The sequence below is a fragment of the Drosophila gunungcola genome (genome assembly GCF_025200985.1).
Source record: "Drosophila gunungcola strain Sukarami chromosome 2L unlocalized genomic scaffold, Dgunungcola_SK_2 000007F, whole genome shotgun sequence".
NCBI classification, from domain to species: Eukaryota; Metazoa; Arthropoda; class Insecta; order Diptera; family Drosophilidae; genus Drosophila; species Drosophila gunungcola.
Genome location: NW_026453162.1, coordinates 1 through 267,500, shown reverse-complemented (window position 1 = coordinate 267,500; position 267,500 = coordinate 1). Strand labels below are relative to the sequence as shown.

The 267,500-nt window shown below is 37.6% G+C and overlaps 4 protein-coding genes and 1 long non-coding RNA gene across 10 annotated transcripts in view; 1 reads left to right on the top strand and 4 right to left on the bottom strand.

Annotated features, from left to right (window-relative positions):
- The window catches only part of LOC128253226 (protein amalgam), a 508,116-nt gene extending 456,261 nt beyond the window's left edge, over nucleotides 1–51,855 (bottom strand). The window contains exon 1 of one of the 3 annotated variants that reach the window (XM_052981478.1): nucleotides 51,679–51,855. The gene's annotated coding sequence lies outside the window, so the exon portion shown is untranslated. Of the gene's footprint in view, nucleotides 1–51,590 lie in introns of all 3 variants that reach the window. The other 2 variants (XM_052981473.1, XM_052981474.1) reach the window with 2 other exon arrangements.
- An 81,904-nt stretch (nucleotides 51,856–133,759) lies between these two features.
- On the bottom strand, nucleotides 133,760–135,598 carry LOC128253203 (probable chitinase 10). The gene is made up of 2 exons (XM_052981434.1): nucleotides 135,562–135,598; nucleotides 133,760–134,510 (listed from the first exon to the last, which is right to left on the bottom strand). Exons 1-2 carry the CDS (start codon nucleotides 135,596–135,598, stop codon nucleotides 133,948–133,950), a joined length of 600 nt encoding a protein of 199 aa, XP_052837394.1. The 3' UTR covers nucleotides 133,760–133,947.
- A 924-nt stretch (nucleotides 135,599–136,522) lies between these two features.
- Nucleotides 136,523–265,363, bottom strand: LOC128253220 (probable chitinase 10). Of its 4 annotated transcripts, XM_052981454.1 has the most exons (9): nucleotides 265,293–265,310; nucleotides 254,068–254,118; nucleotides 205,269–205,318; nucleotides 201,569–205,201; nucleotides 201,325–201,510; nucleotides 157,723–158,002; nucleotides 156,222–157,652; nucleotides 155,968–156,163; nucleotides 136,523–138,064 (listed from the first exon to the last, which is right to left on the bottom strand). In XM_052981454.1, exons 3-9 carry the CDS (start codon nucleotides 205,296–205,298, stop codon nucleotides 136,711–136,713), a joined length of 7,110 nt encoding a protein of 2,369 aa, XP_052837414.1. In that variant the 5' UTR covers nucleotides 205,299–205,318; nucleotides 254,068–254,118; nucleotides 265,293–265,310; the 3' UTR covers nucleotides 136,523–136,710. The 4 variants fall into 4 exon arrangements, with proteins under 4 accessions (XP_052837414.1, XP_052837411.1, XP_052837412.1 ...); XM_052981451.1 differs by lacking the exon at nucleotides 254,068–254,118 and having other exon boundaries at nucleotides 265,293–265,363; XM_052981452.1 differs by lacking the exons at nucleotides 254,068–254,118; nucleotides 265,293–265,310 and adding an exon at nucleotides 264,702–264,720.
- Nucleotides 165,280–165,781, bottom strand: LOC128253248 (uncharacterized). The gene is made up of 3 exons (XR_008267416.1): nucleotides 165,650–165,781; nucleotides 165,454–165,595; nucleotides 165,280–165,389 (listed from the first exon to the last, which is right to left on the bottom strand). It is a non-coding gene; the product is annotated as an uncharacterized LOC128253248 (long non-coding RNA).
- LOC128253236 (uncharacterized) lies at nucleotides 166,065–166,985 on the top strand. The gene is made up of 2 exons (XM_052981501.1): nucleotides 166,065–166,673; nucleotides 166,764–166,985. Exons 1-2 carry the CDS (start codon nucleotides 166,065–166,067, stop codon nucleotides 166,947–166,949), a joined length of 795 nt encoding a protein of 264 aa, XP_052837461.1. The 3' UTR covers nucleotides 166,950–166,985.
- Nucleotides 265,364–267,500: the final 2,137 nt, after the last annotated feature.

The following is a 267,500-nucleotide window of genomic DNA, read 5'->3' as shown; positions in this document are numbered from 1 at the left end:
CGCTAGTATTTCGGATACACCATTGAAATTTTTTTACTAGACACACTGAAAACCTTACATGGTGTTTTGGGCAATGACACAATGAAAAGCCTAGGAGCAATAATAATAATAATAATAATAATATGTGAAAAATTATATTTTAATTCCCGTATATAAACGCAAACTTAAAATTCATCAATTAGCGACACAAGCAGTAAATACAATTGGACCGAGTCACAGATATCAATAATAAAAATCCACGTACAAGGTCACAAAACCCTCATTGCAGACCCCGATACAAAGTTACAACTAAAGTAGTAGGAAAACATTACCCATACCCAATTTCACTCAAACAGGAAGTAGAAAAACAAATAACAGAGATGCTAAGAGATGGTATTATAAGACCTTAAAGATATATAATATAATGCACCAGTCTGGGTAGTTCCGAAAAAGTCCGGTTGGTCCGAAGAAAAAAAGAACAGATTAGTAATTGACTATAGGAAACTTAATGAAATTACTATCTCAGATCGGTATCCCATTCCCGAAATTGGCGAAACTATTGTATTAGATCTTAAGAGTGGTTTTCACCAAATACCATTAAAAGATACTGACATAAATAAAACAGCATTCGCGGTAAATGGCGGAAAAAAATATATTTACGAGACTCCCAATAGGTTTGAGAAACTCCCCATCCATTTTTTAAAGAGCATTTGATGACATATTGAGAGAATACATAGGGAAAATTTGCTATGTATACGTAGATGACATTAAGCAAAAATTAAGTTGAGCACGGCCAAAATCTGGAGAGTATTTTCAACGCTACAAAACGCAAATATGAGGGTCCAAATAGGGAAACGCCATTTTTTTAAAAAACGAAGTAGGTTTCTTGGGGTAAACAATATCAGAAATCTTATCAGTTCCAAAAAAAATTAAAAGATCTCCGTTCCTTTTTGGGCATGACAGGTTATTATAGGTGGTTCATAAAAGATTACGCAAAAATAGCAAAACCCCTAACCATTCTTCTAAGAGTTTAAGAAGGCCGTATATCCAAGACCAGCATTCGAGAAACTTAAAAACACTCTCGTCTCCAGGGAGGTAACCCTTGCCTATCCAAATTTCTGAAAAGAATTCAAATTAATTACTGACGCTTCAAGTTACGCAATAGACGCAGTATTGAAACAAAATCGTAGGCCAATAACGTTCATTTCGCGCACCCTGTCAAAAACTGAAGAGAACTACGCAACTATCGAAATAGAGATGCCCGCTATCGTTTGGGCGCTCCAAAGTTTAAGAAATTATCTTTACGGGATTACAAAAGTGGTAATATACACGGATCACCAACCCTTGAGTTTTTCGAATAGCGTAAATAACCATAACGCTAAGCTTATAGGCTGGAGAGACCTCATTGGCGAGTATAACCACGAGATCAGGTGCAAGCCCGGAGTAGCTAATGCAGTAGCGGAGGCGTTGTCCCGAGCCCCCGCAGAAATTAATTCAATCAACTCCTCAGCATCAGGCCATAGCGACGAAAGCTAGTCACACCACCTCATATTTTCGGTAGAAGCTCCAATAAACGTATTATATTTATTTATTATTATTTTTAACTGACTTCCGACACAGATTCCTATAGTTTCGAAATTCCATCCCCAACATACCACAGACACACAATTAAAAAAAAATTGTACCGAAACCGAACGTTTTTTTTTGAATTTAGGTTTGACGCTCAGTGTCAGATATTGGATCCGGCCTTTGCTTTTTAGAGGAAATAATACCTCAAGATACCCAAAGGAGAGCGAATTCATCTTACAGAAAAGAAATTATCGTCACCAAAGGGGTCTCAAAGGCCTAAGAGTCACTCAAGTTTTATTTATTAAACCCACTTTAGTCGTTGGAAGCCAAATTAGGAAGGAGAGAGGGGAAATGAGTCAAAGAGAGCTTAAGTTTTAACACCTTCCCAAATTACTATATTACATTTTTTCGTCATCTTCATTATCTTCGTTATCTCCCACAAGCGAGCGTGAATTGCCGAAGCTCAGCTTGGGAGGCAGTTTTTTTTCGGCGCGCTGACCTAGGCAAGACGTCTCGGTCCACGATCGGTCTCATTTAAAATAATGCGGCGTAACAATAAAAAAAAAAGTTTTTTATGTTATTTTTATGTTTTTATGTGATTGTAAAAAAAAAAGGGAGATACGAAAGTGTGGTGATAGTTATAAGGCCGGAAAGGCTTTAATGGTGAGAGGCTAAAGGCCCAGGTTGCTTTAAACAATGTTTAAAGTTAATGAATAAGAATGTGTTAAAAAAAGCCTAAAAGGAAAAAAAGAGAGAAAAACGGCTGTTGGTTTTACACAGTTGGTTGATAGTGAATATATATAGCAAATTTGAATTTGCAGCTTAAGGAACACATGCGGAAGCGCTTTCGTCGGTGGATCTCCGTAATATCGGTGATTCAAATATCACACTTTTTTTATTATGTTTCTATGAAAATGTAAGCCAAAAGAATTTTTAAATGTCCCACCGTACAAAGCATAACGAAATAAATAATCCATAAATGAAAATAAAAGAAAGTGACATTATCATCTCTCACGACTCTCGAATTTATGAGCGAGATAAATTTTGAGGGAAGTAAAACCACTCCACTTGATTTCGCCAAAAGCTCACCACTGCAATTTCCCTAAATTCAAACCTAAATGTTATTTTTGATTTTAAATTCGTATTTCCATTTTACTTCGAGCATATATTTATTATTCTAATTGTATTGCATGTATTTATGTTTTTATTTAATATCTCTTTTAATCTCTAGTACTAAGAAATTGTATTAGGTTTTAAATTTATTTTCTAAATTCTATTTTGTTTGCCTTCAACTAGGATGAGTCCCCTGTAAAACGATTCATTGAAAGGGGCCTTACTCGTTGCAGTAATAATTATATATTTATATTTATCTGGCGCTTATCGTGTAGGCCAAAAATCTGGGTTTTAGATGTGAAAAAAAAAACGAGAAACAAAATTTTTCTCTAAGAATCACACTAACACAGGCAAAAAAAAACACTTTACTTTTCATCTAGTTGGTTATGCAGTATCACAGTGGGCTGAAATATGTGCTTACATCCCAGCCACGGTTGCTGCTGTACTCATGCCAAATATCTCACCTCTAGTCTTACTTTAATTTCGATATCAGGTGAATAGGACATATAGTTGAATATTTTGTATGCAAGCGTTCAACTAGCCACGGCTGATGTTGAAAGTAAGACTGGAGAAAATCTATTCTATTTACTTTGTTTTCAGGACCTAAAGTAAGGGTTAATTATAATAATTGGTTAATTATAATTTCATGCAATCGCCATCGCGTCTGTCAGGTGCATTGGTTATACAGCCGAAGTTGACAGCGCGAAAACGTAGGCCAAATTGCAAAACAAGAGAGAATCGGAAGAGAACTGATCAACTCTCATATAGTTGTTGTTCTAATGCATCTGAGTTTTATCTCCTTTTACTCACGGATTCCGAGTCAAACTGCTGATAAGGGTTCGGCAGGGAGAACACCTATGCTTGAAGGCAAACTGTTTATATTTATTATTTTTCTTACAATTTTTAAGCTTACTGAATACTTGAACTCTCTCGTTTATTTGTTCCTTTTTTCTCATTTCTGATTTAGGCCCATGTTTTTCTTCAGTAATTTTAGAAAGCGTAGAAAAAAAAAAAATCAGCTGGTCCGCTTGTTAAGGTCATTGACCGCAGGAGTAGAGAAAAAAGCAAGGGAGAAAAACGATAAGCGAACTGATTTATATCGTTATTAACCGAAATTTATGAAAAACAAATTAACTAATTCAATTTGATAAATTCTTGCCGAGTATATAATTGGTAACTTTAACCTACTCATTCATTTAGTTGTAAACTAAAACCAAATATAATTTTATGATTTTAGTCACTAACTTTTCTCATTGATTGAAGCTCAAAAAAAAAAAAAAAGGACAAACGATGGTCTGAGAAAGACTTGGCGATCTCCACAATTTACAAGACAAAATGCGGCCATGTCTTTCAAAGGGCTTGCATCACTAGTCATTCGAAGACTCAAAAAGAGTGTCCGATCTGCGGAGTCTTTTGTTTTCAACTCCCACCGAGTGGTAAAACGATCGTCAATTCGCCAGCCTAAATTTGGGTTATTGCCAACAGAAATGCAGATCTCTGAAATTGTTTCTGACACTCATAGTCTTGCGGCAAAACATTTTCAAGACCTGCAAAAAGTTGTTAGTTTATTTCCCTCGTTTTATCTATGGGTTGGGAAAGACAAGTATTCTCTCGCATTCGGTTGATTTTGAAGATGCTAGGCCAGTAAAACAGCGGCATTTTCCAGTATCGCCGGCTGTGGAAAAACTTTTATATGCCGAGGTAAATCGTATGCTAAAGCTGGGTGTGATTGAGGAGTCTGATAGTGCTTGGTCGTCAATGGTTGAGTTGGTTCAAAAACCAGGGAATGTTCGCCTTTTCGCAAAAAAGTAAATGCAGTAACTAGAAAAGATGCATACTCGCTTCCCCAGATAGATGGCATTTCAGGGCGTCTCCCAAAAGCAATGTACATTTCTAGCCTTGACCTCAAAGATGCTTACTGGCAAGTACCTCTCGATCCGCAAACTCGCGATAAGACGGCGTTTACTAACCTGGAAAACCTCTTTATCAATATAAAGTCAGGCATTTCGGACTCACAAATGCTTCGCAAATTATGACAAAGTTATTCTTGCCGAACTTCGCAACGAAGTATTTGTTTATCTGGACGACTTGTTGGTTGTCTCAGATAGTTTTGAGTTGCATTTAAAGGTATTGGAGATAGTTGCGGGGCATATAAAGGCGGCTGGGTTGACTCTTAACGTCGAAAAGAGCAAGTTTTGCATGCGATCCGTCAGATATGTGGGTCATATTGTTGGAGAGGGCGTAATAAGAACGGGTACCGAAAAGATCTCAGCCATGACAAATTTTCCGCTACCAAATTCATTAAAAAGTGTGCAAAAATCTTTGGGAATGGTAGGCTGAGTATCGAAAATTTATTAAGAATTTTGCGGATTTCCCTTTAACAGATCTTTTAAAGCCAAGGCAGAAGTTTGCCATGACGACGGAAGGAAAGCAGGCCTTTGAAGAATTAAAGAACATGTTATGTTCGGCGCCTGTTCTTCGTAGTCCAGACATCAATACGCTGGTAAAACTGGTGTCGGAGGAGTTTTAGTGCATAAAACAGCTGAGGGTGATGAGTATTCGATAGCATTTGTGTCAAAAAAATTAAATAAAACAAAAAAAATGTTACTCAGTCAGTGAACAGGAGTGCATGTCCGCACTAGTCTGCATTAAACAATTCCGGGCATATATTAATGGATTTGGGATCGGCAGAATTTAAATCTCCAGAATATGTGGAATTCGTGGACCGACTAAAGGCGAATAGCGAAAAGTTGCCAGACATGAAGGTTACCGATGGTTTGGCGTACAAGAGATTGGATTACACCACAGGAGATTCCCTTCACGACGAGTTTATTTTGAAGTTATGGATCCCGAAGATGTTGGTTCAGGAAGTTTTAAAGAATGCTCATGATCATCCCATGGCTTCGCACGGAGGGATACATAAAACTTAAGAGCGCGTAAGAAGATAATTTTATTGGCCTGGGTTGGTAAAAGATGTAAAATCCCCTGTTCTTTCTTGACTAAGGCTCCTATTACAGTTCATAGACCGCTGCTAGGTGTACCACCAGAGTCGGGAAGATTTTTTTAGCGCTTGTCCGTTGATTTCCTGGGTCCATATCCACGTTTTAAAAGTGGTGACATAGGCATTTTTATCGTATTAGACCACTATTCGAAGTTTGCGTTCCTAAAAGTAGTCAGAAACTAAATGCGGACGTAGTGAAAATATCTGCGAATTGACCTGTTCCATACGTCCATGGGTCACAATTTAAATCAGATGCATTCCAAAAGTTTCATTACATTCACTGCAGTGTATTCACTACAAGTGAACGCATCTAAGCGAAAAAATAGGTCGGTGATAGCGGCAATTCGATTATATGTTAGGCCCGATTAGAAAAATTAGGACGAAGAGATGAACAGCATTTGCTGTGCACTAAGATCTGCAGTAAACTCTTCTCTGGGAACGACACCCTATTATATGGTACTTGGCCAGCATTTTATAAATTCCGGATTGACATATAAGCTGCTAAGAGCTTTGGGGCTATCTGCGCTATTTTCTGGAGAAGATTCCTTAGAAGTAGTGCGGAATAACGCTGTCGAAGTTACGAAAAAGAAAAATGAGAAAAACGAGCGACTTTAGAAGCAGGAAGTATTTCTAAAGAATTTCAGGCAAAGCAACTTCCAAGCAGGCTCTAATGCTAAATTGGGTCCGAGGCCATGGTACGCCAGAAGGTGGAAAATGCTTACTATGATCTGGAAGACTTGCAGGGGCGATTAATTGGTAGATATCATGCCAAGGATATGAAACAGTAACATAGCTGCCTCAATCTCAGTTTAAGTCAGCCTTGTGAGTTTCACCCCCAAGTCTGCTCTTGTGAGGAGGGAATTTGTAACGCTTGTGGCAGATAAGTCACTGGGCAGGGCCATCTATGATTCAAAATCTGAAAATGGCGCCATCTAAGAGTCAGTTGGGTGGGCGATTGGGGTACGAGTTTTCGGAGATAAAGAGGGAACAGAGTCGGTTGTCATTTCCACGGAAAACTGAGAGTTATCCTATGCGCGTGCATCCTTATCATCATATAGTAACACCAAAGCCACCTATTCGTTACAGAGGTAAGGGGGAAAATTCAAAACATTTACCCTTATTAGTTCCAAAAAAAATTAAAAGATCTCTAAATAAATAAATAAATAAATATGTATATAAGTATATATATATAAATAAATAAATACATAAATAAATAAATAAATAAATAAATAAATAAATAAATAAATAAATAAATAAATAAATAAATAAATAAATAAATAAATAAATAAATAAATAAATAAATAAATAAATAAATAAATAAATAAATAAATAAATAAATAAATAAATAATAAATAAATAAATAAATAAATAAATAAATAAATAAATAAATAAATAAATAAATAAAAAATAAATAAATAAATAAATAAATAAATAAATAAATAAATAACTAATAAATAAATAAATAAATAAATAAATAAATAAATAAATAAATAAATAAATAAATAAATAAATAAATAAATAAATAAATAAATAAATAAATAAATAAATAAATAAATAAATAAATAAAAATAAATAAATAAATAAATAAATAAATAAATAAATAAATAAATAAATAAATAAATAAGTAAATAAATAAATAAATAAAAAAATAAATAAATATATAAATAAATAACACAACACGCAATACTAAGCTCGCTAATATTTCGGATACACCCATGAAATTTTTTTTACTAGACACACTGAAAACCTTACATGGTGTTTTGGAGCAATAATATATGTTAAAAATTATATTTTAATTCCCGTATATAAACGCAAAATTAAAATTCATCAATTAGCGTAACAGATAACAATAATAATAATCAAAAAACCCTCTTTGCAGACCCCGATACAAAGTTAGCATACACAACTAAAGTTGTAGGAAAACATTACCCATCACAGGAAGAAACAGGAAGTAGAAAAACAAATAACAGAGATGCTAAGAGATGGTATTATAGGACCTTAAAGATCACCATATAATGCACCAGTCTGGGTAGTTCCGAAAAAGTCCGGTTAGTCCGAAGAAAAAAAGTACAGATTAGTAATTGACTATAGGAAACTTAATGAAATTACTATCTCAGATCGGTATCCCATTCCCGAAATTGGCGAAATTATTGCTAAGCTTGGAGACAACAAGTATTTTTCGCTATTAGATTTTAAGAGTGGTTTTCACCAAATACCATTAAAAAATACGGACATAGATAAAACAGCATTCGCGGTAAATGGCGAAAAAAAATTTATTTACTAGACTCCCAATAGGTTTGAAAAACTCCCCATCCATTTTTTAAGAGCATTTGTATTTGTATTTTGTATTTATTATAAAATTTCATCCTAACGTTACAAGTTTGGAACTTTTAAATTAATGCGCTAGTCACTAAGTGTTTGCAAATATTAAATTGTTACATTAAACTTAAAACTAATTTTCATAAAAACTAACTTAAGTCGCCTTATAATTTTACTTTAATTTACGTAATAGTGTTTTTAAGGTGTGTGAATAATTTTATCTTGAATTGCGTGGCACTGCTAATATCTTTAAGATGGTTTGGGAGCTGATTCCATGATCGAATAGCATTAATTAAAAATTGTCTTTCGGATGTCAATGATCTAGGTCTTATGCAAGTAAGATTATTTGCTCTTCTAGAGGATGTAAATTGAAGTTTTTCGAAAAGATGCAAAGGTTCTTTTTGGAAAATAATTTTTTGCAGAAAAATTAAGTTTCGCATCTTTATCCATTCATTTAGCGAGATATCGAATATTTTCAGCGAAAATTCGGATACGTGATCTCTATGTGGTTGGTTGAATATATACCAGGCTATGTAATTAAATAGAACATTATTTTTTTTCTTACTGGTAGTGTCACAGTTTGAAAAAACTTCTACTCCATAAAATAGCGCTGGGATAATGCAGGTTTTTGCTATTAGTAAACGTATATGGGTGGGCAGGCAATTTTTAGTTACGGCTAATGTCCTTATTATGCCATATGTTTTCCCTACAGACTTTGTAATATGATCATTCCAGGTTCTGTTGAATGTAAAACCTAAGTTTACAGCTGTATCAACGTACTCAAGTGGCGTGCTATTCATACTCAGTGGCTGCAAATTGTTAAAAATTATCTTTCTTTTACTTATGACAAGACATTTTGATTTTGATGGGTTGCTCCCAAGTCCATTGTTGCCGGCCCACTCATTTACATGTTCAAGTTCTCTGTTACAAACATCTATACATTCATTTATTCTGTTTAAAGGACGACTCACATACATTTGGACATCATCAGCATACAAGTGTACATTACATTCAGATAACGCATTGTGAAGGTCATTAACATATAAGGTAAACAATAAGGGACCAAGCACAGACCCTTGGGGTACACCACGATTAACATTTTCATATGAAGACGAAACGCTAGACAGTACAACAGATTGACGACGATTCTGTAGGTACGAAGACACAAGTTTGACAGAAGTTTTAGAAAACATAAACATATTACGTAGTTTTGCACAAAGGACATTATGGTTTACTGTATCGAAGGCCTAACTATAGTCCAGTAAAACTAAGAGTGTAACATTGTTTTCGTCTATTTGTTCCCTTATGTCGTCTGCAATTTTTATAATAGCTGAGGTACAGCTTCTGTTTTTCCTAAAACCAGACTGATTATTAGTAAGCATTGCATTGTCGGACATAAATTTATTAATTTGATCAGCCATGAGAATCTCAAATACCTTTGATAGGTGTGGTAAAATGGAGATGGGTCTGTACTCATTATTTGTTTTAGGAATCGGAATTATTTTTGCCGCTTTCCAACAGTCCGGTTAAGTAGATTTTGTCAGTACAGTATTAAAGGTATAGGTTATGTATGGCAGGATTTTTGGCAGCAGAATTTTTAAGAATTTAGGATTTATGTTGTCAGACCCAGTGGCGTCACTCTTAATTCTTAGTATACTTTGAAAGACATCACACTGATTAACACACAAAAACCTAAATCTAATATCACAGACAGTTTCAGGTACAAATCGTGGGTTCAGATAGTTATTATCAGTGATTTCAGGTACTTTGCAGCTTAAGAACTTTTTACTAAGTTCATTTACATTCATGTCTTGTTCAAGTCTTGGTTTAACTTTGCATACTCCCAGGTTTTTAAATATTTTCCATGTCTGAGCAGTGGAAGATGCGTTGTTGAATTTATGGGAATAGAAATTTGTCTTTGCGGTGTCAGTAAGTTTGGTCACTTTTTTTCTCAATGACTTGAACACTGCGTAAGCTTGAGGTGTCCTGTACCTTCTCCAATTATTGTACGCCCCGTTACGCTGCAATATTGCGTCTTTGATGTTTCTTTGGAACCATGGTTTTTCAGAAACACGAATAACTTTGCTACGAACAGGTACAAGACAGTTATATAAATAACAAATATTGTTTTGTAAAAAGTTAACTTGTTCCTCTACTTCGGAAATGGAATATATGTCATTCCAATTGCACAAATTAAAGGTGGAGTCCAAAAGAACATAGTTGATATTTCTAAAGTCCCTAAAAACTATTGGATGGTCAAGGTATTGTAGGTCAAGTGCGTAAGTCAAGTATATGAGGTCGTGTTTTGAAAACGATGGGACAATAAGTTGGTCATATGTATCTACTTTGTCTGTATTAGACACAAAAAATAAGTCTAAAAGCGAGTTGCGGGTTTTGATAAAATGCGTAGGGGACACAAAGTTAACCAACTTCATCCCCAGCGATTTCACATCCTCTGCAAGGTGGGATTCCCTTAAAATATCGCTATTAAAATCGCCTGTTATAATGACGTCTGAATAATTAATTGACACGTCAGGAATGATGTTTAAAAATTGTTCATAGTCAATCCGGCAGTTAGGACGGTATATACACCCAATTAGTAGCTTATCAGCATATCTTTGGCATCTAATTTCTATAAATAAGTATTCAATTGCACTACTGGTTGAGTGTTTACATATAAACGTGGAACATAACTTTTTACTAACATATATTGTAACCCCACTCCCATAACTATCACGATCAGAGCGATGCAAATTATAACCATCACATTCAACTAAAACATCACATAAATTAGGAACAAACCAAGTTTTAGAAACACATATAACATCTACACTCGAATTGATAAAGAGGTATCTAAATTCTTCAATTTTTCGTGTGAGGCTTTGAGCATTTATATGACACACATTAAGACCAGCTCTCTTCTCTCCGAGAATCCTTAACATCGCATGGCTATTTGATCGATTTGGATTTATGTTTATGTTATTGTTGTTGCCGTCACCCATTTTAAATTATTTAATTGTAATATTAGCTGCGCTCGCAGTCTATAAATATTTATGACATAAAGACACACCACACCAAGAAACAAAATAAAATTAATGCGACTGATACTAATCCTAAATAAATATAATAAAACTACTGATAATTTCACAACAATGGTATATAAATATAAGCGCTCCTTAGGTGCGAAATGAATTATCATTTAATGTCCCAGAACTAGCAGCTTCCAGCGCAGCTAATTCCTCGGGGGTGCAAATCTCCATTTGAGCCAGTTCGCCCAGGCTTTGCACGCAAATGGCCTCCCCTCCCTCTCTCTCCTTTACGAAGATATCTCCACGGCGGGAGAAAACAGCTGTTAGGCGCTTCAGCCTCTTGAGATGCATCGCCCGCTTGAAAATTTCATATTTTGTTTTGGTCAGCTGTTCGTTTATATATATAAACGCTGGCGAGTCTAGGCCGATGAGCTTTAAGCTCAGTTGCGTTTTGTTTTCTTTTCGGTATGCCCCGATCGCACGCAGCAGTGTCGCCTTATCGTGCACGTGTTCCATTTTAATAATTATAATTGGATCCACTACTGTACGGGTCGATTTTCGCGGTCGCGTTCGAAAAATCGTACGTACTTTAGGCGGCGGGGTCAGTTTGAGAGAGAAGCACAGTGCGTGAAAAAGTGCTTTCACATTTTCCCCTGGACTTGTGGGACCCTATGCCAACGCAAGTCACAGGCGACTTCAGACGCCGCCTGTGCGTTGCAGGAGGCCACCCACTTTGCCTCCAACTCGTCAACGCGCTGATCCTGGCAGTTTTTAGACAGTTTCGCCTCCAGCTCCTGGACCCGCTGCCTCAGCATCCCCATCTCTCTCACCTCGCTCTCCAATTGAGTGACTCTCAGTGAAAGTTTGTTGCAGTCAGCTGCTATTAACTTAAATTTTTCTTCCAGAGTGCCGGTTATACGTGCCTCGCCATCACGGATCTCCCCTGCAAGACTTTCCTTTAGCTCGGAAAATCGGAGGTCGATCGTGGGAAGCAGTTGAACATCAGAGTCACGGGCTCCCTTCAGATCGGAGTGAGTTTCCTTCCTAAGTCGCTTTGCTGCTGAAGACATTATTGTGTTGGTGCCGAGAGGGTTGAGTGTTTTGATGTGTTGAGTGTTTTGTCCTGTGCTCTGTTTTGCTATGCACTGTTTCTTTATTGGTTTGTTGTTGCACTCCAAATTGTGGATTTATTAAGAAGCGATTTACTGTTTAAAACCGATTTATTCCGGGCAACAAGAACTTTAATGTGTTATACTCTTATTTATGCAGCTGCCGTAAGCAGTTTTTAATTTTTTAAGCCGAGTTTAAGGTGTTTTTCGGTGCTTAAAGCGGATCTACACAAAAGTGCGTCTATTTCTCCCTCACGGCTATCGATATTTTAATGTCATTTGATGACATATTGGAAAATTTGCTATGTATACGTAGATGACATTTAGCTAAAATTAAGTTGAGCACGGCCAAAATCTGGAAAGAGTATTTTCAACGCTACAAAACGCAAATATGAGGGTCCAAATAGAGAAATGCCATTTTTTTAAAAAACGAAGTAGGTTTCTTGGGGTAAACAATATCAGAAATCTTATCAGTTCCAAAAAAAATTAAAAGATCTCCGTTCTCTTTTGGGCATGACAGGTTATTATAAAAGATCACGCAAAAATAGCAAAACCCCTAACAATTCTTCTGAGAGGCTCAGAAGGCCGTATTTCCAAGACCAGCTTTCGAGAAACTTAATAATACTCTCGTCTCCAGGGAGGTAACCCTTGCCTATCCAAATTTCTGAAAAGAATTCAAATTGATTACTGACGCTTTAAGTTACGCAATAGGCGCAGTATTAAAACAAAATCGTAGGCCAATGACGATCATTTCGCGCATCCTGTCAAAAACTGAAGAGAACTACGCAACTATCGAAATAGAGATGCTCGCTATCGTTTGGGCGCTCCAAAGTTTAAGAAATTATCTTTACATGATTACAAAAGTGGTAATATACACGGATCACCAACCCTTGAGTTTTTCGAATAGCGTAAATAACCATAACGCTAAGCTTATAGGCTGGAGAGACCTCATTGGCGAGTATAACCACGAGATCAGGTGCAAGCCCGGAGTAGCTATTTCAGTAGCGGAGGCGTTGTCCCGAGCCCCCGCGGAAGATAATTCAATCAGCTCCTCAGCATCTGGCCATAGCGACGAAAGCTAGTCACACCACCTCATATTTTCGGTAGAAGCTTCAATAAACGTATTATATTTATTTATTATTATATTTACTGACTGCCGACACAGATTCCTATAGTTTCGAAATCCCATCCCCAACATACCACAAACTCATAATTAAACAAAAATCTTACACAAAAGAAAAACTTATTGCAATTTTAGCTAGTAGACTTGACCCTAAGCTTATAAACAGTATCATAAGATCCGAAGAGGTAATGGGAACAATTCAAAACATTTACCCTGCGTATTTTAAATCATACAAGGTGAGGTTTACGCAAAACGAAATAGACGACGTAACTTCAGAATCCCAATAAATCAAAATAATTACCCTCGAACATAAAAGAGCCCATACAGATGCAAAAGAGAACAAATTAAAAATTTTGAGGAATAATCTTTTTTTACAAGTTACAAAGAATATTCAAGCAATAGTTTAAGCCTGTGAAACTTGTAAAGAATTAAAATTCGGTAGACACCCCCTCAAAAAGAGAAATCTAACCGATCCCTATTCGTAGTTACCCAGGAGAAAAAGTTCACATAGATGTTTATATTACTGAAAAACATAGAGTCTGAACAGGAATTGACAAGTTTTCAAAATATGCTCAAATAAAAATTTTAGAGTCAAGAGCATCTGAAGATATAAACAATCCTTTGAGGGAAATGTTAATTGCTTTTGGTATGCCGAACTGGATAATAATGGACAATGAACGATCATTTAGCTAAGCAGCAATAAAGTTTATTTTAGAAGATGAACTTAAAATGTCAGTACACACCACTACTCCGTATGCAGCGACAACTAAAGGACAAAATTAAAGGTTTCATACAACCCTATCCGAAATCATGCGGTGTCTCAAAAAAGACAAAGGGAGCATGACATTTGAGGAGCAGTTCAAGCAGTTCAGGAATATAATAATTCGATCCATTCTATAACAAAAGAAAGCCCCATAGACATATTTTTCAGAAACAAAATCTCCAGTTCAGCAGAAGACAAACAGCCGACTTCGAATACCACAATCAAGGAAAAATAATACCAAAACTTGATAATCCAGGCGAAACAGTCCACGTAAAAATAGATCAAAGGCTAGGAACTTTACTTTACTCACCTCATCTCATCCATTACACCCATATATCTCCTATGAACTAAAACAGATACAAACAAAACGATAAAAAGGGCAAAAGAAGCAATAGGTATTGCATGGAAATGGCTGGCGGGATCACCAGTTCACCTCGACTATCAGATCTTAAAAGATAAGATAAATGAGCAGTTAGAAAACCTCAATAGACAAGTAGTAATTGACAGATTAATTAATCAAAAAATTAACCAATTTACTAATGCTTTTGATGCGGTAAGCTTGCACCTTTTTGGGCAGCGATCTTGGGAATGCAGAACACTTAATTTCCAAAGTTAATCGAACTTAATTAAGTGCATACAATAAAAACAATGATTAAAATGCACCCGCCAATTACAATTAAGATTGGCCAACGGCGACGGCGACCAATAAAACAACCAATAATATCGAAGAACGTCAGCAGAAACAGCAACAGTGGCAGAGACGGTGGCAGCGATGGAGCAATGCGTAGCTATAAAATAACTTAAGTAAATTAGTTTTTAACTCAACTCAATAAAAAGAAGTTTGATTACATTTTTTAAAAAAAATTTCTAATTAATCTTTAAACTTATATAAAAGAAAATTAAATAAAAAAAAATTAAATTAAATAATTCAAATAATTAAAAATATATATTTTGCGCAGTAGGTGCGGTATTTAAAAAGTTTTCTTCAACGCTACAACCCTGTGATTTACATATGCGGATTTTATCATTAATTTAAAGACAATCAGCAAGACCCAAAAACAGAGGGAAATTCTGGAGAAATATAGCAAGAAAATCAAAAAAGACCCGCAATAGTAACCGGTGACCGTTTTAAACCCAGATCACGAACACATGATTTTCACGGAACAAAAAACAAGTTCGAACACAAAATTTATCACAAAAATCAGCCAGCTGGAGAGAAGTGTGAGTAGCGAATTAAAATAGAAGACAGGCGCTATCTCAGTGCCTACCAAAGATCAGGCAAATACCTCCGTTTGATAATGACATCCTCTATCTGGACCTCTTCATCAAAAGATTCGAACATCAACTTGGTCCAGTCCATTATTATATACGGAACCCTTGAATCTTATCATTGGACCTGCTCAAAATTTGCTTATGAGGACATCACCACGAACCTGAATAAAACTAAAGAAACTATTAATCGGGGAGTATAATACCCAAACACCAATTTCTCAATTGCTTATTGATATTTACAAAACCAAATATAGTGGAAATTTATGAATTTTTGTCGACGGCCTAGAATTAAAAGCCTCTAATTCTTGTAATAAATTTCCTAGATGGAAATGTATTTATTTTTTTTATTGAATTTTCTCTTGATTTTGAGACTAACAATAAGTTAATGAATCTTAACATTAAAATTAAACTAACAGTATATCAGGACTGCATTCTGGTTGCGCGTCCCTCAAGTCGGTCGCTGGGTGGGTGGCTCAACCTTGTTAGACCTCTAGCCAGGTGGTTAGGGTGCAAAGATAGCTTGGTAAAGACCTTTTCTTCTTTTCTGCGATTACTTCTTTGACTGGTGTAATTTTTAATATGAATATTTTCGTTGCTAACATACCACGGTGCCCCGGTGGTTGTTCTCAAGATCTTCGACTGAGCTCGCTGGACTATGTCAATATTTCTGTTGCTGGCATTCCCCCTTAACTGGGAGCCGTACATCCATATAGATCTTATATAGCCGGACTTTAAGGCTAAGAAAAGACCGAGCGTTGATAAGCCAATGAAGGCTGCTGGCTTTTAGCTTTAGGTGTGTTCTTTTTGCTTTAATGTGACGGCGCCAGGTGAGTCTTTTGTCGAAGTGTACTTCTATATACGTCACTTTGGTTGCTTGCGGGAGTATAGTGTTTTTTAACGCGAGCGGAGGGCAGTTTTGCCTGTTAAGGGTGAACGTAACATGCTTGAATTTTTGTTCGTTCACTTTAGGTCGTTAAGCAAAAGCTCCGGTCGCGTGTGGACGTGTATTCTTAACGCTCCGGAAAAACAAGTAGTTACTCAGTCGAAAACGTCAAAAAAATGTATAAACGCGAAGTTTTGCGATTCGTGATGCTAGTTCGCATATCGTAAACTAAAGTTTTAATTAATTAATTAATTAATCTTTACGCACTAACAATAAAGAAATGAGTAAGAACGTGGATCAGCGCACTCAACGCCAAAAACAACAAGACGAAGCCCGTGAAAAAGCCCAGAGAGAGCAAGCCAAACGTCGTCTCTCCTTGGCCCGTAACAATGCTTATTTCTCTTTCACGAGTAATACTCTAGAACCGAAAGTGCAAGAAAGTGCAAGTTTACTGACCGCCGAAAACCAGAGAGCTAGTTCTTGCTCTCCCGCCTTACTTTTTACCGCTCAAACGCCATGGAGTGAGCAATGTAAAACTCCAACCGAGCTTCTACCACCTAGTGCAACAACAACAGTAACTACTACGTCAACCACAACGGTCTCTGTCGCGGGTAAAGCAACAACACAACTAAGTGCAAAAATCGGGTCAAACGGCAAAAACAAAGCTACGGTAGGTGAATTGACCATTCTGCAAGCGGGTTCGGCCATGCAGACAGGCATGGATCGCTACATTAATATTTCCAAGCGCAAGCTAACACCCCCAAAAAAATCGGACGGCAATATGCCCAAAATAAACCGTACCAACAAAGGCCCTGAAAATCTCGGTCCATTAAATGAAAAGAAACTTAAGCCACCACCTATCTTTGTTCGGGAGAAGATCTCCAACGTCCTAGTCAACAAAATAGTTGAGCTTGTCGGAAAAGATAACTTTCATGTCATTCCGCTTATGAAAGGGAATATAAGCGAAACCAAACTTCAAAACAAAACAGAAGAAGGTTTCCGAGCAGTGTCGAAGTACTTAAACAATGTCAAAAAGAATTACTACACGTACCAGCTGAGAAGTTGCAAAGGCTTACAAGTTGTGCTCGAGGGAATAGAACCCGATGTGAGCCCTTCCGAAATTATAGAGGCTTTAAAAGGAAACGGTTTTTACGCCAAACATTTTATAAATATTATGAACAAAAACAAGAAGCCGCAACCACTTTTCAAGGTCGAGCTGGAGCCAGACACCAAAACTTTGAAAAAAACGCAGTGCACCCAATCTACAAATTGCAGTACCTCCTGCATCGTAGGATCACAATAGAAGAGCCGCACAAACGGAACAGGCCAGTGCAATGCACAAATTGCCAGGAATACGGGCACACCAAGGAAACCACATAGCAAACTACAGAGGCTGTCCAGTCTACAAGGAGATGAAAAGTCGTATGCAACGAGCGACAACGGTACGCTAGAACATCTTCATGAAATCACAAACGACACCGGAAGTTTTCTTCGCAAAAGCAGCCAGGTCATCAATTGGCCCCTCAATTGCCACCAACGGCATTTCCTACGCCAGTGCTCTAAGATCAGGCACAGCTCACAGCAGACCATGGGGCAAAGTAACTTGGAAACTATGATGATAACTTTGCAACATAATATGATGGAATTTATGTCCTTCATGAAAACCACCATGCAAACTCTAATGCAAAACCAAGGTATCTTGTTAAAAATGCTTGCAGCTCGGCAGTCCAAATAAATTATGCCTAGCCTTCGAATAACTCTGTGGAACGCCAACGGTGTTTCACGGCATATACCTGAAGTAACTCAATTTCTGAACGAAAACCATATCGACGTTATGTTGCTGGCAGAAACAAATCTCACCAGCAAATATAACTTTCAAATACGGGGATACACGTTCTACGGCACCGATCATCCAGATGGTAAAGCACATGGCGGAACCGGCATCCTAATAAGAGACCGCATCAAACACCACTTTCACTAACGGTTTGAAAAAAATTATCTGCAAGCTACATCGATAAAATTCCAATTGGGCAACTGCAACCTTGCCATTGCCGCTTTCTACTGCCCACCCCGCTTTACAGTCTCCGAAGACCGATTCATGGACTTCTACAATTCACTTGGAGAGCGATTCATAGCAGCAGGTGATTCAACGCCAAGCACACACACTGGGGATTCCGCCTTGTGACCCCCAAAGGAAGGCAACTATATAATGCACTCATCAAAACATGCAACAAACTGGACTACGTTTCACCAGGCAGTCCTACATACTGGCCTACAGATCCTAGGAAACTACCTGATTTAATTGATTTTGCTGTGACAAAAAACCTCACCAGTGCTAATAGCTCTTCTTCAAAACCTGGAACTAATCGAGCACTTTTGCAGGCTGACGTCGCATCGAACCAACTGGCTGAAGTTCAAAAAGTACGTAAGTTCCCACATTGAACTAACTCCACAGCTCAACATCAAGGAGGACATCGACTGCTATGCCGATGCACTGGAGTCTGTACTCGTCGCAGCAGCCAAAGTCTCTACACCGCAAGGGAGGGATGGGCACACACACCAACACAAAACTTACCTTGAAAGCGAACAGCTTGTTTTGGAGAAAAGACCTTTGAGGCGTGCTTGGCAAACCAACAGATCGCCATCCTCAAAACATAGTCTTAAGGAAGCTGGTCGTAGACTTACCAGGGCTCTAAGGCACGAAGAAAAAAAAGCACAACGCCAGTACATTGAGAAACTTTCACCCACCAGCACCAAGCATCCCTTGTGGAGGGCCCACCCAAATCTAAGTGCGCCGGCCGAAACAGTAACTCCCATAAGAGACTCTTCAGGCAGCTGGGCCAGAAGCGACAAAGACAGAGCTTGTACATTTGCTTTACACCTTCAAAATGTTTTTCAGCCAAACACTGCAAAAAACTTATTCACACTACCGTCGCCGTCAATTCAAATTGGAACTGAGACCGCGCCAATTCTGTTTCAACCAAACGAAGTTGCAAAAGTCATCAGCGAGCAATAAAAAACAAAAAAGGCCCCAGGAGGTGATCTAATAACTCCTAAGATGCTCATTGAACTCCCAAACTGTGCAGTTGAGGTAATTTGTAAACTCTTTAACGGGATTACACGACTTGGAAAAATGGAATGGAACACAAATGGAAAAAGTCGGTAATCATAATGATCCCAAAGCCAGGAAAAGATCACACAATACCAGCTTCATACAGACCGATAAGTTTACTCTCGTGTCTGTCAAAACTGCTCGAAAAATGCCTTCTGACGCTCATAATCCCACATCTAAAAGAGCACAACGTTATTCCGGCACATCAATTTGGCTTTCGAGAAAGCCATGGAACAATAGAGCAAGTCAATAGATTAACAACAGAAATACGAACTGCATTCGAGTTTCGGGAATACTGCAGTGCGGTTTTCCTTGACGTTGCGCAGGCTTTCGACCGAGTCTGGCTCGATGGCCTAATGCATAAAATCAGAATGTTACTGCCGGAAAACACTCACATGATACTTGAGTCATACCCTTACAACAGAGCCTTCGCCGTGAGATGCAACACTACAACATCCGACGATTACACGATAGAGGCTGGAGTTCCACAAGGTAGCGCCCTTGGTCCAACTCTATTTCTCCTCTACACCGCAGATATTCCCACGAACGAGCGGCTAACTTCTTCTACATTCGCAGACGATACCGCGATCCTAAGTCGGTCCAAAGGCCCAATTCAGACAACAGCACTACTAGCTGATCATCTCGTGGTAGTGGAGAGGTGGTTATCAGACTGGCGTATAAAAATAAATGCGCAAAAGTGTAAACAAGTGTTTACTTGTGTTTAAGTGTTTACTCTTAACAGACAAACGTATCCCCCGCTAACTCTGAATAACAGGCCACTTCCACAAGCTGACGATGGCGGAGACATATCGAAGCTAAGAAAATTCATCTAAAACTAAAATCCAATAGCCTTCATTGGCTCATAAACGCTCGCTCCCCCCTCTGCCTAGACTTCAAGGTCCTGCTCTACAATTCAACGCTTAAGCCAGTCTGGACTTACGGCTCCCAATTGTGGGGAAACGCGAGCAGCAGTAACATCGATATTATCCAGCGAGCACAATCAAAAATCGTGAGAACTATCACTGGGGTCCTTGGTATGTTCGAAACGACAACATCCACAGAGATCTTGACATTCTACCCGTAAAAGATGAAATATCAAAACAAAAAGCGTCCTACCACACCAAACTAACTTCTCATCCAAACCAGCTCGCCAGGGGCCTAGCCAGGGTTTCCAACCGGACCCGACTACAACGAAATGACCTTCCAGCTCAGCAATAGTTATTAGAGCCCTTTCATCTCGCATCAGTCATCTTGACTGTCAGATATAGTTTTAATTTTAACTTTAATTTTAATTTAATTTTAATCTGATAGCCATTTTTTAACATCTAGCTAGCAGCGCAGTTGCTTGCATCGAGCTTTTTGAGCGGCTTATTAGTCGTGTGTTTGTCGGGATGTGTGCTGTTTAGAGGACATATAATGTTGGCTCAAGCAAGCTTCCTTGAGGAACTCCAGCTCCAAAAGTGAAATCTTCAGAAAAAGCACCTCACAGCAAATATTCTGTCGTAGGTAAGACTCTAAAAGGTTGTGGGTGCTGTAAGGAGCATTGTCTTGATCTTGTACATTAGACCTTTTAAACTCTATCAAATGCTTGAGAGACATTTATAACTATGGCAGCACAGTACGCGAAAGCGTTTCGAATTTCTGATGTTATTCGGCTGACCTGCTCAATTGTTCCCTCATTTTCATGAAACTCAAATTGCTGTTATGGGATTCCATCCTGGACTCTGTTTATTCAAATCAATACGCATTTTTAGTGAGCTTAAAGTTGGGTGAGCTATAGTGTGAGTGAGTATTTTATACTAGATGTTGATATTTGCTTAATGTAGCGGCGCAGGGCAAATGCTTCTTCCTGCTGATGGCGATCTGTGGGATTGACAAACTTCGCTCTTTGAGGACGAGCTGGTCGATTTGTAGAGTTGTCTTCTTTTGGTTGTATTGTGTATCTGCAGTTTGAGGTGTTGAAACTCGAGCTGCAGAGACGAGTGCCAACTGCAGTTTATTAACAAAGCTGTCTACGTTGGCTTCATCGTTGGGATGAGGACTTATCTTAATGTGTGAGCTAATAAATTTCCTGTACTTTGTTAAATAAAAAAAATTAAATAAAATAACCAGAGACAGAAGACACTGTGATGTGCAGGTGGCGAAACACCGAAATTGGCCGATAAAGTAACAAGCAAAGAATTGGTCAGAGTAAGCAATTCACAAGAACATACAGCAGGCAATGGGGTGAGCAGCAATGAATACGAAACTACGCAGAAGTGGGCCATTAAGCCAGAAAACAGGGAAATGCTGTACCTAAGTGGGATCACTTAGATAAACCGGAAGCAATACCACCGGTATAAGAGATCACCCCATCTTAAGATCGAGCAGTCTCAGTCCAAAATAATTGAGACTCGGGAGTTGAGACAGAAACGACCGCGGAACCGCGTTAAGTCCACTACCGGCGAAAGCAGTAATCGCGGAGGACCTTTCCGAGTGATCTAATTTGGAATCCGATAGAAACCCACTATTTATATATCATGGGATCTACAACCTCGAAGGCATCCGACACTACGGCAAACGTGGTAAACAACGTCGAAATTGTAGATCACAAGGAGGACATCACTAAAGTCAACAATGTTTTGTGCCTCATTACTGGACTCTTGATCCTTATGTTGCTTCTGAATTTCCTCCGGATCTACAAGCGATCTGTGCAGATTCGTCGGGACTACGGACACGAACTGGAGAAAATTGTAGTTGTCACTGCCAATTGGCCAGAAATAAGCCAGCACTAAAATATCAACCCGTGCCAAATAACATAACTAATTATTTCAATTTCGTCAATATAAGAATTAATAATAATAATAAATTAACAATTAAATGCCAGCAAAAAAAATTGGAACCATCAGGAGAAACCGCTGCTAGAAGCGCCACCGTCTAACATCGCGAGTTTACACTCTGCTCTTCCTCCCAATTCATATCGCAATAAAGCGAATACCTCTTTTTCTGTTTGTTAAAAATGACCATTTAACATTGCCCAATTCCAATTTTTTTATATAAATTAATTTAACAATTTATCAATAATGTTAAGTGAACTTAAGTTGCGTTCGACTTACTGTCAAGCGCCCTTTTATAAAATATATGTATATATATATATATTCATATTCATGTATATATATATATATATATAAGATTGTGAAGTTTTAAACATTTATATATATAAACCTCATACATTAAATTTAAAGTCATGTGGTATCCATATTATATATTTTTTTTTATAAATTAACTCCAAATATTATTCTTGAATTTATGTTCATTCTTAACAGTTTTATTGCACGTTATTACAAATATTATATACACCGCATAGAATATTTCACAATTTAATTAATTTGGCACCCTAATTTACACTTCTTATTTGTCAATTAAATGTGCACATTTTTAAATGAAAAATCTTTTCAATAAATTATAATGTGAAGCAGAACTCAAAAATGTCTTGGTAAACGTCTATAAAAGGGGGAGCTGGCGTAAATGGAAAAACTCGGGTCAAGAACAATGACGTAACTTTCAACTGACATTGACAATAGGGGATCGCATTGCAGTGGCCGGCGGCGATCTATCGGCATATCGGTCAAGCGCTCTAGCTACTTGAGAAGCTTGCGGGCAGCGACAACAAATGACAAAAGAACAGAACGAGTTCTACCATTTTCCTAAGGCACGATAAATTTATTCTCGTTATTTAGGGGAGGGAGTGGTTTCCAAAGAACTCCCCCCCGTCCGGCGAGCTAAGCCGGCACCCAGAGTGCCTACACAGGACGCAACTCCCTCGGCCCAAGTCCTTTGGACTGGGCACTAATACACCGACGTAACAACTTAACCCAATTGGTTTTTTGTGAAGTCAATTGATTGTTCCAAAGTTCATGCTTGTTTTATAATTGCATTTTAGAGCTGCTTTCCTTTCGGAGTCACCAGACGAGATCCCCAGTGTGTGTGTTTGGCATTGTAAACTCCTGCTGCTATGTAGTAGCTTCCTATTGAGTTGAAAAACTGCGTAAACTTATCTTCAGCTACAGTGAAGCGAGGGGGGCAGTATACGGTAGCTAAGGTAAGTTTGTTGCCAGTATCTAGTTGTATACTAATAGATGTGGTCTGTAGGTAGTTCATAGCAAATTCGCTATGATAGTGGTTCGTAAACTAGAATTCCAGTCCCACCATGTGATTTACCATCTGGATGATTTGTACCGTAGAGTGAAAAGCCTCGTAGTTAAAAATTGTATTTGTTAGGAAGGTGTGTTTCTGAAAGCAGCATTTCGTCGATAGGGTTGTCGAGTAGGAATTAGCCGTTAGCGTAGATATCCGTAGAAAAGTAATTATTAAGATTGTTGTGAAACCAGCATTTGAATCAATAGATTTTGGTTTCGCATTAAATCTTGCATAGCTGTGGGCGTAAACGACATAAGCTCCATAAGGCTTTGATGCAGGCTGCATATCACTGCTTCAAAATTGTTTTTTGGCAGCTCCGGCGATTGATGCGGCTGTTCGGTTCTTGATATGCTGATTGCAGAAATTAACTTTTGTGAGACAGGGCTAGCAAGTCCTGATTTTAAAACGCTTGCGAATGTCACATTTTCGTCAGAGTTTATGGGTCTAAGTGAGGAACTGCAGTCGAGAAAAAGTATTCTGGGTTTGATCTGGAAACTGTCAACTTTTTATTTTGGATGCTGGCAGTAGTTCCTCTCGTCTTTTCAGCTTCTTAGAAACTGGGAAACCTAGTTAGCAGTGTTGTAGTTATCTTTGATCGTTGGTCAGTATGCAGAGTTATGAAGCTCTCCACAAACTGCACACACCGGGCGCAGTTTAGCGTATGACCTTGTATGGCCATATTCATGGAAGTTCCCACATTGTACCAGCCCATTGCGTATGTGAGGTTCCTCAACTGCAATTCTGCGGTGCGTCAGGAACTGAAGATTGTATATAGTGTGCACTTTGTATTTCTTTAGGAGCTTATTTTCCGATACGAGATACACCATAAAGAGAAGCTGCGGCTTTCTATACCTGTTAAGGATATTAAAGACTGCTTTAGTGCCAAATCCCTTCTCTTGTAGCGTCTTTGCCTTACGTCGGACTAAAAGCCCTTAAGTACGACTTGCAGGTCTCTGCTGCTTTTTAGCTGATACGTGTAACTATTTTTTTATTCTCGGGAAGATATTTCGATAATACTCTGTAATTATTTTTAGACTTTATTTGAACTTTTGTTTCTTGAACGTATTATTATGTGGAAGTTACCTTTTCAAGTAAGCTCAATAATTTTGTTGACAAAAACATTGGAACTTTTTTTATCGAATATGGATAGGCAGAGGCTCTGGCTTCCTTTTCTCGTCTTTAATAGATTTGGCCGCCTCAAGAGGAGTCTGCCAAGTTTTTAAATCGGCTTGTATTCATGGGCGTTTCTATTGCAGCTAGGCTAGCATTACCGCGTTGAGAATTTATAGGGCTCAGCTTCCTTTTGATTTGGATGTAGCGATTTATACCAGGCTGCACAGTCGGTTTAACATACTCGTTGTTTTAGTTCTGTTTTTCAGACTGCGCAGCGTTAGACGAATTAATATTTGCGCTGTTTGCTTTTGTTGACAAAGTTGCTGATGATGTCGTTAAACGCGCAGTCGGTACAGTTGATGTTTTTTTTTGTTGTTACAATTGACGTTGCTAAAGAAATTGAGGTGCTAGTTAATGCTGGTAAGCGTAGGTCATTGAAGCACATTCAGCATCTCTCGTGATGCTCATGATGACGTTGTGTGCGAACTTCGTTTAAACTCATTGTAATCAAGGTTAAGTGAATTTGAATTAAATAATTAATTAAACATTCGCGATTTCATCGCAGAAAGCGTAACTTCGCGTTATAGTAGATTTATTAAACCAATCTCTGCACTTTTATGATTTAATTGATTACTTTTTCCCCGAGCACAATAAATACACGTCTGCATGCAACGACGGTTAGAATGTAAATAACAGATATATGTTCACAGAGGCAATGAACACAGATAAAAAAGATAATTCGAAAAGAATTACCAGACAGAATTTTTATGTCAGTTTATAGAAACGATGGTGGTTCCTCAAGTAAAATAAGACATGTTGCTCAAGAACTAGGAATTTATGAAAACTACAATCACAATTTAAGTGTATTTAATAACATATTTAAGAAAGAAATATAGGGATTTACAATTTATGAAGGTTATTTTCTACGTCACTGTAGGAGCACATTTATTTAATTACAAGCTAATTTGAATTTAACTTCTTGAACATGAAACTAATTTTCTAGGTCATATCTCGTCTAATCACATCTAATGACATTAAACCAAACCCATTCAAAATGAAAGCAATACTAGAATTTCCGATTCTAAAAACAGAAAAACAAGTTAAATTTTTTCTTGGCTTATGCGGGTTTTACATAAAATTCAATAAAAATTTTCTAAAATTGCTAAGCCTATAACACAGTGTTTAAAATAGGGACGTTCAATTGATACAAATAAGACAGAATATATAATTTTAGAAGGAATTTGTGGAAGAACCTCATCTATACTGTTCGAAAACACAAACCATTTTGTAATATTTCAAAATCAATTTATAAATATAGTTCGACCAAATACTGGAACCAAACTTTATAAAGCTCCAAAAAGTCTTATAAGCACTAGAAACTATTTATAATTTAAGGAACTAATTATTAGAGCACATGAAGATAAAATTCACCATGGAACACAAAAAGTGATTGAACAAGGAAAGAAAAGAATACGAGATAGATACAGCTTTGATAATTTGCACATGAAACTAAAAAAAAAATTAAAATTTTATTACCCGTTTAGAAAAACAAAACTAATATCTAGGCTTGATGAAACTCATTATAAGGAATATATTAACAATTGAATCATAAGAAGACATATATCTAAATTCAAACAAAACAATTAATTAGGAACTCTTAGTACTCTAATTAAAATAGCTGCAGCGAATAATCTAGCTCCTCCAATGCATGGTGAGCAAGCCTAAAGGAGGCTTAAGTATGCATAAGAAGTTTAAGCCGAACGGTCAGCTCCGCGGACCCAAACAGGCAAATATTGTCTTGAGCTAGCGAAATATCCAGGCGCTTTAAGCTACTGTACACTGATTCAGCCTAGCACTTCAAAAATCGCACTCTATTTTCAGTCGCCATAATATTAGCGGCTGCCACTGTGTTGCCCTGCTCGGAATTCATCTGCGTGTAGGTATTTGTATTAAGCTAACCAAAAAATAAAACGCAATGCATAACACGCGAGTTTACCGTTTCAATTTTGTTGTAACGGCAAGCAAGTGCATTGGCCGGTTGGCGAGGCAAAGTGAGTCAAAGAGTTGCGGTATTAAACAAAATACACAGCGCACTATTAGCACTCCGATGTATAATTAGTTGTCAAATTATGTATGTATATAAGCACTTGCAAAATTTACGATATTTATGCTATATTATATCATACGATATTTTATTAGGACCAGCTTAAAGCAAAACCAGTAAAATGTAACGGTTGCTCACACGGGATTCTATGTCTTCCTTGCGCATTGTTCTTCTTTCGGGCTTTGCTTCATTTATTTGAAACGCATATAAAAAAACTAAGGAAATTCAATTACTAAGCAATATAATGGAATTTTTAGAGCAACGTGTTAGTTCTCTTAGCTTAACTCTAAATGATGAAAAGGAAGCTTTTAAAAAAATGGTAAATACCTCTGTTAAGGAAAGTTGTCTACTTTGTAAAATGGTTGGACCCTTTGCAACAAATTGTTGTTAGTTTAGAGGAATGAGTCCGAAAAAATTGTAAATACCTCTGTTAAGGAAAGTTGTCTACTTTGTAAAATGGTTGGACCCTTTGCAACAAATTGTTATAAGTTTAGAGGAATGAGTCCGATAGAACGAGGGGAGTTTTTCCGAAAATAGCGCTTGTGCAATAGATGCTTCAAGCATTCTTTTTTCAAGAAGTTTAACTGGGAATACTTATGCTCAATTTGCAAAAAACACATTACACCATGCTCCATGTTTCGACTGAATAAAGGGAAAATGTAAACACTTGCGTTACTATACACAAGTATTCCTAGCTAAGCATTCCTAGCAAATAAAGGTGGCTATGAAAACCTAAGGGTTCCGTTCCGTTTGTGCGGCTCTTCTACTGTGATCCTACGGTGCAGAAGGTACTGCAACTTGTAGATTGGGTGCACTTCATTTTTTTTCAAAGATCTGCTGTCTGGCTCCAGCTCGACCTTGAAAAGTGATTGCGACTTCTTGTTTTTGTTTATAATATTTATAACATGCTTTGCGTAAAAACCGTTTTCTTTTAAAGCCTCTATAATTTCGGAGGGGTCACATCGGATTCTAATCCCTTGAGCACAAATTGTAAGCCCTTGCAACTTGTCAGCTGGTACGTGTAGTAATTCTTTTTGACATCGTTTAAGTACTTCGACACTGCTCGGAAATCTCCTTCTGTTTTGGTTTGAAGTTTGGTTTCGCTTATATTCCCTTTCATAAGCGGAATAACATGAAAGTTATCTTTTCCGACAAGCTCAACTATTTTGTTGAATCATAATGCACCATTATTTCAGAAGAAACTGCACAAATAATAAATTTATCTCGTAAACAGATTATCACCGAGGTTAGTGAAGTGTCCTTTTTAGACACTTCAAAGCACAAAGTTAATTTAAGTATAAAAGTGCGCGACAATACAAAAAATGCCCTTAATATTGAAGCTATCATTCTTCCAAAACTAATGAAGGCTTTACCTCAAAGTCAAAGTGGATAAAGTATACGTTGGCGGACCCTCACTTTAATAAACCAAGTAAGGTAGATATTATTATAGGAGTAGATTTATATCCCTATATTGTAAAGGATGCAGTAGTTAAAATAGACGGATTACTAGGACAGAACACTGAATTCGGATGGATTGTAAAGGAATCCCAATTTGAAACATCAATATGTTGTCTTTACTAAGGAATACTTGGAGTTAAGACACATGTCCAGAGTCAGCTCCGACGCTGTGGTCCTTGTGTTCTAATGGAGGATAGCACAACAACCAAGCTTCGTTTTCGATGGATCGGCTTAAGCCTCATCCGGATCCTCTCTTAATGACTGGTCCCGTTATACAACCAAGGCTGTTTAATATTTTGATAAAACTTCGTACCTATAAGGTAGCCTTTACTCGATAATTACTTTCAATGCATTTTATGGCGAGACAAGCCGGCCTGAGAGCTCAAAGTTTACCTACGGAACCAAGCCTGCCTCATTTCTGTTTGATCGAGCAATGCACCAGCTGGCCATTGATGAGAGGGATTCCTTTCCTGCAGGCTCAGCTGCTTTGCAACAAGATTTCTATGTCGATGATTTCATCTCCTGTGGTAGCTCTGTTGGTGAGGCTATCGAGCCTTGCTCAAGGTGACTTCAAATTACCAAAGTGGTGACCGGCTAGGCCTTCTTGGCCCAGTTATCACAAAGGCCACGGTGTTTCTTCAACAACACTGCAAGGATAAATTGGATTGGGATGAAAGTTTGCTTTTGGCCCGTAACACCTGCAGGATTGAAATGTGCATCAGTTTTCAGAGCGTCCAACGCATATCCTATCCAAGATTTTGGCTACTTTCAGAAACTGATGTTGAAATTCATGGATTCTGCGATGCTAGCGAGGAAGCTTACGGAGCCTGCATATACGTGGTGTCTGGAGGCACTAAATCCCGAGTAACGCCTCTCAAATCGTTATGCGGCGCCAGGCTTTTTTGTATTTGTATTTGTATTTATTATAAAATTTCATCCTAACGCTACAAGTTTGGAACTTATAAGTTAATGCGCTAGTCACTACGAGTTTGCAAATATTTAATTGTTACATTATACTTAAAACTAATTTTCAAAAAAACTAACCTAAGTCACCTTCTATTTTTACTTTAATTTACGTAATAGTGTTTTTAAGGTGTGTGAATAATTTTATCTTGAATTGCGTGGCACTGCTAATATCTTTAAGATGGTTTGGGAGCTGATTCCATGATCGAATAGCATTAATTAAAAATTGTCTTTCGGATGTCAATGATCTAGGTCTTATGCAAGTAAGATTATTTGCTCTTCTAGAGGATGTAAATTGAAGTTTTCCGAAAAGATGCAAAGGTTCTTTTTGGAAAATAATTTTTTGCAGAAAAATTAAGTTTCGCATCTTTATCCATTCATTTAGCGAGATATCGAATATTTTCAGCGAAAATTCGGATACGTGATCTCTATGTGGTTGGTTGAATATATACCAGGCTATGTAATTAAATAGAACATTAATTTTTTCTTACTGGTAGTGTCACAGTTTGAAAAAACTTCTACTCCATAAAATAGCGCTGGGATAATGCAGGTTTTTGCTATTAGTAAACGTATATGGGTGGGCAGGCAATTTTTAGTTACGGCTAATGTCCTTATTATGCCATATGTTTTCCCTACAGACTTTGTAATATGATCATTCCAGGTTCTGTTGAATGTAAAACCTAAGTTTACAGCTGTATCAACGTACTCAAGTGGCGTGCTATTCATACTCAGTGGCTGCAAATTGTTAAAAATTATCTTTCTTTTACTTATGACAAGACATTTTGATTTTGATGGGTTGATCCCAAGTCCATTGTTGCCGGCCCACTCATTTACACGTTCAAGTTCTCTGTTACAAACATCTATACATTCATTTATTCTGTTTAAAGGACGACTCACATACATTTGGACATCATCAGCATACAAGTGTACATTACATTCAGATAACGCATTGTGAAGGTCATTAACATATAAGGTAAACAATAAGGGACCAAACACAGACCCTTGGGGTACACCACGATAAACATTTTCATATGAGGACAAAACGCTAGACAGTACAACAGATTGACGACGATTTTCTAGGTACGAAGACACAAGTTTGACAGAAGTTTTAGAAAACATAAACATATTACGTAGTTTTGCACAAAGGACATTATGGTTTACTGTATCGAAGGCCTTACTATAGTCCAGTAAAACTAAGAGTGTAACATTGTTTTCGTCTATTTGTTCCCTTATGTCGTCTGCAATTTTTATAATAGCTGAGGTACAGCTTCTGTTTTTCCTAAAATCAGACTGATTATTAGTAAGCATTGCATTGTCGGACATAAATTTATTAATTTGATCAGCCATGAGAATCTTAAATACCTTTGATAGGTGTGGTAAAATGGAGATGGGTCTGTACTCATTATTTGTTTTAGGAATCGGAATTATTTTTGCCGCTTTCCAACAGTCCGGTTAAGTAGATTTTGTCAGTACAGTATTAAACGTATAGGTTATGTATGGCAGGATTTTTGGCAGCAGAATTTTTATGAATTTAGGGTTTATGTTGTCAGACCCAGTGGCGTCACTCTTAATTCTTAGTATACTTTGTAGGACATCACACTGATTAACACACAAAAACCTAAATCTAATATCACTGACAGTTTCAGATACAAATCGTAGGTTCAGATAGTTATTATCAGTGATTTCAGGTACTTTGCAGCTTAAGAACTTTTTACTAAGTTCATTTACATTAATGTCTTGTTCAAGTCTTGGTTTAACTTTGCATATTCCCAGGTTTTTAAATATTTTCCATGTCTGAGCAGTGGAAGATGCGTTGTTGAATTTATGGGAATAGAAATTTGTCTTTGCGGTGTCAGTAAGTTTAGTCACTTTTTTTCTCAATGACTTGAACACTGCGTAAGCTTGAGGTGTCCTGTACCTTCTCCACTTATTGTACGCCCCGTCACGCTGTAATATTGCGTCTTTGATGTTTCTTTGGAACCATGGTTTTTCAGAAAAACGAATAACTTTGCTACGAACAAGTACGACACAGTTATATAAATAACAAATATTGTTTTGTAAAAGGTTAACTTGTTCGTCTACTTCGGAAAGGGAATATATGTCATTCCAATTGCACAAATTAAAGGTGGAGTCCAAAAGGTCATAGTTGATATTTCTAAAGTCCCTAAAAACTATTGGATGGTCAAGGTATTGTAGGTCAAGTGCGTAAGTCAAGTATATGAGGTCATGTTTTGAGAACGATGGGACAATAAGTTGGTCTGTATTAGACACAAAAAATAAGTCTAAAAGCGAGTTGGGTTTTGGTAAAATGCGTAGGGGACACAAAGTTAACCAACTTCATCCCCAGCGATTTCATGTCCTCTGCAAGGTGGGAATCCCTTAAAATATCGCTATTAAAATCGCCTGTTATAATGACGTCTGAATAATTAATTGACACGTCAGGAATGATGTTTAAAAATTGTTCATAGTCAATACGGCAGTTAGGTCGGTATACACACCCATTTAGTAGCTTATCAGCATATCTTTGGCATCTAATTTCTATAAATAAGTATTCAATTGCACTACTGGTTGAGTGTTTACATATAAACGTGGAACATAACTTTTTACTAACATATATTGTAACCCCACCCCCATAACTATCACGATCAGAGCGATGCAAATTATAACCATCACATTCAACTAAAACATCACATAAATTAGGAACAAACCAAGTTTTAGAAACACATATAACATCTACACTCGAATTGATAAAGAGGTATCTAAATTCTTCAATTTTTCGTGTGAGGCTTTGAGCATTTATATGACACACATTAAGACCAGCTCTCTTCTCTCCGAGAATCCTTAACATCGCATGGCTATTTGATCGATTTGGATTTATGTTTATGTTATTGTTGTTGCCGTCACCCATTTTAAATTATTTAATTGTAATATTAGCTGCGCTCGCAGTCTATAAATATTTATGACATAAAGACACACCACACCAAGAAACAAAATAAAATTAATGCGACTGATACTAATCCTAAATAAATATAATAAAACTACTGATAATTTCACAACAATGGTATATAAATATAAGCGCTCCTTAGGTGCGAAATGAATTATCATTTAATGTCCCAGAACTAGCAGCTTCCAGCGCAGCTAATTCCTCGGGGGTGCAAATCTCCATTTGAGCCAGTTCGCCCAGGCTTTGCACGCAAATGGCCTCCCCTCCCTCTCTCTCCTTTACGAAGATATCTCCACGGCGGGAGAAAACAGCTGTTAGGCGCTTCAGCCTCTTGAGATGCATCGCCAGCTTGAAAATTTCATATTTTGTTTTGGTCAGCTGTTCGTTTATATATATAAACGCTGGCGAGTCTAGGCCGATGAGCTTTAAGCTCAGTTGCGTTTTGTTTTCTTTTCGGTATGCCCCGATCGCACGCAGCAGTGTCGCCTTATCGTGCACGTGTTCCATTTTAATAATTATAATTGGATCCACTACTGTACGGGTCGATTTTCGCGGTCGCGTTCGGCGGGGTCAGTTTGAGAGAGAAGCACAGTGCGTGAAAAAGTGCTTTCACATTTTCCCCTGGACTTGTGGGACCCTATGCCAACGCAAGTCACAGGCGACTTCAGACGCCGCCTGTGCGTTGCAGGAGGCCACCCACTTTGCCTCCAACTCGTCAACGCGCTGATCCTGGCAGTTTTTAGACAGTTTCGCCTCCAGCTCCTGGACCCGCTGCCTCAGCATCCCCATCTCTCTCACCTCGCTCTCCAATTGAGTGACTCTCAGTGAAAGTTTGTTGCAGTCAGCTGCTATTAACTTAAATTTTTCTTCCAGAGTGCCGGTTATACGTGCCTCGCCATCACGGATCTCCCCTGCAAGACTTTCCTTTAGCTCGGAAAATCGGAGGTCGATCGTGGGAAGCAGTTGAACATCAGAGTCACGGGCTCCCTTCAGATCGGAGTGAGTTTCCTTCCTAAGTCGCTTTGCTGCTGAAGACATTATTGTGTTGGTGCCGAGAGGGTTGAGTGTTTTGATGTGTTGAGTGTTTTGATGTGCTGAGTGTTTTGTCTCTGTGCTCTTGTGTTTTGCTATGCACTGTTTCTTTATTGGATTGTTGTTGCACTTAATTGTGGATTTATTAAGAAGCGATTTACTGCTTAAAACCGATTTATTCCGGGCAACAATAACTTTAACGTGTTGTACTCTTATTAATGGTGCTGCCGTAAGCAGCTTTTAGCCAAGCTGATGAATGAGGTCATTAAAATGGGTATGGTCATTTTCGTTGCTGGTGTGATTCCTCTGTGGCTCTATTCTGGATCAGTAATGAGCCCTTCAAATTCAACGTCTTCGTGGCAAACCTAGTGGCTTCTATACAGGAACTGACTGCTTATATGGAATGGCATCATGTTCCAACTGCAATGAATCCCGCAGACGTTTTGTCCAGGGGCACTACTCCTGATCAACTGGCGCTTTCTGAGATTTGATTTCATGGCCCACCATTCTGACTTGGTGGCCGCAAGGATTGGCCTACGCGTCTGCATCATGACGATCCGAGCCTTGAGTTACGTAAACGGGTGCTGATGGTCAAGTCTCCCCACGTTGATGTTACCTTTGGATCCAAATATGGCAACTCGTTCCGTTGCAGCGCGTTTTCGCGTACATTTACAAATTTTCTCACCGCTTATGGCATAGTGGTCCTTATATGCAACGTCCGATGTGCAACGTGGGACATGTATGCTCTGGCGAGGTGTCCAACTGCCTCATTTATGGGAAGATATAAAGGCATTGTTAAACGATCAAGCTCAATGGCTTCACTCTTGCCCTTCATAGATGCATTTGGCCTTCTTCGAGTTGGTGGACGCCTTGAAAATTCATCACTTGCCTATCAGAGAACGGTCTCAAATGTAGTGAAAGGCTGTGTGGAGTGCTTCCGGGCCAAGCCCAAATTTCTGGAAATCATCATGGCTAATCTTCCGAATGAACTTTTGGAGTGTGTGCGGGCCTTTGCTGTTTCTGGCGTCGACTATTGTGGCCCCTTCTTCTACAAATCAGAAGTTCACACCAGGCCTCCCATCAAGTGCTACGTATGTGTGTTCATTTGCTTTACAAGCAAAGCTGTTAACTTAGAGCTTGTCAAGGATCTAACAACTGCATCGTTTTTCAGCGATTTGAAAAGATTTATTTCTACATGTGGAAGGCCTAGTGAAATTTGGTCGGATAATGCTACCAACTTTGTAGGAGCAAAAAATGAGTTATCGGATTTTAAGCGGCTACTGTTGATTCCCCCTCGCTCACCACACTTTGGCGGATTGTGGGACGCAGCAGTCATTACAGCAAAACACCATTTCTACCGCTCTGTTGGCCGTCAAACGCTTAGTTTTGAGGAGCTTCGCACTCTGATTTGTCAGATTTCGTCAATCATTAACTCTCGCCCCCTTTTTATCAATTTCAGAGACTCCAGGTGACCTCGATGTATTGACACCTGCACACTTACTTACTACTATCATTAAGCCCGATCTAACCAAGCTGAATTATAACCGGTTGGATGGCTGGCAGCGTGTGATATACCTGCAGCAACTATTCTGGTCCCGATGGCAAAAGGAGTTTCCCCATTCTTCTGCAACAACGCACCAAATGGCGGTCTCCTGAACGAAGGCTAAACGTCAACGACGTAGCTCTGGTGAAGGATAAAAATCTTTCTTTCATGCGTTAGCCCGTAGCTAGGATGAGCGCACTGTTGCCTGGCGCGATTACGTTTGCCGTGTTACTGATCTGAAGACGTCCGCGGGCGACATCAGGAGAGCTGTCAATAAGTTGTGCCTCCTGCCCATCAATGATGAAGTTGAAAGACAGGCTTCCAACTAAAAAAGGGGAGTCAGAATCACTCATTTCTAAGCGGCTCTTCTTATCTATCTACTAATTGGAGAATTCATTCTGAGCCCGCCTCTCAACGTCTACGACCCGTAACCCCGTATATTAACGCTAATAAACTGAAGTATTGTATTTCCCTCGCCTTGTTGTAATTTGTTTTTAAAATAGATAACGAAAAAGCTTGTTAGCTCAACATTCAGACCATAAAAGATTATTTAAAACTTTATTTAGATAGTGATGATTTAATTTTGGCAGAGTCTTTGAAAATTTTAGAAAAATGTGTCAACAAATTTATAAGTTGGACCCCGTAAATTTTGTTACCGCACCATCAATATCATGGGATGCTATGCTAAAATTTACTAATGTGCAATTAGAAGTCAGCCCTTACCGCTCTCAGGCTTTAAGGCTATAAAAATATTTCTGTTGGTGGTAGTATCGGATTTATGCTAGAAGTTTATCTAGAGAATCCTTCCGATCGACATGAATCACATTTTCTGTCCAGAAAATAAAGTTCCGCCAGGGGGTAAGCATGGAAAGTTGATTGCTGACCTAACTAAAAAAGTGAATATATAATTAATTTAAAACAGCTTCAATGTTGCTTAGAACAGGGTTTAATTGTAAAAAAAATGCATAGATTTTTGTCTTTTACTCAGTCATGTTGGCTGGAGCAATATATTGATTTGAATACAGACCAGAGAATAGTGGCTGAAAATGATTTTGAGAAAAACTTTTTTAAGCTTATGAACAATACACAATGCAACGGTAAGACCATGGAAAACGTTGCCAAGCGCCAAAAAGTAGGTTTAGTAAGGCATTACCAATTGCGACAAAATTCACGAGGTTTTAGGCAGCGCATAGCTAGGTATCACTTTCATAGTGTTCGACTCAGATTTAGTAGCAATTGAATCAACAATATATAAAAGTAACTGTTTTAGAATTGTCAAAGTGGTTATTGTATGAATTTTATTATAACTTTCTATTAATTAAAAGTCCGTCTACAAAAATAATAGATATGGATACAGATTCATTTATATTATCTTCTAAAAAAGATTTTTCACAAACTAAAAGAGACAATCCCGGTCGGTTTGATATCTCTAACTATAACCTAGAAAACCAATTTTATATTGTTCTAGCTAATAGTAAAGAAGATTATGACTTATTTTGCTGGGCTTAAGGCCAAGGCATAGTCTTGCTTGGTTGGAGGAGAGGGAAATGATATAGAATGCATTATAAAAAATTAAAAATTTTAAAAAATCATTTTTTAAAAAACTAAGTCATGAAGATTATATCAAATTTGTTAGACATATAAAACTTTTAAAGGAGCAGTAGTAGGGGTCACATTCTTTATACTGAAATTTTAAATAAAATAAGTATTAACTATAAGAATGAAACGATATATATTTTAACTGATAATGTATATACAATAGCCCACGGACATTATAAAATATTTCATATTAAGCAGTGATCAAACTAATAAATAATAATAAAAACTTTAGCCCATACTTGTATAATACAAGAATAATATGTAAAAAAATAAAATGCAAATAATCATATAAATATATATTAAAATCAAATTTATTTTCTGTGTTTTGTTACTTAAGCAGATCAAGATATCCATGAGTTGTGGCTTGTGGAACTTTTTTCTTTATTCTTATAAGTATTTTCTCCGCCAGGCAAGCATTTTTGTCACTCATATAATATTCTATATCATATTATATTCTATATCGTAAGTTACTGGGTATGTTGACTTAACATTTATAAATTTTAAAATTTCGGTGGACCAATTGGGTTCATATCCCTTCATAAATACTTCCTTGTATTTACTTATTCTAACGAAATCAACAGAAAATTTATGTTTGGGATAATATTTTGGGAATATTATAAACTAGTTTTAAAATTAACTCCTCATTTCTAGGGCATTTTTACAGGTTTCATTTTTATAGTTCGATGGTAAGAATTATTGTATTGATCTACAAAAAATTTGATTTTAAGAATCCATTTGTAAAATATTTACCCTGCTTACTAACCATTTTCCACATACGATTTTTTAGGGTTCTATATGATAGTGATTTAAATGACGTTTTTTCATTAATTCCCCAAAAATGGAATTATACAATTTTTTCCTTGATCTGAATGAATGTTTTTTGGTGTACATTTACTATTACATTTAGATACTTTGAAAACGAGTCACTAGCGGTAAGTAAATATCTAATACCTCCATTTTCTTTACTAAACGGTGTCATTTCGACTAAATTAATTGACACGTGTCATTTATCACTTTCTGAACCAATTTTCGGCGTCTAAAGTTTTCCCGAGATGGCTTATGAATTTCAATAACGACTTGTAGTTTACTCGTCTTAAGGCGATAATTTGCTTGTATTATTTTTCATTAGAGCATCTCCTTTTATTTCAGCACGCATTTTTTTTTTAAATTTCAAAACATAACCGAGATAAATCTATTTGTACATCGGGATGATAGGAACCATCTTAATCAGATAGAGGAATATCTTATCGTTCCAAAGATGCACACTTAGAAATTATATGATTATGATAAAGATATTGAACTTGCTGTCGAAATATGGAATTCCAACATAAAAATGTTATAAAAAATATACCCAATCGTAACAAAGATCTTCATGACTCCGAATCGAACTTAATTTTGCTACCATACTGATTAATTACAAAAACGTACTGCATATCTGATTTTCTAAATCTAAAAGTACACTTTATTGAAGAGATGCGTGGGTGATCAATAATTGAATCCGACATCAAAAAGTCATACTGGTCAAGCTTCAATTGAACATAAAGTATTCCTTATATGTTGCATCCATTCGTCTTTATCTAATCCCACAAAATTATTTTTACTTTGCTGCATTCAAACCATGGGAGAACATTTTTTGGAAGTTTACAAGCCACATTTCAACTTTAAGTTATGAACGACATAATATGCGAATCCGAAAACTACGCCATGGTCCTGAGTCTTTCGGGAAGTTTTATTTCGTTTAGTTAGACACATGTCCATTGGGTTAGAGTACTTTATTTAAACTAAAAATTGGTTCTAGTCTTGCGGGTATATAAAGGCGAAAGCCCTTGCTAACTCACTGTCAGTTGATTAAAAAAACTCATTCAATCATGAACACTCCAAGTCGAAATTCAAGCATTATAGTAGATTTTCAATATTTACTCGGAAAGTTTTTGTTAAGAAACTAGCATTCATGCCATCTGGAACTGTGACACCTAGTTTCTTTCATTTTAAACATCAAAGAATTGGATGATGAGACTCTTAAGCAACAACACATAAACCAGCGAAATATAAATGGATTGGATTGGTCAGCTGGTGATATACCGTATACATGTCTTGAAGATATACTTTCACTTGGATGTTTATTAAATAATTTGTTTAAGCTTTTTGTATTCTTAGAAAACTCGAATTATGAAATATAGTAATGGTGACACATACGTTTAAGATTTAGTAGAAAATTATAAGTGGACCCAACCTGATCGTTAACTATGGATTCCTTAAAAAAAATTTTGGTAACGATCCCCGTAAAAGCTTATATATTGTAATTATTGCGGTCTGATACTCATTTCGAGAAGAACTGCGCCAAGAAACGCGATTAAGAAAAGCATAAAAAAGCTTAGTGTAATTTAAAAAATATAAAATCATAATATAAAAAAATATTAAGTAAAACACTGTTTAATTAATCTTGAATAAAATAAATTTTTAAAAAATATGTTATAAAAAAAAAAAACTAAAAAAAATGTTTACACAATTTATACATCCACTCACAATGTTAATTTGCAGGCCGCCTGGATCAGGAAAAACAACGTTTTTAGAAAACCTGATTTCCAAGAAGAATGATCTTTTTAATATTTCAATTGATCGAATTATTTGGTGTGAAAGAGATAAGCCAAATTTTAATAATATTGAATACTTTAAAGGAGTTCCTGAAAAAATTGAAAACGTAACTAATGAGCCTATTCTGTTGATACTAGACGAATTGATGATTGGTGCCTTTAACAAAAATGTATGTGAACTGTTTACGAAAAGATCACACCACCGGAATTTATCAGTTGTTGTGGTTACTCAAAATATATTTCATAAATCATCGCATACCCGTGATATTTCACAAAATACCAAATATTTAATAGCTTATCCCCGAGATAAGCTTCAATTTCAATGTGTGGCAAAACAAATTTATCCAGAAAACACAACAGATTTATCTTTAAAAATAGAAAACGTAATAAATCACGAAATATTCAAAATGAACAAAAATCGCCATTTATGTCAACTTAAACAACTGAATCGCAAACAACATATTGGATTGATATAAAACCTACCACTTCTGAATTAAATCCAAAGTCTAATACATCACTTTCACAACAGTCTAAGCTCAAACAAAATACCTAATTTAAGTCTGATGTATCACTTCCAAAATAGTTAGAGTTCACTAACCCACGAAATTCACTGAACGTTAAACGAAAAATATAAGACACTTCGTTTTTAGTTGTAAAAGGGTATATAAAAAAAAATAGCAGTACCGAAAATAAAGCTCGGTGATCAACAACGCCAATTGAGAGTTAAGATAAAAAAAATTAAAAAGGGTTCATTTCCATTTCAAGTTTTAAAATATATAACTATAATATATAAATATAAACTAAGCCAATGCAAATAGGGAAAATCAAAATCAATTGAATATTTCATCAATAACAGAAATTTCAATACAAAGACGTGTTTTTAAATGAGTTGTTTGTCACATTGCTCAGTAATGATTCAATTTCCTGATAATATAAAATGTGCATTTACAACTATTGTAAATATCCCACAAGACTTAAACGAATACTGGAATGTAGGCATTACGGACATATATCTGAATAATTACATTTACAAAACAACTACTAAAGAAAGAAAAAATAGCTGAAGAAACTAAATTTGTTAGCTTAGTAAATGCTGAAACATTTCGGTATTTAAAGGTTCCTCCTGAATCTAAAATACCTGAAAATGGATTGATTTTTATATATACTGACATAATCAAACCAAGGTCTGTAAGTTGTAAAAGACCTCGATGTCTTCGTGTAATGCATTATAACGGAAAAGAAAGAAATATTTAATTTTAAAATATTGAATATTATCCCTTAGTTTGGAGACTACATAAAAGGTTAAGCCAATAAATAATACATACCCCAACAATGTTTACTTAGAACAAGTATAGTCATCATGGTGAAATCTTATCACGAATATTATGTGAAATAAAATTGGCAGTCTGCAAGGACGAGGAATTAAAAATTTGTTTAGCGGTCTTTTTAATTATATATCGAATCCTTTCGAATTTGTTTGCTTGGGCAATGGTGAAACATCAGACAGACTTATCAAGTCTTTATTTACAGCTTGTGGTGCAACTCAAAAAAATGATAACAACGTCATCGAAGGAAACGCTCTCGGTGTAGAAAACAATATCTTTCATTCAATATTTAGAAGTTCCTCAGTTTATTTAAGTAACATATTAGTATCTCAGAGTGATAATAATTATCATAACAGAGCGTATTTGCAAACAATTTAAAACTATGGGAGTGGTGCATCACAAAGCCAAGGTTCTTAATAATGTAGATCTAAGAATTAATTTTAACATTGAAAAAACAGCATTTTATTTAATGGAAAATGACACTGAATAAAATTTAAAGATACTAGACGCTCAACTCTTTATGAATCATATAACAAGCATTTTATTGGCTCATCATCATGTTTTACAAACAATAAATGCTTTATACCCATTCAGTAAAGTAGAATTCAAATCTTTTACAATATATTCAGGAACGATTTAACCTAATGGTTATCGGAGCTTAAGTTCCTTCCCAGGCCCTAGAATTTGATTACTCGAACGCTGAAAATGTTCAAAGCTCTAGAAGTTATAATTTGTTCAGATCGAGTGGAATAAACCATTATGATCGTGGTCTACAAATAACCAAGGAAATTGTTGATACTAACAGCTTCATATAAGCCTTTGACTATGACTACTGATCATTCCACAGTATGCGAATCGAAGGAAGATTTTCAAAACCTCTAAGTGAATCATTTACTGTCTGGTATACTGTGAATATAATTCCATGATGAATATTAATAAACATAGAAATTTTCGGAGACTTTTTAAAATGAATACTTTACAAATTCAACAATTGCTTTCCAAACATGTAAAAAAAAATAATTTTTAAAGGACTTTTCCCTTCTAGCCAGCTACCTAAATTTTTAAATATCCTGCTCTTATTATTCGAATACCGACACTTCAGATCAGCCCGGAACTCATTGGATTGCATTTTATTTTAATAATGGCAGATCAGCAGAATTTTTCGATTCATATGGACAATATCCCCAGAAAAAAGAATTCGTAACATTTTTAAGATCATATTTTTCTAGTACCTGCGGTCATTATTGCATCACTTAAAATTTCTTAAAATATTTCAAGGATAATTACTTCTCATACAATGACAAAATAATACTTAAAATGTTAAGTCCAATTTTAAAAAATAAATTAAATTTTTCAGTACGATACAATCGTAGGCTTAAATTATATTTTTTAAGCATTTTTAAGACACTGATAAGTGGGGCATCATCATTGCTCCAGGGACAAAGTTTGTAATGGAATCCAAATTTAGAATTATTTAGCTCCTTCTCCTCCAAATCCTCCAGAGCAGCCCTTAGGTATTTAAGCCTGTCCAAGTGTTGTTCGAAAAGCATGCCTTCAAATTGCATTAAGATGACTTCAATTTGTTGAGCGTTGATTTTAAAGGAGAAGTGTTATTTTTTTACTATTGCTTTAAGAATGATGTTGGATTTAGAAACTCAGGCCTTTATATTTGCGTACAGCTATATCTACTTACATATTTTCTTTAATATATCATATGAGTAAAACTGTTCTCATTTAATTTCCTATAAGGTGTCTTAGTACAAAATTTGTATACATATAGTTATCTCTATCTTTAAGAAATAGTTACAAAAAATTTACATATGTCTCTTTAGAAGAATACATATACGAAACATAATTCGAACTATGTAATGCTTTCATTTTTACATTATTATATCTATCTCTTTTTATAAATAAATAAGTAAATAGTTACAAAAAGTTTACCAATTACCATAAGACAACATTTTTGAAGAGAACTCAGTTTATATTTGTTACATTAAAATGGAGAAGTTCCTTTGTGAGTTGTGTTCAGAAACAAAATCGTTTACTACACGCATAGGCCTCAAAAATCGTATCTTAAAATTACATAACTTTAACTGTCAAAAATCAAGATCGTTATATTGTTGCTGTTATTTCTGTCCAAAAGTACAAACATTCTCGTTTCGATATGATTATAACGCTCATCTCCTGTTGAAGCATGATGCAGTCTTAAAAAGCTTTCGCAAGGCACAACTGCATTTACAATCCTAGATCAAATAGTAGTAGGTTTTAATCTTCTTTGTCATCCATTAATTCTAAATATTTATTCGGGGGGTTGGACGATATGATCTAATCAAAGATGTGATCATCATCAGGAAACGCATCGCTTTGGGGGTTTGTGAAAGCTTCATCCAATTCAAATATCTGTCCATATTGAAATTGATCATCGTGTTCATCGTGAAGTATAAGTTGGTTCAAAATATCTTGAGTGGTCCTCCCCAATGGTAAATTGCTCCACTCAAGGGCGTCATAGTCAGCTCTAATAGGCTCCGTTTGGGTTGACATTGTAGCAGGTGCATATTGTACAATTAAATCCATTGGTATGCAGTACTGAGGCATTTGAAGAACTGACCCTGTGCAATTTGAGTGCTGTCGTTTTTATAGTCTAGAATGTTCACTTAACAGTTTGACATATACAGGGAGTGCATACAGGTATGTCTTACTCCTAGAACCCATTCCATTGGTTCTTAAATATATAGAAACCCGCCCCAGACACCTGTCTAATGGTTACCAGAGGTCAAATCAAAACGAGGATGGATATCAAGTCAACATTTGCTTAAGATGTTGCCATGCAATCATGGGCATTTCCTCAAGCCTTAAGCTGAGAGTAGCTAGAATATACGGGCTCTTAACGGTTTTATAATCAGTTTAATTTTTTCCGAATGCATTCAAATTTAATAATCAGTGTACACGATATCCGATGGAATTTTAATAGCGCTGGTTAAAAAGAGCAATTTTTAATTAAAAATGGTTCGAGCTGTGACTTCACCACTGGCTCTTAATCACATGCCGGGAGAAAAGCTGAGAATCAGTGAGTGACAAGCTTTACGCCGCGACTTTAACTGGCGTTGTCTTTGATTGGGCGCAAGCAATTTAAGCGAAGCCCTTTATTTACCCAACGTCAGTTTTGTTCTAGAAGCAGAATGGAAAATGTTTGGCAACTCGAGATGTAATAATCCGAGGCTCTGCAATACTCACATTTAATATTAATTGTGACGTATGCCCTTACTCATTGGCCAAACTTTGTCTTATGCATCGTATCTTGCAAATTTTCTAAACTCTTTCCCTTGGCAGAAAAATAGTAACAATTTATTATAATTACACTCTGAAGAGACTTTGAACAACAAGACATGACTGAGACAATTTATAGTTATCAGAAAGAACACAGGGTTATAAAGTATTTTTTTGGAAAATAATTTTTTTGCAGAAAAATTAAGATTTGCATCTTTAATTATTAATTAAGTGAGACTTCGAATATTTTCAGTGAAAATTTGGACACATAATTTCTATGTGGTAGGTTGAATATATACCTGGATATGCAATTAAATAATACTTTAATTTTTTTTTGATAGTGTCACAATTTGAAAAAATTGTTCTCCCTAAAGACTTTGTAATATGATTATTCCAGGTAAGATTTCTGTACTCAAGTGGCGTGTTATTTATAATCAGTGGCTGCAAATTATTAAAAACTATTTTTCTTTTACTTATACCAAGACATTTCGATTTTTATGGGTTAATCCCAAGTCCATTGTTGTCGGCCCATTTACACGTGCAAGTTCTCTGTTACAAACATCTATACACTCATTTATTCTGTTTAAAGGACATCACAATCAGATAACGCATTGGGAAGGTCATTAACATATAAGGTAAGCAATAAGGGACCAAGCCCAAAACCCTGGGGTACACCACGATTAACATTTTCATATGAAGACGAAACGCAAGACAGTACAACAGATTGACGACGATTTTGTGAATTTAGAAAACATTAACATATTATATAGTTTTGCACAAAGGACATGGTTCATTACACGGTCCATTAAAACTAAGAGTGTAACATTGTTTTCGTCTATTTGTTCCCTTAGATCATCTGCAATTTTTAAAATAGCTGAGATACAGCTTCTGTTTTTCCTAAAACCAGACAGATTATTATGTCGGACATAAATTTATTAGAGATTTTTAAATACCTTTACCTTTGATAGGTATGGAAAAATAGAAATGGGTCTGTACTCATTATTTGATTTGGGAATCGGAATTATTTTTACCGTTTTCTAACAGTCCGGATATTTAGATACTGATACAGTATTGAACGTATACGTTGTGTATGACAGGATCTTTGGCAGCAGTATTTTTATAAATTTTGGGCTTATGTTGTCAGACCCAGTGGAGTCACTCTTAATTCTTAGTATACTCTGAAGGACATCACACTGGTTAACACACATAAACCCAAATCTAATATCACAGACTGTTTCAGGTACAAATCGTGGGTTCAGATATTTCAGTGATTTCAGGTACTGTGCAGTTTAAGAACTTTTTATTAAGTTCATTAACATTTATGTCTTGCTCAAGTCTTGGTTTAAATTTGCATATTCCCAGGTTTTTCATTATTTTCCATGTCTGAGTAGTGGAAGAACTTTTTATCAAGTTTATTAACATTTATGTCTTGCTCAAGTCTTGGTTTAAATTTGCATATTCCCAGGTTTTTAATTATATTCCATGTCTGAGTAGTGGAAGATGCGTTGTTGAATTTATGGGAATATAAATTTGCTTTGGCGGTTTTAGTAAGTTCTTCTGCTGAACCTGAGAGGACCTCTTATGGCTGATGTTGAATCCAGAAGAATTTTTTATCTGGGTTTTTCATTATATATTTATCGTTATGTTGAAATATAGTCCAAAAATATGAAAATTACATTACTGTTAATCTTTCAGCTGTTAAGCCATTTAATTTTTTTCCTCTAAGCTTAATATTAGTGTTATAAAGTATGAGAAATGTTTTTTAAGGTTCCTCACATTTTTCAACTGCAAATTTCTGAACAAATGGATATCAGAAGTTTAAGTAAATGCAATGTAGATTAAGATTTTCAATTCTTTGAAAGAGTCGGTTTTAGTTGAGAAAAGAAGAAGCAAGTGTTACAAAATGTCTTAAAGATGGTTTAAGTGCAAAAGAAATTTTAAACTATTCAAGCGAAGAAATTTCTCATGGCTAAGCTCGCATTTTAATGTTACTATAACAAACCAGCGGTTAGACGGTCCACATTTCCTTTATATCAAAAAAGTATTGAAAGCAAAAAAAAAACAAGAAAGATAAAAAGCAACCAAATATTCTTCCACAGAACAGTCGGAGCCTAGGTGGCGCCATCTGTGGAATAGTATAGCCAACACTAGAAGCTAAGAGCGTACTGCACCCCCACCCCCAACTAACAGTTCTATTGTTCTCTCTTTGTGATCTGCTACCACAGGCAGCACAGCGGCCGATCGGTGGCTGAGCAGCGGCAGAGCGGCGATAAAAAAATTCATAACTTATAAAGGATTCTAATGGCTTGATTTTGAACTTTGGTGTCTACCGATAGATATGACCAAAACACACAGAGTACAACAGCTAAGGACTAACATGTATCAGAGGGACGTGACAGGTAACGATGACGGAAGCTAACTTTGGCAAGCCGAAGTTTTAATACCCTTGCATACAAGAAGCGAGAAGAATAAGACATAGATCGTCCGAAAAAAAGATTTGGAAAGATTCATGTCAACAGCTTATATACTGCGTGAAATATCCTGAAAAGTTTTAAATACGATTTGAAAAGATGAATGGCATTAGATCATACACTGCTCGAAATATCTTTAATTCTTGAAAGTTATACCCTATTTTTCTATAGGAGCTATAGGATATAAACGTCCGAATTGGGCGTTTTTCAAACTACACATGGGTTAGGACGACTGTGAAAGTTTCAGATCGCTAGCTTTTAAACTGAGCTCGCTAACGGTATTGAAACAGACAGACAGACGGAAAAGGCTATACGACTCCGTATCCCTATTGATCCTGATCAAGAACATATATACATTATGGGGTCGGAAACGTCTTTTTCACTGCGTTACAAAATTCTGACCAAAGTTATGTTATCCTCTGAAAGGGTATAAAAATAGTAAAAAATCATTAAAAAAAAGGTTAAACCACGCCCATTTTGTTAAAAAATATCTTCCTTCCTGTATCATAAATTTAATTAAAAAAGCAGAGTCCGTAAATGTTGCTTTGTCTTTAAGTTATTAAATAATGCCAAAAGTGGTCGTTGGAGCCATGATTTGACCTAAAATCCCAAATTGTTCTTTTAGAGATCCTGCTATTGGGATAATAACGTTTTGCAATGCATCCAAAGGCTTAGTTATAAATATCCAAATTTGTTTTATACACGATTTTTCATTCCATATTTTTCGCAAGTTTATAGTGTGATCCTAGATCAATAATTTGGTAAGCCTTTAATCTGTACATTCGATAATTAGGCAGCCTACACAATGGGCTTTAAATTGGTAGCAGTCCCAATTGGTAGGCTTCGCAGTAACAACTGAATTTACCTATTCTTGGCAATAATAGTAATCATCGGCAAGTTTAGACTTCAGCTCTTGTACTCAGTTCTCCAACATGCCCAACTCCTTCAGTTGGGCATCGGAATCTTGGGATATCCTTAGTTCTGGGTGAGTTTCTCTCTATGATTGCTTCGCTCCCAAAGTCATGATGTTGTTGCATGTTGGATGTTTATCTGTTAAGCAATTTGATGTTTCAAGTGTTTTGTTTATACAAAATGGGCCAAAAGAAGTCACCCTTTTGGAAGATGCTCTTTTGTAAATGACCGCCAATGTTATATCTGTTTTGACATTTGTGGAATAGACAGATGTAGAATACAAGTGAACAAGCCATGGAGCGATATACTCCCTAACAACGCGGACTAACCGCGTCTTTTTTTGCCGTAACAATTCCGTGGCCGTCCAACACCGACTGCGCAAACACTATGCCGTTTGACCACCAACCTTGAATAATATGAAAGGACACGAGACATTGCCAATAGGGCCGACCCCGCGTGTAAACTACGCACAAGCCATCCTAAATCTCGAGGACGAAATGGACTTTTTGGAATTAAATCATAACATTTCCACATCAGCCACCCAGGGCTCATAGGCAGATGTTAGACATAATTTCAAAAATGTATTGGTTCATTTACTTTAAAGTGTAGTAATCATATCGAGAATCGCTTAAAGAGCGTAGTTTTTTCCTCACAAGTTGGGAAATCGAAAGACTTTTTACATAGCATTCCGAAAGTAAATAAAACGTTCGAAATGATACACATTAACCATTATGCTCCCGTTGCCGCAAGCAGAAAAAAAACATATATCTTTGGTTGTCGATGGGTTCACAAAGTCACTTACACAGGATATCTGATTAAAGCAATGCATATAGCAGGCCAAAAGCAATAGTCTCTATCAGGGACCTTGAAAGATTTTAATATCAATAACGTTAAAATCGCTATCGGATCTCCTCGAGCAAACGGACAGGTAGAGTGGATAATGTAGAGTTTAGGTCCAATGATATTGAAATTGTCTGAGCCAGAAAATTGAATATAATGGCACTCAGTAATTGAAAAAGTTGAGTTTTCCATCACTTACACTATACATCGTAGTGTAAAGCAGATCCCAAGCATATTGCTTTATGGCAAAGGACAAAAAAGAAAAGTAATGAATACGCGTAGAAAGAAGTAAGAAGAAGAATATGATATAGTTGAATCAAAGAGTTTAGAAACGATAAGAAGAGAGGCTATGAATAAAAAAAAAAATAATAAATAAATAAAAAAAAAATAAAAAACCAAAAACTATAAAAAATGCGACTACTTGATGGTTAAGAACATCAATTGCACGGCAGGAGCCATTAGAAATTGAATTCCAAAAAATAAATGCCCTTACATGATAACAAAAATAATAAGAAATGACAGAATTTATTGCAAGATGTAAAAGGATTCAAGAATCAAGAAGTCCAGAACATACGGCATTGGATATGATAAAACAAAATTTAGTAATGTTAGTAAAAACAAAAAGGTTTAAACCTTTTTAAATAACTATAGTAAACTTGTAAGATCATAACCCTTTGTTTATTAGACAATAAAAAAATACAAACTATAATTAACCATGATCAGGAAATCCAGTTCGCAGAATGAACGATTTGTAGTAAGATAGCTTCTACAGTTAGTCGTGCTGCTAACTGAGACAACGATTGACATTGATATTATCAGCAAGCTGTAGAAACACATACATCTTTTGTAATTTGGTATGTAACAGGAAAGCTTAAATTACCTTAAAAGACTTATTTCTTTACAAGAAGCAAGCGATTTACAGGATCGAAAAAAAATATTTTTTCTTAAGCCTTCAAGTCTGAGTAAAATCGCTTACAAAAAGCGTGTGGGCAGCAGAAACATTGAGACAACACTGTAATAGCTTCTTCTCATTTTATTTTTCTTTTTTTTTGTTACATTGCATTGGAGATTTAAAAGAAGGGAGCTTTTCCTTAAACTCCTACAAAAAACTAAGGTTCACTTGAACTTGGCATAAGAATAAATCTGCGCTAAGATATCGGGAATTGCTTAATTTGTATTTATTTGACTTTGTCTTTCAGAGCTACAATATAAAAAAAATACTTAAAACTTAACTTAAACAAAATTACTGTTAAACTGTGCAGATTTTGTGATCATTTTTAAGAAGTATGTTCAAACATTCCATAGTCTGACCACGCGCACAAATAAGTTGCTTTTGTAACAGAGCACTTCTTCTAATGTATTCTAACGACGATAGTTAACCTTACAAAGGCATTGAATTCGTTTAACAACCATTTCACATTTTTCCAATAGAACTTCGGAGCTGAGAGTCTCCAGCTTAAACCAAGTTTTTGGTAGGACAATAAAGTTGGACGGAAGGGAAACACTAGAGTTCAATTTAGTAAGCTCACTAAGTATGACTCTTGTGTTCTGATAGGAAAATAGAAAGAATAAGACTACTTTTTTGGGACAGAAAAGGGCAAACAGGGCGCATAATAAGACAAGGTTATACTACTGCTAGTCTCTCTGTTTTATACACAGGAAGTAAATAGGTTGAAACGAACCGGATCGGTTATTTGATAACTTATATACTTACTTCCACTTTTTTAGTTTTTAAGCATGATGAAAAAACATACGAACTTCTGTTTTTTCTTTGCGTTGATTGCCGTTGTTTTATACAACACGGAGATATTTTTATAGCTACAAAACTCAAATTGGCGGCTTAAAAAATGCGGGCCTTTGCACTCACAACATGGTCCCCAAACATCAAGTGCCAACCCGCTTGCACGGATCCGAAATGAAAAGATCCGTCCGTACTTTGTCGTTTCTACTGAAACTAGTCTTCCAGTTTTAAAACTATCAGCTTGAAATTGGCCCAAAAGTTGTCTTCTCTTTGCAGGTAGTATATAAGTCGGAACGAGCCACATCGGACGACTATATCATCAAGCACTCATATGAATAATCGGGAAAATTAATGAAACAAAAATTATAACTTCCCGTTGTTTTTTTAAAAATTTTTTTTTTAAAACGTTGTAATAGTTTAGTTGTTCAGAATTACGGTTTTAGTTTAATGAAAACCAGAAGATTATATAATATAGTTTCCATTTGGAAATTTTTTCTTAAAAATTATAACTTCTAACGCAAGAAATATAAGTCTGTACTTGTAACTGAAAAAAATGATTTCTTTGCTTTATTTTGTTTTGTTTTTTTTTTTAGTTTCTCAAGGTTTAATGAATTATTTAAAAAAAAAATTTTAAAAATGTAATTTCTCTAATTTAAAAAGTTTTATTTTTATTCTTTTGGACTTTTGATTGGTTTAAAAAGATAAAAATCATTGAGATTCAATGGTTTCAGTGGGTACTCACAAATTTTAAAATTTAGATTTTTAAAGATGTTTAACTTTGCTACAGCTGCAAAGATATACACTTGTTCCATAAGACATACGAAAAATTTTTACCTTTAAATTTTACAGACGAGTTATTGTTTTTAAAAAGCCTTACAGCGTACTTTAGGTGCGTTTAAAACGATCTAACTAAATATATGTTGATAGCATAGAAAAATTCTTTTGTAGATTCTATAGCTTTTATAATTGTGAAAAAATTAATTTCTTGGGGCAGAAAGAGGATAAGAAGATTGATAAGAATCGCATAAATTAAATATGTAGTGCTCATAGGAATGATCCAAAAATAATTACAATTTTTTAAATAATCTAAAGTATACATTTTTTAAAATGTATGAATATTACAAAAATATAGATATTTTTTGCGATTTATAGCGTATTATTAGCTGACAATGCTATATTGTTTTAAATCAAATACGCAAAAAAATTTGTAAGCGTTTTAATTTGGGTGTGTGACATAACGCCCACTTTCAAAGTTTCAAAGCGCCTGAGGGCGCATATCTGAACCTGTAGAGATTTCGAGGAGTCAAATATTTCTTTAAAGTAATTTTTTGATTGCCTTGTTATCAAATCGTTTTATAGAATATTTATTTTTTTTAAATAGCTGCAAAAAGGATTCCATGACCCAAAGTACTCGACCTAATGCAAACATTCAATAATTGGTTTTCATTTTTAAAAATACAAAAAAATCCATATTTTCTTAATATTTTTTGAACGGATCAACAAATCATCAGTTCTGTCATTTTCTCCAACGGCAGATACAGTGGGGTGTCGCTTTTACCCCAACTGTCGGCTTGTCCCCACACTCCCATCTGTCAAGCTATAAGCGTTTGTTTTAAAATGTTTATATTTTTTTTTCCTATTCGCTCTCGGATCTATTCAAAGGCAGCTATATTATATAGTCGTAAAATTTTAGTTAAATTTAGACCGTTTAAATTAATTTACCTTGCATATGTTTTATTTATACATTTTTTGATTATTTCTTTGGAAGGTTTACTCTTGCTATCAGTACCGTTCCTACTAATATTTTAACGGTAAAGGAAAAAAAAGGTCTTGCGAAAGATTCAATCAGATAGCTTGAAAACTGACTAACAAGTTTGCGTTGCGCGCAGAAGTACATTTGAACATAGCTTGATCGACTCGTCTGGTGTTGCTGATTAAGATTTTTTACTTTATAGGTCTTCTACGCCTTTTAAGAAGTCCAATTAAGCCAAGCTTAAAAAAGATATTCCGAGTACAAATTTGTTAGCCATCGGTATATAAATAAACAAACAAACTATGATGTTATGTTAATAAGTATTGAAAAGTGAAATTTCCAAAGCCGATTTATTAAGTAAAACGAATGATTGAACTCAAAAACATGACATGCTATTGCCGTGATACAGTTGATGTTATTCAAAGTTAAGCTTTAAAAAAAAATAAAAATTCGTTTTGCAGAGTTTGTACATTTACTTACTTTATACTCGTAGAAAGCTTTTTTTAATAGGCATGGCCCTAGTCGTTGATCATTATAAATAAATTTAATGAAATAATGATAAACTAACCGATATTAAACAGTTCTGTACACACGTACGCAATGTCTAAGTCAATTTTCTTTTAATTATGGTTGTTTTTTTCAAAAAACTTATGATAATAAGTATAAAACGGCGTCAGCTCACGGTACATTCTAGTGTTAATAAGACCCCGTGCATATATTTCTTAATTTAAATTCGACCGCCGCGCTAAAAGGTCTGATTGTGACTGCAAAGAAGTTAGAAGGCTTAAAAAGGCTGAGTCTCGTGCTCACCCATTCGTAACACGACGCTCTGTTGCGCCACTCCGTCAGCTGGGGAAAGTAATTGAAATTCCCCCATTGGTTTATTTTAATGCTAGGGGTTGGAGAGAGTATACAGTAGGAATTTTGCTTCAAAAAAACAAGAATAGTTACCACCACGTGTTTGTGGAATCTATGTATTATTAGTTGCATTTTAAAGGGTGCTTCTCTGAGCTTATTTTTTTTTTCGATCCTATTGGTAATGGCTTGATAGATTTTTTTGTTATAGTAAAGCCCTCATTTTAAGACAACTCCGTTTTAAATTGTTTTTATGGTAAATTTTTTTTTTATATATATTAATTTATAATAAAATGGAGTTATTTTTTACTCGTCATCCATGGTCACGCTATCTTTTACGTAGGTCCTCTACTCTCTCTTTTAGCAAAAGATATGCAACAATAAGTGAAAAATTAAACTTTTTAAGTAATTTTGACCTATCTAAAAACATAAAAATTGAACAAAAAAAATTTCGAAAAACGTACTCGGAAAAACATTGCGGTTTATTTTGAGAAAAATTAAAAATAATATTATAATCGGACAAAAGCTTCTATAAAAAGTCTTACTCGGCAGCTAAAAAAAACACTATTTTCGGGAAAACGCGTTTACAGGTAAATGATGGTGTAATACTTGATTGCCATACCTTACGGCTAGCAGGAAAATGCGAGAAAATATTAATCGGCAAAATACTTTTTGCAGCGTATTCTCTGACATATATAGATTAAAATAATGAAGAACAAGAAAGGAAGCAAACTTCGGCAAGCCGAAGTTCATATTCCGATTGTTCCTATGGGAGCTATATGCTATAGTCGTCCGATTTTGATGAAATTTAAACCGTAATTCTGAAATATTTAACTATTACTATATGCCGAAGAACTAAAAAAACAATTAAAAAACAGCTATAATTTTTTTTCATTAATTTTTCCGATTCTTCCTATGGGAGCTATATGCTATAGTCGTCCGATCCGGCTCGGTTCGACTTATATACTACCTGCAATAGAAAGACAACTTTTGGAAAAGTTTCATGCAGATAGCTTTAAAACTGAGAGACTAGTTTGCGTAGAAACGTTTTCGTTTTCCGATTTTAATAAAATTAAAAGGGTAATTCTGAACTGTCAAATTATTAATTAATCAAAAAGAAATTATAAAAAAAAACAAAATAAACAAGTTAAATTTAAAAATTTTGTTAAAAATATTTTTATTGTTTTATTGGCAGCTTTATGTTATAGTCGTCTGATTTTGATGAAATTTAAACCGTAATTCTGAAATGTTTAACCATTACTATATCTCGAAGAAATAAAAAAAAATTGAACAAGAAAGGAAGCTATATGACATAGTCGTCCGATTCTGACGAAATTTAAACCGTCATTCAGAAATATTTAGCCATTACTATACGTCTAAAAACTAAAAAAAAATTAAACAGGAAAGGAAGCAAACTTCGGCAAGCCGAAGTTCAAAATCCCTTGCAGGTATTGCAAGAATTAAATATTTTTGAAAACATTAAAATTATGATTTACTTGCGTATATGTATGTTTAAAAACATTGAAGCTATGATGATTTGCAGCTCAATTATTAGATAGTTATTTTATATATTTTTATTATTTCTATGGGAGCTGTATGATATAGTCGTCCGATTTTGTTGTAATTTAAACCGTAATTCTAAAATATTTAACCATTACTATATGTCGAAGAACTAAAACAAAAATTAAAAAGCAGCAAAGCTATTATTTTTTTTTGTATTTTTTATTCCGATTGTTCTTATGGGAGCTATATGATACAGTCGTCCGATTTTGATGAAATTTAAACCGTAATTCTGAAATAATTAACCATTACTATACGTCGAAAAACTAAAAAAAAATTAAACAAGAAAGGAAGCAAACTTCGGCAAGCCGAAGTTCAAAAACCCTTGCAGATATTGCAAGAATTAAATATTTTTAAAAGCATTAAAATTATGATTTACTTGCGTATATGTATGTTTAAAAACATTGAAGCTATGATGATTTGCAGCTCAATTATTAGATAGTTATTTTGTATATTTTAATTATTTCTATGGGAGCTGTATGATACAGTTGTCCGATTTTAATTAAATTTAAACCGTAATTCTGAAATATTTAACCATTACTATATGTTGAAGAACTAAAAAATTAAATCAGCAAAAGGTATAAAAAATTATAACTGTGCTTTTAAAAATTTTTTTTTTTAGTTTTTCGACATATAGTAATGGTAAAATAAATTTTTTTTTTTGACAGTTCTGAATTACGCTTTTAATTCTATTTATTTTTATTCTATTAAAATCGGAAAACGTTATTGTATAGCTGTCATAGGAACTATCGAATAATTGAGCTGCAAATCATCATAGCTTTTTGAAATAGTTGTTATATAAACTTCCCCTTGCCGAAGCTTGCTTCCTTTCTTGTTTAAATTTGTTTGTTGTCGATTTTATCGATTTTATTAGGCTTTTTGCGAATATAGCCCCTGGGACTGCTTAATCTGCTTTCAAGAGCTATAATCTACAGAAACGATAATTTTTATCAGGTAAGATGAGCTATCGCTGACGAGTGGTCACCAGAAATACATATAATATATAAACATAAATATAAAAATATATCAGTTTAAGCAGCTTACGCTAACATATGAAAAAAAGGACTGTTTAACCAATTTGGTAAGGAAAAGGTTCTAACGATGTTTTTGTATATAATATAAAAAATGTTTACAAAAAATATAAAAAAAATTATTCACAAAAAAAAAACAGGAGAGAACGCTATAGTCTTGTTCCCCGGCGACCGTTACTGAGCTAACTATTCCCCCCACAAAACAAACAAAGTTTAGGTGGCGCCATCTGTCGAACTGTATAGCCAACACAAGAAGAAGCCTGCAGCGCCCCCACCCCAAAGGGCAGTTCTCTTGTAGTGCCTCCCTGAGCGATGACCGCAAGCAGTTCTTTTGTTCTGTTTCCCTGAGCGATTACCAGCAGAGCAGCGGCCGAGCAGCGGCAGAGTGGCGGCAGATGACTTAATAACCCTATAACTTCTAAAATAATAGCTCGATTTTTAAAAATTTGGTACTTACGGATAGATATGACCGAAACACACACACAGAGTCCAACAGCTAATGTCAAACATCTCGCGGTTTGTGGGCGTTAGAGTGGGAGTCGCTCCATTTTGAAATAAACTTAATCTGCGTAAGATTCTTGTGTACAAGGGTAACAAGGAGTAGCAGATGAAGCCTATAAAAGTCTCTAAATATCACAGTTGCATATAGATGTTTATTTTAAAAGCTAGGGTTGACGGTGCGCATTCTTGCTGGTTCTTTCTTCCCCAGCTTTCTTTTCTTTCTAACACAAATCAATTAATTCGCGAACAAAACAAAGAAAATAAACTAATAAGAGTCTCCAAAGTAATATGGATACAAAATGATAATTAATTCTCGGCGACACGCTTGCCCAAACCTGACAACAGGGAGGAATTTCGGTAGATTTGGGGACACAGATGGTAAGTCCCAGTTCTTACTCACCCAACCTTGTGACAACGCAAGCAAAGTTGTTGTTGTCCCAATGCAAAAGTATGCTACATTCTTAATGCATTTTGTAAGAATTAGGCATAAGTACTAAGTATAATAATAGTCATACAAATAAGTTTCATTTTAATTCAATATTCGAAAACAGAAACAAAAGAAAACTAACAAATAGATTAACATTTAATATTAATTAATTTTGGTATCCCTTTTTTCATTTACTACTATATTTTAAGAATTATAATTATGAAAATATTTACTTGGGGAATATGACGGAATATATGGTTTCAAATCATTATATAAAAATATTATATTAAAATGTTGGAGCATAAATATTCTCTTAGCAATATCCACAGTAAAACACTTATCGATGTATCATTGGGCACAAGATGACTCCGACGTATTCGCTGTTTAATTTAAGAATTATATAAGTTAAATATATATATATATATATATATATATATATATATACATATATGTATATATATATATATATATATATATATATATATATATATAAAAAGAAATATTCCAAGCTTCCCAAATTCATATTGCTCAGTGACATACATAATTCTTTTCCTTAACTAATTTATGCGATTATTAAAAATTTATCAAAAAAAAATATTTATATTTTAATTATATGTATAATTATATATAGATTTTTTATATTAATATTTTAAGTTACAATAGCAATAAGATTATAGACTCTTTCATCTCATTAGAATTGTAGTTCTTTGGTAGAATTACCTATTAGTTTAAACAGAACAAAGATTTTACATATTCGGCTGTCTGCAAGGTGCGCCGGCCGCAATTACTTTTTTTCTATTTATAACCAGAAGCTGATTTACACGAATCCAGGAATCAAAACAATCTATGTGCAAATTACTATGCAATAATTAGCTACCGCAATTTGACAACCGCACATTCCTATAATTGGGGTTATGGTGATGATGGTTCGGCCTTCGATGGAAGATCTTGTTGAACCTAAGGGGTTCCTTTTCGTCGACGTATCCCTTCCAGGCATAGATCAGTATTTGGCTGCCAGAAATATGCAAACCGTCTGGCCACAAGCTTATCTAATTGCGGGCCAGAAATTTCACTTGTCCGGCGCAATGGAATATTTACGTGTTTAATGATCGACGTCTTTAAATGGAATGATTTGCACGAGAAAATGTCGCATAGCCTGTACTCCCAAAAAAAAAAACCTTATCTAAACCTTATCGGATGATCTTCCTGCATTTTTTCATTCTACTATGTACACGGTTACAGCAAATTTGTATGGCCGAGGGTAGTCATATAAGTTAATAAAGCAAATTATACATAAATATGAAATTTACGTTACCCCAAATAATTGGACACTACAAGATGTACTAGTTAATGCATATTAAATGCCAAATCTCTAGTTTTTAAAGTTTCCGAGATCTCGACGTTCTACTTGTTACAGCAAACAGCATATCCATAAATACGGTAAAAGAACGGCTGATAAAACGTGTCTCCGAAATAAGTAGAATGTCCATGTTGCGTTCCTGGAGAAGATGCTCAACCTCCAGAGATTAGCCAACTAAGCCGTTGGCGTTTAAAATTACGATATTAAGCCCGTAATTAGTCATTGCAATGCGTCAACCTCAGCGAGGTAACGTGCTTAGACATCACGCTCTGTAGCATTTGCAATGTCAACAGCAGGTTTAAGGTCACGCTTTTAAATCGCGCTACGATCCACAGAAGAATTGGGCTTACGTTTCTCAATCGACTCTAAATAGGCAGGACAACGGCGGAAGAAAGCACTATGGTTCGAGCCACAGTTAAAGCATTTAAACTGCTCCTCCTTCGTGGCCAGACACTTCTCCGTGTCCATTGTCTCATGGTCACCAGCACATCTGGCACACTTTACTGGCACACACTGAAAATAGCCGAAATCTAATTCGAGAAAAGACCATGATAATTTCAAATTTTTCAATACGAAAATAGTTCAACTAAAGAGAAAAAAAGAGACGACGTGTAAGAGCGCAAGTTATAAAAACAAAGTTAAAAAAGTGAGCAACGCTCGGCAACAGCATTAAGACCAACGTCGGCTCTCTTAAATCAGAAATAAAGCTTTCTTTTCTATAAGAGCGGATAAGCACCAAAAAAATCTGGAACACTGCAAGCGGACACGGAGCGAGCTAAATTTCTCTCTCCAGCATTATTATGCCCAAGCGGAAAAATACAAAATGAGCCATGAAGTGCCCGTCCTCCGATCGGCACAACCTTTTGCTAATTCCAACAACTACCAGCACAATGACTTTATTGAGAACTGTGACACCGTCCCTAACAGCGACAGAAAATTTAACAACAACTCCGCGTCTGGTAACGTCAGTTCTTTCAGAAAAGCTCCAATTTACTTCAACAAAAGGTGGCAAAAATGCAAAAGGAGCGTTTCCAACGTCACCGTCATCATCGACATCATTTGATGAATGCGTACCAACAGTTTGTCAATTGCAGCCGCTTCAGACATCGCAGCATTCTCTTGCTGCTTCTTTAACATATCAATAAATTCCAGAAGCCTGTCCTGGGCAGGTTGTCGAGAAGTTTCAAGGTTTGGCTGGCTTAGCGGAGGCAATAGATTTTGGCGCGATTCACGCACTGGCAAGGGCTGACTTGAAGATACAGAAGGTCGCGAGGTAAACCAAACATTATGAGCCGGGGGCAAAGCAGGTTTAAGGACAAGCTTTTGAACCGGGCTGCGATCTACAGAGGTATTAAGCCTACGTTTCTCAATAGTCTCTAAATAGGCAGGACATTGGACATTGGACATTTGTCCTTCGCCTCATGGTCACCAGCACATCTGGCACACTTTAGCAAAAGTGAACAAATGTTTTTAGAATGCCCAAACTCTTGACATCGGAAACACCTTAAAGGTCCTTTTCTTTGGAACTGCGGTTCTACTTTCACCAGCTGGTAATCTACTGTGCGAATATCATAAACTTCTTTGTTGTTTCTCGCTGGTCCCAATTCAACAAAGAATAAATCCCGGTTCGCCTTGCCATTCTCACCAGGGGGGTTGTATACACTACGAGGATTGTGCCCCAAGGCTTTAAGCCTCGCAGTAATTTCAGCTATCTCAGTGGCCGCATGGGGAGACCCTTCATGACGACTCGAAAGGCCCTTTCCTTCTTAAATTGAAAGGTGCTGACAGGGATTCTATTATCCTTAAAGAGTAACTGGACCACAGGAATGGGAATGGGAAGGGGGACGGGGATCGCACTTGTTAGTTTTAGTATGGGAAGTCATTGCTTGGTGATACCACAGGAAAGTTAAGTTGGACAGGCTCGGATAAACCATGGCCAAGCTTAGGCTCGGTGATAGAATCAATAGTCATTGTATCATCTTCATCATGAGACAGAATAGCAAAGCTATTTTTCTTCCTTGAGTAAGTAGACTCTCCTTCATTTCAAGGAGACTATTGAGAATTCGTAGCAGAGGCGGCTACTTGGGAGGTTTTTGATTGCTAACAGGCTTTTTTAGCGAAGTCTTATTTTTAACCGCTTACGTCCAGATTTCTTCTTTTCCTGAGGTTATTTACCTAAGTCAGAGGCGTTTTATCAGCAGAATTCTTACTCCAATTGGGAGTAAAAGGGTTCATAGCCGGAAAAGATTCATTGTTTGTCACATTCAAAGATGATGATGAGCAACTGGCAGGTTCTAAAGGATCATCACAGTCTTAATCTTCATAGGTTAAATTGTCCAAAATGTCAGCGAGGCACCTATTGGCATCAAAGGAAATCGCCTTGGCATTCCTAGAGGCTAGGTTGACGTCTTTTTTGACAGCTTCGTCTTTATTGACCGGTGGTCTGATGATTTGGTCCTTGGCAAACTCCAAGTGCTTATTCACACGGGGGTCAATATTGCTTTTACAACAGGTATTTCCAGAGATAGCTTTTTTTTTTTTTTTTTTACATATGCATTTTACTTATTGAATCTTCTCTAAATTGAGACTAACAATAAGTATATAAAATCTTAAATTAAAAAGCTATATATGACAGTCAAGTTGACTGACGCTGGATGTAAGGGCTCTAATAACTATTGCTGAGCTGGAAGGTCATTTCGTTGCAATCGGGTCCGGTTGGAAACCCTGCCTAGGCCCCTGGCGAGCTGGTTTGGATGAGATGTTAGCTTGGTGTGGTAGGACGCCTTTTGTTTTGAAATTTCATCTTTTACGGGTAGAATGCCAAGATCTCTGTGGATGTTGTCGTTCCCAACATACCAAGGTGCCCCAGTGATAGTTCTCAGGATTTTTGATTGGGCTCGCTGGATAATGTCGATGTTACTGCTGCTCGCGTTTCCCCACAATTGGGAGCCGTAAGTCCAGACTGGCTTAAGCGTTGAATTGTAAGGCAGAACCTTGAAGTCCAGACAGAGGGGGGAGCGAGCGTTTATGAGCCAATGGAGGTTATTGGATTTTAGTTTTAGATGAATTTTCTAAGCTTCGATATGTCTCCGCCATGTAAGTCTTCTGTCAAGGTGGACGCCAAGGTACGTTACATCGTCAGCTTGTGGAAGTGGCGTGTTATTCAGAGTTAGCGGGGGACACGTTTGTCTGTTAAGAGTGTTTACACTTTTGCGCATTTATTTTTATACGCCAGTCTGATAACCACCTCTCCACTACCACGAGATGATCAGCTAGTTGTGCTGTTGCCTGAATTGGGCATTTGGACCGACTTAAGATCGCGGTGTCGTCTGCGAATGTAGAAGTAGTTAGCCGCTCGTTCGTGGGAATATCTGCGGTGTAAAGGAGAAATAGAGTTGGACCAAGGGCGCTACCTTGAGGAACTCCAGCCTCTATCGTGTAATCGTCGGATATTGTAGTGTTGCATCTCACGGCGAAGGCTCTGTTGTAAAGGTACGATTCAAGTATCCTGTGAGTATTTTCCGGTAGTAATGCTCTGATTTAATGCATAAGGCCATCGAGCCAGACTCGGTCGAAAGCCTGCGCAACGACAAGGAATACCGCACTGCAGTATTCCCGAGACTCGAATGCAGTTCGTATTTCTGTTGTTAATCTGTTAACTTGCTCTATTGTTCCATGGCTTTCTCGAAAGCCAAATTGATGCGCCGGAATAATGTTGTGCTCTTTCAGATATGGGATTATGCGTGTCAAAAGGCATTTTTCGAGCAGTTTTGACAGACACGAGAGTAATCTTATCGGTATATATGAGGCTGGTATTGTGTGATCTTTTCCTGGCTTTGGGATCATTATGATTACCGACTTTTTCCATTTTTTTGGGAAGTAGCCAAGTCGTGTAATACCGTTAAATAGTTTACAAATTACCTCAACTGCACATGTTGGGAGTTCAATTAGCATCTTAGGAGTTATTAGATCACCGCCTGGGGCCTTTTTTGTTTTTAATTGCTCGCTGATGACTTTTGCAACTTCGTTTGTTTGGAACAGAATTGGCGCCGTCTCAGTTCCACCTCGAATTGACGGCGACGGTAGTGTGAATGAATTATTTGCAGGGTTTGGCTGAAAAACATTTCGAAGGTGTAAAGCAAATGTACAGGCTCTGTCTTTGTCGCTGCTGGCCCAGCTGCCTGAAGAGTCTCTTACGGGAATTACTGTTTCGGCCGGCGCACTTAGATTTTGGTGGGCCCTCCACAGGGGATGCTTGGTGCTGGTGGGTGAAAGTTTCTCAATGTACTGGCGTTGTGCTTTTTCTTCTTCGTGCCTTAGAGCCCTGGTAAGTCTGCGACCAGCTTCCTTAAGACTATGTTTTGAGGATGGCGATCTGCTGGTTTGCCAAGCACGCCTCAATCGTCTTTTCTCCAAAACAAGCTGTTCGATTTCAAGGTTAGTTTTGTGTTGGTGTGTGTGCCCAACCCACCCTTGCGGTGTAGAGACTTTGGCTGCTGCGATGAGTACAGACTCCAGTGCATTGGCATAGCAGTCGATGTCCTCCTTGAAGTTGAGCTGTGGAGTTAGTTCGATGTGGGAACTAACGTACTTTTTGAACTTCAGCCAGTTGGTTCGATGCGACGTCAGCCTGCAAGGGTGCTCGATTAATTCCGGGCTTTGAAGAAGAGTTATTAGCACTGGTGAGTGGTCCGATGATAAATCCAAAAGCGATTTTGCAGATATTAGATTGCGAGAAATATTTTTTGTCACAGCAAAATCAATTAAATCAGGTAGTTTTCTAGGATCTGTTGGCCAGTATGTAGGACTGCCTGGTGAAACGTAGTCTAGTTTGTTGCATGTTTTGATGAGTGCATTATATAGTTGCCTTCCTTTGGGGGTAACAAGGCGGGATCCCCAGTGTGTGTGCTTGGCGTTGTAATCACCTGCTGCTATGAATCGCTCTACAAGTGAATTGTAGAAGTCCATGAATTGGTCTTCTGAGACTGTAAAGCGGGGTGGGCAGTAGACAGGGGCAATGGCAATGTTGGTGGTGCCCAACTGTAATTTTATTGATGTAGCTTGCAGATAATTTTTTGCAAACCGTTGGTGAAAGTGGTGTTTGATACGGTCTCTTATTAAGATGCCGGCTCCGCCATGTGCTTTACCATCTGGATGATCGGTGCCGTAGAACGTGTATCCTCGTATTTGAAAGTTATATTTGCTAGTGAGATGCGTTTCTGCCAGCAACATAACGTCGTTGTGATTTTCGTTCAGAAATTGAGTTATTTCAGGTATATGCCGTGAAACACCGTTGGCGTTCCACAGAGTTATTCGAAGGCAGGCATAATTTATTTGGACTGCTTAGCTGCAAGCATTTGTAACAAGATATTTTGGTTTTGCATTAGAGTTTGCATGGTGGTTTTCATGAAGGACATAAATTCCATCATATTTTGTTGCAAAGTTATCATCATAGTTTCCATGTTACTTTGTGGCTGTCCCATGGCCTGCTGTATGTTATCAGTTTTCGGCTCTATGTGAGCTGTGCCTGATCTTAGAGCACTGGCGTAGGAAATGCTGTTGGTGGTAATTGAAGGGCCAAATGATGACCTGGCTGCTTTTGCGAAGAAAACTTCGGGTGTCGTTTGTGATTTCATGCAAATGTTCTGGCGTGCCGTTGTCGCTCTTTGCATCCGACTTTTCATCTCCTTGTAGACTGGACAGCCTCTGTAGTTTGCTGTGTGGTTTCCTTGGCAGTTTACACACTTTCTAGTGAGAGAGTCTCCCTTGTTGGCAGGGCAGGGTTCGGAGCCGTGGCAGTTACCACAAGCTACACAAACTGACCTGAGGGTGCAGTAAGCCCTGGTGTGTCCGTATTCCTGGCAGTTTGTACATTGCACTGGCCCGTTCCGTTTGTGCGGCTCTTCAACTGTGATCCTACGGTGCAGAAGGTACTGCAACTTGTAGATCGGGTGCACTGCGTTTTTTTTCAAAGTTCTGCTGTCTGGCTCCAGCTCGACCTTGAAAAGTGGTTGCGGCTTCTTGTTTTTGTTCATAATGTTTATAACATTTTTGGCGCAAAAACCGTTTTCTTTTAAAGCCTCTATAATTTCAGAGGGGGTCACATCGGGTTCTATTCCCTTGAGGACAACTTGTAAGCCCTTGCAACTTTTCAGCTGGTACGTGTAGTAATTCTTTTTGGCATTGTTTAGGTACTTCGACACTGCTCGGAAATCATCTTCGGTTTTGGTTTGAAGTTTGGTTTCGCTTATTTTCCTTTCGTAAGCGGAATAACATGAAAGTTATCCTTCCCGACAAGCTCAACTATTTTATTGACTAGGACGTTGGAGATCTTCTCCCGAATAAAGATAGGTGGGAACTTAAATTTCTTTGGGGTTAATTCTTCGTACTGGAATGGAAAATCTATTTTCATTTAATGGCCCGAGATTTTCAGGGCCTTTGTTGGTACGGTTTATTTTGGGCATATTGCCGTTAGATTTTTTTGGGGGAGTTAGCTTGCGCTTGGAAATATTAATATAGCGATCCATGCCTGTCTGCATGTCCGAACCCGCTTGCGGAATTGTAATTTTTTCTACCGTAGCTTTGTTTTTGCCGTTTGACCCGATTTTTGCACTTGGTTGTGTTGTTGCTTTACCCGCTGCAGAAGAAGAGAGTGGAGTCGTTATTGCATTGTTGGCGACAGAGACCGTTGTAGTTGACGTAGTAGTTGCTGTTGTTGTTGCACTAGGTGGCAGAAGCTCGGTTGGAGTTTTGCATTGCTCACTCCATGGTGTTTGTGCGGTGAAAAGCAGGGCGGGAGAGCAAGAACTAGCTCTCTGGTTTTCGGCGGTCAGTAAACTTGCACTTTCTTGCACTTTCGGTTCTAGAGTATTACTCGTGAACGAGAAATAAGCATTGTTTCGGGCCAAAGAGAGACGACGTTTGTCTTGCTCTCTCTGAATTTTTTCACGGGCTTCGTCTTGTTGTTTTTGGCGTTGAGTGCGCTGATCCACGTTCTTACTCATTTATTGATAGAGCGTAATATTTATTAATTAATTAACTAAAACTTTAGTTTACGATATGCGAATTAGCATCGCGAATCGCAAAACCTCGCGTTTATAATTTTTTCCGAACGTTTTCGACTTAGTGGCTTATTGTTTTTCCGGAGCGTTAAGAAAACACGTCTACACGCGACCGAAGTTGACTATTACTGAGATAGCTTGAAATAGAAAGAATCTTTGCCGGACAGATATCAGCATGTGACATTGCACGGGTAATAAAACAAGAATAAAAATAAAGGTTAACCGCAGCAGCCGGCCTCTCAAAAGAAAAGGCTAGGCCGGCGAAAATTGTGTTTCAAAGTTCAGAAAACCGAGAAAAGACAAAAAGAAAAAAAAAAGCTCAGAAATAAACACAACCGGTTAGCCTGACACAAAAGTCGAGAGTGCTTAATCCTAGCAAATATTTTTTTGAAATTGTATAGTAAATAAAAAGTACCTTATTCGCACACATTTGGGGGTGCTGTTAACAAGTCAAACACTCAGGATTCGGCAAACTGATACGTTAAAAACTACCTGATTAACTAAAAAAAATGTCCGTAGTTTCTCAATCTTTTCCCCAATACTGAATTCTGAGCGCCTGTATTTAATTAAAAATAATAAAAAAACAGAAGGAAAATACGTTTTGGATCCTTTGCTGTTCAAAATATTTAAGAAAGCTTTTAAAATCTTTATCAAAAGCCGCTTCTGATTTTACCATTTCAAAGCATGGAATAATCTACAAAACTGGTAATAACGGAAGGCATAGCAATATGCTATTTTAATGTTTTGGCTAGATCTTATAAGGTTCGGGTGGTTGAAAATTTGACACGCTTTTCGTTTTGCCGCTTGACGAAACGCACTTCGCCATTTCAAAATCAGTCATCATCGAGTTCCCATTCAATGTGAAAATATCTTTCAATGTTTGGATCAAAGATTGCATTTTTCAACACATAAATAAAGAGTATGGCCTATTACAAATGTTTTAAGAATTAATTAAAAATAAATCGTGACTTACAAGTTTAACCAAAACTTTATTCCAAACATAAGGTTGGTGCTCTGGGATTGAATGCATCATTTTCTTGTCTCGCCTATTTCCCAGAATCATTTAGAATTCACAAAATCTTCGATCGCAGACTGGGGCCTCATTAGAGAACTCAGAGGCGGTTTCAGTATTCTGCTTTATGTCGTGTACTTTCACAGCAAGCCCTTACTGCCTAATTGTTAAGATTAGATAGTCTGTTTTCAGCCCAAATGAAATTTGTCTGTATTTTCCAAAAGCCTTGCTATATAAATGGTGGCAGTGTTGAATATTTTTAAGTGTTGAAAAGTTTGCATAAAAAGTAAATTGGCATATCGAATATTTAGATCCTAAAAAACTATTTTAAATACTTTTTTCTTACAATATTATGATGCATTCTTATTATGTTATAGCCTGATATGGTCTGCTGTCCAAATTCATTTTTGAGTCTCGGCTCTATTTCACTTTTTAAAATGAATTAGGGCCGCGTGGCTTAATTTAATTTTTGGTCGCGGCTAAATTGTGCTTTTCAATTTGAATTAAGGGCGCGCGGCCCAATTTAATTTTGCAACCTCGGTCTTATTTCACGCGGCCATAATTCGCGGATTCCAATAACTCCGTTACGTCTGGTCCTTAAGAAGCAAGCAAGAAGCACAGCCAGGACATCGGACCAGTGAGCAGAGCGAGGACATCGATATTGAGGAGCGTCAAGCAAAGGGCGAGATGCACAAAAAGAAACAACATTTTTATACAATTTTGAATAAATACGGGAGCTCAGAAATAAACACAACCAGTTGGCTTGACACAAAAGTCGAGAGTCAGAACAGAAGACAAAAAATAATTTGTTATTTGTTGCAACTTCACGACTGTATGCTGCAAATGTGATTTTATTCCCTCTTTCCACACAGTCCATTCGTTGGAAACGGTTCGAATTTTCAACAAATGTGAAACTCCGATTTCCACAGAGCACATCAACCTTCCGATTTCAGCTGATCTGAACAGCTGTGGCTCGTCAAAACGTAAACAAAGTCAACAGGTCTACCATCTTTGTTTATGTTTTGATGAGCAACAGCTGTTAAGATCAGCTGAAATCGGAAGGTTGATGTGCTCTGTGGAAACCGGAGTTTCACTTTTTTCAAAAATCCCAACGGGTTTTCAGGGTTGGACTGCGTGTGAAGAGGGTTTGCACCGCAGAAACATCGGCTAACTACCGCATAAATTAGTCCGTCAAAGTCCGTCAATTTTTAACGGCGGACTAACTAGGAAGTTTTTGGAACGGCAAAACCTTATGGACCATCCTATCAACGGATGGTGAAAGGTGGATGATCTCAGTGGAAATACGCTATTAAAAATATCAAAAAAAGCCAAAAAGAAAGTGGTCTTCGGCTTAGCTGCTGCGCCTCGACAAAGAAGATATGTTTTTGTTTACAAAATAAAGCAGCCCTTAAAGCAGCTTTTCGCATAAATTATTGCCGGAGATACTGGAAGAAGACTCGCGGATGCACATAAAATTTCTGCGAATAACACCTCACCAGTTGGGTGAAACTCGATCATCGTTGCAGTTCCCGTTCCGCATTCATCAGACGACCATTTCCAAAATACTGAAGGAGACGATCCCAGCTATTAACACTGCTCTTCATGAAAAATATATCCTTTCCTTCGACAAATGCGGAATGGATTTTCAAACTGTATTGGTGCATTGACGGTAAAATAGTCAAGTTTGAAAAAATGTATAAAAATTTCCATAATTTTTAGGTAAACATTGCAAGATAACTTATAACTTTTTATTGGAGGAGTACGTGGATGACCAGATGCCATAAAATTCTTCAAACCAAATGACCTTTCTGGAATACTTTCCGAAGATTTTCTGGTTGACGGTAGAAGTGTTTGGCCTACAAAAAAAGTCGAGCATATTCGAGTCCTATTTGAAAAATTTTTTACCGATCGTTCAGAATAAAAAAAACAAGTATATATACGACTTTTTAAACATTGAAAATGTTTCCATGATTTCTTTCCAGCTGGATGGTCTCCAACTCCAAGCTATAGGTCAGGATCCAAGCGCGACAAGCCTTCACGAATATACTGCGTAAAATGGAAGAGACCGTTATCGCCCGATTACTGGTTCTGCACAGCATTTACAATGCTTTTGGCTGATTCCACCAGATTCATTTTCGTTGCAAACCATAATAAGTCTAACTTCGTTACAAGAGTGATTTACGAAATCAAATGCCTTGCTGAAATCTGTGTACACTACGTCAGTCTGAAGGTTTTTTCTAAAGCCATTTATAACGAACGATGTTAGCTTCAAGTTCTTTGTCGTAGTAGACCTGCCTGCAATAAATCCATGATGACATGAAGACATAATCGATCTACAAATATGTTGCAAATGGGGGGTAATAACGTTTTTGAAAAGCTTGGGGTTAGCAGTCAACTTGAAGAATCTCTATAATGGCTAGTTTTTGATTTATTTCCCTTTTTATGAAGGGGAATAAAAAATAATTTCTTCCAAATAGGTGAAAAGTCAGTAGTTTCTAAGGATAGGTTAATCAATTTGTAAAGTGGTCTGCACAGGGTCTCTGCGCAGTATCGAAGCACCCTTTGCAGATCTAGAAGAAGGGAGCTTTCACTTAGACTCAAGCTAAAGATTAAGTTAGACTCTGCCTTTCCTCTGAATAGGACTGCTTAGGACGGGACGTTGGGTGATAAGGATCATCAGTTGCGTAAGTGGTGTTATTCTTTATAAACAAACGTGTTCTGTATTTGACACAAAACAAAAATCCAGTAAGTGGCCCAAAGAATTCTGGAAATGGTTCACTTGAGAAAGCGCAATGTCAAGCTTGCCGTCAATAAAGTCATGCTGCGCTTAAGGAAGTAAGATATTAGTTTTTTTCACCTGTTAACCATGTCGCTTTCGGTATATTAAAATCACCCAAAACTTTAAAGTGATCTCTATCTGACTGTTCTGTAAAAATGGAATGGAATAGTAGTTGGCAAACATCGAAAACTCGATGCTGGCGGAATGTGAAAAGATGGTAATTCAGACGTTAGGTTTGAGTCCAACAGCAATCAAAACTCCTCCTCCATCTCGTCTGAAATGAAACCTTCGAAGCTACATATCTTAAGTTTTAACCAGGTTTCTGTAAGCACAACAACATGGGATGATAAGGGAAAACTATCAGAGTCAATTTAGTCAGCTTGCCAAGAAGGAGGCGGTATGTTAGTTTTTTGAAGAGGGACCAGAAGAGGGAGCAGAAGAGGGACCAGAAGAGGGAACAGAAGAGGGAGCAGAAGAGGGAGCAGAAGGGCGAGCTGAAGAAGAAGATGGCACACAAGTCAGGCCTCGACTGGGGAAACTGACTCCCGCGGGCCTTTTCTAGCTTCGAACTCAGCACAGCACATGGCTTCAAAAAGCTCGTTTAAGACAGTGAACTTGAAAGATAAAATGTCCCTAGCCTAAGAAAAATTTAAGTTTTTCACTTTTACATTAACATGATCGGATTAAGTTCTGTCTTGTATATAAGACAGCACATCAAAAGATGTCTGAGCAAAGGAAAGAAACAAATAATTGTTTCTTGAGCAGAACCACTGAAAGCAGACTGAGTTTCTGCAGAACCAAGGTAGAGTTAAGCTACTTGGGTTTGGTGGGTTCACTGATTGGGAAGCCACAGCGGACAATTCAGAAATTTTGAAGTCCCTGGCTGCACGCCCTTCGTTACGGACTGTTCGGATTCCGAATCTTTTTTAGCTGCCGATTTTAAGAACCTTGGAGGGCTTCTGCGACCGGCTAGTGATCCGCGGGAGCGTTCTGCTACTCACTTGCTGATGGCTACCACCAGCGGTCTTCTTGCACTAAGGGCAGAAATCAGCTCATATATCTCTAGCCTTACCGAAACAGATGATAAGCTCTTAAAGGCCGCCTTCAGTTTTATTTCATCTCGTTCGGAACCTCGACACAAGCGTCACTTGACTTCTGAAACCCATAGCTTCCAGCAAATTTAAGAATGGAATCTTTGGGAAACTGTATTGAAGAGATTGTATCACCGCTTTCGTAAAAATAAAAAAATTATAAAAATGTTACATCACGTATTCAGCGGAAATAAATCGTTCCATACTATATCCTAGTTTTTCTGGTTTGATACATAATTTTTTTGTTTTCAAAATGAAGACTTTCAATTTGTTTTCATAAACTTTCAATTACCGATTTAAAGGTATATTTTTTTTTCTTTTGCTATTTGGTCCATAGCTCCTGCCATGTATTCCAGGGCCGCCGCTTGTTGTCTAATTAATTTTTGTATTTGCTCCACCTCTTCTCACGATTTTCTATTACCAGCAAATGAACAATAGCCTTATAAACAATTCGCATTTCACGCGAATATGTGTTTCTATTCAGTTTTTCAGAATAGTATTGTTTCCTTTTATCGAAAATTTTTCATTGCTCTTCAATTGGGCGTTTTCTGTCGTTCAAATATGAAACCTTTTCCTTTTGTTTATGCGGAAAACAACGAAAATGCCACCCTTTAGTTTAGAACTATAAATTAAACGCACGATAGGTTCAATTGAAATTATTTCTTGATTTTATTAGCTGTGATCGGAGTTGCAGCGATTTTGTATAACTGACTTGCCGAAAGCTTGACTTCAAATTTTTGTACATGTTTTCGCTGTAGCTCAGCTGAATAGATAACGCAACAAATGTAGCGAGATCAGAAAGACAAAGAACAATAAACATGCAAAGCTGACTAACAGCCCTGCGTGTGCAGCGCACACCTATGAGCATCTGCTCTAAACATACTCCCCCGTTGGAAAAGGCACGGTTCCAACCAAATGGGATTCGATGGGCAGAGCGGCTAGTTTGGTGACGGCCCTTTTGGTAAGACCTGTAGCTGTCCGGATCACAGCTACTCTGACGACACCGTCCTTTCCGGGTATGCCTTCATGGATGCACCCAAGCTGCCATTTCATCGGTGGAATATTGTCCTCCTGAAGCAACACAACACGACCGATATGGATGTTGGATGTTTTGATCCGCCATTTGCTTCGTTCTTGCAACAGGGACAAATACTATCTGCTCCATCTTTTCCAGAAGTGCTGCTGCATTTGTGTTATTCTTTGCCTACTGCTTAACCGGCCTTCGCGAAGATGAGTAATGTCAGGCTCAGGAAACCTTGTGTAGCTGGAACCTTTGAGGAAATGCGCTGGCGCCTCAAAATTTTAGCATTTTCTAAAATTAGACAAAGCGGACGGGAGTTAAGAATAGCAGAAATACCATATGCAAGAGTTCTTAATTCATCAAGAGGTAAGATGGCTGCACCGACAACTCGGTAGAAGTGAAATTTTGCCGATTTTACATGGGAGGCCCATAGACCACCGAAATGTGGGGCACGCGGGGGTTTGAACTTCCAATCAATCCCATTCGCTAAGCAGGAAGAAGTTATCGAAGAATAACTCCTTCAGTTCCGCTAGCTCTTGTTTAGCGCCAACAAAGTTTGTCGCATTATCACTCCAAATAGTACGTGGACTGCCCCTGAGGCTAATGAATCTTCTCAAAGCTGCAATGAAAGAATCTGTTGTGAGATCCTGGACGACTTCCAAGTGCGCAGCCTTCGTCAAAAAGCAGACAAAGACGGCGATGTAGCACTTGTGGGGTGCTTTGTTCCGGGCCTCTGACTTGTGATAGAACGGTCCACAATAGTCCACTCCTGTGGTGTGAAAAGCTGGGTTAGGTGAACTCAATCTGCTGGCAGGCTCCCCATCACGTGTTCCCAAGACACAGGCCTCATCCGAAAGCATCTGACGCATTTGTTGATGACGCTAGCCACGAACTTTCGGCCTCCAAGTGGCCAATACCTTTGCCGTAAAGCAGCGAGCAACGCCTGTGGCCCAGCGTGGATGTATTTCTCATGATAATAGACGATAATCGCTCTGGTAACCGGATGATCCTTGGGTAACAATATAGGATGCTTAGCCTAGTAGTCCAAGAACCTCATACTCCACCGCTATATGAACGTGTTGAATGCTCCTTAGAAGCAGAACGGTTCCGAAGCTGATCTCGTCAACGGTAAGATAGATGGTTGAAGGTAATGATTTGGATCTGCAATTTGAAATGAAACGATAAATGTACGCGAAAACACGCTGCAACTTGTCGAATGAGTTGAGAAACTTGCAGTTGATAGATATTTCAGTGCCAACGGTTCCAATTAGCGCCGTGGAACGCCGTTCCGGAAGGTTCTTTACTGCATCTAATAGGGAGGGCCAGTTCGACGCTCCTTTCAGTAGAAATGGAGGTTCATTTGCCCAAAGGGAGTGCTCCAGCAATTCTTTGGGGGTTCATCCGCGCGATACCACAACCGCCGGATTCAAGTCTGTTTGAACATGATGCCAAGCCATACCTTTCGTCATTTCCTGGATTTTCGCGATTCTATTAGACAAAAATACTTTGAAGTCCCTCGGAGGTTGCCGAATCCAAGCCAACACAATAGGCGAGTCCAACCAGCAGTGAAGGGTGCAATCAAAACCTATGGTTTCCTTAACGTTTACGATAAGCTCAGCCGATAAACACGCTGCTGAAAGTTCTAATCTTGGTATTGTTAAAGCTTTTAAGGGAGCTACTCTAGAATTGGCGCAGAGTAGATGTGCTTCAGCGTTGCCATTGGCCTCCGACCGCAAATATAAGCAAGCGCCGTAAGCTGCTGTGCTAGCATCACAGAATCCGTGCATCTCGACGGAAGCCTGCGATTGCATTACGAATCGTGGAAATTTTAGGTTCTGGACGATCGACAACTGAGAGGTCAACTCTCCCCATGACGAAAGAAGGGTCTCTGGCAATGTGTCGTCTCAATCCATGTTAATGCTCCATATCTTTTGCAAAAAAAATCAATTACCTGATGACGAATTTCTTTCACCTCTTCAACTGAATCGCCACCAGAGATTAGATCGTCTACATAGAAATCTCTACGAATGATTTTTGCTCCAACTGGAAATGATTCCTCTTCATCATAAGAGATCTGATGCATGGCTCTTATAGCCAAGAAGGCAGCCGACTTGGTTCCATAAGTTACCGTGTTTAGTTTATAAGCAATCAATTTATCTGTGGAGTTCCCTCGCCAAATGATACGAAACACGAACGCAGCGGTACATCTTGCAGATGTCTCCACAAAGAGCTACTTTAAAAAATCTAAACCAAAGCAAAATATTAAAAATTTGTTGCTGAATTTTTGGTCCTGCTAGAAGCAAGTCGTTTAGAGCTATCCCAGAAGTAGTTTTAGCAGAACCATCAAAGACGACACGAAGTTTAGTGGTAGTGCATTCAAGCTTCTGAGGCAAGAAAAATTGTGGCACCGCTGGATCCCTTAATGCGAGAGTTGAGTTGAGGTATTCCTGGAAAAATGCCGAATACAGCGCTTTCAGATTGAGGCTTTTGTTTAGTTTTGATTCCAAACTTTTAAAACGACGACGGGCCAGACAGTAGGAGTCACCTAAAGATTCGAATCCTGAAACGGATAAAAGGCGAACCGAATATTGACCATTCTCCAGCCTAATGCAGTTTTCTTTGAAATGCTTCTCGCATCGTAAGTCCTCGGCCAGCACCGTTGGTTTTTCTGAAGTAATGTCTTCAATCTCCCAAGTGTGTCATCATCTGAATGATCAGCAGGATCCTTGGGCAAGGTGCTATCCAAATTAATTTTCCCTTTAGCGATTATTTCGAAGAACAGACCAGCGCCAATTAAAAGATCAATTCGTTGTGACTGGTTGAAATGAGGGTCAGCTAGCGAAATGTTTTGTGGCATCCTCCATCCTGTAGTATTTATATTGAAATTTGGCTGGTAATCAGTCATACTATGGGTTACAACAGCTGCGAATGACGCACGATAGCTAGCATCCCGTGATTGCGCCAAATTATCGACTGCCTTATCCGAGTTCATGGGAGATTCCCCTATCCCAGAAATAAGTGTGTGCGATTGTCTAAGTTTCAAATTAAGTTGGCTAGCTAGGCGCGTATTAATAAAGCTTAACTGAGAAGCTGAATATAATATTGCTCGGCAAGGCATATTTGCACCAACTCTATTTTTTACGTAGATTATAGCAGTTGGAAGCAGCACGTAATTCATTGGCGTTGTATTTAAAGTTTGTGGTGGAGAGTGCGTTAAATAATGATTAGGTTGTGATAATGGAGATGAGCATGACACTAGTGATGATGAAGTCGATGGTCGATGGTATGGATGCCTCTGGGAAAATGTGGAGTAATGTGTGGTGCTTCATGCGACAATGTTTACAGTGAGTTGACTTACATTGCTGCAAGCTATGCCCCTTGCGTAAACAGTTAAGGCAAAGGTGCATTTTCTTTGTTTCCCTATATCGAAGATTGGGAATCAAGCCTTAAAATCGGGAGCATTTTGGAAAATAATGATCTCTAGCATCGCAAACTAGGCAAATTGGATGGTTTGAGTTAGTAACAGACGTAATCAGTACACTTGGGTTATATCTATGCATGCTTTTTCCCACCTGATGGTGTGGTGTTTGAATTACCACAGCTTGGTCCAAGTTTTCCATCATCCGACACCTCTTCTCCAAAAACGATTTGATCCAGCTTGTGGGTCACGATATGAATGAGAAATCCATCCAGAATTTCTTGTGTAGTGGCCAAGGTACGGATTGCTGGAAGATGCGAATTCATCCAATCGCTGAGCTCCCGAAGACCCTTAGCTGATCCCTTCTCGACACCTTTTAAACCAAACATTGCCTGAACGTGTGCCTGAAAGTGTAAAACTTTATTATCAAATCGATTAATAAGTAAATTTAAAGCCTTTTTATAATTTTCATTTGAGGGCCGAGCGATCGTATGGTTTCCAAAGCCACGCCGCCTAAAGAGGACCTCAAATATTGTTATTTTTCAATATCACTTAGCTCGTCATCATTTCCAAGGACCGTGGTAAAAGTTGCAATAAAGTCCGGCCATTCTGAGTACGATCCTTGAAAACGAGCAATCTCTAGATTTGGCAATCGAGGCTTCCTAAATCTGAAAAAAAGATCCGCTTTGTTTATAATATCAAATGATGTAGAATTGGCAGCTGTGGAACCCGGCAAATGCAGTTTGCGCAGAGCTGCTAAGGCCCGATTTAGTTTCGTTTTTAAATCCATTAAGATTGCGGAAAATTCAAACCGCATATCTTTACTAATCTCCGAAAAGTCCAGTTTTTCCAGAGAAGTCTGTGCAGAATCGAATTCCAAGTTCATGAAGTTCACCCATTCCATCCGCGAGAGGACATCAGATTAATCAAACTGCTCAGTAGCTCCAGCAGTTAAGTAATCTTTCATTGCGTTTAACTGCCGCAAAACGGAACGCACTTTGGTTCGGTAAAACTTGAGGCTGAATCGCGTCTCCTGGGTTGACCATTTTTTAATTGTCTGACCGGATTCAGAGGGCAGGAAACACCCCATGCCTAATACCGCGTAAATGTCAATGCACCGAGCGCCGCCAACAACGTAACAGAAACTTTGACTTTGTTTTTGTTCTTTTTACCGAAAATTTTGCTAGCAACAGCGCATTGACTTGGCAAAGTATTGTATGTGACCACATACATATATAAGTGACGTATTACCAAATACTCTAGACATCAAGCCTAACACCCAGCCTGTATATCCTGAGATACCCATTACTTCATTAGTCAAAAATAACACCCAACCTGTATATCCCGAGATATCCATTAATTCATTTGTCAAACATAACATTTCAGAGCCTACTATAGCCTACTATATAGGAGTTATTCAAATTAATCAGACATAAACATTTCCCGTTAGACATAAACATTTCCCACGCCTGTTATCAACAGTCCCCTTATTATAAACATTTCACACGCCTTTCCCGACGACAGCATACATAAACAAGAGGTAAACTTTTAAACAAAGGGTCCAGCATGAGAACCCATTCATCAGCATAAAAGCTTTGACCAATCCAAATTTAATAAACAAAAGATGCAGCCTGACAACCCACCCATCAGGCCACCAATTCGACCAATCGAAATCTTCTGATCGAAGTCCACTTTCGCTGCTAGCGTCGCTGTCACCAATAAAAGCCATAGTTATAAGAATAATGCAATTGTAAAGACAGTTCAATTTTGGGAATCTAACTATTAAGACATTACCAATAAAACTCCACTGTATATTAAAATAAAAATCGCAAAGTGAAAAATCTAATTGGCGCAGCCGGTAGGATACAAGTAATATCCTCGCGAGGGACTACCTAAAAAGGACTTCAAAAAAATCACTTCGTGAAAATAAATTTATTTGTATCCGCAAAACGAAATTTCTTAAAATATTGTGAAAATAAAACAACAACATTAGTCAAATCACGAATGAGGATTTCTAATATCTAAATTCAGCCAATTTTTAAAAAAAAATTTTAAAAAATATTTTTAATAAACTTTAAAAATGGTAATGCCATCAACATCAGCCGCAGCCACAGCCGCAAAAGCAACACAAGTTCTTACAGACGTGGCCATGAACCATTTTCTTCTGCAACTTAAGCAGATAAACAAATTTAATGGAGACCCACTCTACTTGGCTCTCTTCATAAAGGAAGTTGACGAACTAGTTTACCATTATCCGACAACATCAGAAGCCCAACATCAAATTATACAAGCAGCCATCCGAAACCTTCTAATAGGACGAGCCCGAACATTGTTGATGAGAAATATACCACAGGACTGGAAGGAATTAAGGACTTTACTTATCAGCGAATACAACAGCGCAACACCTCCACATCGGATGATTATGGAATTACGTGAGACTAAATATAAAAATAATTTACGTAGATTTGTCAAAGAATTAGAAGAACAAACAAGTAGAATATGTTGTAAACTCAGCTTAGATAACAATCCATCAAACACGGTTTTAGTTTCAAGAACTTTGAATGATACATTAGCTGAATTGATTCGCGAAAAATTGCCAGTACAAACATATATTACGTTGAGCAAATTTGAAATATCAACTCCTCTTAAATTAAAACAAGCTGCCCAAGCTGTAGGATTGTTTGTAGATAAACCTTTAAATACCCGCTCGTATACATCCCAAAACTCTAATGATGACGACGAATATCCACACTTTAGATCAGCAAGAAACTTTAACCCAAATAATCAGTCAGATAATAGTCAAGGAGAAAGAATTCAAAATAATAATTACCAAAATCGATATAACAACAATCAACAGAGACAGAACAAGTTCGACTCAAATAGGAACTGGGGTAATAATAGCAGCTATAATAATAATTCTTCTGGCAGTCAATATTATCCTAGATCTTTTCAAAATAATCAAGTACAAAATGCCCAGACTACTCAAAGTACTAATATTCCCTAAAAACGTGCCCGAACCTCAGACTCAGGTCAACAACGTAGAGCTGAGCCAATGGACACAATTGAAAATTTTCAGATAACAGCCTCGGAAGAAACACCACCGCAATAAAAATTAAAATTGATAACAAACTATGCCTCTGTCTTATTGATACAGGCTCAAGCATAAATTTGATAAACGAAAACTTTTTGAAATATCCAACTAAAAATATTTTGACAAAAGTCCAAACGATAGGAGAAACCTTCTGTAACTTTAGAAAAATATATCGCAAACATTTTTTCATTATGATATTCTTATAGGAAGAAAAATTCTAAAAGAATCCTCAGCCAAAATTGATTTCATGAGAAACACTATTATTCTAAATAATTACGAATTCCCAATGATAAATATAACAGAGGAACGTAATCAAACCTTTTCCAGTATAACAAACGATGACGAATATATTTATGCCATGCAAACAGACTTAACAAATAATTATTTAAGAGACGATCACTTAAATAATGAAGAAAAAACTGAACTTCATTATTTAATGTCCAAGTATTTTGATATTCAGTATCACGAAGGTGGCAATTTGACTTTCACGAACAAAATCAAACACATAATAAAAACGAAACATGAAGAACCGTTTTATAGGAGACCATATAGTTATCCGTACATTTATGACACAGAAGTAGAAAAACAAATTGAGGAAATGATAAATCAAGGTATTATCAGAAAATCAAAATCTCCTTATTGTAGTCCTATTGTAATGGTACCAAAGAAAAAGGATGCATCGGGCATTCCCAAATTTCGTATGGCCATTGATTACAGAGGACTCAATGAAATAACCTTAAATGACAAATTTCCTATTCCAAACATGGATGAAATATTAGATAAATTAGGTAAATGTCAATACTTTACAACATTAGACCTAGCTAAAGGATTCCATCAAATTGAAATGGACCCAGGATCTATACAAAAAACTGCATTTTCCACCAAGAAAGGTGACTATGAGTATACTGGGATGCCATTTGGTCTAAAAAATGCCCCCGCGACATTTCAGCGTTGCATGAATAATATTTTATACGACATAATAGGTACCCATTGTCTTGTGTATTTGGACGATATTGTCATATTTTCAACCTCTTTGCAAGAGCATATCCAATCTCTTAGAAAAGTATTCGAACGTCTTCGCAGATCAAATCTTAAACTGCAATTAGATAAATGTGAGTTTATGAAACGAGAAACTGAATTTTTAGGACATATAATTACAACTGAAGGAATCAAAGCAAATCCAAATAAGATTCAAGCTATTCAAGATTTTAAAATTCCAAACTCTCCGAAACAAATAAAATCGTTTTTAAGGCCTTTGCGGATTTTATCGCAAATTCATAAAAGACTTCGCAAAAATCGCAAAACCAATGACTCTTTTTTTAAAAAATGTGAAAGATCCCACTTATAACGAAGCATTTGAAAAATTAAAAACTCTAATAAGTAACGACCCAATTCTCACATATCCGGATTTCGAAAAAAAAGTTTGATTTAACTACAGATGCAAGCAATTATGCATTAGGTGCTGTTTCATCACAAGAAGGTAAACCTATTTGTTTCGCCAGTAGAACTGTAAATGAACATGAGTTAAATTACGCAGCTATTGAAAAAGAATTACTAGCTATAGTATGGGCAACCAAATATTTCCGCCCTTATCTTTTTAGAAGAAGTTTTAAAATATGCTCAGACCATAAACCGCTTGTTTGGTTACATAATATAAAAGAACCTAATATGAAGTTACAACGTAGCTTAGAGAGTTTGATTATGAAATAAAATACATTAAAGGAAAAGAGAATAACGTAGCAGATAAAGCATCAAGAATTACAAAAAAGGGAACTAAAGATAAAAAATTTGAAGAAGTTTTTCAAAATGATGATGAATTAGAAACTACTGCAGCAACAGTGCATAGTGCACAAGAAGATAATGGCAATTGCATACAGATCACTGAACGACCTATTAACGTTTTTAATCACCAACATATATTTGAAAAAGGAAATAAAGACACTAACGAACTTACTTACTACTTTAACAAAACTATTAACAAAATAATTTACAGTGACATGACTGACCGTTTAGCAAAAGATATAATTATAAAATTCATATGTGGACACAATTTTGTTATGTTCATTAATAATGACGAAGACTTTGCTATCTTTCAACGAGCCTATATGGATTTAATTAAACCAAACCCTGGTACAAAATTAATGAAAACTTCAGTAATACTTCCCAACTTGTCCACATATGCAGACTTCCACGAGAAAATATTAGAAATACACGAAAAGACTATACACCAAGGCATTAAAATGACGTATGACGATTTTAAAACTAAATATTATTTCCCAGACGCACAAAAACTTATTCAAAACATTATAAATAAATGCGAGGCCTGTAATTTATGCAAAGCAGAGCACAGAAAAGTTGCACTCCCTTTTGAAAAGACTCCTGAAACTCAAAATATTCGTGATAAATATGTTATTGACTATTATCACTAACCATACAACATATAGACTGGTCATTTCATACAACGCATTTGGACACAAAAAAACGGACCGCGGAAGGTCCACCGTGCTCACAGCAGCAGGTCCATGCACTTCGTGTGCGTTCGGGTTTTTTGCTCTCTCATTCTTATTCTCATTTTTATGCTCGCGCACTCATTGCACGAGTTCAGTCGATCAGTCGCAGAGAGGCGCTTTTTGAAGAAGGCTGCCCTGCGCTTGAATTCGTCTTTGTATGTATGCGTGATCATGCATTCTCATACACGGGAGCATGTGTGCGTTTATTTCATTTCGGCGCATCAAGAATATTTTGTCTTTTGCCACTTTTTAAACTTGGTACCCTAAGAATATGGGCGTATTTACTATTGGGTTATGATATAAATATGAATATTATATGTTTTAATATATTTTTTTAATATTTCAGCATACATTTTATTTTTGTTTACAAATTCAAATAAGTGGTAGCAGTAAAATGTTTTTCATATATGTATGTATTCGAATTTATAGAAATCAGTCCACTGAGATGGGAACAGGGCATATCGCAGTCGTGTCACTTGAAACACCGACTGCTCTTCAGTGGTTGAGAAAACTTCAAACTAAATCAGCTCTTGTCGATGTTTTGCGAGCGGTTGGTGCCTGCATACCCTACCGACGATTGCTTTTAAGGGGAGTGGGCTTTTAGGACACTTGTTTTAAATTTTATGTTTAGTGATCTTTGGTTGACTTATTTTTTAATGATTCACAGTGTAATTTTAATTGTCTTTAAACAAGTAATAAATAATAAAATACTTCTTACATTTTTGTAAAGGTAAATGGAACAAATATATATATTAACTGTCTTTAAACAATTTGTTATAATCCAAGATATTTGTACAATTAAAATCTAAAATTATTATCATTTAAAAAATGCGGATTTTTATATTTGTTCCATTTACGTTTACAAAAATGTAAAAAGTATTTTGCTGCTGTGAGCACGGCTGACCTTCCGCGGTCCGTTTTTTTGTGTCCAAATGCGTTGTATGAAATGACCAGTCTATATGTTGTATGGTTAGTGCTATTATGTATTGACATTCATTCAAAATTCATTTCCATTATAGAAACAAAAACCACAGACTGGATTGAAAGTAAAAAAGCATTACTAAAAATTTTTTGTATGATAGGTAAACCGAAAACTATTAAAATGGATCAAGATCCCGGCCTAGTATCGAAATCTTTACAAAACTGGCTACAGAAAGAAAATATTAATATTGAAATCACTAGTAGTAAAAACGGTATAGCTGACATAGAAAGGGTTCATAAAACAATTAACGAAAAACTTAGAATCATAAATACACTCTCAGATGCTGAAGACAAATTAATGAATATAGAAAAAGCAACGTATGTCTACAATCACGAAATAAAACCCCTGCTCAAATCTTTCTTTATGGTATGGAACCGAGTAAAAATATGCAGAAACACAAAAATAACATAAAATAGATAAAATTAATCAAAATCGCGAGGAACATGAATGGATCTTAGATATACCAAAGTAGAAAAAGAAATGAAGCGTAAAGCGAAATTAGTAAACCCATTCAAAAAGACAGGAGCAATAGAACAGAAAGACGAAAAGCATTGGCAAGAAACTAATAGGGGTCATAAAGTAATAAAGCACATAAGTAAATTTAAAAAAGCTAAAGCGCAAAATCTTTCTAATCATTCCAGGGAATCTGACAGTACTGACTCTGATCTTGAAAATGATCTTGATAATGACGTGGACGAATGTAACATCGACAACAGCTCAACAAATTAGTATTACACCTATCACTTCAAATAACGGTTATTTACTTCTGAACACAGGGATTGTAAAAATACCTTTAAGTTACGAACATCATATGATACAGATTAATCAAACAAAAATATTAGAAACATACCAGGACTTTATGAAATACGAAAACAAGTTTAATTACGTACCAGATATTGCCTTAGTACTAAAACAACTAAAACATGAAATCAAGGGAATTATTTCTAGACAAAGACAAAAACGAGGATTAATTAATATTGTAGGAACTGCTTATAAATACTTATTTGGGACATTAACAGAAGACGATAAAAAAGAGCTAGAAGATAAATTAGAAAATTTACAAGATCAAATAATTGAAAATAAAGATTTTAATGAAATAGTTACAGTAATAAATAAACAATCCGAAGACATAAAAAGACTTGTGAAAGATGAAGAGGAAATGGATGCATTACACATTTTAGATATTCATTAAACATTTTCCTTGAGTATATTGAAGATTTACAAATGGGATTACAATTAACAAGAATAGGAATATTCAATCCTAAAATATTGAAACATGAAGAGTTGGATGATATAGACGAAGAAAAACTTTTAGCAATCAAAACTTCAGCTTGGATAAGTAGCCAGACTAAAGACATTTTTATTTTAGTTCATATACCAACTTCATTTAAGGAAACCCAAAAATATAGAATTATAAAATACCCAGATAATATAGGCCGACAAATTGACATAAATGATAACTTTGAATATTTTGTAACTGATAAAAACATTGTTTTTTATTTAGAAAATACACCAAGTTTAGACCAAAAATTTATAATCACTGATCAATGTATCTCTCAAATTCTTACTAATCAACTAGCGAATTGTCAACACACGTTTATATCAGAAAATGAATCTATAAAATATATTGAACCGAACATCATTATAACTTATAATTTAAGCAAAACACAAATTAAACAAGATTGTGAAATATTCAACAAAACGAAACAGGGAAACAACATAATACAATTAAGTCAATGCACTTTAGAAATAAGAAACATAAAATGTACTACTTCAAAAATTATAAACGAATATATAATTATATTATATAGCACGAATGTAACATTATATGAACCAATTCCATTGTTAAAATTAAGAAATCAATTAGTTATCAAGAAAAGCAAGAAACAGTTTACAAGTGGATTGTATTCACAATTTTAATAATTATAGTTTTAACCATCACTACTTACATCATATTTACCTATAGGCGCCTAGCCAACAAAAAATAAATTTTTGTTAGATTCAACAAGGATGTCGAATGTTCTAAAGGAGGGGCGAGTGACGTATTACCAAATACTACAGACATCAAGCCTAACACCCAGCCTGTATATCCCGAGATACCCATTACTTCATTTGTCAAACATAACACCCAACCTGTATATCCCGAGATATCCATTAATTCATTTGTCAAACATAACATTTCAGAGCCTACTATAGCCTACTATATAGGAGTTATTCAAATTAATCAGACATAAACATATTCCGTTAGACATAAACATTTCCCACGCCTGTTATCAACAGTCCCCTTATTATAAACATTTCACACGCCTTTACCGACGACAGCAAACATAAACAAGAGGTAAACTTTTAAACAAAGGGTCCAGCATGAGAACCCATTCATCAGCATAAAAGCTTTGACCAATCAAAATGTAATAAACAAGAGATGCAGCCTGACAACCAACCCATCAGGCCACCAATTCGACCAATCGAAATCTTCTGATCGAAGTCCACTTTCGCTGCTAGCGTCGCTGTCACCGATAAAAGCCATAGTTATAAGAATAATGCAATTGTAAAGACAGTTCAATTTTGGGAATCTAACTATTAAGACATTACCAATAAAACTCCACTGTATATTAAAATAAAAATCGCTTTTTTTTTTAAATATATCGCAAAAAGAAAAATCTAATTTATATGTATGCAATATGCGCTCTTAACAACAATTAATTGCGATTCCTTTTATGTTTAATGTTTACAACACAACACAGTTTTGCTTCTTTCACAGCGCGAAAATGTTCAAAAAAAACAAACGGCCGGCGGCAGCGCGCACAAAAAGTGTTCGTGTGTTTGTCACTGAGATGCAGCAAACGACAGCGAAAATAAGTTATTGCTTAAACGATATTAAACAATGTTAAAAACCGACATGCAGACTCCGATTAAAAGAATATCACGTCGGGGTCACCAAAATGTTTATGGGAAAAACAACCAAAATGCCACCCTTTAGTTTAGATATATAAATTAAAAGCACTATAGGTTCAATTGAAATTATTTCTTGATTTTATTAGCTGTGCTCGGAGTTGCAGCGATTTTGTATAACTGATTTGCCGAAAGCTTGACTTCAAATGTTTGTACATGTTTTCGCTGTAGCTCAGCTGAATAGATAACGCGACAAATGTAGGGAGATAAGAAAGACGAAGAACAATAAGCATGCACAGCTGTATAACAGCCCTGCGTGTGCAGCGCTCACCTATGAGCATTTGACTAGGTGCTGGCAGTCTGCTCTAAACACCTTTCTTTTGCTAGATTCCTTTTTAATTATCCTCAACAAAATTTAGACTTTGCCATTCTGTCCTTTTTATTTCTATTCAAATTCCTAACCCGTTAAAGGATAATTAATTTGTCTGCTACCGCGGGGAATTAAGCTGCGAAAATGGTGCTCTATTACACACCATCTACTTAACAATTTTTTACCTGATGAACAGCACTAGAACATACCAGTGTAAAAACCAATTCCCAATGTCTTTACACTGTTTTGGAGTTTTTTGAACGACATTTTGTGGGGCAGAGCTCAATAGGATAACTATTAAACAAAAACAACAGGGGTGGTAGCCTCTTAGTCGCGAAAAATTTTTGGTTCTCTTAGCCATTTTGCACCTGTTATAATCAAAAAATTTTTCTTCAAATTTTATCAGTGCTTCAACTTGATTGGGACAAAGAGACTTCAGTTTTCCTAAAGGAAGGTGGAACCCCTTAAGACAGGTCTTGCAATTTGAAGCAAAATGATAAATTCCTCTTTCCCTCCCGCTCTACTTCTTGCGCCTTATCTAACTGTGAACGTTTAAAGTTGTTAGTGTTTCACGAGCCATTCTCAGTTGATAGAAAATTGTTTTCTAGCGCTTTTCCGCTTTTGCACTTACACGTTTTTCTTTTACTTTTGTGCTTATCATATGGTGTTTTCATTTGACCACAGTCTTAAATTGACTGAGCAATTTATTTACTATTTTCGTTTTTTGATCAATACTTTACATTATCGCTTCAAATTATTAATTTAATTATTATGTAAATCAGTAAAAAGATTTACCCCCGAAACCACATCTGATGATCTTATGGAATTTATTCAAGAAAAGTACCACTCTCCGAACATAACAGTTGAACAATTTAAATTCTCATACGCTCGCAAGATCTTCTCCTTTAAAATATCTGTTCCTCCAGAAGTTTGTAATGCTTTATATAATACAAGTTTCTCGAATGATAATGAACGAATAACAAAGGAATTTGTTCCTAACAGACAAATAAATAATAATCGGCCTCCGATTTTACTGTCTGTTCCAAAAAAACTTAGCACTTCAATATTTCTAGCCTATCAAGACGTAAGGGGACTTACTATGAAGTAACCCAAGCTGTATACTGACTCCTCTGCCTTCAATTAACACATTTTAGTCTACACAGAAGCTTGGCTGAACAAGAAGATTTCCAATTCCGAAGTTTTTTCAAACAAATTTAACACTTATAGAACCGATCGCGTTTCCCATAGGGAAGGTGGGGCGCTTTTTGCTGTTAACTCCAGTCTCACATCGGGGATAATTCAGACTGATTACCTCAATGAAATATAATTTATTGGTGTAAAAGTTTACTTACATGCCTTATCTATTTTTGAATCTCTTCTTATTTCGCCCCTGGATCTCTCATTATAGTCCATGAACATCATTTATTATTTATTTATTATTATTAAATCTGTTCTATCTATACTATCTGACAGGGATCATTTGATTGTTTTGCGTGATTTTAATCTCCGAGATATATCTTCGTCCTCTCCTGCTGACTCACTTGTTTGGACGCCTTTATCCAATCATGACTTTGTTGATGGACTTTTAGACCTATTATTACAACAAATTAGCTAAATTCGGATCTTTAAATAGGCAATTAAATCTGGTATTTGTTTTGGATCCGTTCGTGGTCGTTGTATCTAGAATTGACCCTCTAGTTGAGCACTGATACAACCCCACAATGGAATTGATAGTTTCCTGCCCCGCCCTGATACCTATTCGATTTTCAAGTGATCCGAAACAATTTTATAACTTTGTAAATGCCAAGCGAAAAAACTCCGCCTTGCCGTCACCGGTACGATTAAACTCAATTGACGCGTTTTCTGACTCTGAAATTGGAGATTAATTTGGCAAGTTCTTCCAATTGTATTTTTTCCCTAGTAAAAAAATACTCATCTAAGGGACTTGGAGCCCACAACACCAACATATTCTCCAGGCCTGGACTGGTTTCCTGAGTGCCTGCCTATGTTTTGTGCCTCAACTATTTGTAAACCGATGATTAAACTTTTTCAATTGTCAACCTCAACATCAGTTTTTCCAACTATCTATTCCACTCCATAAAAAGGAAGGAAAGTCGGATGTTTAAAATAACATTAGTTTACAAAATGAAAAAAAAAAAAAATACCCCCAAACAAAAATACAAATTTCTAGTAGAGTACGACTTCTGGATTACGTGTAAGCTAACACGGTTTCCCAACAAAACGGAAGTTCCCATGCTGATCATGCATAACCGAATAAAAAAATGCAAGGCCAGCGCTACCTGCGGACGTTGCACAACGACGTTGACAAAATGACAAGTTTTGGTCATCGCCGGGTCAGCACTTTAAGGGCATAGGGCTAGCTTTCGTTATAAGCATTAATGTACTTAGCAGTTAGTTGATCTTTGGAATAAAGCGTGACGGTCAAACCTCGCAATTACAAAGTCTTCTCATTCATGCAGTACAGTGCGTCTTACTACAAATCCTTAAACAGGACATAGAATTAATTGGCACCCAACGCGTCGTAAGACCCTTGACCCGTTTTAAATAAAAAAAAAACAACGCGTCGTAAGACCCTCGACCGTTGTACAAAAAACGCGATTGTAAGACTCTCGATTCGACGTTTAAATAAAAACATTAAATACAAAAATATTTAAAACGCGTTCAATTCGTTAAAAAAAAACAACAAAGCAACCTTCACCCAACAAAACCAGGCAACAAAAACAAATCAACCAAATAAAAACAAACCAGGAACGACGACAAGAGCGAAACTGAATTAAAAGAAGGAAGACACCGACAGCGGTAACAACATTTATTAGTATAATTAAATAATTGATATTCCCACTATTTTAAATTGCAAAATATTTTAAAAATATTAAAAAAGTGATTTTCCAAAAGTCTCAGACAAAAAAAAAAGGAAAAAAGCTTTGAGCACAAATAATAAGATGTTCAGAAGCGATTAGGTGGAGAAAAAAATGACTCTGCTAATAAACAAGACAATTATGACCTACGACAACAGAGCAGATGCGCTCGAGTATTTATTTCGGGAACAAGAAAAATGCTTAACGACGTTCTTTTTTCGGCATGACCAACCGATCTTCCTTCCGCTTTAGCATTAGCCCAAGAGGTACCCGCTATTCATGAGCGATACATGTTCGCAAGTAGTTTTGCTCGTAGCACGGATGAAAAACACCTAAGGGCTGAATAAAGAAGTACAACGACAGACGCTAAGTTTAACCCAAATGGTAAAAATCCCCACTTTAATAAAAATACCACCAAGACAGCCACCCAGACAGGATCCGGCAAAACCAATGGACGGTGATCCCTCATTATCCCGTTTTAGACAACCAACCCAAAACCAACAAAGTGGAGCGTTTTTAAGGCTAATTCAATTGACCAAACGGTACCAATAATCAGGGACAGACGGTTTAAAGACCCAAAAGTAGTAGCGCTAGATATACAGGACCAAAACCCCAGAGGATAAACCATCTGGCTTTAGAAAACGACCCACCCCATGAAACCAATAATGAATACCCGGCAGTAGCCGAAGAGGAATGTGAGAAAATCGACGATGACCTAGTTAAACACTATGAAATAAATTTTTTAGGCATAACTCCCCGCTCCCATTCATAGAAGGGAGAAAATAAAACTTTTAATTGGCACAGTGGCTTCCAAGAATTACATCAAACCTATGAAATAATTAAAAAACGTTATTTTCGTAAATAAACCATTCTCTATAAAATCAATCCATGGTCACAATAATCAAAAAATGTATAATGCACCTTTTTAATACAAATACAACATTTTTCTTGATACCAAACTTAACAACGTTTGATGGAATAATTGGACTGGACCTAATACAAAAACAGACGTTGTACTTGACCTAAGAGAAAAAATGTTAATAGCTAATAGAAGTTCGGAGGAAATTAAATTTTTGAAGTGTGCAGATGTTAATTTTACAAAAGTTGAGGATATGGTGGTACCACAGGAAATATTGGAAAAATATCAGGAAATGTTAGGAAACCGTACGGTTGTTTTTGCAGAGCCAAATGAACATTATTTTGGTACTATCCGGACAGAAAATAAAGATGCGATGTATTCAAAATTGTACCCATACCCGATGGGCGTGTCCGACTTTGTAATTACTGAAACACAAGCGATGTTACGAGAAGGCATAATCCGACCATCTCGGTCTCCATATAACAACCCTGTTTGGGTTGTAGAAAAAAAAGGGACCAATGAACAGGGAAACACAAAAAGCTTAATTTGAAGACAATAGATGACAAATACCCTATCCCCAACGTAGTTTTTATCTTGGCAAAATTAGGAAAGGCAAAATACTTTACCACATTAAATTTAAACTCTGGTTTTCACCAGATACAACTCGCCGAAAACGACAGAGAACCAACGGCTGTAGCGGCGCCTGAAGAACGTTTGTTTGTTTTGGCTTGAAAACTGGCGATTATTTTTGTATTTAGCGACTTTTGGAGGGTAGCCAGATGTCTAGCCAAATTTAGTGCCGGAAATTAGTGTTTAGCAAAAAAAATACTAATTAGTATTTTTGGGGATGATGCCAGATAGTCCCACGATCAGCTGTTGCTGAGAAGCTTGTCCCAAGCCGAAATGGCGGATTTTTCAGCTGTCAGAAATTTCTAGAAAAGGCCGCAACCGACGCCGCCTGATTTTTGAACTTCCTTCTTAATTAAACCGGCGTGGCAGTCAGACGTGTGCAATTTTATCCGTTCCCAATCGGCAAAGTGGAAAAAAAAAATTATATACACGCGTTAATTCGGAGTTCTCAAAGTAATTTTTTTTAACGCAAAAAAGTGAGTTGTGTGGGTTTTCTCGCTAAAATTTTCAAGTGCTGAGTTTTCGACCGCCACCGCCGCCACGTGCAAGAGGCCCAGTTAACTTTCGCCAACGTTCCGGGGAGCACCCACCTCGGCCGGCAATTAGATCTGCCCTGTGGAGTACCCACGCTGCCCAGCGATTTGGATCAGCCCGGAGGAGCACCCACCTTGGCCGGCAATTAGATCTGTCCCGCGGAGCACCCACGCTGCCCCGCGATTCGGATCCGCCCGGAGGAGCACTCCATTGTCGGCGATCTGCAGCCGCCCGGAGGAGCACCCCATTGTCGGCGATCCGCAGTCGCCCTGAGGAGCACCCGCGTTTGCCAGTGATCAGCAGTTAAAGCAGGGAGCACCCCCAAATTTTATTCAGTGATTAGCAGTCGCAGCAGTTGAAACAGTGAACTCTCGTTAAATTCAACGAGGAATTTCTTCAGCCAAATAATCCTATAGGCTAGAGAAAAAAAAGAAAAAAAAAAAAGAAATGTCCAATTAGATCGGCCCTAACCCAAATTCAAATTTAGAAAAAAAAATGTAAAAACTACGCTTGGGCTTGATCTTAACCTCATTTGTAACCTAAAAAATGCAGCTTGCGAAAATGTTCACGTGCATAGCCAACCAGGCTACACTGGAAAAATTCCTAAACTTGTGTTAACGTAAATCAAGAAAATGTATTAAAAGAATGCGATTGAATATTGAAGTGACAATAATTATGTTATAAAAAAAGAAATAATTTAATTTAAATTAAATAATTATAAGATTTAAATTAAGTTATGATTCATCTGGTGCGCGGTTAATTTACAGTTCCTATCTCCTGGCAAAAGTTTTCTTAAATTCGTTTTGATTCAAAAAAAAATTAATTAGAAAATGTTTTTGAGTCCACATATAATATAATATATATTATATTATATTATTTTATTATATAAAATAATAACCATGTCAAAGCAGAAATGCCTTAATTTCTTTTCCAGCCTACCTGCGTCGGAAGATCGATCGTCCGCCGAGGAACCAGCTGTGTGAGTTGTTTTACCTTTATTTCAAACTATTAAAAATTAAAATATTAGTGCCAATTAAATTCTCATAAACAAAAAAAAAAAAAAAACGAAAAGAAAAAAATATATATATATCAATGCCGAAAATTTACTTCTAAAATTAACTATGAGAAAAAAATGAAAAAATGAATTTACACTGAGAATTTTTTTCCTTTTAAAAAAAAATATATTCAATTTTAAATAAAATTAAAAGTAATTAACTAGCGAACCACTGATGAATATTGAATTAAGAATGAATATTAGTAATCAGAAAAAAAAGAACAAATCTTTGAATTTCCTTTGAACATATAACTATTTATTTATTTCTAAAGATCATATCGTTTAATATACCCTATAATTATTTTTAACTATTTTTACTATACGTATGTACTTTACATTAATAATTATAAACACCTGTGAAGCCCAGTTTTTACCCATGAGGTTCAACGCGTATTATATTTTTATCTTTTCTCGCCGAAATTGTTTTCTCGTTTGTAAATTATCTAAGGAAGATTAAAAATGTTCTTATTGAAATCAATTGAAATAATCATTAAAATGAAATCTTAAAGAAAACTAAATAACTGAACTCAGCTGATGTCTCTGCGGTCGTAGGGTATAGAAGGGATCACCTGAGTTATGCTCTAGCGGCAGGTGGTCATAGGTAGGGTGGGCAATATGCGAGCCAAATTACATCTACGGCGTCGCAAACAACAAATTTCTCTCTCTTTCTTTAACACTGTCTCCTTTCAATAATTTCTCAAAACTTTTCTTTTCTAATTTATGCATCTTTTCTTCCGGTTAAGTATCCAGCTTTTGATTTTGTCGCATGCACGCTCAATTCTGATTTCATTAATAGTAATACGTAGACAGTGTCAAGATCTGTTCGAGGAAGACCTCCACCCCCCAAGCCGACGAGCAAGAGCCGGAATATTTAGCGTGCGCAGCCAATACAGATCCTTGAAAACATTAAAGTACTTTGCACTTTCGTCGAACGTTACACGCTACAGTTATAATTTATTATTATTAATAAGAAAAGTGGCGCCCAAACGTGTAGGCCTTAATGAATACAGTTTAATTCATTGAGACTCACAGATGCATAAATTTAAAAAATCTTTAACATTATTCTTTACTCTTTTTAAAATGTTTTCTTTAATTTTTAATTATTCCTGGAATACAGTTCGAGTGACTATTAGTATTTCTGACTGTCCGAAAATTATAAATTAACGAGAGAATTTTTTTTCTTTAAATAGCAGAAAGGACAAGGTGTCTTAATCTGAGGAAAGCAGAGACATAAACCAGAACTAGGTAGATTTTCTGTCCCGGAATCAAATGCCGAGTCATTGAGCTTATCACCTTTATGAACATAAATTAGTAAGTATACTTCTCTATACGGAAAATACTGGCATTACTCACGAGCTGTGCCATATCCAAAAAGAGGTTATGAACAAATTTTTTCTCCCTTCTTGGGACTAGAGGATTTATATTCTTTTAATCCGGAGTTGGAATACAAGCGAGTATATTCTAAAACAATCCGCTGACCAAGTCCATATAAAGTATAAAACTTCTTTCCTTCCTTCGTCTTTTATTTTCTAATTTCTGAGAAATTTTATAAAAACAGATACTCTTCGACGTAGAGCATCAAGCAAAGAGTTTAGGTAACATTTCCTTATCACGTTATTTCGATTTTTTTTTTTTTCGTTTGGTTCAAAGATTTAAAATTTTGTTTACCTATTATCGTATCTCTTATATCTTATAACTCAAACTACTATCGTACCGCTGATATTTTGTCACTAAAACTATCTCGTACCGATGATATTTTTGAAGAAAATATTATCTTACCGTTTATATACAGTTTATTTGCTAAAGCTATTTTTTTTATCGTCCGTGTACATGATGGGGATAGACCGATCTCCGGAAAGGGTTGCTGAAAGAGGCGCAAACATCGTCTGTCCGATATGCAAGGCCGAAGTATACCTAGTAGAGGTTTGCCTTACATCATGTCAACATGAATTTCACAAGTGATGCATTGAAGCGCATTGGAAGAAAAGTGCACTGTGTCCGGTGTGCAAAGCATTCCTGTAGGCCAACTCTCCCAAAGAGTGGGGATAGCCGAAAAACTCGTAGCCAATCGAAGAACCATCAGCCCGCAGATAACGCGGGCAAACAAGTATCAGATGATATAGCTTCTTCGTCAGGATACCATTCCAATACCATTAAAAGCGGTGATACTATCCAAGTGCTTTTTCTACCAATGCCATCACTTTACTAGCCATGGAGCGAAGATTATTAGCTACACTTACCGAAAGTATGGCTAGTTCTATTCAAAAGTCCGTTTCTGAAGCTATGTCAAGGATAATGTCCGATCGAGGTGCTAATAGAACCCCAAGCGAGCTGAGTCAACCGTTCAATTCACAACAGTTCGAAAGTGGTTTCAATAGGATCGATACAAGACAAGATACCGGGGTGAATTCTAGGCAAGAGATTTTAGCTCCGTGTTCTCCTGCGTCGCTACGAAGTACCGATGCAGACTTATTAAATCGACCAGATAAAGTAGTTCATATTTTGAACGGCTGGAAAATAAAATTTTCCGGTGTAGGAGTGTCAGTGGACAATTTTATTTGCCGCGTTGAAGCACTAACTAAGGAGACGTTAGGCAATAATTTCACTGTACTTTGTAGGAATGCTAGCGTTCTTTTCGAAGGGAAAGCCAATGAATTCTATTGGCGATATCACAAAGCTTATGGTGAAGTCCGATGGGATAGCTTTTGTTCAGCCTTGCGTCTACAGTTTCGACCGAGTAGGGATGATGGTGATCTTGAGGAGTTGATTAGAAACACCAAACAGAAGTCAAACGAAACTTTTGATAGTTTCTATGACAACATTTCAAGTCTAATCGATCAATTAGAACAGCCTTGGATGCCTCACAAGCTCATTCGGGTTCTCCGAAACAATCTTCGTCCCGAAATTAGACATGAAATCTTGAATATCGACATTCAATCAGTTTCAGAACTGAGGGAGATTTGTCGCAGGCGTGAAGCGTTTTTGTCTGATGTTAGACGTTGTCAGGGTTATTTCAAATCTTCCCCTTTCAAACGTGAGGTCTGGGAATTTAGTCCAGAACCGGTGATGCCTCCAGAATCGGAATCCGATAAAGAAGGCGATATCGAAGCCTTTTCCTTGTTGTGCTGAAATTGCCGCAAGGAAGGTCACAGGTATCAGGACTGTGTAGCCGAAAGAAGAGTTTTTTGTTACGGATGCGGAGTAGTCAACACATACAAAACAAGTTGTAACAAGTGTTCAAAAAACTCCAGAGCGGGCGGGTCGATGCCGCCATACAAACAGAAGGCCTCCAGTGGCGTTCGGAGCCAAGCAACGATGACCGATCAATAGAGCATGCAGCTATAGTTGCACCAACATTTTTACCTGACGTACAAATATCCCCAGACTGTCCTTTGCTTCATAGCAAAATTCCAATATTAGGAAAAATTAATATCCCGGAAGTAAATAATGAACAAGAATTAGAAAAGCGAAAAACGCGAAGTTCCGTCCGAATGAAATCATTTTGGCAAGAGGTCAAAACGTGTAAAGCCGGACTGGAATATATTAACTCTCTACCTGCAGGACCAAAAGATCCTCGACCCTTTTTATCAATTCGCATGTTCGATCGTACCGTTTACGGACTGTTAGACTCTGGCGCGTCGATAAGTTGTGTCGGTGGAAACCTTGCCAGAGACATAATTAACAGCAAAGAATTTAAGACGATAAAAGGCAGCGCTACAACTGCTGATGGAACATCTCAGCAGATAGTTGGTCATTTAAAAGTTGTTGTAGAATACAACGACATTAAAAGACCTTTAAAAATATACGTGGTACCTTCGCTGAAGCAAAATTTGTATTTAGGAATAGATTTCTGGAAAATTTACGATTTGCTTCCGAAATGCATTAATATATCTTCATTTGAATCCGATCCCGACCGTAAGGTTAATGTTGATCAGCATAACTTGTCCGAGGTTGACAAAGCCAAATTAACGAACGTCATTAATTGTTTTCCGTCTTTCACTCAAGAAGGTCTCGGCAAGACCAACTTGATAACGCACTCAATCGACGTCGGTACGGCTAAACCGATAAAACAACGACACTTTCCTGTCTCACCCGCAGTAGAAAAGGCCATGTATGCCGAGATTGACAGAATGTTACAATTGGGTGTGATAGAGGAGTCCGAAAGTTCGTGGTCTTCTCCTATTGTAATGGTGACGAAACCCGGAAAAGTTAGGATTTGTCTAGATTGCCGAAAGGTAAACAGTTTCACGGAAAAGGATGCATACCCTCTTCCCCAGATAGCGGGAATTTTAAGTCGTTTGCCTAAGGCGGAATTCATATCCAGCCTTGACCTTAAGGATGCCTATTGGCAGGTTCCCTTAGAGGTTTCATCACGAGACAAAACGGCTTTCACTGTCCCTGGTAGCCCGCTTTACCAGTTTAAGGTTATGCATTTTGGGCTGTGCAATGCCACTAGTACAATGTCCCGTTTAATGGATAAGGTTGCGCCAGCTCAGCTCAGAAACGAGGTGTTCATTTTCCTTGACGATTTATTGGTAGTTTCTTCCAGCTTTGATAGACATCTTGAAGTTCTCAGAGAGATCGCGCTGCAGATAAAGCGTGCAGGTTTGACGATCAATATTGGCAAAAGTCACTTCTGTATGCTTCGTGTGCGATATCTAGGTCATATAATCGGCGATGGTGGAATACGCACCGACCCAGAAAAGGTGGCCGCAGTTACTAATTTTCCGTTACCGAAGACTTTACGCAGTCTACGAAATTTTATGGGTTTGTGTGGGTGGTATCGTAAGTTTGTTCCTAATTTCGCTTCACTCTCAGCTCCTTTAACAGACTTAATGACCACAAAACGAAGGTTTAGCTTAACCGACGAAGCCATTAAAGCTTCCGAAGTCTTAAAACTTTCACTCAGCAAGGCTCCAGTCTTATGCAGCCCCGACTTTACAAAGCCTTTCGCGATACATTGCGACGCTAGCAAAACAGGGATAGGCGCAGTACTAGTACAGCTGTCGGAAGAAGGAGACGAACGACCTGTTGCTTTCTTTTCAAAGAAGCTGAACAAAGCTCAGCGTAATTATACTGTCACCGAGCAAGAATGTCTAGCGGCGGTAGCAGCTCTTAAGAATTTTAGGGCGTATGTGGAGGGACATAAATTTAAAATCATAACCGATCATGCCTCATTGAAGTGGCTAATGTGAAATCACCACCTAGACCGATCATGCCTCATTGAAGTGGCTAATGTGAAATCACCACCTAAATTCACGACTCGCTCGATGGGTTTTAGCTTTACAAAGATATGATTTCACAATCGAACATCGAAAGGGTTCTCTAAATATTGTTCCCGACTCACTTTCCCGTGTTAACGAAGACGTGGTAGCCGCTATAGACTTACGCGAAGGATTTTTAGTGGACATGAACTCAGAGCATATCCAATCAGCTGAGTATGTCTCTCTTGTAGAAAAGGTAAAAGCGAATCAGGAAAATTTTCCTGATCTTAAGTCTGACAGTGGTGATGTTTATCGGAAAGCCGAACATTTACCGGGAGAGCAAGTTCATGATGAGTATGCTTGGAAGCTCTGGATACCTAAAGAACTGGTTCCAGAAATCCTCTCGCGAGCTCACGATAGTCCTTTATCTTCTCACGGCGGCATACACAAGACGATTGAGAGAGTAAGGCGATACTATTTTTGGCCTGGCCTTGTTCCAGATGTAAAGGCTTATATAAATGCCTGCGAAGTGTGCAAAACCACTAAAGCTACAAATTGTGTATTGCGACCGCCATTAGGAAAAGCGCCGGAAAGTCTGCGATTTTTCCAACGGTTGTTCCTTGGACCTTATCCTAGATCCAGAAGTGGGAACATCGGTATATTTATCGTGCTCGACCATTTTTCAAAATATGTCTTTCTCAAACCCGTAAGGAAAATAGATACAAGTGCAGTTATAAAATATCTAGAAGGGGAGTTGTTTATGGCATATGGGACTCCTGAAACGGTAGTGTCCGACAACGGCTCACAATTTCGCTCTTACGCTTTTCAGAAAATAGTGCAGCAATACGGCATTACGCATACGCTGACTGCTGTCCATTCGCCTCAGGCTAATGCGTCCGAGCGCGTTAACCGCTCTGTAATTTCTGCAATTAGGGCTTATCTTCGACCTGACCAAAAGGACTGGGACGAGTATCTCAACAGAATATGTTGCGCGTTGAGATCGTCCGCTCATGCTTGTTTGGGAACCTCTCCCTAATACATGGTCTTCGGACAACATATGATTACATCCGGTGGTACATATTCTTTGTTAAGAAAGTTAAATTTACTAGATGATCGGTCTTTAAAATTCAATCGTCAGGATTCATTTGATATAGTTCGAGATAAAGCTTGAAAGTTAATGCAGGAAAAGCACGATATAAACGAGAAGCGATATAATCTTCGCTCTAGAGTTGTGTCTTTTGAAGAAGGGCAAGAGATTTACCGTCGAAATTTTAAACAAAGCTGTTTTCAAACTGGCTACAACGCCAAATTCGGTCCTTCCTTTGTGAAAGCGAGGGTTCGAAGAAAGTTAGGAAACTCTTATTACGAATTAGAAGATTTACAGGGTCGAATTATAGGTACCTATCACGCAAAAGATATTCGACAATAACGTGTCTTCAGTCGGTATCTGTCTAGTGTAACCCTAGCCAGATGTTCCGGGGGGGCTTTGTAGCGGCGCCTGAAGAACGTTTGTTTGTTTTGGCTTGAAAACTGGCGATTATTTTTGTATATTTGCGGGTGATGCCAGATAGTTCCACGATCAGCTGTTGCTGAGAAGCTTGTCCCAAGCCGAAATGGCGGATTTTTCAGCTGTCAGAAATTTCTAGAAAAGGCCGCAACCGACGCCGCCTGATTTTTGAACTTCCTTCTTAATTAAAACGGCGTGGCAGTCAGACGTGTGCAATTTTATCCGTTCCCAATCGGCAAAGTGGAAAAAAAAAAATTATATACACGCGTTAATTCGGAGTTCTCAAAGTGATTTTTTTTAACGCAACAATTCGAGCAAAAAAGTGAGTTGTGTGGGTTTTCTCGCTAAATATTTTCAAGTGCTGAGTTTTCGATTTCTTTTAAAAGGCAGAATTTTTACGGTTCTCGATACGGCCGCCACCGCCGCCACGTGCAAGAGGCCCAGTTAACTTTCGCCAACGTTCCGGGGAGCACCCACCTCGGCCGGCAATTAGATCTGCCCTGTGGAGCACCCACGCTGCCCAGCGATTTGGATCAGCCCGGAGGAGCACCCACCTCGGCCGGCAATTAGATCTGTCCCGCGGAGCACCCACGCTGCCCCGCGATTCGGATCCGCCCGGAGGAGCACTCCATTGTCGGCGATCTGCAGCCGCCCGGAGGAGCACCCCATTGTCGGCGATCCGCAGTCGCCCTGAGGAGCACCCGCATTTGCCAGTGATCAGCAGTTAAAGCAGGGAGCACCCCCAAATTTTATTCAGTGATTAGCAGTCGCAGCAGTTGAAACAGGAAACGAGGAATTTCTTCAGCCAAATAATCCTATAGGCTAGAGGAAAAAAAGAAAAAAAAAAAGATATGTCCAATTAGATCGGCCATAACCCAAATTCAAATTTAGAAAAAAAAATGTAAAAACTACGCTTGGGCTCGATCTTAACCTCATTTGTAACCTAAAAAATGCAGCTTGCGAAAATGTTCACGTGCATAGCCAACCGGCTACACTGGAAAAAATTCCTAAACTTGTGTTAACGTAAATCAAGAAAATGTATTAAAAGAATGCGATTGAATATTGAAGTGACAATAATTATGTTATAAAAAAAAATAATTTAATTTAAATTAAATAATTATAAGATTTAAATTAAGTTATGATTCATCTGGTGCGCCGTTAATTTACGGTTCCTATCTCATGGCAAAAGTTTTCTTAAATTCGTTTTGATTCAAAAAAAAAAAATTAATTAGAAAATGTTTTTGAGTGCTTATATAATATAATATATATTATATTATATTATTTTATTATATAAAATAATAACCATGTCAAAGCAGAAATGCCTTAATTTCTTTTCCAGCCTACCTGCGTCGGAAGATCGATCGTCCGCCGAGGAACCAGCTGTGTGAGCTGTGTTGTTTTACCTTTATTTCAAACTATTAAAAATTAAAATATTAGTGCCAATTAAATTCTCATAAACAAAAAAAAAAAACGAAAAAAAAAATATATATATATATCAATGCCGAAAATTTACTTCTAAAATTAACTTTGAGAAAAAAAAAAATTAAAAATGAATTTACACTGAGAATTTTTTTCCTTTGAAAAAAAAAATATATTCAATTTTAAATAAAATTAAAAGTAATTAACTAGCGAACCACTGATGATTATTGAATTAAGAATGAATATTAGTAATCAGAAAAAAAAGAACAAATCTTTGAATTTCCTTTGAACATATAACTATTTATTTATTTCTAAAGATCATATCGTTTAATATACCCTATAATTATTTTTAACTGTTTTTACTATACGTATGTACTTTACATTAATAATTATAAACACCTGTGAAGCCCATTATTGACCCACGAGGTTCAACGCGTATTATATTTTTATCTTTTCTCGCCGAAATTGTTTTCTCGTTTGTAAATTATCTAAGAAAGATTGAAAATGTTCTTATTGAAATCAATTGAAATAATCATTAAAATGAAAGCTTAAAGAAAACTAAATAACTGAACTCAGCTGATGTCTCTGCGGTCGTAGGGTATAGAAGGGATCACCAGAGTTATGCTCTAGCGGCAGGTGGTCATAGGTAGGGTGGGCAATATGCGAGCCAAATTACATCTACGGCGTCGCAAACAACAAATTTCTCTCTCTTTCTTTTACACTGTCTCCTTTCAATAATTTCTCAAAACTTTTCTTTTCTAATTTATGCATCTTTTCTTCCGGTTAAGTATCTAGCTTTTGATTTTGTCGCATGCACGCTCAATTCTGATTTCATTAATAGTAATACGTAGACAGTGTCAAGATCTGTACGAGCAAGACCTCCACCCCCCAAGCCGACGAGCTAGAGCCGGAATATTTAGCGTGCGCAGCCAATACAGATCCTTGAAAACATTAAAGTACTTTGCACTTTCGTCGAACGTTACCCGCTACACGGCCTTTTCAGTTGGAAATGAAAAATATGAATTCTGTAGACTACCCTTTGGATTGAAGAATGCACCTAGCATTTTTCAGAGAGCCATCGACGATTTGCTCAGGGAACAAATAGGGCAATCATGAGATGTCTACGTCGACGACGTAGTTATTTTTTCAAAAAAAAAATAAACACATAGCATGGGTCTTAGACAAATTATATGAGGCCAACATGAAAGTTCCGCGCCAGAAATCTATTTTTTTTAGTATTTAGAGTATTTAGGTTTCGTGGTTTCATGTCAGGACAATTAAAGAAAATACCTGTTAGCTTCGACGAAAATCAACGCCCAGCATTTGAAAAAGAGTGTTCTCGCGTCTGAAAACGTAATGTTATTATATCCAAATTACAAAAAAGCGTTCGACTTGACGACAGATGCTTCGTCTTTTGGTTTGGGAGCAGTCTTGGCGCAGGACGGAAAACCCATAACCATCATATCACGAACTTTAAAGGACAGGGAACTAAATTTTGCAACTAACGAAAGGGAGTTATTAGCAATAGTATGGGCCTTAATAAGGCTCAGGAATTACCTATACGGCGTGAAAAATTTAAACATTTTTACTGAACACTTACTTTCACCGTCTCAGATCGCAATCCAAACGCAAAAACTAAGCGATGGAAAAAAAAAGACGAGCACAACGGCCAGGAACAGGCAACTACGTCGCTAACGCACTGTCCCAACAGAACATCCACGCGCTAGAAGAGGATGCCCAGTCAGATATTGCCACAATACATAGCGAGCTATCACTCACCTACACAATTGAAAAAACAGACAAACCGGTCAACTGCTTTCGGAACCAGATAATCATAGAAGAAAGTGGAACTGCTTCAGTTAGAACGGTCATTATGTTTGGTGAAAAACTCGACATCTCTTATATTTCTCGGACAGAGAAACACTTATACAGAGAGTCAATACAATTTTATGCGAACTACCAGTACTGGCATTTATCCAACATAAGTTAATAGAAACTTTCCCGACAACCACATTGTAAGACTATTTTTTTCCCAAAATAATAAATACAAACTCATATGGCAAATGAGGTGGTCGCAAATTGTTAAATATGTCAGAAGACAAAATACGACAGACACCATCAGAAACAGATTTTTGGAGAAACACCCATTCACTTGTACACAGGCGAAATCCTACACATTGACATATTTTCAAAAGACAAAAAATACTTTATATCTTGGGTAGACAAATTTTCAAAATTTTCAATTGTCCAACCAATAGATTCGAGAACAATCGCAGAAGTGCAAACCGCGATTTTAAAACATATTAATTTCTACCGGCGACAAAAAACAATATATTGCGATAATGAGCCCTCTATAAAATCTGAAACAATTAGGTCTCTTTTAAGCAACCGGTTTAACGTGCAAATCGTTAATGCACCGCCGCTTCACAGTACATCGAACGGACAAAGATTCCACAGTATACTAACAGAAATTGCACGGTGTTTAAAAATCGAAAGAGGTATTGAGGACATGGTTGAATTAATACTCCTCGCGGCTATAGAATACAATAGAGCCCGACCAATTTAACAATGCATTCGGAGATAGTAAAGGACAAGGAAGAAATGGAAGAACATTTCCCTCGGTCACATATGAGGCAGATATTAGACTCGGATTTACGACACATTAGAACTCTCATAGATACATTTAATGTACTATAGACACGCTAGAAGCATCAACTTATTAGGCACCGCATTAAAAATCGTAGCCGGTACTCCAGATTTCGATGACTTCGAAAAAATGTAATTCACGCAGAAAGAACTCATAGAACATTAACAGAAAGACCCAGAAACAAATGAATATCCTAACAAACACAGTAAACAATTTCGTAAAAAACGCAAAAATACAACAGATTAATACAGAAAATTTGTACGAATTTAGAATAATTATTTCCGAACTCGAAGCCTTAATGTTGTCAGATACACTTGCGAAAATTGGAATAATCAACCCCGTAATTTAAGATTCAAATGATTTACAAAATTTAATCAATGGACATTCTACAAATGTTACTGTTACTGATCTAATGGAAGTTGCTCAAAATAAAGTTTTATTAAATAATAATTTTTTACACTTTATATTAAAATATCCTAAGCCGTATGTAGCTTGTAAGACGACAATCTTGCACCCGGTTGAAAACAACGGCATTATTCTTAATTTTGCTGAAGACAATACTATAGCTGACTGCGGTAACAAAATCATGCCAATTGGAAACTGCAGCACCGCCCTTCCCAAGCTGATCATGCATAACAGCGGACGTTGCATAATTAGGTTGCCAAAATCCCAAGCTTCGGTCAGCGCAATCAGCGGGCAATGTATTCCGATGAAACGGCGGCTACCCAACACCATGCATACCGTGACGGTCAAACCTCGCATTTACAAAGTCCTCTCATTCGTGCAGTACAGAGCCTCTTACTATTAATCCTTAAACAGGACATATAATTAATTTGTATACCACTAAAAATTGTTTCTTTGTTACAGTTTTTTTTTTTAGATTCAGACATTCTTATCATGCAAGAAATTCATAGGAAATTCGATCTTTTGTAGATTTTTACTTTCGGCCGTTTTCGGCCGTTAACCACAATTTTTTAACAACATCTTAGTAGGCTTATGACCTTATGAAGCTTATCCCGATAGAAATAAAACTAAGCAAATATATGTGGCCCCGGGAGTTTCGTTAGTGCGAATTACTTCCAGGACGCCTTAGTTTTATTATTGTGATGCTTTATTTATTATTATATATTTGACTTAATTAACAAACTGAGTGTTGTGTGGTGTTTTAAACTTTAATGACATTTACAAAGTAGAATGCGTCTCTGGCATCGAGTGACTTTATTAGAGTTTCTCTTCCCTGATCTGTTACCCTCACGTTAGCGATCTATGTCTGTGTTGTCAGAACCGACGTCCACTCCGTGTGTTTCTCTCTTCTTGCTCTTTTGGTTTGTTTCTGATTCCTACATTCGGCCTAGCTGCTGCACTCTACCCACGTGTTTGTACCAATTTCCTGGATTTTCTGGGTTCAGCTTTGACAACATTGGCACCACGATCTTATGCATTCTCTCAACCTGCCCGTTACCTGATCAATAAATGATGGATCTTCTCTTTGTCGCAGTATTCCATGAATAAGTGCGATGTGAGAGCTGCACCCCGATCTGACACGATCCTGAAGGGATTTCCAAATACAAGTATTATGGCCTGCCTGTCTAAACAGTTTAGCAACCTCTACAACCAACCGTATTTCGAAAATGCATCGACAACTACTAAGATATGATTATATCTTTTCTTGGTGATCTCCGTCGGCCCTACGTGATCTATGTGATAAGTGACTTAAGGTTTGTCCCCTTTTATCTATAGAATTTAGATATCCTTCCTGTTTTCCAGATTTTGCGTCAACCAAGATGCACTCTACACAGCTGTCTACAACTTTATCTACTTTATCCCTCAACTTTGGAATGAAATAGGATTTCTCCACCATCTCCTGTGTTTTCTTTGCCGAGAAATGACCTTGCTTATGAGCAATCTGTATAATCTCAGTCTCCATTTAAAATGGAACTACAATCAACTCTCTGTCTGGGTTTTTAAACAATATTTGATTGGCGATGTAATAATCCTCATGCCCCTTTGTTTCAACTAGTTCGTTTGTCCGCTCGTCTGCCACCTGAGCTTCTTTCAACAAGTGCATTACACTGTCAGTCAACACAAAACAAGCTACTCGACTCAGTGCGTCTACATGCCTCATCTTTGTACCTGATCGATGTTCTATCTCGTAATCCTTTTATTCCGTGATGGTTTTGAACTTCGTTTCCAAAACAAAAATTCGCCATTTTGTTAACGCTTCTATGACAGCTAGGACCTCCAACTCGTATGAGTTGGCTTGGTTTTCACAAGGCTTGGTTTTTCTACTCATGTACATTACAGGGTGTAACTGTCCATCCTCTGCATCCTTTTGTAGAAGAACTGCCCCAAAACCAAACTTCGACGCATCCGTGTGTATTTGCGTAGCCAATCTAGGATTGTACAATTTCAAAACTGGTTTCCTAGTCAACACTGCCTTTAATTACTCGAATGCTACCTGCTGTAACTCCTTGAACTCAAACTTTACATCCTTTCTCAGGAAATCTGACAATGGCCCTGCTATTACTGGGTATCCATCCACAAACTTCCTAAAATATGATGTCAAACCAAGAAATCGCTGTATGGCATTTTGATTAGACGGCACTGGAAAGTTTGCTACGGCCTGTGTTTTCTCATCGCTGGGTGTGATCGAACCATTTTCGATAGTATGTCCTAGAAAATCTACCCTGCTCTGCAAAATTTGATATTATTATTATTATTATTAATATCGGGGTGTCCAGTGTACCGCGACCTGTAAGATCTATTGTACCCCCATTCAGAGCCTACAGCTCAGATATCAACCCGCTTCCTCGAATAAAGTCGAGGAGTTTTAGTGGGTTGATTCTTCCTAGGAGCTCAGGTGTAAGAGTTCTGGTTCCTAAGATTTTACATCTTATACTTGCTAACGCCGGACAGTCTGCAATGATGTGTCTAGAGGTTTCGTCCTCTATGTCGCAGAATCTGCCAGTTCTACTGCTGGTTATTCCCATCTTACCTAGGTGACTTTTCAGTCTACAGTGCCCGGTTAGTAACCCGTTAACGATCCTAAGTGAATTTTTCCCCAGTTGAATAAGTTCCTTGAACCTCTTCTTGTTATAGTTATTTATTTGAGTTTTGGCTTGCCTTAGGCCTTGGGTATTTCTCCAGTGTTCTTGTCTCATGGCGCCTTCCACTTTCCTAAGGTATTCTTTTATAGTGTGCCTCCCTATGCCACAGTAGGGCTCTGGGCCTACCAGGGGCTGTTCGGCTCCTAGTTTTGCCATTTTATCGGCAAGTTCATTTCCGGATATATCCTTATGTCCCGGAATCCATCTGAGGGCCAGCCTGTTTCGGCTTCCCAGTATATTTAGCTTACTCTTCACCTCTAGGACTAGCTTCGAGGTGATTTTGTTGCTATGTAAAGCAGTAATTGCTGCTCGGCTGTCCGAAAGGATCGATATGTCCTTTTCCTTATATCCACGCTGTATGTTGAGCTCCGCACAACGTCCAATGGCACATACCTCAGCCTGGAATATGCTGGTGTATTGGCCAAGGGATTCGTGGTATTTTATGGGAGGCCCTACCACTCCAAGGCCCGTGCCTTGTTGTGTCAGGAATCCATCTGTGTACCATGCAATGGTGTGTTTAGCCATCGGGTGCACTTCAGACAGTGTGGTCCAATCTTTCTTATTGCCTAGGTGTGCTGTGAAGTTCTGCCTGAAGATTAGTTCGGCTGTCATTTCATCCCTACGGTGGAGTATTAGGGGCACCTCACCTAACAGATTAGTCGCATCCCTGTTATTTAGAATGCAACCACTACCTGTGCCCTCAGTGCTTATTCTCAGGAGTGTAGCTTTGCGTTGGATATCAATCACATAGTGGAGTGGTGTTAGCTCCATCAAAACTTCTAAGGCAGTTGTAGGACAGGTCCTCATTGCCCCTGTCATGCATACGCAGGCAGGTCTTTGTATTTTTCCTAGCAGGTTTTGCATGCTGATGAGCTTAGCTCGTTTGCCCCATGCAAGTGCTCCGTAAGTGAGGATTGGTCTCACGATCATTAAGTATAGCCATCGTATTATCTGAGGCCTGGTTCCCCAGGATTTACCAGCAATTTTCCGACAGGTATAGAGTGCTCTGTAACACTTTTCCAATGTCTTTTGGACATGGGAAGCGAAAGTCAGTTTACTATCTAAAGTGATTCCTAGATATTTAACCTCTCGGCTAGTTTCTATAGGAGTTCCTAGCAGTGAGATTTGTCTCATTCTCTGTAGTTTGTACTTCCTTGTGAAAGGAACGATGACTGTCTTAGCAGGATTTAAGTTGAGTCCAACCTCCCTGCACCAGTCCAGCGTTGTCCTTAGTCCGAGTTGGACGATGTCGCAGAGTGTCGCTTCAAATTTGCCTCTGGCGATTATCACGATGTCATCGGCGTATCCCTGACATTGAATTCCTTTTCCAGCAAGTTTGCTGAGAAGGTCATCTACTAGCAGACTCCATTGCAGAGGGGACGGTACTCCTCCTTGCGGGCAGCCTTTGCTGGTAGCAATTGTCACTCTTTCCGAACCCAGTGTACATGTTGCTTGCCTGGATTCAAGTAGGTTGCCAATCCATTTGCTCGTAGTAGTGTCTATGTTCCTTCTGGACAGGGCAGCTCGAACTGCATCATGTGATGTGTTGTCGAAGGCTCCCTCTATGTCTAGAAAGGCACAGATAGCTATTTCGTTGCTGTCAATTGCCCCTTCTAGGGTGCGACATAGTTGATAAAGTGCAGTGTCTGTTGAACGGCCTGCTCTATATGCATGCTGTGTGTTTTGCAGCGGACAGTCTCTGAGAGCTGTTCTTCTGATGTTGTAGTCTACCAGTTTTTCCAGGGTTTTAAGACAAAACGAAGTTAAGCTGATAGGTCTGAAGGACTTTGGGCTGGTGATGTCTTTCTTCCTGATCTTGGGGATGAAGACCACCCTAGCGCTGCACCATGCACTTGGGATATACCCGAGGGCTAGGCTGCTCACCATTAGTCTTCTTAGACGGGTTAGGAGTAAGAGTAAGAAAGCTGGAGAGATCATGTCTAATCCCGGTGATTTAAATGGTTGGAAGGTTCCAATAGCCCATTTGAGTTTCTCGGGCGTAACTATAGATTTGGCTACTGCCCAGTCACTGGCTACTGTCCTAGGGGTTCTATGTTGATCACGCCTTGCGTTTCCCATAGTGGGAGTATCCCCGGTCCGTGGAGGTGAAGGTGTTATTCCCTTTCCTCAGGGCTAAATTACTATCCGATGCACTTTTAGCCATTGCTTTTTGCAGTCTCGCGCCCTCGTTGACGTTACTTATTGCCTCACAGAAGTTCCTATAGTTTTTTCCGTTTGGCCTTCCTGATCTCTTTGTTGTAGAGCGTCAGGCTTTGCCTGTATAGTTCCCAGTTTCTATCAGTTTTTGGTTTGTTGAAGAGCTTCCGAGTGGTTACTCGTAGTCGTTCAAGACTAGCATTCCACCATGGTGCGTCTGTTTCCCGCCTCTGTCTGCCTAGAGGACAACTGTCTTCAAAGGCATTTACTATCCCAGGTTGTCTACCGATCTGTCTAATTCCAAGGGATGTCTAGGGTATCCTGACGGTTCGTTGGAAAGATTGAGCTCTAGAGTTGACCTGAATTTGTCCCAGTTTGTTTTTCTGGGGTTTCTTTTAGGGTTACATCTTTTTGTTTTGAAGGCTACTTCAAACAAAATTGTCCTGTGGTCGGACATTGATTCTTCAGTTCTTAATGTGGGGTTTAAAAGAATTGGTTACTAGAGTTATGTCTAGCACCTCTTCTCGTACCCTAGTAACAAATGTCGGCCTGGCGCCGACATTACAGATCTCTAGGTTATTGTTTAAAATAAATTCTAGTAATTGCTCACCTCTGTTGTTGACATCCGTGCTACCCCAGATCACGTGATGTGTGTTGGCATCACATCCTATGATGAGGGGGATCTTGTTCGTCCGGCAGTGGTCCACTAGCCCGGGTATTCCTGGCGGTGGACAGGCCTCCTCCCCGGCAAAGTAGGCGGAGGCCACTGCTAGCTTCGGTGCAGCTTCTGTGCCGTTGATGGTTACGGCGACGCAGTCTCTGCTCATGAACTCTGAAAAGATACTATAATTGATATCTTTCCTTATAACGATGCATGATCTGGGAGGTGATCCTCCTGGATCGCATATTACCTTAGTGTCCTTCGTGTACAGGCCTTTTATGCCATGGTGCCACCATGGCTCCTGTACAAGGGCTAGCCCGAGGTGTTGGGAGGTGAACATCCTCGCCAAGACAGCAGATGCTGCTTTGGCCCGATGGATGTTTACCTGGGCTAGCCGAGTGCTGCTTGTTGCAGCCATCACTCCGAGGTTTGATGCTCCGTGGGGTCTGGTGAAGAGAGAGAGCAAGTCTCTCCACCACCGTCTATCACGGTAACCTCGGCTTCTTCGCAGCTTTCGTCCAGGAGGAGCTCCTGGGCCAGCTCTTGGGATGACATAGGGTGTCCATCCCCTTGGTCGTCCCCAATGTCCATGCTGGTGATGGATTGTTCATCCTGCTCACCACTCTGTAGCTTCGGCCCCACATTCAGTGGTTCGAGGGTATCCTCGACAACCTTGCTTGTGCCGTCATTGGGCGTCTCTTCCGGAGCTCTCTTGGTCTTTTTCAGACCGCTCACGGTGACGTGGCCAAACCGGAAGTTGAGTTTGTGGTCACGCTCCACTATCTCATCCCTTCCGGTCTGGTCCATCCCTACGACCAGGAGTGCACCAGCTCCGTCGTTCTTCCTGGAGATGACCTTCCAGGCGTTCGTCTCGACCCGGTTTTGGAAACCAATGAAGGCCAATATTTCCTCATTGGTCCGGTCGGAGCTCCTCGGGCAGAACAACGTGGCGTTGTACGCTGCCGGGTGTCTGCTCCCGTGCGGGTTTCTAGTGGTATTCCCTTCCACGTCCGCAGCTGAGGTACGGCAATCTTGAGCCAATCAGCTGAGCCTTCATCCAGGCAGTCGATTATCAGGTAACCCACCCTGAAGTGGATTCCCCTGAACACGACGGGACCGCTCCACGCTGACGTGAGCATCTCGTCCATGACCGACTCCTGGAGCCCGGATAGCTCCTCTGCGGTCAGGCTGGCCGCCGGGAAACCCTCCGGGAGTATAGCCACCCTGATGAGGGTGGCTTTCTTGGCAGCCTCCGCGTAAGTCGGACGGGGTCCGATGACCGGTGGTGCCGAGCTAGAGGGTCTTCCTCCAGCGGTTGTCGGCTTCTGGTTTTTGTGGGGCTGGGAAGGTATCTTCCTGGCCTGCACTTTTGCCTTTTCTGCCGCTGCTGCTGATGTGCTAATCCCCTCTTGCTCAGGGACCCGTGAGGACGTCTCACTAGCCTCTGGGCCGTGCCTAGACCTTTTGGGGGTGTCCGTTGGTGGTGTGCGGCTGGTGTTCAGCCGTTTGCCAGCCGGTGCTGTCCCCAATGCCGGCTGCTCCCTCGGCTCCTTTGCCTTCTTCAAGGCCTCCTCCGGTGTCATGCCCTGCATGAGGTACCTCAGGTACCACTTTACCTTTGACCCTGGCAGGCCACGCATGTTGGGGTCGTCCAGTCCTCCAGGCTGTCCCAGGGCTGGAATTGCGTCCTGCTTCTTCAGCTGTCTGATAGAGGTTGGCCTATCAGATGCGAGAGGTGGGCGTGCTGGCAGGGTAGCTCCTGCTTGCACCCCACGCTCCCTGGCTGGGAATGTCTGGGCTGCTGGTGTAGTCCTAGGCGGGTGCGCTGCCGCCTGGGGTCTGTCGCCTTCGAGGGATCTTTCCTCGAAGTGTCTTGCGACACCGGTTGCAGGGATATCCTGCGAGATTTTTATTGTTTTATTTTTCTTCATGGGGTCCCACGAGTTGCGGAGAAGTATGTGGTCCGCCCGGGCAGAGATCCGCCGTACCCGGGTAAGGCGTACTTAGGACAGACGGTCGCCACTTGCCTGAACCCTCCGTTTGCGACTGGGCTATTTGTTAACTCGGGCCCCCAGCCAGGCTGACTATCGGCACGGGTCGAATGACACCTTAGTCCGGCACCGAGGTGAGATGTGGGGTATAGGATGGAGGTAGGTAGTTGTGAGGGAGGGGGTGTGTAAGGCTACGGTGTTAAGACGGCCAAACAAGCGTCTTGTTGGTATACCTCCATCGGTATAACCGCTGTTTGTCCGGGGTTGCTTATTTGCTTACGCTTATTCGCAACTAACCTTCCCAGAAGGTCGTTCGCTATCCGCAACCTGCGACCCGCCTGGTGGCCTCAGATAAGCCTCCCTTCGAACCATCCCACTAGTTCTTGAGGACCAAGTTTGATATTTGGTCCAATTGATTTTTAACCCGTTCTGTTTTGCGACCTTAAGAACTCTTTGCAGCTTTTGTATTCCCTCTACGACATCACTGCTTGGGATGATAATGTCATCCATGTAAACCACTGCGTTACCGTTTTTGATGAGCTCCCTGAGAACTGCCAATATAAAACGCGAGTTCGAAATTCCAAACGGCACATACAAGAACCGTTCTGTGAAACAAATGAGGTATACATCTACCGGAACATGAAAATAACCGTTGGTCAAATCCAGTGTCGTTAAAATTTTCGCATCCTGTAACTTCTCAATCACGTTGTCCATCTGTATCTTTGGAAAATAGTCCTTCACTATTTTCTCAATTCAATTTGAGGTAATTATAATATAGTTTATTTTTCTTCTATTCTTTTATTTTCTACACGCCAGGATTTTAACGATACTTCTTGTCGCCGTATCAATAACAGCCGAAATCACCGATTACACGGACTCAAATTATATACCAATCATAGACGGAGACGTGACCATTTGGAAAGACTTCCAGTACCTAAAACATTCGACCAATTTAACAATGCATTCGGAGATAGTAAAGGACAAGGAGAAATGGAAGAACATTTCCCTCGGTCACATATGAGGCAGATAGTAGACTGGATTTACGACACATTAGAACTTTCATAGATACATTTAAAGTTTACTATAGACACGCTAGAAGCATCAACTTATTAGGCACCGCATTAAAAATCGTAGCCGGTACTCCAGATTTCGATGACTTCGATAAAATTTAATTCACGCAGAACGAACTGATAGAACATTAACACAAATACCCAGGAACAAATAAATATCCTAAGAAACACAGTAAACATTTTAGTAAAAAACGCAAAAATACAACAGATTAATACAGAAAATTTGTACAAAATTAGAATAATAATTTCCGAACTCGAAGCCTTAATGTTGTCAGATACACTTGCGAAAATTGGAATAATCAACCCCGCAATTTAAAATTCAAATGATTTACAAAATTTAATCAATGAACATTCTACAAATGTTACTGTTACTAATGAAAGTTGCTCCAATTAAAGTTTTATTAAATAATAATTTTTTACACTTTATATTAAAATACCCTAAGCCGTATGTAGCTTGTTAGAAGATAATCTTGCACCTGGTTGAAAACAACGGCATTATTTTTAATTTTGCTGAACACAATACTATAGCTGACTGCGGTAACAAAATCATGCCGATTGGAAACTGCAGCACCGCCCTAACAACAACATTTTGCAGAGAAATGCCCTACACAACCTGCGGACATCAACTTCACTCTGGAGGCAACGCACACTGCCCGACTCGAACCAGCAACCTTGAACACCTAACAATCATCGATGATGGCGTCATCATTCTCAATGACGGAACAGCTACGATCAATGGACAACTGGTAACCAGAACGTTCCTCGGTACATTCGACGACGAGGTAAAATAAATAACACCGTATACCAAAACTTAAAGAGCTACGTTAAAAAATCACCACCAGCTGCATCAACAGTCCTAAGCATTACGGGCCATCAAGAAATACTGCGCTTACCATACTTACAAAAATTAAATATGAAAAACCTACGTTACATTGGCGAAATAGAAAAGGGACTGGAAACACGGCCTATAATATCTGGAGTGGCCGCGATCGCCTTGTTCTTCTGCTTTGCTATTTACAAGCTCTATCAGAGATGCCAGCGAGACCAACGTCAGTTATCATTGACAGCTTCAAAAAGTCCGAGGACGTCCTTCATCTAAGTACGGGAGGAGTTAACACGGTTTCACAGCAACACAACGACTAAACTAATGCAAGACAAGCGACACCTGCGAACGTTGCACAGCGATGTTGCCAAAATCCCAAGCTTCGGTCAGCGCAATCAGCGGCCAATGCACTCCGATTTTCTTTGTTACAGTTTTTTTTTTTTTAGATTTTTTAAAGTTTTTCTCAGCTGTCTTTTCAAGTTTTATTTTATATCTCGAGTTGCGGCCAACCGTTCTTGGTGCATTTAAAAATTTTTACTACCAATAGATCAATCTTTAACATTGTCATACTGAGTAACTGGATTGGATAAGTCATTTGTCTGCAAGAGCTCGACGAACACAAACTTTTTAAAAATGTTTGGTTTGACGGCTATAAAACGGCTGGTATACCCTTAAAAACTCGAATAAAATCCATTGAAAAATCCATATAAATTCGAACATATTGTTGGTATTCGGTTTTATCAGACATTCTAATCATGTAAGAAATTCATAGGAAATTCGATCTTTTGTAGATTTTTACTTTCGGCCGTTTTCGGCCGTTAACCACAATTTTTTAACAACATCTTAGTAGGCTTATGACCTTATGAAGCTTATCCCGATAGAAATAAAACTAAGCAAATATATGTGGCCCCGGGAGTTTCGTTAGTGCGAATTACTTCCAGGACGCCTTAGTTTTATTATTGTGATGCTTTATTTATTATTATATATTTGACTTAATTAACAAACTGAGTGTTGTGTGGTGTTTTAAACTTTAATGACATTTACAAAGTAGAATGCGTCTCTGGAATCGAGTGACTTTATTAGAGTTTCTCTTCCCTGATCTGTTACCCTCACGTATACATTAGCGATCTATGTCTGTGTTGTCAGAACGGACGTCCACTCCGTGTGTTTCTCTCTTCTTGCTCTTCTGGTTTGTTTCTGATTCCTACATTCGGCCCTAGCTGCTGCACTCTACCCACGTGTTTGTACCAATTTCCTGGATTTTCTAGGTTCAGCTTTGACAACATTGGCACCACATTGGCATTCTCTCAACCTGCCCGTTACCTGATCAATAAATGCTGGATCTTCTCTTTGTCGCAGTATTCCATGAATAAGTGCGATGTGAGAGCTGCACCCCGATCTGACACGATCCTGAAGGGATTTCCAAATACAAGTATTATGGCCTGCCTGTCTAAACAGTTTAGCACCTCTTCGACTCTAGTACTACGCGTCGGCTACAACCAAACGTATTTCGAAAATGCATCGACAACTACTAAGATATGATTATATCTTTTCTTGGTGATCTCCATCGGCCCTACGTGATCTATGTGATAAGTGACTTAAGGTTTGTCCCCTTTTATCTATAGAATTTAGATATCCTTCCTGTTTTCCAGATTTTGCGTCAACCAAGATGCACTCTACACAGCTGTCTACAACTTTATCTACTTTATCCTTCAACTTTGGAATGAAATAGGATTTCTCCACCATCTCCTGTGTTTTCTTTGCCGAGAAATTACCTTGCTTATGAGCAATCTGTATAATCTCAGTCTCCATTTAAAATGGAACTACAATCAACTCTCTGTCTGGGTTTTTAAACAATATTTGATTGGCGATGTAATAATCCTAATGCTCCTTTGGTTCAACTAGTTCGTTTGTCCACTCGTCTGCCACCTGAGCTTCTTTCAACAAGTGCATTACACTGTCAGTCAACACAAAACAAGCTACTCGACTCAGTGCGTCTACATGCCTCATCTTTGTACCTGATCGATGTTCTATCTCGTAATCCTTACATTCCGTGATAGTTTTGAACTTCGTTCCCAAAACAAAAATTCGCCATTTTGTTAACGCTTCTATGACAGCTAGGACCTCCAACTCGTATGAGTTGGCTTGGTTTTCACAAGGCTAGGTTTTTCTATCCTCTGCATCCTTTTGTAGAAGAACTGCCCCAAAACCAAACTTCGACGCATCCGTGTGTATTTGCGTAGCCAATCTAGGATTGTACAATTTCAAAACTGGTTTCCTAGTCAACACTGCCTTTAATTACTCGAATGCTACCTGCTGTAACTCCTTGAACTCAAACTTTACATCCTTTCTCAGGAAATCTGACAATGGCTTAGCTATTACTGGGTATCCATCCACAAACTTCCTAAAATATGATGTCACACCAAGAAATCGCTGTATGGCTTTTTGATTAGACGGCACTGGAAAGTTTGCTACGGCCTTTGTTTTCTCATCGCTGCTCTGCAAAATTTGACACTTGGTCCAATTGATTGACATCACTGCTTGGGATGATAATTTCATCCATGTAAACCACTGCGTTACCATTTTTGATGAGCTCCCTGAGAACTGCCAATATAAAACGCGTAAAAACTGCCGGCGAGTTCGAAATCCCAAACGGCGCATACAAGAACCGTTCTGTTTAACAAATGAGGTATACTTTTGGGAGTCTACTTCTACCGGAACATGAAAATAACCGTTGGTAAAATCCAGTGTCGTAAAAATTGTCGCTCCCTGTAACTTCTCAATCACGTTGTCCATCTGTATCTTTCGAAAATATTCCCTCACTATTTTCTCATTCAATTTTTTTTTTCGCTTCTGGCCATTTTTGCCACGAGTACGATCGGAGAAGCGTACTCTTAAGTTTTGGGCTTGATAATCCTTTGTTCAAGCCACTTTTGAAGCTGCTCGTCAACTAAATTTTGTTCACTAAAAGCGATACGTCGAGGATGCTGAAAAAGTGGCAAATCATGGCTTAACAAAATCTTCATCTCGACCGGACAGTGAACATTCCTAATTGATTTGTATATATATATATAGTGACATATCCATAATCCCATATAACTCTTATGCACATGTCCACACACCTACACACACATACACCCTTAGTACCCAAATCAGCCGATATATAATTGCAAATGTACCCAAGCCTTAGACTAAACATCCAAAACGAATCAGCCGATATCTAATTGCAAATGTACTTAAGCCTTAGACTAAACATCCAGAACGAATCAAATTACGTTACCAGTTCGTTCCCACACTTTCGGATCCCAATGGAAAATTACCATGCGAGCAAAACCCCAAGATTCTAGACTAAACAATTGGATTGAGTGGCTGGTGCATTATCAATCAACAATCCAAAGGGCAATTAGAAAACTCACTCAATTAACGCCAACTTCACTCTTAGAAAGCTCTAAAGCTCAAAACCGAGGTATGATCGTCAAAGAAGTTTAAGTTAAGAAGCGAGTTCAGTTTGAGACCTAAAACAATTAGGACGTGTTCTTCCAAATAATAATAATTGTACTAGTTGATAAATAAAATTAAATAAAGTTTTTTTTTATGTAAAACTTATAGTACGAATATTGAATTGGCGCAGTCGGTAGGATTTCAAGTGAAAAAGTTAAAACTTCGGTTTAAACTAGTCTTAGAGATTATACTACACAACTAGTATATCCTGACCAGTACGAATAAATCAGAAATCGTTTAAAAACACAAGTGAAATCCGCAAAAGACTCTACGTGCAAATCGTCGCGTAAACCAGTGAAAAATCCAATTCGGTCAATACCACTAAAATTTAAAGTGAAATATTGAAAAACTTCATAAAAACATAAAATCCAAATCGGTCAATCTCGCTTAAATAAATAATTTAAAGTGAAATATTGAAACTTTAACAAAACCAGAATGGCAAACCCAATCCAATTATCGGAGATCCATTTGAACCAACTAATTGGTCAAATTAAAGAGTTGCCCTACTTTGATGGCAATCCCGCCGACCTAGGTGGTTACATTGGGCGTGTCGAATACCTACTACAGCTATATCCAACTCAGGATGCCCGACAAGTTCACATAATTTATGGAGCCATTGAACGGACCATCGTGGACACCGCCAAAGCCGTCATTTCCGAAGAAAAAACTATGAATTGGTTGTCCACAAAAGCGGCCCTAATCCGAGCATTCCAGGATCACAGACCTTATGAAGACCTCGTAGCTATCATCCATCAGACGACCTACAAAGGAAGCATCAGTAAGTTCTTAGACGAACTAAAGAAAAAATCTGCAAATATAATTAATAAGTTAGAATTATAAACAGACCCCACAGACAAAACAATTTACACTGCAGCTCTACCATTAATAATTTGAAAGAAACAGCAATGGTGTTAGGACATTGGGATGCGGATCCTTTTGAAAGCTATAGACCTGTGCGTCATGATAGTCGTAGGAATTCCGGAAATTCTCACCAAAATTACTACTATCAAAAACACAACGCCAATTTCTACCCAACACACAGTAACAATTATAATCATTTCAATTCAAACTCAAATTCAAATTCAAATACAAATTCAAATTCAACCAATGCTCAGTCTTCGTCAAACCAAAATCGCATTCAACAAGAATTTAGAAATTCTCTAGCCCAAGGTAGAGCCCAAAATTCATTAAATTACCAAGCTTCAACATCAAACCATTCTCCAAATGCTCCGATAAAAAGACAAAGAGAAAGTGAGAGTACACAAAATAGAATGGATGTAAATTTTCAGCAAACAGCCTCGGAACCCGAAAATACTACCCTTATGTTAGAGTAATCATAAAGGGCAAAATTCTTAAAGCCATGGTTGACACGGGTTCATCCATTAATATAATGAGGGACAATTTTGGGAACCTCGAAGTCAATGGCGAAAATTAAAAAGTTTATACTATAAACGGATCGATGGAATTAAATAAAAGCGTTATGATAAAACCAAGTAAAGTTTGCCCAGTAGAACAAAAATTCTATTTACATAAATTTTCAGACAATTATGATGTTCTAATGGGAAGAGATTATCTTAAAGGTTGTAAAGCTAAAATTAATTTTGAAGATGGAACAGTAACTTTAGGTGAAGATAAATTAACAGTCATGTATGGTGACGATGATAAAAAGGATAAGACCGCAATAAAATGCCTTAATCCTATATCATCAGAAAAGAAAGGTGAAAAAGATAAGACCGCTATAAAACGCGTTAATCTCAAATCACCAAAGAAGGAAAAGATTGAAGAGGATGAGACCGCAAAAAAATGCCTCAATCCACCCTCATCTGAGGATCAATCTTTTACTTTCGCCATTGAAAACAAACTTCGGGAATGCAATGAATTTAATTTAAACGAAGAGGAAAAAGAATGTTTGAAAAAAGTCTTATTTGAATATAATGACATTCAGTACAAAGAAGGTGAAAATCTGACTTTCACAAGTACGATCAAACATTCTATCCAAACCAAACATGAAGACCCTATTTATAAGAAACCTTATAAGTACCCTCAATCATTCGATGATGAAGTCAATAAACAAATGAACGAAATGATAGATCAGGGAATAATTCGTAAATCGAAATCTCCTTACTGTTCACCCATCTGGATGGTCCCTAAGAAAACTGACGCTTCAGGGAAACCAAAGTTCAGAGTAGTAATAGACTACAGAAGTTTAAATGAAATAACAATTAATGACAAATTCCCAATACCCAGAATGGATGAAATATTAGATAAATTGGGAAGATGTCAATATTTCACTACAATTGATTTAGCTAAAGGATTCCATCAAATTCAAATGGACCCTGAATCAATTGCCAAAACAGCATTCTCCACAAAGAATGGTCATTACGAATATACACGTATGCCATTCGGACTTAAAAACGCACCCGCCACCTTCCAAAGATGTATGAACAATTTACTAGAAGACTTAATTTATAGGGATTGTTTAGTTTACTTAGATGATATAATAATTTTTTCCACTTCATTGGAAGAACATATTTTATCATTGAGAAAAGTATTTGGAAGACTTCGGAATGCAAATTTAAAATTACAACTAGATAAATGCGAGTTTTTGAGAAAGGAAACAGAATTTCTAGGTCACGTAGTCACCACAACAGGCATAAAACCAAATCCCAAAAAGATTAGTGTAATTATAAATTTTCCTATACCAAAAACGCCAAAAGAAATAAAATCATTTTTAGGACTATGTGGATTCTATAGGAAATTAATACCAAACTTTGCAAACGTAGTTAAACCCATGACCATGAAATTGAAAAAAGGTGCCACAATAAACATTAAAGAAAAATCATACATTGATGCGTTTGAAAAAATGAAAGTTTTAATCACCTCTGACCCCATATTAATTTATCCCGACTTTGATAAAACATTTTCTTTTACTACAGACGCTAGCAACATAGCTATAGGAGCAGTTCTATCACAAAATCATAAACCAATATGTTATGCTAGCCGAACATTAAATGAACATGAAATTAATTATTCAACAATAGAAAAGGAACTTTTAGCAATTGTATGGGCCACGAAATATTTCAGATCATATCTTTACGGCAGACCTTTTGAAATTTTAAGTGATCATAAACCTTTAGTTTGGTTAAACAATATCAAAGAACCAAATATGAAACTACAAAGATGGAAGATTAAATTAAATGAATTCGATTATCAGATAAAATATTTACCAGGAAAAGAAAATTATGTTGCCGACGCACTATCAAGGGTTAAAATAGAAGAAAATATGTTCGAAGACATCCCCGAAGAAAATTTGTTAGGAGAAGCTGCAAATAGCATAGATGCAACGGTGCATAGCGCAAATGAAGATAACCAGAATTACATTGCAATCACAGAAAGACCAATCAACTATTATTCTCGACAGATCGAATTTATTAAGGGAAATGAAGAAATTATAGATATACAACATTATTTTCATAAACTAAAAATCAAAATAACTTACATAAACATGTCAAACACTTTCGCAAAAGATATCATCAAGGAATATTTGTGTACAAAAAAGAGTGCATTATACTTTCATGATGATTCAGATTTTCTCATATTCCAACAAGCATATCTAGAAATAATCAATCCAAATCACTTAACAAAAGTAGTAAGATGCACCAAAAAGTTAGAAGATATCCTCACTTATGCAGAATTCAAAGAAAAAATGCAGAAAACAAAGACATAAAGACTTATTACATCCGGGAATTGAAAAAACAGCTAATTGGTTTAGAGACGAATATTATTTCCCTGACTATCAAAAATTAATACAAAACATAATTAATGAATGTGAAATCTGTAACATCGCAAAAACAGAACATAGAAACACGAATTTATCTTTCGAAACTACACCAGAAATACAAAATATAAGAGAAAAATTTGTCATAGATTTTTATATAGTAGGAAACCAACAATTCTTGTCCTGTATCGATATTTACTCCAAGTTCGCCACTCTCATAGAAGTCACAAGTAAGGATTGGTTAGAAGCTAAAAGAGCTATAATAAGGGTATTTAATGAAATGGGAAAACCACAAGAAATTAAGGCAGATAAAGCATTTATGTGTGTAGCCTTACACAATTGGTTAAATTAAGAAGGAGTACAAATTCAAGTAACTACGAGCAAAAACGGTATATCTGATATAGAAAGGTTCCATAAAACAGTAAACGAAAAATTAAGGATAATAGGAAACGAAACAGACATAGAAAACAAGTATACTAAGTTCGAATTAACTCTTTACATTTATAATCACAAAACTTAACATAATGCGACGACTAGAATACTAGCTGACATATTCATGTATGCTGGAAGTCCCGAATATAATACACAAGAAAGAAAAACGAAAAAGATTGACAGGCTAAATGAGAAACGACATGATTTTGAAATAGATACAAGATTTAGACAATCACCATTAGTAAAGTCAAAAACTACAAACCCATTTAAAAAAACAGGAAGTTTGAGGAAAATAGACGATAAACATTTTGAAGAAACTAATAGAGGTAGAAAGATAACTCATTATAAATCAAATTTTATAAAGAAAAAGAAAATTAATAAAAGTAAATACGATAATTCCAGGGAAGCAGAAGGAAACCAAAGTGCACAACAATCTGTTTAAGATTATCACTCTCTCGATAATTTTATTGACTATAACTAAAATGGCAATGGGACAAAACATTGAGATAAATCCGATTAAAGCCCAAAATGGATACCTTGTATTCAAAACCGGGTCAATAGATATTCCAACCAATTTTGAATATCATTATCTAAGCATAAACATAACCAAAACTGAGCAAATATTTGAAAGTCTTTTAAAAGAAGCAAATGAATTTAATGACATTTTACAAATTCGTTATTTAGCAGCAAAACTCAAAAGAGAAATAAATGGAATTAAACTAGCCAAACGTAAACAAACGAGGATTATTTAATATTATTGGCACAACTTACAAATATTTATTCGGAACATTAGATCAAGATGATAAGGAAGAGTTAGAGCAGAAAATAAGTAACTTATCAGAAAATAGCATACAAAACACGGATTTAAATATGATTAATGATGTAATAAATAATGGCATTGAAGTTATTAATAAGTTGAAAGAAGATGATGAAAGGGAGCAACAAGCTTGTGTTTTAATATTTAACTTACAACATTTTACGGAATACATAGAGGATATTGAGTTGGGAATGCAGTTGACGAGACTTGGTATATTTAATCCAAAATTATTAAAACATGATGATTTAACAAGAATAAGTTCTGAGAAATTGTTGAAAATTAAAACTTCCACTTGGCTAAAAACAGACACAAATGAAATTTTGATAATTTCCCACATTCCTACAGAAATCATAAAAGCACCAATTTTTGAAATAATTCCGTATCCAGATGATAATAATACCATTCTAACAGAAAATACATTTGATAAGTATTACCTTCACGAAGAAAAAGTATTTAATAAAGAAACAGGAAAAGTAGTATTCGATGAATGTATAAATGGAATAATCAAACAAGAATCCACAAGCTGTAAATATACCAAAACACATAAAAATTTCCAAATTAATTATGTTGAACCAAATATTTTATTGACATGGAATATCCCTAAAACATTTTTAAATCAAAATTGCATTAATAAAGAAATTTCTATATTTGGTAATAATTTTATTAAAATTCTTAATTGTTCAGTACAGCTTGATGAATTCATACTTTCAAATACCAGTTAAGAATATACACAAAGCATTTATATAAACAATAATGTTACAAAATTAGAACCGCTGTCATATATCCAAACAAAAGAAATTATAAAAGCACATACAAAATATAATAATGTATTTCAAATAATAACAGCAACTACTTTTGTAATTACAATCATAAGCATATTATTGTATCTATTCTATAAGTTTAAGAACATACCAAGAAAATTAATTGTAAAATATGTAAAACCAAAGGAAGAGACACTAAAAAGTACAGAAATTGTAAACGATCTACCAAACTCAGTTAAGATAGAAGAAAATATATTGTTATATCCACCCCTTTCCACCTGAGGACAGGCCAAATTTAAAGTATGGGGGAGTGACATATCCATAATCCCATATAACTCTTATATATATATATATATATACGTTTCACAATACCTCTCTGCGAATGTGGCAAATGTGAAAAGTCTACCTCTAGCTTGCTTCCTGCCTGCTCCATGGTCATTAAACACAAACTCTGGAATTCATTCAGAAGCTCCGAACATGAGCTTCCGTTTTTCTCTTTCTCACGAACTTCAAACTTTTGTCCTTTACCGACCCGACTGTCTGATGTTCGAACCAACTCGGTTCCGTCCTTTGTCACTTTCATATCGAAACTATCTAAAAGAGTTATACCTAAAATTGCATCAAATGCCATGTCTTCGTCCGATATAATGTGGAATTCTATGTTGAGATTGATGCCATCTTGCAATGACAATACCATCTGCACTGGTATTGTCAGGCTTCCAAAAGTCACAATTTGGCTTTCTCCAATTCCTGTCAAACATTTTTCACCTCCTGTTAGGTTTTCTACTCCGCTAACGTATCTACCAATCTTTTAAAGGTTACTTTCTCAGACGAAACATGCTTCAACTCCCATCCCGAGGACGTAAACGTGCTTGTTGGCTTCACCCCGCCTTCCACCTGCTCTAGATTAGTTGCCTTTTCCTGTTTAGCTACCCTTGCTGTCTCTCTTTGGACAATCCTTCTTAATGTGAGACTCATCACCACAGTTAAAACATTTCCTAACTTTCTCATCTGCTTTCACTGTCTCCTTTTCACCTTTATAAAAGTGAGAGTCATACTTAACGTGCTTCACCGATCCTGTCATTTTCTGATATGCCTCGATTTGAACTGTCAGCTCCTTTAGCTTCTTGGCTTGATAAAGTAAAGCCTTGTTTCCCTTCGAGTCTGGAATACCGTCGACAAAGTATTCGATCAAGCTTTCATCGTCTAAATCAATTGGCTTCTTCTATTCCATTAACGCGTACAGGTACTCTTGTAACGTTTCGGTTTTCTTTTGTTGTCGCTTGCCAAGTCGACGATGAACCTCTGCCGATGAAACTTTAACCCCAAATTCCTCTAGCAATGCAGCTTTTAGTAAACTCCAACGTTTTCATCAGATTGCAAACCATAGTGAGCAAGTAGAATGTTTTGTAATTCGCATTTTCTTCCGGTTGTACTAAGACCTAGCTCTGACAACTTAGCCCACAACTCTGCCACGAGCAGTGCCAAAATTTCTTGCTTCTTTTTCTTTTTTACTTAAATCTAATTATAGAATATAAGGATATAAAATGTAGTGTTTATAAAATACAAAAATGTTTATCAATTCCGTCTGCACGGCAAAATTAAGTTTTTTATATATTGTATACTGGACTTTCAAACTGTGAACTTATCTTTACTTTACTCTACGTTAAATGTCTTCTCGCCGTGTCACCAATAGAGCTTTGGATTCGTCTCGCTGGCTCACCGGAAATGTCTTTTCGCCGTGTCACCAAAACTGATCCAAATGTTCTCGTCGTCACCAATTCTGATTCAAAATATTGGCTGCATCACTAATTCTGATTCAGAATATTGGCGGGATCACTAGTACTGCTTCAAAAAATTTTCGGCGTCACCATTACTGCTCCAGAATGGTCTTCCCGTCACCACTTCTCCTCCAGAATGTTCCTCCCGTCACTTCCAAAAACTTTTTCAGATTTACCCGGCCTCTGACTGCCGATGCCGACAATGTCGCTTCCTTCTTTCGCTTTGACCAGCCTTCTAAAGCCCGTCTCTTCGCCTACTCCTGACGCACAACTTCTGCGATCCGCTTGCTACCGTATCTGCTCTATGCCTTCCAATTTGTCCAGATGACCAACGCCAACAATCCTGCCTACTGCTGTTGACGTTCACCACAAAGTCTTTACGCTTCCTCCAGAATGATACTCGCTGATCAATCGGTTCTTTCCTTCTATTTCGGTTTCTTTCCTCCTTCCTTCGTTGCGCCAAAAACGAATTCCACAACTGCTCGAATGTTGCGAAAACTTGCTGTCTCGTTTCCACTCAAGCTGCTCTGTTTTGCAAATTTTTTGTCTTTCTTTTTTGCGCTGCACACTTGTTTTAGTTCATAGCTGCCTGTAACGACAATCCACAGAGTTTTTCCCACTTTTTTAACACACGACTAAGTTAAGTGACTTAGGTTTTTTAACACTCAACTAAGTTTAGTTCAAAATATTCCTGCTGAGCCCCCAAATTTGTGGCCCCCGAAGGTCCGTTAGTGCGAATTACTTCCAGGAGTTTTATTATTGTGATGCTTTATTATACCCTTGCAGAGGGTATTATAAATTCAGTCAAAAGTTTGCAACGCAGTGAAGGAGACGTTTCCGACCCAATAAAGTATATATTCTTGATCAGCATCACTAGGAGAGTCGATCTAGCCATGTCCGTCTGTCCGTCCGTCTGTCCGTCCGTTTCTACGCAAACTAGTCCCTCAGTTTTAAAGCTATCTGCATGAAACTTGCCAAAAAGTTGTCTTTCTATTGCAGGTAGTATATAAGTCGAAACGAGCCGGATCGGACGACTATAGCATATAGCTCCCATAGGAACAATCGAAAAAATATACAAAAATTTATACTGCTTAGCGTGAGATTTCGGCATCGAGTGACTGTATTAGAGTTTTTCTTTCCTGATCTGTTACTCTCACGCATACATTAGCGATCTCTGTCTGTGTTTTCAGAAACGACGTCCATTCCGTGTGTTTCTCTCTTCTTGCTCTTCTGGTTTGTTTCTGATTCCTACATATATATTTTGTGTATTCGTAAAGTTCTATTGGAGACAATATCATAAAACAAAGGGAATTTTAGGACAATATATAAAAGTTGAAGGTCTTAAGGAAAATCAGTAAAAATATACATATGAGATAGGTACAAAATTTGCTAAAAGTTGCTAAAACCACAACTCAGTGTTAAATTAAACCATTTTAATTGAAGTTGCTATTGGTTTCTCGAATGACAGATGTATATAACATGTCATTTTTTTAGAAATGGCTGCTGTTATTTTTTTCTAAGCCTAATAAAAAGAAGCTTACTGCTAAAAACATAACAACGATTTTTTATATACCTCGCTTTTTGATGGATCTACAAATACTTACACAACAACCACTTACAGAAACAAGAAAGTCCGATGAAATCGGATACCAACAATTAGTTAGAATTTATATGGATTTTTTTTCGAGTTTTTAATGGTATAGCAGCCGTCTTACAGCCGTTAAACAGCCCAACATTTTTAAAAAATTTGTGTTTGTCGAGCTCTTGCAGACAAATGACTTATCCAATCTAATTACTCAGTATGATAATGCTAAAGATTGATCTATTGGTGGTAAAATTTTGAAAAATGCACCAAGATCGTTTGGCCACAACTCAAGATATTAAATAAAACTTGAAAAAACAGCTGACAACTTTAAAAAAATATGTCCAAAAGAAAAATATTTTTGTGGTATACACGTAATCCAGAAGTCGTACTCTACCAGAAATTTGTATTTTTGGCTTGGGTGTATTTTGGCTGCAAACTAGTGTTGTAGAGGTATTTCTTAATTGCCTGCAATACCTAAAGCATTTGAGCGCATTATTACTACTCATTTGCAACACTTCTGTTCCTTGCTTGTATCACATTATCAATATGGTTTTGCGTTTAAGCGAGTTGACATATATTAAAGGACCTAATAATAAGCTTAACACTTAAAAAAAACAACAGGTGGATTAGCCTATAAGTTGCGTCAAATTTTGATCCTCTTGACCATTTTGCACCTCTTATAATTAAAAAATCTTTCTTCAAAATTTATAAGTGCTTCAACTTGATTGGGACACAGAGACTTCAGTTTCCCTAAAGGAAGATGGAAGACCTTTAGACTGTTCCGCGACACGATTGTGATGTAAAAATTCCTCTTACCCTCCCGCTCTACTTATTGTGCCTTATCTAACTGTGAACGTTCAAAGTTATTAGTGTTTCACAAGCCATACTCAGTCGATAGAAAAATATTTTTCTCGCGTTCTTCCGCTTTTGCACTTACACGCGTTTTTTTTACTTTTGTGTTTATCATATTGTGTTTTCATTTGATCCCAGTGTTAAATTGACTGAGGCATTTATTTACTATTTTGCAATACTTTACATTATCGATTTAAATTATTCATTTCAAAATATCAAATTTTAATGGTTTTGTCCGTTACCTGTGCCAAGAAAGGTTGCCAGCTTCCATCTACATAAAAAAATATATTTATTTTTTGCATTCTTCGCATTCTAAATGTGCATGATTCGTTGGAACTGCAAAGTGAGAAAGGGCTGGACGGACTTCCTGAGTGCCTGCCTATGTTTTGTGCCTCAACTATTTGTAATCCGATGCTTAAGCTGTACCAATTTTCTACCTCAACATCAGTTTTTCCAAATATCTGGAAAGATTCTTTTATTATTCCAATCCATAAAAAGGAAGGAAAGTCGGATGTTCAAAATTATAGAAGTATTTTTAAGTTGCCTGCAATACATATTGACATCTAATATAGTTTAAAGGACTGAATACTTGTAATAAAACGTTTTCGAATAATTTTCAAAATCGAGCTTGAAAATTTAATACTAGTTTGTATTAACGAACGCGAAACTTGTGTGACTGCAGTAGGATTCGGCTGATTTATTTGCGATAATAACTTGTGTAAAAGTTAGCAAAAAATGCGACGACGAAAGGGAGTGGTTTCGATGGAGTTCAAATGATCACAGCATTTAATGTTCTAATAATTTCTCTTAGAACCTAACTTATGCTAAGGTGGCGAGAGACGGGTCGCATTTGCAAGAGCAACCGAGCGAAAGCTTTATTGGCTCCCGCTCTCGCCATACAACTGGTAACTTTAATTTAAATAACAGCACCAAGTGCGCAAACACCGGACCGCTGCTGGAGGCTGGAAATGTACTCCCGGGACCATCTCTGCCCAAACCTGTACCTGAGAGACAGGACACCTCGCCATCGTCGCAAGCAGGTCAGGCTGATCTGGTGCGGGAGCGCCGTTGATGGTGGGGCCAGAAGACGGCCGCCAATGAGTAGATGTCCGGGGGTCAGGGCTTTGCCGTCGCTCGGGTCGCTGCTGTAATGGATAACTTAAAGTAGGCAAGATGTCAATACTCAGGTAGGGCCGCACGTATGTATTTTAGTCCGGCTTTCTGGCTCGTCGGCAAATGGGATGGTGTTTAAAAGGTGGCATACCTAGAGGCCTACGCCATAATTATTTTATTTATAAACTTGCAAAAACGAACCAAATTATAATATATAAAGCAAAAGGAGAGACATTTACGTAGGACTAACACACACGGAAAAAAGATCATGTAATAGAAACGAAAAATTCGGACGGGTTCCACGGCTGATGTTGCGCCCCTTTTCTTTGCCCACCCAACCTTGGCCATGTTATTCCTTTAAATGAAACTTCTTGGTCCCTTTATGTGTTTTGGGGTTGGTCAGCGGGGATCAAACGTATATCAATTTAGGTAAACATTATAATATTTATTAAATCTAAGATATTAAGACTAAAATACTTCATGGTTCAGGTTATTCATTATAGGAAAGTAAATTAATGAGTTAATAATATAAAATATTTTAATTTAAAGTGCTATTGATATTATTTCATAAATTTCATTTGCTTACAATTTGAATTTTAAATGGCTTTAAATACGCCACTTTTAATTAGCAGTTTTACTTATGTTAAAATTAAAAAAATTTAAAAGTTAAGCTTTGCTATACGGGGCTGTTAAATGTGTGGTCGCTTATGGACTTCTAGTGGTATTTAAATCTCACAAAAATTTTAATATATCGCCACAAGAATGATTTAAAAGATTGAAAACATTTTTCACTCACATTTACTCTCGTCCAACGAAGCAAGCGCTTTCCAAGTTTCTGGGTTGAGGCTGTGGATGTAAAAAAAAAAACGAAAGAAAGTCGTCGATGTTTACTTATTTTTGCCGAGGTTAATACACACACGCGAATTTCATAATCACACTACACCCCGAGGCCCTTAAAACAAATTTAAAATTACAAAAAAATGCGAAAACTAAATATAATTTCTTATTATTATATTATAATGAATTATAATTTTTCTTCCTCTCAGCTCTTTGACAATTCTCTCTCATTTGACTCTCAAATCGCTCTCCTAAGCTTTGCTTTGTCTCTTTCACACGCACAGCTTGCTTCTGGTCCTCTTCATTGACCATTTCTAAGCTAAGCTTTGTCTCTTTCTCGCGCACATAGCCCTTTGTCAGCTTCTCCCACGGGTTAGAACTACACTTTTAGGTTCGCTCTCCCTCTCGGCATTCCGCTGCGTTTGCGCTAACCTTTATTTTTGCCGGCCAAAATGTTCCGAATATTGGCGCGCACGATCGAAAGGAGGAATCTGATGAAGCTTGTTTGTTTTTCTCTTTCTCTTAGGGCCGACCACTGAGACTTCATCCACTTTTCTAAGGTCTGTCCGAATTTCCTTTCGCCACTTTTCCCGTTCACTTCACTTTCTACCTACCCCGCCATAACCTAGAGTTCTAAGGGCCTTTTTTAACCACTTGCGTATCGCGAAAACCGGGCTTAAAATTATTGCTGCAAATTCCGCTGTTGCGTCAGCTGCTCGCGTTTGGTTGTTACTCTCCTTTACGGCTCTCTCCTTATGTTAGGCCAGATAAACAACGGTTGAGATCTTTTCTTTACTGGAGCAAGCGTTTTCGGATGAAATGATGGCCAGGGTGCCAAATCTATTCAATTTAATTTTTTTTTTTTGGATTTTATTTTATTTGCTGCTATCAGAACAATTTTTTCCCTAACGAGACTTACCCCATGGATTTGCCCCTGAAAATTTTAATAAAATTCCTTTTGGGCTGGGTTTTCGGTGTAGCAATATGCGCGTTGATGTAAGCACTCTCGAAATTCTTTGTGTTACCCGGGCGTCACTAATGCCTCGGGTTCCCTTTCACAGCGATTTAAATGAAACTTTACAAAACCGAACTGCTCAGCCTGAGATCACAAACACAAATAAAAGGTTAGTCGGGGACACACAGCCATTAGACCTCGAATTTTCGCTTCCTTTTAGCCTGTCGTTGACAATTTTCCCTGTATACTTCTTCTACTTTCGAAGATATTGCAAAGGCTTCCAAACTTCTGCTACTTGTGACAGGTTTGGGGTTTTGGATTTTACCGAATTTTAACACAAAAAACCCAAGACTGATAAACTAGGAGCTGTTACTGCAGCAGGTCCTTGGCGTGATAGTTACCAATCCTTTTCTCTTGCATATCCTCTAACTCGTAAATCGAATTTCCTATCTTTGATCTCACTCTTGCCTTAATAAACATCGGGCCTAATTTAGTATTATAGCCAGCCTGAAAATTGCTTTGCTTGTAATAACGCCTATACACTTCTTGGCCAATTTTATATTGAACTTCTTTGGCTCTCAAGTTATAATGTCGCTGGTTTCGATCGAATTGCTTCTGCATTACTTCGCAAGCCTTCTTGCGGACCAGTTCCAAGAAATCCTCCCGATTGAAAATGAATGCCACCGGACGTTACCATCTGCCGCCCAAATACCATATAGTAGGGTGTTGAACCCAGACCAGAATGCACAGAAGACCTCAACGCTCTGGGTTTCATCCCAGTCCTTCTGATCTGACCGTATATAAGAACGAATAGCAGCTATAACATTCTGGAAGCTATCAGCTCGGAACTGTGACCCGTTATCTGAGACAATCGTTTCCGGCATTTCAAAAGTGTAAAACAAATCATCTCGCAAATACTTAATAACGACGTCGGCTGTTAATTTCTTTACTGCTTTGAGAAAAACAAATTTCGAGTAATGATCTAGGACTATAAAGAAAGCGACATTTCCACTCCTTGACCTAGGATAGGGACCCAAAAAATCTACATAAAGGCGTTGGAAAAATCTCTGAGATTCCGCTGGTTTCCCTATGAGTGACCTTAAGGTCCCGTTCGGAGCTTTAGTCATTTTGCATTGACTACAGGATGCAATGTAATCCTTAACATCGCTAACTAGTCCTGGCCAGTACAAACATCTTCTGATCCGCTCCAACGTTTTATGCACTCCGCCATGTGAGGCTAATGGGTCATCGAAGAAGAACTTTGCGAAGAACTTCCGGTATTAATTCTTTAGGGACCCATAATTTCCATGCAAACGTGTCATGCACTAGTTCGCCTCTGGTGTGCTCTGAACGCCGATAGAGAAATTTGTCCACAATTTTAAAATCAGGAAGCAATATTGGCCGCTACACGATCTTTCAGGTCCTGATATTCCGGGAATTCTAAATGAGGTGACTCTAGGTCAACTAACAACCCATTCTGCAAATCCACTGCGGCAGCATGATGTTCTGGGGCGAAAGCGCATCAGGGACGATGTTAAGCTTGCCTTTCCCGTGCTCAATATGGAACCTAAAACCTTGCAGCTTTATCGGCCACCTGGCTAGTCTAGAGCTCAAATCACTTTGCGACGCATGATCTGGGATCACAGTGTAATCTAGTCCCTCGACATAAGCCCGAAACCTTTATATACTAACTAAAGCAGCACTATATAGGCCTGTTGTGAACGATTTAGCTTTTTAGAAACGAACGCAATTGGCATTTATTCTCCGTCCTCGGTATTCTGTAGACTGCGTCTCAGTGAATGTAAAATGGGGGCTGCGCAGTACCGGTGCAGTAGACAGCCTATTTTTCAAATCTTCGAATGCCTTTTTTCCCTTTGCTGTCATTACGAATTTTTGTTTTGGTTTTTACCAGGCCGGTCAACGGTGACGACACGGCAGCAAAGTTATTAACAAACTTCCATCCTGATAAGCCTAGAAAACTTCTTAAGGAATTTTAGGTTGTCGGCAAGGGAAAACTAGTTATAGCCGAGAATTTTTCAGGTTCGGTTCGAATTTCGCCTTTTCCTAGAATAACCCAGATACTTAACCGAACGCTTGCAGAAATGGCTTCTTGCTATGTTTATTGTCAAACCAGCTTTCACAATGTGGCCTGCAACCGTTCGTAGAACAAATGGCTTACAAAACTATACGAAATCATCGAGGTATACAATTACCTCGTTTCTGAGAGACGCTGGAATTACACTATCCATGAGCCTTGACATTGTTTGCGGCGCATTGCAAAGTCCAAAGGGCATAATCATATAATGATAAAGTGGTCGTCCTGGTACTGTAATGGCTGTCTTGCATCTCGAAGCTGGATCCAAAGGAATCTGCCACTATGCATCCTTGAGATCCAAGCTGCTTATAAATACAGCTTTGGGCAACCGGCTAAGAATGCCGTCTATCTGCGGTCAAGGACAAGCGTCCTTTTCCGTGACTGCGTTTACTTTGCGGTATCCAGACTGCGATAAGACTGGCGATGACCAGGCGCTTTCCGACTCTTCTATAACACCCAAGGCCGGGGAAACAGGAAAATGTCTCTGTTTAATCGGCTTGGCGGTGCCTGACGTGCGACAATAAATCAGAACTTCCCAATCCTAAGGCAGCGAAATATGGAAATGAATTGGTTCTGCACTTTGTAACGGGGTGAGAGTGTGGTGCTCCGATTCAGTTACCACCGCTTCGATCGCTAGTGGGCTTGGCAACAGATTGAAGTGATTCCAAAAGTCTATACCCAGGTAAAGATCCTGCTTCAGTGATTATATAATATATAATTAAATTTCATGTTTAATTCCCTTATATTTTATTTTAGAACTAGATTTACGTACTATCTTTTGGTTGCTTCCATCGGCTGTACAATCGCTAGAAAGCATATTTTTAAATGGCTTGCTACTATAAATATATTCCTTCGCTAATTCTCCATATATGCAACTCATGGCAGCACCAGTATCTAATAACACTTCTCTTATTTTCCCAAGAATATTTACTTCCGCATATCGCCTTAAGAGGGATACTTATTTCGACGAATGGCCCAAATTTACGAGATGGTTTTGAGGGGGATATTGTTTAAGTTCTTCAATTTTTCTATGCCAATAAAATATAGGCCCTTGGCTATTATGCCAATAAAATATAGGCCCTTGGCTATTAGGAAAAGGTTCATTATCGATTAACTGCTTTATATTGTTGCTTAATCCCTTTTCGCTTTAGGAATTTTTGGAAGATGCTCGGCTGACGTGAGGCTGAGCGTTTTTTATACACTTATTGCATGACGGTTTATAAGTATTAGGAGTCCCACAACCGTAGCAGAGAACTTTGCGTTTTGCCGCACAGTCTTGTGTCCCTCCATTCGACAGTTCCAACAAATTAGGGTCGAGACTTCATCCACTTTTCTAAGGCCTTTCCGAATTTCCTTTCGCCACTTTTCACGTTCACTTCGCTTTCTTCCTACCCCGCCATAACCTACCGTCCGAAGGAACAGGTGCTTTGCAGGCATCACACCTGCCTCCTATAGTCCGCCGAAGTGCGGTGCTCTGGGCGGTATGAACGGAAACTCGCATCCTTTTTTTGATGCGAATTTTTCCATACCGCACCCCTGCACCACACCTTCTCCAGAATCCCGCGACGACTCACGAACCTTTGAAATGCAAACAAGAACGCATCAGTGGTTAGGTCAGACCGCTTTGGACGCAAAACAGACGAACAAGGCCACGTACGACTTGTACGGTGGCTTACCACAAACGTACGTTCAACGCCACAAATATTGAACGGGTGGAGAGCTCGAAGTCTATCTGCTTCCAAGTTCCCCATAATTTGCGTCAAGAGTTGCAGCGCATGCACGACCGAACTGTTCGTCGGCAGACTTCTTGAGAATTATCTAGCCTTTTTTTCTCTACCGGTTTATTTTTCCGAAATTCACTGAATTCCCTAAAATCGATAAATTGGATAGCTTCAACAATTTTCTCAAAAGCGAAATCCAGTTTTCTTGGCGAAATAAATTTTTCAAAGGGCTTCGACACCTTTCTGCACCTTTGAAAAAACATAACACGCACACGAACACTCTCAGAAGCTTCAGGTGCGACGAGAAGGACTCTATTTTCTGAAGCAAATAATTTGGCTCTGAGCTAACTACGAGAGCTAGTGCCGATTTGTGTAGCTTCATCGTCACTACATCAGCCAGCAGTTCGAAATGTCTATTTACAGGCCAATTATTTTCTGAGTCGAGCAAGAACGAAGTCCCACCGAACCAAATGGACGTTGTAAGCTCCTCGGGACGCTATGTCTGTTGGGTTGACTTTCGTGGGAACGTGGGTCCAAATTGCTTTTCCGACCACTCCTGAATTTCTGCAAGCCGGTTCGAAACAAAAACCGACAACGGCGAGGGATGGGTTTTGATCCAGTGTAAGGTGATATCGGAGTCTGTCCACAGGAAAACATTCTCAATGGGACAATTTAGCAATGGCCTGACACGATTGTGAGATCTGCTAAAAGGTGAGCTGCGCACAGCTCAAGGCGAAGCAAAGTTTTCGTCTTGAGGGAAGCTACTTTCGATTTGGCGGTTAATAAAGACACTTTCAAGCCTTCGGCAGTTTGAGTACGAACGTAGATGCACGCTCCATACGCTCGCATGGAAGCGTCAGCGAAACCATGTATTTGAATCGGGACTTGTGGATCTGTGTGAACGAATCGCGATACCTTAATTTTCGGCAGCTGCAGTAGCGTCGCTTTAAACGTCTCCCACGATGCATCGGTAGACACAGTTCCTGCAAGAATATATTTGCCTTTGTGACCAAAGGACTCAAGAGGCCAAGTGGGTCGAAATGTCGACCAGTCACCGACAAAATATTTCGCTTTGTCGTGCGAAGATCCAGGAAGGAGTTATCCAACCGAAATTGAAATAATCTTTAACCGGTAACCAAACCACACCAATGGTTTTAGTTACGTCTGAGTCAGCGCATTACAGCGTTATAGCATTACAGAGCTATCAGATGCGGATAACTGTGGGCAGTTTGAAAACCACTTTGCCAATTCAAAACCTGCCTCTTGCAAGATCTGAGAAACTTCGTTTCGAAGACTTTGCAGGTCCCCAATGCATCCGGCGCCAGTCAACAAATCGTCAACATAAAAATTATTCTGCTTGCGCCATCTCTCCTAGCCGCATTAAAAACCTAATCGCCAAATAGGGTGCTGGAGAAGTTCCATATGTAACTGTGTTTAACTTAAAGATTTTCAGGGATTTGGCGATACATCTTTTTGAAGTCGGCCGCAAGAGCAAAATTATGCTTGGATAGTTGGGCCTACCATCAAGATGTCATTCAACGCTACCTACGTGAAAGTACGGCACGATCCATCGAAAACTACTTTTAACTTATTGTGGCCGTAGAACGCATTGGTGCGGAATAATATAGTTGGGAGTATTCGGAATTTTGTCATTGGAGAAGAACATATTCCTCCATGAATTCACTATACTCCTTCTTCAGCAAAGGTTTCTTTGACAATTTCCTTTCTAGCGACTAAAATCTTTGTTTCACAAATTCGTATGATGAACCAAGAGTATTTGGGTCAGATTTGAACGGCAAACGAACCGAAAATCTACCGGACGACAATCAGGAGTAAGGATTTTAGCCTTGGACGGCAATTTCTGCAGGGTTGTGTCAATTGACTCCAACGCTTCCTCCTGGCAGCTGAGATGTACCATTTTTTCAGCCTTTACTTTATTTTCAGAGAGACATCTCCCTGACATTAAGCAGCCGAGAACTGGCTTTTGTAAGATGGGCCCCTGCTTTATCTGGGCAATAGATAAAAGTTCAAAGTACGTATCAGCGCGGATAAGCATATATATTTTTTGGGGCTTGAAGAAGAAAGGATCTACCAACTGAATATTTTCAGCCACCCTCCACCCGCTGGTGTTCACCGTTTGATCCGGATGATAACCAGTAATATTTTTCAGGATCCAAAAATCGAACGGCAACTGGCTGATCCCTACTCGCGACTTCACAATCGTGTGTATTTTTTGTGGCTTGGGCATTAGTCCCAGCAATGCCTCGCAAGCCCATGCACACGTACTATTTTGTAATTTTGAGCCTCTGAGTGAGCTCATCGGTCACAAAGTTTATTTGTGAACCAGAGTCGAGCAACGCTCGAGCTTATACAAACTCGCCACTTTTGATTTGAACGCTCACAAAAGCAGTTGCAAGAATGACTAGATCCGATGCATTCGCATGCAAAACATGCCAAGTGGATGGAGTCTCCTGCATGAGCGTGGGCTGAGAAAGAGGAGGCAACGCGAGATTTGTGTTTGGGAAATATATGTGTAGCAACGTGTGATATGAGGAATTGCACACTCTACATCTGTTCGATTTGCATTATTTGACCGTGTGACCCTTTCTTAAGCAGTTAATGCCTAAGGGTGCAGGAAAGCAGGAAAGTCGTCGAAAATGTACATTTCCGAGCCGGCACAGTGATCATAGAGTTCAGCCCAGCGATCAAGTACCTTGGGATTCTGATTGACCACAGGCTGACCTACAAGTACCACTTGGAGTATGCAGCAGCCAAAGCATCCAAGGGTCAGCAGCAGTTTTAAAAATGATGGCCAACACGAGAGGGTCAAAACAGCACAGCAGGCGACTCATAACCACTGAGGTGACTTTGTCGATCTTTTACGCCGCGTATTTGCCACACATGCAGCCGACAAAGCAAGGCGAATAAGGCGACCTTATGTTTGCGGGATTCCACTTGGGCCGAGGGAGTCGCGTCCCGGGTAGGCACGCATGATTCTGGTTGAGCTCGACGGATTTGGGGAGGGTTCTTTGGAAACCACTTCTTCCTCTACATAACCAGAATAAATTGATCATGCCAAAAAAAAAATTAAAGAAATCGTCTAGTTCGTTTTGTCCTCTGTCGTCGCCGCCCACAAGCTTCCCAAGTAGTTACAATTTGGTATTTTTGACGCTAAAAGTAAAACTTTTTCAATATAAATGAACTGCACAATAAGCTGCGGCATGAAAAAAGACTGTAAATTTTGTTTTTGTTAGATTTTTTGTTACTTTTAAAAGTACTTTTTTTTTAGTTTATTTATTATGCTACTGTTTTTATCTATAGTATTGTGTTTACAATATTGTTTATTCTTTATTGGTTTAGCCGCAATACCGACTTAAAGTTTTGTAATACAACTGCACGAAATAAGCTGCGAGCCACTGTAGCTCGAGCGCTTGATAGAATTCCGATCGGCAGCGGGTAGCTTTAAGTTCGTTAAGTTCCGTTTCATACTATAATTTATTGAAAAGTATTTAATTTAAAAGAGGGGTGCATTTTAATTGAAAAATAAAATATGTATTTATGTGTTATATTGATTAAGCCAAAATAGATTTGTTACTTTATAAAAATAATTTATATCAATACAAAATTAAACAATTAGAAATGGAAGTGTTAGTGTATTGATTAAAATTTCTAGCTTTGACTGTAAAGGTAAAAATAATACCAGGCTCGAAAATTTACAGTATTATAGTAAACAATTGAAATGAAAACTAAGGCCTAAATTGCATCTATATAGAAATATATATATATATGTAATTAGTTACTGGCACCTGTCGATGGGAAGTGTGCACCTTTTTGTTTCCATTGGCGAGAGCTCTCATTATGCAATTCTGGGCTTAAGAAAAACGAATTATACACCTTTATTTATACATATAGGTTTGTTTATTAGAAATATAATTTTGTACAAAAATAGCTTGCGCTGCTTGCTTTTAAAAGAGTGCGAACAAAAAACACACCGGTGAACTAATTTTAGTTTAAATAATAAATTAATAAATTTAATTGGTTATAAAGACTTTTTTCTTATACAAAACATATCAAAAGCGTTCACAATATACTGAAAGAGAAAATTATTAGGTGCAATCGTTGGTGCGCTGTCCAGGAATTCCTCGCAGCTCCTGATTAATGGTCCGTAGCAATGGGTGCTTGCCACAGCCGCATCGGCCGCGGAAGTCGTCTAAGTCAAGAGCCCAGACCATGCCGCCACCCAGGCGCAATCTCCTAATAAATTGCGCCTTTCGCCGAATGTCTGACACATCGTCGTATGATATCCACTGGTTGCCACTGTAAGCGTAGGGTCCAACACGACCTTGTTCGTCCCTTACTACTGTCCAGCCGCCGTTTCCGACCTTTTCGCAGATCTCATAGTATGCTAAAAATCCACCAGCGCGAGTGTACGTGCCTGCCAAACCCGGGCCTACGCACTTGTCGTTTAGCGACCGGTGCTTTTGATCAGCCAGGGAAAAAGACTGGCCGTACATTGGCATTCCCATAACTAACTTGCTTGAGGGAGTGCCCCGGTCTAGCCAGTGGTGAATGCTAAAGTTTGCGTTGAAGTGTGGATTGGCGTCACCCTCTACTTGGTAAAGCGGAGCCACATGACCCGTCTGTTTGTCCCAGTGGCAGCTCCTGGCAGCTGAGATGTACCATTTTTTCAGCCTTTACTTTATTTTCAGAGAGACATCTCCCTGACATTAAGCAGCCGAGAACTGGCTTTTGTAAGATGGGCCCCTGCTTTATCTGGGCAATAGATAAAAGTTCAAAGTACGTATCAGCGCGGATAAGCATATATATTTTTTGGGGCTTGAAGAAGAAAGGATCTACCAACTGAATATTTTCAGCCACCCTCCACCCGCTGGTGTTCACCGTTTGATCCGGATGATAACCAGTAATATTTTTCAGGATCCAAAAATCGAACGGCAACTGGCTGATCCCTACTCGCGACTTCACAATCGTGTGTATTTTTTGTGGCTTGGGCATTAGTCCCAGCAATGCCTCGCAAGCCCATGCACACGTACTATTTTGTAATTTTGAGCCTCTGAGTGAGCTCATCGGTCACAAAGTTTATTTGTGAACCAGAGTCGAGCAACGCTCGAGCTTATACAAACTCGCCACTTTTGATTTGAACGCTCACAAAAGCAGTTGCAAGAATGACTAGATCCGATGCATTCGCATGCAAAACATGCCAAGTGGATGGAGTCTCCTGCATGAGCGTGGGCTGAGAAAGAGGAGGCAACGCGAGATTTGTGTTTGGGAAATATATGTGTAGCAACGTGTGATATGAGGAATTGCACACTCTACATCTGTTCGATTTGCATTATTTGACCGTGTGACCCTTTCTTAAGCAGTTAATGCCTAAGGGTGCAGGAAAGCAGGAAAGTCGTCGAAAATGTACATTTCCGAGCCGGCACAGTGATCATAGAGTTCAGCCCAGCGATCAAGTACCTTGGGATTCTGATTGACCACAGGCTGACCTACAAGTACCACTTGGAGTATGCAGCAGCCAAAGCATCCAAGGGTCAGCAGCAGTTTTAAAAATGATGGCCAACACGAGAGGGTCAAAACAGCACAGCAGGCGACTCATAACCACTGAGGTGACTTTGTCGATCTTTTACGCCGCGTATTTGCCACACATGCAGCCGACAAAGCAAGGCGAATAAGGCGACCTTATGTTTGCGGGATTCCACTTGGGCCGAGGGAGTCGCGTCCCGGGTAGGCACGCATGATTCTGGTTGAGCTCGACGGATTTGGGGAGGGTTCTTTGGAAACCACTTCTTCCTCTACATAACCAGAATAAATTGATCATGCCAAAAAAAAAATTAAAGAAATCGTCTAGTTCGTTTTGTCCTCTGTCGTCGCCGCCCACAAGCTTCCCAAGTAGTTACAATTTGGTATTTTTGACGCTAAAAGTAAAACTTTTTCAATATAAATGAACTGCACAATAAGCTGCGGCATGAAAAAAGACTGTAAATTTTGTTTTTGTTAGATTTTTTGTTACTTTTAAAAGTACTTTTTTTTAGTTTATTTATTATGCTACTGTTTTTATCTATAGTATTGTGTTTACAATATTGTTTATTCTTTATTGGTTTAGCCGCAATACCGACTTAAAGTTTTGTAATACAACTGCACGAAATAAGCTGCGAGCCACTGTAGCTCGAGCGCTTGATAGAATTCCGATCGGCAGCGGGTAGCTTTAAGTTCGTTAAGTTCCGTTTCATACTAAATTTATTGAAAAGTATTTAATTTAAAAGAGGGGTGCATTTTAATTGAAAAATAAAATATGTATTTATGTGTTATATTGATTAAGCCAAAATAGATTTGTTACTTTATAAAAATAATTTATATCAATACAAAATTAAACAATTAGAAATGGAAGTGTTAGTGTATTGATTAAAATTTCTAGCTTTGACTGTAAAGGTAAAAATAATACCAGGCTCGAAAATTTACAGTATTATAGTAAACAATTGAAATGAAAACTAAGGCCTAAATTGCATCTATATAGAAATATATATATATATGTAATTAGTTACTGGCACCTGTCGATGGGAAGTGTGCACCTTTTTGTTTCCATTGGCGAGAGCTCTCATTATGCAATTCTGGGCTTAAGAAAAACGAATTATACACCTTTATTTATACATATAGGTTTGTTTATTAGAAATATAATTTTGTACAAAAATAGCTTGCGCTGCTTGCTTTTAAAAGAGTGCGAACAAAAAACACACCGGTGAACTAATTTTAGTTTAAATAATAAATTAATAAATTTAATTGGTTATAAAGACTTTTTTCTTATACAAAACATATCAAAAGCGTTCACAATATACTGAAAGAGAAAATTATTAGGTGCAATCGTTGGTGCGCTGTCCAGGAATTCCTCGCAGCTCCTGATTAATGGTCCGTAGCAATGGGTGCTTGCCACAGCCGCATCGGCCGCGGAAGTCGTCTAAGTCAAGAGCCCAGACCATGCCGCCACCCAGGCGCAATCTCCTAATAAATTGCGCCTTTCGCCGAATGTCTGACACATCGTCGTATGATATCCACTGGTTGCCACTGTAAGCGTAGGGTCCAACACGACCTTGTTCGTCCCTTACTACTGTCCAGCCGCCGTTTCCGACCTTTTCGCAGATCTCATAGTATGCTAAAAATCCACCAGCGCGAGTGTACGTGCCTGCCAAACCCGGGCCTACGCACTTGTCGTTTAGCGACCGGTGCTTTTGATCAGCCAGGGAAAAAGACTGGCCGTACATTGGCATTCCCATAACTAACTTGCTTGAGGGAGTGCCCCGGTCTAGCCAGTGGTGAATGCTAAAGTTTGCGTTGAAGTGTGGATTGGCGTCACCCTCTACTTGGTAAAGCGGAGCCACATGACCCGTCTGTTTGTCCCAGTGACCATGGAAGTCGTACGCCATCACGGCAATCCAGTCAAGGTACCGCGATAGTTCGGGCACATCGTATCCTGCGTCGATTACCATTTTACTGGGCGACACCGCTGCTGAAAGGATCAGGCCCTTAGGATTAAAGGCTTGGAACAGTTCCTTAACCAAAGCAGCAAATCCCTGCTTTTCGGCGGAAGCCCCCTTGGAGCATTCAACCTGCCAGCATACCGGGTACTCCCAATCCAAGTCTAGACCGTCAAAGCTGTACTTCTCTACAAATTTCAGCGCGCTTTCTACAAAACGCGCCCGAGCTTGTGAATCAAGCACCAGGCGCGCGTACTTGTTGCCTAGCGAGTCGTTCCATCCACCGATAGCCACCGTGACGCGAAGACCCTTCTGCTTGTTCTCCACCACGCGATCGTAAAATCTGTTATCGATGTCCGACCAGATGTCGTGCGTTTTGATTGTTAGCGTGTGGCTATCGAGAACCGCAAAGCCGTAGACAATGTGCGTACACAGGTTGTCGTCTATGTCCTCAGGCACATACTTGCCCTGGCCCGGTCGATACCAGGCCCAGTTGGTGAAGTAGCAGACAACTTTGTATGCCCCGCTACTGCCTGACTGAGCATCTGTTGTCGGTATTGGACGTGGGATGGAATTCTTGTTAGGTACGATTAAAGGCTTGTCCGTTGCTGGTGACGTGGGCTTGGGGCGATGGATTGCTGGTGTTTGGGTGGTCTGTTGTGATCGCTCAGAGCACTTGACATTGTTCGGCCAGTCGCAGTAGTTATCATTCCACTTAAGGCCCGCAGGACAGCTGAAAAGAGTCACTCATTAAAATATACTTGTGGGAACTTGGCTCGATTCGGACACCGAAGCTACAATAAATCTTTATATTCAGGTTTCTGTAAGACACAATAGTGGATTTTTACAATTTTATCTGCATTATTGCATGACGCAAAATAATCTAGATCTTAAGATGGTTAAGGGCTGTCCAAATATAAAGTAATCGCGATTTTTCGAATGTTTGAAAAACAAAAATGTTGCTAATTTAAAGTTCCGACACTATAAATTAGTTCTTAGCAAGAAAGGAAGCAAACATCGGCAAGCCGAAGTTCATATACCCTTGCAGATAATGCAAAAACTAAATATTCTTGAAAACATTGAAATTATGATTTACTTGCGTATATGTTTAAAAATATTGAAGCTATGATGATTTGCAGCTTAATTATTCGATAGTTCCTATGGCAGCTATATGATATCGTTTTCCGATTTTAATAAAATTAAAAGCGTAATTCTAAACTGTCAAATTATTAATAAGTTTAAAAGAACAAAAAAAATTAAAAAATAGAAAAGTTACATTTAAAAAAAATGTATATATTTGTAATGTTTCTATGGGAGCTATATGATATAGTCGTCCGATTTTTATGAAATTTAAACCGTAATTCTGAAATAATTAACCGAAAAAAAACTAAGAAAAAAATTAAAAAACCGCTAACTTATAAATGTTTCATTTTTTTCCGATTGTTTCTATGGGAGCTATATGATATATATATGATGAAATTTAAGCCGTAATTCTTAAAAAATTAAACGAAGAACTAAGAATAAAATTAAAAAACAGCTAAGTTATAATTTTTTTTTATTTATTTTTCCGATTGTTCCTATGGGAGCTATATGCTATTGTCGTCCGATCCGGCTCGTTCCGACTTATATACTACCTGCAATAGAAAGACAACTTTTGGGAGTTTCATTCAGTTAACTTTAAAACTTTAAAAACAATAGAAAGACAACTTTTGGGAGTTTCATTCAGTTAACTTTAAAACTAAGAGACTAGTTTGCGTATAAACGGAAAGACAGACGGACAGACGGACGGACAGACGGACAGACGGACGGACAGACGAACGGACAGACGGACAGACGGACGGACAGACGGACGGACAGACGGACGGACAGACGGACGGACAGACGGACGGACAGACGAACGGACGGACAGACGGACGGACATACGGACATGGCTAGATCGACTCTGCTAGTGATGCTGATCAAGAATATGTAGACTTTATAGGGTCAGAAATGTCTCCTTCACTGCGTTGCAAACTTCTGACTGAAATTATAATACCCTCTGCAAGGGTATAAATTACACGCCTAAGAACCGACATAATCGACATAATTATCGATTTATCTTGAAGATGTATAGAACGGTTAAAGAATGTTCTATTTCCAGTAAAATAAGCTTTAATGATATTTAGCTCAATTATTCGGTCGTTCCTTTGACAGCTATATGATATTTTTAAGCGATTTCCATTTATTATGTTTAAAAGAAATTAAAAAAAAAATAAATAGAGAAGTTAAAATTTTTGTTTACATTTATTTTTTTTTTATTATTCCGATTTTTCCAATAGGAGCTGTATGATGAAGTTGTCCGATTTTAATAGAATTTAAATCGTGATTCTGAAATCTTACTAATAACTAGATTTTGTAGAAACGGTCGGACGGACTGACATGGCAAACCCGATTCTCCTTGTGATGCTGATCAAGAATATATATACCTTTTAGAGTCGGAAATGTTTGCTTCACTACGCTAAAAACTTCTGACTAAAATTAAAGTAGAAAACGTAATGTGCACTTTAAAAAATGTAGTTTCCACATAATAGGGTAAGTTTTCGACTTTAATTTAAGATTTTTGTTTCAAAAACATATAGAAAAATAACGGGACTATGGGCTGTCTGCCGAGGCTCCAAAAAAAGGTAGAAATATGGTAGGACCCATTAAAGATGATTGAGTGTTAATTTAAAACCGATCGCTCAACTTTTAGTCGAGTTATGATGTCAGCAGTTTTCAAAAATTCAGATTCGAGATAAAAGATGTTAAAGTTTCAGGTGCAGCGGTACATGCCTGCGAGCAATAGCTCTTTAGAACGCATTTTTGGTACGACCGTGCCGCTTTCACAGCATATTTTTGAGATTGTAAACCATCGATTAGGGCAAAAAAAAAATTTTAAACCTATGGTATAGGTAACAATTAATAATACAATAACATATATTTATGTTTAATGCTTAAAATTGATTCCATTAAATATATATATTTTTTAGAGATACTTAAGGATCGGAAAAATTTTATAAAATAAGATATTTCAACAGTGAAAGCATATTTAAACAAATTCAAGTTGAAAATTTATCTGTCTGTTTTGAATACCGTTTGTGAGCTAAATTTAAAGGTAGGTATCTGAAACTTTCACAGTCGTCCTGGATCTTGTGTACGCAGATCAAGTTTGACAAGCGATCGGACGTTTATATCCTATACTTGGTATATTTCCAAACCTTATTTTTTTATGCATACCTTGATCAGGGTAAAAGGGCGTATCGATCTGTATCCTATAACTCCCATATGAATACCAGGGTGAAATCGGTCCAAATGCGATATTTCGCGCAGTGTAATGTAATTTATTTAGCAATACCTTGATCAGAGTAATTCTTCTTGCCTTAGCTCGCATTCAAAAGTTAGAATAAATAAAACATTAAGAGCGGTTGGACGGCCTATACTGTTCTTTCTATCGAAAAAATATAGAACGTAAAGAAACGAAGCGACAGATCTAGCTTCCTTTCAGGTGGGCAATGTTAAGGTACATATTCAAATTGCAAGTGCAGCTGCTCGAAAGCGTGTTCAGCCCGTACAAAATGGGCGTAACCCCGCCCATTTTTTGTTTAAACTTTGCTTTCCGTATAATAGACTTAATTTAAAAAAAAAAACCGAGAAAATTGCTTTGTTTTTAAGTTATTAATAGTGCCACAAAGAGTAGTCGTTTGCAATAGTATTGGTGTTTGCTCAGCCATAAGCAGAATTTGCGCACACGTGCTGTACTTCGTACTGCTGGTGTCAGTGTCTTTCGTCGAGACACAAAGCAGTTCTTGACCATATCATAATACATATTAGTGCTCAGAGCTTATACAGAAAAATTTATAAATGTTTAGAGAGATATTTAAAAAACTCGTTTCTGCTTAGTAATTTAAGCAATGGAGACAATACAGTGCCAAACCTTGAGCTTCCAGTAGCCACAACCAGGTTTATATAGGCCTTTATAGCTTTTGAAAAGGAGGATGTGAACCCTCAAAGACGAGATAGTCAAACATTTAATAAAACAAATCGAGGCGTTTAAAACAGGTTTGATAGTCGGCTGTGACGCAAACGGAAGCCCTTCAAGCAACAACAGGGGTGAGACTCTTCCTAATTTCATCCTTGGCTCTAATCTATTTCTATGAAACTGGGGTACTTTACTTCCTTTTTCTGAACCCAGGCTTTTAAAAACCATCTTATCACTTGACCCTCCCATACCAGATGAATTCGATAACCTCAGGACTAGCTATCTGGCGTATATACAACTCTTCTTATGGATTCCCTAAGAACACCATAATAATTTACAAATGGTTTGAATCAATCTAATAAAATAATAAAAAATCAATATCGTTAGTTTATTTTATTATGAATTAAGGATTACTTTTCCATAGGCATGACCGCCTTGTAATGCAAGGCGTATACAATCTCCATTACTAGTATTGTGGAAAGTAGGCTTACAAAACAAAAACTCTCACATAGAGAGCGACACATAGAAGGAAAACATAAAATCAAATTGTAAGCCAACTGGGCCTTTTATTTCGAGATATAGCAATACGCCTTAGCGAATTCATTTTGGAGCTCAATTAGGGACAATTTCGAAAAAAAAAAAGTCAAACTCTATAGTTAATTTGTGCTGCTCCTCCAGCTCGAGAGATCGTTCTCTTTGTGTGGGTGTGAAGCTCGCTTACTTATCATTTCACCCCTTAGCCCTTGCCGTGTGAGAGTCCCATGTCCAGCTCGATACCGTTATTCCACGGTATCTCAGCTTCGCTCCCGTCCAAGTTCCGTTACCTAAAGTTTGACCTGAATGCCCTTGATTTCTCCGGCATGTATTAGTTTAAAGACTTCTCACAAGTTTCAAGGCCTGTTAAACGATTTCCTGAGGATACGGAATCTTGTTAAGAAGATTTTGCTGCCATTTTAAGAGCCCTAACCAGAAGTGCGGGATTCATACAAAATAAATCTTGAGAGAAAGCTCAACAAAAATTTGTAAAGAACAGACTAATTTTTTATAGCGCGCTACCGTGTGATTAAAAATATATAGAGATGAAATTAGTAATTTAATGCGCGATAATACGGGTACGTGTTCTGCCAATGAAAATGATCAAATATTGTTATAAATACTAGGATAAGCGATAGAACACAAAAACAACAAGAAAGGAAGCACAATTCGGCAAGCCCAGATGGTAATTATGTGATTTTACATGCCACACAAAGATGGTCCTTGTTTTCGTGAATGCTATGAAGGAGTGTTCCAAAGATCCCAAATATGTTTGTCAGTATTCTGGTGGACCACAGGTTCGCCCAATAATGTAGCAAGACGTCTAGCCAGACTGTTCGTGTGATCAAGCAAACGAACTCCGTAGCGATTTGAAAGCTACAAATAGTCTCCGTTACCGCCGACACTTCCGTGTCCTGAAACACCGTACCACTTCACCCCAAATATCCTCTTGAGCGCCTTTGATATGGTAGTTTGTACCCTTTTAAGAGATGAATCACAAGCTGTGCCACAAGCCGTGTCCTAATCCCTAATCCCCAATAACTTTGGTAGGACAATGGCTTTGAAGAGTCGCAACTTAGCCTGAAGGAATAGACCGCTACCTGGTCGAAGAAGCCAGTCCATTCTGTCCAGTTTTACTCTTGCTGAGCAACCCACCCGTTCAATTTGTCTCTTCCGACAAAGTCGACCAAGATAGGCAGGACCGGCGCAAGGGCGCTTCCTTGCGGGACCCCAGCACGAATAGGGAGTAGTCCAGAACGATGTCCAAGGATGTCTACAGCAAACTCCCCTTTATAAAAGAATGATATGATTAGCTTCCATAATCACTCAGGCCAAAATGGCATTCGTTTGTAGAACTTTCGTGTGATATCCTGTGACAGAGGCCTGCCTTACATCAAGAAAGACAGCGGAGCAGTATTTGTGACCTGTACCCAGGACATGATTAACTACTCTGTGAATTTGCTCAACAGCTCAATGACGACTACAAAAGCCAAACTGGTGATCTGGAAATGCTTCGTCAATCTCAGCTATAGCTAAGAGCCTAGCAAGCATGATCCGCTGACAAGGAATGGTAGAGGACAGTAGACAGCACCGAACGAAATTCCGCCAAGCCCAGTGACCAAATTTATGACAACTGCTTGCAAATAAGGCTGTGACGCTCAGGTGAAAGTCGAGGGAGGACTTAACGATAACGATAACTACGATGCCGATGATCAGGGTGGTTGGCAAAGTGTATAGCATATGCAACCAGAAAGGAAGCAAACTTCGGTAAGCCAAAGTTCATATATCCTTGCAGCTAATGCAAAAACTAATTATTCTTGAAAACATTAAAATTATGATTTACTTGCGTATAGGTTTAAAAACACTGAAGCTATGATGATTTACAGCTCAATTATTCGATAGTTCCTATGGCAGCTATATGATACCGCTTTCTGATTCTAATAAAATTAAAAACAAGAAAGGAGGCAAATTTTGGCAAGCCAAAGTTCCTATAATGATGATTTTGCAGCTCAATTATTTGATAGTTCATATGACAGCTATATGATATGGTTTTCCGAATTTAATAAAATTAAAACCTTAATTTTGAACTGTCAAATTATTAATTAATCAAAACGAATTAAAAAAAAAAATTCAAAAATAAAAAAGTTAAATTTTTAATAAAAGAAGAATTTTTTTTAATATATTTATTGTTTTCATGGGAGCTGTATGATATAGTCGTCCGATTTTGATGAAATTTAAACCGTAATTCTGAATTACTTTATGTTGAAGAACTTAAAAAAAAATTGAAAAACAGCAATGTTATACATTTTTATCATTTATTTTTTCCATTGTTCCTATGGGAGCTATATGCTTTATATATGCTATATATATATATATATACTACCTGCAATAGAAAGGCAACTTTTTGTTAAGTTTCATGCAGATAGCTTTAAAACTGAGAGACTAGTTTGCGTAGAAACGGACGGACAGACGGACATGGCTAGATCGACTCTCCTAGTGATGGTGATCAAGAATATATATACTTTATAGGGTCGGAAACGTCTCCTTCCCTGCGTTGCAAACTTCTGACTGAAATTATAATACCCTCTGCAAGGGTATAAAAATACGTAGAATGCCAATGCTGCGTTCCTGGAGAAGATGCAATGTTATACATTTTTATCATTTATTTTTTCCATTGTTCCTATGGGAGCTATATGCTTTATATATGCTATATATATATATATATACTACCTGCAATAGAAAGGCAACTTTTTGTTAAGTTTCATGCAGATAGCTTTAAAACTGAGAGACTAGTTTGCGTAGAAACGGACGGACAGACGGACATGGCTAGATCGACTCTCCTAGTGATGGTGATCAAGAATATATATACTTTATAGGGTCGGAAACGTCTCCTTCCCTGCGTTGCAAACTTCTGACTGAAATTATAATACCCTCTGCAAGGGTATAAAAATACGTAGAATGCCAATGCTGCGTTCCTGGAGAAGATGCTTAACCTCCAGGGATTTGCAAACTAAACCGTACGATACTAAGCCCGTAATTAGTCATTGCAATGCGTCAACCCCAGCGAGGTAACGTGCTTAGACATCACGCTCTGTAGCATTTGCAATGTCAACAGCAGGTTTAAGGTCACGCTTTTAAATCCCGCTACGATCCACAGAAGAATTCTCCGTGTCCTTTGTCTCATGGTCACCAGCACATCTGGCACACTTTACTGGCACACACTGAAAATAGCCGAAATTTAATTCGAGAAAAGACGATCAGGGTAGGCATGACTATATGTGCTCGTCCATGATAATTTCAAATTTTTCAAAACGAAAATAGTTCAACGATAGAGAAAAAAAGAGACGACGTGTAAGAGCGCAAGCTATAAAAACAAAGTTAAAAAAGTGAGCAACGCTCGGCAACAGCACTAAGACCAACGTCGGCTCTCTTAAATCAGAAATAAAGCTTTCTTTTCTATAAGAGCGGATAAGCACCAAAAAAATCTGGAACACTGCAAGCGGACACGGAGCGAGCTAAATTTCTCTCTCCAGCATTATTATGCCCAAGCGGAAAAATACAAAATGAGCCATGGAGTGCCCAGTGCCCGTCCTCCGATCCGTACAACCTTTTGCTAATTCCAACAACTACCAGCACAATGACCTTATTGAGAACTGTGACACCGTCCCTAACAGCGACAGCAAATTTAACAACAACTCCGCGTCTGGTAACGTCAAAAATGCAAAAGGAGCGTTATTACAAACTGGAATCGATCGCTATGTGCAGTTGAAAAGTAAACTAAACTAAACTAAATAATGCATCGAAAGTAAACAAAACTTCTGAAATAACTACTCCAAGTAATACGCTGACAAAAAATAGGTTCTCGATTTTTATTGATGATGACGACGATGATGATATCGCCCACACACCTAAGTGCAAGCCATTAAGGCTGCCACATTTATATGTCCGCCAAAAAAATCGTGCAGAATTGGTTAAAAAATAACTGATCAAATTGGCGTAAGCAAATTTTACTTTACGTCCATTAAAAGTTCATAAAAATGAACAGGACCATCGAACAATGTCTTAATTCTTGGAAAACGGGAAAATAAATTACTACACCTACCAACTGAAAAGTTGCAAGGGACTACAAGTGGTAATTAAAGGAATCGAATCAACAGCTCCGATCGATGAGATAAAATCGGAACTTAAAGATAAAGCGGGACTTTGGCGCCAAAATGGCCATGAATATAATAAAAAGAAATAAAATTACCTAGCCAATGTTCAAGGTAGACCTGAAAAAAAATTAAACTTGAATAACTACTGCACCGCAGAATCACCATTGAGAAACCTCACAAACGGAACGGACCCGTCCTGTCCGCCATTTGCGTTGCCTGTAGGGGTGCACGTCCAACTGAGGCCTGCCTTGTAAATAAGGAGGAACATTCTGCCAAAAAATGTAGCAACTGTGGGGAAAACCAACTGCCAACTACAGAGGCTGCCGTGTGTATAAAGAGCTAAAATCACGCCTAACCCAACAAATAACTGCAGCTCAAAACCCGTTCAGCCGACAAAACATACCGTATATACCATCAACCGCGACGCCGGGAGTTTCTTTTGCTCAGGCTATAAGCTATAACAACGGGTCTTATGCCTCAGGGCCTAGGCCGACACCTTTACAACAACTTATACAAAAGCAACATATCCGCCGTATACTGTCCACCGCGCTTCTCCATTTCCGAAGCAGAATTTTTAAAATTGTCTGATCTACTAGGTGACTGCTTTATAGCTGCTGGTGACTATAACGCAAAACACACACACTGGGGATCACGACTCACCAATCTTAAATGAAGACAACTATACAACGCTATAATAACACGAAACAAGCTTAACTTTATCTCTCTAGGCAAGACTACATACTGGCCAACAGATCTTAAAAGAAGCCTGACTTGATTAATTTTTATTTATTTTAGAGCACTAATCAGATCAATCATCGGATCACTCTCAAATCATATTTCACCTCTATGACCATCCACAGCTTTCAGAACGCCCACACTTTCTAACTTCTAGTAAAACAGATTGGCTGAAATACAGAAAGTTAGTAAGCACCCACATTGGTGACAATCATTTCTGGTGAAGAAGACATCGACAGCTCAGTAGAAGCATTAGTGTCTGTTCTAGATTTATTAAAAATCTGGCTTTGGCGATAGTGGGAAGCTCATAGATCACCTGCCTCCAAGGAGCGGTTAAAGCTAGCCCACAACTATTATGTCAAGCCTTAGAAGATGAGAGAAATCGAGCTCAAGTATCCTTTATGTAGCGACACTCTCCAAACAGTAAACAATACCCACTGGTGAATGCTAAATCAGGCATATGCCCACCAATCGAGAGTGAATCACCTTTACATACACAAACAGGAGATTGGGCTCGCACCAACGAAGAGAGGGCAAATACATTTGACGTTCACCTAAAAAACGTCTTCACACCACTTTAACCAACAAATAGCTTTGTGCTTTCAGTAGCAATGACAAGAGTCATAAAATGTCAGAATAAAAAAAAGCGCCAGACTACGATTTAATCTCTCCTAAAATGATCATTGAATTGCCGAGCGGTGTAGTATATTTTCTCACCGTAATAATAAACAACATGACGAAATGGGGTTTAATCTTTAGAAATGGAAGAAGTCTGTCATCACAATTATCCACAAATCCCGAAAGGACAAGACACAGACATCGTCATATAGGCCAATCAGCCTTCCGCCGTGTATATCAGAGATATTTGAAAAGCTGGTTTTGCACCGTATGTGCTTTTGGAAAAATGGCTAGCAGACTAGCGCATACACCTGCAAACACAGAAGCTTTACTTTCAACAGATAAACTTGCTCTTCACTATCTTTGAACAATATCGATATTCCACAAACTACTGAAGTAACATACCTTGAAGTCCACTTGAATAGACGGCTTACTGGGCGTAAGCACATCGAAGCTAAAAGAAATCTACTCAAATTTAAAGCTGGGAGTCTACATTGTCTAATAAACGCTATAACCGTCGGAGCTGTATTGTTCCGACATATGTACTATCAAAGGAAAACATCTTGACGAGGAGAGAATAAAGTGACGATCATACCTTCAACTCCACAAAATTCGGACGATTTTTACAAAAAAAAAATATTATTGTTTTTATTAAATGAGTTTATTCTCAGTAAGAATAAGAATATCAATAATCATTACAAAGCAGTTAGCTAAAAACCATAGTTAGATGGTTCTAATTTCTGTGCATGCAGAAATATTATGTCTTAAAGCTTAGTAGCTGCTTGAAGCTTTCCCAAAGATGTCTTCCTTGCAGGTACATAGTATCAAAGTTGAATCGGACGACAGCATCATACAGCTCCCAACTTCGTTATTATACACGTTACTCGTAGAGTAAAAGGGTATATTGTATTCGTTGAAAAGTATGTAAAAGGTAGATGGAAACGTTTTCGACCCTATCCATTGCCCAGTCGATCTAGCCTTGTTCGTCTGTCTGTGCGTCTGTATGAACATCGAGATCTCGAAAACTATAAAAACTAGACATTTGGCATGCAGATTCTAGTATTTCCTACGCAGGGCAAGTTTATTTCAAAATGGAGTCACGCCGACTCGCGAAACACTAAACACGTCTGTCACGTCACTCTCATCAATCATTAATTGCATTCGGTCGCGTGTAGACGTGTTTTCTTAACGCTCCGGAAAAACAATAAGTCACTGAGTCGTAAACGTTCGGAAAAATTTATAAACGCGTGGTTTTGCGATTCGCGATGCTAATTCGCATATCGTAAACTAAAGTTTTAGTTAATTAATTAATTAATATTACGCTCTATCAATAAATGAGTAAGAACGTGGATCAGCGCACTCAACGCCAAAAACAGCAAGACGAAGCCCGTGAAAAAATTCAGAGTGAGCAAGACAAACGTCGTCTCTCTTTGGCCCGACACAATGCTTATTTCTCGTTCACGAGTAATACTCTAGAACCGAAAGTGCAAGAAAGTGCAAGTTTACTGACCGCCGAAAACCAGAGAGCTAGTTCTTGCTCTCCCGCCCTGCTTTTCACCGCACAAACAACATGGTGTGAGCAATGCAAAACTCCTACCGAGCTTCTGCCACCTAGTGCAACAACAACAGCAACTACTACGTCAACTACAACGGTCTCTGTCGCCAACAATGCAATAACGACTCCACTCTCTTCTTCTGCAGCGGCTAAAGCAACAACACAACCAAGTGCAAAAATCGGGTCAAACGGCAAAAACAAAGCTACGGTAGGAAAAATTACAATTCCGCAAGCGGGTTCGGCCACGCAGACAGGCATGGATCGCTATATTAATATTTCCAAGCGCAAGCTAACCCCCCCAAAAAAATCTGACGGCAATATGCCCAAAATAAACCGTACCAACAAAGGCACTGAAAATCTCGGGCCATTAAATGAAAATAGATTTTCCATTCTGGCGGAGCCTGAAACAGAGTACGAAGAATTAGCCCCAAAGAAACTAAAGCCCCCACCTATCTTTATTCGGGAGAAGATCTCTAACGTCCTAGTAAATAAAATAGTTGAGCTTGTCGGGAAGGATAACTTTCATGTTATTCCGCTTATGAAAGGGAACATAAGCGAAACCAAACTTCAAACCAAAACCGAAGATGATTTCCGAGTAGTGTCGAGGTACCTAAACAATGCCAAAAAGAATTATTACACGTACCAGCTGAAAAGTTGCAAGGGCTTACAAGTTGTCCTCAAGGGAATAGAACCCGATGTGACCCCCTCTGAAATTATAGAGGCTTTAAAAGAAAACGGTTTTTGCGCCAAAAATGTTATAAACATTATGAACAAAAACAAGAAGCCGCAACCCCTTTTCAAGGTCGAGCTGGAGCCAGACAGCAGAACTTTGAAAAAAAACGCAGTGCACCCGATCTACAAGTTGCAGTACCTTCTGCACCGTAGGATCACAGTTGAAGAGCCGCACAAACGGAACGGGCCAGTGCAATGTACAAACTGCCAGGAATACGGACACACCAGGGCTTACTGCACCCTCAGGTCAGTTTGTGTAGCTTGTGGTAACTGCCACGGCTCCGAACCCTGCCCTGCCAACAAGGGAGACTCTCTCACTAGAAAGTGTGTAAACTGCCAAGGAAACCACACAGCAAACTACAGAGGCTGTCCAGTCTACAAGGAGATGAAAAGTCGGATGCAAAGAGCGACAACGGCACGCCAGAACATTTACATGAAATCACAAACGACACCCGAAGTTTTCTTCGCAAAAGCAGCCAGGTCATCATTTGGCCCTTCAATTACCACCAACAGCATTTCCTACGCCAGTGCTCTAAGATCAGGCACAGCTCACATAGAGCCGAAAACTGATAACATACAGCAGGCCATGGGACAGCCACAAAGTAACATGGAAACTATGATGATAACTTTGCAACAAAATATGATGGAATTTATGTCCTTCATGAAAACCACCATGCAAACTCTAATGCAAAACCAAAATATCTTGTTACAAATGCTTGCAGCTCAGCAGTCCAAATAAATTATGCCTAGCCTCCGAATAACTCTGTGGAACGCCAATGGTGTTTCACGGCATATACCTGAAATAACTAAATTTCTGAACGAAAATCACATCGACGTTATGTTGCTGGCAGAAACGCATCTCACCAGCAAATATAACTTTCAAATACGAGGATACACGTTCTACAGCACATGGCGGAGCCGGCATCTTAATAAGAGACCGTATCAAACACCACTTTTACCAACGGTTTGCAAAAAATTATCTGCAAGCTACATCGATAAAATTACAGTTTGGCACCAGCAACGATGCCATTGCCGCTGTCTACTGCCCACCCCGCTTTACAGTCTCAGAAGACCAATTCATGGACTTTTACAATTCACTTGGAGAGCGATTCATAGCAGCAGGTGATTACAACGCCAAGCACACACACTGGGGATCCCGCCTTGTTACCCCCAAAGGAAGGCAACTATATAGTGCACTCATCAAAACATGCAACAAACTGGACTACGTTTCACCAGGCAGTCCTACATACTGGCCAACAGATCCTAGAAAACTACCTGATTTAATTGATTTTGCTGTGACAAAAATATTTCCCGCAATCTAATATCTGCAAAATCGCTTTTGGATCTATCATCGGACCACTCACCACTGCTAAGAACTCTTCTTCAAAGCCCGGAATTAATCGAGCACCCTTGCAGGCTGACGTCGCATCGAACCAACTGGCTGAAGTTCAAAAAGTACGTAAGTTCCCACATCGAACTAACTCCACAGCTCAACTTCAAGGAGGACATCGACTGCTATGCCAATGCACTGGAGTCTGTACTCGTCGCAGCAGCCAAAGTCTCTACACCGCAAGAGAGGGATGGGCACACACACCAACACAAAACTAACCTTGAAATCGAACAGCTTGTTTTGGAGAAAAGACGTTTGAGGCGTGCTTGGCAAACCAGCAGATCGCCATCCTCAAAACATAGTCTTAAGGAAGCTGGTCGCAGACTTACCAGGGCTCTAAGGCACGAAGAAGAAAAAGCACAACGCCAGTACATTGAGAAACTTTCACCCACCAGCACCAAGCACCAGCCCACCCAAATCTAAATGCGCCGGCCGAAACAGTAATTCCCGTAAGAGACTCTTCAGGCAGCTGGGCCAGAAGCGACAAAGACAGAGCCTGTACAATTGCTTTACACCTTCGAAATGTCTTTCAGCCAAACCCTGCAAATAATTCATTCACACTACCGTCGCCGCCAATTCGAGGTGGAACTGAGACGGCGCCAATTCTGTTCTAAACAAACGAAGTTGCAAAAGTCATCAGCGAGCGATTAAAAACAAAAAAGGCCCCAGGTGGTGATCTAATAACTCCTAAGATGCTAATTGAACTCCCAAACTGTGCAGTTGAGGTAATTTGTAAACTATTTAACGGGATTACACGACTTGGCTACTTCCCAAAAAAATGGAAAAAGTCGGTAATCATAATGATCCCAAAGCCAGGAAAAGATCACACAATACCTGCCTCATATAGACCGATAAGTTTACTCTCGTGTCTGTCAAAACTGTTCGAAAAATGCCTTTTGACACTCATAATCCCATATCTGGAAGAGCACAACATTATTCCGGCGCACCAATTTGGCTTTCGAGAAAGCCATGGAACAATAGAGCAAGTTAACAGATTAACAACAGAAATACGAACAGCATTCGAGTCTCGGGAATACTGCAGTGCGGTATTCCTTGACGTTGCGCAGGCTTTCGACCGAGTCTGGCTCGATGGCCTTATGCATAAAATCAGAACGTTACTACCGGAAAACACTCACAGGATACTTGAATCGTACCTTTACAACAGAGCCTTCGCCGTGAGATGCAACACTACAATATCCGACGATTACACGATAGAGGCTGGAGTTCCTCAAGGTAGCGCCCTTGGTCCAACTCTATTTCTCCTTTACACCGCAGATATTCCCACGAACGAGCGGCTAACTACTTCTACATTCGCAGACGATACCGCGATCTTAAGTCGGTCCAAATGCCCAATTCAGGCAACAGCACAACTAGCTGATCATCTCGTTGTAGTGGAGAGGTGGTTATCAGACTGGCGTATAAAAATAAATGCGCAAAAGTGTAAACACATAACGTTTACTCTTAACAGACAAACGTGTCCCCCGCTAACTCTGAATAACACGCCACTTCCACAAGCTGACGATGTAACGTACCTTGGCGTCCACCTTGACAGAAGACTTACATGGCGGAGACATATCGAAGCTAAGAAAATTCATCTAAAACTAAAATCCAATAACCTCCATTGGCTCATAAACGCTCGCTCCCCCCTCTGCCTGGACTTCAAGGTTCTGCTCTACAATTCAACGCTTAAGCCAGTCTGGACTTACGGCTCCCAATTGTGGGGAAACGCGAGCAGCAGTAACATCGACATTATCCAGCGAGCACAATCAAAAATCCTGAGAACTATCACTGGGGCACCTTGGTATGTTCGGAACGACAACATCCACAGAGATCTGGGCATTCTACCCGTAAAAGATGAAATTTCAAAACAAAAGGCGTCCTACCACACCAAGCTAACTTCTCATCCAAACCAGCTCGCCAGGGGCCTAGCCAGGGTTTCCAACCGGACCCGATTGCAACGAAATGACCTTCCAGCTCAGCAATAGTTATTAGAGCCCTTACATCCCGCGTCAGTCAACTTGACTGTCAGATATAGCTTTTTAATTTAAGATTTTATATACTTATTGTTAGTCTCAATTCAGAGAAGATTCAATAAATAAAATGGATAAGTAAAAAAAAAAAAAAAAAAAACGTCACTCTGATACACGTTTGACCGTGCATTCTATTATTTTAGAAGTTAGAAGTTCTGCCGCCATTCTACCGTCCCTCTGCTTAGCCACTGATCCGCCACTGCTCTGCCGGTGGTAGCAGATGTGACAGAGAGAGAGAACGACAGAACTTTAAGCGGGGGGTGGGAATGCTTCACGCTCTTAGCTTCTAGTGTTGGCGCCATCAGTCGCGCCATTTAGACTCCCGATTTTTAAAATGCCAAACGATACTGCCGCGCATGTATAAGACAAGAAGAGGAGTTAAAATTTTATACACCTGAAATGTCTTAAGTTTTGAGAAATAAAACTAACTAAGTTGGATTTTGCAATTGCAAGAATACTAAAAGGGCTATACCAAAGTAACTATTTTAAAAATCGCTTCATCCAATGTCGACAATTTTAAAAATATCCTGAGAAACAGTAAAATGCGTATCTAACATTTTTTTTGTTAATAAATTTAATAAAAATATAGGGGATAATTTATCAGATTTAGTGATTAATAATAATTATTTTTACTATAATTATTAATATATATATATATATATATATATATATATATATATCGTAAGGGTGAATTCGTATGACACCTATGACTCCGACGTATATATATTTGTAACGTCATAGGTGTCATAAGTTTGCTTAGCTTGCTTTCGAAGTTCGTATCGATCGTTGTTAATAAGTTGAATCATTTTTCATCTAACATCTGCCGAATCTGGTTGTCGGATTTTATACGCATTTCGGTGTCCGTAAGTAACTCAATAGGCATAGTTTTTCTGCTAAGGCAATACGTTGAGTTAATGACTTGCTGCACATAACTGACAAACTTATACCAATTAGGAGGATCAACCTCTCGACCTGGCCATTAGCACGAGAAAGGCCCGTTGTGATGAGATGTTGTTTAATGCCTTCTCTATTGCAATACAGTTTAAATTCCTCCGACGTGAACAAAGATCTTTTGTTTGATTGATGCACTGCTTAAATTTTCGTGCTGTGGCATTGTTCGTTCTATCCACTGTCGACTTCAGATTCATTACCTTTGATTTCCTCTTAATCGGTTTTCCCTATTAAAATCTGAATCGGCCAATAAATACCTATTGTTAAGTTGCAAAAAATATGTTTCGTAATGTCGATTTTGAAACATAACTTTCGTGGGGAAGTCGAAGAAAATTGCAAATTACTGCGAGATCCATATCGAACATATAGTCAGCAATGTAATTAGTTTTCAATGAATGTATATAGTCCGTTAGGTTCTTCCTATTCCTATCCCCCAAATTATGTGGGACTTGTCCCACCTGATGCATTTAGTATCATTGATTGAATGTTGGTAATATTGGTAATATAGTAACACGGTTTGATGGCAAATAACTTTTTAAGTCCTCGCCGGCCAACGTCGTCGTTGCGAAATCTTCATCAATCTCTCTTGTCGTTCTTGGCAGGCTTGATACGCCATTTGTCCGTATCTTCTGAAGGGGAGCCAGTTAATCTGCGTTGCCAGATCACACCCACATAAATTATATTTTTTAAAGATTGTAGGTCATTGAATTGAATTGAATTTTTCTTTTTTAGCCACTTTTTCGAGCGCAATCATGTTAGCAGTTGGAGTTTTTGAGTTTTGCAGACACCCCATAGTCCCGTTGTTTCTTAATCTTTAAAAAAAGCAAGAAATTTCAAAACATTCTATCAAGTCCTTTCTCTAAAAAATTCCAAATATTGCCTATTTTTCGAGGGTTATACTGGTATATAGTCAATATTTTAAAATCCATTACATTTGACCTTATGCATGATATCTTCAAAGGCGTATGACCCATTGACGTTTACAATAGTTTAGCTTCTTTTAATCATAAATATATATAGGAACAATTAATTATTTTTTATTTCATAAACCCTTGCTGAGGGAAATATAAAAATTGGTCAAAAGTTTCGTAACGCAGTTTAAAAATTTTTTCGACTCTTTAAAGTATATATATATTTGTGACCAGCAAGAGTAGTCGACAGAGTCTTCATAACCCTATAACTTCTAAAAAAAAGCTCGATTTTTAAAGTCTATCGGTAGATATGACTAAAACACACACACAGAGTAAAATAACTTAGGTCTAACAAATCTCAGAGCGACGTGAAAGACGCGATAAGTGTTTAGCAAATTGGGGGCGTAAGAGTGGGCGTGAAAAAAACCTGCATTCAAAATCCCAAATGTCTAGCTTTTGTAGTTTCCGAGATCTGGACGTTCATACAGACGGACATGGCTAGATCGACTCGGCAATTGTTCCTGATCAAGAATATATATACTTTATATTGTCGCAAACGCTTCTTTTACCTGTTACATACTTTTTGACGAGTTACTCTACGAGTAACGGGTATAAAAATGGAAAACAAAAATTGCATTGCAAAACCCTAAAAATATTTCTGATCTATCCTTCAATCAAGTATTAGGATGCATTCAATCAAACCATTTTATGTCTCATAAAAAAGTTATTCCGCCTTAGATCACAAGTATTTGTAGATTTGTGTAATATTTGCGTCCAATTTTTACTTTCAATTTTAAGTTTGTCAAGTTCTACAATTAAAATTTAGGTTATCGATGGTCTATATAAATCCTTTAATCCTATTCCCTGAGATTTGATCAAAATCGGTTGACTTTCCAAATAAATTTTTTATATGTAAAGATTTTCTATGTTAAAAACTCTGGTTGATCGGTCGACTATATCCTTAAGTCGCTAAAGGAACGTCTTCGTTCTTTTAATAAGTTTGTCTAAAAAAATCCAAATTAAACATACCTTTTCTCAACCTGCACTCCATGCTCGCAGATATAATATTTATTGCAGTCACGTTCGTGGGGCAAGTAGTTTTTTCCGTCACATTTGAAAGTAATGTCAGTCTGGCTAGAGTTCTTTAAAGATTCCTTCTGTGATGTTGGAGCAGGGGTTTGGTACGCGTTGATAGTGGGCATGACTGACGGCTTTAAACTTGCAACTAAGGGATTGGTAGGAATTAGGTATTAAAATGCGGAACATTTTTAGAAAGTACTTACTCATTGTGTTCTCACTTTTTTCAAGTAAGCACTTTGGATGTGGACCCCCGAAATTTCTCAGAACACGATTTATTGTCTTGAGCAAGGGATAAGACTCACATCCACACTTATTTTTAAAGTCGTCCAGATCAAGAGCCCAGATCATAGCTCCGCCAAGACCCATTGCCTTGATGTACTCACTTTTATGTCGAATCATGGGTGCATCGTCAAAGGAGACCCACTGATCTCCCATATAAGCGAATGGTCCCATCCGACCCCTGGCATCCCTCACTACGTTCCATCTGCGCTGGCGGATATACAAGCAGATTTCATAGTACGCTAAAAACCCTCTTGCCCTTGTGGCCTCACCCGCCTCACCGCCACCGTTGGTGGGCGCGTTTAGCTGATGCTCATTGATCTCAGACAGCGAGAAGGACTGACCATACATGGGCAATCCCATTACCAACTTCCGACGGTCAGCTCCCTTTGATATCCAGTAGTTTATGGAAAAATTTGCGTTAAAGTAATCCGTTCCTTCGGGGTGGTCGTACATGGGCGCTACGTGACCAGTCTGCTTGTCCCACTGCCCGTGGTAGTCGTAGGCCATCACTGAGATCCAGTCAAAATAGCGGGATAGCTCAGGAATATCGTATCCGGCATCAATTATCTTTTTGTTGGGGGACACTGCAGCCGAGAGTATTAAGCCCTTCGGCCGGAAGGACTGCGACAGCTCCCTCACCAGGGCTGTGAATCCTTTCTTTTCGTCGAGCGTACCTTTTTTACAGTCCACCTGCCAGCACACCGGGTACTCCCAGTCTAGGTCCAGGCCGTCAAAATTATACCGCTCGATGAAGTCCAGCACGTGGCGGATGAAACGTCCTCGTGCCTTTGCGTTTCTTACCAGTCGGGCATATTTATCGCCAGCCGAGTCGTTCCAACCGCCAATGGCTACAGTTACTTTAGTGCCCCTCTGGCGGTAGGCCACAACGCGTTCATAGAATTTGTTGTCTAGATCCGCCCAGGAGTCATGAGGCTGTATTGTCAGGTTTTCCCGGTTCAGTACAGCGAAGCCGTACACTATGTGAGTACAGAGATCTGCGTCAATATGTTCTGGCAGGAACTTTCCACCGCCTTGGCGGTACCACGCCCAGTTTGTGAAGTAGCAGATGACCTTAAATTTCATGGACACACTAGGCCCAGGGATCGGGCCGTTGGAATCCATTTCAACGTATTCCTCCACATTCGGGTACACTTCGTTTTCTTGTAAAATTTCCGTGGATTCCCCCTCAATACTAGCCTCTGTCTCAGCATCAAGAGGCTGCATTGAAAGAGCTTCATGCACGCTATCTGTTTCTCCGGCTGTTTCTTCCGGTTTTCCACCGAATTCGCTTTCAGCCGAAGAGGTTCCAGCTTCTTCCGAAATAGATTGATCCGCCACAGACTCTGGATCAGCTAAGACAGCCACAGTATTAAGTTGAATGGTCATAAAGGGTGCCAAAGTGGTACAACTATTGTAACTTACGCGTGGGTTGGAATAAACTTGGTGGATCCTTAAGCACAGCGTGTATCTCCTGTAGCAAGGGATACACGCCCTTTCCACACTGATTGCGGAAGTCATCGAGGTCGAGCGCCCAAACCATGCCTCCGCCTAGGTCCAATGATCTCACCAATTGGGCCTTTTTCCGAATCATGGCTGGATCGTCGTAGGATACCCACTGTGTTCCTTTGCGAGCATACGGACCCATGCGGCCAAGTTCATCCTGGACTACTTCCCATCCCTGGTGGTTAACCCGGTCGCAAATCTGTTTGAAAAAATAAATAATTATTATTATATATATGCATTTCGTGTTAAAAGACAGATAAGGCAGTTACCTTAAATTTAAAAAAATAGCTGCTTGAATGGTGAAATGAGTAATTTGTTTGGAAACCTTAAAACTATTACCCAAAATTTAAGAAATGCTGCTTTTATGTTAAACACTGATTAATTTTACGGCAAGGGATATCTTTCTCGACCTTTTTTCCTTGCAACAACCGTTGATTGCCATTTTAGACTACTTTCCAATTCTTACTTGTGTTCGCATATGATATATGCGTTGTTAAGGTGAATTTCGTTGGATGTTATTTAATCAATTTCTGATTGAAAACTAGAACGGACCTATATATATTTATACTTTCATGCGAACAATAAATATAAATAAGCTGAAAGTTTTCCATTCCCAAATATGCAATTAAATTTTTGCTGCCTATCTTATTAGAGTCTTAGAGTGGTACACAAGATAAATGTAAGGCGTAAGTTTAAGTATTTTTTCGAACAATTTAAATACGCGCTGCCAGATTACACTACGCAACCGATCTTGGTTGGGGCTCAAAAGATAAATATCGGAGACTTCGATAAATAGACATATCAGCTTAAGTTAGGGTTTAAAGTAATGACAAAATTCGAAGGGACTTAAGTTTCTGGAGGAAAAAGTGGTCAGTTCTAAGATACCTTCACTCTACTAACAAAATGGAACTATTAGATACCCAAAATCGACTATTAGATACCCTTTATAAATTTCAAAAAAAGGAAGTGCAATACAGTCAAGCTACCCGACTATAATAAGCCCGTTGCTCATATAACAAATGTCAAACTAAATCTTTCCCCACAATCACACTGCATGCATCAACACCACCCCATTGACGCGATGAGCGCCAAATAAAGATCAGTTCCTAACGAAATACTGTTGTGTTGAACGTTGAACGGAGCGGTACGTGCATCACCCAAGACAAGCGATATACGCTGCCTACATATGGTCCTTTGAGCATAAGATATTCTTTGCTCATGTAGACTGCCAAGACGATCGGTATACTTTACGGTATCCACAATAGAAAGATTAGGGAAAAATAACTAAAACGACGATTTCAACCTAAGACTGCTGCGAGGCACAGGAAAGGCGGTCGACGTGAGAAGACCAGGATCAAGCGACAGACTCAGGCTTTTTAAGGAGGCAACTGCGGACACTTAAATACGGAGCTGCAACGGCGTGGGAAATCCACTCAATAAGGAGCAAGTATCGGACCTCGGTTAAAATTGTAGCGACAGCGGAGACTTGTAACTGCAGCGTAGCTACATCAACGTGGGATGTCCACGAACAAATAGAAATCAAGTGTCGGACCGCGGCTTACATATCGGTAAGCGACGGCGTAGGCTTGAAAATTATCTAAAACGGCATGTGAGGTCCACAGGTAATAAAAATTAAGAGTCGAACCACGGCTAATAGGATAGCGCCAGTGATGGCTTGGTACTAGAGAAAAAAAAAAAAACATGGAATAATTTCATCAAAAATTTAACCGAGTATTGGAAAAACCACAAGATTTTTGGGAAGCAGCAGCGAAGAAAAGTGCTGGGTCACAACCCTTGACAATCGAGGAATACAAGGCCCGACAATGCCCTAACCAACTCAGGACAAGAATAAAAAACCAAAAGACCTGGAAAAAAGAAGCAGCATAGGCGGAAAATTAAAGAATTATATAGGCTTATTACGCTATCAACAGGGGAATATAAAAAACAATTATTTAAAGAATTAGAAATTTTAAGAAATAAATCCTCTTATAAATGAAGACAAATTAAAATCAAATGGTACACACAAGAGAAACACTTAATGCTCTAGCGGACCTGAGTGCCGCACACCTACTAGAAAATTTGTTGATTGTAGTTACTGCGACCATAGCGACGAAAACTGATGTCTTTCCTTGGAGTGATTCAACAATTGCGTTGAGTTCGATACAAAATTGGAGAAATAATACGATCAAAAGTAGAACAAATCAAGCAACAGACACCAACGACTGCATGGAAACACATAGGGTGAAAGGGAAATCCTGCTGATTTAGGAACGAGAGGTATAAAATTAGACAAGCTTGGAAACTCTGAACTCTGGTTGAAAGGACCGAAGTGGCTTAAAAAAGAAAAGAAAGACTGGCCCTTGGAAAAGGAGGAAACAGTACTATAAACTTTAAGCACGGTAAAGCAAGAAAATGTTCTGCATGAATTGAAAATAAACACAGCCATATGGGAAAATTGATTAAAGTAATGGCTTATGTACTGAGATTCTTAAGTCGATTTTAAAAAGAAATCTTGGCAGGATCAAATAATTTATCAGATGAATTGGAACGAGCAAAAATGAAAATATTTAAACTACATCAGATTAAAGAATTTCCGGAAAAATTAAGAGGAAAAAATGAGATAGACTCCAAGAGTAAATTAACACCCTTACATCCAATTTTGGATAATAATGAAATTTTAAGAGACGGAGGCAGACTACAATTTTCGGAGCTAAATTTTAATAAAAACATCCAATTATAATAAACAAGTAACATCTGTCTAAGCTCTTAATTGAAAAAACACCTTTAAGCACAAGGCATGGAGGCAATCGGATATTAGAAGCACGGATCCGAAAAAAAGTTATGGGTAATGGGTCTAAAAAATACATTTAAAACCGTCTTGCATCATTGTGTACGGTGCACCAGACTTAGACAGCAATGTGCACAGCAATTAATGGGGCAGATATCGGAACACAACCGTTTACGCATTCAGGAGAAGACTACGCCAGACCAGAAAAATCGTACATAGGATCGCCGTTTTTGTATGTATGAGCACAAAGGCGGTTTACTTAGAAGCTTTAAAAGATCTTACTACTGAAGCTTTTTTGGCAGCATAAAAAATTATGATCCAGACATATATATTCTGACAATGGTACTAACTTTGTTGGCGCAGATAGAAAATTAAACGAGAATCTTATAGAAGCAATTAATCGAAACTGTATAAATCCGACCCTAACGGATGAACGCATACAATGACATTATATTCTCCCGGCAAGTCCTCACTTTGGAGGAATTTGGGAACATCATTTAAAACTAGTCATAGGAGACAGCACACTTACTTACAAGGAAATGAGCACATTATTAGCTCAAATTGAAGCCATATTGAACTCCAGACCGTTGTATCCGATTGATGATGGAAACCGTCTTAAAGAGATTTTGAAACTAGCTTATTTTCTAATTAGAAAACCAACACTTGATACACCAGAAGATACAATGGAAAAATCCCCTCTCGATAGATGGACGCTTTTAACAGAATAGGAAGGACGAAAATCTCGTTACGCTTCAGAAAGACCGAAATGGGAAGGTTAAAAAATTAATTTTGAAAAAAGGGCAAGTCGTACTTATAAAAAATAAAAATACAAGTCCAACTAAATGGACGCTTAGAAGGATATCAATAACTCATCCTGGAGCCGATGGAATAGTTAGAGTCGTTTCCGTAAAAACTTAAAGTGGAGTTATTAAGAGAGCAATAGTAAAATTATGTCCACTAGAAACAGATCAAAAGGTAGATTGGAAGAGGCCCAACAACAAATCATCAGCTTTAATATATTGTATTTTAATGTTATCTCCCCTTATTAGCGGGATAAATATGCAACCATTGGAAAAAAATTCGATGATATACCTGGACACTATTGGACTGATGGACATAGTAATGGAATTGAATTATACATTACAATTTGGAGCCATACCATACCGAGTTAAGACAGATAGATAATCTGGGAGCTAGCAATGAATTGCAAGGCTTTAATTTTATCCAAATAATGGTACGCAATTTTAATAAAAGAAAATAATTAATCAACTTAAGGGAAATAACGAGTTGATATTTAAAACAAAAAGGCAGAAAAGAGAACCGTTTGAGTTTGCTGGAACTATACACCATATATTATTTGGAACCATAGATGCTAAAGACAGAAATTTAATTGAAGCAAATATACAAAACTTCTTCGATAATCAACAAGATCTGCAACATATGTATATGAAACAAACATCCTTAAAAGATTCTACGTTAAATATAATAACAAAACATCAAAGGAAATAAACGAACAGTTCAAAGCGATGGAAGACGAGATAATGAGGATGCACAAGGAAATACATGAAAATCAATATGCCAATCGGATGGCGCTAGCATATCAAACGATGCTGTTTCAAATTACACAATTACAAGAAATTTGTTACAAAATTCAAGGATCAATTACAAATTTATTAATTGATCTCAATCACGGTCGGGTAGGCCCCAATTGTTAAAGCCCCCACAAATAAAAGGGAAAATTGCCCTAATTAAGGAAAAACTACCACCGCTACCTGGATCAGCAACTGGAACCGACATAAAGGAGATATACAATTTAATGAAAGCCCAAGCGTTCGTTTTCGATGAGAATTTCGTCATACACGCAGAAATATCGTTGTTCGATCAGGAAGCATCAACAGTATATAGAATGATAGCACAACCATTCGTTCCGAAATTAAAAGCTGACTTGTTAATATACAATTCCTGCGAGCTATTGGCACTTAAGCAATGTCGGATCCCAATATGTGAATTCCAGGAGAATCGTGCGATAACATGTGGGTAGAATTATCTACTTCAAATTCTTGGCTGTATAAGGTTTTCAACGACCCGGTGTTAGAATGGACATGTGGAAACCATCGAAGCCAGGTCGCGTAATTTCAAGACCAAGGAGTACTAAGACGGCGCAGCGGATGTTCAGCCCGCAATAGACAACACCTTTTAGCAGCTGCGCACCAAATAATCACAGAAGGCAGCATATAGGAACCGGAGGCACCACTTATTACAGTAGCATTTAATATTAAGAAAGAAAAAATACAACCAATGGCATCAAGGCTCATAAATAGTACATATGATATAATTAACATCAAAAAGCACCTAGAAAAACTAAAAAACTGAATACATTAAATTAAGAGGAATTAATATCCATACTGGTAGTAGGCAATTGGCTCTAAAAATTATAACAACAACAATAATAGTGACCAGCTGACTTCTAGCCTGACTTCTAGAAGCGAAGTTGTCTGCCCAAAACATTGCAATCAGCTTTTGCGATGTGCGTATGCATGGTGTGCCAAATGTGGACGGGGAAAACATACAAGCTCTCACAAGCTGTGCTTTAATCTTCAGCTGACTCCGCCGCCACGTGTGCGAGACATTTTTCGTAAATCACAAAGCACGTCTACCCGGTGTTTATTATCAAATTTGAAAACGTCCGGGAGATGTGATATCTTCTTTACAAAAATTGGGTTGTACCGGCGCGAGAGAAGCTTGAAGCTTTTGGGTTTCGGATCGACGCTGAAGTATACATGAATGAGCAGCTCTCTAAAGAGAACTACAATGATAGCTTTCGCTCTTAATTACTTTGAATTCACTCTATTCGAATCTCTAGTTAAGATATCTTTATTATTATTGAATATTAAATTTTTTTGTTCCATGAAAACAATTTTAAAAATTCTAAAAATTGAGCTTAACCCTAATAAGGCTTAAATATCAAAATGTCGGGTGAAACAGATGGTTTCATAACTGATAGGTTGATTAAAATAATAAGCAATTTCCAAAAAGGTTTAAAAGCTGTATATCAATGCACATAGCTTATTACGAAAAAGGTATGAGTTTAGGTGAATTTTTATTGAGTCAAATGTGGACAGTAGCGTAGATAGGGATGGGGGGGGGGGGGGGGGGGGGGAACAGGGGGATCAATCTCCCCCTTGGGTCTGAAATTTATAAGATTATATAATCTCAAAATTGAAAAAGAAAAACATTTTTACGCGATGACTGTGCAGTACAGCATATTAAAGTTTCGGATGCCCGAGTTATGTTATTAACCGACTAATTCTTCCTGGAATCTTTTAGCTTGCCAGCGGTCGCTGCGTTTCCCAGGATTTACGCAGTTTTGGCGTCTGCCTGCCGGTTTGTTGTTCATCAGGAGGGTTCGTGGAAAATATGATAACTCCAGCGCTTCTAACGGACCGACCAATCATGCGACCTCCAAGTGATACCTCAGTCAGTCACAGTGCCTCTCAGTTTACTGCGTGCTGCGGCGCTGCATCAGCTGCATATAATAGTTTCGAGCTGTTTCGAGTATGCATTTCGTTTATATTCTATTAAAATGAAGCGATTTTTAGTACCTGTAAAACCATTTTGCAAACCTCCAAAAACTGAAGACAATGAAGAAGCGCAATCATCTGTCGAAACAGCCGTGAAAAAACCTCGGTATGCTGCATCGGGTAGTGAAAATACGGGAGATCAAAGCTCATGTAGTGAAGGCAACAAAAACGTTAAACAACATAACCCTCATCCGCCTTATCGGAACGTAAATTAACACTTAGTGAATCTCAGAGGACCTATTAACAAATGCTTGGGAAAAAATTACTTTTTTCCATTGCTGCAAAAATTCGAAAATCGAAAATTAAAATTTTGTTACAAATGGTTTGATGAATTTTCCTGGTTTGCTTACTCAGAATTGCATCATGGTGAATTTTGTGTTCCGTGTGTAGCATTTGCTGTAAGCGGTGGCAAAGGGTCACAACCTTTAGGTCATTTGGTGAAAGTGAAATTCGATAATTGGATGAAAGCAAAAGAGGTGTGTACCATAATTATCATCCGAGCCAGAAATCGAACCCGGGACCTCTCAATTTCGCGTCGAGTGCTCTAACCAACTGAGCTACTTCGGAATCCTAATTTGCTCGCTGAAAACCTCCAATTTATGTTTGAAGTTACTTTTTGTCTAACTAGAGATCGACATTATCACGAATTTGTTTATCCGTCAAAAAACCTTTGACGTTGACGTTCAATAAATTGAGTGGAAATATTGAAAAAATCAATTTATCTTGAAATTGAATTTTCACCCACTGAAAAATCATCATTTGTAAATTTTATTTAATGAATTCTAATTTTTCAGACTTTTCAAGAACACCAGAAAAAATATTATCACATCAATGCAGTTGCTGACAGCGATAATTTTCTGCGTATTGCAAAAAATGAAAGCCAATCTGTTGAAAATTTGATTGACGAGTCCCGTATGCAGCAATTAGCGAAAAACAGAAAAAACATAGTTCCTGTTATTGAAGCTATTATCGTTCTCGGGCGGCAAGAGTTGGCTTTGCGCGGACACCGTGATAGTGGCAAAATAGTCATCCAAAATGATTTCACCGGACCAAATGAAGGGAATTTCAGAGCCTTATTGAAATATAGAGCCAAGGGTGATTCACTTCTTCCCAGTCATTTAGAAGGTCCAGGGAAATATACAAGCCCTACTGTCCAAAACGAAATTATCGATGCATGTTATGAGATATTGACTCGAAAACTGATAGCTGCAATCAAAGCTGCGAAAGTTTACTCTGTTTTAATAGATGAAACTCAAGATGTAGCTACTATTGAGCAAGTTACCAACTGCATTCGATACGTGATTAAGAAAGACGATGGCCAGCATATTGTACATTAAGATTTTGTGAAGTTTATCCCAACAGCTTCCACTACAGGTAAAAATCATATTATAATATAAATCCGTCCAGAAATTTGCTTTTTTTCGCTGCAGACGCACTTTCTAGAGAATGATTTGTAATTGTACGATGTACATATTTACAGGTAATGTCCTTGCCAAGCTAATGGTTGAAAATCTTCAAAATTTCGAACTGGATATTACTTTCTTGATCGGCCAGAGATTCGACGGGGCGAGGAATATGTCTGGTCAATATAATGGCGTTCAAGCCACATATAATGCGCCACATGCTTTATACGTTCACTGTGCCGCACATTCTTTGAATCTTGCTATATCTATCACCAGCAAGGTACCTGCCAACAGAGACTGCTTGAGCACCATAGAAATTGTTTACAATTTCTTCCACACACCTAAAAGAAGAGCTGTTCTAGAGAAAAATTTAAAAAATGCAATGGATTTCGAATTTTTGATCAGTCTACAGGTTATCAACGTGATTTACCAACTTTCTTTGCCTCTGAGTCGAGAATTTCAAAAGGTTGATTTAGACTTGGTCCAAGCTATGGATCTCGCCAAGGATTTACGCGATGAACTGAAAAGGATTCGAGTAGAAGCAGATACGTTTCCTGGAATTTTCGAAGCTGCAAAGAAAATTGCTGAAACTTTGGACATTGAAATCAAACACAAACAAAAAGTGAGCAGACAAAAAAATCGAGCGAATCCTGATGTTCAGAGTGCAGAAGAATACTTCCGTGTCACGGTCTTCAATCCATTTTTGGACTTCTACATCATGGATCTTGGCGAGAGATTTATCGATCACGAAAAAATATTAGAAGGGTTTTCGGCGCTCTTCAAGCATGATTTATCTGAAATCGACAAAGCAGCTGAGAAATTTATAGAAACTGTCGAGTTTTGTCAAAAATTTCTTGATTCTGGGCCGACTGCTGTTCTCATCGAGTTGAAAATGTGGAAGAAGTATTTGATCCGTAAAGGCGACATCAAGCCTAACAATTCGTTGAAAGCGCTGGATGATTGTCCAGAAGAGAATTGCCCAAATATCAATATGTTGCTAAGAATATTAGCTACATTGCCAGTATCTACGTCTACTGCGGAACGAACATTCTCAAGTTTGAAACGGATAAAAACAATTCAAAGGAACACGATAAAAGAAGTGAGTTCATCATGTTCCATCTATATGTTTGGATACTATCGAATATGCATCAATAATAACTCGAATTATTGTCGGATTTATCTATTATAGGACCGCTTGAATGGTTTGGCAGCTCTGGCAATGCATCGTGACATTGGAATCACAGCAGACGAAGTCATTGATGAATTAGCAAAAAATCTCGAAAGCTTGAATTTCTTCTTCGATAAGAGAAGGAAAAATGTGACCAATTTCTGTACACGACTGTGCAACGCGGATTATTATCGCAGTGTAAAATAAAACTTACAAAAAAACAGGATATTATTCTGAGTCATATCCCCCCCCATATCAAAAAGCTATCTGCGCCACATTATGTGGATGTCATATGTGTGTCAGAAACCAATTATGTGTAATGGCTATGATGTTTACCGTGCTAGTCATGCTATATTAATAACAAACGTAAATGTAAAATAAAGTCGAAACATTCAAATGATTGTCCAATATGTATGTAATACGAAAACACTGATTGGCTGTATCTATCGACCGAACAAAACAATACCATACGAATTCGTCATTGATTTTATTGTGAATTTATCAGCTTTTAATGATGACATTATCCTAGCAGGTGATTTTAATAGCAACCTCTTAAAGCAAAATAATTTACTTGATGATTTTGAGTCTATAGGACTTTTTTCTGTAAACGTAACGATACCCTTATTGGCCTATTCCTCATAAATGACCCAAACAAGATTTTACTTTATGACCTTACTTTAGACTATATAACTCATTCTTTTAAGTATAGGGACTATCAAAAATATTGACTATCGAGCTCTAAAACTAGAATGAAATGTATGTAACATCTGCTATTTATCGTAATAACAATGATGATTGTCAATTAAATGTTTTGAATAGTACCTACATATTTGCAAAGTTTCTGCAATTAAAACTAAAGTCACAAGGCCTTGGTGTAATCATGTAATTAAAAACCTTATTAATCAGCGCGATACCGCTTACGTTAAATGGAAGCGATACCGTAATGACGATTTTCATAATCAATTTAAGATAGGGTAGAGAAACGGTAACCAAGAAGATACGCTTAGCTAAAATAGGTCATTATAAAAAAAAAACTAATTTAACAACTGTCCATCCATGAAACATAAATGGAAAGAATTGAATAGCTTAGGAATAGGTAAGGCTACACAAAAAACTGGTCAAACTGTCAGTGTTGAAGAACTTAACCACAAGTTTTCTTCCATCTTAAGCCAAGAAATATTATTTCTAAAATCAATAAATAAAATTTCTTAAGTCTAGAAATATTATTTCTTTAACCAAGAAACAATATTTCTTAAAATTAGAAAAAATCTTTCTTGAAACAAGACAAAATATTTCTTAAAAATAAGATAATTTCTCAGAGTTCTGCCAGGGTAAAGCGTCGCGACACGAACAGTATTTGTATGAAATCGCAGTCGGCGACATACACACATTGAAAAGTTTGGCCGTGCAAACTACTTACACAAATGAAGCTAGCGACGAGAACGAACGGACCAGGACAGGACAATCAATGATCGTTTTGTGGTAGACCGACACACCCCGCTGGCTAACACACATGTAATTTAAATTAAACTTAAACTAGGGGGGAGAAGATGATAAAGATAAAAATGATTTATATAATTCACATTAGAACATTTTGATACCAAAACTTGAAAAAAACTCGCATTTTTATTTGGTCGTCGGCGAGAATCGAGCCCGGGCCTTCCGGGCATTGTAACACTAGGCTATGTTCGCACTCAAAGAATGAACGTCAAAAGCAAAGACAGTTTCATCAGCTTGGACGAGTGATATTAAAAAAAATCATACATTTTCAGAGATGGCTTAGAATCTGATACTATCTATTCAGAAATTGTTTATTTTTATGTATTAACAATAAAAAGTTATGATCATTTTAGATAATTTCCTATAGTTTTTTGTCTGCTTAACTTAGCTTAGCACATTAGGACACGTGCGTGTTTTGCCTTTTTCAACAAATACAAAAAAAAAAATACCGAGATGGTGGATTGGAACTCGTGCTGCGCAAACTTTTGGTCAGGCACTTAGCCGCTAGGCTACCATTTAGTGGCTCAGTTAAAGGCTGCTTTTCTATATTTGAGGGGTACTTCTTTATTGATCTCAAAGGCTATTTTCCATTAAAAACCTAATGAATGACGTTTCTGAGCCGAACGCCCTTTGAGCTTTCGGCAAAGTCATCCGACTGACATCGTTGACTTCGTTTTTTACCGTTCTTTTTCTTTCGATTTGCTTTGGTAAGTCAAAACTGGCTTTCTATTTTTGATGGATATGACTCTTGAGTTCCAACTCAAAGGCAAATTCAACTTTTAAAAAATTGTTGTTGCGGTTGACGTCCGAAAAAAAAGTCTTTTTCCTAATTTTAAGAAAGTTTTTTTCTTAAAAGTTTACAATCAGAAAGGATTTTCCATTTTTAATTAACATTTTTTCTTGAATCAAGAAATTTTTGTCATTGATTCAAAGACCGATATAAAGGCGAGATTTGTTGTTCACTATCTATGTAAACGATTTACCCAGTTCCTGTCCGAATGTGAAGTGCATTCTATGTGCAATCTATGTTAGTAGTCCAGTTAAATAAATAAGAGTGTGTGTCAGTAGAAACAATAAAATGTTATCTGTAATTGAGAAATGAGCAAAAGAAAATACACACCTGACTAATAAAATTCTTGACCTTAATTAAAACCCATGAATTAAATATAAATCAATAAATTACTTCTATAAAATTGTGACCAGCCACGAACCAATGTGTCCTGCAATATCTCAACGAACTAATAACTATATATGCCCTCGCAGTCGATCTCTCTGTGGAACAGTCTACCACAGGAACTTTAAACAATACGGGGCGCAACTCTATTTAAAAAGGTAAAGAAATTTACAAATAATAAATATTATTAGCATATAAGCACATACAATTTATATTTAATAATTTTTCATAGTATAATGACCAGTGCCTTAACAATAAGCATATGCTTATAGCGATGGGTTAAAATATTGAATAAAATTAAAATTAAAAATTAATATGGAATTCGGGCTATAAATCGAAATAAATAAAGGCATAAAGGCCCACGCAGAATGTTCACATCTGAGCATGAACAATTAGGCTGTTGATGCAACAACACTTCAGATAACACTTTGTTCAGAGAGACACTTGAAAATTATTACCCGCTATGACATACACTTGTTCCCAAATTAGAGTATACATAAAACCTCCTAGAATTGTTTATACATAAACCCTGTAACTAGTACATAAGTGGAAAAGGGAATACAAGACGCGATAAGCGCAAAATAAAGATCTGTCTGTATATGTTTTTTTTTTTTTGGTTATAATTTAGCATTCCTTAGCACAAATCAGAAAAAAAATAAATAAAAACTCAAATTATTAAATTCAAAATAAGAAAAATCAAAGAATTTAAAAAAATATATATAATTAAACGGTATTGCCAATTTGAACATTTTATTAAACTTTAACTAAAGCTACATAAATAGAATTATTTTCTAAAAAGTCAGTTTGGCAAAAACCCGAACACTTATAGAACTGTATGCGGTCTGTTTCTTTAAAATTGTTATATATAATATCATCTAAAAAAGTAAAAAAAAAAATAAAGATGCAAATGTAAATATTGCATTCAAGCAGGATTCGGCCATTCTCGCTCAAGACCTATCCAACTAACCACATGCATTCTACGTGAACAACGCACCTGTCAGTTTTGTTCCTCTTTATCAACATGAACCGTAAATCTAGTTGACAAAAATTGAAACCAAATAGGCAACTTACGTTTGACGAAAAATTTAAGGCCATCTTTAGAATTTCTAAAAATAGAACTCAGGCACGAGTATGCGAAAAGTGCACATAAGTTTGTTTTATTTTTGGGTTCACAAAAATGCAGCTGCATAGAGTCATTTTTTTGTTCTGCGATACTCATCTTAGTGTTATAAAGAGTTTGCCTTTACCATATCTCACTTTCACGATTTGTGGCTGTTACATTGGGCCACGTTTTAAAACTTGCGCTGCGTAGGTATACCTAGAATCTGCATTTAAATCCGAATTCTATAGCTTTTATAGTTACCGAGATCTTGACGTTCATACGGGCAGACGGGCCGTCAGACAGTCTTACAAATAGACAGATAGACGGACATGCCTAGATTGACTCAGCTGTTGATCCTGCCCAAGAATAAATATACTTTGTAGGAATACAATATACCCTTTTACTCAACGTGCAACAGGAATAATAAACAACCCTATAAAACTTACAAATAGGTCTAAAAGGAAAGGGGCTAGAAGGATAGAAAATCCAAAAATTAATTTTAAAAAAGGGGAAAAAATAAACTTTTGTAATCTTGCAGAGGCCCTTATAATTTCAGTCAGAAGTTTGCTACGCAGTGAAGAAGACTATTTATAAAAATCTGCAACTTAATACGGTGCAAAAATGCTAAAATTTTAGTTTTCAGAACAGGGATAGCGGTTAAAGTACGAAGTTATTACTACATATAAATTCTTATAATTATTACATAGAACACAAAAGGGGTTCGTCTATGTCAAAATTTGATGTACATATTGGCCAGTTAAGAGGATGATATTTGCGGGTTGGTCTAAAACGCACATTAAAAGAAAAGCGGCTTACCAATTTTATGGAGTTAATATCATCTCTAAAAAGATTGAGCATAAAATATGTAGTTCTACGATTTACAAGATTAGGTATATAAAGCAATATTAATCAGTAAGAAAGCAACCTTACGTTTTGATCCTAGTTCAAACCACGAAGGGCGTAAAGAAGACAATTTTTTTTGTATCGACTCAATACGATCAATGAGAGCTTGATATTGGGGGCTTTAAACGGGAGCGTAATATTCTAAGTTACGACGGACAAGGGAAGTAAATAATGAATAAAATACTCATAATATTTGGAACTCCTAAATCGTTGAACGAATATATACGGTCCAGTGACATATTATGAAAATAATAGCTTATAAACGAAGGCGTATGTAAGGCTTTTCAGGCTAAAGAGGTTAGACTGACACCATCTCTGAAAACAATCAATATACGACTGTAAGCCGAAACCCAAAATCAAATTGTTATGAGACAATCAAAGCAGGAAGATTATTGCTAAAGAAATTCAATAGCAAAGGGCAAAGTGACTAACCCTGAGACAAGAATCCGCACTATAGGTTGATTGGAAGAACTTAACAAATAAATTACCAATTTCAGAGACAGTATACGACGCAATTGAGTTTAATTGCACTGATAAAGGCAAAGCGGTATTTTTTCGCTTGACATTTACAAAACCATAAAATTGCTTAAGATCGTTTGAAAATTCAGCTTTACAAATACATAAAAAGCATTGACTGTTATAAAAATTAAAACACGGTCGAGCAACCACGTATTTGGAATAATCAGTTGACCTTTTTTTTTGTTTTGTGCGTTGTTTTGTGCATTTTTAGGTTTTTAGATCTTTGAAGTTTCAGGGAAAAGCCACGGAGGTCTGTTATGTCTTGGGGTAAGCATGTCAGAAACGCATTTATTTTAAAACGTGTTTAAAAAAATATAATATTATACAGTGGCACTTTCCATTTCCATGCAACTGTATAAGTTGTATTCAGAAATCGAGTGGTGTAGCTTATTAAAGTCACATTTACGGGAGCATCTCGTATTAGTTTAAATAACTAAATTAGAATAGGTATCAGGCCAGCAGAGATGTTCCTGATGCATAGGCTTTGTAATGAAATGGAAGTTTTGTTATTAACAAAAAAAAAAATGCTAGTGATTTCAGTTTTTATTACCATGTTAACGTTAAACAATTAATTACTTTTGAGAAGGCTAGTTATTATTATTGTATGTTTATTGTTTGCTTATTCTTTATTTCTTACTGACCGAGATATTGGGTCTGACAGTAATGCAAACGAATAAACTCATTTTTTAAAAAGTAATGCTTTTAAAAAAACAAAACCATTACTTTTAAAAAAGTAATGCTACCGACGATGCGAGTTGTTCAGCCGCATCTAAATAGTTGCTCTACACATACCTTTTTACCATTAAACACAACCTACTCCCATCCTAACCCACTAGACCTCACCCCGGGCCGGACTAGTGTGTAAGCCGACCGTGCCGAGAGTCAGCCTGGCTGAGGGCCCTGGTTAAAAACTAGCTTAAACGCAACTCGTGGGACCACCGCAAACGCTAACCACACTCAGCGGGAAAGCCCTTCAAGCAATAACAATACTCTTTTAATTTCATGCTTGGCTCAAATTTATACCTATGAAACAGGGGCAAAACCCCCACCTTTATCACAAAATCTAGTCAAACGGTCATTGACCTTACCTTAATATCGGGCCTTCTACTCGACACAGTCAGAAAATGGGAAGTTTAAAAGACCATAGAAACCATGTATCAATAGACCCTCCCACTCCAGTTGAGTTCGTTAACCTAAGACGAACAAATTGGCTTATCTACAAAGAAGCTCATTAGGTGTTCTTCCCATAGAACCCCCAAATGAACAAAACAGTCTACTTAGCCTAGAAAAAATAGTAGGAAAATTTACTGAAGCTCATAATACGGCCTTTAGAATAGCCTACACAAAAAACATATCTAAGAGGAGAACAAATACTTTTTTGGTGGACAAAAAACATTTCGAAACTCCGATCCAACTGCAGATCCCACTTCAATAGGGCAAAACCTCTATCCGAAGATGCGAAATGGCAATAATACAAACTTGAATAAGCTTCATATAAAACAGCAATAAGAAAAGCAAAAAGATCTGCTTGGCAGACCTTCTGCTTGAATATAGAGGCCGCCAGGACGCCAGGTCGTAAGGCTTAGGAAAAACATCCCCATCTCAGGGATACCTACAAAAGGCAGACGAGTCTCTAAGCCTACTTTTATCCCAGAAAATTATGCCGGCTCAGGCATCAATCTCAACATGCTTTTATCCGAAGGCAACATAAAATGGGCCATAAACAGCTTCAAACCTTTGAAATCACCAGGAACTGATGACCTTTCACCTGCACATATACAACCTGCAAAACAGCTGTCCATAAATTGGATAGGAAAAATTTTCAGAAATATTCTGGCGATAAGAAAAATATGGTCAACATGGAGGGAAACAAAAGTGGTCTTCATACCCAAAGCGGACAAAGCCTCACACACATCAAGTAAAGATTTCAGACCGATAAGTCTGGCCTCCTTCCTTCTTATAAGTTTTGAGCGGTTGATGGACTGCACAAGACAATCATCGACCCCAAACAAATATCTGCAACACAGCATGCATACCCAAAAGGAAAATCCACAGAATCAGTTATACACGCCGTAGACAGCCAAATTGAAAAGGCTTTCCGTTTCAAGGAATTTGCACTGGTTGCATTCCTAGACATAGAAGGAGCCTTCAACAATGTTCTTCCCACAACCATAACCGAATCCCTCGCTGACCTGGGTGTTGAGACCCCAATCGTGGAGCTAATCCCTTAATTTCTGATTAGCAGAATGGTTACCTCCTCATTGGAAATCCCAGCACAAACCAAGTTCGTAAATAGAGGTATCCCTCAAGGAGTTGTACTGTTTCCCTACTATGGAACGTCGCAGTAAATAAACTGCTATGTAAATTTGAAGGAGGCGAATGCAATTGTAGCATTTGCAGACGATGGAGCCATCATATTCACAGGCAAATTCCCACAAACGCTATGCGATCTGATGACCGCCAAGCTAAAAATACTCTCTGACTGGACTGCAGAGAAAGGACTGGGAGTAAATCTCTCAAAACTAATAAATATAAGGTTCCACAATTAAACCCCCAATACTAGACAATTTCAATCTCTCCTTCAGTAACAACGCTAGATACTTGGGGTTAGTACTAGACAAGCGTCTGACTACGTCTGGCAGCCGCTCTAACCTAATCTAACCTAGCCTACGAAAAACACCAGAAATAACCGTTTGATAACATACCATAGAAGCTGATACGTAAATGAGAAATCGGAATGAAATAACGAGGCATCATTAATGCTTTTTAAAACCTTTTCAAATCCTGTTTGCATTAAGAACAAAGAAAAACAAAAACATAAATCATTTTACGCCTAGGCAGCGTGAAAAATGAAGTAGCTACGCCGTTCTATGTCAATGCAGCTTACTCCTCAAAACTACTCCATTTTCAAAGAAGCGTTGCGTCTCAGAAAAGTTCGTCGGCTAACAGCAGTCTATTTTTATTCTTTATGCCGGGGCCTGGCAAACTTTCACCCAGAGAAATCTGGCAGCGCTTTGCAATTTTCTGGTATTTTTTTTTCGCCGATCTGAGTAATTGGGTGAACAAGGCACTGGCGAAAAGTGTACGCCGGTTATTTGGCTCTGGAGTTATTATAGCTGGAGTAGGGGTTTCGTCGATTGGAGTACTTGGCTTGGCTGGAGAGTTCGAAGCCGGAAAAGGTAATAAATTGAAAGATTTATTTTTAGCATTTTAAGGTAAGAACTACAAACCTTTAAACGTTAAAATTAGCGAAATAAACAATCTAAACAATTATGTTTAAATTTAACGTTTAAAAGCAAGTGTAATTGTAATGTAATGTAAAATAATAAAATAATAACATACATTTAATTACTTTTATTGAAAAATGCTGCTAATGAATACTTTTCAGTAAAAATTATGATGAAAATAAAAACTTGCATATTAAATAAAAAACATATAAAAAAAACGAACCTAATTTGTATATCTAAGGATTAAAAAAATGTAGAAAATAGAGCTGGATGAATGCATAATATATAATTTTTTTTTAATACCATTTTGGGTATTCAAAATATAATATATATTGTGTCTTAACAAAAAATGCTCAATTTATTTGTAAAGCAATGTTTCCAAATTTTGTCAAAATTAAAAAGTACAGTAACAATTCTTCCTTTTCTTAAGAATTCGCTGTTCAATTTGTATCTACTTTTGAGGTAGCCTACCTCCTAAGGTTACACAACTTTGCAGGGCAGACAAATTGACTATTCCATTGTGGGATGATATCGGTCCTCTAGGACAACTAAAGGGTCGATTCTGGATACAATGACCTCGGGCAGATGCAAAACAAATTGTAACTACCTATTTAGAGAGTTACGGATAAAGCTAATATGTTGTTATGATAGATCTAAAAGTGCACACAATTAAGCTAGTAGGAGAGGACCAATATATATCTGGAGATAAAAATCACCCAAAACAATCAAATGATCCCTGTCAGAAGATTTCATTGGGGTAATCAGGATGAATTAAGACTGAATTTAAGTTGTAAGACTGAAGTAAACAGTACCATACCTTCGAGGTAAAAGATTTTATAAGTGTTAAAGCTGTTCGAAAAAACTTTAGAATTTGAAATCGTTGGTTTCAGCCAAGTTTCTGTAATGCCTTGAAAATGTTCATTAAAGGCAAATGAGTCAGCATAATGCTAATGTAACATCATATTTAGTCTCCTAAAGTTTTCTTAGACTAAAAATATAAGACTGTTCAGTATTTTTGGACCGACTCTAAAGTTTGAGGCTGATGATTATTTCTTTGTCTGTCAACGAATGAATTTGTGAAGCTCATATCTTGTATTATTTCCAATAATATGAGCTTCTAGAGGAGCAGATATTGTAAATGAGGAACTGGCAAGCGTATAAAAATTCTAAGTTTTCTATTGTTTTGTTCGGATGTGGGTATTTTAATACCCGCGCAAAAGGTTTCATAAAGGCCGGTTCCAGTTCTTACTTGAAAGCGAATTCGTTAACATTGGTGGATTTGCCTTTAACATAATCAAAGTTCCCTTGCTTGCTAGCTAGTTTTCTAGGGAAATAACTATTTGGGGGGAAATTAAACAGCTGACTGCCGCTACTGCTCTTAACAAAAGCCTATGATGTGATCAACATTTGGGCCGCTGCTGTTCGTTATGATTAAAATCAGTAAAAAAAATAATTGGTAGCCAAAAATAAAAAATTCTACTTATTTTAAAGGCAGTGATGGAAACTGTCTAACAAGAGTGTTAAATAGCTTGGGTGAACCATCTGCTTGGCACCAGTGTTGTTAGCTTCTCACAAGTAGTGTTCGGGACCAGTGTTGCCAAAGACGATGAAAAAGGTCCCAACCCAATATGCTTTGCACAATAAGTACATTCAATTAAGGGATATTAAGAACAAAAACACTTTTAAACTAAACTTAGATAATTTAAACTTCTAACCATGTAAAAACAAACAAAAAATCGCTTGCTAAAAATAAGTCCCAAGAAAATATTTATATTTCCTACCATGACAAACCTTGCTTTGTTTTTATCAGATTCGTTCGGATTTGCAAAACTCCAGTAGGTTAGAATCGAAGGGATTCTGAGGTGCCATCACAAAATTATTTTTAAAAAGTCAAATATGTTACTGTTAAACATATCTGTTATGCAACAATGTTCTTAATGTTCTGTTTTAAAACATCAAAGAAAAAGGTAAAAATTTCTTATTCACTTTACGGTATCGCAAAGTATTTTAAATGAATTAATATCTGTTCTTGCAGTTCGACAGATGGCGCCACCTATACTTTGATTGTTTTGTAGGGGAAATACTTCGGTTGAAGTTTGTTGGCGGGGAACTTGACTACAGCGTTCCCCAATTTAAGGACTTATTTACTCGGTTTTAAAAGACATTTGGCTTCTAGAAAGGCCTCTACTGATGTTGGTCCCCCTGGACCTTCACCTGCTGACGGCCCGATCGAATCGCATTGACCAGGAATCGCGTGCTGCTACAGTTGGCCCTGGCATAATTTTGACGTCATCTAATACGAACACGGGACCACCGCAATCAACCCTATCTGGAGTCGCTCATCTGGAACCTAAGCCATTATCGGGCGTTGCACTAAAAAAGCTAATTTTTGTTCTCCCGCCTTAATCCTGGTGCTTCTGAAGATGACGCCTTAAACTACCTGAGCAACAAACTGAATGTTTCTCGAGCCGAACTAACCGTCTTAAAGTTCAAGTTTAAGCAGAGACGTGAAATATCTTTGTTTAAAATCGATCTTTCTATATGGCCTGTTATTGTACACGAGTACGTAAACATTCTTAATCCTCGGGTCCATGGGCCTCAGATTCCTTCAACCAACGTTCCAAAAAACAAAATAATTTCCCTACACTACCAGAATTTTCGCAGCTTATTGGGCAAACTTAGTAAACTACACGTGATGGCTTTTACCGAAACGTGGTTTAATTCCTCTATGTCTGACTGCGAAATATTTGCTGGAAATTATGTTATATATAGATGTGACCACTCAATGCGTCTTGGCGGTGGTGTTCTTATTGCCGTCGAGTCCGATCTTGTGCCTGAGAACCCATTCCGACATTTTGTACTGACAGCATATTAGAGTTTGTTGCAGTTCGGATTAAGCATCACGATTATTTCGTTTTGTTCTGATCTTAGCCTCTACCTTCAGAATTTGGCTCAAATACAGAGTATTCATTCAACCCTCGGCCATAACGATCAACTTTTCTTTATGGGCGACTTTAACCTCCAATCAATATCTTGGATGCAATCAACTTATTCAATTGCTCTCGTTCTCACCACGGCCCTTGAGTTTTTATTGATCTTTTATTAGGTCAACTGAACTCAGTCTTGAATTGCTCCAGAAAAGTAGTAGATTTTATATTAGTCTCGGAGTTAGCCAATGCATACATAACTCGAAATACCCCTCTCTCCAATCCTGAAGACTTCTACCATCCTACACTTGAACCCTACCGTCATGACCCGAAATCGAACCAGCATCTGTTCGCTGTTTTCGAAGAAATTTTCGCAGAAATTAATAGGCATTTATCGGAACTCGATTGGTCCTTTATGGATTCAAACAATGATTCCTTATACATTGTAGAACAGTTTAATGGTATACTCTATTCAGTTTTCGATACGTTCGTTCCCTCATTTTCCTCTGCAAACGCGTCTCATAAGCCCCCGTGGTTCTCTCGTAGACTCTCTTTCTTTAAAAACTTCATGTCCAGACTTTTTAAGAAATTTAAGAGAACCGGGCTGCAAGTTGACCATTCGAGGTATCTAAATCCTCGTTTAAATTTCTTAGTCCACAATTCCGAATGTTACAATAGTTACCTAAACCGTTGCAGAATAGTATTCCAAGACAACCCCAAGCAGTTCTACGCATTTGTTAATTCGAAACGAAAATCGTAACAATTTTTATCTTGCCTTCACCTTGATACGACATCCGCCTCCAGTGCCTCCGACTTGCAAAATTTTTCCAGTCCACGTACTCGTCTTTTAGTTGCGATAGCACTTCATGACTTGCCTCAAGCAGTTCTCTCTTCTCATGTTATGATGTATGCAGACGATGTAAAACTTTGTTTGCCGTTATCGATCTGAACAATCTGCATTCTTGGTGCATCCAGAATTTTCTGTTTTTAAACAACTCGAAATGTAACTTTATGTCCTTTTATCGGAAGAGGCTTCTCCTCACTTTATATTCTATTGGGTCGAATGATCTTGAACGCATAAATTCCGTAACAGATCTTGGAGTGTTATTCAACCACAACTTAAGCTTCTGTGATCACATTGGCATTATAGTTAGTAAAGCAAATGGGGTTTTTGCGTTTGTTAAACGTTGGTCTAAAGAATTTTAGGACCCCTATACCACGAAACACATATACATTTCCTTGGTTCGTCCAATTCTTGAATACTGGTCGTGTGTTTGGTCTCCTCAATATACCAATTATCAGGACCTTACAGAATCGGTACAGAAACAGTTCATTTTGCTTGCTTTACGTGGCTTAAACTGGGATACACATCGTCACCTACCATCTGATGTGGACAGACTGTGTCTACTGATTGTAGGACCTGCCATGGTGTCTTGTTCCTTCACAAATTAATAACTAGGACATGTACATTCCAGCTAACTACTGGGTCAAATACGGTCCTCTTTCCCTGTAAAGTCTACTCGTCACATTCGACCTATTTCGGTATTTGTAAGACGAATTTCGAGGTACATGATCCATTTCGCGTTTTATGTTCGCAATGTATCGAACTGTACTTTTTGATATTTTTTGAATGCTCTGTTAATTTTGTTGTAACAAACATCCTAACTCACCTGTTTTTGCCCCCTTCTACTTGATGTGAGTCGGGTACTATGTTTATGTTGGCAAATATTTGGTAACTTTAATGTAATTAATAAAAAAAATAAAACGAATATATATACTTTATAGGGTCGGAAACGTTTCCTTCCATAGAGTAAGAAATATATAGAGGCACCATTTGCTCTGCCGCTCTCTCGAGTGACTTTTCCAGTGATGCCACCTAGACTAAAACAGGGAAAATTTTCAGACTCTCACGGTTCGATTCGAACTTGTAATTCGGTCCCGCGGTGAGTTTCTGCATCTGAACTGCTCGCTCCCATTGCTAAGGACGGGTGCGAGCAGTGCAGTTGCAAGTTCGCTTTGGGACCGAATTGCAAGTTCGAATCAAAAACTGAAAAGTGGGGGGAGGGAAATCAAGGTTAGCTTCGAACATGGCTCTCAGCAGAGCTTGGGCAGAAGTCCGGGCAGAGCAAATGGTGCCTCTATATATTTCTTATTCTATGTTCCTTCTACCTGTTTCATAATTAACATATATATAAATATATACCCTTTTTCTCTACGAGACCGGGTATAACAAAGAAACATATGAAACAAGCTGACAAAGTTGTACGGCCGCTAAAGCTTATGTATGTGCCTTCAACGCTTTCCTGTCCTCTATGAACCTCACGTACTCGACATGGTTTGCGTCGACAAGTTGCCGGCTGCTTACGAGGACAGCGTCCGTCGGGATCAGCTAGTGAGAGCCATGACTCCACCTTCTTCACTGCTGTGTTGCCCATGTCCTACTATTGGGCTATCTTCTTAGCCGCGATCGTGATGGCGACTTCATCCGCGAATCCAGTCATTTGAATGTTGCCATGCATGGGAATTCTCAGCACTCCGTCGTACATCGTGTTCCACAACAAGGGACCCAGGACCAATCCTTGTGGATTTTTTTGTTCCGCCTTTCCAACGCTTTCCGCTTATGGCTTCCGTTGCTATCCCGGGGACCGTTTGAATTGCGTATAATGTTTCCGGAAACCAAACTGGGTAGGGAAGAGACCGCCAGCGGCTAAGATTGCTTGACCTAGCCGTTTCTAAATGAGTTTCTCAAACTCTTTGCCAACTGCTTGTCCAGGTCTGTTCAGCAGCAACAGCTTCTAGATATTCCACCTTGCGCAGACAGGCGTTGTGGAGCGCAAGCGCCAGCTTCATCGCTTTGTTGGGCACTGTTCATGTTCTGCAGACTGCGCCTGGCTCCTACAACCTTGTCCTCCGTTATTTTGTTGAACTCTCATTTAGGGTTTTGTGGTCCGTTAGAGACGATCACTAGTTTATAGGCCCCACCGCACGGGTTCTGATCGGCAGTGCAGCATAGCTTCAGGAAGCATTCAGGAACTTTCTGGCTTGTTTGAAGGGGGAATGTTCAGCCTCGGCCCTGTCCGTCCTTCTCGACCGTTGAAGGTCCAACCAGGGTACCGGCTTTTGTACAGTTTGCAGGCTGGCTGCGATCCTGCAGCATTGGTGTTTACGTCTGTGTATGCGTCTGCGGCGAAGTGCATGTTTACGAGGCACCGGATTATCTCTTCGACATTTAGCGTCTCCTGATGGTAACCCACTCTGTTCCGAATTCCTGCTCCAAGGCAAATGCCCACTGTACACAAGATTGCATCGTGGACGCTGGCCATGGAGAAATGGCCGATTCTCCAGTGGGAACGTCGGGGGGAGCTCACAAAAGTGAGATCTATGATACCCCCAGCTGCGTTTCTCGTTAAGCAGCGCAACGTCTATGCTTATACTGACTGTAGGAGTAGTTCCGCCGCGGCCCGGCAGTGATTCAGGTTGATCTGAATCACTTCCATACGCGGGGATTTCCTACGGCGGGGTGGGGGCATGCTTCCTGCTTGGCGATTCCTCGATTTCGGTACTTCTTCAGTGCATAAAAAGCATACACTCTCGTTGGGGCATTGAGCAATTTCGCACCCCGATTTTACATATTTTAAGCAGCACCCGCTTCTGTGCACTTTGCTAAGGCACTTGTAGCACCTCTCTCTCCTTTACTCTGCAGATGGATAATCCAAACATGATCTTACCTACCACTACAACAGCTGTTTTCTATATGCAAGTTTGGCGCAATTTTGAATTGCTTTCGAATATAAAATCTATTTTGTATAAAAATGACTTAAAACAAGAGCGCACGCTGAAAATTCTGCTCGCAGAACCACAATGCATTAGTGCTGGATCTCTCGCAGGAAATACCTCCCACATATACGGGGATCCTTGCCCTTTATAGAAACTGTGGTGGTTTCCATTGCAAACCCGTCAAACAACACCATCAGCTTCTCTTCCTTGTCGTTCAAGTTGGCAAATGCCTCGGTCGCATTATAAATGCCCAGCTGAGCATTAAAGAGTTGAGTAAACTCACCCATATTCATTATTTTTAATTAATTTATTTTGGATTTGCCAAAATTCAAAAGTAAACAAAACCAGTTCAGCTGTTCGTGCCACTCACATCTCGGAGTAGCATTAGCTAAATGCTAATGCGCCAATGGAATCAGGCACATTTAAAAAGTCCACTAATGCGGCAATGGAATCAGGCTATTAGAAAAATCGTGCAATGAAGCATGTGAGCTAACTGAAACAATCAAAGGTTGCAAAAATGAAGTTAAATATTTCAAAAAGACAAGTTTCTTCAAGCAAAAATCAAGCTCCGTTAAATCTTCATATTCAACATTTTTAATAAAAATAAAAAAAAAATATGTATATATATGTTTATTTATTGGATAGCCTCAATTAACTTTAATAATTTCATTAATGGCAAAAACCATTTGTTAAAATAAATATGCTGCCCTAGCATATCCCATCCGTTAGGCACTGCTAGCAAATCAATGCATCTGTCATATAACAAGTATGCTTTGCATTATTTTTTCGGTTTTCTTTTAACTTATAATATAAGAAGCAAACTTAAATTATGTGTAGATGGCAAAAAATGAATTGCATTATATTTATGAGGATTTGCATTCGTTGCTCAGGAGACTACCCTAGTTGCATAAAAAAGGGAAAATACCTGTATATATGGCAGCTTTTTCCAGCTTGCGGCATAGCATCAACGCATTGTGTACGTATGTATGTAAAATGCATGTACATATAGTATACGTACATTAGTCTTACATTCTGTTCGTGTTGGTATATTTACTTAAAGTCAAATATAAATATAAAAACAGATGTTTAAGATATTAATTTAAAGAAGTCAGACTTAACAGAAACAATCCTGAGACAGGGCCTTGCAACAAAACCAGGGAAACACCAATAGAAACAACCAGCAACAAAAATGTAGTACATTGTATATAAGTCGATATGAGCTTCCATAGAAACAATTGGAAAAAAAAGGGAAAAAGTGATAAGTTTGCTGTTTTCATTTTTTCTTAAAGTTTTTCGATATTTAGCAATGGATTACTATTTTAGAATTACGGCTTAAATTTGAGCAAAATAAGCAAAACGACTATATAGGTTCCATGGAAACAACCGGAATATTAAAGAACAAAATGAAAAAAAATTTTAACTTCTGTTATTTGTAACTTTTTTTTAATTCTTTAGGACATAGAAATGGTTAAATAATTTAAAATTGAGCTTTTAATTTGAGTAAAATTAAAAAACGATATAATATAGCATATAGCTCCCATGGAAACCAACGGAATATTAAAAAACAACATGAAAAATTGTAATTTCTTTAATTTAAATTTTTGATGTAATTCTTTTGGACATAGGAATGGTTTAAAAATTCAGAAATACGCTTTTCAGAAAATAATATTATATAGCTGCTATAATAATGATTGAATCATAGCTTCAATGCTTTTTCGTGGGTACTCATATAATTCGAAATTTAGATCTTTAAATTTTGCAGTAGCTGCATAAGGTTACATAAATTTCGGCTGGCCGAATTTTGCTTCCTTTCTTGTTTAAAATATCGTTAAAAACAAACAATTATACAACATTTGTGTAAAACTGTGGTCGAGAAATCGACGAGTTTAAAATAAAAATAAATGTTGCCATCGAGCATTTATGTTTTTGTTGTGTTTTCGAGGCTAGAAAAATCGAAAAAGTGCTTTCTAAAAATTTATTGAAACTTAAAAAAAAATTTTCTTTTTTAAGCCCATCGAAAAGTTTAAAAATAGAAAATCTATAAATTGAAATGAAAATTAAAAGTAAGCCCACGAATCAAATCATCAAATCTGTGAATATAAAAAAGCTTTTGCCAAAAACCCCACTGCAAAAAAAATCACTAAGCTTAAAATTAATCAAAATCTGAAAAATCTGAAAATCATCAAGACGTTACCAAAGCGGCATCAGCGGTAACAAATTACAACAGGACATCAACAAGAGCGGCAATAAAATACAACAACATCAAGAAGAGCGGCAACAATGTACAACAGGACAAATCTACTGCAGCAACAGCAACAACATCAGCCAAGACCAACGACGTCATCGGCTGCAACCAATCATTAAAGACGGCAACAAGAGCAGTAATAAGTTACGTATAAAAAAAAAAACAAAATGTGGTGTGCGAGACCGAGACAGACATAGTGGTCGGTTGACAATGTGTTGCGCACATGAGTAAGGTAGACGTATTTAGGATATAGTAATTGTGGAACTTAAATTAAAGTATGTATGTATAATATAATGCTTAGTACTTAAGTGTAGGTGTGTATGTACATGTGTGTATGACTGCTTGTTACAATTCGGCCATCCTGACCGGAGAGTTCCTGAACTTCAAACAATTGCCATTATTGATCCATACGAGCATATTCTATACTACCCAAACTCCCTTGTAAGGAAGTCTATACTGTTGAAAACCTTCAGCATCCTCCAATACATATCTTCATTACGTAGTACTTTTGTTATTCTATAAGGACCTTTAAACTTTGGTATTAGTTTTTTCGACGCTCCTATGTGAGAGTCCAAATTTTTGTGAGGCGCAACTTGTTGTACTCTTGTTACTTTTCAATGCTGTTACTGGCTTTCTTATTTTCTCCAAGTTTCTAATTTCACTATTCTTATTTAATTTTTCTAAACTTTCCTTCAAGCTATCTGATATTGTTTTTGAGAACTCAAAAAATCAGATCATAGCTTTAATGTTTTTAAACATATACGCAATTAAATCATAATTTTAATGCTTTCAAAAATATTTAATTCTTGCAATAGCTGCAAGAGTATACGAACTTCGGCTTGCCTAAGTTTGCTTTTTCTTGTATTAGTTTGTTTCTTGGTATAGTGTGTCTTTGTGTCATAAATATATGTAGACTGCGAGCGCAGCTAAGATTTCAATTATATAATTTAAAATGGGTTACAGCAATAACATAAACATAAATCCAAATCTATCAAATAGTCATGCGATATTAAGGGTTATCGGAAAGAAGAAAGCTTGTCTTAATGTGTGTCATATAAATCCCCAAAGCCTCACACGAAAAATTGAAGAATTAAGATACCTCCTTATCAATTCCAGCTTCGATGTTATATGAGTGTCTGAAATTTTGTTTTTTCCTAATTTATGTGATGTTTTAGTTGAATGCAATGGTTATAATTTGCATTATTGAATACTTATTTATAGAAATTAGATGCCAAAGATATGCTGATAAGCTACTAATTGGATGTATATACCGACCTAACTGCCGGATTGACTGTGAATAATTTTTAAACATCCTTTCTGACGTGTCATTAAATTATTCAGACGTCATTATAACAGGCGATTTTAATAGCGATATTTTGAGGGAATCCCACCTTGCTGAGGACATGAAATCGCTGGGGGTGAAGTTGGTTAACTTTGTGTCCCCTACGCATTTTACCAAAACCCGCAACTCGCTTTTTTGTGTCTGATACAGACAAAGTAGCTACATATGACCAACTTATTGTCCCATCGTTTTCAAAACATGACCTCATGTTCTGACCTACAATACCTTGACCATCCAATAGTTTTGAGGGCCTTTAGAAATATCAACTATGACCTTTTAATTTGTGCATTTGGAATAACATATATTCCCTTTCCGAAGTAGAGGAACAAGTTAACTTTTTACAACACAACATTTGTTATTTATTTAACTGTCTTGTGCCTGTCCGTAACAAAGTTATTCGTTTTTCTGAAAAACCATGGTTTCAAAGTAACATCAAAGACGTAATATTACAATAGGTGGAGAAGGTACAGGAAACCTCAAGCTTACGCGGTGTTCAAGTCCTTTATATAAAAAGTGACCCAATTTACTGATACCGCCAAGACAAATTTCTATTCCCATAAATTCAACAACGAATTTTTCTCTGCTCAGACATGGAAAATAATAAAAAACCTAGGAATATGCAAAGCTAAACTTGAGCAAGTCATATATGTTAATGAACTTAATAAAATGTTCTTAAACTGATCAGTACTTGAAATCACTGAAAATAAATAAATAAATATATATAATTTCATAGCCAGATATATATTTAACCAACCACATAGAAATCACGTATTCGAATTATCACAGAAAAATATTCGATGGCTCACTAAATGAATGGATAAAGATGCGAATCTTAATTTTTCTGCAAAAAATTATTTTCCAAAAAGAACATTCGTATCTTTTCGAAAAATTGCAGCTTACATCCTCTAGAAGAGCAAACAATCTAACAAGACCTAGATCACTGACATCCGAAAGATAATTTTTAATTAATGCTATTAATTAAAGCTCCCCAACCATCCTATAAATATTAGCAGTGCCATGCAATTCAAGATAAAATTATTCACACACCTTAAAAATACTATTTCGTAAATTAAAGTAAAAATAGAAGGCGACTTAGTTTAGTTTTTATAAAAATTAGTTTTAAGTATCATGTAACATTTTAATATTTGCAACTTATAAGATCTAAACTTGTAGCGTTAGGATGAAATTTATAATAAAACACAAAATACAAATAACCTAACTAACAGTGGTCTGACTGTTACTGTGTTATGGGGCCCTGAAAATTATTGCTGGGTTGGAAGGTCGTTGCTGGAAACCCGAGTAAAGCCTCTTGCGAGATGATTTGGATGGACATCGAGTTTGGTCGCTTTTTGTTTGTGTACTGTTTACTGCAAGAATTAAGAGTTCCTGTGGATTTTTTGGTTGCAAAAATACCATGGTGCCCCAGTGATAGTTCTCAGGCTTTTTGATTGTGCGCGCCGTATGATGTCTATACGGCTGCTGCTCGCGTTCCCCCATAACTAAGAGCCATATGTCCAGATGGTCATGAGAGTGAAATTGTACAGCAGGACCTTGTATTCCAGACGCAGGTGCAATCGAACGTTTAAGATCGAGCCAGCAGCTTCTGGCTTTTAGTTTTAAATGTAGTTTCTTGCATTCTATGTGTATTCGTCAGGTTAGTCGTCTGTCTAGGTGAACGCCGAGATACGTTACTTCGTTGACTTGGGGGATCTGCAAACTATTCAATGATAGTGGAGGGCATGTTTGCCTGTTGAAAATAAACGTAATGTGTTTGCATTTTTGTTAATTTATTTTAATACGCCAGTATTAAAATAACCTCTCTAATACGATGAGGTAATTGGCTAGTTATGATGTTGCTCGGTTTGTGCACCTAGAGCGACTTTGGACAGAAGTAACGTCAGCGAACGTAGATGTTGTTATCCAAGTGTGCTTCCTTGCGGGACTCCAGCTTCCATAATGTAGTCGTCAGATGTTGTTGTGTTGCACCTTACTGCGAAGACTTTGTTGTAGAGATACGACCCAAGTAGCTTATGAGTGTGTTGGTAAGTTTGTTTTGATTGTTTGAGCCATCGAGCCAGTCTCGATAGAAAGATTGTGATACATCGAGGAATATTGCGCTGCGGTGCTCGAAGGCTGTGACTATTTCTGATGTTGTTCTGTTAACTTGTACGATTGTTCCATAGCTTTAACGGAAGCCAAATTTTTCAACAATTTAGACAGGCACGATAATAAACTTAGGATGTAGGATGACGGAAATGTGTAATATTTTCCGGGATTCGGTAACATTATGATTGTAGTTTTTTTCCATTTTCTCGTATAGAAGCCGAGAATAACCATATTAGCAGAGTTTGAAAGTTCAATTATCATTTTTGGTGCTATTAGGTCACCGCCCGAAGCCTTTTTCGGTTTCAGTTCCCCGATGATTTGTGTTGGTAAGGAATTAGTTTAAGATTCGATTTGTGGTATCACAAATGGACCAGTGGCAGAGTTCGTCTGGAAGCTAAAGTTTAAGCTCTATTTTCGTCGTTGCAGGACTGTTTCGATTGGCGAAAGTTTTTCGATGCACCGTAGTTGTGCATTTTCAGAGTTTTTCTTCATTGCTCGGTTAAGTTGGCGTGTGGCTTCCTTAAGATCTTGTAGGAGCCTTCGATGTTGAGATGTTTTTATATTTTAACCAGTTGGTTCTGTGCAACGTCAGCCTGTGTTGGTGGACTGTGGATTCTGGGCTTTGAAGAAGAGTTATTAGCACTGGCGAATGGTCAGATGAAAGGTCGGAAAGCGCTTTGGCGCTTATTATGTTGCGTAAAATGTTTTTTGTCACCGCAAAATTTATTATGTAATGGACTTTTCTGGGGTCTGCTGGCCAGTATGTGGGGCATCCATGAAAAATATAGTTCAATTTGTTGCGCAGTTTTATGATTGCATTATATAATTGCCTTCCTTTAGGAGCCTCGAGTCGTGATCCCCAGTGCGTATGCGATATCCAAGCGATATCCAAGTAAGTTGTAAAAATCCATGAATTTTCCTTCAGAAATTGTAAAGCGAGGCGGGCAGCATACAGCGGCTATGGAAAGGTTTTCGTTACCCGACTGTACTTCGATAAACGTGGCCAGCGAGTAGTTAGTTGCAAGCCTTTGGTGAAAGTGGTGCTTAATGCGTTCCCTGATTATGATGCCAATCCAATTGACCACACAAATGCTTCAAGGGAGATCGCTTGTTATGACATGTTGCATTGGCAATCAAAAGGTGCTAGTTTTCAGAACTGTAGGTTCTCGGACTCCTGTTGCCTTTCGGATGTGCTGGTTAGTCAGACAGCCAGTCGGTACTCCATCTAGTCCAGAATTAAGGGAGGGTTCTTGACTTTTCATAAACTGAGTCGCCGATTAATAAATCGTCTGGATCATCAGTAAGCGAACATAGTGGACGTTAGCTTAAACATGCTTCAAGCGGTGTGAGCGCCGTGGCTTGTTGATTTTAGGTCATTCGAAATCCTGAGAAGGGTCGATGTAGATGAGTCTTTACTAATTTATCATTGGCCTCCCATATCCCTCGAAAATTGGACTTTGGGCTCATTGAAATGCCATTCGATTTGCTTGGCTGCCAATGCAGGAACAACGATTTCGTGACCTGCTACAAATTCTTGTTGCCAACTTTGAAGAGCTCTGTCGGTTCCGATAAAGTTGGTGCCGCAATCACATAACATATCCTAAAAGTCTCCACGTCGTGATATAAAGCGTTGTAGAGCAATCAAGAATTGCTTGGTTGATAATCCTCTGACTGCTTCCAGGTGAATCGCCTTGGTTGCGAGGCATATAAAGACAGCTATTAAGGCCTTGCAGGTCGCATGTCTTTGTAGTTTGACGAGCGGACCTTAAAGGCTCCTGAGTAGTCTATTCCCGAAGCGATGAATGGTATTGAGCATTGCGGACTATGATATCTGTCAAATGATTAGGCGGTAAAATCATTGGTTTTTTCTCTTCGATTAAGAGATTGGCGACGTTCCGGAGTCTACAGCGAATTCGTAGAATGTGGTTGTAATCTAGCTCTGGAACTAATGGGGTCAATTTGTGGTAATACCTTCTTTTTCGTCAATAGAGATATCTCCGTGCTATAATTCTTCATTTGCACTATCCGGACGATCGCAGTTAAAGGATGTATTTAGTTTTTTATTTATTGGATTTTTGTAGCTTTTTTAAGATTGTTGTGAGTGTGTTAAAGTGCTTCCTAAGGCTTAATATAAAATTGTTGCGGATAGTAATGTTTTTTAGGAAATGAGGCAAGGAGTTCCACATGCGAATAGCATGGAAAACAAGTTCCTTTTCCGTACTTGCAAGTTTTGGTTTATTGCTTACTATGTCATTAGTTCATTGTGAGTTTGTAAAGCGAAACATGCTGCAGAAATAATCTGGTTGCCGTGTGTTTATAATTTTGTGAAAAATGTTAAAATCAAGTACAAAGTATAAGAGATCGTGTGCAGACGCTTTTTCAAAAAGCTCCAAAAACTGACCGAATTTTCACGGAAAATAACATTTCTAAATTTCAAGAAAGTGTAAACCCGTTTAAAATAATACCAACTCTACTCGCGGGTAACACAACCTGATGCTGATAAGCAAAGTAAACTTCGTAAATCTGAAACTAAAAATTTGTTGAAATAGGCAACCAGTGCGGCTGTGCATGCACTGAGGCCAGTGGGAGTCAATCTGGGCGGCAGCATCTTCGGAGTCCAAGAGAGTTCAAGGTTGACCCATCAGTTACGTTACCATCGATAGGGCTGGTCTTCGCTATAAGGCAGTTTGCCGGCAAAGCAGTGCAAACCTATACTTAAAGATACTACTTTAAGATACAATATAATTATAAATGGCACCACCAATTTCTAAAAGTGCGCGAGAGCTCTCTGGACATGATCTTAGGAAAAATACCAGATCATCGGATACACCACTCCTTAAGTTAGAGGAATTATTAGACAAAATTAATCAATGGTAGCCTAAGCTAGTCAGAAGAACGCATCCTACACAAAATAATATGCCGGCTTGATGAAGTTACCGGAATTATTAATCAGCTTACTGGGAAAGTGCAAGCCCCAAAAGATCAAGGTGCGGATCTACAGGCACTTGGGGATTGTGTTGCGCACTGATACTGCTTGTGAGCTGCGGATTCACGCCGTCCCTTTGTGGAAGGGGAAAACATCAAATCTATTTTCAACACAATGTGCTTTTCACTCAACCGCCTCAGTTTTCGGGCTCGTAGTACGCAGTCTTTTAATTGTGGGCCCACCAATTCTACTGCGGATGGAAAATTGTTTTGTTCTGGTCGCTCGGGTCATGCTGGAGGTCTAGCGATATACATATCCAACAAATTATGTTCTAGGTTGGTTAAAAAGCATGGTACAGAGGCTGAAATTGAACATATTTTTATTGAGCTGGGCCATGAAGTGTCAGTGAACAAAACTTTAATTGGTTGCATTTATAGACCAAACAAAAATATTTATTATTCAGAGCTCATTACTGTGGTTTCTGAATGATCAATGACGTGTACAGTCGTAGTATTCAGTGGTGACCCCAGTGATTAAAAGAAAAAAGTCTTGAGGAAAACTTTGAAGGTAGTGTATTTGCCTAAGTAAACCAAACCAACCAAATCATTTCTCCAATTCTGGTGACACTATTTTGGATGTATTTCTGGTTACTGACAGAAAAAAGATTCTCCTATATGACCAGATCTCAGTATCAGCCTTTTCTCGACACGATTTGATCTTGTTGACCTATGATAACATATTTGACAACAATGAGTGCAATATCGTATTTGACACATTACCTAATATGTTTAACATTGCCTTCAGAACATCAGTATTTCCAAAAAATACCAATAGCCAAATCAAATGGTGATAACAGGCCAATTTCCAGTTTATCTTATCAAATCAAATTTTCACATTTCTGCGCAAAAACAAACTACTAAGTTAAAGTCAATCTGGGTTTAGGAAGAGCAGAAGCTGCGATACTGACATACATACAGAGTAACTGTTGGGCCAACGCAGAGAATGTTTATATTTAAACTTCTTTAATTCATTTTTAGAAACTTGGTGAAACGTATTTAAATCTCCCGCGTATTATTTTCTACATTCCTTTGTATTCTCTTGCATTCTTTGTATTCACCATTCTCGGTCCTCGGACCTTTGTTATTCTCGTTATATGTTAATGACCTTCCAAATGTTTCAACGAATTGTAATGTCCACTTATATGCCGATGATGTGCAGATGTATCGTAGTTGTCTTTTGGATCGTGTTAATAATTATATAAGTATTTGTATTAGCAAAATGTCAAATGACAACAACACACTGACATGGAACAATCGCATAATTAAAGCAACTGGCAAAATAAATGGCCTCTTAAGAAAGCTGTCGGTAACTCAACCTTCAATCATGAAGCATGAATTAATTACAAGTAGTTTTTAACTCAATAACTGTATATAATTAATCTTCAGCGTTCAGACCGCCTTAAGAAATGGTTAGTTTACCGAACTAAAATAAATAAAAAAAATAAAAAATTAAAATAACATTCATAAAAATAATAATAATTTACTTCTAATAGGAATAAAAGTAACACAAATATTTATATTTTTATTATTATAAGCAAAGCTAAGCAATTGTTAGCCTTGTAGCGTTGGGATAAGAATATTAATAATAAATAAATAAATAAATAATAGGTGTTAATATTCATGTCAAAGATTTTGTTTGCGTTTTTAGTAATATGGTCAGCCCTACCCAAAATATATGTGTATCTGGCTAAATTATTGAATGTTATCTTTATCTTATGTCGACTTCATAGAAGAAAGTAGGAACAACCAAAGTTTTAGCCAACAACATTCGAATACCAGTTGGTATAAAAGATTGGGTTGCATGTAGTTGTCGCAATTACCCATATGTTTTTCCGGAAGCAGCATTCATATGATCATTCCGCGACAAAGTCTCGTTAAAAAAGATACCCAAGCTGTTGAATTTCTTAACGAATTCTAGCTCTGCATCTCCTATTCGAACATTCTGAAAACTACTAATATAAATATTTTTTTTTGTATATCACTAAGCGTTCAACAGTCAACAAATAATAATACTGGTTTACAAATTTTAATCGATGAAATCCTGCAGAGATTAAACCTTGATAATCCGGTCCAGATGAACTCCCTGATTTAACAAATGACACTCAAAATTGTTTGTATGGTACCACTTTTTGTATGTGTAAATTCACCTGTTTTCAGGCCAATTTTTTGTATTATCTCCAGTTCTGCTCAACCGATTTTGGCCATCGAATTATATCACTAGAAATATATCATTCTTTAATTTTCCTATAAATGTTTAAGTGATAGGTTTCCTAAATATATGCTAAAGCTCAACAATATTTTAATAAATAACTAAAACTGAAGTTCAAATAATATAAATTAATTTAGAAAAATATAAGCCTGAAACCCAAAAATAGCTTTATCACTTTATTTTGAAGATGGAACATTAACGAACCTAAAAACTGTTAGCTTCAACAATTCGCTGGTAAACCGGTTTTATACGGATTTAAGTGTCTGCGTTAACATCCGCAAACAGCACTTAACATATGCTTTGCAGCTCCTAACAGCCAAAATCACAGTTTTCGCAAGCTTAAAAATCCGTATAAAATAGATTTTTACTAACTTTTAAAATTCTATGTAAACATTAACAACATTACAAGTATGAAAAAATGTTTAAAAATCTGAAACAGCTCAGAGAAAGATGAAACATGGGAACTCAACGTTATTTTATGTAACAACAAGAAAGGAAGCAAACTTCGGCAAGACGAAGTTCATATATCCTTGCAGCTATTGCAAAAACTAATTATTCTTGAAAACATTAAAATTATGATTTACTTGCGTATATGTTTAAAAACACTGAAGCTATGATGATTTGCAGCTCAATTATTCGATAGTTCGCGATTCGACTGCCTTCGCTTCAACTGTCTTCGTCTTCGAAAAATAATGCATACTTAGCAATTGTCTCATCGGAGACAGTAAATAACACAACAACAAGTGCAATGTCGCCGCCCGCTACTGAGAGAGCTCGGTCTCATTCGCCAGCAGTATTTACCAACTTAAGCTGCGCTGCTCCAACGCAGACTTGGAGCTCGCAATGCCCTTCCCCCCTTCCACCTACTGTGGCCCTCAATAACAACTGTCGTATCGACTACAACAACAACAACTTCAACATCGACTTTTGGAACGCTAACGGTGCTTCGCAGCACAGTCTTGAACTTCTACAGTTCTTAAACCCCCAGGACATCGATATTATGCTCCTCTCAGAGACGCACCTAACCAATAAAAACCATTTCTATCTCACTGGCTACATCTTCTACGCGAGCAACCACCCAGAAGGCAAAGCTCACGGAGGCACCGGAATCCTTATCAAACAGCGCATTAGGCATCACCCTCTGAAGGCGTTTGCTTACAACCACATACAGGCCACATACCTCGAACCAACATAACCAGCGGTCCAGTCACCCTATCGGCTGTGTATTGTCCCCCACGATTTAATATTTCAGAGAATTAATTTTTAGGCTTTTACAACTCATTGGGTAACTGTTTTATAGCTGCCGGTGACTAAAATGCGAAAAACCACTACTGGGGCTCTCGTCTTATTAATACCAAAGGACGCCAATTATAATATATAATAAGCTAGATTTTGTTTCACCAGGTACTCCCACATACTGGCCAGCAGATCCGACCTAAAAACAGACATTATCGATTTTGCTGTAACTAGGAGAGTGCCGTCCAGGCTAATACATGTTGAAACCCTGGCGGAACTGTCATCTGAGCATGCACAGTTTGTGGAACGACCACAATACAACAAACTGGCTAAAGTATAAAGCTGATATTGAAGCTAAAGCTTATGAAGCTGATATTGAATACTCACTTAAGCATATAACGGATGTAATGTTTTCTGCTGCCAAACACTCTACACCCGAACTTTGAGCCACATCCCCCCAAAAACTACACGTACAACTACACAAATCCAGTCGCTCCATCAAGAAAAGCGGCAACTTCGCCGAGACTGGTAGGTACACCGCTCCCCAGCCAATAAACAAAGGTTTAAAGAAGCTTGTCGGAAGTTGTCTAAATTTTACTAACTGAAAAGAATCATACTCAACGTGCCTATATAGCGCACCTTTCGCCCACCAGCAACAAATTTCCACTCTGGAAAGCGCACCCAAACATTCAACCACCAGTAGAACCCGATTTTACAATTCGGTCACCAACAGGTGGGTGGGCCCGTAGTGACGAGGAAAAGGCCAACATATTCGCGTCTTACTTAAAAAATATCTTCCAACCTCATCCGCCGACAAACCAATTCACTTTACCAAACATCTCACCAGCGGAGCCTTCCTCCACAATAATTCTTGAAACAAGCACAATCATAAAAGCCATTGCAGAACAGATGAATCCAAAAAAAGCCCCTGGCCATGATTAAATTTCGCCTAAAATGATAATTGAATTGCCCCTATGCACCAGTCGTTCAAAATGTCCAAAAACAGCAACAGCGTATATATAAAACCACCTGGGGGCCGTAGAAAAATGGCTACCAGATTGGCGCATACAAGTCAACGAACAAAAATGCAAACATATTACGATTACACTCAATCGGGCAACCTGCCCACCACTGCCCCTAAACAAGAGTTTCGAAGTACGAAGCTAGACCATCAATACTTCCAAACCAACTAGCCACTCTCGGTTACAACGACCGCCTACTCCTTCCCAACTTAGGGTCATTAACCAACTAACAATTATAATACATTATAGGTTAAGATTTAAATACTTATTGTAAGTCTCTTCTACAGAAGATTCAATAAACAAATAAACAAACGTATAAATACAAACAAAAAAAATAATGAGTTTAACACGATTAGAACTAAATAATTATTAATGCAAGAAATAATATATAGCTACATCTACATAAGCCAAAGTACGCGCTTGCAACGACTCCTTGCGAAAATACCGCAAGACTTTTTTGACACCATTATATTTGTAAACTTCATGGTGTTTTCCGCCAACATCTGTTTGAATTATAAACTCAGAATTCAAATTTAACTAGAAACATGTACCAAACCTTGTATTTCTGAAAGGAAGCGAGCTGACCGTGTCAAGTTTGAAGTATATAAATTACAATCTGGATGTATGTTAACAAAGTTTATTTTAAATTTGTATCAGAACGTAACATTTGCTTTAGGTGCGTTATTAACTTTATGGGGCCGGAAACATACGTACATACATTTCAACGAATACAATATACCCTTTTACTCCACGTGGTTTGCACTAAAAAGAAATGGACCCATTTTAATTTTAACTTTAAAAAATGACCGCTTGGAAGCAATAATAAGCCATCAACCTTAACCATCCGCTGGTAAAAATAAAAAAATAATTAACTTTGATGGTTTTCAATATCAACTAACGTTCTTTGAGATATATTATTAGTTAAGTATTCCCGAACTACGGTTCTAGTTTTATTAAAATCGGACGACAATTTTATTTTGCAACTATTATGGATAACTATATTTAGTATCACTGTTTGAAAGCAACAACCAGCTTTTTAAGCCAAACGGTGACAATTATTTTCAAAAGATTTTTTACAAATCGTTTAAAATTCCTATACCTAGACCGTAAGACATCGGGCCGTTGTTATATCCGTTACTCGTAGAAAGATCGTTGAAAAGAATGTAACAGGTAGAAGTGAGCGTTTCGACCCTATAAGGTATATATACCCTTATTTATGATCAATAGCCGTGTCGATCTAGCCATTTCCGTCGGTCCGACTGTCCGTCTGTATGAACGTCGAGTTCTCGGAAACTATAAAAGCTAGAGATTTAGAATGCGGCATGCATGTTTTTTCTACGCAGCGCAAGTTTAATTTAAAACGGAGCCACGCCCACTCTAACGTCGTTCTGAGTCAAGTTAGACATTTGCTTTTGTACTCTGTTTGTGAGTTTTGATCACATCTATCAATAGACACAAAAATGTTAAAAATCGAACTATTATTTTAGAAGTTAATAAGTCATCTGCCTCCCCTATGCCGACGTTCGGCCGCCCTTCTGCCGCTAATCGGCTTCTGCCGGTAATCGCTGATGTAGAGAGGCAGAAACGAATACTGTTAACGGGTTTCTAATAGTCGGGGAACTCGACTGTAGCGTTCGCTTATGTTTTTCTTACAAATGACGGTTTTCGCTACATCAATCGTATGGGAAAGAAAGCCTTTCTAATGATACTTTAAAGTATAATATGAAGGAGGATATAGCATCTACGGCGATTCCTTTAGGTCTTAATTTCGCGACTGCCCTTCGATTTCTAAAAGTTTGGTTGCTGCTTTCGAAAGAAACCTTGGACCTCGTTTTAATCACTTAAAAAAGTATTAAATCCATGAAGATTTTTGTTTTTTTTTGATTTTTCTTCTTCATCTAAATGACATTCAAAACTAAGGCTAAAGACAAATGGCAGCAAATGTTTTTTGTTTGCTTAAATTTAAGTTCAAAACGAATTATGTGGCACCACTGGAGTGTCCGCTGATATGTGTTTCAAAGATAATAACGACTTGAGACCGCGGTTTCGTTTAGGGGTTACCAAATAATTTATTTTATTAACTTAACTTTTTTAATGTTCAATTGTAATGGGGATCACGACTTATCAACCCCAGAGAAAGACAACTGTACAAAGCTATAATAACGCCACGAAACAAGCTTGACTTTATCTCTCCAGGCAAGCCTGCATACTGTCCAACAGATCTTAAAAGTAGCCTGACTTGATTGATTTTGATGTTACCAGAAAAGTGCAGCAGTCTCATACACGTGTAGAGCACTTATCAAATATATCATCGGATCACTCTCCAATCTTATTTCAGTTCTATGACCATACACAGCTATCAGAACGACCACTTTTTCTAACTTCTAGTAAAACAGAATGGTTAAAATAAAGAAAGTATGTAAGCACCCACATTGGTGACTGTCCAATCATTTCTGGTAAAGAAAACATCGACAGCTCAGCAGAAGCATTAGTGTCTGTTATGTCATTAGCAGCTCAACACTCCACTCCAATAACAATAGCTAATAAACCATCTAAAAGCAGTCGTGCTTCTTGGTTTATTAAGGATCTGATTCGCAATAAAAGAAGGCTTCGGCGAGAGTGGCAAGCTCATAGATCACCTGACTCGAGAGAACGGTTAAAACTAGCCAACAACCTACTACATAAAGCTTAAGAAGATGAGAGAAAGTGAGCTCAAGTATCATTTATGGAGCTTCTCTCTCCAAACAGTAAACAATATTCACAGTGGAAAGCTAAATCAGCCACATGCACACTAATCGAGAGTGAATCACCTTTAAATACACAAACAGGAGATTGGGCTCACAGCAACGAAGAGAGGGCAATTTGCCGTTCACCTAAAAAAAACGTGTTCAAACCACTTTCAGCAACAAATAGCTTTTTGCTCCCAATAATCAGAAATCATGAAGAAATCCCGCCTATCATATTCGAATCAGAAAAAGTAACAAGAGTCATAAAATGTCAAGAATATCACCCAATTGAAGCTGTAGTTCCCCAAGGCAGCGTGCTTGGACCGACGTTGTACATCATTTACACATTAGATCAACCAATTTTACAACAACATCAACATTTGCAGATGCTACGGCTATTTTAGGTCGGTCGAAGTGCCCTTCAAGAGAAACGCAAAACATATCAGCTCATCTTGTGCTTTTGGAAAAATGGCTAGCAGATTGGCGCATACACTTAAACAAGCCAGAGTTCAAACACGTCACCTTTACTTTAAATAGACACAATTGGCCTTTATTATCCTTGAACAATATTAATAGTCCACAAACTAATGAAGTAACATACCTTGGATTCCACTTGGATAGACGGCTTACTTGGCGTAAGCACATCGAATTTAAAGCTGGGAGTCTGCATTGGCTAATAAACGCCCGTTCACCGCTAAAACTGGAGTATTAAGTACTTTTGTACAATGCAGTCCTTAAGCCAATTTGGACGTATGGCTGCGAGCTATGTGGAAACGCTAGCGTTAGTAACTTCTAAATAATCCAAAGAGCTTAATCAAAAAATTCTGAAAAAATTTCGTGGTACTTACGGAATGAAATTATCAAAAAAGATTAAACGTGGGATCTGTAAAAGACGAAAACGAGAAGGTGAAAGCTTCAGACCATCCTAATAGACTTTCGAGGTCTTTAATCTGGAACTCTAGCTATACACGACTTCTCCGAAGAGACCTACCAATCCTCCAATAACATTACGGCCGGGTTTTAAATAAAATTACTTGTAATTTATTAAACAAATATACTAATAAAGATTTGTCTACTTGTCCTAGTTTTATAGGAGTAGTTAGTCATATAGCTGTCACAATAGTCACCCCTGAAAGGAATCGAAACTGTAGTGATATCTGTCGGTTCCAAGATAACACACGGTACAGTTGAACTCCCTGATTCAGAAAATGACAATCAAAATTTTATTGGTTGACACCGTTGTTTTTTAAAATATAAGCAACGTATCTCACCTGATTTGAAACCTATTTTATTTGATTTTCCATTCGCTACCTACAAGTTTGCTGAAGAAACAAAAAAAATATTTCTCTCGGTCACGAGGTATAGCCGTATCAAAATGTCAAACAAGGTTTCCAAATGACAGTTTAAGCAACAAAACGAACTGTGTGTCACTACTGGAGTGTCCGCTGATTGGTGTTTCAAAATGAATGGCGAATTATTTTATTAACTTAACTTTTTTATATTCAATTGTAATGGGGATCACGACTCACCAATCCCAGAGGAAGACAACAGGCAAGACCGGCAAGCCTGCATACTGGCCAATTGATCTTTAAAGAAGCCTGACTTGATTGATTTTGATGGTACCAGAAAAGTGCAGAACTCTCATACACGTGTAGAGCACTTATCAAATCTATCATCGGATCACTCTCCAATCTTATTTCAGCTCTATGACCATCCACAGCTATCAGAACGACCACTTTTTCTAACTTCTAGTAAAACAGATTGGCTAAAATACAGAAAGTATGTAAGCACCCACATTGGTGAATGGTAAAGAAGACATCGACAGCTCAGCAAAAGTGTCTGTTATGTCATTAGCAGCACAACACTCCACTCCAATAACAACAGCTAATAAACTTTTTAACAGCAGTCGTGCTTCTTGGTTTATTAAGGATCTGATTCGCAATAAATAAAAGCTTCGGCGAGAGTGGCAAGCTCATAGATCACCTGCCTCGAAGAAGCGGTTAAAACTAGCCAACAACCTAATACGTAAGGCTTAAGAAATTGTGAGAAAGTATCCTTTTTGGAGCGACTTTCTCCAAACAGTAAACGATATTCACCGCGGAAAGCTAAATCAAGCACATGCCCACTTATCGAGAGTGAATCACCTTTACATACACAAACAGGAGATTGGGCTCACACCAACGAAGAGAGGGCAATTTGCTGTTCACCTAAAAAAACGTCTTCAAACCACTTTCAGCAACAAATAGCTTTGTGCTCCCAATAATCAGAAATCATGAAGCAATCCCGCATGTCATATTCGAATCAGAAAAAGTTACAAGAGTTATAAAATTACAAGATAAAAAAATAGCGTCGGAACACGATTTTATCTCCTCTAAAATGATCATAGCCAACAACCTAATACGTAAGGCTTAAGAAATTGTGAGAAAGTATCCTTTTTGGAGTGACTTTCTCCAAACAGTAAACGATATTCACCGCGGAAAGCTAAATCAAGCACATGCCCACTTATCGAGAGTGAATCACCTTTACATACACAAACAGGAGATTGGGCTCACACCAACGAAGAGAGGGCAATTTGCTGTTCACCTAAAAAAAACGTCTTCAAACCACTTTCAGCAACAAATAGCTTTGTGCTCCCAATAATCAGAAATCATGAAGCAATCCCGCATGTCATATTCGAATCAGAAAAAGTTACAAGAGTTATAAAATTACAAGATAAAAAAATAGCGTCGGAACACGATTTTATCTCCTCTAAAATGATCATATTGTAGAATAGCCGAGCTGTGCAGTATATTTTCTCACCGTAATATTTAACAGCATGATGAAGTCTGTAATCACAATGATCAACAAATCAGGAAAGGATTGGCTGTGAGCTATGTATTGCGCGACATGCAGTTGTTTTTTATAACACTTGAAAATAGGAACGAACTTAAACAAAATAAGCTTATTAGCTCCACATCGGAGCGGAGACTTGAGGGATAGTTAGAGCTGTTCGAAGGAACAGTGGATGGAGACATCTGGAGAAACTGCCGCGTTAGACTGTCAGAATTTAAAGAATGCCTATTTTTCGCGAACAGTAGTTTAAACTGAAATGCTTAAGCCATATAATGCTTCTTAAAAAAAAACACGCCTGAAAGCCGAAAATATTTTTCTCGCTTTATTTTAAAGACGGAACATTACGCAGCCAACAAAGTGTTATCACTTTTTGTTTATTGTTTTTTTTTATTTGGGATGCAACATATGCAATAGTCGAAAAATACACTTTTTTCACAGACTAAAAGGCTTATAGGCTACGTTAATGTTCTACATTCAAGATAAAGTGGTTAAACTATTTACGGTTTTAAGGCGCGAATTTTTATAATTTTTTGTATGGTTTATAAACTTTAGTGTTAGAACTGGAGATAAAAAATGAAATACATACAAGAGTGGTGATATATGTAATAAAAACTTAGAAAGAAAAGAGCCATACAAAAAATTTGGGGTGTCATTTTTTGAAGATGTTTGATTTTTGGAAGACTTCTTTGATTTCAATTTGTATGCCAGTGTTATTGTTCCAAAATAAAGATGATATCAAGACAACCTTACCTCATAATAAGCCAGAAATCCGGCGGCTCTAGTGAATTCTCCAGCTTGGCCGGGCCCAGGAGCCTTGGCATGTAAGCCATTGTTGCTTGCATTTTCTAGAGTAAAGGATTGTCCGTATAGCGGCATGCCCATAATGATTTTTCGTGAAGGGGCTCCCTTTTCGATCCAATAATTTAGTGAGAAATTCTGCGAAATTCGATGGAATATGTATTCACAAAATATCAAAGTCCCACATTTTTCTTACTGCGTTAAAATACTCAAAATCATCGTCGGGATGATAGTACAGAGGGGCCACATGACCAGTTTTTTTGTCCCATTGCCCATGGAAATCGTACGTCATCACAGCGATCCAATCAAATAAGCTAGATAGCTGGGGTACGTCGTATCCTGCATCAACAATTTTCTTGCTTGGCGAGACTGCAGTTGACAACAAGAGTCCACGAGGTCGGAACGCCTCGGAAAGCTCCCGAACCCAGGCAGTGAAACCCTCCTTCTCCTCGGCGAATCCCTTATTGCATTCCGTTTGCCAGCACACTGGGTATTCCCAGTCTAGGTCAAGGCCCTCAAAGCCGTATTTCTCAATGAATTCCAGGGCGTGACGAACAAAACGTGCCCGCGCTGAGGGATTTCTTACTAAGCGACTATACTTATCTCCTTGCGAATCGTTCCAGCCGCCCAGCGCCAAGCTAACCTTGATACCCTTTCTTTTAAGGCTGCTTACCCTCGTGTAAAAGTTGTTGTCAATGTCGGCCCAGGAATCATGTGTGCGCAGAATCAGTTCGGAGTAGTCCAGCACCGCGAAGCCATAAACCACGTGAGTGCACAGATCCGTGTTAATGTCGTCGGGAGTATACCGACCGAGGCCCTTGCGATACCAGGCCCAGTTGGTGAAGTAGCACACGACTTTGTAGTAGCCGTCAAGGGGCTTAAGCTCTGGCCTATTCGTAGCGTAGGTTGGTCGCGGAATGTTGCTGGGCCTTTGGGTAGTAGGTGCAGGCTTGGCTAGTGGCGGAGGTTTTGGAGTAGCACTTGATTCTGATCCTCCGCTGCTATTACCAGCATTCTGATTGCACTTGGCTGCTTCTGGCCAGTCGCAGTTTCCGATCGCTTGGCTGTAGTGCAGCCCCGGCGGACAGTCACCCGCCTGAAGGCGGTTCCATAAGCAAAATAGATATTTGGAACAGTTTGTCGGATAGGGTACTCGCTCTTCGCCCTTGCAAGGATCCTCCTCGTTTGCGCGACTTTCCTGAATGATTTTCAGGTATTTCTGACTTGTCACGCACTGCACGTTCTCTGGCCAGTCGCAGATCTTACGGATTGCGTCCCAGTGCAAATTTCCGCCACATTCATTGGGTATCAGGGCTCCATTAACGCAGATGTAGTATATCCCACAGTTCCTGTGAGTGTAGTACTCCCCCTCGTTGCAACTGGCCGATAAGGGTGGGCGCGATGAAGTGCTGCCGAGCTGATGGTGCGCGGCCGGCTTTGTCGGTTTCTTACTGGGTCTTGAAGTTGTTGTTGTTTTTTTTGGCTTTTTAGAAGCTGGAGCTGGTTTTGGGCTAGCAGTGCTCGACTCCTGACCGCGGCTTTCTAAGCACTGTGCGGATGACGGCCAGTCACAGCCCTTTACCTTGTTGTTCCAGTGAAGACCGCCAGGACAGAATTGCTGACGCAACTCTCCCGCAATAATACAGTGGAAGTAAGCGTTGCAATTCTTTAAGTCGGCGTAGAATTCGCCGCTCACGCAGTTAAAGGGCTTTACCAACGGGTAAATCACTGCTGGCACCGGGATCGTGGTGTGGGACGGTCTGGAGGTTGATTTAGTCGGCTTGTTCGGACGTCTTGTAGTCGAGCTCCACCAGGATATTGTGCTGATGGCAGTGCTGGTATTACTAGGCTTTGGCTTTTTCGTAGTGTTAAGCGGTGGGCTACTGCTTGAAACCAAGTTCTGCCCGGATGTTGTATGTTCGTGATTTGGTACCGATCCTGCAGAGCCATCGCTACTGATCGTTGTCATATGGGGAGGCATGGGAGTAACTACTGACGGTGGACGCTCACAGTTCATTTGAGAAGGCGGCTCCGAGTTAAAGCGACCCAATGCCCGGTTAATAGCCTTCAGGAGCGGGTAAGTCTCGGTGCAACAACGGTTTTGAAAGTCGTCAAGGTCGACAGTCCACGCTGCCACTCCGGCAAAGTTGTTATTGACTGCATATAGGGCCTTTGCTGCGACACTGGTCTGATCTTCGTACCCCACCCACTGGTCCTTCAGCATTGCATAAGGACCAGATTTCCGGTTTGCATCCCGACCACTCATCCACTTAGACTCTCTAATGCGGTGGCAGATCTCATAGAAAGCCAGCATTCCCGGCTGTCTTGTCATTTCGCCAGCTTCTCCAGGTCCTGTGGCTGGAACACCTTCTCCCGCCAGCTTAAGACTACTTCTTTCTAAAGTAAAACTCTGGCCATAGAAGGGTATGCTTAATACAAGTTTTTCTCTCTGTGCGCCCATTTTTAAAAGCAGTTTCATGGTATAGTCAGTGTTGTACTGCGGATATTTGTCGGATGAAGACCCGTAAAGTGGACTTACATGACCAGTCTGGCGCTCCCAGGCGCCATGGTAGTCGTAGGTCATTACTGTCAAGTAGTCCACTATATCTGACAAAGCGGGAAACTCGTATGCTTCTGTTATAATTTCCTTATAACCCGAGATGGCAACTCCCAGCTGAAAATTAGGATTAACACGCTGGAATTCCGTACGCAGCTCACGAAGAAGCTTGGTCAGGTTTGGCCTGTCGCTCACAGGTCCCTTTGAGCAGTCGCTTTGCCAGCACTTCGGGTAGTTCCAGTCTAGGTGCAGTCCGCTGAACCCGTGACGTTGCAGGAAACTTGCAGCGCTAGATGCAAAGACCCGTCGTTTGATATCGTCACTGGCCAGGCGGGAGTACTTGGAGCCGCTAGAATCCGTCCATCCACCCAAAGCGATAAGAACGGGGACTCCCAACGAAGTCACTCGGCGATAAAATTGGTTATCCAAGTCAACCCATGGATCGAACTCTCGAATGGTCAGGTGGTCGGGGTCCAGGGAGGCGAACGAATAGATAATGACGGAACAGAGCTTAGTGTCTATCTTCTCAGGAACGAAATCACCTTTTCGGTAGAATGCCCAGTTTGACATATAACAAAGTACTTTTGTAGCCATGTTGAAGTCCTTTCTCTTTATCTCCGCCAGTGCTCCATAGGCGGACTGCGGATTTTTCAGATCTTCCTTTCCCAGTGCGCCGTATGGCAGCTGACTTACGTACCGATCAAGTTCTTCGATCTGCTCCAGCTGTCCGACATTCACCTCTTTAAGTAACTCCTGATGCGGGGAGCCGGCTCGGTATGGCTTTGGATAGATGTCATCTGACTTTCCTGGAGCCATAAAAGCGGCATATTTGTCGGAAACGATTGAAGCACCCGGGTTTTCTAACGCTTTTAACTTATTAGGCTTCAGTTCTGCATCTAAATTGCTTATCTTGATATAACCTTCAAAGTTGGTGAAGAACTCCATGTTCTCAATAATTTCTTTGTCACTAGGCGTTGACTCTACGGAATCGCGCACGAAAGTACGTATGCCGGAAGACTCCCTCAGCTTTGCCACATTTCTCTGATTAAGCGTGGGAACACTCTCTACGGCACTGCGCAAAGGTAGAAATGTGTCGCCAAAATCGGATGGCGCACTGAAACGAATTAGATGACCGTCGTCCTCATCCAATGGTATGCTTTCCACTGCGGAGCGAACGAATGCCGGGGTGTAGTTTGAAATCAAATGAACCTCCTGTGTTTCGATGCGAATGTGGGCCTCAACTGCTAATGTTGCTATCATGGCTAAAAACACCTGTTGAAAGATACGATGAACCACAGGATCTATGAAAAAAATGTATGGGTTACTGGATTTTACTCACCAGAATCCTACAGGGCGCAGTGACCCGCATTTTTATACTTGTTATTTCCCCTAGAAAAATACAATAAGTTTCATTTAATAAGAACTATTTATAAATTATTATTGTCCTTATAATATATTTAAGTTGGCTGTCAAAAAAGTAACGCGAATAAATTTTGTTAAGTCTAAGTAGTACATTTAAATTATTTATTTTATTTAAAAATTTTACCAAACCGTTGTGACTAACGCAATAAATATAAGTCTTGGATTGTAGCGTTAGGATATAAATAAATAAAATGAAATATTAAAAAATCTGAAACAGGATTTTCTATTTTTGTAGATATATTTTTCCTTTTCAGCAAGAAAGAAATATATCTTCAAGTTTGTAACACCCTTGCAGCATAAACACAAATATATAGTTATATAAAGCTATATATTTTTTGTGCGTGTATGTCTTTTAACAACGAAAGTCGATTGTTAGTGTGGTAGATATATATATTTTAATCGTATGTTGAAAAATTTAAATATCTATATCTCAGGTAATATGAGTTTATGTTGTACAAAAAGTTTTGTCGATATCCCGAAAATCTTTTTTTTTATATATTTATCTTTTCCTGGCAGCTATGTTATACGGATGTCCGAATTTAAAAAAAATTAAACCTGTTTTCTAATACCGTTAATATACCGCTAATGTTTATATTTATACCCTTGCAGAGGGTATTATAATTTCAGTCAGAAGTTTGCAACGCAGTGAAGGAGACATCTCCGACCCTATAAAGTATGTATATTCTTGATCAGCATCACTAGGAGAGTCGATCTAGCCATGTCCGTCAGTCCGTCTGTCCGTCCGTCTCTCCGTCTGTCCGTCCGTTTCTACGCAAACTAGTCTCTCAGTTTTAAAGCTATCTGCATGAAACATTTACCAAAAGTTGTCTTCCTATTGCAGGTAGTATATAAGTCGGAACGAGCCGGATCGAACGACTATAGCATATAGCTCCCATAGGATCGGGAAAATAAATGAAAAAAATTTTAACTTTGCTGGGTTTTAATTTTTTTGATTTCTTTGACATATAGTAATGGTTAATTATTTCAGAATTGCGGTTTAGAATTCATCAAAATCGGACGACTATAGCATATAGCTCCCATAGGAACAATCGGAAAAATAAATGATAAAAAGTTTTATCTTTGCTGTTTTGTATTTTTTTTTTTATTTCTTTGACATATAGTAATGGTTTAAATTTCATCGAAATCGGACGACTATATCATATAGCTTTCATAGGAACAATAAAAATTTTTTTTTTAGTTTAACTTTTTTATTTATAATTTTTTTTTTTAATTCTTTTTGATTAATTAATAATTTGACAGTTCAAACTTACGCTTTTAATTTTATTTAAATCGGAAAACAATATCATATAGCTGCCAAAGGAACTATTGGATAATTGAGCCACAAATCATCATAGCTTCAATGTTTTTAAGCATATACGCAAGTCAATCATAATATTAATGTTTTCAAGAGTATGTTATTTTTGTAATAACTGCAAGGGAAAATGAACTTCGGCTTGCCGAAGTTTGCTTTTTTTCTTGTTTATTTTTGATTTAATATTTCAGTTTTACAATTTTACAATAAACTATTTGGAATCGCTGTCATGGTCCATTTTCGACACCTATATATGCTTCTTGGCTACACATTTGACTTTATTAGTTTTATTTTTGAAGGTACAAGGATGTTATATGTATGGTCGCTGAATAGGGTATCGAAGACCTCAGCTTGTTATTTTCTTTTCGACACTGAAAATATTTAAGTAAATAAAGGAATATCAGTTTTAAATTTAACAAATAAAACTGTTTTTAATGATTGGTCAGTTAATGCAGTATTTGTATACATTTTGATTTTTATGTAAGTTATTGACATATGAGAACGGGACTGATTATTAAGTGCCAACATATTTGTATGTAAATTCCAGAATAAGATAGGTATTTACCCCATGTTCGATTTTGTCATTAATAAATAAAAATCACAGTAGTCCTTTCAAAACAAAAATCACAAATATTGGATATTCATATTTATTTAATTATACACTTGCAGAGAGTATTATAACTTTAGTCAGAAGTTTGCAAACACATATATTTTTGAACAGCATCACTAGAAGAGTCGATCTAGCCATGTCCGTCCCTCTGTCCGTATACTCATAGAAAAAATCCAGAATTTCGATGTCAAATCAAGAACGAACGATGTCAAAAGTAGGGTAAATTCGAATTTTTTTGATTCAAGATCGAAAGGCTATATTCAAGTACGAATTATTCAATCCCAAAGTTCTACATTTGAGAATGAACGTCATCAGTCCAAGTACACAAAAGTGCTTGAAGAAAGTGCGCAAGATATTAATTTGAGTACGAAAAATTCTTAATGCAAGTATGAAAGTTTCTTAATTCGGGATCCGGGATTCGAACCGAGGCCTTTGGATTCGTAGACGCATTAGCCGGTTGCACCACACTGGCATCACAATTTACCTGTACTACGCCCGTATAAGAATTCGAAGTAATTTGTTTGCAATCAAATAGCTTTTATTTGCTATACTTTTGAGGTCTAGATAAAAATTTAAATAAAAGCAGAACGTTCAAAAAAAAAAACATAAAAACCAAAAAAAAAAAAAATTGATATCTTTGCCTGGGATTTGAGCTCGGGTTCTTAATAGCTTACTCAATGTTTGATGTTCCAAGACACTTACCCCTAGGCCAATCATTTTAAGAACGAAATGTTCTTGTTTTAAATTAATAGTTCTTGTTTTTTTGTTTAATTAATAGTTTTTAATAGAGTTTACTGATTTTAATAATTCTGATATTATTTACAAACACTTTAAGCAGGGATAAAGCGAAAAACATCGTTTTCTATATGTATTAAAAAATACATTTAAAAATTAAATGATCAAGTATGACCCGTACTTATTCTGTACACGTTCGTATTAAAAATTTTAAGAATTATTCGGCCGATTTTCAAGAACGTTCGTGCTAAAATTATTCGTTCTACTTTTTTCTGGGTGTATGTTTTTACGCAAACTAGTCTCTCAGTTTTAATGCTATCTGCAAGAAATTGCTCCAAAAGTTGTCTTTTTGTTGCAAGTAGTATATAAGTCGGAAGGAGCCGGACCGGACAACTATATCATATATCCCTCATAGGAACAATCGGGGAAAAAATGAAAAGGTATATAACTTTGCTGTTTTTCATTTGTTTTTCAAGCGCACGCTTTGTTCAGTTGCATTTTGCAACTACAGTGGGAAAGGTATTTTCAACTAAAAACATGCTTTATAAGTTAAATATGCTTCGGACGTTGATGTACTATTATCACTATTACCATGCCCCTCACGACACCAAGCAATGCTTGTTACGCGCGGAGCCCCCTTCCCCCGGGGGCGTAAAAACGATTTCGCAAGATGTGAGAAAAAGATTAATTAATTATTAGAAGTCTACTAGAGTAGCAGCAAATATTAAAAAAATGTTTTGTACAGACTTAATTCGGTCTATTACACACCATTTTGGGAACTTCAAGCTCTTGAGAAATATTCAGGATTGGACGAACTTATGAAATAAATAAGGTATTTGTGACCTACGGATCATCGAATTCCCTTGACCAGTTTTTTATACAACCAAGCACTTCTCTGGCTTTATTCACCATGGAAATAATATAGGTCCAGAAGGACGCAAATTTGTCTTATTTTAGTCAACTCACAACCACACAATGAATATGTGGCATAAAATGACATTCTTTAGCATAAAATGTCATTATTTAGCATTTAGCGCTATTTAAGTCCAATACATTTTCACAACACCATGTTTAAAAGGCATTCAGATCCGTTTGTAAATTTGAGCTGCGGAAAATATCTCAATATGCCTGCATAGCTTAACGTCATCTGCGTACATAAGGACCGCGCGTCCTTTGTCAAGACTAAAGGGAGATCGTTAAAAAATAATGTAAAAAGAAGTGGACGAAGGCCGGGGGTAACTTGGATCAGCCTAAGAACAAGCTCTTAAAAAGGACTCGTTGTGTCCTTCCACTCAGAAGATCGTTTGAAAACCCTGGTAAATCTAACTTCCGTTCAAGATGAGAATGATTTACGGAATCAATCGCTTTGCTAAATTCCGTGTAAACTACGTCAGTCTAAAGGTTATTTATAAAGCCAATTATAACGAATGATGTCAGCCCCAAGAGGATTGTCGTCTTCGACCTGCGTGTTTTAGATCTATGCTGACTTGGAGATATAATCTATCCACAAAGATGTTGCAAGTGGGGGGTAAAAACGTTTTTGAAAAGCTTAGGGATAGTGGAAAACTTGGAGAATCCTCTATAATCGCTAGTGTTAGGGACTTCAAATGAATGAAACAACCTTCTGAATAAAAACTTTTTTTTGTTCCACATATTGTTTCCAAGGTTCTGATTCTAGTTTTATCTATGGCCTACGTAGAGTTTGCCTGAGCGGGAGAGTTTTCTTTTGTCCCCCCACAGGGGCCCTTGAGATACATCTTAAGCGATAATATTTGATAGCTCAAATGGCCTGCACTTTAAAATTTCAAATTCTTTTTTGAGTAAATGATCATAATTTATGGCTCTAGATCGATTACCATGACATGTCCACAGTTTAAAAATCGTATACTTTTGATACTATATGTTCCTCTGAACATTCTGGAAAGGCCGGCCAGATTAGATTTATGGAATATTAATTACACAAATGAGATAAACTTTTTATTTTGTTAGCATTGCAAAATTATCGGTTGTGTTCAGTATTCACAGTATTCAGCTAGAAGAACAGGGGACCACTTTCATTGTCATATATATGTGAAAAAAATAAACACCTAATATTGTTTGGAACCCGTTAGGTACACCAATAGTTAATCTTAAAGTAGAGATAAAAAATCTATTGAACAAAATAAAATGAAAACACATAAGTTAAAATAACATGAGCTAGCTTTTCATCATCTTTCTAGTCATAAATCCTTAATGTTGGCAATTGTAATAATAATATTTTAAATTAATATTTTATACGAAAAATAAATATACGAAGGCAATTGCAAGCCAACGCCATACCGAGCGGCATGCTTAGTATCTAAACTTGTAGAGACAATTGTAAAACATAATTTATTATTTATTAATTGTAATAAACGTAAATTTCATATAACTTGGTTCGTTGCAAACATGTTAAATCCGTAGTTTATCTGCAAATAAAATATATCAAAAAATAAAGATACAGTCTACTATTTGTAATTGCAATGCAAACAAAATAAATATGTATATTATTTATGTAATTAATATTCGATACACATAATCTTGCCGGCCCTTGCCAGAATTTAAAGAAGAACACAATTTATCATAAAATATAAGATTAATGAGCTCTGGGCATGTCCTGTTAGTCAATCTAGAGCCAGAAATTATGATCTGTTACCCAAACAAGATTAGTTCTTAGCACTTGTAATCTTTAAGTGCGGGCCACTTGAGCTATCAAATAGTATCTCTTAAGATGTGTCTCACACACTGCACCAAGAGCCCTGTGAGGGAGACAAATGATAGCCTCTTTTCCGCTCGGTTTTTGCGTAGGCCATAGACTAGAATAAGAATCTTGGGAAAAAAATTGGAATAATAAAACTGCTTTAATTCAGAACTCAATTGAGGTCGTTTCATTCATTTGACAATCACTAACATTTTGGTCCTTGGACAACTCTGTCATTTTTCCCCATCAGTGGTACTCAGAGCTAAGGCCAGCACCTAAACTATTGCAATGGTCGCTAAAAATAATTGGCTCTTGTTTTCCCACACCAGTGCACCAGTGGGCCACCGACCTATTTTTTTTTGGCAAAAACCCATTTTTTAAAAGTCGTTAAATATATTTTTTTAATCGCGATGGATAGGAATAACCCTAATCTTAAATGTTGCAATCACAAAATTTTAACAGAGCGCATTACTGTTAAGCTATCAGCTGTTAAAGTCAGCTGTTGGTGCAACTTGAATAGAGTGCTGTTTAATCGTAAATTTTTCTTCCAAATTTAACACTAAAAAATAATTAAAGAAACCAATTCAAGTGCAGTTTTTTGGCATGCAGTCCACCAATAGTGGTTTGTAATATGTGTTTGTAAAAGTGAATTGTAGATATGCATTGTGGTGTCCCTGTAATCTTATGAAAGGTAAAACCCCAAAAAAACTAAAAGCTTGTAGTGATTTGTTATTTTTAAAAAGGGCTACAAAGTGATTTAAGCACTTTCAAGCTCTAAAACTTGTTACATGTTGTTGATTAATCAATTACTTTTCTGTTCTGTTAGTATAAAAGTGCACTATTGCGCACTTTTTTCTGAAATTAAATTTTTTAGGTTCTAACCTCAACTCCGAATTGCTTAACATATGGAAAGCAGAGGCGACAAAGAGTGCAAAGGAGATTGCCATTTTCGAATTTAGGAAAGCGTCAATACGTGGACCTTGTTTCAAGCAAGATGAAGCAATTTTGATTTAAAAAAAGTCAAATCTATTCAACCAAAGGCATTCTTCTTGCCTTAGCTCGCATTCAAAAGTTAGAATAAATAAAACATAAAACACTCTATCGAATGTAAAGAAACGATAGTAAAGAAACGAAGCGACATATCAAGCAACCCTGCAGGTGGGCAATGTTCAAGCTGCAAGTGCAGCTGCTCGAAAACGCGCTCAGCCCGACTTCTCCTATATTTTCAAAACGTTCGATTTATGTCCCAAATTAATTAAAAATAAATTTTTAGTATCTAAAAATTTTTTTTAAAAGCTTTTCTTTCCCTATCATAAATTTAATTTAAAGAACAAAACCCGAGAAAATTGCTTTGTTTTTAAGTAATTAATTAATGCCACAAAAAGTAGTCGTATAAATTACAAATTTAAAAAAGCAAAAGGACAAAAATTATATTATATTTTTTTTAAGTATATATTAAACAAAATATAATTCAAAATTGTTTGTGAAACTGTGGTCGAGTAAACGACAAGTTTAAAATAAAAATTAATTTTGCCATTGAGCAATTATATTTTTTTTTGTCGTTTTCGAGGCCTAAAACATCCAAAAAGTTCTAAAAAAAAAAAACAAACCCAACTTTTTCAGGGCATAAATAAATAAGCTGTCAAAAGTTGAAAAGGGACTATCATTGTCAAACAAAAATGAGATAAAAGAAATTCCTAAAGTTGTTTGAACCCCGTTAGGCACACCAAAAACACTAGTATACAAATTTATATCGATGAAATCCTCCAGAGATCAAACCTTGATTTCCCGGTGCAGATGGAACCATTTTTTTTAAGTGTAAATAACGTTTTTCATCTATTTTCATGCTAATTTTATTTTTATCTCCAGATCTGCTTAACTATGTAGAAATAGTTAATTCTTCAACTTTCCCATACGAGTTATAAGGATAGGCTTCCGAATATTTGCTAAAACTGAAGTTCCGTCAACATAAATTATTTTTTAAAAACACTTGCCCGAAAACCAAAAATAGTTTATCACTTTATCAAAATTTGCCAGTAATATGGTCACACTCGGTCTTTCTGCACTTCTACTGTTGGGAATGCAGTTCGACAGATTGCGCCACCTAGACATCTAAAGCTTTTTTTTTTTAGTTTTAAGTCAAATTTTGCGTTAAAGTCAATTTTTTGATCTGTGTGTAGTTGTCAAAAGTTGAAGAATTCCAATTAGTGATTAAAAGTTACGAGCACGAAACTTTTAACTATAAATTAGTAGCTATTGTTCCTGAACGCTTGCAGTTAATATCTAATTAAATCAACTTATAATTTTGGCGTATAATGCCATCGCTATCCTTATATTTAAACAAGAACTTTTCTCTTACATTTTAAGTGTTCACTTTTCTTGAGTTGGCAACGCCGCAACTATGTATGCACCAAATGTAATTCTACAGAGCACACTTTATATGGCTGTCAACAGTTTTTGGGCATGTCTGGAGTCAGCTCACTTCTCGACCGTAGGCCAATTGGGATACTGGCAAACCATTCAAACTATGTATCAAGGCTTCTGGAAAAAGTGGCATCAGGAGTACCTGACTACTCTACAACAGCGCCCAAAGTGGGCCACGTCAACATCCAACATATCGATTGATGATGTTGTATTGGTTAAGGAGTCCTATACACCACCAGCAGCTTGGCATATCGAGCAGTAAAGCTTTTTCGAGCAGTAAAGCTGAAGACACCCACAGGAGAGATGACCAGACCGATTGCAGTCTTGCCCCGTTCAGAAACTGTCGGGATGTTCCTAAACGCTTGCAGTTTGCAGATTTCAGTCTTGCCCCGTTCAGAAACTGTGTTTCAGGCCGGACGCTTGCAGTTAATATCTTATTAAATCAACTTATAATTTTGTCGTATAATACCATCGCTCTCCTTATATTTTAAGAAGAAAGTTTCTTTTATATTTTATGTATTCACTTTTCTTGAGTTGGCAACGCCGAAACTAAAGCGTCTCGTTGTGAAATTCAATTCAGTAAAATAGACTAGACAAATAGACTTATAAAGAATAAAAACATACAGTCCACTCAACCCCGCTTTCTTATTCCTGATCAGATATTTTATTTGAACGCTTTGTTTAGAAAGACTGCTAATACAACATGTGGTTTAATTATTTTAAAAATTTTGATATTAAGGTATTTGCTTATATTTGGTTCGCTTCCTAGTGTAATGTTTGTAAGCCATTTTTGGCTTTGCATTAACCCTGCACTTTTTTTGCTTTATATCTGGACTTCATACCATTTTGCCTAAACTAATATTATTATTATTAATTTATTATTAATTCATATTTTACTTTTACTTTTTTTTCGGATCGCGGATCTTCGACGCTCTTTATTTGGTTTGTCGGTCATTGAGCTTTAGAACTTCATTCATTCGCATTAGTTTTATCTTGGGCTTCATCATCAAAATCCTGACCATGTGGAAATCACTCAAAAAATGCAGGAATCTCCATTTCCCTTACAGAAACTCGACGTTCTTCGAATATATCCTGTTGCATCGGAATTTTTTTATTTCTTTTTTACATTTTTATCTTTTTATACCCCTCTAAAATCGTTGGGTTAATTTATACATTTATTATCAATTCTTTCAGATTATCGGTAAGCCGCCGAAAATCTTCCTCAATATATTTCAATATACTAGTTGCAGTTTCGGGTCTTGGCCCGCTGTTTACAAGGTTTCATGCAGCGCTTGTTTTGCCTGGTTGAATTCGTGTAAGCGCATTTCCTGATCCCCAACCAATTGTTGTATCGAGTTGTTTATCATTTCCTCGGCCGACTTCATATTCAATTCCGCCAAAATGTTGTTGTTTAGGGCTTGTGTTTTTTCACACCCATCTTCGGAAAATGATTCCCCTGAAAACGCTAACAACTTCTGATGCTGAGGAACATCAAAATCTTCTTCATCCAACCCACGCCGTTGGAGATTTATTTCAACCCTCCGCTGTTGCTTGATGATGTTTAAGCCGCGGTTCCATACTTGGTTATCATATGTTCGTGGACCTTTCACGCCGTTTTAGATGATTTTCAAGCCTCCACTGTCGCTTGCCGATGTGTCAGCCGCCCCCGGCACTTGATTTCTGTACGTTCGTGGGCCCCCCACGTTGTTGTAGCTACTCTACTCTGCTCCTTCTTGAGTGGACTTCCCACGCCGTTGCAGCTCCGTATTCAAGCGTCCGCAGTTTCATTCTTAAAAGCCGCACTCTGTCGCTTGATCCCGATCTTCTCGCGTCGACCGCCTTTCCTGTCCCTCGCAGCAGTTTTAGTTTTTGTTTTCCTAATTTTGCGTTGTGCACCGATAAGTGCGCCATGCGGCAATGTTAAAAGTTACACCTAAGTTACACCCTACACTCCCACATCCCACTAGAAAACCCAAATAGATCGTTTCTCTAAACGCCCCAAAACACTACGAACCCGACGTACTCGAACGACGAGACACTACGACGTCAAGCAGTGCAGTGTAATTAGAAACGTAGTCCTAACCAACCATACTATTAAATATAACCATACTCTGTAGCGTTCGATTTGTTTTATTCTTTGGGGAAAGGGAGGTAAACCGATCTAAAGAGGAAAAAAATTTCTGTCTCGAAACCTGGTCAAGGCGAGCTATACCGCATCCCGAAACAGGGTCGTTACAGTGGCGTCCGAGCAAATTGAACATAAAATACAGTAACCTCAAATAGAAACACCAAAGATCGTTTACCCTCTTCCTCAACACAACACAAAATAATACAATGGCAGACAAGTTAACTCAAAGCTGGATAAGCAACACCAATAAAGCCAAACTGGAAGTCTACCTAATAGAACTCGAGGCCAAAGAAGACAGATGTCAGATTTTATAAGGAACGGCAACCACAGCGAGGAAACCATCTAGAACTGGCTCAGAAACACGCAGGAAGCCCATCACGAGCACCTAACGGAACAGGAAATCAACCGAAAGGCATTAGTGGGACAACCGATACAGAGGAACACATCGAGGAAAACCATAAATACCTGCAAGTGCCGAACCCGACGGAGATTGTCGAAGAAAAATCAGGACCCAAGCCCACAAGGACAGAAGGCAATAAAGTGGCCACGATGGGATTAATAAGAAGTTGGGGAGAAGAATACAACGGAACTGGAAACCCGGAAGAGTTCATAAGTAGAACAGAGGAATTGACAGAGGCATACGGTATAGATCTAGATCAAACAGCAGGAGCAATGGTAATACTTCTCAAAGGCTGTGCCTTGGATTGGTGGCACACCCACCCAAACCCGATGGCTTCATGGAGCACCTTTCGAAAAGAATTCCTAGAGTATTACAGGCCAGCAGATCATGAGGAGAAAGCTATGGAAAGCATCACACAAAGACACCAAGGCGAGAACGAGCCGGCGAAGGAATATGCGCGAGAACTCCGGAAAATCATGCGATTCACCACGCTCACAGAAGAAAAAAAGCTGGAGTGGGTGTAACGAAACAGTCGCGTGGAGTTTAACGAAATGCTAAACGCGGAGAATGCCAAACCCTAGCAAAATACCTCCGACTAGCCGAGGAATTCGATGCACTACAATCATATGAGCATACAGCACAGCAGACAACACAACAAACATCGGCAGCTCATGGGGGACACCAACCACCAGGAATTTTCTGGAGACCACCAAGGAACTAGTGGAGACCCCAAGAACCACCACTAGTACTTAACAAAGGCGTCTTAAGATCTTGGGACATGAACAATAGATGCTCGAGGTGCAAAGCAATGGGACACATAGCATGTGGTTGCAATAACCAATAAAGACTGTTGTGCTGGGTATGCGGACAGGATGGAATACAAACAATTCATTGCTGCCGCCGGAATGAAACGACGGGAAAGATGCTAATGGGATCAGAGCGGGCACCCAGGGCACACACTACACCCGCAACGGCAATAAAGTTCAACGGTCGACGCCTACTAGCATAAGTCAACAACAATTGACACTGGAGCCACACGGAGTTTCATCGGCAAAGAACTAGCCAACAGAAAAGCCAGACATGGGAAAAGAAAGCAAGTAACCGAAGCCATAAGACTTGCAGACGGAACAAACAGAACAGTCACAGAGGCACTAGAAGTACCAATACAGCTCGGGACACAAACAGACCTACTCTTGGGAAGAGATTTCTTAGAGCAATGCAACGCCACAATAGAATGCGGAGGCATCACAGCGAAAATTAAAAAGAACAAGAGGAACCAGCGCAGGAGCAAGAAACACAAGAGACACGGCATAGGATCACTAGAAACAGGCGAAACAGACTTACAGATCCAAGAGACCCTCAAAAGGGAGTTGGAGATGATGAGCCAAATCAAAGAAGTAAGTCACTTTGCAAGCCACAAAATCATCATGAAGCACGACCGCCCAATTAAACAGAGGTACTACCCTGGAAACCCAGCAATTCAATCAATAATAACAAACAAGTCGACGAACTCTTAGCACCTCATAGAGCCCTCGCACTCCGCCTACAGTTCGCCAGTGGTAATTGTGGAGAAGAAAAACAAGGAATAGAGACTTTGCATAGACTATAGGCAACTGAACGAGCACTTTTGAGCGAGACGCGTACCCAGTACCCTGAATACCCTGAATACCTAAATACCCTGATAACATTCTCAACCAACTCCGGGAGGCAAAATATATAAGCCCACTAGATCTGAAAAGTGGCTACTGGCAGATACCGATGGACGAAGATAGTAAACAGCACACTGCCTTTACTGTACCAGGACGCGGACTGTTTCAGTGGAAAGTAATGCCTTTCGGATTACACACAGCACCAGCGACTTTCCAAAGAGCTCTAGACTCAATCATTGGACCGAAGATGGAACCATTCGCGTTCGCATACCTGGATGACATAGTGGTCATCGGACGCACGAAACAGGAACAACAAGAGAAACTACAACAAGTAATGAGACGACTCCGCAAGGCAAATTTAAAGATAAACACAAAGAAATTCTACTTTTTTAAGGAAGAACTGAAATATCTAGGGCACGAAGTCAGCGTAGAGGTATACACACCGATCCAGAAAAGATAGCCGCGATCCTCAACATTCCAAGTCCATAGACGACAAAGCAGGTCCACAGCTTCCTAGAGGTGGTCTCCTGGTACAGAAGATTTGTCCCACAACCGTTATACAACCTGGTTACGAAGGGGATAAAGTTCAAATGGACCGAGGAGAAAGAAGAGGCTACCAAAAACTTAAAGAAAGCCCTAACGGAAGCACCGGTGCTGGCTTGTCCTGACTTTGGAATAACCTTTGTACTTCAGAAGGACTCCAGTAACTACGGACTAGGAGCAGTACTGACCCATGACTATGAAAACGGCGAACACGTTATTTCATACGCCAGTCGAAAACTTGCAAAAACAGAACAAAACTACTCGGCCACCGAAAAAGAGTGCCTGGCAATACACTGGGGCATCCAGAAAATGAAGATGTACCTGGAGGAATACCACTTCGTCGTTATCACTGACCACCAAGCGCTTAAATGGCTTAACTCGATCGAGAGCACTTCAGGACGGATTGCTAGATGGGAATTGGCAATGCCTCATTCGAGGTACGATATCGCAAAGGCAAGCTTAACGTCGTGGCAGACGCATTATCCCGAATGCTCGAGGAAGAAGTACACGGAGCCGGACAATATAGACTATGATAGCTCAATTCTCCGGAACCTTACACGCGGTGGGACGACTGGCTACTTTAAATATCAATGGCTATCAATAGTAGCAGGTCAGAGTCAACAAGATACAGCCCGGCGTATCTACTATACGGATGGGAAATACGACTACATGGGAGCCTTTATAACGAAGACACACCCGGATCCGGAATTTTAAAGGAAACGATCGAAGCACGGTTGTAACGCATGATAGAAACAAGCAAGTTGGCACATCGCAACATGGGAAAAGCAGCACAAGATCAAGCCAGAACGTACAACCCACGGAAAAGAGACTGGAGACCCAAAGTAGGAGATCTCGTATGGAAGCGACAATACCCATTATCAAAGGCAGCTATTGGGTTTTCAGCCAAGTTAGCACCGAAATACGAGGGATCATTCAAAGTGACTGGTTTCGTGTTATAGAGACGATCAAACATACGGTGGCAGGAAAGACACACAGAGCATACATTAACGTACTAAAACCCGTAGTAGAGAACGAAGAAGCCTAAGAAGTTAAAAGAGATACCCTCCGATCGGATTAACCAAATCATTTCCGACTACGAAATGGCAACATCAGCGTGACAACCACGGAAATATCGAACTCCTAAACGGGCGAGGGCCCACCGTCACAACAACTCTTAAAACTAAGTACAACGACATTATTCAAACGCGCGCCCAAAGCCAACAGCACCCGGTTACACTTATTCGACGAAGTTATCGATCTCCGATAATCATCGCCCAATAACCCGATTACCCAAAGTGGTATTGTCGACATCGTCCGATCTGGTCACACTAACTGGCGCCTATATAAGTGGAGACACAGCCCCAGACCAAAAGAGAGACCGTAAGAGTTCGATTTTAAGTCGGCTCTACGACCTGGTGAGGTCGCGGTGCGGTTTTGGAATACCCACCCAGGCCCGGTCGTGATCATTGAGCCCGGCACAGTTTGCGGAATTCCGGCCCATCTCAGTGAGTTCCTCCCAGAGGCCACGTTTCCGGAATAAACGGCAGGTCGAAACTAACGATGCCCGTCAGCTCGAAACTAACGATGCCCTACACTCCCACATCCCACTAGAAAACCCAAGTAGATCGTTCCTCTAAACGGCCCAGAACACTACGACACGACGACGTCAAGCAGTGCACAATCGGCCCATCTGCAGCGCCGATACCAAGCCGTGCACAATCAGTCTTTGCGCAGCGCCGACACCAAGTAGTTCAACACTCGTACTCCGACCCTTTAAAGTATATATATATATATTCGATTATGATCAATAGCCGAGTCGACCAAGCCATATCTGTCTGTACTTCGAAATCTCGGAAATTATAAAAGCGATTTGGAATTGGACATGCAGATTCTACCAATAATTACTACTGGATTACTACTAAATGCCCACAAAGCGCGAAAGTCTGTCAGTCATGTTAGTCAGTCTGAGACATGTTAGACCTTAGTTATTGGGCTAATTTAAAAAGGTATTGAGTTATAAAGTCCTCTGCCGCCGTTCTGCAGCTGCAGATAGGGCAATAACGATCGCAGAAGTAGAGACACAGAACAAAAGAACTGTTAGCGGGGAATAAGCGCGCTGCAGGCTCTTAAATTCTCCTGTTGGGAATGCAGTTCGACAGATTGGGCCTTTTTTTTAGTTTTAAGTCAAATTTTTCGTTTAAGTCCATATTTTGATCTGTGTGTAGTTGTCAATAGTTGAGGAATTCCAATTAGTGATTAAAAAGAAGTTACGAATACGAAACTTTTAGCTATAATTTATTAGCTATTTTATTTTAACAAACTTTGTTTAGAAAAACTGCTAATAAAACAATTGGATTAATTTTTTAAAAATGTTGATATTAAGGTATTTGCTTCTATTTGGCTTCCAAGTATATTGTTTGTAAGCCATTTTTGGCTTTGCATTAACTATGCACTTTTTTTGCATTATATCTGGACTTCTTACCATTTTGCCTAAACTAGTATTATAATTTATTATTTTTCCTTATAAAATTAATAAATATTACTTTAAAAATTTTTATTTAACATGTTATCTCTTACTTACTAAAATTTTGTTAGTGTTTTTTTTACTAATCAATGAGGCATGGACGGTTCGGTAGGGTTCGGGGTAATAGAAATGAACAAAACGTATCACACATGTCAATTCGGATAGGCCCCGGCAGAAATGTAGAGAGGACTTCCAAACCTCCAATCGGTTATGCCTGCTGAGTCGCATTGTCCACACACACACACCCACTTAGATCTCTCCCGCTCTCTATCGGCGTGCGAAAGGTAAAGAAGGAAAATTAGCGAGTTTGGGAAAAGTCCAGTTTCTAGTGGATCTAGAAGTTTCCAATTCGCGCTGCCTGAACCATCACTGCCTGAAATCACTTGATTTTGTGAACGATAAGCAACCACAAGTATTTCGTCAGCAATATTAATTTTAAACTGCAATATCGACACGTGCATAACCTGTACCCCAAAAACCAGAAAGAACATACACCATCGCGCTCTTACAAGAAGAAAAGAGCCTACTGTTAAAACAATAAAGTGGATCAAACTGCAAGGGTAGTTATTTGTGTTAAATGAATGTGCGAGTGTAATCTCACAATGTCGGTGTGTATGTAGAGCACTGCATAGCCAACACTAAAAGCTAAGAGCGTGCTGCACCCTCACCTACACTCAGACAAAAACTTAAGTACGATAGTACTTGATTTTTGATATTCTTGTTTTGAGTATTTTTTCCCTTTTCTGCTTAAATTAAGAAAAAAATAATTCTTAAACCAAAATTAATCCTTAATAATACTTGATTCAAGTATAAAATTCTTGAAACAAGTAGAAAATTCTTATTTTAAGTATGATTTCGATTTATGTTAAGAAGAACAAATTCCAAGAGAATATTCCTCATAATAAGTAGAAAATTTTCTTCCATTAATCTTTCGCAGTTCATGCTTTCAGAAAATCAAGTATAGGAAATTCTTAAATTAAGTAAGGCATGTACTCAAATGTAGTGAACAAATTTAAGAAAAAACCATTCTTTATCAAGCTAAAATCTGTCTATGATCGGTCATTCTTTTCACTCATTATTTTTAACAAGATAGAGCAAAATTCTTAAAACAAATTTAAAGCGTCATTCGTATTTGTTTGTACATACAAGTTTGTGCGTACTATATACGACATGCATTTTTTACGACATAACGGATTCTTGAAAGCAACGCTTTCCCGGAATAAGCCCAAATAACTGTTGTCAAAGAATACATACATAAATGTATGTGTGCTTTTTGTAAAGCGTGTGTGATGAGTAGAGATGGAAAAAAAAACATAGATAGTCGGTATTTAATTTTTGTTTTATTTTGTTTGTAGCCCCAACATAAGCAAAAACTTAAAGTTGTTGCTTAAATAATATTCCTGTTGGAAAACTACGCCTGGGAGGATATTTAGATTAGAGTTAAAACATGACCAAATCTGAGCGGTATGACCAACTGCTGAAAAAAGCGTCTATCGACAATCGATATTATTCTGAGTGCTTAGGCCATCTCTAGGAAGAAGCTCCTCGTTTTTAAGTTTGAAGTTAAGTGTGAAAATGAGTGCGGAAGACGAAAAGCTGGAGGAATTTCTGAAGGAAAACGAATGTGAAGACATTCGTGAATACCTTAAAGGTAAGTAATACAAGCCAATCGTAATAAAAAGATTATTTAATAAAAGTGCGCGTCGGAGTTTTGTCTTATAAACTATTTATTTATATACTTAAAAGAACGTATGTGCGTGACCGGCTTAAAGAACCTAAACTAATGCACCTGCAATCCTAAAAAAATAAATAATGCGTTGAAAAATAAAACCAACTTAAAAGTGATCGTACATACAAAACGTAAAAAAAAGAGCGTTACGTAGTTTGTATAGAAAAGTTTCAATCTATTTTTTTCCTGGAACAAGCTACGTACCGCTCTTTTTTTTACGTTTTATGTGTACGATCACTTTTAAGTTGGTTTTCTTACTATTTTAACATGCATTCCTATGATCTGCAAATTATTCTTGATTGCTCGTGCACAAGCACTAATTATGTGCACACATAGTATTTTACACATACATATACAAGGCTGATGTGGCAATAATCAGCGAGCCCTATAAGGCCAAGCACGAAGGCGTATGGCAACATAGTGCGGACGGCAGAGCAGCGATTTGGAGTTGCGGGCAGCCTTCTGGACACCTATCGCAAAGGGCATCCAGAGCGGGATACACCAGAGCGATGTTCAGAGGCCTAACAATCTACAGCTGCTACATTGCCCCGAGCGTACGCATTAGCGAGTTCAGAGCAATAATCAGGAGATCGCCGACGACGCACGCGGCAGGTCACCAATCCTCATCGCAGGTGATTTCAACGCATGGTCCACAACATGGGGCAGTGCTAGTACGACAAAGCGGGTAACCATCCTCCTTGAGGCGTTGGCTTCGTTAAATGTTTGCCTACTCAACGAAGGGAACAGGCCAACCTTTAGCAAGTCAGGCCGGGAATCGATTATCGATTTGACCTTCGCCAGCCCTGAACTGGCACGTACCTGCGCATGGAGGGTGTCAGACATCTACACTCACAGCGACCACGCGCTGATCATCACCCAGACAAGACCCAGATTGGCCTCCCCTAGCAGGCCCCAAACGTCCTACAAAGCCCATACCCTTAACACAGTGGCCCTCCTAGCACACATGGAAGGCGTCCGCGTTACAGGAGACGCTAACACCTGCGCAAAGAGCTTAGCCGACAGAGTTAAGGCGGCGTGCGATGCCTCCATGGGAAAAGCCATGAAAGGTGGTAATAAGCGTAGATCAGTTCCGTGGTGGAACGAGGAGATAGACGGAGCAAGGAGAGACTGCCTAGCGGCCCGACGCAGGTGTCAGAGAAGCAGAGGACGCGGAAACCAAGAGCTGAGCGAAGCAACCTATAGGGCCAAGAGAAAGGTGCTGAAAAATGCGATCAAAGCCAGCAAGGCCAGATGCTTCCAGGAGCTGTGCGAAGCTGCGGATGCAGAACCATTCGGCTCAGCATACAGGATGGTCATAAGCAAGCTCAACAGGCAGCCGACCCCTACTGACCACTTGCAGCTTGGCAACATAGTGGCTACCTTGTTCCCCACACAGCCGCCGCTTACCTGGCAAGCCACCGGATTAGGCGATACTGTACTGATCAGCGAAGTCGAAGTACTGGCAGCATTAAGGAAAACCAAGGCTGGAAAAGCCCCTGGTCCGGATGGCATTCCCAATGCTGCACTGCACACAATAGTGGCAGCTTACCCGGATATATTCTCGGAAATGTACAACAAGTGCCTCATCCAACGAACCTTCCCCACAGGATGGAAGCGGTAGAGATTAGTGCTCATCCCAAAACCGGGAAAGATGAACGATGACGCATCGTCATACAGGCCCCTTTGTATGCTAGATACGATGGGTAAGATATTTAAGCGCATAATATGCACCCGCCTCGAAAAAGAACTCGACGATCTCGGAGCTTTCTCGGACCACCAGTTTGGTTTCCGGAAGGAAAAAAGCACCATTGACGCGATCCGAGCGGTCACCCAACTGGCTGCTAAGGCAATTGAAGGAGAAAGGTGGATAGGCGGCTCAAAAGAGTACTGCCTCGTATGCACTCTGGATGTCAAGAATGCATTTAACTCTGCCAACTGGAACCTTATCCTGCGAGCGCTTCGGCTAATGGGAATTTCTGACTACCTTACCGACCTCGTAGCGGACTACTTCAAGGACAGAGTGCTCACATACTCTTCAGACGTCGGAGAGCATGAGTACCAGGTGACAGGAGGAGTACCTCAAGGCTCAGTCCTGGGCCCGATTCTGTGGAACGCGATGTACGACGGGATCCTAAGGCAGGCACTACCCGAAGGATGCACCGTAGTGGGCTTTGCGGACGATATAGCGCTGGTAACAGTAGCTAAAACCCTCGAAGAGGCCACGGTAAGGTGCAGCCTCTCCATAGACATCCTTATGAGATGGCTCGCAGAAAACGGGCTATCGCTTGCCGAGCACAAAACGGAGGCAGTGCTCATAAGCAGCAGGAAGATTGTCGAGAAGGCTACAATTCGAGTCGGATCAACCTTAATAGCATCAAGCGACTCAATCAAGTACCTAGGGGTAATGATCGATCACAGATTATCGTTCAAGACCCACCTAGCTTATGCAGCAGCCAAAGCGTCCAGATCGACTGCATCCATCTCAAGGATGATGGCCAACACCCGAGGACCAAAGCAACACAGCAGAAGGATAATAGCCACAGTGGTGACCTCGACCATCCTGTATGCGCGCCCATATGGGCCGAGGCTATGAAGACCGCAACCGACCAGTGCAAAGCTGTCTACAGACGCTGCGCACTACGCATCACAAGCAGCTTCTGCACGGTATCAGAGGAAGCCGCACTAGTGATAGCCGGTACAATACCGATAGACCTCCTGGCGGCAGAAAGAAGGACAGGATGTACAGGAAGTAGGACCCAGCGCAGCAGCACGATAGAGGCTTGGCAAAGGAGGTGGAACAGTGCGAGCACAGGACGGTGGACGCACAGGTTAATCCCCAGTCTAATCCCTTGGCTGCAGAGAAGACACGGGCAGGTAGATTTCTACCTCACACAGATGATCTCCGGGCACGGATGCTATAAAGATTACCTGTACAGGTTCAAGCACGAGCCGAACCCCTGCTGCGACCACTGCGGCACCGCAAGCATCGAAGACGCGGAGCACGCATTCTTCATCTGCCCCCTATACGCGAGGAACCGAGCCGAAGCTGAATTAAGAACCGAGCGTTTCCTGACAGTGGATAATATTATCAATTGCATGCTGGAAAACCAAAGGAACTGGGATGCGGTAGCTAATCTGGCCGCTGGCATCCTAAAGGACTTAAGGCGTCGAGAACAGAGTCGACGCAACCAGCAATAAGGACGAGCGGCAACCTGACCGCCATCCGTCCCGCGAAGTATAGCTTTGCGGCGGTCCCGCGGGAACGGAACTTTTCTACTTCTTCCTCTTCTTCTGTCTTTTGTATCTCTTCTGTATATACTTAAGCTTTTCTTAATAAAAAAAAAAAAAAAAAAAAAAAAAACATACATATACATGTATACATACGTATACATGTACACTGATAAAAAAATGAAATATTTTATTTTAATATGTTACTCAGATATTGACATATTTCATATTAAATCATAATATTTAACACAATACATATTAAGTAGCATGACTTCATTCATATTTAAACTAATATTCACATATTTAGATTCAATATTTTGTTTTTTAACAGTGTACCATATATGAGTAAGCAAAGACGTTTTTAATAAATAAAACTATTAAATTATAATTAAATTATTTAATTATAAGCAATTTCAAAATTAATTTTAAATTTTTAGATGCTCAAATAAGATATAGTGATTTAAAATATATCATAACGGAAGAAAATTTAAGGGAAGCTGTGCCTCCGTTGGGACCCCGCCTGAGGTTTCGGGAGAAGCTGTTATCATGGAGGAAGGCAGAGGTAAGTTATTTCTTCAGCTAAAACTTTAATAAAATAATTTAATTTCATTTCATGGTCCATTATGCCTCTGCAATTAAGAAGTGTGGTCCACTCAAGTATTTATGGAGTATGCGTTTTGTATATTTATTCGTATATTTATTACCTTTCCAATACATGTATGTAAACAATTCAAAGTCGTATATAAGGCTAAAATATGTTTAAGATCCAAAACATATCACTAATACAATACAAATTGAAATCCCTTTTTCCAGTTAGTTCATAAGTTCGTAACAATAATAAATAAATTAAAGCAAACAATTAAAATGTAAAATAAATACAAAAATGTAAAATGTATTTTTAGGTTTGCAAATGAATTTATATGCTCTTAAATAAAGCAACATTTTTTCTTATTATAAAAACCAATAGTGCTCATGCTAAGAGTTTTATATAATTAAATTGGGATAGTATCTTTCTTGATTTGAGATTAAAATATTCTTTTTTAAAGAGTTCGTAATGTTTAAAATATGAATTTATTGTTCTTTATTTAAGCCGCATGCATTCTTAACCCAAATAATGATCTTTCTTGGTTAAAGAATTTTTAATACTTGATTCGAGTATAATTCGTACTTCAATTAAGTGCACGTTATACTTGATTTAAAAAGAATTAAGACTTAATTTAAACAGAATTCAATATAAATTTAAGTACTATTTACTATTAATTATCGACCAAAAATTTCTTAAATAAAGAATTATGGTTTAAGAATGAAACGTTCTTAAAAACAGAATTTATGACAAAAATAAGAATTTTCCTAACTTGGCTCACTTTCATGAGCGTTTATACTTAAAACAAGAACAAAACTCTTGGTTTTTTTTCTGAGTGTAGCGGGAGGTGAGTTCTATCGTTCTCTCTCCCCCATATCTTTTACCACAGGCAGAGCACCAGCCGATCAGTGGCTGAGCAGCGGCAGATAGGCAGCAGAGCGACGGCAGAGCGGCGACAGAGCTGCGGCAGAAGACTTTACAACTACTAAAATAATAGCTCGATTTTGAAAATCTACCGAAAGATATGACCAATACACACACCCAGAATACAACAGCAAAGGTCTAACATGTATTATAGTGACGTGACAGACGTTGCTCCGTTTTGATAAGCTTGCGCTGCGTAGGAAATACTAGAATCTGCATGCCAAATCCCAAATCTCTAACTCTACGAGTAACAATTACAATTACAATTTTTTTAAATTAATTTTTTTAATTCGTTTGTTTCTATGGAAGCTATATGATATAGTCGTCCGATTTTGATAAAATCTAAACCTTAATAATAATAATAATAAGTTTTAATTTTAGTCCTCTTTTTCCCTATTGTTCCTATGGGAGCTCTAAGATAAAGTCGTCCAATCCGGCTCGACTTAAATACTACCTGTAATAGGAAGACAAATTTAGGGAGATTTTATTTTAGCTTAAAAGTGAGAGACAAGTTTGCGTAGAAACGGACGGACGGACGGACGGACAGCCTTACACAGGGACAATTGATCGACTCTTCTAGCGATGTTGATCAAGAATATATATACTTTAAATGGTCGGAAATGTCTCCTTCACTGAATGCAAACTTCTGACTGAAACTACCCTCTGCAAGGGTATAAAATGAAACAGCCTGCCAAAATATTAAATAGCCTTTATCCATAATTCGACCATATTCTTAAATTCCTTATGGAGCGAAAATCTACTAAGTCGGCCACCTAAAACTAAAAGGTCAGATTTTCATGAAGCTTTTTGACTTTTGGGTTTACAACAACCAAAAATACAATTGGTCCGGTTTTATGAATTTCGAAATTTTACGGAAGTTACAGGGGTTAAAAAGGTAAACTTTGAACACTTTTTTTTTTAAAATAGCACCTGCTCTTTATTGAATAACTTCTGATTTGTAGGAGCTATTTCGATGATTTCGTCAACAATTACTGCTTAAAAAAAGTTCCTTGGTATAAAAAAATTAACTTTTTTAACTAAAAAAAAACGTATTTTTTAAATTGATTTTTTGAATGTGTTCTGGACCAGCTACGGATTTTTCGTTTTTCAAAATATGAACATTGATTCATGATTCACAGCAAAGTGGGTCAAAAATCATGTTATATGTAAGAAAAATAAATTCATGTTTAAAGAAAGCTGTTAGAGATACATGGTCATAAAGTACAATTTTAATTTGAGTCATTAATAAATAAGAAAGGAAGCAAACTTCGTCAAGCCGAAGCTTATATACCCTTTCAGCTATTGCAAAAATTAAACATATACATTTTGAATTAAAAACTTTTAAGCCATGTCCAAAAGAATTAATAAACAAATTCAAAATTTGGGCAGTTACAATTTTTATTTTTTACTCAGTTTTAATTTATCAGTCTTTAGACAAGATAAAGCAGTGTAATTTGCATTTAAAACCCCGTTTTTAACAACAAATAAAAAATGTCTTAAGCTTTTGTTAAAGCTTTTATACCCTTGCAGACGTTATTTTAAATTCAGTTAGAAGTTTACAACGCAGTGAAGAAGACATTTCCGTATATTATATATTCTTGATTAGCATCACTGGGTGAGTCGGTCTAGCCGGGACCGTCTGTTCGGCCGTCCCTCTGTCTGTTTCTAAGCAAATATAGTCTGTCAGTTCTTAAGCTTTCTAGATGGAACATACCGAAAGGGGTATCTTTATTTTGCAGGTTGTATATAAGACGGAACAGCTCCCATCGAAACAATCGCAAAATTAATTTTTACAATACTATAACTTAGTTGTTATACCCTTGCAGAGTGTATTATAATTTCAGTCAGAAGTTTGTAACGCAGGGAAGGAGACGTTTCCGACCCTATATATATAAGTATAAATATTCTTGATCAGCATCACTAGCAGAGTCGATCTAGCCATGTCCGTCCGTCTCTCCGTCTGTCCGTCCGTTTCTACGCAAGCTAGTCTATCAGTCTATGAAACTTTCCCAAAAGTTGTCTCTATTGCAGGTAGTATATATGTCGGAACGAGCCGGATCGGACGACTATAGCATATAGCTCTCATAGGAACAATCGGAAAAATAAATAAAAAAAATTACAACTTTGTGTTTTTCATTTTTTTTTTAGTTCTTCGACATATAGTAATGGTTAATTATTTCAGAACTACGGTTCGGACGACTATGTTATTTATTTATTTATTGATTTATAGTTAACAATGAACTGCTAATTTACACATATATGCTAAAAATAAGTCTAACTTAAACTAACTAAATAGAAAAGCATAAATGTTTAATGATATCCGATCAATCCGATCCGATAGAATTTTCCAAAGATATTGCAGGATATACTGCATTATAATTTGAACAAAGCATCCGAAAGGGCTCATGAAGGGCAAAGATGGATCTACAAATTGGCAACTGAATAGGGCGAAAGGTACGAGTAAATCTTGAGGGAACAGCGATGTTAATATAGCTAAGGAGGAGGCCAAAATTCACCTCACCTATGAGAAGCTTATGCAAAAAAAATTACTCCGCTGCACATTCTACGATGTTTTAAAGACTTAAGATCAATTAACATTAACCTTGAAGAGTATGGTGGCAAACGCCTCACCGGGTCCCAATACAGCTGTCGAAGAGCAAATAATAAAAATTGCTTTTGGACTGACTCGATAAATTTTTTTTGATCAATATATTGAGGGCTCCAAACACATGCGTAGTATTCCAAATTGGGGCGAACCATGGAAATGTAAAGAGTCTTTGTTGTATACGGGTCGTCAAACTCCTTGGCCCAACGTTTTATGAAGGCTAAAACACCCTTAGCTTTACCAATGATGACAGAAATATGGCCTTTGAAACATAACTTGCTATCAAATAGGACACATAGATCAGTTACTTGCGTAATACGTTCTAAAGTAGAGTTTCCAAGATGGTAAGAGTGTATGTGGGCTGAAGTCCGGTAAAAGGACATACATTTGCATTTAGTGTGATTAAGAAGCAACAAATTGTTGGAACACTATAATTGTAATTGATTAATGTCCGACTGTAGGCGAAGGTATGACATTTGATCAGATAATGATAGGCAAATTTTTACGTCGTCCGCATACATTAGAGTAGAGGCAAATGACACTACTTTTTGAAGATCTTTAATAAAAAGAACGAAAAGTAGTGCCCCCTGAAGACTTCCTTGGGGGACACTAGAAAAAACATTTACGACGGAGGAAAGTTGATTATTGAAGAGGACGGGTTGAGTTCTGTTTGAAAGATAGGCAGAAATCCAGTTAAGTAAATTAGGTGGAAAACCAAGAAGAGATTGTTTATGAAGGAGAAGGCTATGGTTTACTGAATCAAATGCCTTGCTGAAGTCAGTAAAAATATCTTCAGTTTGGCATTTATTTAGGAAACTACGGTGGATGAGAGTAGAAAATTCAATAAGATTAATAGTAGTCGACCGTTGTTTTATAAGGCCATGCTGTGCGGGAGAGATGATGGAGGCACACATATGTTGAAGTTGACAAGTGACCAGCTGCTCAAAAAGCTTAGGTACGGCAGAAAGTTTGGCTATACCACGATAATTTTCGACATCGGACCTTGAGCCTTTTTTATGAATTGGAATAATAAAAGATTCATTCCAAATTCTCGGGAACTCTGAAGATAATAAAGATAACTTAAATAGAAAAGTGATTGGGCAAGACAGTGCTTCGGCACAGTTTCTTAGAACACAGCTAAACAATAGGACGTTTCCAGCGACAGAAGGGCTTTAAGAACATCGCTAACTTCAAATTGAGGAACAAAAATATTATTGATACAGGGCAGATCAAAAGGGTAGGGAATGGAGATGTTATAGGATTGTAGAGAGTAGGTTGACTGAAAAAAGTTTTCATAAAGGTTAGAAATGTCTAAAGATGATGATTCAGTTCGCTTGTGTAAATACATAGTTGAGGGATACGCATTTGATTTTCTTTTGGAGTTTACAAAGGAGTAAAAACTTTTCGGATCATTACGAATGTTATCTCTACATTGAGTGATGTAGCATTCATAACAAAGTTTAGAGGCATTAAAAAAAGTTCGCGGGTCGTGACATAATTGGAAAAATCCACCGCAGAATTGGATTTTAAGTATTTTTTATACAACCTTGATTTTTTATTTTTGAGGTAAGACAAGAGCCTATTGAACCATGGGGGCTTAGAAGAGTCACTTGTCGTTATTAACAAATATTAAGTCAAGAAGTCTGTCCATATGGTTCTTAATAAGTCCGTCAGGCCGTCGATAAAGTCGTGCTGGCTTTCGGCAAAAAGGAGATTGGAGTCCAATGAAGAGATCCAAGACACGTTAGATATGTTAAAATCTCCCATTATAATTGGGTGGTCCTCATCGGCAATAGAAGAGGATACTAATTGAATGGCAGACAGGTGCATTAAATAGAGAGAAGTATCAGATCTAGGTGGAATGTAATAGCAAGTTATATAAATTTTAATGTTATTGATATTAATTTTAACTGCAACGAATTCAATGGAAAAATTTCCGATGAAAGTGAGTTGTGAACTGCAATTAGTACGCCACCGCCCAGGGAGATGCAGTCAGTTCTATAGATAACAAATTTATCAACGAATATTTCTTGATCGGAAACCGAAGAGTTTAGCCATGTTTCAGATAAAGCAATGACGTCGGCGTCGGTGAAAAGACTATTAACATAAACCTTACTCAGTTTACCCAATAGGCTTCGTACATTTTGGTATAAAACTGACAGATTTGTTTTTCTTAGTTTTTTGAAACAGCTGAATTTGAGCCACGAGGCTGTTTTTTCTGAAGATACTCATGTTCTAAAGTATTAACTGGCCAAAGTGTAGTTAGGGAAATAGGAAAGTGCCTTAGGGAAATAGGAATCAGTGATACGAATTTTAAAAGAAGAGATATTGCGCTTTTGCTTAAAAATGAACTTATATACAGAAATAGCGTTGTCCGGGGCATGCAGTTTCTGACAGAGGAAGATCCTAACATCCTCGGCAGTGGCTTCGGGATTAAGTCTCGTCACGAATATTGATTTTTGAATAACCCCTCTCAGAGGAATCCCAGAGACATCAGAAGTCGCCTCGCTATTCTTTGGACGGTTACTTCTCGAAACACCACTTAAAGTGACATTAGTGCGTCTAGGAGCCGCATGGCTTGGGCCAGGCATATCGTTGGAGAAGGAAACAGCACCAGATGTAGAAGCAGATGTAGGAGCAGAGTTGGTAACAACAGGAGCCAGTTGTAATCCAAGAGAGGCCATGCTTTGTTCCGGTAGAACATTACCAAGTGATTCCGCAGTCAATGAGGCACGCGAGGGAACAGAAGAACGGGTAGTGTGAGCCAGTGGCAGTGTTAAGTAGGTCGGCGAAAGGTCCATGTTATTAGCATTAGTTGACGTCGAGATGGATGGTGAATCATAAACAGGAAGTTAAAGATTATCATATTATCTGGGATTTTTCTTTTTGGTGACTCGCTAAGAATCTTAAGTCCAAGAAACTGAGATTCCACTGCCAGGAATTTGTCATTCATAGCGTTGAAGAGTTTACGAACTTCAACAAATCCAGTCCTAGTTTGCCTCATGAACGTACGCATTTCATCCGTCATCTCGCGGCAAGACCAGGTAAAACCAACTCGTTTCGAGATTAAATCCCCAACACGGCCGTTGAAGCCAGCTCCAGCACACTTAACATGCGAACAGTTATCACATAACCAGCAGATGAGGTAGGTATCGCCACTAATAATGCCATTATACTCGCATTTATTAGCAGTGCAAGCGATGGTCATTTTGGTTAATTATCAGGTCACTGTGCACAGAAGAAGAGGGGAGCGCGGGTGTAGTATGTGAGCATCCGTATCAGCCTCGAGCGTAAGCGAGAAATGTTGGGCAAAGCGGAGCAGATACCGTATAAACGTTGAAACAGCAGCGGGGTGAAGAGCGGTCAGATGTAAGCGTTGAACAGCAGAGCAGCAGCAGGGCAGAGAGCGTGGAGCGTTGAAGAGCAGCAGCGGTACAGAGAGCGGTCGTTTGTAAGCGTTGAACAAACGATCGAAACAAGTGCAACGAATGCAGCTTCGGGTAAATGTACGTGGTGAGCACTAAGAGCGCAGTGTCACTAACAGCACCAAACTTTAGGATTAGCGGTAAACGCTGACCAAGCAGAAGAAAAATAGTCAATTGGCAGCTTGTTTTAATTTAAATAAAACGTCATTAACTTTTAATGTCTACATGTAATGCGTACTTATGTAGGTAGTAGGGTTACTGACAAGACAACTGAGCTATGCAAAATACGTAAAACTCCGGAAGAACACAGTGTGAAAGAGGAGCGTCGAATTACACGTCCGATTAGATGAAAAACTCTGCATTAGATGAAACTCTCTCATATAGCTCCCATTGGGACAATCGGAAAAAAAAAATTGTAACTTAGCTGTTTTTTAGTTTTTTTCTTAGTTCTTCGACATTTAGTAATTGTTAAATATTTCAGAATTACGGTTTAAATTTCATAAAAAGCGGACGACTATATCATAGAGCTCCAATAGCAACATTAAAAATAAATAAAAAAATGTTTTTCTATTTTGTAATTTTTTGTTTTAATTCCTTTAGACTTATCAATAATTTGATAGTTTAGGATTACGCTTTTAATTTTATTAATATCGGAAAACGATATCATATAGCTGACATAGGAACTATCGAAAAATTTAGCTGCAAATCATCATAGCTTCAATGTTTTTAAGCATATACGGAAGTAAATCATAATTTTAATGTTTTTAAGAATATTTAGTTTTTGCAAAAGCTGCAAGGGTATATAAACTTCGGCTTGCCAAAGTTTGCTTACGTTCTTGTTTTTTTTTAATTTACGATATTATTTATTAAAAATCGGACAACGATATCATAAAAATGCCATTGCTTTATTGGTTTTTTACATATGAGCACAAAAAATCAAAATTTAGTAGCACTAAAGAATATTTTATTTGTCTTTCCGAAGTTGCCGATCATAACTCAGTACTGGATAATCCGAAATATCACAAATTAAAATTAAAACTACACTTTTTGGTAACACTACAAAGAAAAAACTCGGTTTATTGCGAAAAATCTGTTCATTTTTTATTGTAAAATAATGCCCAATCCTTATCAATTTCAGCTCCGGTCGCGTGTGGACGTGTATTCTTAACGCTCCGGAAAAACAAATAGTCACTCAGTCGAAAACGTTCGCGAGGTTTTGCAGTTCGCGATGCTAATTCCCATATCGTAAACTAAAATTTTAATTAATTAATTAATTTATCTTTACGCACTAACAATAAACAAATGAGTAAGAACGTGGATCAGCGCCAAACTTTGAAAAAAAAAACGCAGTGCACCCAATCTACAAGTTGCAGTACCTTCTGCACCGTAAGATCACAGTAGAAGAGCCGCACAAACGGAACGGGCCAGTGCAATGCACAAATTGCCAGGAATACGGACACACCAGGGCTTACTGCACCCTCAGGTCAGTTTGTGTAGCTTGTGGAAACTGCCACGGCTCCGAACCCTGCCCTGCCAACAATGAAGACTCTCTCACTAAAAAGTAAGTAAACTGCCAAGGAAACCACACAGCAAACTACAGAGGCTGTCCAGTCTACAAAGATATAAATAGTCGTATGCAACGAGCGACAACGGCACGCCAGAACATTTACATGAAATCACAAACGACACCGGAAGTTCTCTTCGCAAAAGCAGCCAGGTCATCATTTGGGCCCCCAATTGCCACCAACGGCATTTCCTACGCCAGTGCTCTAAGATCAGGCACAGCTCACAGCAGGCCATGGGGCAGCCACAAAGTAACTTGGAAACTATGATGATAACTTTGCAACAAAATATGATGGAATTTATGTCCTTCCAGAAAACCACCATGCAAACTCTAATGCAAAGCCAAGATATCTTGTTACAAATGCTTGCAGCTAAGCAGTCCAAATAAATTATGCCTGCCTTCGAATAACTCTGTGGAACGCCAACGGTGTTTCACGGCATATACCTGAAATAACTCAATTTCTGAACGAAAATCACATCGACATTATGTTGCTGGCAGAAACGCATCTCACCAGCAAATAAAACTTTCAAATACGAGGATACACGTTCTACGGCACCGATCATCCAGATGGTAAAGCACACGGCGGAACCGGCATCTTAATAAGAGACCGTATCAAACACCACTTTCACCAACGGTTTGCAAAAAATTATTTGCAAGCTACATCGATAAAATTACAGTTGGGCACCAGCAACCTTGCCATTGCCGCTGTCTACTGCCCACCCCGCTTTGCAGTCTCCGAAGACCAATTCATGGACTTCTACAATTCACTTGGAGAGCGATTCATAGCAGCAGGTGATTACAACGCCAAGCACACACACTGGGGATTCCGCCTTGTGACCCCCAAAGGAAGGCAACTATATAATGCACTCATCAAAACATGCAACAAACTGGACTACGTTTCACAAGGCAGTCCTACATACTGGCCTACAGATCCTAGAAAACTACCTGATTTCATTGATTTTGCTGTGACAAAAAATATTTCTCGCAATCTAATATCTGCAAAATCGCTTTTGGATCTATCATCGGACCACTCACCAGTGCTAATAGCTCTTTTTCAAAACCTGGAAATAATCGAGCACACTTGCAGGCTGACGTCGCATCGAACCAACTGGCTGAAGTTCAAAAAGTACGTTAGTTCCCACATTGAACTAACTCCACAGCTCAACATCAAGGAGGACATCGACTGCTATGCCGATGCACTGGAGTCTGTACTCGTCGCAGCAGCCAAAGTCTCTACACCGCAAGGGAGGGATGGGCACACACACCAACACAAAACTAACCTTGAAAGCGAACAGCTTGTTTTGGAGAAAAGACCTTTGAGGCGTGCTTGGCAAACCAACAGATCGCCATCCTCAAAACATAGATTTAAGGAAGCTGGCCGCAGACTTACCAGGGCTTTAAGGCACGAAGAAAAAAAAGCACAACGCCAGTACATTGAAAACTTTCACCCACCAGCGACAGCTAGAAGCGACAAAGACAGAGCTTGTTCATTTGCTTTACACCTTCGAAATGTTTTTCAGCCAAACCCTGCAAATAATTCATTCACACTACCGTCGCCGTCAATTCAAATTGGAACTGAGACGGCGCCAATTCTGTTTCAACCAAACGAAGTTGCAAAAGTCATCAGCGAGCAATTTAAAACAAAAAAGGCCCCAGGAGGTGATCTAATAACTCCTAAGATGCTCATTAAACTCCCAAACTGTGCAGTTGAGGTAATTGGAAAACTCTTTAACGGGATTACACGACTTGGCTTCTTCCCAAAAAAATGGAAAAAGTCGGTAATCATAATGATCCCAAAGCCAGGAAAAGATCACACAATACCAGCTTCATACAGACCGATAAGTTTACTCTCGTGTCTTTCAAAACTGCTCGAAAAATGCCTTCTGACGCGCATAATCCCACATCTGAAAGAGTACAACATTATTCCGGCGCATCAATTTGGCTTTCGAGAAAGCCATTAAACAATAGAGCAAGTTAACAGATTAACAACAGAAATACGAACTGCATTCGAGTCTCGGGAATACTGCAGTGCGGTATTCCTTGACGTTGCGCAGGCTTTCGACCGAGTCTGGCTCGATGGACTTATGCATAAAATCAGAACGTTACTAGCGGAAAACACTCACAGGATACTTGAATCGTACCTTTACAACAGAGCCTTCGCCGTGAGATGCAACACTACAATATCCGACGATTACACGATAGAGGCTGGAGTTCCTCAAGGTAGCGGCTAACTACTTCTACATTCGCAGACGATACCGCGATGCTAAGTCGGTCCAAATGCCCAATTCAGGCAAAACCACTACTAGCTGATCATCTCGTGGTAGTGGAGAGGTGGTTATCAGACTGGCGTATAAAAATAAATGGGCAAAAGTGTTAACACATAACGTTTACTCTTAACAGACAAACGTGTCCCCCGCAAAATATGAATAACACGCTACTTCCACAAGCTGACGATGTAACGTACCTTGGCGTCCACCTAGACAGGAAAAGAAAATTCTTCTAAAACTAAAATCCAATAGCCTTCATTGGCTCAAAAACGCTCGCTCCCCCCTCTGCCTAGACTTCAAGGTCCTGCTCTACAATTCAACGCTTAAGCCAGTCTGGACTTACTGCTCCCAATTGTGGGGAAACGCGAGCAGCAGTAACATCGATATTATCCAGCGAGCACTATCAAAAATCCTGAGAACTATCACTGGGGCACCTTGGTATGTTCGGAACGACAACATCCACAGAGATCTTGGCATTCTACCCGTAAAAGATGAAATATCAAAACAAAAAGCGTCCTACCCCACCAAACTAACTTCTCATCCAAACCAGCTCGCCAGGGGCCTAGCCCGGGTTTCCAACCGGACCCGATTACAACGAAATGACCTTCCAGCTCAACAATAGTTATTAGAGCCCTTACATCTCGCGTCAGTCATCTTGAATGTCAGATAAAGTTTTTTTTTTTTTTAATTTAAGATTTTATATATGTCGAAGAGTATATAGTGCAGCATCTCGACAGGTATGACCATGGGTTGTGCTGGTATACTAGATATACTAGATACTAGTTTTGGTAGAATGGGGACTCAGTTTGTGAGCTGGTCTCTCTTTTTATGCTTCTGGTTTGTAGCGTGGCGTGAGATAGACACGTGCTTGGTCCTTAAGAGTGAATTATGAGCAACAAAGGCATCGAAGACTCGCTGCAGTTGCCAGAATTTAATTCAGGCAATCAAGAACCAAACGATCAAGTAACCAGCAATGACGACTTACAAGGGGATGACTTTAGTTCTCCGACATCAGAAGTGGGTTTCGGCCCTAACAAAACTTTGTCAAGGGATGTCTTCGCTTTGTTGGAGCAACAAAACCGGAATATTCTGGAACTGGTTAAGAAGCTACAGATGCCGGCGAGCACAGTACAACAGACTGGCGAGATTTCCTTGCCGAAATATATTCCGGACATTGCTGGGGTGGATGCCACGTAGTGGTGCGCTACGGTCGACATAATTTTACGAACGAAACTGCTCTTATATTAGCGCTGAGTAAGGCCTTGGAAGGCACAGCGGCCCAGTGGTTAACACAAATATGCTACCCAGGAATAACTTGGCAACAGTTCCGGCAATTGTTTGAGCAGCGTTTCGAGACATCAGAGACGCCAGCCGCTGTTATTTTTAATCTTCTAAATAGTCGCCCAAGGAACGGTGAGAGCTTGCCTGTTTTTGCGAGTCGCAGCGTGACGTCACTGTGCAAAAAATTGCGTAATTTAAATTGTGAACAAATTTCAATCGCTTTGATTCTTGGGCATATGGCTAATTTCGACCGGCGTTTACAACGAATGATACACACAACGCATGTCAGCAATCGACGTGAGCTGCAAGCGGGCTAAAACTGCGGAACTAAAATGTTATCAAAGTGGAAAACCAGGACATAAAAAACAAGACTGTAGATCTGGACTAGGATTTCAGTTTTCATCAACTGAACAGAAGCGGCGTTCTGGGCAGCCTCATCATGGAAGGACAAATGTAACTTGTTACAAATGCCAGGAGCCGGGGCACATTGCCACAAATTGTCCCAAAAAAGTGCTGAATACCGGTTTGGGAGTTAGATCAAAAGAGAGTGGAGCTGTGCACTATGGTGGAGCCTAATAGTTAATGGTGAGAGATTTCCAGTAACATTTGATCCGGAAGCTGAGTGTTCATTAATTAAAGAAAGTACTGTACTACAGTACTTCGAAAATCAAGACTAATATCATTGTTGATGGTAATTCTTTGGTAGTTTTGTTTCACATAGTACCAGATTGTGGAATCAAAAATAATATTGTCATTGGCAGACAAATATTGGCTCAATGTTTTTGGTATAGTTTTTGTTTTTTTTGTATTTGACTGGTTGAATCAACTAAGACTGTTCAAAAGCGACCATATAGATTTGGGTCAAGTGAGAGGGCGCTAGTACGTGGCAAAAATAGAGAATAAATTGAGTATAAAGTTATCAAACCTAGTAAATCTCCATTTGATATTTGTAAATATAAAAAGAATGGTTCAGCAAAACTTTGAGGACTTTATCAGGAATAAAATAAAAAAAAAGTATCTGATAAAATTACATTATCTCTGATATCAGATAAAGTAGCTAAACTTCGGCGAGCAAATTATTTCACTTCTCTTGTCATGTCTAGTGGATATGCTTTCGTTATACCTGCTCGGAAGAACGAATTTCTATCGATGCCATTTGGATTAAAGAACGCTTCCTCGGTTTTTCAAAGAACGGTTGGAAATTGTTATAAAAATTTAAGTGAAAGATGGATTTTTATTTAACATTTCAAAATGTTTCTTTCTGAAAACTATAGTTCGGTTCATTGGTTATGAGGTAAACGCGGCGGAAAATTAAGCAAAATCGAAATCAATCGCTACATTTCGACAGCTCATCGGTTTTATGTCGTATTTTCGCAAATTTGTTCCGAGGTTTTTGCACAATTTTTGAACCCATTGTATTTTCTCACATCTGAAAATAATAGCTTGTTTTGGAGTGTAGAGCACGAAGAAATTAGCAAAAGAATAATCACTGTATTAACGAACAAGCCAGTGTTGATTATTTTTGATAATTAGTTTCCAATTGAGGCTTTTACTAAGTTTGTTTATTTGTTTTGCACCTTCTCTATTGATGCTTATACTTGTATTAACCCACTGAAATCTACGATAGCCATTTTTGGTGTGACAACACGTCTAATTGCCGATCAGCGGCGAGGCTTGACTGGTTCAAAGTTTATGCAATTTTGTTCTTATCAATAGATAGATCTACATTTAATTGCCACAGGTGAAAATCGAGTCAACGGTCAAGTTGAAAGGGTTATGATTACCCTTTAGAATCTGTGGACGGCTGTTGAGAAACAGCAAGAAGCACTAGTGGAGGTACAGCTGGCCCTTAATTTCGCAGTGAATCGTAGTACTAAATGTAGTCCATTAGAACTTTTGATTGGTAAAATGGCTAGGCCTCTGGGGCTAATTCTATAAGCGATACTGAAACTGAAATTAACAAGATATAAAAAAAAAAAAATTTGACGAAAGCAAGGCTAAGGTAATTAGATTCAGTGTGGGTGACTTTGTGCTCAAAAACAGTGGGAAACAGCAAACGAAATTGGATCCAAAGTTTAGAGGGTCTTTCGTTGAGGCATTGGAGGGAGACAACATGTTTTAAAATGTACGCAAAAAAAAAACACGAAAGTTTGAGAAAGTTACCGGAAGTGCAAATTTCAGAGAGCTTGATGCTAATTTTAAAGAACAAAGTCTGTTGCAAAAGTCTTTTGAAACAGAAGAGTGTCGTGAAGCCATGTGATTGGCGATGATCGAAGGTTGCTTTAGAAATGAGATTAAAGAATTCGTGAAGCTATCGTGGGCGATGGACGAGCGATGTGGTTGATGAATTCGTGAAGCCAAGTATTGGGCGATGGACGAGCGATGTGGTTGATGAATTCGTGAAGCCAAGTATTGGGCGATGAACGAGCGATGTGGTTGATGAATTCATGAAGCCAAATATTAGGCGATGGACGAGTGATGTGGTTGAAGAATTCGTGAAGCTTAGTGTTGGGTGATGGACGAGCTGAGAGCGTAATAAAATGCGTTAAGCCAATGTGTTTGGCGCTTGATGAATATTCAAAAGTTGGCTAGTATAAGACAAGTTATGTTTCATGGATTATGACTTAATGATTTGTAATGATTAATTTATAATTTGATAATGTTTAAATGATCTTTTGACTGGACATGTAAATGAAAGAAATGGTTTATAAGAAAACGTTATGATTTGAAATATTCTATGAAATTGAGATTACTTGGTTAAGTTTTTCTGAAGTATTCAATAATATTATAATGTTGGAATGAAACTAAGAGATTTATTGTAGTCACGAGGACGTGTCTATGTCAGAATGGCCGCGTCGGAGAGTATGTAGTGCAGCATCTCCACAGGTATGACCATGGGTTGTGCTGGTATACTAGATATACTAGATACTAGTTTTGGTAGAATGGGCACTCAGTTTGCGAGCTGAGGCCGAGTGTGGCTTCGTATGCGTTGCTCGGTCTGGTCTCTCTTTTTATGCTTCTGGTTTGTAGCGTGGCGTGAGATAGACACGTGCTTGGTCCTTAAGAGAGAATTATGAGCAACAATGGCATCGAAGACTCGCTGCATTTGCCAGAGTTAAGTTCAGGCAATCAAGAACTAAACGATCAAGTAACCAGCAATGACGACTTACAAGGGGATGACTTTAGTTCTCCGACATATACTTGTTGTTAGTCTCAATTCAGAGAAGATTCAATAAATAAAATGCATATGTAAACAAAAAATAAAATAAAAAGTTTAAAAAAAGTTTTAAAACTCTTTACTATTATTTTAGTAGTAGTTGACAATAAAATTATATTATGAAGTAGCTGCTTATTTAAAAACAATGTTCATGCATTTGAGTGCGTGCGACAGCGGTTTTATACTGTTCGTGTCGTACTCTGCCGGCACTCTGACGGGTATCTAAGAGTATGGGAACTCAACTATAGCGTTCCTGTGTTTTTTATGTGCATGCAGATCAAAAATGGCGCAAATCGGACGTCTATATACTATTGCTGCCATAGCAAGAGTTCAAGGGTTTATCGTGTTCCCTAAAAAGTATGTAACAGGTAGAAAGAAGCGCTTCCGACCCTATAAAGTATATATTCTTGATCTGGATCAATAGCCGAGTCGATCGAGCCATGTCCGTTTGTCTGTCCGTCCGTATGAACGTCGAAAAATATAAGATTTGACATGCAGATTCTAGTAGTTCTTACGCAGCGCAAGTTTATTTCAAAAGCCTGGCATGTCAATTTGAGACATGTTAGACCTATGTTATAAGGCTGTTTTTATTTTAGAAGTGGTGAACATTAATCAAATTGTCCGGAAGATGACGCCAACCAAACCCCAACTATTTTCACAGGTAATATTTATTATTTTTATATCGATTAGCTGAGTAACGTGTAACGCGTTTTGGCTCTATACGGTATTTTCATAGTATTAAGATTTTATCCCTTGAGTTTTTATAGAAATCGGTTCAATGTCGATTTGTAGCGCAGTGTTTTACACTTGCCAATTTAACGACTATATCCTATAGCTGCCATCGGATAAAATTTGATAAATTTTCCAAAAAGAACGCATGCATTTCATTTAATGGTTTTTATCATTTGGGATCCATCACTTGACTTGAAAAGTATTAAAACGGCCTTCCGAAGTTAGCTTTCGTTTTCGTTTTATATAAACAAAAAACGAAATTAAAAAAAAAATTAAGTATAGAAAATGTGTACTAACTCAACCCACAACAACATCGAAAAATTGTACACTAAATATAAAAAATAAAATGAACGTTATATTAATATATAAAATGACACCCAATTTACTTGAGTCCGATGCTCCGTTCAAAAGTTATTCAGAAAATACTTTTTTTGGTATATCTTAAAATACAAATTTTTCGGTGTCCGTCAGTTTCAAATAATTTTAAGGACTTGTTTTTTAATTTTGGAATAGTTTGTTATGTTTTGGGCAGGTTGTTACAAAAAATAAGTTTGTTCTATGGCTTTTTCAAAAACTAACTTATTAAACGGGAAATCGCTAAAAATAGCTAAAAGCTTAGCACGGCTTTAACTTCTTAGCTAGTTAAGCTAGAGACAATTAATATATGTCATTAAAAAGGTATTGTCAAATGCTAATCACGCTGCCTTAACGTTATTGGTCTAAAAAAAATACTTTAAAATTTTTTTAGTTTATATTTTTTTTTAATATTATTAAAATTGTTAGCACCATTTTTTGTTTAACCTTTTACGTACATAGCCCTTAAGATTCCTCAACTTTTGGTATATAATATATATATTATTTGGTATAGAGTTATTAAGCAACAAAAACTGCATATTTTCTCAGTTTAGAGCAGTTAACGCAGCCTTGGCAAGAATTTCCTCCTAAAAGTACGCGCAATTAATTTAATAAGGAAAATATTATAAACACAAAAATCGCTTCACCGGGGTCAGTTGATATGGCTCCCAATTAGGCAATCATATTTGGTCTCTGCGTCGGCCTTAAATATAAGAATTTCATATAAATTACTTAACGCTAGATCTTTGAAAATAAAGTCAGTTTAAATGTTTATCGCGAAAAGTCAAGGTAGTTTTTCCTTATTCGGAAAAACCCTACGATACACTTGTTGACTTGAAATATATAAATAACTCTCCAATTTGTATTCATTGCATTCAATGCTACACATTATTAAAGCATAAGCTTTTCAAAAGCTATTTAATTTAAATCGATTAAATCCTCCGGAGATCATACCTTGGTGCAGATGGACTCCCTGATTTATAAAATAACACTCAAAATGTTAAGTATGGTACCATTTCTTTAAAAGTGTAAATAACGTTTGTTACTTGATTTCATGACAATATTATTTTTATCTTGAGATCTGCTAAGCCGATTTTGGTCATCGGTAGTCCAATTAAATTAAAATTGTTATTCTGAAATAGTTATCTGGATTTCTAAGCTTATTTGTATGCATTGTAATAAAACTAAAGGTTTTATTGGATTGTGTGGTGTGAAACTTTTACACATGTAAAAATGACAGGCAGTATGGATAGTGTGGCGGTCCATGAGTCTCCCACTAGCGGGTCATCCCTGTATCCAATCGACAGATGGATGTAGTCCTTTATCTTCTGTTCATAGGCCTGGCTAGTGTCAGGGCTAATATGAATTGACCAAAAAGAAATGTTCTTTTTGTTTCATTTGTATTATTATTATTATTATACTCTTGCAGAGGGTATTAAAATTGTATTTATTTTATTTTTCATTTTATCCCAGTTCTACAGGCTAGGTCAGGCCTATAAGTTATGGCACCAGTCACTTTGGGTAGAGTACGTTTAACATTAATGATTTTGTCTTATATACTAACATTATAAAATCCTAAACATAAGCATACACAAAAAAGCGGACAATTGCAATCTAAACGTCAAAAAATAAAGATGGAAAACATTTGAAAGCGAGAAAGTGCAAAAAATTTTGGATTTACTAAAATAATCACATTAAAATTTTAAGTTAAAGAAGAAGTTAAATTTAGAGCGTGCCTCGAATAATTGAGTTTTGAATTGTGTTTCATTTTTAATGTTTTTTAAATTATTCGGAAGATCATTCCAGTAGCGAACAGTTTGGATAAAGAAGTGTTTCTCTGCCGATCCAAATTGTAGTTGTCTGCAAATAATATTATTTGTTCTAGCGAATGCTGAAATTTGCAAGAACTCCATCAGGTACTGTGGCTCCTTCCTTCCTCCTTATTAGCCTAATCCAGGACTCAAAACTTAGCTCGAAAATCTTTGATGAGGTAACATGCTCTGTGCAATCAAGGTTAAAAATATACAGCGCTATTGAGTTAAACGCAACTCACTGCTTGCGCATACTTGCCGAGTCAGAGGATGCAAAAATTTCAAGGCCGTAAAATAGAGTTGATATTACACAAGTTTTGGCTACTAACATTCTGATATTGGTTGAAACAAGATTCTGGGTTAATGACAGCTGCCTGAGTATAGCATAAGTTTTCCCCGTGCCCTTAGTAATTTGATCAGCCCATGTCAGCGTTCTATGCCGAGGTTTGTGGCCCTTTCAACATTGACTTAAGGGATCAAAATTGAGTGTATGGATCTTTGGTAAATAAATAGGCATTTTGTTTTACTAGGATTTAAGTGCAGCCCGCTCGCCTCTGCCCACATACTTATTTTTTTGATTTCATAGTTGCTAACTCTAATACATTTACTAAATTGGACTAACATAAAACTGACCCTTGTTGGACTCCCTGAGCGAGGGGCAAGAGATCAGATTTAAGATTTCTCGAAAAAACTGCTTGCAAAGTAGGTTTGAATAAGCTTTATTGCACATGGAGAAGAATTATACAGCGTTCGCAGTTTGGTACAAGCGTTCACATGGTCAATAAAGCTTTGCTAAAATAAGGAAGGGCTTATATCTTCAGAAATCTTCAAGACAGCAGTAGTACAAATTCTATTGATTTTGAACCCTGATTGCTTGATGCTAAGAATACGTTTATTTCCCAGGTGTGATTGAATTTGAACTAGGCGTTCGAATGACTTGGACAGAAATGAAAGGATAGAATAGATAGATAGGAATCGCGAGTATCTTTGCAATCTTCCATGCTTCGGGCAACGTAAAAGTTGTTAATATAGTGTTAAAGATGGGGGAGATGTGTTGAATTAACTTTGGTATCAATATTTTTACAAATTTGGGGCGTATGTTGTCCAGACCCTCTGCATTGAATCTTACACTAATTAAAAATTCTAGAACATGACATGGACGGACACACATTAGGCTAAAAATGTTATCACAGATGGTTGTCGAGTTCAGGTACATATTTTGGGGAGGACTATACAAATTGACGATAGAAAACTTTTCATAAGAAGTATCCACATCTAGGTTTGACTTAGTAGCCTGAGTTTGTTTGCCTAACCACATAGCTCCTTCCAAACCTGACCAGACGAATTTGCATTTCCAAATTTATTATTATAAAACCTACGTTTGAAGACTGCTATCTTTCCCTTAACGTCTGTTCTAATTTGTTTAAAAACATTGTAAAAATCTTCAGTTTGATATCGTTTTCAGCGCTTATAGGCTGCATCCCGCAATCGAATTAGTCCCTTTATTTCTGAGGTAAACTAGGGCTGATCTGCTGGCTTCAGAATTTTAGTTCTAACTGGGACACATTTCTCAAAAAGTTGTCCAATATAAGAGTTTAATAGTAATAGTTTGTTTTTCAGCAGATGTCAATGAGGGTCCAGACATAATTGTCAAATTCAGCCTGCAAGTTTCATAATTAAATAACTTATAATCCTTATTGCAAATTAAAGATGGGGTGTTGTCGGAGATAAAATCATCATAATAAATATCAGGTCATGTTTGGAAAAAGCAGGATTAGTCATATAAAAGGACTTTTGACAAATCACAAACAAAGAATGCACCTAACAAGGAGCAACAAGCTTGTAAAATAAGTAGGTGCATGAATGTCAAACAATTTCAGTCCTATTGAATTAAAATCATTGTGAACAAGATTTTCAATAAACATGTTACTGTTGAGATCTCCTGTTATAATTACATTTTGATACCTAACGGATATGTCTGCAAGCGTTCTCATAAAGTCTCTTAACGCCACCAGCATGGCCCTCCCGATCAGCATTAAACAACACATACCCATCAAACACAAACGGAACATCATCACTAAAGCCATTGACAAACCAAGTTTCTGGCACAAAAATTTCATCAACATAAGATCCCACAAATAACTCTCTAAACTCATCCATTTTTCTTACTTGGCTTTGGGCATTTATGTGGACAATACTAACACCCTCTCCTTGCTTACATAGATATTTAAGAGATTGCTAACCATATTTTTATTTGAAACGATCTGCATTAGAATAGGCATTTTTAAATATTGGAAACACACACAAAAGGTCCTAGTAGGCACACACTAATTCTAAAAGAGTATTATCAGAAACCTATCAAAACTTTAGTTACTCTAAAAAACTATTATAAGAATGAGAATAGAATTATAAAAGAAAATAGTTGCGAAAATTATTATTATTCCCATTACCCGGATGTGCGGAGCGGAGAATGAGAGGCGGAAACATAAAGAGAGAGGAACCCAGCAGCATTGACAGAGCGAGAGAGGGGTTCAGCAGCAGTGATAATGGCAATGTCATCGAATTGCTGAATGTAGATAACGTCTCTCCCCTGATAACGTCATCTCTCCATGTGCATTTCTAATTTCAGTTAAACTAGTCTCTTAGTTTTTAAGCTATCTGCTTGAAACTTTACCACAAGTTGTCTTTCTATTGTAGGTAGTATATAAGTCGGCACGAGCCGGATCGGACAATTATATCACATAGTGATAGCTTATCATTTTGGAATTACGGTTTAAATTTGATCAAAATCGGACGACTATATCGTATAGATCCCATGGCAACAACCAGAATACCAAAAAAAAATTAACAAAAAATGCTAACTTCTCTAATTATACCCTTGCAGAGGGTATTATATTGTAATTTCAGTCAGAAGTTTGTAACGCAGTGAAGGAGACGTTTCCGACCCTATAAAGTATATATATTCTTGATCAGCATCACAGTCGATCTAGCCATGTCCGTCTGTCCGTCCGTCTGTCTGTCAGTCCGTTTCTACGCAAACTAGTCCCTCAGTTTTAAAGCTATCTGTATGAAACTTTCCCAAAAGTTGTCTTTCTATTGCAGGTAGTCGGTAGCCGGATCGGACGACTATAACACATAGCTCCCATAGGAACAATCGAAAAAATAAATAAAAATAAATTATTACTTTGCTGGTTTTTTAATTTTTTTTTTAGTCCTTCGACATTTAGAAATGGTTAAATATTTCAGAATTACGTTCTAAATTTCATCAAAATCGGACGACTATATCAATTAGCTCCCGTAGAAAAATTAAAATATATAAAATAACTTGCTTTTTTTCTTGTTTTGTTGTATAACTTAGAATTACGCTTTTTATTTATTTAAATCGGAAAACGATATCATATAGCTACCATAGGAACGATCGAATAATTCAAGTGAAAATCATCATTGAAATATATATGTTTAATTTTTGCAATAGCTGCAAGAGTATATAAATTTCGGCTTGCCGAAGTAGCTTATTTTCTTGTTTTTTTTTTATATTCCGATTGTTCCAATTAAAGATTTGTGGGTAATTCTCCAAAAAGTTCAACCGCATCAAAAATCAAAGTTTAACAATTTATGTTCTTTTCGCAGATTTTTAAAGGCAATCGATTAAATTAAACTAATATAAGCTAATTTTGCATTTACTCATTGAAATTTTGAAATATTTTGAAGCGAAATCGAAATGATTTAGTAGTCCGATTTAAACCACTATTGAACCGTTATTCTGAAATAAAGAACCATGACTGTATTTTGAAGAACTAAAAAAAAAAATTAAAAAACAGCAAAGTTATATTTTTTTTTGTTTTTTTTTTTTTTTTTGATTATATCAATGAAACGGACGCACGGACTGCGTCGAAAACTTCCTACTGAAATCATAATACCCTCTGCAAGGGTATATTAATTAAAATACATTTTACGTCTAATTACTTAAGAAGTACAAAAACAACATCTAAAGTATGATGGAAGAAAACGTCCACGTCCAACAGTGAAAAGCATTAAAAAAAAATACTTTATATAATAATAATAATATAATACTTTAAGCTATAAGATACGATTTCGGTCCGAAAATGTCTCGCTCACTGCGTTGCAAAATTTTGACTCTAAATATAACACCCTCTAAAAACCCGCAATGTTTTTTTCAAAGTCAATTTTATGCATAAATTTTTTAACATTATTTATATTATTTGACTTTAAAATCGTTATAAGTTATTAATTTTGGCCAAAAATCTGTCATTTTTACCCTGTATAGCTAAAAAACTAAATAAAAGCATTTTGTCTTCTTAACGGATTAAACTTTTCAATTAAACTATTAAATTATTAATAAGTCTAACAGAATTTTTGAAAAAAACATAAAAATATTGAGATCTCAAAGTTTTTTAAAATAAATTTTTTTTTAATTTTTTATTATTTTTATGAAAGCTATATTATATAGTCGTACGATTTTGATGAAACTTAAATCGTAATTCTGAAATATTTAACAAAATAAATAATGGAAAAACAGTATAGTTATAATTTTTTTTCATATATTTTTCCGGATGTTCTTCTGGGAGCTATGTTATGTGTATATGTATGTTATAGTCGTCCGATCCGGCTCGATCCGACTTATGTAGGTACCACCTGCAATAGTAACACAACTTTTAGGATAGTTTAATGCAGATAGCTTTAAAACTGAGAGACCAGTTTGCGTAGAAAGGGAAAGACAGACAGACGGACATGGCTAGATGGACCCTCCAAGTGATGCTGCTGACGTCATACAAGCGCACTCCTGGGTATGCGTTAATATATGTTTTGTGTATGTATTTCTCATAACGATGCAACATACCTTTGGTCTGCATTAGATTTCTAAAAATGCATCAAATCAAGCTCATACTTAAAACCGCAATACTCGATAATACTATGCAAAAGAATGCCTTATTCCTTAAAGTTCTTGTCGATGCTTATGAAATAAGTAAAAATGTACTTGTTACGTTAATCCTGTTTTAATCCTTTTTTTTAGCTATAGGGACTAAAATCAATCAATTTCAATTACGTCCTAACCGAATTTGAGTTGAGTTCGACAGAGGATCAACTTTTATTATTAAGGTCCAACATTCGACAGTTACACGAAAACCCTCCGATAAGACTTGGTTGAGTTGTAATTTAAAAACCAATTCGCCTGCCTAGTAAGGCCTATAAACGCTGGAAAAGGTAGTCACAAACTCGATCTCCTCTGCCAAAAGAAGATTTTACAACAATAAATTCGCCAATGCAGAGACCCCTGGGCAAGTATGCAATGATTTAATAAGCCTGGGCATAGGCAAGCAAAATGCGGCGGCTACATCGGACCATGATGTAGACACCCTCAGTAAAAAAATCTCAGAGTTTCCGTTTCTCATTCCTACACAAAATTTCTACCAGAACTCAACAATGTCATTGATGTCCTTGAATGTATACTTTAAGTAAAATCAAACGCAGAAGGTCCAGATAATGTTAGTTCAAGTTCAAGTTCATAAAAACATTGCTTCCAAAGCTAATTTGTTATATTACCCATATTTTCAAAACAGTCCTTATAACATCATAGTTCCGAAATTTAAAACGAATTTACACCAATATCAATCTTGCCTTTCTTAGCTAAAGCCTTTGAGTAACTAGTGGCCCTGCAGATGGAAACTTACCTGGTTGCAAACAATCAGGCTTCAAAAACCACAGCACATATATAAATACACTCGCCAAAAAATCGATGACAACAAAGTAACCCTCCTAACACTTCTTGACATAAGCAAATCATTTGCCTCCACAACCTCATCCGAAAGTACCATACTTTAATATTCATATTTTCTGCTTCTCACCCAGGGAAGCCCACATGGCTCAGTTTTATCTTTACTGCTTTTCTCGTAATTTGTTAATGATCGCCGTAAGTCAATTTCTGATTGTTATGTGCACCTTTATGTAGATGTTGTCCAATTATATGTAAGTCGTCCTCCAAGTCAAATTAGCGAGTTTATCAGAATAAGCAACAATGAAATTAAACAAATAAAAATGAGATGATGCGAACGGGCTAAGGCTCAATCCAGCCAAATCAAAATGCCTATTAATTTACAAAAAAATCAGTTAACTTTAGCTCTCTTCCAAAGATTGATAACAAAATTTTGAAATATTGTATATTTTTTCGAGCGAGCCACAAACTTGAAAATAGAATTAAACTCTACCTTAACGTGGGATGACCAAATCACTCAAGCCGCAGGAATAGCAAATGACATACTCAAGCAGCTTTTCTTATCCCAAAAACTCACTCCGCAGAATAACAGGATGCTAGTTGCAAAAACCTGCATTATTCCAACATTGTTTAACGTATTTGTAATATTTGTATTCTGCGACATCATAAGCATGCGAAAACTAAAAGTTGCCTTGAACGCAATTGCGCGATAGGTTTTTAATTTATACCGCAGAGACCACATAATAGGCTACGCCAATAAGGTTTTTGATTTATGTTTTGAGTATTAGATGAAGTTAAAAAACCCTGTTATTTTTACCTAAGCTCCTTGAAAAAAGCCGCATTACATAATTGAACAGTTGCTACTGGCTATGTCAGCAAGAACAAACTAAATTGTCTGCAAGAAATAAAACCTGGCGATGACTGAGAAACAATAGCTGTTCGCTGTTTGAATGACCTCCCAAACTATATTTAATGTATTAGAAACGAAGCGCGCCTTAACACGAAACTTTTAAGTTTTTTGAAGAGCATAGGCCAAATTTAATTTCAAATTTCTTTTAATTTAAAAAATTTTAAATTTTACTTTCTAATTTTAATTTTAATTTTTGGTTAAATATAAATTTATTTTTTATTTAACTTATTATAAAGCCAATTAAAAGTTTTAATCTGTAAAGCTGTTATCCGAATGTGAAAACAATTACACTGGCTTACAAATTTAAATCGAAAAAATCCTCCAGATATCAAACCTTGGTTTTCCAGTGAAGATGGACTCCCTGATTATTAAAATGGCACTCAAAATTTTTTGTGAGGTACCATGCTTATCAAAGTGTAATAATGTTTTATACCCGTTTTCATGCCAATTTTTATCTCCAGTTATGCTTGACCGATTTCGGCCATCGATAGCTTATTTCACTGGAAATTCTTCAACTTTCCTAATTTATAAGCTAGAGCTTAACAAAGTTTGAGTAAATGACAACTAAAGTTCCTCAACATAAATTATTTTTGCAAAAATACACGCGTAAAAACCGAAAATAATTTTATAACTTTATCTTGAAGATGGAACTTTCACGAATCTAACAAGTTATTAACCTCAACATTCGGGTTTCAGCCATATACTTTTTAATAATTAATTTATGTTGTCGGAACCTTATAACACATCGAAAAGATTTTGTTTAGTGAAATTAGCTGCAATAAAAAATGTTATAAAATGTTAGGTTGACCACGGTCAAATGTTTCCACAGGTAATATTCGGTAGCGCCCTGCCCGATGGGCGTGGCAACAACCAAATATTTCTAAAATTTGCATACATCGTTACCATTATAGCAATAAAAAAAAGAAAACAAGAAAAAAAATTGGTTTCGAAAGGATTAGAAACATTAAAGTTAAAATGATTTTTAGCTATATTATTCGTTCGTTCCTTTGGGAGCTATATATATCGCTTTTAATTTTAATAAAATGAAAAGCGTATTTCTGAATTATTATCTCATTACTATGTCCAAAGGAATTTTATAAAAATTGACAAACATAGAAGTTAAAATTTGTTTCATTTAGTTTTTTCAATGTTCCTATTGTTCCCATGGAATGTTAGGTCGTGCGATTTTAATCAAATTTAAACGTAATTATAAAAAAAAAATTGTACCTAATATCAAAAAACTAAAAACAATCAATAAACAGAAAAGCTATAAATTTTTTTTATTTTTTCCCCGATTGTTCCTATGAGAGCTTTATGATATAGTCCAGCTCGTTCCGACTTATATACTACCTAAACTAGGAAGATAACTTTTGGGAAAGTTACATGCAGATACCTTTAAAGCTGAGAGACTGGTTTCGGTAGAATGAACTATGGCTGAGCGACTTCTTTTTGTGGCATTAATTAACAACTAAGCACGAAATGAGATATTTGGGTTTTGTTTTTTGATTTAAGCTTGTAATAACAAAAGTAAGGAATATTTGGGAAATCTGGGCATGGTCCAACCCTATTTCAAAGGATTTAATTTATATTTTTTAACACAAATATTTGTTTTTTTTTTGGAAAAACGAAAATACGATGGCCAAATAATATAACTTTGACAAAAAGAAGCGTGGTGCTATCCATTTTTTACGGGAAATCTCATTTTAGGACTTTTTTCGATACAATTTAAAACAAAATACTTATATCCTTTTTAAAGCAGTTATTCCTTTAAAATGAGGATTATTGCGTACCATTTTTTATGCGCACTAATGAAACTGACTTACACAAGACAAAAATAGTTTGAATTTTACAACATTAAGATGTGACCTAAATATTTAATTTTCGAAGAGAGTGGGCAAAAGTGCACTTAAAAATTACATTCCATTGAACAAGAATTGAAAAATCTACAACTTAAGCCAAATTTTAAGTTGAAACTATTTTTATTTCTTTATTCAAAGATGAATTTTCATGATTTTTACCAGTTTTTACATGCTAGACTTAAAACAACTAAAAGAAAACAACGAATATTTCAAGCAGTTGACAATCACAAATTAATAGGAAAATATTCTTTTTTGTGATTCCATTGAAATTTTTTCTGACTGAAATTATAATATACTCTTCAAGGGCATCAAATAATCACAAACAGACCACATGTCACTTCATTATTTTTTTCAGTCCAACCTTACTATAATTTCAGTCAGAAGTTTGCAACGCTGTGAAGGAAACATTTCCGACCCTATAAAGTATATATTTTCTTGATCAGCATCACTAGGAGAGTCGATTTAGCCATGTCCGGCTGTCCGTTTCTACGCAAACTAGTCTCTCAGTTTTAAAGCTATCTGCATGAAACCTTCACGAAAGTTGTCTTTCTATTGCAGGTAGTACATAAGTCGGATCGGGCCGAATCGGGCAGCTATAACATATAGCTCCCATAGGAACAACCGAAAAAATATTTTTTTTTTTTTTTATTTTTTCTTTTAATTTTTCGACATATAGTAATGGTTCAATATTTTAGAATAACGGTTTAAGTTCATATAAATCGGACGACTATAACATAAAGCTCCCATAAGAACAATAAAAAAATTAAAAAAAAAATGTAACTTTTATTTTGTAAATTTCATTTTTCATTTCATTTCATTTTGTCCTTTTAATAATTTGACAGTTTTTAATTTTATTAATATCGAAAAACGATGTCATATAGCTGCCATAGGAAATTTCGAATAATTTGAACACATACGCAAGTTAATCATAATATTAATGTTCTTAAGAATACTTAATTTTTGCAGTAGCTGCAAGGGTGTTTGAACTTCGGCTTGCCGAAGCTAATAACCTTGTAGCTAATAACTCGTTAGCACATTCACAGATTCGCCCCAGATGACAGTGTTGCCAGAGTAAAGGTTTCCCCCTAGATTTAGAGGTCTTTTGATGGTTAGAGAAAATATTTTTTAGGGTGAAAGTTTAGTGGTTTTTTAACACTGTTCAACACTGTGTGAATCATTAAAAAAATTAAAAAATACAGAAGTAACCTAAATGTTTTATATCTTTCCGTCTCTGTTTAAACCATATATCTCAAGCAAGAAATGAAATTTTTTCGGAAATTAGGGTTCTGCGAGATTATTTAGGGTGAAAGCTGGTTTTTCATCTGAAAACACTGCCACAACACAAGACTATGATTTCAGAACAAAAAATTATTTGTATAGCTAAAAATAGTATGAGGATTAAAAAATTAAAATACAATAATGTGAACTTAATTTTAAGGTCAGTCGTACAGGGTAGAGCCCTGCATGAGTGTATTCCATTTTTATGTGTCGTAGCATGCCCTGAAATTATAAATTCATATACCTCTAAAAAAGAATTCACTTAACTAATTTCTTGTTGTAAAATCCACTAAGAATCTGAATGAATTAATGAACGTGGGAACAAAAATTCTAGTCCGCAGATCAGAAACTGTTTGAATTTCATTGAATTGTCAGTTTTTTTTTTCAAAAGACCAGTATAAGCAGAATAGATAGCACCGTCCAAGCATACAGAAAATCTTTAGTATACCGGCGAGCAGCGCTGCCTCGGAAAGAGCTCTTTTGGATGCCAGAAACTTAATAAAAGAAAAACGATGCTCAATTGCTACAAACGCAGATCACATAAACCAAATAATGTTTTTGGACGGCCATCTTAATATATAAAACTAAGATTTATTTATCTCTGTAAATGTTTATAATTTTGCAGAGGGTATTATAATTTCAGTCAGAAGTTTGCAACGCAGTGAAGGAGACACCTCCGACCCTATAAAGTATATATATTCTTGATCAGCATCACTAGGCGAGTCGATCTAGCCATGTCCGTCCGTCTGTCCGTCCGTTTCTACGCAAACTAGTTGTCTTTCCATTTCAGGTAGTATATAAGTCGGAACGAACCGGATCGGACGACTATAGCACATAGCTCCCATAAGAGACAATCGAAAGAATAAATAAAAATAAATTATAACTTTGCTGTTTTTTAATTTTTTTTTAGTTCTTCGACATATAGTAATGGTTTAATATTTCAGAATTACGGTTTAAATTTCATCAAAATCGGACGACTATATCATATAGCTCCCATAGAAATAATAAAAATATATAAAATAACTATCTAATAATTGAGCTGAGAATCATCATAACTTTAATGTTTTTAGACATATACGCAAGTAAATCATAATTTTAATGTTTTAAAAAATATTTAATTCTTGCAATAGCTGCAAGGGTATATGAACTTCGGCTTGCCGAAGTTTGCTTTCCTTCTTGTTTTGAGCTTAAATTGGTCTTCATTGTGTACCAGCCTATTTGTAATTATAGTTAAACAGAAAGAAGTGCCTGCCAAATAAGTTCTTTAAAAAGCACCAGAACTAAGAGTTACAAAGGCTTTCAATTTATTTATGTGTTTGAGTGAAACCCTGTAAACATTAAACATTCTACCAATTCAAATCACAGGTTTTTTAGAACGTCGTAATTGCTACATTCATGCTATTAACTTTAGCTCATATTCATATAACTGGGCATTTAAATTCATTTATTCTGAAATTCAAGGCACACTCTGATACTACAGTTTAAATGCATTCATGCAGGCCTCTACTACAGAGTAGTACCAAAATTTATTCCGTTTCATACAAAATTACATAGACGCATGCAGCCCGAAAGTATGCTGCATCCCTCATATCTTCTTATACGAGAACTTAAATACATACGCACAACATAGAATAATGCATACTTTGCAGGGCCCTAGTGACGTCATCAGAGGGCGTTTTAAAATTTCAAAATATTTAATAAATAAATTATTGGGTTTTAAACTTAATATAATGTAAATGCAAAGATGAATAAATAATAATAGTTTCCGACTTAAGCCTGGTTATTTCCGTTCCTATAAATCACATGCAGAGTCGATCAAGCCATGACCGTCTGTCTTTCCGTCCGTCCGTCATTCCGTTTCTTAAACTAGTTTCTCAGTTTTAAAGTATTTGCATGAAACTTTCCCAAAAGTTGTCTTCCAATTGCAGGTAGTATTTAGTTTGAAACGATCCGGATCGGACAACTATATCATGTTCTCCCAGAATAGCAATTGGGAAAAAAGTTAAATCAAAATATAACTGCTGTCTTAAAATTTTTTTGTTAGTTCACATAGCGCCAATGTCAAAAAAAATATGGGTAATTCTCTCTACTCTCAAATGCGACATTCAAACTGAAAAAAACAAGCTCAAAAATTTTTTTTGTTTTCACAAAAGGCTATATTTATAGCTCCTGATAAGCACTATTATCGGTGCTAGGACTGAGTTTGGGCAATTGTTGGTTTTCAGGATATTAACAAAAATCTAAGCCATTCGCAAGCTGCACAGACAAAAGTGACTTTTTTTGAAAACCAGTTAAAGCACTGAATTCAGCAAAACGTTATCGTATTTAATAAAGTTTTTTATTTGACTTAAATTTTTAAGTAGTTTTTTTAAAATTGAATTTTAATCACTGAACACAGTGAAAAAAATAATAAAAGAAAAATAAAAAAATTATGGGGCCCTTTTTAATACACATATAGCTAATTTATGACAACATTTCAAAGAATTTCACTAAATAGATTTTTTTTGCATATTTTTAAAAATTCAATTTCATTTAAAGTTTAATAAAAAATCTAGTGAAAAGAGATGAATACTTAGCTGATCGAATCTCTTGTGAAGTCATTACTACTTTCGGGTACCCTCTGGAAATGAAGTGATTCCTTTAAAAAAAGATATTTAATTGATTTACTACAAAAATCGCCCGCCGATTTCTTGTGGTTTTGCTTTACTTTTCGAGAATCGCGGTTTTAAGTATGAACCGAATTTGAAGGAGAGACCGTTTTGAATGTTTTTTGCAGCCCACTGAAGCCCAAAAGTATGCTGCATCTTCACATACTCATAAATTACATACGCAAAAGATATAATATTGCATACACTGAAGATCCAGTTAATGTCATTATCAAGCATTTTAAATATTTAAAAAATAAATAATTGTTTTTTAAACTTTCGATGATGCAGATGCAAAGGAGAAACAAACAAAAATAGCAATTATTGTGGGCCCGATTATTTTACTAAAATTAGCAGCGTGTGCACCAAAAGATGGCATTTTTAAGAGTTTATATATCTTAAACCACTGAATATTTTTTAATGGTTTACATTTTTTATACCCTTGCAGAGGGTATTATAATTTCAGTCAGAAGTTTGCAACGCAGTGAAGGAGACGTTTCCGACCCTATAAAGTATATATATTCTTGATCAGCATCACTAGTAGAGTCGATCTAGCCATGTCCGTCTGTCCGTCTGTCCGTCCGTTTATATGCAAACTAGTCTCTCAGTTCTATTGCAGGTAGTATATAAGTCGGAACGAGCCGGATCGGACGACTATAGCATATAGCTCCCATAGGAACAATCGGAAAAATAAATGAAAAAAAATTATAACTTTGCTGTTTTTTAATTTTTTGTTTAGTTCTTCGACATATAGTAATGGTAAAATATTTCCGATTTACGGTTTAAATTTCATCAAAATCGGACGACTATAGCATATAGCTCCCATAGGAACAATCGGAAAAATAAATGAAAAAAAATTATAACTTTGCTGTTTTTTAATTTTTTGTTTAGTTCTTCGACATATAGCAATGTTTAATTATTTCAGAATTATGGTATTTTGTGTCTTATATATAAATGTGTGTTAAAATGAATTGAATCCGTTTCTTATTTTTTTTCTAGAAATAAAATAACCAAAAATTAGAAATATTTTTCGACTTTGGTTAATATTAGTTGGTTTATCAATCTTTTAAGAAGATAATCTGCCTTATTTCAGCTTCCTAGCTCTACGGGAAAAAAATTCTTCTATCACACTTTTTCCGTACTATTTAAGTAATTAGACGTGAATAAAATGTATTTCAAGCAGTTTCGTTAAAGTAAAGCAAGAAAAAATATATATGCTTTGCATATATTTTCCTTTTTAAATACTCTACACTTTAAATATGTGTAGATGGCGTAAACTAAACTGCAACTCCATTTATGTTGTTTTGCCCTCATTGTGCTACATTAAGTATATATATAAAAGCAAAAAAAAATTTTAAAAAGCGATTCCTACATCTTTGACTTCTTTGTCGCACGCGACTTTAAAAGAGCTTAATAGTCTATGCACTGCTTATACTAACCAAATTTTTTGTTAATTGGTTTGTTGTCCAAATTATATGCTCATTGGTGTAAAGCCTTTTATCCACTGACCACAACGGATCGATTCTTTTACATTTTTTTTAAATTCTTAGAATATAAACCAAGATTTTAGAGCGACAATATGAATGCATAGCAACTCTCTATAAGGAAATGAATAAAAAAAAACTGCAACAGAAATATTTAAAGCAGGTCATTCGCACTTGTTCAACTTTGCATCGAAATATTTAAAAATGAGTAAATGCAAAAATTGCTTATGCTAATTAAATTATATGAATAGAACATATATTTATAGACTTTGAATTTTTCGTCAGCGGTTGGCATTTCTGGAGAATTACCCGTAATAAAAAAAAACAAGAAAGAAAGCAAACTTCGGCAAGCCGAAGTTCATATACCCTTGCAGCTATTGCAAACAGAAATTTAATTTAAACAGAAATTCTGAAATAATTACCCAATACTATATGTCGAAGAACTAAAAAAAAAATTAAAATTAATTTTTTTTGTATTTGTTTTACCGATTGTTCCTATGGGAACTATATCATTACGGTTTAAATTTCATCAAAATCGGACGACTATATCATAGAGCTCCAATAGAAACATTAAAAATATATAAACATTTTTTTTTAAACGAAAGTTTTCTATTTTGTAATTTTTTTTAATTCCTTTAGACTTATTAATAATTTGACAGTTTAGAATTAAGCTTTGATTTTAATAATATCGGAAAACGATATCATATAGCTGCCATAGGAACTATCGAATAATTAAGCTGCAAATCATCATAGCTTCAATGTTTTTAAACATATCGCAAGTAAATCATAATTTTAATGTTTTCAAGAATATTTAGTTTTGCAATAGCTGCAAGGATATATGAACTTCGTCTTGCCGAAGTTTGCTTCCTTTCTTGTTAAATTTGACGATTGTCTAGAAAAAATTTTTTGTTAGTAATAGAATTTCAAAGTTGCTGGATTTGTCATATTTATCTCTTTGTCAAAATATAATTATTCCGACCCTAGCCGATCTAGCCATTTTCTAATCGAGCTATTTCTTTAGGTGTTATAGGGATATCAAGTTATCTGCCCCCGTTGAGGAATTTTGAGGGCTTTGTACGTAAAAAGTAAAACAAAATTCGTTAGGGTCGTTTTAATAAAATAATTCTAAAATTATTGTATTTATTGTATTATTGTATTTTAGAGCGACAATATGAATGCATAGCAACTCTCTATAAGGAAATGAATAAAAAAAAACTGCAACAGAAATATTTAAAGCAGGTCATTCGCACTTGTTCAACTTTGCATCGAAATATTTAAAAATGAGTAAATGCAAAAATTGCTTATGCTAATTAAATTATATGAATAGAACATATATTTATAGACTTTGAATTTTTCGTCAGCGGTTGGCATTTCTGGAGAATTACCCGTAATAAAAAAAAACAAGAAAGAAAGCAAACTTCGGCAAGCCGAAGTTCATATACCCTTGCAGCTATTGCAAACAGAAATTTAATTTAAACAGAAATTCTGAAATAATTACCCAATACTATATGTCGAAGAACTAAAAAAAAAATTAAAATTAATTTTTTTTGTATTTGTTTTACCGATTGTTCCTATGGGAGCTATATGATATAGTCGTCCGATTTTGTTGAAATTTAAACCGTAATTCTGAAATATTAAACCATTACTATATGTCGAAGAAATAGTTTTTGAAATAGCTGCAAGGGCTTGCCGAAGTTTGCTTCCTTTCTTGTTAATTTTTTTTTTAGTTCTTCTACATATAGTAATGAATAAATATTTCAGAATTACGGTTTAAATTTCATCAAGTCGGACTACTATACATATAGCTCTATATCATAGAGCTCCAAAAGAAACATTAAAAATATATAAACATTTTTTTTTAAACGAAAGTTTTCTATTTTGTAATTTTTTTTAATTCCTTTAGACTTATTAATAATTTGACAGTTTAGAATTAAGCTTTGATTTTAATAATATCGGAAAACGATATCATATAGCTGCCATAGGAACTATCGAATAATTAAGCTGCAAATCATCATAGCTTCAATGTTTTTAAACATATCGCAAGTAAATCATAATTTTAATGTTTTCAAGAATATTTAGTTTTGCAATAGCTGCAAGGATATATGAACTTCGTCTTGCCGAAGTTTGCTTCCTTTCTTGTTAAATTTGACGATTGTCTAGAAAAAATTTTTTGTTAGTAATAGAATTTCAAAGTTGCTGGATTTGTCATATTTATCTCTTTGTCAAAATATAATTATTCCGACCCTAGCCGATCTAGCCATTTTCTAATCGAGCTATTTCTTTAGGTGTTATAGGGATATCAAGTTATCTGCCCCCGTTGAGGAATTTTGAGGGCTTTGTACGTAAAAAGTAAAACAAAATTCGTTAGGGTCGTTTTAATAAAATAATTCTAAAATTATTGTATTTATTGTATTATTGTATTAGCATTTGACAATACTTTTTTAACGACTTGCACTTGTCTGTAGCTACTAGCTTCTAGCTTAAAAGTTACGGGTTAATAAGCCAAATTTACAAAATGTCGTAGAACAAACTTTTTTTGTCACCACCTGCCCAAAACATGAAAAATTATTTCAGGATTCTAAAACAAGTCCTTATTACAAGTCCTTAAATGACAGACACCCAAACATTTTCACATAAAAAAAATTATTTTTTATAAAACTTATTAGGGGAGCATCGGACTCAAGCAAAAAAAAAATTTGGAATGTCACTTTCACAGCCCTTTCTCCTGAACCAATTTATTTTCCTAAAGTGTAGGCATGCAATCCCTTTTCTTTTAGCAATAGCCAACGATTTGTGTATTACGTTACGATCGGACCAACACACCAGATTTTCAATAGAAGTTTCTTATGCACACGCTCTAGGTGCGCGACGTCACGACATGTACTAAAATGCTAAGTTAAGTTCATGGTGCAGACAGTCAAAATATTCGAAACCAATTTTCTTAGATGGTTTTTATACCCTTGCAGAGGGTCAAAAGTTTGCAACGCAGTAAAGAAGAAATCTCCAACTCTATAAAATATATATTCTAGATCAACATCACTAAAAGATTCGATCTAGCCATGATTTTAAAGTTATCTGCATGAAACTTTCTTAAAAGTTGACCGGATCGCTTGACTAAAGCATATGGCTCCCATAGGAACAATCGGAAAAATAAATGAAAAATATTTTAACTATGCTGTTATTTATTTATGTTTTTTACTCTTTGAGATATAGTATTGATTTAATATTTCAGAATTACGGCTTAAAATTCATTGAAATCGGACGACTTTAACATATTTTTTTATATTTTTGGACATAGTAATAGTTTGATAGTTTTGATTTACGCTTTTAATTTTCTTCAAATCGATAAACAATTTCATACAGCTGCAATTTCACACAAACGATCGAATAATTGAGCTGAAAATCATCATAGATTCAATATTTTCAAACATATACGCATTTAAATCTAAATTTTTAATGTTTTCATGAAAATGTAATTTTTGCAATAGCTGCAAGGGTATATAGTGACATATTCACATATTCAGTTATGTACCAAGAAATAAGAATCTGCAGTGTAGGCGATCCCACGCTGAACCAATGTAAACAACCCACATTCGGAGCAGGTGATGCTGCTCCTCAATAACATAAACAATTCTTGCAATGACTAGGTCCCGCTCCCTGATTGGCACTCTTACTCTCAAATTATTATATACAATCTATATCCCAACCGGGCGATCTCGTTCCTAAACTTATGTGAACAAAGGGCAGCACAAGTATAATTTTTGTCACAAGAATTTAGTCTTAAGCTGAGATCAATCGAATAAAGACGTAAAACTAATTCTTGGCGTTGTCCTCAGTCAACTGACGGGACATTAGTTTGACTCATTAAAATATAAACATTCAACTATATAAACTTCGGCTTGCAAAGTTTTCTTTTATTATTCTTATATATCATATGACAAAAACATATATTATATTTAAAGAAAAATTATATTTTTTTTTGTTCAAACTTAAATTTACGCAAAAAACAATAAACAACAAATTTAAATATATATATATATATATCTATAAATAAAACTTGCGTGCTTACATTTCTGGTAATGAGCTTTAACCTCTAGGCCACGATCTTGAATTTTTCGTTGCGATCAAGCAAGCAATAACAAGAATTAGAAAACACAATTCAAACGTTTCTAATATTTAGGAAATTTTTACAATTCTTAGGAAATACTTATTTTATTGGGGTAATTATATTTTAGGGTCTGGGTTTGAAATTTTAGTACTGATGCCTAAATAGAAGAATATAATTTTTAGAAAACATTTCCATACTTTAGAAAACATTTATATATTTTAGAAAACATTTGTATATATGGACGTAAGCACATGTAGTGACGACGAGCACTGGTAAGCGTGCGCAAAGAGACTACTATGTATAGCCGAAATATTGAAAAAATGATATATATAGTGCATACTTAGAGTTTTAGAAAGGCATTGGAGTGGAGCAAAAAGTCTTACTTTTATGGCATGGTTGTGTTCTTGCATTAAATACGCGTCTAACAACACCACAATTATCTCAATAAAAACTCCGTTAAAAAGATATACAATAAACAAGACAAATACAGAATTTTTGAAACGTGAACGTTTTTTCGTCCTGAAACCAATTTTACTGTATTAAGCATATCGTTTAAGAGGTATTTTTAATTGCTGTTTCCTTAATATGTTTTTCATTATGATTTTGTGTTCAAATTTTAAGAAAAATGAATGTAAGCAAGGTTATTATATACATAAGTATTTTGTGATCAGAGGACAAAACTTTGTTCTTCGGTTTTGTAACACACAAGTCATTTGGGAACAATTTCGGCTCATGGTGCTGAAGGTCTTTAATATTAAAAATTTTTCGATGGTTTTTTTTTTAAGCCCCGATTGGGAGCTATATGATATATTCGTCCGAATTTAATCAAATTTAAAAAGAATTAACTAAAAAATTGAAAAACAGCCAAGTTATAATTTTCTTTCCTTTTTTCCAATGGGAGCTGTATGATATAGTCGCCCGAACAGCCTGGTTCCGACCTATTTTTTACCTTTAAGTTTTTGGGAAATTTTGTTTTTGTTTTGTAATCGACACGATACTTTGAAATGGTAAAGTAACAAGGCTTAAGAAACAAATTGAATAAAAATAAATAAGTTTTGTTTGATAAAATAAAAAATAGTCGTCACAAAATGAGAAATCAGAAGTTTTTGAGTTAAAGGTGCAATCATCACGTTAATTTTACCTCGTCAAGAGGTGTTTGTGTTTGATTTTAAAAAACATTTCTATTTTATAGAAAACATTCTATTTTTTATTGTGAATTAATTTTTAGGATGAGGCAAATCATTTTTAGAAAATACTTTTTACATTATAGGACCAAATTATAGTTTTTTTTATATGTTAGGGTCGAGAATGTGTCCTTCTGACTGAATTTAAAATACCATTTGTAAGGATATATATATATAAATAGGAATAAAGAGAAAAAAAGAATATAGATACATAGATCTAGATATATATATATTTTTTTTATTTCTTAGGGGAGCTAATAAAAAAATTAAAAATTTGAGAAGTTACAAATTAATTAACAATTTTTTTTGTTGTTCCCATGGGAGCTATATATATACGTACATATATATATATTTCCATGGGTTATATATTGAGCGTGTTTTCCACCAAAAAATAATTTGGCTGGATTTCTTTGGGCTACATAATTTAAAATGCGTCAAACATAGGATGGAAAAAGAACAATTGGTTCGTGGAATTTTTTGGCTGTGTAAATGTGTAATTTAGAATTACGCTTTTAATTTTATTCACACCGGATTACGATATCTTATAGCTGCCATAGGAACGAACGAATAATTGAGCTGAAAATTATTATACCTTCAATGTTTTTAAGCATATACGCATATAAATCGAAATTTATATGTTTTCAGAAATATAAATTTTTTGCAAAAACTGCAAAAATATACAAACTTCGAGTTTCCGAAGTTTGCTTCCTTTTTATGATTTTTCCAATAGGAGGTATATGATAAAGTAGCCCGCAAAATTGAATTCCTAATACTGAAATTTTTAATTCGGGTTGCTTTAAAACTAAGACAATAGTTTTCGTAGAAACGGACGGCCAGACGGACCAGCAAACGCACATGGTGAGATCGACTCCCCTAGTGATGCTGATCAAGAATATATACATGTTGTTGGGTCGGAAATGTCTCCTTTACTGTGTTGGAATGGTATAAAAATGTCATCTAAGCTAATTAATGCAATGCGTCACAACGAAGTGGAGTGGTTGTTGTTTTTATCAAGCCGCGATATAACAAATACTTACTATACAGATCAGCTTAGATAAGTCTCTACTAACATTTTTTGTACGTATAGACCAGAATCTGTTGCAAAGTCTTAATTTGTTGTCCTGTGTTATAAATAATATTCTCCCAGGCTTAAAAGACTTTTGATTGAATCGACCAAGAAAAAAATCTACTTTTAGCAGACCTGAGAAAAATGTACACAGATTAAACTTACCAGAGAACGGCACCGGTGCCTGAGATAAAACTGTCGTAATATTAATCACTTCTTGTAAATTATTTATATGCTCGCTTATCGCCTTAAAAAAAAGATTATGTTGCCAAAATCTCTTTTCTTTTTTTTTAATTATAGATATAGTTAAGAACTTACGGTACGAACCGGTTTCGGCTTTGATATGAAACTATTTTGTTTTTTTTTCTGGAGACTGCAAACAGCGTTCGACTGCGAAACGTATCAAAGGTTTTATTTTATTAAAGATATGTAACATAAGGGAGAGGCGAAATATACAAAAAAGACGTTGGACAACTTTTGAGATAATTAACGGGGGGATTGGGAAGAGCTGGCACAAAATCAAGTCAGGGTTTGGCTGCGTATGGAAGTTCATTGAACTCTGCATGGTTCTCTGATCCTCGTTGTTGTTTTACAATGTGGAAACTGATATTGCTCAAAATTCTTTGGTTTTTTGAGGAAAGAGACTTTCAAGCTATGAACAAATTTCTGCCGGCCTATATGCGTGTGCATTAGATGGATAAACACCTATGTATATATGTACTTTACTGAGGCTTTGAACTGCGTCGCTCAATATATTTCTTATGCGCTACACGTACGCATAAAAAACCTTAATCCATCAGGGTTAACATTCGGTCTGTGTGCATTCGTACACCTACTTCACGCTCTGATCTAGCGTCATAGCTCTATAACGAAAGTGTACGTTCCCATATTCATTGGCCTCACACTCACTCAGTTGCTTAGCAGTAAATCTAATCTCGGTTCACGTCCACTTCGCGCGCACGTCATCGAAACAAAACTGTTGGCGGACGAGCTGAGGACGCTCCTATTTATACTTGAGCGGGTCGCAAAAATAAGAAGAGAACGCTGTGTCCAAGAGAACGCTGCGCCCAAGGGAACGCTGCGTCCAAGAGAACACCTGTTTTTTAGATCTTTAATGATAAGATAGAAGATGCATATTAAAATAAATTAAAATTAAAATAAACCCAAATTCCTTGCAGCGCATAAAGAAGTAATTATAGATATTGCTAAAGGTTGCGTAATGAGTTGGATTGAAAGTTGAGCCTTGCTGGTCATATAAAATAAAAACAAAGTAGACTTTTATTCATTCGTTGTCAAAACAATTGAAATAGCTGGTAAAAGCGGGCCATCACCCGCTTATAAAATATCCTTGAAGGACCATGATTTTTTAAGATCATGGATGACCAACTTCTAATTTATGAACTATTATCGGTTAAGTCCATAATTAATTGACCCGCTCTTGCTGACTGACAGGAGCGAACATACACCCACAAAAATTTGGTACGAATAATTTTACCTGAAAATAGGCCTAATATTCTTTCAATTTTACGGACGAACTGGTACAGGATTAAGTAAGGATTGTGCTTGATAAAAATATTTTAAAGGCTTTTTTTGTTTTATTTTATGGCTTTAATTCTGCTTATTGTGCCTACTAATAATACCAGAATTATTAAAGACATTAAACTCTATATATTAAGCGTTGTTTCACCAGCAGTCTACGATAACACATTAATTTTGAAAAAGGGCGCGCCTTAATGTTTATGGATACACATCGGTGTTATCGATATATATCTTTTTTTTGCTAATTAAAAGCAAAGCTGCTTTAAAGCCTATTCACACAGGCGGCTTTTTGGCTTCAGCGACCAAATTCCGCTTCATCGGTTTTTTTTTCCATAAGAGGTACATGTGCTAGAAAGATATGAAAAAAAGTCGCTACAATTCGTTGTTGCGACAGTAGACTGTTAACTCGGATGTGATTCAGTATTTTTAAAGTATTTTATAATTTTTACTTGGTTTTTTTTTATTTATTCAGATGGATATACATTTTGGACAAATTTGCGATCCTAAGACATAAATTCAACTAATTAAAAAAATAAAAAAATTGGCCCCTATCTGACCTGCGCGGAAAAAAGATGGACGACCTACAATTAGCGCGAAAGAGCACTCATATTTTTTGGGAAAATTGAATTTGCTGTGAAGTAGACCAGTTTTTGCATCAGCGGGTGCCTATGTGAGTGGGTCGCTTCAACTACAACTATTTTAAGCGGTTGTGTGACGACGCTAAAATTGTGAAGTGCAAAGAAGGACCCGCGTCTGCGTTAATAAAAACAAAATGGATATATGTACATATAATCACCCGAAAAGCTGGAGGAGGCGTGGATAAAATGGGCATGCAGTATGTGCTGCCTCATTTGCAGGGTAAGTAATATTGCATGAAAACAATACGGAATGTATTAACATTAAAATTAGCGCGAATGACGTTTTCGTTCATGTATTTCTGTGCCCCTTCCCTAATTTCGAAAAAGACAAAGTGGAATGGCAAAGAAAAGAAAAAAGCGACGGTAAAACGATCGCACGCACTCATATGTATGTAACTATGCAAAACATTCCTGTGCCAAGCAAGTGAGTGAGTTTCAGTTTTCGCGCCTTTTTCTATCAAAAACTAATAATAATTACTATTAAATCAGAGTAAATTAAAAATAAATTTAAATGACCACAGAAATTTTTACAATTGCACATATGTACATATGTATGTACATATGTAAATCTATGTAAACCAGCGTTTTACCATTCCTTTTTTGATTTATTCCTCCCTTTCTTATTCGGAACTCAGTGATTTATCTATTCATTCTGTTATTATGGTTTTTGTTAATAAATAAGTAATACATTTAAGTATTAACCAGACAAGCCGCAATGAACAAATAAAAATGCAAACTTAGAAAAGAAGTGAACGAGAATATCGAGAGAGCAAAAGATGGGGCAAACGACTACTTTTTGTGACATTAATTAATAATTTAAAAACGAAGAAATTTTCTCGGGTTTTGTTTTTTAAATTAAGTCTATAATTCTATATAAGTCTATATAAGGTTTTATAAAAAAAATGGGCGGGGCTACGCCCTTTTTTAAGTTTTTTTTTTT

Excerpts from the sequence above, each read along its gene's own strand:
- LOC128253203 (XM_052981434.1), bottom strand. The coding sequence starts at position 135,598 with ATGCGTGCCTACCCGGGACGCGACTCCCTCGGCCCAA. Across the intron at positions 134,511-135,561 it reads ACGCGACTCCCTCGGCCCAA|CTGCCAGGAGCTGCCACTGG; the intron begins GTGGAATCCCGC and ends GGTACATCTCAG.
- LOC128253220 (XM_052981451.1), bottom strand. The coding sequence starts at position 205,298 with ATGCGGGTCACTGCGCCCTGTAGGATTCTG. Across the intron at positions 157,653-157,722 it reads AAGTTTATTCCAACCCACGC|CTGATCCAGAGTCTGTGGCG; the intron begins GTAAGTTACAAT and ends TGGCTGTCTTAG. Across the intron at positions 138,065-155,967 it reads GGAGTGCAGGTTGAGAAAAG|CTGTCCTGCGGGCCTTAAGT; the intron begins GTATGTTTAATT and ends GACTCTTTTCAG.
- LOC128253236 (XM_052981501.1), top strand. The coding sequence starts at position 166,065 with ATGGATCTCGCCAAGGATTTACGCGATGAACTGAAAAGGATTCGAGTA. Across the intron at positions 166,674-166,763 it reads AAAGGAACACGATAAAAGAA|GACCGCTTGAATGGTTTGGC; the intron begins GTGAGTTCATCA and ends TATCTATTATAG.